The 288,358-nt window shown below is 34.1% G+C and overlaps 4 protein-coding genes across 5 annotated transcripts; 1 reads left to right on the top strand and 3 right to left on the bottom strand.

The window, feature by feature from the left end:
• Window positions 1–3,998: 3,998 nt before the first annotated feature.
• On the bottom strand, window positions 3,999–4,633 carry LOC135131656 (uncharacterized). The gene is made up of 2 exons (XM_064059500.1): window positions 4,395–4,633; window positions 3,999–4,338 (listed from the first exon to the last, which is right to left on the bottom strand). Exons 1-2 carry the CDS (start codon window positions 4,475–4,477, stop codon window positions 3,999–4,001), a joined length of 423 nt encoding a protein of 140 aa, XP_063915570.1. The 5' UTR covers window positions 4,478–4,633.
• Window positions 4,634–56,215: 51,582 nt separating this feature from the next.
• LOC135132935 (uncharacterized) lies at window positions 56,216–255,675 on the top strand. 2 transcript variants are annotated; one of them, XM_064061155.1, is made up of 3 exons: window positions 56,216–56,618; window positions 208,935–209,297; window positions 251,415–255,675. In XM_064061155.1, the coding sequence occupies exons 1-3, from the start codon at window positions 56,546–56,548 to the stop codon at window positions 251,891–251,893; spliced, it is 915 nt and encodes a 304-aa protein (XP_063917225.1). In that variant the 5' UTR covers window positions 56,216–56,545; the 3' UTR covers window positions 251,894–255,675. The 2 variants fall into 2 exon arrangements, with proteins under 2 accessions (XP_063917225.1, XP_063917226.1); XM_064061156.1 differs by lacking the exon at window positions 56,216–56,618 and adding an exon at window positions 208,167–208,239.
• On the bottom strand, window positions 232,326–242,498 carry LOC135132936 (uncharacterized). Its single transcript, XM_064061157.1, has 2 exons — window positions 242,397–242,498; window positions 232,326–232,767 (listed from the first exon to the last, which is right to left on the bottom strand). Exon 2 carries the CDS (start codon window positions 232,754–232,756, stop codon window positions 232,349–232,351), a length of 408 nt encoding a protein of 135 aa, XP_063917227.1. The 5' UTR covers window positions 232,757–232,767; window positions 242,397–242,498; the 3' UTR covers window positions 232,326–232,348.
• Window positions 255,676–259,669: 3,994 nt separating the features above from the next.
• Window positions 259,670–265,016, bottom strand: LOC135131655 (uncharacterized). Its single transcript, XM_064059499.1, has 2 exons — window positions 259,941–265,016; window positions 259,670–259,807 (listed from the first exon to the last, which is right to left on the bottom strand). Exons 1-2 carry the CDS (start codon window positions 265,014–265,016, stop codon window positions 259,670–259,672), a joined length of 5,214 nt encoding a protein of 1,737 aa, XP_063915569.1.
• Window positions 265,017–288,358: the final 23,342 nt, after the last annotated feature.

Below are 288,358 nucleotides of genomic sequence, written 5' to 3'. Positions count from 1 at the left end.
TGTGAAAGTGAAATTTTTCAGAAAAAAATTTTAAAAGCAGTGCGATACATATACATGCTCGTGACATAAAAATGTTTAAGTCATTATGTTGTATTTAAAAAAAAAGTATGCATTTTTTAAATAAAAAATAAAATGCCTAAAACGAGAGTCCATTTTCAGCGAAAACTATAACTCTTGAAAAATATCAAGGCGATCAAAGTAATTAGTCGTTTTTTACTTTTGCGGTTACCAAAAATGCTGAGAATTTTCTTGGAATGAATGCCCCATATTCCTGAATATATCTGTCTACCACTTACGTATTTACTATTCTAAAAATTATTAAATTAACCTAAATACTACAGTGACTAAATAGTAAACACTAATCACTACAATGTTTGTCTAACTAGGTATGTAACTTTACACTGACAAATCACAAATTATAGGTTCGTAATGCTGTTCCGTCCATTTATACAAAATTTTGTTCCTCTAATGCCACAATACTTTCAAAATTTTCCTTTACATTTTCGATTGGCTTATTTTTTATTTTTACCTGAAAACCCAAAGAAGATGACATTAGTAACTGATAACTACAATGACTTCAGGGAATGCCTAAGAACGGCATTTGCGAAAATTTAGGTAAATATGTACTAAATTTATTATTGTTAAAATATTTCGTAGGGGTGTATTTATCTAGGCAATTATACTAACTAATCGCGAATTTCATTAACTTTGTATTTTTTTATAATGTGAATATGTATTTTGTTCCATTTACGGAAGCGGCCACTGACCCTTTTGGGTATCTTTACCTGACATTGTAAATACAAATGTAAATTCAGTACTTCTGTAACCGTCCTGTATTTAAACATCGAAACCGAACGCTGTCTATTACTTCGCACACAACAAAACAAAGGTCTTTCGAGCAATATCAAAGTACAATTCGGTACTCATCAAAACCATACAATCATGGTCGTATCAACTGGATTACAAAAAACATTGGTACTACGATCCGAGTTTAACAAAACATATTTCATTTTGAACAATATTGGGTTTATGTAATAAGCGATGCAATGTAATACGTAAAGTTGTTGTGGGGTAATAAATAAAATCCGTACAAGAAAGATAAATGACACTAATTAGTGTGACTTTTAAAATTATTGTTTTTCTGCATTACGTCTTTTTAAATTGTTGGTGTTCAAATAATTCATACAATTTAACAGATTATTTGAAACTGTAATGTGAGAAAATATAACTAGTTATAACAAACTAAGTTTATATGGCTGAACCATGTATAAACAAAAAAAGAAAATTTAGTAAAAAACGAGTGTCTAACATGATAAAGAAAATTAAACTGCAAAATATTTAACATAAAATTGTGTTTAAATTCTACCAGGAAGAGGCGAATATGAAAGTCTGTACCTGCCATCAGCTATTGCTATTATAATAAAAGGGATAATCCCCTGCCGAGTTCTCCGCCCTGACCAGGCTTCTTACTGACAAATACACGGCGGGGTTAAGAAACTAATGAAAGAAAAAATATCTTTTTGAACGAGTACTGAATCATTTCTCAAATATTTTCAAATCCGACCTTGCACTTTAGCAGGTACGTCAACAAACCCGATTCCCTTTGGGGTACCGGGAAGGTACTGAAAAACTACCCACAAAGTTAAGTTCCAGACCAAAATACAAAAAAGACAAAATTCATATATTCACAACTTTACATCGCTGAAAATTTTACACAGATCTCCGACCCTTCTGCGGTCGTCATTCACTCTCAAATGACATATTTATGACATTAATTTTCTTACCTACCTATCTATCGGCATTATGCAAGTACCTATGAAATTTCCGTCATATTGTGGATAAGATATCCACAATCACAGATCAAAATATAACCTCACAGGAAACAAACACGATTTTACTATAAAAATACATCTAATCAAATAATTGAATTAATAACTTCAAGTATTTAACAGACCCTATTTTGAGATGTGAAAACTTCGTAAAATAGAGACTAAAGTATTTGAAATTTCCACTTTCATACTTCAAGTAATTCAAGAGTATTTAAAATACTGAGTGAAGTACTTGGAGTAAAGTAGTAAACTCAAGTACATTTTAGAAATACTCCAAGTACCAAGTACCAAGTACCTAAATATAAAAGTACTTCAAGTAAAGTACTTGAAGTACTTAAAGTACTTGAAGTATTACTTCAAGTACTTTTACTTGAAGTACTGAACAGCTCTGCCCCTATGTCACACATCACACCATAACAACCCTGACAATTTGCTTGCAAGATTTTAAGGCCCATAAATAAATTTCCTGACCAAACTTGTACCGCTGTACAAATATCGGGCACATACTGGAAAACACCGAGTGGCCAAATTCCTTTCCCGCTACCTTACAATTCCTACACTGGTCGATCGTCGCCTGACATTATTTCCCCACATGTCTCTGTTCCCCACATTTCTTGCAAACCTTATTTCTGATCTTACAATCAGACGCAGCATGGCCGTACCCATAACAGTTATAACACCTCAACACATCGACCCAATTTTTCCATTTGAAGGAATGCCAGCCAGCATACATATAACCTGGTCCAAAAATACTACCCTAACTTTATCCGTAACTTCAATCACAACATTTTCGAATTTTTGACTTACCTGATCTGTTCCCGCTTGCCCGATTCTCTTCCCAACAATTCTAACACTATCCCCAAACTGTTCCTCTGCCATCTTCCCCACGAAATTTTTCCGATATATCCCCATTTCCACAGGTACATCATACAACATAATCCTAAATCCTCTCCTTTTCATATCTTCCGTGGACCAGTTCGGGTTTGTCTTAACCACCTGCTTTATCATCTCTATCTCCTCCTTACTCCTCGTCTCAATTATTAACCCACCACTTCTGTTCCTCCTCACATTTTCCACTTTCACGTCTACATCCATCTTATTAACTTTCTCTCTAATCTTTTCCCCATCTTCCTCTGGATGCTTTGACTTCACTATAACAGAATACGTTTCCTTCCTTCTTGGCACTTCCTTATTATTCTGCCCAGATCTAGCACCTCCGACAACTCCAGCGTACGTCTTCCTATCCGTCGATTCCAGTTCTTTAATCCTTCCCTTCATAAAACTATTCTCAACGGCTATCTCCAATGCTATGGTCTCCATTTTACCCCAAAATCCCAACACCTGGTCAATCACCACCTTGCCAACTCTACTCGACTCCAAAAATAGGCACGCCCTCAAGGACAGCTCTATCTCCTTTACCCTTTGTGTCACAGTTTCCTCCATCTTCTCCTCTCGCGGCATTCTTGTCTTTCCTTCCAGCCCCTCTCGTCCAGAAAAGTTTATTCTAAGTCCCCAAATCAAAATTATTCCTAGTCCTAAAAACGAAAATTTCCTAAGTCCAATCCAATGCAAGAGAAAAACATAAAAAAAAATTCTTCCTGATTTATCCCGATCTCCCGCGAGAGAACCCCGCCAACCTATTCCTGACTCCCCAACCGGTTTATTTCTATCCACCGATTTTTCTTCTCTCAGAAGTCCCGAAGAATCCTCGAAAAATTTTTCTTATCCCGACTCGCACACCACACCACTTCTAACACCGCAGAGCACCGAAAACACGTCCGACACGTTCAACAGACAGAAGTGAACTTTCGAATACAGTAAAACATGTTTACTTTTCAAGTGTAACAGAAGGAAATATGATAATACAGTCTATCTAAGTAGGTTTCGCATTACCGTCTGTCTGTCATCTGTGTCGATTTTTATTAGACATATAATCTCCGAAACTACTGGATCTCAAAATTTTTGCTGAAGTATGTAGTATTTTGACTTAACGTTTGTCCTTTTCCACTGCTTTTGGGCTGCGTTCTGAAGTAACGAGTTAAATTTTTAGCTTAATTTATTAAAGACAACACAAAATTAATTGAATTAATTATTTTATTGGCCGCTAGTAACAAAAATATTCTTACTTTAAAAAAAATAAAAATATTAAAAATATTTACAATGGTTTCATTAACATCTCATTATTTTCACTTCTTGCATTATTTTTTTGCGAAGAGGTTCAGCGTCTTTGTTTCGACGACGTTTCCTTTTTCCCACGGTGGTAACTGGTTCTCGTGCTGGAACCTGTCTTTGAACAGTTTTGGTAGTGTTGGGTCCAAATACTCCTCCGGGTCCACTTGTGGTTACGGAAATCAAGAGCCCTGGATTAAGCATCTCCTCTCGGCGTCTTCGTTTCTCCAACACCCTCTGGGCCTTGATGGTCTTCCTCAAAACAGGATCTCCCTGGGCGATGTATTTCCACAGGTCGTTGGAGCTGACAGCAGTTAGAAGTGATGTAGGGTCCAAACACCTGAAACAAATACAGTATTAGTAAAAAATTACAACAAAAATAAAAATATTACTTACCTCAATATGATGGTCCAAAGCTCCACGGGTAAATTCGGCAAACCAAATTCAACGTCGGGGATGAAAGGTAAAATTTTGTACATGTTGGAAAATTTTATCGTGCAAGCAGAGGATAAACTGAATGGGTGGCGGCACGTTGCGGTATATATACCGGACACGCGCTCCCCCTCCACTCGACTAAGGATGGAAAGGGAAGCGGAGGAGTGCGGCCGCGGTCAGTTTGAACTATGTTATGTTTTAAATTGTTTTAATCACTTCCGGCTGTATTATATCCCGCCTGTTCATATCCACAAAAATGCATTGAAGAAATTTTGCCGTGAGGGCAGCACTGGAGGGGCGCTTTTGACCTTGACAATTGTCAAACAAACTTCAAATTTGAAGGTTTATAAATAGGTTAAATCGGGTTACGTTAAATGTTTGGAACAATAGCAAAGGTGAAATTTTGCAAAAGGCACTTCTCGATTTCCCATTAAAACTACTTCACTCTCTCTCTCTCCCTCTCTCTTCTCTCTCTCTCTCTCTCTCTCTCTGAAAACTACTAGAAAAACCAGACACAAGGGGTCCCCGAGGGGTGTCGGAAATTCTTTGAAACTATTTCAAAAACAAAAGAAAAGGGATCACCTGGATTTTTTAAACTACTTCAAAAACCATACACAAGAGTTCTGCGAGTTTATTTCAAACTATTTCGGAAACAAAATGAAAGAGGTCTCTAGATTTTTTAAACTACTGCAAAAACCGGACACAAGAGCTCCTCAAGATTCTTTCAAATTACTTCAAAAATCAGACAAAGGATTCTTTCAAAGTAAAATTAAAATTTAATCACAACATCTTCTGAGTTCGTGGTTTCTCAGAAAAATTGAGTCCTCGATAGCAGAAGAGCCACTGCTTTCTTTGATATTTCGATGTGTATGGTTGTTTTTACACTTCTTTAGGATTACTTATACAGAAAGGCTCAAAAAATTAATCAATTAGGCTATTTATTTTGTTGGTGAAATTAGGAATAGCTCACCCGATTTTCTACAAAATTTAGGAATATTGTACTATTATTGCTAATATTACATTCCACCTATCCAAATTCAAATACGTGTCCTTGCTAAAATGTTCATGACGTTATGAGGTTATGACAAAATTTTGTAACGGAAAAAGTCATTAGAAACATTCGAATGGTATGCTTCTTTGCCTTTCGTTTACTACAAATATATTTTTATTTCAACTTATAGGGGCTATCATAAGAAAAATGGGATAAGCTAGAATAAACAATTATTTACTCTATTTTGCACAAATGATTCTTATCAACGAATAAAATATTGCCGAATGTCAGCTGCAGACTCTAATGCTTTAAATTATAACTATTGGAACATCAAAGGTCCCTCTTGCCATTTCATGCTTAACAAAGTGCAATGTTCATTTCCTCGACTCTGTTCTCTGGCTGCGTTACTTTGCAGTCGTAGTTATTCAAATTGATGAACCACTGAAATTGTGAACATCGCGCTAAAAAACTAACGAACTTCTTTAGATGAAACCAGATATTAAAAGTCAGTTAGACCTGATACTAATCCTTCCAATAATTTATACAGTTATATTTGGTACAGCAGGCAGCCATTTTCGGTGGTTCTTATTTCATTATTTATAAATAACTTAGTTTAGTCAAAATTAATACAGATAGAGCTTCCTTTGCTTTTACAACAATCAATTCTGAAAAAATTCGGTAAAAAATTATTTATTAACTAATTATTTTCTCTGCATTTAAGGAAAATTAAGTTGGTAGCTTTCCAAGTTTGACTTAGTGTTCCATATTCTCAAATAGTCTAGTAAGAACTTCCGACAAAACACTGATTGTTTAAAAATAAGTGTTTTTCAAAGACAGGAAGAAGAAATTATCTAAGGATGTCAAATCAGGTAATCGAGGCGGCTGGAAATAATAATCTGTGTGAGATATATTTAGAAACAACTATTTAGTAAAACTAATTATTCTGTTTTGAAAAAGTATAAATATGTAGATATATGAATTTTTAACATATAAAGTAATTTTTCAAAAAAATTTAGCAGCTATTCAAATGTTCGTGGAATCTTCACGCTGCAGCTACTTCGCGTGAAAATGTTTTTGATCACCCTGTACTTGTCCCCAAAATATAAAAAAGAATGGGTTAGCTATCTGCGCCTGTGGCTTTTTGCACCCTTGTCCGTTATTATTAATCTCACAGATTTCTTGCACTCGAGGGGTCTGCAAAACCATTAGATCCACTACTGCTCGAGATGTCGAATAATCTGGATAACGGAGAATAGTCTATAATTCATTTGCGGAGCAAGTGGCGTAATTGACGTGCGGCGGTGGCGGCGGCGGCGGCGGCGTAGTCCTGCACACGGGATAATTTGATTTAATTTAAACAACCGTGGAACCGTGGGTGTGTTTCAGAAAAGTTTGTTCGAGTAAAGATGAGTTCGTGGCAGGAAACGTGACAGCAGGTTACTGATTTTCGTTTAAATCTCATTAATTTTCATTCTCCATTATACTTTGTTGTTTACAGGCATGCTTTTTATCTGGATGGATTCCAGGCATTCCGCTTTCGCGCGTACGTTGCCCCACTTATCATTCTGCGTTCGAGTTTTAGGCGCTTTCGGTTAATTATTACACCTACGGAATAATTATCCGCAACGCAGAAATATTAGCGTGTCAGGGACCCTTCTGAAGTGTTGGTCTACTATTCACGCAGGTATCTCTACTCGTGATGAACAGTCACAACAGAATGAGTATTGTTTCATGTCGAATCGGCGTGCGATTTAACTTCAACTTGAATTTTTTCAAATTTTGTACACTTTTAGCTCATCAAAAATAACGAAAAATTGGAAGACAACAAAAAACAACATGTTTTGTAAACATTTCGTCATCTTCGTCGATCTTTCTTTTAAATTGAATCAGAGAACCGCTTTCTTATGTTGAGTCAAACTATTCCTTAGTCTAGTCACCTCTAAGAAAAACTTTATTCTAAATTTATTACGTATTATTTAACGTAAAGATAAGATGCTTTAAATGTATAATTAAATTACTCAAACTTATGTTAAGGAATTGACTAGTATTCAGCTGAAAGACTTCAATTTGTTTTTTATTTCCCGAATGTAAAATTAGAGAAGTAGTACTCCAACATGATCCATCTCCTTTCCGTCTATCGAAACTAATGGACTGACGGTTGGGGAATCTTATATGCAGGTATTTTACGAATTTAATTTAGGTGGTAAAACCCAAACCAAAATTGGTCTGGTTAGCCTCACGAATAATTTCGTCTCGTCAGCTCAAAATTTTCATAGTAAATGTTATTTAATCTATATTTTCTGTTTATGGACCCGACTTCACTTTTCGTTTTTCACATCATATTAAAAAAAAAAACAAAATACCATAACATTTTACAATTTAACGTACAAACTACGTATAAAACAAAATGATTGCAAAGGTTTTATCGTTATATCGTAGGGAAAAATTAAATGGCGTCTTCTCAAAATTTTACAGGATAAATCCCATCTAAAACATACAAAATATAATGATTGGATTGAATAGTTGGGGTTTAAATTAATATTTTTTAGAATTACATATGTGATAAAAAAAGTAACAAATGAAGCAATTTGTTTTACTTATGAAATCAGGAACTGTTAATCCAATTTCCCTTAAATTTAGGAATACAATTTCTTTAAGCAAAAACTCATATATGCTTCTTCACCTGTTCATGAACACTCCACACAGCTTTAATTTAATGTGTAGGGTTTGTCATACAAAAATAAAATTCGTAAAATCAAAATTTACAATTTTTCGATAATTTTTTCTTAGAAAATTAGTTTTTCACCACTAACTAATTAACCAGCAAAAGTTTGACTCTTGACACCATGGGTTACAATTTAAAACACAAAGTTGCTGTTGCCAAAAGTCTTTCTCTCTGATTGCTTGTCTGAAAAGAACAACTATTCTATGAATCAAATACGCGTGAATACTATCTAGCAGGCAACCTTTGTGAATCATCATCACTAGAGAGCGGATTTATAAGCACAAAAAAATTAAGAATAAGCGCTTAAATAAGCACATTTTCAATAAAAAAGTTTTATTTTAAGCAAAAAAGCATCAAATAAGCATAACACTTTCATTAAAAAAGTTTTATTTTAAGCAAAAAAGCATTAAAAACATAATCATATTACAAATCAAAGAACACTTTTTAGAACTTTGGATAAAATATTATTACAATAATCCTAGACTATATATTTTACACACGTATTTCAGTTTTCTTTAAAACAATTTATGATTGTGATATGTTCCAAGTTGTCCACTGTAAAAATTTTTCGCCGATCATTTAAAATGTGTTTAAAATTGGAGAATGTGCGTCCAACATCCACCTTCTGGCCTTGTAAAACACGAGCAACGTCGGAAAGAACACCGAAACCTGCATTTTTATTTAACACTTTGTCAAGTTTTTGAGATACTCTAGTACCAATATCACTCCTTACTGCGTTTGTTTGTTGTTTAAATTCTTTCACTAAGTTTATGGCATCGACCAACAACATGTTGGGTTTTTCTAACTTTTCTATTACCTCACATACGAATTGATAATTGCTTCTTAGAAAAGCTAGATCCTGTCGCAAATCTTTGTTTTCCAAAATATTTATGCAATCTTTCATCGATTGAGAAGAATCTTCGCTTAACTCCGTAACTACTTCGTCAAATTCTTCGATATATTTGTCATAATAAAATGTGGCCTGTAACCCTCCCCACGTCGTTATAATCGGCTCTGGGGGCAATGGTATGTTTGGAAATTTTTCCTTAAAATGTTGCACTCTTAGTGGGGCTTTAACAAAAATCTTTTTACCATTTGCCACTAATTTATTAACAACAGGAAACTGCAAACGTATTTCTTCAGCCACTCTGTTTAAACCGTGGGTAATGCAAGTAGAGTGAATTAAATTGGGGTACAATATTTTTAGATTATTCCCTGCTTTCAACATATAACGAGCTGCATCCGAGATCATCAGTAAAATTTTATTCGCCGGTACGGCATTTGGCAAAAATAGTGACGTAAGACTGCATTTACAAATCTGGTAATCGTATTGCCATTTGTTTTATCTAACATTTTCAAACTTACTACATACCCTAGACTAGGAAAATTTTTATTTAAAATTCTAACAATTAAACTTGCCACGTATCTTCCACAACTATCGGTTATTTCATCGACAGCGAACCATAAATAATTATCTCCAATGCGATGTTTAATTTCGTTGTAAACTTGCTGAAACACTGGGCCTACGTATTTTTTTCGGAGAGTTCTTTCAACCGGAATATGTCGATTGCAGTGTTTTTCAAGGAATTCTTGAAGAGGGCCTTTCTCCAATTTTTTTAAAGGTATATTGGACTGGATCATCATTTTACATAAATCGAAATTAAACTGAAACTGCTCATCTTTTGTGGAAGTAGATGCAACAGATTCATGTATGGTCTACTGTTTAATTTTAGAAACTTCAAACATTTTCTTCTTTTCTACATGAAGAGTCGTTCTGACATGTTGGGTCACGTTATATTTTTTATCACTTTGAATCTAAAACAACGTACATATACAGGATTAACAAAGGAAAATAGATAAAAAAAATTAGTGGGCTTACGGTTTTCACACAAGCTCTGCAGAATATTTCGTTGTTTTCTAATTTTAATTCTGGAAACTCCCTTGTCCACTCATCCGGCGTCGATTTTACTTTCGGCATTCTTTTAAAATATTAGTAATATTACCAAAAAGAACTCAACATGTAACAAGGGAGAACCACGTATAACACTGTACTACGACAGATGCGATAGACTGATGGTTGTGAAATAAACGGTTCATTTACTTAAAAGTTTTCATTAGAAAAATTTTAAGGTAGGTAGTTCGGTACAATAATCCTTTTTTCTAAAAAATCTTCAACGGTCTTGCCGCAAAATGCCGAAAAAGAACATCTGGTTAAAAGCTTTAATTCATTATCAAGGGAAGTAAGGATTTAAAGTCATAAAATCTATGGAGTATTTTTCCAATCCTATAATAAAATTTTATTACCCGAACGACCGGAACCTATTCACAGAAAGGGTCTTGAGTAAGTGTACTTCAATGGTCAAGTCCAGGTAAAATGCATACGATACGATACGCCTAACTAAAAAGTATTTGTCATCCCGACAAGGCCGGCATTTGAACAAAATATGCATTAAAACTCATATTCGTCGAAAAAAGCATTAAATAAGCATATAAGTTTTAATATCCATAAAATTGAAAAAAAGCAAATAAGCATAAAAAAAAATGTCAAATGACTCCAAATTATATCATAGTTACAGATATAAAAAAACTTTGAAGTGCTTACATTTTTCACAAAAAGCATTAAACCTAGAAATCTGCTCTCTAATCATCACCGAGCAGTTAATTAAGAGCTTCCTTTGAAAATGAAAAGCTAATATTGACTAATTCCTGGTCTCTACATTACAACTGAAATGGTGGTTGCCTAAGTGCTTCATACCTTCTGTTATTAAAAACTTAAATTTACAACAAAAATAAACAATTTGTTGTAGTGAGACATCAGAGTAAATATTCACCATTTTGTTCTAGGTACATGTTCACTCCCAGTTTCTTATCTTCAAAAATGTTCTGTAACATCTTTCATCAAAGCTTTGCACCCATTGTTCAATTTGGAACAGGAACTGCTGACTGATGAGACCATCTTGTCAAAGATATTTGAGAATTCTCCTCGAGTCGTTGTCTCAAATGATCAACAACTTTCTCAGATACTGAAGGTCTTCTTGGAGATTTTCCTTTGTTGCTGCCGGTTCGAACAAATCTGTCGGTTACATCTCTAATGTGAGCCTCTACGATGTTTCTTGAATTTGCAAATCAGGGTTTTTGTCCAAATATTCGTGCTCAGAAACGGTTAGAGAATACACACACTCTCCGTTTACGAATGTCCATTGCGGCCAAGTGGAGTGCGGATTCTATGCAAAATGCATACTGGATGTTACTATTTTGCCATTTTGTTCTATTTTTCACATAAGTATTTCGAAAAAAACGCACCTATTAAAAATTGCGTGTTTCATGTTTTTCGTAGAAACAATAGTACAATATAGGAATCATTTCTATATTTATTGCAGTCATTTCCGCTGTATCGATTAAGACTAATATTTTTATGTACTGGTTTTTCCAAATCTCGTAAAAGGGGAGGGTTGATATTTAGGTATACTTGGCAAAAGGATTGATATAAATGATAAGAATATGTTGAAAGAAAAAACCTGTATTTTTTAATTTTTAAATATACATGTTGTCTAAATTAAACATGAACACATGTCGTTGCCCGTATTTTGTGTTACTATCTATATGTAAGTGTTCAGTCAACATGACTGAACAATAATTTCACACATCTCAGAAATTTAAAGCAATCTAGAATATTACGTATTAATTTGATGTGTTAATGGAACGTTATGTAATTGACGTAATTGCAATAATACCCATGACAACAGCTGCTCCAGTTTATGTGCCAGCCTCACCCAATAATTCAGCAATAATGACCGCATTGAATTAATACAGCTGAGATTAAGAAACAGTAAGTTTTACAATCACTGTAAATGCATGCACGTATATGTAGCAGTGCTCAGTTTTCAGTGAGTGACTGCTTGATCAGTAGACAGCGGATTTCTGTCGGGCTACGTCACAATTATTGGTGGGGACGCGCTGGATCGCCGGGACTCAGTGGCGGGTGATAGATAATAATCAGTAATCACTGAATTTAATCGTCACTTATTCCATAAATACAATTAACGATTTATTAGTCAAACGGCTAAGTAAATGAGAATGAGAATTAACAGCAGAGTGCAAGAAAGCAGCGTTATTCTAATCTCAAATAAACGAAGTGCAACCCGTAACTGCAATGAATTCCCATCCCGTACGAGCCGTACCGAGTTTGGCCTTGCCTAGCCCGACAGAAATCCGCTCTCTATTGATCAGTGATCCCAATATACAGACATTCCTCGTCAGAACGTTGTCATTGTCAAGTAGCGAGAAACTCGGGCGCAATTTTTTTTCAAAAAAAAAATGCATCACGTTAGCCGGCGTCTAGGTTACATTTACCAACCAACAAATTATTTTCCATCAAAAAAGAATTGCTTTAAAGTAACAAAAATTCAATGGTCTAAACATTGAGAGTTATTCGGTAAAAATTATAAGATTTTTTTTGGTTAAACAAGAAGAGTGCTACTGAAAGCAAGAATAAATAATATAATAAGCCTTATTGTAAAGTAACCACCAAATGTAACCAATCCTTCATCTCTCATCACTTTTGTTACATTATCGACTCGCTTGTCTGTTTGTTTACGAACACGAAACGATCTGACCGTGCACGACAATGAGGACGTCTCTTAAAAAATATAGAGAAGAAAAAGACTGTCAGTGAGGAGCTGAGCAGCTATTGAATCCCAGATGTCGGACGTGAATATGTGCCGAAAAATATGCTGAAATTGTTCTGTTAGTAATGTGTTGAAGATCAAAAAAATAGTAATTTGCACATATTTTCCTCGGTATTTTCATTTTATGAGGTATCCTTATTTCCTGGGTTGCTTCCACATGCTTGATGTTAAATGTAAACGATACGTGAACAAAAAATGAGTATCAAAACAATGTCCAGACTCTAGGCTCTAGATAACCCTAATCAACTCGGCTCTATATATACACCTACAAGATTACCTTTTAAAGCTGCAGGCGTATTAATATTTAAACATTCAGTCATGATATGAATATTCTTCAGCAACGTTTGTTAAAATAATGATTTGTGAGAACGCAGAGTAGAGGCAGTAAAGGATTCTGTACAACATCAAATTTATAAAGGGTTGAAAAAAACTGGAAATTTACAATGAAATAAGAAACCATACCTTACCAACCACATGGTTAACAGAAACGACAAGGTTCTTTGTGATATTCTCTTGATACTGTGGAATGAATTTACAACAAAGGTATGTTAAAAATGCGTGTCATGTAGCTTGAAATACTGTCGTCGGTTCATTTTACTTATTTTACATTTAGTATGTAATTACTGATGTAAAATAATGAATACTAATGCTCTATACTTAAGGAATATCAAAATTAGATTTGAGTGTTCTGTATTTAAAAAAGTCGAAATTGTAAAAGAAGAATAATTCAGTTGCAACAAAATCATTTGTATTTACAATATTATAATTAATCAAGTAACACTATCCAAATTTACTGTGTTATGAAAAATTATATTTAATAATATACATATACGTTATTCTCTCTACGAATTCAAAGAAGTGTGCCTGCACAAAATTGACAAATTTTGGGACAAGTTTTATAGATGAGAATTCATTTCTTGAAGTTGAAGTTCTGTAGTATGCTTATATTCATCCAATTTTAGCTTAAATTTTTAATTTATACGGGATGATTTTTTAAGTTTCTGCTCCAGTTACTCATGACGCTTACGTCACCAGTGAAACGTGTTGTGCAACTTGAACTTGAAGCCAGCATAAATGTAACCTAACTTTTTCTTTGCCTTTTTCTTCTTTACACCCAAAATTTACCTTTTTCAGTGGTTTAGTAGAACGGTGGACAGTAATCTTTACGATATAATTTTCTTTAGTGATGAAGTTTGGTTAAATACGCGAATGTGGAGTCCAGAGAATCCTCTTTAATTTACCATATAAATAAAAGATTTTGAATGATTTTTAGAACATTTAAAATCTTGGTGGCCCCAATTTTGAATAACCTAAGATTTCGAAATGACGCTGTAAATTCAGGCAACCCAGACACACCCTTCCTGCTCAACTTACGCAACACGCAACTGCTGTCGTAAGCATCATGGGTAACTAGAACAGAAATTTAAAAATTCACCCGGTATGAAATTAAGAATTATTTGCAGTTTAATTTAATGTAATTTAATTCAGATATTTTAAATATAACTTTTATTTTAAATTTGCAATACCCTTACTTTAACAAGGTGAATAAGACCAACGCAGAACTTTTAAATATTTGGCATTTTCACGTTTGACGTAAAAGTGACAGAATTCGCTCTCATATGGGTTCTTAAAAAAATTTGCATTACATTTCCCCCATAATATATTTTCGTTTAAACACTATTTCGTAATACTTGGCTATTAATTTGCAAAGCCTTCTTGGCATCTTTTTCTATAAAGAAAGCATTGATTTGTATTGTCTGCTGAATTTTGTTTGATCCCGAAGAAAAGTTTTAATTGTATTGCCCATCGGTTTATTGTTGCTTTTACAAAGGAATTAGATTTTCGTAATTATTTATTTCTACAGTGCTTCTTCAGTCAGCGACGAATTTTATTAGCTCGATTGCGCTCAAGTTTTTTAATAGTAAGTATTGTTATAACTTTAAATTATAGACTTATAGGTAGATATTTCAAGGAAAATCAAGCTTTAAAGTTTTAATTGTTTTATTTGTATAATTAATTATTTACGTAGCTTTCCTTACAGTGTAATTTAATGTAATAAATAAGAACTATTTAAGGGAATCTGGGTACACTTCGCAAACAAAAATTAATTTTGAATAGAAGTAATACGTAGATACATTAAAATCACAAACAATCAAAATTCTAGAAAAAAAGACAACAATCATACCAAAAATTGTTGAGAACGGTTAGGGCACTGGTTTCCAAAATCAGATCCCAATTTATTTATAGAGCCACAATGTGTTTAAATTAAGATCACGAGACAACTTCAAAAAACTTCAAGATATATGGTTACGTGGACTTACTCGCATTTCAAAATTTAGAATACTAGATAACGAAGCTTGGCAAAAATTCGCAGAATCGTATGTTATACAACGACTATTCCATCTACATAATCTATCTCGAAGGATCATTTACCTAAAGTAGGTTAAAACAGCCCGTCAAAAAAACATATTTAATTTACATAAAACGCACAATTTTTTAATTTAACGGAATCATCCTCTTCTTCCACCATATGAGTTGAGTGTACTTAGATCTCAAATTTTAAGAGTTTTGAGTTTACGACACACAATATATCTAGAGTTTTAAAACAAACTTGCCTGATAAGGGTCTAAAATGACCGCTTGAAAACTACATGACATACTTTTGTTTAGAGATATACAGTTGTGTAAGTACGTATCCAGAAGTTAAATTTTCTAATCATTTACCGTTTTTCCTTGTCATTTTTTAATAAAAATAGTTTTACGTAAATAATAAATCGAGTTTTATTGATGATGGCACAAGTTCGCTGCGTAATCGTTCAAGGACTCTACATATATAAATATTTTTTCTTATTCATGTCGCATATTTTAAATAAAATTCCCGGGGAGAAGGACACCCGTAAAATTTGTAAATAAAATCACCAATAAAAATCCCCATTTTATTAAAATGTTCCCAGAGGAATGAGTTGTATAAAACCGTAGAAAAAAGTTCCTCCGTTTCTGTGTCCATTCGTAGGTAATCTCACGGCAACCTTGGTGGCAAGCTGCCGACAACCCCTCCGGTTAATTGCCCGGGTGCAGGTGAATCGTCGGTATGAAAACGTTAGGAAATTGGGCGGCGAACGGGCGACCGCCACCGCCGCCCCCAAATCTATGCAAATGACGGGCTGAAGTAAATTAAAATTATGCAAAAGATACCAAATGTAAATACGCTATCAGTTTAATGTAGTTACATTCAGCCGCGGGTTGAAAACGTAATGGAGAAGACGAGTAGACTGTGGAAACAGAATACGCAGTTAACTCAGTTCCAGGACACTAACCCAACGACCGAAATGGATGTATAATATCAGAGTTATTTACTGCGTTACATTGTATTATTCATTTGCTTATTTTTGGCGCTCGGCCTTGGCATCTTCTTATTCTTCTTCCGTCGGAATGAAAAAAAGATCCGGGCGAGGTCGATCTCCTTATTGAAATTTTAATAATAAAATAATAGAAATTGTTGCGGCGAATAATAAGGAGGTCGCGAGGGGAGAGAGAGAGGGTTTACTTTAAACAAAAATTAAGCGCGCTCTGTTTTCTTCGAGCTAATCATGCGATTGGCCTCACGGCTTCATTTCGAGAGCTGCACTTGCCTCAAGATATCTCGACTTACGAACGGTGGCAGTTAGACTGTGAAGAGTACGCCAAATCATAAATTAGAGTTTTATATGTAGCATCTTAAAGACTCAAATGTTTGACGAGCAGGAGCTCGTTTATGTCTTCAACTGATTTTTTATTAACGCAAAATTGATAATAATTATCTAACTGTACACTAACATAATAATTATTAACTATTATTTGTTAAATTCAGATTTTCAGCATTTCATTAGTTTTCAGGCAAATTGATTGACGTTTTTGAAACAGGAATTTAAAATTTTACAGACATCAACTTAACAACGTAAACATTAGATTCACAAGTATGAATAGTACATTGTACATCGAGGGAGAGAAATGCATTTTTAATGGTGAAAAATGGCAATAATACCATATACGCCTCAGGTCTCTCGCTATTTTTTGCGACACCATTAAAAGAAAAAACTAAATTTTCCACGTAATTTAAAAAATTACTGTTATTTAGTACTCTTTGAGCTCAATAACACTAATGTGATGCTTTACTGCTGAACATTTTTTTTTCGTACTTAGTTAATAAATTAAGCTTTAAGCTAGTAGTTCTCGAAGAGACCTAAGTACCTTATTTGTAAGATTGGCAATTTTTTTATACAATGAATGTTTGGTCAAGAAGATAACTAAGAATTTGATAACCGTGTCTTAAATATTCTCGGAACACATTTGCCTTATTAAATGTCAACACAAATGTATACTTTTATAAAAGTCATATAAAAGAAGAATTAATTCCATTTCTACATACAGTGCAAATAAAAAAGGGATTGAAGCGAACCTTTTAAAGATTTATGTAATATGTACTCACTTATTACTTCTATTCTGAGATACCAGCGACTACATTATAGGACATGTTTTTATTTAAAGTTTTTTTTCTACAGGTTATTTCCTACAGGTTATGGCACCCAATTACAAAAAAAAATAATATCAATATCATTGATATGGTTACGTTGATAAAAAATCGGCGTGGGTAAAACTCAACAATTTATTTCTTAGGAACTCAACTTTACATGACAAATTACAGCGATTATGTACAGAATAATTCCGACTGGAATGGATTTGACTAGACTCAACTTCTCCCGTTCTCTGGACTTCAATTGTTGGCTGAGACTGACTCGTTGCCAAAGGTGGCCTCTATTTAAACCCATACATAAACTTCTAGATGTTTTGCGATCGAGGTCGCCGTCACCGACTTTTGCTGTGCATACTAAAAGGCCCATAGGTGTCGTATCGGGACGGCGTATGGGTTTATTTCGTAACAATATTATCCATCAATACTATCTTAAATTCAGTCAGACTGATAGATAATAATTGACATTTTACTGGACATTTTCTAAACTTGCGTATCAATTTTTCGCGGTTTATTATTATTTTTTTTTTGTGTGATAAAAATAATTTTTTTTCAGAACGATATATGTTTTGATGCTTACGAAATTGTTACCAATAGTGAGTATTTCTAAACAACACAAAGTATTCATGGTAATGTCCTACTACCTAAACTGTATAAAAGAAGATGGAACTTGGCAATATTTCAATTGCATTATATATGGAGGAGTTCCAAAAAAAATTCCCTGTCTTTGCCGTAGGGTATACCAGTTTTGACATACTTTAAATGTCTGTTTAAAAAATTTACAAGAAAATGGATCTGTGGCACGAAAATCTGAAAGCGGCTGACCAAAGAAGCGAACTCCAGAATTTAATCAAGGAGAGAACGAAGTAAACCTCAGGTACTTGTATTCGTCGTTTCAAACAACCACTTGATTTGTGTATTGGTACCTATAAAACGATTCTATTTAAGAAAAGAGTTTAATTTGTTTCCCTATCGTCTCACATCTGCACATGAATTAGGTCCAACTAACTTTCCTCAGAGCTGTCAATGGTTTCTAGACACTCTACATCCGGATGACCATTTCGAAAAAACGTTCTGCAGTGATGAAGTACATATACTTTCGTCTAAATAGCTATTAATATGAAAGTATTTCGTGTAAACTCACGAAACACAATAATGTGGACTTCAGAAAATCTACACTTTTCTGTTGAGTCGCCTCAATATCCCCAGAAAGTTGACCAACGTAGAATTAATTATTTTTTTTTATGGTAAAGAGTTTCCTAGTGTTTTAACAATAAGGTACATGATGTTTTCAAGAAACGTAAATGCTGCAAGATACCGAGATGAAATTTTAACCTCATTTTTAAATTAACTGAATGATGACTTAAATTTATAATTACTTTCAATAGGATTTCTCATACAACTGAAGTCACAACAGATTATTTTGGCTGAATTTTACGACAAACGGATTATTAGTTCCAATATACAAAACAACTGGCCACCTAGATCATGTGGTCTCACACGTGGCGACATTTTGTGGCCACATAAAAATTATATATAAATTCAATTTATGCGACAGACTTAAATGACTTGGAAGGTATATTTACAAGGAAGTGCCGTATTCTTTCTTTTTTACTTCCGGAGCGTACGCTAAGGAAGTATAGTAATCGAGTCCATCGGACGAATGCCCACTTTTATATGTTCTCGACGTTTTATGACCTCTAGAGTACGAAAAAAGTAGTCTCCCGTTTCCGTCTGTCTGTCTGCCTGTCTGTCTGTCTGTCTGGTGCTTGTATACAAACTGCTGGACCGATTGTTGTCAATTTTTTTATGTATATTAAAAATATCACGTACATGGTTAAGTGCTAACCAAAGTTTTGGTAATCATCCCTACCAACAATTTTTATTCAATGTTTAATTGATTTAACTGTTTTACAATAATGTAGACCTATAAGTTAAACGTTCGATTCCAAACTTGGCCGTTTTTTTTTCTTGTTTGTTGTTTTCTCTCACATTGTGTATTGTCTATGTTTATGACGTCCGAACGATTTTTTTTATTAATTACCCCACTTTCTCGAAAAGGTGAGAATACGTCCCTCTTTTTTAAAAAATGTAAAACCTTCTCGGGGGTGCCAAATGTATTTTTTAAGACTGTGAGACTTTCTCGTGTGTCCCAATTGTCTTTCTTAAAAATGTAAAAGTTCGGAGGCCCCAACTATCTTTTTTAAAAATGTAAAACCTTCTCGGAGGCCCCAACTCTGTTTTCTTTTAATATAAAACCTTCTCGGGGGCACCAAATGTCTTATTTTAAGAATGTGAAACCTTCTCGGGGGTCCCAACCGTCTTTCTTTTAAATATAAAACCTTCTCGGGGATCCCAACTGTCTCTTTTTAAGAACATGAAACCTTCTCGGGTGCCTCAAATATCTTTTGTTAAGAATGTGAAACCTTTTCGGGGGTACCAAACTGTGCTTTCTTAAAAAAGGCGAAACCTTCTCGGAGGCCCCAAGTGTCTTTCTCCAAGAATATTAAATCTTCTTGGAGCTCCCAACTGATCATGATCAGTTGGGAGCCCCATAACATGTTAATCTTAAAGAAAATGATGTGCAGAAATAGTGCAAGTTTACGTTATTCAAGCAAAATCAAAATTAAATATAGTGCAAGAAAGACAGTCCTACAATTGCCGACATGGTTTAATTATGTGGCTGGAAAGGTGCTGAGGGAGGCACAAATAAATCGTTCTGGAATGGTGCATTTCAACCCACATCAGTGTCTTGTTTTTTTTTTAATAGTATGCTGTTAATAAAGAGAAATGAAACAACGTCGAAAGTACTATTGTGGTGTCCCAGTTTGAATTAGAATTTTGCGCTGAAAAAAAGACAACGGTGCGAAACCGTAGCCTGAATTTGAAATATAAATTCAGAATATTAGTCAAGTAGCATTAGGACTGGTATGTATAACTTCGAGTAGAAAATTTGACGGTCACTCGACCGAGCCATTTCACTTTTGGGCGCTTCGCGTCACTTCTGGGGTAGAGATGCTAATGTAAACACGAAAATGGAAAAATAAGAGTAGGTTAAATTTAGTTTGTAATGTAATTTCTCCCACCCCCTGCAAGGGTAATTTTTTTTTCTATTCTGATATATTGTGAAGTTTCGCCAATGTATACAAATAGTGTCAATTTTTGTCTATTGTTTTGTAAATTCACAGTTCATGTTAAGGTTTATACCTGTTCCTACTTCTAACACGATTTAGCAATTATGAAATTGTTTATAGAAACCACGTGTTAGGAAATTCACTTATTCAGAGTTCATTCTTTTTTTTTATCAAGTCATATCTAGAGTTCTGAGCTGAGCTTTAGTTTCTATAACGATAAAATATCGGTACCGATAAAATGTGGTTGTCTTTTTCTTTCGCCTCTGAAATTTATATTTCCGTCCTTGTCATTTATCACTTTGTTATCGCTTCGTATCGTGTCGGTAGAAACAAAATCCCACCCCTGGATGTTTTTTAAGTGTTACATTATAGCAGACTTCTTAATTCCTCACTCGAGATTGCTAATAGTTTATTAAAGGTTTCGGTTAATTTCATATCCTCATAGACTCGAAAAATGGGAAGAGTTTAATATTCTCTTGCAGGTTTAATAATCTTATTTTGATTTTTTTCGTATTAAATGTGTGTTTTTTTTTTGTTTATTTGTGATGTGGGAGTTTCGATCCACGAGGAAATGTACAAATGCGTGTTGATTTAATCAGTAAGTTGAATTGAAGCATAATTTAATGTCATGTAAATTCTTTGTTGTTTAAAATTTTTGATAATGTGTGACGCAATTTAATATTGTGTAAATTCTTTGATGTTTAAAGTTGTTGACAGAGTGTGGCATAATAATTTAATCTCATGTAAATTCTTTGTGGTTAAAATTCTTAATTTAAGTAAGTAATTTTAATACTCATTCAGTCATCGTTCTCAATTCGAGAGAGATAGAAATTGAACGTAATTAAAATTAAAGGGAGCAAGTTCGCGTGGCGAAAACGGAACACACGGTTTTTAATTAAAGTCGGCGGTTTTGTTATTGCCCAAATAGATGATGAAATTGAGACTTTAGGAGAAGAGTATAATACGCGGCAGGTTTTTTGGGCATTGAAATGTGTAGTGTGTGTTATACCTGCCTTTAAAGTAGAATCACCGAGGAAGGGTGTCAGACTACAACGAAGAACTTAAATTCCCCCTCGTTACAATGTCCGCAAAATGATTTTTGACCTCCATATTTTTGGGTGATTTTTAAATAAAATGAAATGTCAAATATTTTAAAATAGAAATCTAACTTCATATTCAGGTAGTTTTAAAGATTCTTAGATTTATAATAATGATTACAGATCTGAAAAACATTTTTTTTTTGTAAAATTAATATACTGTACTCTGAAAAAATGTCAGCTCCACAGACTTGCTGACCCATGTACAGAGCTGACATTTTCACTTAGTATTGTTAGTGGGATGTTTGAGTTATCACAGTAATAAGAAATAGTGTGGGAAATAGATCATTTACAAACACAAAAGGTAACAAATTAATAAGAATGCATTATTTAAAATATAACACACTGAACAAAAGAACAATAAAAATCAACAGTTATGTATCTTCTGGTACAAGAAAAGGTATAGTGTTGCAGAGGTAGAAAGATTTGCCTATTTAGCGCAGTGTTTAAATGGTCATCCAAGGAATAAGAACAAGATTATAAGCTGGAACTAAATGTGCGTCAATATTATGACAAATTATATCATGAGGAGTCAGAAATTGTTCAAACAATACATGCCATTCTATTAGGACTAGTGGAATGGTGTGAAGTATAAATACAAGGGCTGAAGCGGAAATGATAAACATATGCAAAAGGAATGGTATGAGTGGAGTGGTGGGGAAAAAAAGAAAGGTATAATTTATGGCAAGAGCCGGATCTGGCAGAGTTGGTAAAAGCATAAAGAACAAAGTGGATGATGAAACATATTATAAAACTATTATGGAATATGGTTACGACTAGAATTCTTACCAGCACAGTGGACATAAAAGACGATCTGAGAAATCTTGGAATAAAAAGGGGGAATGGGAAGTGTCAACAAAACAAGGAGTGGAAGACAGTGATGAAACAAGATATGAATGGGTCAACTAGGTATTAAATGCTCTCTGATTTTTAACGAATCCTAGGAGACTGAAGTTCATTGACTTTAGGATTAATGAGGAAGTAGGGACGCATTATGTCTTGTTCTAAAATTAAAAAGAATTAAATCTTGCTCAACACAACATTAAGTCGAACGAAATAAGTGATCAATCGTCAAAATCGTGCGAAGATTGGTGTACCGAGTGGACGTTTCCTCATTTGTAGTTTGAAGGACCTTAAATGAAGAGCCCATATCATGTACAGCGTCTACAACTCTTAACTATGAATGGTTGTTTCAAAAAAACGGGGAAGGAACACATTTTACTGAAAAAATATGAGATGAGGCAACATTTACCAGAGATGCTATTTTTGATTCCCACGATATTCATGTTTGGTCAGACAAATTCTACCACCCATTTCAGGAAACGCACTTTCAGGATCGCTTCAATGTCAATGTTTGGGTAGGGACGGTTGGAAACCATCTAATTTAATTTTATAAGATTAGAAGTCCATAGATTTTACCACCCCGATTATTTGGAGTTTTTAGATAACATCTTTAGCAACTTTATAGAGAATTGCACATGATATGTGGTATCCCCAGGTGAAGTTTCTGCTCATTATGCCCTTGAAGTATGTACGTTGTTTAACGAGAGGTTCCCAAGACGGTGGATAGTCAGAAATGGTTCAATCCTATGACCTCCTCGGTATTCCTTAATAGCAAGTTGCGACAGACATTACAACTAATCCTCGTAATCTTTAGGACGCAGTAAGCACTGATTCAATGTGCAGAAGCCTGTTTTAGAAAGGAGGAACTTTATTTTGAACACTCATTGTAACAGACAACGTCAATTTTACTTTGCAACGTTTAATAATTGTTTAATTGTTTTTTGAAAAAAAAAAAAACGGTATCAGGATAAACGTCTTTACTTCCTTATCAAATATTTTCTCAACTTATGTGTCACTGAATGTTGCTAAATAAGGAGTTTCTCAGGTGCATCCCAAACACAGGTTTCCCTGAGAAACTCTGTTCCACTTATTCTGGCGCCTTAAAAACCCAGATTTTGGAATTTGTTAGATAATTATTCCTGATCATTTAAAACGCACAGTAACACATGATAATGCACATTGTATACTAGTTAGACATACTACTCGAGTCCTAACTAATCGAAATTGGTTTCCTTTGCTAATCTCTCCTCTAAAAGACTTGACAGGGAAGATATATATTTTTGTCATTGGCGCAAGAGAAGTGTGGACGAGGTGTTTTACATAGGTACCTTTCAAAAAAAAAAGAAGGAGCAGAGTTAGAACGCTGAAATTTTGTAGAAATAAGCAAGGCATAAAGCCGAATAATTGTTTAAATTTTCAACAAAAACTGATAATATTTGTTTACAAAGAAATTAATAATGTGTCGCATCACCGCACACTCTAATGTACTTAATACTCAATAATCCTCCAAGGTATGCAAAAAATCAGATGATCCATCGCATCTTGGGGCAACGTGTCCCAGGATATCTGCAAATGTGGGCATAATTCATCTAACGTGTTGGGAGGATGAGATAAATTAAACAGTCATTTATCCATTATGTCCCAGATATGTTCGATTGGTTTAAATAAGGTGACTGTTGCGATCAGGTCAAAAAATTGAGATTATTGTCGGTCAGGAAGTTTAAAGTCAAGTTAGCGATATGAGGACGGGCATTATCTTGTTGGAAAATTACTTCTGGCAAGTCTTGTAGTAGCGGAATGAAAATGGGCTCTAGCACCTCACGGGTATATAGGTGGGATTTGCATCCGTACCAAGTTGTCCGCCACACCATTATCTCGGGAGTTAAAGCCGTATAGCGACGCTGAACAAATTGTAAATTTCGACTTTGTCCTCTAGGTCATCTAGTTCTTACACGTCCGTTAGAATGCCACAAACCAAATTTGAATTCGTCGCTGAAGAATTTCTTTTGATACTCAGTGTTGTCTATCCTAACACCACTATTGTTTAGTAGTTTTATGTTGTCGTTTCAGAGAGATGAAAATAAGGACAGCACTTAAATAAAACATGGGCGAACAGACGAATCTCAAATACCGAATTTCAACCTTTCAAAAAAAAGTCGTGTATCATGGTTGAAACTGCGAACATATAATGAATAAAAAATACCAAATCATTTGAAACAACGGTAAAATATTACATGTGACATCTTCTATTAAGCTCAACATCTCACTCATTACGTCCTAGTGGTCTGTCTTCTAAAACCACCAAAATTCAAATTCCGTCCTCAACTTGAACCGGATTTACCCAACTTTTCCCTCTCCGCACCACTACTGTCAACTGTCTTTTCTCTCCGAATTGATGTGGCGATTAGGCATCCGGCAAGCTCTCCCCATTGTTCACTTGTAATTAATTAAATAGTTAAGATAATTAATCGCTTTTCAGTTCGGAATCGTATTTATCTGAAATAATGAATTATTTATCGTAAGCAGAATTAAGTCGTTTGGGGCAGGTGTGTGGATCAGTGTAATTCGATTGGGCGTCGGTTTTCCGTGTGTATTTTAGCCGTTATTCGTGTCGTTGCTATTAAACTCATCTTGAAGGATGAACAACGACAAGGGGAAATGAATAACTCTGAGCTGGATTAATTGTTCGTATTATTCATACATTAAGCCGTTTCGCCAGCGCCTGCTGCGACGTACCGGTAATTCGTGTCTCTCGCCGTGTACACGACGCTAAAAGTTAAGCTGCTTACGCCGAAAAACCAGGAGGTGGATGGGGATGACGACCCTGAATCCTGATGGAAAAATGCGCGCGATTTTTGCCGAATGAAAAATACGGGGTCTATAAAACTGGATGTCGCACGAAATTCTGGCTCAGATCTGTTGAAGAAATAATAACAAGTAGGATCTTTTAAATTATTATCCGACGCAAGTTTTTATCGTTAGAGGGGTGAATGCTGCACTTTTGTGTTACAATGCTTTTGTGTCACAGGTCATTAGTTTTCTGATCTTTTGAATGTCTTTTAATTTACTAGTAGGTATCTGTCTAAAATGCTACCTTATTCTTGTTATAGTCTAGGATTTCTGAACATTATTCTATTACGACTTAAATATATCACTTGATCTTTTGCATGATACGTCAAAACCAACTCTCGTTTAGATGTTATATCTGGAGCTTAAAAAATATGCACTAAAAGATCTTTTTTGCTTCTACAAACACTTTTATGGCGTCAATAACTAAACTGTTTACAAGAAAAAATTGAATTTTAACACTTTCAGCAACCCTGTTAAGATGATGTGCTAAGCAAGTACAGTGAATTAAATTTGGGAAAAATGCTTTTAAATATACTTTATACTTTAAGCGTGTGTAATCATTAATAACGATCAGCCTAATCTAAGTTTATGTAATGGGTGGACAATAAAAATATATTTGGAGCAAGCCTTGAAATTATTATTTGCCGTTTTTATAACAGGGTAGGCAACAGAATTTACCTTATAGCATGGGTGGTTTCGTCATCACTATATTATTAAATTCAGTCAGGTTGACGGATAATTGACATTTGCCTTGACAGCATTTCCCTAGAGTCTGACTTAGTACCGGTAATATGATTTTAAAAAAGATCTTCATTTGTTTTCCTATCGTCTCATATCTATACATGAATATACAGTACCAAAACAAAGCTCTTGAATTGGGCGAATATGATGAATAAGAGCAGCGGACAGTCGTTTACGAATTTTATTTCACAAATAATAAGTGTAAGTTCTAGGAATAGAATATGACCGTTGGGTCTTCAAAATGAATATAGAGTGAGTGATGTTAAGCGCTTGAAGAATGAATGAATGAATGAATGCATGAATGATGAATGAATGAATGAATGAATGAATGAATGAATGAATGAATGAATGAATGATGAATGATGAATGAATGAATGACGATGAGCGCCTTAGCCACCCTGAGCTCCAAAGGGAAGGTGGCTTTGACTCACACCCTCCTTACAGGTGGAGAGGGGCGAAACAGGATCCTCGCCAGAAGCACTAACAAAAGCTTACTTTTATTATTATTATTAATATTATTAATTTTTACAGTTGTAGATCTTACTCAAGACATAGACTTCGTCATTCAGTTTAATAAGCTTATTTAATAAAATCTTTGATATTGGAAATATAACATTCTTACAGGTCTAACATGTGTTCCTTAAGTAATTTTTGAACAGAACGACTGATGTAGCCGTCTTTACATACTTTGGGAAATAGTTAATAGTTATTATTTATATTATAAGTGGGATAGAAATATCATTTCACACCGAGTGTGAAGATTGGCACGACAAGTTCGTAGAACAAGTTGTGGTAACCACATGAGTATTGTAATATGCTCTAGCCCACGAGTGATGTACAACATTTTAATTGCGATCGCTTAGATAAGACATTAATAAAAATAAATATTTTACAAAAAATTCAAATTTGGCATCAAAGTGGACTAAACTTTTTGATATCATGGTGACTAGTTGGATGTTTTCAACAACTCTTAATTTTACGTTTTTTGTGACATGAATTTTATGAGTGACCCGGAGAGTGCTCCCTCAGATATAGAAGAAACAGAGACCAGTGTTTTATCTGTATTATTACCACCAAAATCAAAACTGAAGTATGAAAAACTTACCAGCGGTATCTGAGAGCGACCAATTCTACGAAAAACAATGTTGACATAAACAAATGCAATCAGTTGATTGCATTTTTAAAAATGCAGTCAGAAGGGTACAGACCCAAGAAGTCAACAATATTTACGAAAGATGAGATTCCTGAAAGAGGCTGATGATAAGAATTTTTGTTTACTAAGATAACATATGCTTAAAATGTCTTCAAATTATTTTAATGCAGGCGTCAGCTCTTTATGCAGGTGGCTCACTGGCTGCAGGTCATAAATTACTGGAACGTCCGGAAGTGGCCAATTTTGCATTTTGCACAATCTCGAAATCATATCTGTCAACAAACGGTCAGTCGCAGACGAAATCGTATTTTAGTAATAACCAAATTAAAAACAAACAAATTTTATTTTCCGTTATATTTAGACCAGAAGGGGTCCCTTAACTTCGGGGGCCTGATGTTCCAGCATCACAAACATATCCGTATAAACCGTCTCTGCACCACCAATAATGTTGATTTAGTTAAAATAAAACAAAATTAGCAAACATATTTACAATGGTTTTATTAACATCTCACCATTTTACAATATTCGTTTCTTTGAACAATTTTTTTGCGAAGGGGTCCAGCGTCTTTATTTTCGCGACGTTTTCTTTTTTCCTGGGTTTTAGCTGGCTCTGATAACTGTGTCCGAAGAACTTTGGTGGCGTTGGACCCAAACAGTCTTCCGGATTCATCCCTGGTTATGAAGAGCAACAGTCCCGGATTCAGCATCTCGTCTCGGCGTCTTCGTTTTTCCAACACCTTCTGGTGCCTGACAGTCCTCCTCAAGACTGGATCTCCTTGGATGATGCGTTTCCAGAGGTCAATAGATCTGGCAGCAGTCAGAAGTGAAGCTGGGTCTAAACACCTGAAACAAACAAAACATTAGTACAAAAATAATAACAAAAATAAAAATATCATTTACCTCAAAATGCGGGCCCAAAGCTCTACTGGTAAACTTGGCAGGGCAAATTCAACAGCGGGGACGAAAGGCAAAATAGTATACATCTTGGAAGACTTTATCGTGCAAGCAGAGGATAAACTGAATAGGTAGCGACGAGCCGGGGTATATACACCCGATACGCGTTCCCCTTCCACCCGACTAACGGTGGAGTGGGAAGCGCTGCGGTGGGGCTAGGGTGCAGACACGGTAGGTCTAAAAGGCTCGTACTTTTTATTTGTGTTAATATCTACGAGATTGCCTTCTAAATAAATCTTTATATTAATATTTTTGAATGTACTTTTTCCTTCGGAATTCGAAACTGAAAAATATATAGGTTGTTCGATTTAAAAACCAATTCAGGATCATTTCCGTGTAAACTAGAAACGTAATACAACTGAAAATGTTAGATATCAATAATGTTTTAATTATATTGTAGAATTTGTACATATTTGGCAGAGTGGGGAAGAGATATAGTCGTCTGGAATCCGGTCACCTCAATAAAAATTTTAGTTGACAGAAACACGTTTATAGTCATTTTATTTTTATTATTATCAGTCTACACGCTTAACTTCGATTGTTTATGTTTATACATCGCAAGAATGTATAAATTTGTTTAATTTGAATGAGTTGTCTCTTCAAAACACAGTAATAAAATTATTAATTAAGCCCTAGGCCCCATACTTTCGGAAATTATCTGCCTAATAAAAATTCGGGCAGACGGACAGACAGGCAGACGGAAACGGGAGACCTATTTCTTCGTATTCTAGGACTCATGAAAGGTTGAGAAAACGTAAAAGTAGAGGGCCAGCCGACGGACTCGATTACAATGCTTCCTCCGCCTACACTCGGGAAGTAAAAAACTTGGATCACCAAATATCTGGATGATTCTGGAATCTAATTATTTAAAAGATTTGCATGTCATATGAAACAAATGTAACAACCTAATAACCCTGAACTGAAACTAATTCATAAACTAGACTTGGAGGACTATTTATTTTATAAAATGTGAAACCCATTGACTACGTACTAATTTGAACATTGTTGGTGGAGACGATTAGACAAAGTTTGATTAGCGTTTTACCACATACATGTGATACTTTTAATACATACAAAATTTCACAACAATCGGCCCAGCAGCTCCGGAGATTATCTGTGTAATAAAAATCGACACAGACAGACAGACGGAAAAACAGACAAACGGACAAACAGACAGACAGACGACAGGCAAACGGAAACGGAAGACCACTTGTTTCGTAATCTAGGGGCTATGAAGCGTCAAGAAAACATAAAACTGTCAAGTCGCTCGATGGAATCGATTACTATACTTCTATAGCTTACGGTCGGGATGTAAAAAGGGAGTCTCATTGTAATTGAATATAAAATGCGGGTTAGAGTGGTGGCATTTCATTCTACATGACCGATATCCAGCCAAAATTATCCCACTTTTGATTTCCAAAAATCGAGAAACAGGGAACACAGTTTGTTAAAATGAGCAATTTTGACGAATTTGAGGTTGCTTCGATTAACGAATCCGTTTTGGAATTTTATTGTTACGAGCGATAAATGTCGCCTACAACATGCCTAATGACACTTGGCTGTAAACATGGCGCTCGTAAATCGCCGAGATTATAATAAACCGACACGACGATGAATAGGGGATGTAGTCACGAGATTCTCAAACTATTCGAGCTACAAATAAACCTCTAACTTTGAGTTGAAATAATTAAATCCTAATTTGATGGCACATTGTATGTCGTGTTTAAATAGGTAGAGGAATCTAAGAGGATTTTGGTTTTGTTGTGGCTGCATTTCGTGTTTGTAAATTGTAGGTTTTCTGTTGAAAAGCAATTATCTGCGAGCATTCAAGTCTACAAGGTTAATAAAATTTAATTGGGTCGTATGTTGGGGTTAATGGCGAATAAAAAGCCACATATAAACAATTTTGCATACTTTTGTGTGTGAATTGAAAGCTTGGGAATTACGACGTAACAAAGATCAGATGTAAAATCATGTTTAATTTTCATGATTTGTTTGTTTAGAGTCAGTGTAGTTCAAGTACCTACATATGAGTATGTTTTGTGTGTAAAATAAACTAATGCAGAACTCTTTCATTTTCAGTTTAAACTCTTTACTTTGACATTATTTCTTCCAAAGGAACAACAAGTAAAATTTTGTCCATCCAAAGTGTCGACCCTTACACAAACTAAGGTGCTAAGTATATACTTTAACAAAAAATTAAATAAAGTTTAAATGTAAACGTGCTTAAAAAAAAGACCGTTCATATTATATTGGATACTCGCTTTTTTTAGATTACTATACGGAGGATAAGTTACCTATCAAGATTAATAGATATATGAACGTCAATCATTTTAGGAAATTTTTATTGTGCTGTTTTAGTCAAACTGGATTCAGATGCTTTACGCTATATTACTTTGAAGTAGTCGAGAATAATGTTAGGTTATGACATTTTAATAGTAATCAATTGCAGATTTTTATGGAAATTAAATGTTACTGTCAACCGAGTCATTTTTGAAAAAGGAATTATAATCAAGATGTGTTATTACCATCTGAAATAGTGCTTGTTAATCACGCTCAATGCAAGTTTCCCGTTCAAAAAAAAGGTAAAACTCGGCGGATTCATAAACCATAAGGCACAAGTATCTTATTTTATAAATTGTTTTTATTTTTTTCTGTCTTTATCTTCGTCTTGTCCATTTTAACCAAAGTAGTCATTTCCTGATTCCGATTCTCTAGTGACTTTTCCATTTACTTTGTCTGATTAGAAAATAATCTGTTGTTGATTTTTCATTTCTATTAGTTAGTTCTCTCGCAGACTTGTGTATGTTTTTGTGTTGGAATTTAGTGCTGCTTATTACTAACTCATTTTCCATACAAATTTTTTTCTTTATTGTTGTTCTTATTTCTTCGTTTCATCTCCTGCTCTAGCAAAAAATTCTTTTATGTTTGTATCATGGTTTCCTACTCTGCCATTTAAGTTCCTTTTATTATTATATTTTTCTATACCTTATTTATTGTTTTTTTGCAGTTCTCATGTTTAGTGTTTTTTGTTACAACGTAGTCAAAAATTTTCATTTGTAACCTTAATATACTAACTTGTATTTATAAAAACTTCGTTTAATCATGTCCTTTAACATATAATGTTATTTTTAATTCTGCGTAATCTTTCATTCCTTTTTGATCTACATATGACCAAAGAATTACTATCGTTTATATTCTTCTTCTAACTCTTCGTTTCCTTTTACTTCCCGAGTATGAGCTAGGGAAGTATAATAATCGAGTCCATCTGGCGACTTGCCAGTTTCATGTTTTCTCGACGTTTCATAACTTTTAGATTACGAAAAAAGTGGTCCTCCGTTTCCGTCTGTCTGTCTGTGTCGATTTTTATTAGATAGATAATCTCCGCAACTACTGAACCGATTATTGCAAAATTTTGTATGTGTATTAAGAGTATCACATGTAGGTGGTAAAGCGCTAATCATACTTTGTCCAATCGTCCCTACCAACAATGTGATGACGTCACGTCAAAATTGTACCTAATAAATGATTTTTAAATTGTATAAAATACCATAGTCCTCCACGTGTAGTTCATGAATTCGTGTTGAATTTTTACCCGAGACATCCAAGTTTTTGTAGAAAAAAATCAAAATTATATAACAACAGTTTACAATTTAATTTTGAAACCCTGGAAAGCCGAATGCTATGGAATTTTGCAAAATATATATATTTCTTCCAAAAAATTTATGACGTCACCTTAAAATTTTGAGAATAAATCTTATCGGTGAAAAATTTAAGGAATGAATAATATATTTTGTTGATTAAATCAGGAATGCAAAACCCAATGCTTTGAAACCTTGCAAAGGTTTCTAAGTTATCTTAAACGTTGTAAATTTTTTTATCAAATTATATCTGTACCCCCATATTAAATCTAAAACTGGTTCGAAACTTTCAGATATTCACGTAAGTATTTGAGTGATGTATTTATAATATAGGGAATATAACAGAATTACCACTTAACTTTAGTTGAATATTTATCTAGGTCATAGTGTCCGACATTTGATAACGTCATCTCACATTTTTGCTAAGTAAATTTTGCTTGAACTTTGTATTGTCACATGCTTTTTTTTCTATGATTTATTAATGTATCCCTATTTTTTACCTTACGCATGAGGATTATCCCAAAAAAATAAAATATACTCTCATAAAAAAATAAAACTGGCGAAATAATTTTTTATAGTTTTTGGAAAAAGCTGGATATGTTTTATTGTATATGGTTCACGAGCGAGGAAAGTTCTGTCGAAATAACCTTCGATCAATTTTTTATTTCCGTAATTTCTAGTGTCTCCACTTTATCCTTTTTTTTAATTCCTAAGCTCAATGTATTTTCTTTGTTCGCCCTTTTATTTGTTTCCTTATTCATGTCCATTTTGTTCGTCTAGTTCTATTTGTATTTTCCTTACCATTGACTCTTTGTTCCTTGGTTCCATGTGGGTTTTTTTTGTCATTTTCCTTTAGTATATCTATGGCTGTTATTTTGGTACTGAATTTTCACTTCTCTTGATGATTAGACAAATTATTATGGTTAGCGTTTTACCATCTAGATGGTTTTTCTATTACGCATACAAAATTTTGCAATAATCGATCCTGTAATTTAGGAGATTATCTATTTGATAATAAAAAACCACATCGACAGACAGACGACAGACAGACAGTCTACAGACAGACGACAGACGTATTCTAGGGATCACGAAACGTCGGGAAAACATGAAAGTAGCCATTTTTCGAATGGACCTTTACTTCCTTAGCTTATGCTCGGAAAATGAAAAGACTGGTGGATTTTGTGTTACACTATTTTAGTTTATGAAAAAACGATGTTGGTGGCTACGACAAAAGGGACGTAAAAACAAGTTTGCTGTATTTGTATATACCAACAAAATAGACATGCAAAATAACTACAGCACTACATGTTACAACAAATATGACTTAATAGTTTGAGTTAATTGTATGTGCCTACATAAATCGTCACTACACATACTGAAATGTTTGTATAAATTGTTTGTACAAACGGATTTGTTCAATAAAGTCAAAGTAATTCTATTGTTATGTTATACTTTGATCGTTATGTTATAGTTCAACATGGGCGATATGTACCTATTTCAAAATACTTACATTTAGTTCGCAACAAGTTGCGTCCCTACATTAAACAAATTATCCTCAAGAAGTTGGGATGATTTTGACTGGACAATCATATTTAGAATAAAACTGATACGTGTAGGTGCAACTTTTGTATGTGCAGGTTGTTTGTACATACAAATCTGACAAACTTGCATCTGCGTCTCGGGCCCGCTTTACTTTAAGTTATAATCCACTGTTTGATTACAAAACTTTATTTTATATACCTACGTAATGTACTAGAATATTAAAATTCGCTGTAAATTTTAATGGAGTTGAGGCAGTCCATGATCCATCAACATGTCTGAAATTTAAGCAGCGACAGTAAAGCGGAAATTCCAAGTAATCCGAGACGCAGTAACCAAAGAAGGTGAAACTCTTGCATAGACTCCGTCTTACGTCAAACATCACATTGTGTGTACTATAGAATACAACAATTACTAGTTATGAACAGCTTCTACAAAGATGAAGTCATGGAAACGGACTGATTTAGTTTAGTACAATTGCTTGTGTGTAGAGAAAATTATCATCAACTCTCCCAAACAAATAAAAGCATTCCAATTATTCAAGGTCATGAAACATAATTTTCACGAATTATATCGGTTACACATGTTTTAACCTATCGTGTGCTTAGCACAAAAATTTAAGTGTTTACAGACAAATTTCAGCTATACAGTATACTTCTACGTGTAGACTAAATTTCCAAAAAAAATAAGTAATTATCACGGTCTCTGTAAAATTTAATTATTATTAAAATACAGTTCTTCATATTTACCGACCTTTCTTTATTGTTCTGAAACATCTCAAGCTTTGTTGTGACGAAACTTAAAATAATATTCGAAATCATTAATTCGAGCCCTGCAGTATTAATCTTGGTTAAATAACTGCTTTTTAGGGATATTTTCACTTTAAGCTGTTTGGATAATACTTTAATAATGTAGTGTCCATTTCTGATTTCCGTCTGTCTCTCTGTCTGACTATCTGTTCATATATAAAAACACCGAAATGATTAATTTGACACTTTAGCTGTATATGGTGTACATACTTACTTTAAAATTATAGTGCACACTCTCTAGAAAATTCTTGTAAATCTTTAAGGGGATGTTTGCTAAAAGAAAACTGCCGGATTTTTAATTTTGCCGTGTTATTGTCTTCACAAGAAATTTGCGTGTAGAAAAATAAAGACGAGAAGTAGTGGTAAGCTGGTTGAAACTCAGGAAAGCTGGGGTGTAATTTATGACACCCATAATCTCTGGTAACGGTTCGGCACCCGCTTGTCGTGTATTATTATTGTTCGATTTTCGTTCGTCAACAGTTCAATTTTCATATAGGATTTTATAAAAATGACCACAAGAAATTAATAAGAAATAAAAATCTGAATGTGTACAAAAATGAACTTCGAAAAATTAAGACAAAAAATAGTAAGTCCAAGCAATTATAATCTAATTGGGAAACTGATTGATTTACAACAAAACAAGCACTCAGCCGAATAATTATAAATGCAGTTATTTTTCGGACACGAAACAATCACTTGCGCAACAGTTGAAAAGATTTGTGGCAAGTAAAACAAAATCAATTTTAAGTGTCCAAATGGTTCTACTGAGTGTGTCCCTATACTGAAATGCAACGAGAAAATCACCAATTTCTGCATCAGTACGTATGTACCTATATGTCATGATGTAATGCAAATTATAAAATAAACTAGAGACCAATAATTTGTTTCGTTTTTATTTATGCGTATTTATAAATATACCCAATTGTTTTACTTAAAACTAAGTACTTCAATTATTTGGTTTACATATTTCAATTATAACTGGTTCCCTATCTGGTTAGTATCGGCTAAGTTCAAACTAAAGAGGTATAGAAACTACCTGTGTATAGGGAATGGTTATCCGGCTCATTATAAGGTTTATGGTAATCTTTTATTCAACAAAATAAAATTCTTTCAGGTAATACACTTTAATCTTTGTCAAAAAGCCGAGAAGCAATAGGATTAGTGATTATATAAAGTAACAATAATAAAATTTCCATTAGTAACATTGACTTACACTTTATGTAAGTGTATAAAAACAGCGGCGAGTCTAAAAAATAATAATATTTATATGTACAGAAATTAGGAAATAAAAGCATGATAATAGTAAAACTAATCAAATGATGATAAAACTGCATTTTTTGTCTGTAGTTTTAGTAGGTTTTTGACATAACAATTCTGATAAAAGTTTTTTCGACTTTTTCGTGGCTTTGAAAGTGGAATCTTCGACTTTCGTCCCATTTCAAAATTTACTCTTTATATATTTCAATGGTCACAACGAGTTCACTAACTACACTGAAGTAAATTTATGCAAATATTAAATTTGTCACCGAAAAGATGTCGGAAGTAATAAATTATCCCATCGGTCCAAGAACGTTCGGTGGGTGTTATACCCCAATCCGAGAGAGACCGCAGTAAGAGACAGCAAATGGAACGAATAAAATAAAGCTTCAAACATGATCAGTTTTAAATCAAAATTATGAAGTTTTACAAATCGAGCATTTTTTTTTCTTTTTGAAATATAATAGTAAACACTTCAAAGAATGTCCATGACTTACTTTAATGTGAATTTTATAACTATGGTCGGCACAGTCGGACCTAATATTAGTGTGATTTTGAGCATATTTGCGATTTTATTAGAGCAAAACAGGTCATTTTTTCTCCAATTTTATAAGTTCCGGACACTAATAGCATTTCAAAGATATTGTAAAAAAAAAATTGGGTTCAGATTCCAACTAGTTGTCTAGTATTTGTGAAACAAAATCTACTGTAAATTCACTGAAAACTAAACCGATAACATCACCTTAAAGCTTTGTGAAATAATCTCATTTGAAATTTATAGTAGAATACACAACTTTACCCGTGGCTGTATATTTTTAATCTTCTTTTAATCTAACTCGTATGCCACCCAGCGGATTTGTTTAAAATTTTGGTATGACACTAACCTAGATTTAGTGATTTCTGTCATCGTATACTGTTCATTAAACTCTTATGTTTAATAAGCACTGACAAACTTGGTACGGCAAATTTTATATTAAATTAATGTCGCGGGTTATAAGAAATTAACTCTAAGTTGATTATTAGACGCTTCATTAATTCAAATCTTCACTATTTATACCCGTTTTGTCAACATCTAAACTTATTTACCACATAAATGAATCAACTGCCGGCGCTGCAAGCATTAAATATGCCATTTTTTTGTGCGATATTTAAATTTTATGTAAAAGAGAAACGAAAGGGAGTCAAAGTCCGTTCCTTGGAGTTCTAAGTTAAATTTTCTGTTCGTTTGCAAACGTGACTTCTAAGGAGGTAAATAAACTAAAGAACGCAAACTATGGTTTGTATAATATAAAGCAGAGATAATTTAGCATTTTAATAACCATGTCAAGCGCTAACTCTTCTGTTATTCTTATTCCTATTCTATCAACATTGACAATAATTAAATTGTTCCCAAGTAGTATACACATATAACAAATCCTACGGAGCTTGATCAGGACTAATTAATTATAATATATTTAACATAAGAATCTTTTTCATTTTTTTAATTCTCAGATTCATCGATTGTGACGACATGAAAAATTTTGTTATAATTTACGCAGTTGTACGGACATTCATCTCTTTCACATGTATTATTCCATAATCCCTTGGTCCTGATGTAGCTTCAATAAGCCGGGTGAAACGTCAACAAATGGCATAGAGCGTCGTTTTTGTCCAACTAACCCAATTATATAACAATAAGTCTAAATATGTATCAACATCAGCTTTATTTTTACTGTTACTACTTGCCTCATGGCTGTTACAACTAACCCCAAACAGGGGGCAAGTTGTAACACTGCACTTTTTTTAAGAAAATGCCTGGTATAAAGTGAATATGAACAATTTTGACCTTTTGCCTGTTCAGTCCAGTAGGGGAATAGTTACACTACCGACAGATACTTTTATAATGGTCAAACAGCTAGTAGATACCAAATTATATTCGTTTTCCTAAAAACTGTTACAACAAGCCCCTCGTTCCCCTAGTGTTTGCAATATTTGTTGGCTTCAGCATTGGAAATTAGCATTTGTTTCACATACAACTACCATTTCATTACACAATTTAATAACACAAGGTTCATGTTTTTTTGTAGTTTAAATTAATATAAGCGAATGAGCATTTCGACGGAAATTTGTGATAAGGATAAGTACAGTAAATACATTAGGTAAGTGGGACATGTACCAGGACATTACCTGTATGGAACAACAGTAAATGTGCTCTTTGTAATTTTCAATCGCTTTAATATTTGTGAAACCAGGTAAGTATGTTTTCAACATTTTCAGAGTGATTATGTTAGACCATTTTTTCATACAGCATACAATAGTGAGTTTCAGTTGTGCATTAAAAACTTTACTAACGCAATGCATTTGCGTTTAGTAGGGAGAGAGGGTTATATAAAAGTATCACGCGATATTAAATGAATTAGTGAACAACAGTTTTCACAGCGGAAATGTGGAGTATGTTGGAAAGTCGTCGAATTTAACACAGTTCTTTAAAAAAAAAACTACATGTACTTGCATAAACTTTTTCAGTCATATGGATGTTTTGACCGATTTTATTTAAACAGTGTTTTAAAATTCCCTCTTTTTTTGGAAAATAGCCAACAATGAAAAATCACTTCAAAAATAATAAGCTCCCATTAAATAGTATTACAGTAATTTTAATCTTTGTAGATTAAATCGATTTTGAAATTAATGTAAAACAGAATATTTACCTCTGTATTGTGCACAAACAAGCGGTATTAGTGTTGGGAATGGTCGGTAGCAACTTTGATATAAAAGCCATTAATAGGTACATGGTTTATTTGCCATGTAAAGCCATGATTTTCTTTTTTTTTATATTTTTTAACATAAAAAACGAGTTAAAAAGTTATAGTTATTTTAGTCATTATTCAAATACTAACTAATGCATCGCAGTCAAAGAGTTAATCAGGTTATCTCAACAACTATGGGTAAGTATATACGTTATTGTGGTGTATCCGAGATGAGAAAATTTGTGTGAAAAATAAAATTGTTTTTAATTATTTGGTTAAAATAGTGTTTCAGCCAATTCGATCATGATCTGTCACACATCTTTAATGATATTAAATAATTTTAATTTCATTAGTCCTGCGACATACATTCACAATTTGTTCTGCAAACTCTCTGGAGACCACTTTCTGACTAAAATTATTTAGCTAATGAAATACAAATAGAAAAAACAAAGCACTGTATTTAAATATGAACAATTTATGACAGTTGGTATCATCCCAGGCAACCGTTAAAATCAAATTCCGTTATAGTAGACAGAATCAAAACAAAACAATAATTTATCTGTAAAATAATTTTGAACGAATTAATAATAAAATGACAACTTTCTATAATATACCCTTTAAAAACGGACTTAAATGTAATTTTTTCGGTTAAATCAAAATAGTGTAAGGAAATTATTAAAAAACAAAAAAATTAGGCAGGTTTATAATGTAAAACTATATTTATGAGTGTATTTAAAAATATAATAGTATTATTAAGAATTTACTTAGAATATAGCATTTATTGCAGAAACAACGTTCTGGTACGGCAATATTTATAGAGGTATTAGTTACTCTAATCACGTTTCGAATTCTCAAACTTATTATTTTTACTTTCTGATATCTAAAGGAAACATTATGACAAGATAACTTTGATGAATGTCTAATTTTATGTTTTCTTGCTATTTCACAGGTTATTAAGAAACGTTGGTTTCTCCTTTCCCTCTCTTTGTCATTTGTCAGTGGGAATTGCTCATCTAACAAACCTCGAAACTATCGTATTGATTAATTTGAAATGTTAAGAATACTTTAAAATGATCATGGTGAATTGTGGATGTTATCCTAAAAATTTTGTTAAGTACGTATGTCTTGAAATTTGCAACATGGCATAATGTTTTATTGTACTTAGTTTAATAGTGCAATTTTTTAATAAATAAATCTTTCATTAATTTCTTTCTTCCTGATCTTTTGAAAGAGAAGATTTTAGTGATGTCGTTCGATGCAGCCGCATATATGGCGAAGGCACGTCAATAACTGAAGCTTTTATGTCGTAATTTGATCAGCGTTACATATTTGGCGCACGTATTAAATAGAGTTGCTAAGTGTACAGTTAATTAAAAATTTTTAAACTAATACATCAAATATTTCAGGAAAATGGACGATTCTGTCAATATAAAACTAAAAGAGTAATTAATAAAAATATAGGTTACAAACTCCTAGAAAACATCAGTTTAATTTTAACTAGCGGATCACTAGGTACACACCAATTATATATGTTGATGTAAAAAGTAGCTTTCCTTCATACAAAATGTTATTGACACATAGAAAAGAGAAATTTGGAATGGAAAATTTGGAAAGACGTCTGATTTTTAATTGTAACAGCAAAAGAAAAATATGTTGTTTACAGCGTATTTACGTTTCATGTCAAAATATATTATAGTATAGGTGATAAATGTAATTATAGATATTTATCGTGCTTTTTGTTGTAGTTTATTATTATGTTCCGCATATTTTGACAAATATCTGTGCATATAAATTCGCTCTCTATTTATCACATATATTTTTCACTTACCGAACGTAAGCTAAAGAATCATTGTAATCTTGACGTTCCATGATCCATAAAACGTGGAAAAATAGGTCGTTTTCGTTGATCTGCCGTCTGCCGTCTACGTCTGCCGTTTGTCGTCTGTCATCATTTGTGTTGATTTTTTCTCTGCATTTCATGAGCCTTAGAGTATGAAAAAGTGAATCTCGCGTTTCCATCCGTCTGTCGTCTGTCGTCTGTCTGTGTCGATTTTTATTACACAGATAATCTCCGAAACTACTGGACCGATTGTTATCAAATTTTATATGAATATTATGAATATCATCTAGATGGTAAAATACTGACAAAAATGTATCTGATCATCCCCACCAACGTCATCTCCAACTTTTACAGTAATTACTCCTTCGCTTGAAGTTTATGAATCCGTGCTGAGTTAGACATCCAGATTTGTGGAAATAAAATCAAAATTGTTCAAAGACATTTTATAATTTAAGTTTGAATTTACAAAACCGAATGCTCTGAAATCTTGCATACGTTTTTTAAGGTTAATAGTATGATAAATCGTTAATCAAAATTTGTCCTTTTACGGCCCTCTAAAAACTGATGACATCTTACAGTTTTACCAAATAAATGTGATATATTGCAATTTAACTTTGAAACTGCAAAACTGATTGCTCTGAAATATTGCAAATGATTTACGATTATCGTAAGCATAGTAAATAATTAATCAAAATTGATCTGTTGATCCCCTCCCAAAAAAAGTTAGTGAGAATATTTTTTTAGAACTGCTTGGACATATGTACCTACGTACAGGGTCATCAGAAAATATTGTAGTCAAGAAAGGCCATGTCTTTGTTGACTTTGTGTGCCGCCTCCCACAGTTTTGTGGAAACGATTACACCAGTATTGGAATTTTTATTTTTAACGCCACATTAGCGGCTGCGCTGTTTCTGCGCCAACGCTTCATCAGATTCTGTCGGATTTCAATAATTTTTTTGTTTTTACGGATTACTGGTGCATTTTCCCACACTTTGTGCGTTAATTGACTTGTCTTGTTGTTTTCATTTGCTGTCTTCCCCTTTGTTCGAACTTTAAGTGTCTCAAAAAACAGTTTTTTTCAAAACTTCAATATTGTGGAATCAGGTAATGAACACTAGGAATAACTGTGCTCAGTGTTAGAAATAACTTTTTAGGTTAGGATGGGTTATACTTTGGAGCAAAACACGTTCATCATCATGTCCTATTACCGCAATGGTGTGTTAAATGAGGATGGCGACTGGGTGTACTCTGTGGATGCGTCTAAAGACGAGTATCTGATGAAATATCCTGTTGTCATCAAGGAAGAATTTTTGAAGACGCACATACGGCAATTGTGGCCAGATTTAACGACACCGGTAGCCTCTCTAAGGAAAAACCGACGGGGAGTTCCCAAGTTAGTGAAGACAAATGGAACAAAGTCCGAAAAAATCTTTGTCAAAACTCTCTTTACAGTCAGGAGTACCATACAGCACGTGCTAGAAAATCGTAAAAGAGAAATTACATACGCATCCATATAATATTTCCTTGGTTCAGCAGCTACAACCAGCAGATTTTCCTCGCCGCGTCGAGTATTGTTGTTGGTTTCAAGCTAGTGTGGACGATAACAGGATTCTCGATTTGTAGTTCTTTTCTGATGAAGCCTGGTTTCATCTGTCAGGTTATCTTAACTCATAGAACTTCAGAATTTGGAGTACAGAAAATCCTCACCCTTTTGAAGAAACACCATTACACGTAGTTAAGGTTGGTGTGTGGTTAGCTGTTTCCAGACGACGATTCATAGGTCCGATATTTCTTCAAGAGAAAATTAACGCGACGAGATACAGGGAGTAAATTTTGAATGTGTTTATGAATCAGTTATCCCGTGAAGAAGTAAAGTCCGCTTATTTTCAGCAAGATAGTGCTACAGCTCATACAACAAGAGAAAAAATGTAAGATATTTGGAAACATTTTATGGCGACTGCATAATAAGTTTAAGAACCAATCCAGAGAAGAGTGGTTTTGTGTTTGCGGGAAAATGGACAACAGTTTCAAATCTTTTATAAAATACATACACGTGTATTTCACATTTTATTGCATTTGTGCTAAGTAAATAAATGTGATCAATAAACCAATTGGATGTAAAAAGTGTATGTAGGTAATGCAATAAAATTTTTTATCTTCAGTAACTTTAATTTTTCTTTCTGTGGTAATTGCATTCTCTTAATTTAAAACGTACTTCAACTTACTGTTTAGTAATAATTGTAACTTGACTATTAGGAAGGTTAAAAATCTTTATTAAATATTCTGTTATTTCAAGAGGTCTCGTAATCATTTGCCGAACTCTTAACACTTTGCTCCTGAAATTTTATTGTTTTTTTTTTATTTTTATTTAAAAATTTTGAAAAATCTTAATGTTAAGATGGCCATGTGGTTGTGTTTTGAGTAGAAGTTCTTTGACATTCTTGTTACACAGATCTGGCATGTTTCAGATATCTAGAAACTGCAAAGATGAAGATAATACTTGGACATGGCAGTTTTCACCTATTGTAGAGACTGCGACGAAATTCCGGTGTGACAGACAGTGATGGTCCGGAATCTCGCCGATAACGTGTGGTGGCGGTGTAAACTAGGTGCCAAGCTTTGGGCTGGCTAGTGTCGCTGATTTAAACAAAACACGTCTGGCCGACATAAGCTTATGTGGCGACCTTCACACCGCCGGCGTTGGCGCCTTCGGTCAAAAGCGACGGTCGCTCGGGCTCCAGCTCCCTCTCCGGGGGAGGAAGCGCCGGGGTTGCTCTAAAGCCGGAGACACAGAATTCAGGTGGTGAGCGTTCGCGAAAACGAGATAATAAAATAAAACGGCAAAGAATATTTTAAATAATAACAAAGGTTTATTTCCTGCGACCAGCTACACGGCTAACATAATAAAACTTACGGCTAACCTTAATTATCTACAACAATAAAACAAGAAGTAAGAAAAATAACACCACCGGCGACTTCCTTCAGGACAGGCTCCTCCTGGACTTGGGGGCGGCGACCTTGAAGCTGGAAATCGCGCGGTGGCGATAGCGACGCCTGCACGACTGTTTCGACTTGTGACGGCGACGACAAAAAAAAACCGGTGACGGCAGTACGGTTTCTCGCTCGGGGACGGCGATTCGAAAACCGGTATTTAGACGGGCAGACGACCCAAAAAGGCACTTGCGGTGGTCGGAGGGTAAAACTGCACCTTCTCTACAATACTCAAAAACTTCTCAACACCACAACCACAACACTTCCTCCCTTGCGAAGACTTCAGGCAAGAATCCTCTTCTGCCGCGGCTGCGTGGCTATTGCGACATTACCCCCGGCTCTTCGCTTCGTTACAGGACCAAGATCAAGGCTTTCAGTTGTGTATTTTCAAGACAAAAGCACCGGTTACAAACCACGTCTCCACACTGTTTTGACGATTCCTTACAATTTACAAACTGAACTTTTGCAAAATTATTTACTGCAAAAACTACTCATTGTCATTTTAAAACAGTGGTACTATTGTTTAATTTGATAAGATTTGCTCTACCATTGTCCATTACGTGATTTTTAAAATAAATAATAATTTTTTAATTAATTACCGTGGTCATTGGTTTCGACAAGTTGAACCTCAATTTTTGGGTTTTATAATTTGAAAAATTATTGTTTCTTTGCGAAACAGACCAGATAATTTATTATGTTCAACTTTAATCGACCTTCCAAGGTGTAACTCATGACAAAGCCCTTAAACGTTTTTCTGATAATTTACAATTTCAAGGTCAAATGTTTTGCAGTAGCGTTCAAAGATGCTCGATAACACTGCAACCCCTAATGTTCTGGCGTATTTTTGTGTCTATTTAAAATAAGTTTAAACCTCAAACCTGGGATTTCAATTTTTGACACATTTGACAGATTTGTTTTGACGTTCGTGACATTTCAAAAGAGTTCGAACCATTTTGGTGATTAGCGGCACGAGAAAAATTACAGTTGGTTTTCATAGGTGAGTTGATTACAGTATTTTATGATGACCCTGTATAAGACGACTTAAAAAATTGATCAATGAGGCGACATGATTTATTTTATTGCCCATCCCACTTTCTCGAAAATTGTCTAGAATTTTGAGGACATATACCTACCTATATCATATCAATATGTACCCCTGATGAGAACTATTATAATAGTTTAACTCTTTCCTATATTACCCTGTTGGAACATTTCAACGTTGTGCATGGTGTCGTAGATTTTCTATTTATTTACAAATCAAAATGGTCAGTATACCACACATAAAATAAGAAAGAGAAAGTTATTAGTTATTATGAAAATAAAGTCGTTACTTGAAACTACCACGTCTAGAATTGTAAGTGCTTTCAGGATTCCCTGAAAAACCGTTTCGAACATGCAGTATGACACAAGATCAATTGGTCTCAAATTCATTGGCTCAAGAAAATCAAGACGTAACGTTGTTATTTAAGATCTGTTTGGACTGTATTTGTACAATGTTTGTCCACCACACGAAGACAGGATAACTCTCACATATTTTTTAATAAGTCCCACTAAAAAGGCCACTTAATATAACAAATTTAATTTGAGAAAATAGTTTTGGTTTACACCTACATTTTTTATTTTATTGTAGTAATTTTATTAATATTTCAGAGTTCCATCACCTGTTGATTCAAGTTGGAACGCAATAGATATCCCTGCTGTCTTGTTTAATTGTCATCAAGTGCCGCCAGCGCATCGGAAGCAAGACTAAATTTAATAAAACTCTGAAAAATTCAGTAAAGAGGTAAATTTTATGTATACCTCGATACCGGCGATTACATTTCTGCTCTTTAATTTGAGAAGTGCTCGACAGTTAAACTTAACGTAACTTCATTTTACAACGTTACCATGCAAGTTTACTTTATAGTACCCAAGGATATTGGCTAGATTTGTGAAGACGTCGGATGTTCAGTTAAAAAAGTCATCAATTTGGCATTGCTTTTTTGATAGAAGGAAAGGAAACAGAGAAAAACGCATGTGTTTTATTCATTTATACTGCTCTATATAATTGACATTTCCGTGTTGTCAGATATCATAGATTAAATTTGAGGTTAATCGTGAACATACTTCACAATGTTTATAAAAAATTGGTCTAAAGAGTTTAGACAGTACTTCCCTCGCTGTCGGAAACTTGACGACTGCATGCCTATTGTGTTTTTTTTTCTCATTACATTTTTGTAGTGGGAATTTAAAAAAAAATTGCGATGACGTCATCAACATTTTTGCTAGGACACGTATATCAGTTGGGATAGATGTAGTGTAATACTAAGAATAAAATTATTATATTCTCAAATTTTCGGGAAAATGAATTGGGTCGTTTTGAATATTGATTTGTAATAATCAATAAAATAACGAAACAATTTACTCACGTATACGTATCAGAGGCAACTGAAAATCGTGTATGTATAAACATTCTTAATTTAAGATGACAGGCGTAACAGCATACGTGAGAGTCAAACAGAGAAACTGTAAACAAAACGACCATCGGTTTTATTGCTTCGACTTCCGCTTATTATATAAAACATTGGGTTTTATTTTAATTCTTGACGGTGAAATTCACAATTGGTTGATTATAAACATGTCTATTTCACATTCGCGGAACCAAGTGAACGCATAAAACAAATGCAGGTCTGTAATGTTAAAGTCGATGTAAATAAGCGTGCTACCCTTATGTTTCAACCGAGTTTTTCCTTTAACAAATTTTGTGTCTACCAAATTGGGTTGGTTGGGGTGTAATACTAATAATAAGTGTTGCCTTTAATTTAATCAATAAAATAAATTGACTTCATTAATTTTTTTGAACCACCTTTTAAGAAAATCTAAAAAATATGAATGGAATGATAAATCACAAGTACAAACTCATCATATTTTTTGCATTTTAGATAGGATTTATTCAGCAAAATTTAAGGGTGACGTCATCAATTTTTTTAGGAGGGATGAACAAATACATTTTGAACAAAAGTTTACCATGCTTATAATAACTTTAAAATATTCCCAAGATTTCAAAGCATTCGGTTTTGTAATTCCTGATTAAATCGATAAAATAAATTCACGCCTTCATTAATTTTTTTGAGTCACCCTGCATATGCAAATCCAAAAATATGAATGGAATGATAAATCACAAGTACAGACTCATCATATTTTGTACATTTTAGATACGATTTATTCGGCAAACTTTTGAGCTGACGTCATCAGTTTTTTGTAGAAGATAACTAAATATATTTTGACTAAAAATTTATTATGCTCTTTATAACCTTAAAACATCTGCAAGATTTCAAAGCATTCGGTTTTGTAGTTCCTGATTAAATCAATAAAATAAATTTACGCATTCATTAATTTTTTTGAGTCACCCTGTATATGCAAATCCAAAAAATATGAATGGAGTGATAGATCACAAGTACAGACTGATCATATTTTGTACATTTTAGATATGATTTATTCGGCAAATTTTCGAGCTGACGTCATCAAGTTTTTGGAGGGGATAAGCAAATATATTTTGACTAAACATTTATTATGCTCTTTATAACCTTAAAACATGTGCAAGATGTCAGAGCATTCCGTTTTGTAGTTCCTGATTAAATCAATAAAATATATTTACGCATTCATTAATTTTTTTGAGTCACTCTGTATATGCAAATCCAAAAAATATGAATGGAGTGATAAATGACAAGTACAGGCTCATCATATTTTGTACATTTTAGATATGATTTATTCGGCAAACTTTCGAGCTGACGTCATCAAGTTTTTGGAGGGGATAAGCAAATATATTTTGACTAAACATTTATTATGCTCTTTATGACCTTAAAACATCTGCAAGATTTCAGAGCATTCGGTTTTGTAGTTCCTGATTATATCAATAAAATATATTTACGCATTCATTAATTTTTTTGAGTCACCCTGTATATGCAAATCCAAAAAATATGAATGGAGTGATAGATCACAAGTACAGACTCATCATATTTTGTACATTTTAGATATGATTTATTCCACAAACTTTTGAGCTGACGTCATCAAGTTTTTGGAGGGGATAAGTAAATATTTTTTGACTAAAGATTTATGATGCTCTTTGTAGCCTTAAAACATCTGCAACATTTCAAAGCATTCTGGTTAGCAGATTAAAAATTAAATTTCAAAATGTTGTTTTATAATTTTGATTTTTTTTCCAAAAATCTGGACGTTTCGGGTGAAAAGTCGATTCAGAGTTGTAAACTACATGTGTAGGACTATGTTATTTTATACAATTGAAAACCCATTTACTATGTACAATTTTGAAGTGACGTCATCGCATTAGTGGTGGGGATGATTAGACAAATTTTGGTTAGCGTTTTACCATCCACATGATATTCTTAATATAAGTACAAAATTTCACAACAATCGGTCGAGTACTTTCGGAGATTATCTGTCTAATAAAAATCCGGGACAACAGACGGACAGACGGACAGACGGACAGACGGACAGACGGACAGACGGACAGACGGACAGACGGACAGACGGACAGACAGACGGAAATGGGAGACCTATTTCTTCGTCTTCTAGGGGTCATGAAAGATCGAGAAAACGTAAAAGTAGAGATTCGGCCGACGGACTCGATTACAATACTTCCTTTGCTTACGCTCGGGAAGTAAAAATCGAAGCCGACTTGATGACTTTTCTAATTGAACACCCATTCATCAAATATGTAGACATTACAGGCACCAGCAGGGTCACCACTTAGTTGTGACCACGTTGTAACGTAGAAAGCACCCATGTATAATTTTTGGGATCATGTTGTGAACTATACTGACGGTGATTCCGTCTTATCGTTATCCTTCGTCCTCACGTGTTTCCGAAGATGGATTTTTATTATCTATTGTCACAGTGAACAATTTTATAAGTTAATAAATTATTCTAAATGAAGGGTTTTCGATATCTATTTTACTACTAATAGAAAAAATAACTACTTTCAAAACTACTATCAATTGTTAGCATTTGGCTTGTGTATTTTGAAGATGTAATACATACTTCTCTCAAATTACGGTTCACCTCAATTATAATACAGATTTAATGTCATAATCAGTAGAAATTTAATGAGGTTAATCCTATTACCACAAATACCATTGATGAAATAAAGATGTCACCCAATAGATTTTATCTATTTCGCCACACGTAGGGAACAGTTAGGGGCCGCAAAGACCGTGTTTGCTGCTCGAAGCGCTTCATCGGGTCAAAGCTAAAAGTGAAGGGCAAATCCTAAAACACTGTATTAATTTTAATGATAAAATAAGTATGCAACTGTTTACTACAATAAATGTTATACTTTATTTAGTTTACAACTTTTAGAAATGTTTTCTCTTTCAAACAACAACATAATAAAAAAATAATGACATAAATCGTGATTTGCTTGTAAATTGAGAGAACAATAATTTGAAATAGTACAACAACATTTTCTAACAAAATTTACACAACATTGTTCTATAAAAAACGATACGTTTATTAACCATAAACTTCGTTTCAAACAATACGAACGCGATTAGCATCGGTCTACATTTTCGTAAAACCTAAATTACAACAGTTATAAACATTTAATGGAATAATCTCTTACTACCCGGGTAAATTACAGCTAATCGGTTCGGTGGCAATTACAATAAACTTCCTAAGGCGACCGGCGTTAAATTCGGAAGAAATTAAAAGTGAGTCCGTAAAAGCCGGAATCACCGGAGCACTCCTCCGTGCAATTATCCTCGCAAGTCGAAGACAGTTCACGGTTTTCTTCAACTGAGGCGTCGGAGGCGTCGCGGCGGTCAGGGGCGGTAGGGTGGCACCAGCGCCCGATTCACGAAACCCAAAATTGTGTTCGCTTCTGAAAAACCTGTAAGTTACACATGTAATATATTTATCATTTTATTATGATTAATTTTTTATGTTATGGCCTGTATAAGTGGGCAACAAAATAACGCATCAAAATGTGCCTGTGCGGCAAGATCGACGCTTCATTTTCTATTAATTGTTTTGTTATATCTTTTCTTATAACGATGAACAGTTGTTAAAAATGAAATTCTATTGTTATTAAGTATATAAACTATATCAAGTGTTATATTACTTCAACAAAACATCGGGTACATGTGCGTGCAGTTATCTCGGAAATTCGGAGACAGTCTGCGGTCGCCTTCGACGGAGACACAGGAAGCGTCACAGCGGTCTGAGACGCGGGACCCCGGTTTGTAAAATGAATAGAATACATTGTCAATTTTCAAGGGTATTGTTGTAGAAAAACCTAACAGAATAGTCGTTTAGAGCACAAAGAAACAATATAACGCATCTCGACGAGTTGTATTTTTTGCGAATAAGAACAAAGTAGACATATATGTATATACAATCACCAAATATGTGTAAACAAGGCAAGAGCAGCAATAATATAAAAATAAAGAAAGTTATAGTGAACACGGATAGGAGGGTAGATTTTGAAAATGAAAATGTTAAGATAATTCAGAAGCTTAACTTCAGTTGTTTATGTTTATTCATCGAAGAATTCGACTGTTAAATATATATAAAGCTGGTTGGCCAGAATATGTGAAATTATTTCAATGATTTTGTCTCCTCTAAACAGGGGAGGCGACTAGAGTTATTAATTAAGCTAAAGTGGATCAAAACGTTCTGAATATTATTTTGAGTAACTAGTTGTTATTATGATGAATTTTATTTTATTGTTATTAAATACAGAATGATGCAACATTACTGTACTCTAAATTTCCAGAAAATGGAATCTTCGTTCTTAATTTGACCAATCAAAAAGATTGTGAGCCATGAGTTAATTAAGCCAGTGACCTTCGCTGTTATACTGGCATAAAATGTGGTGACGCAATTTGGATTTTTTATTCTGTTCCTAATATATGTATACAGTTTGACAACAATCGGTCCGGTAGTTTCGAGGATTAAAACTTCCTCATCTATCGCTCCAAAAGTCAAAATACTTCGATCACAAACATACGGAAAAAGCCACAGAAACAAAACAAATGTTTTATAATAAATTAGACGAGAAAATGAACGAACATCGCAGTACGACATTAACTTAGTGAATCGAGATATAAATGCTAAGAAGTACAAAGGTATCATATTTTTTTACACCCCCACAGTACAACCATTTATTGGGGTAAGATGAATGTATTAACTATTTAAAGGTGTTAAAACTAAATTAAATTTAAAGAAGCCTGTAAGAAGCATATTCAGGTTAGCCACAGGAAAACATAGTCAATTTGAAGACATCAATAAAACTGGGCAAATTCCGATAGATTTTGACAATAAAGAAATACATAAAGGCACGTGGAAAGCTCCGAATGGAACTTTATACGAACCAAGTCGATAATGTGGTAGTAAAAAGTTTATAACAAATGTCCAAATTATATAGAGGACTAGACGCAGAAGTCCCATTCAATACAAATAGAAGAAAGGTAAAGTAACCAACTGAAATTAAGCGAAGAAGAAGGTAGAAAGAGCTCCTGAAAGAAGATAAGTGAAAATTGCGAAACGTTGAAAACTGAGAGAGACAGAAAAGTCGTCTTGCATAGCTGTAACTTTGAAGAAGAAATAAGTAGGAAGAAAAACGAGTGGTTTGATAAGGAATACTTATGAAAAAGAATTAGAATATAGAAGAAACTTAAGACTGAAACTATTAAACCACGCATTCGAAGAAATGAGAAAGAATATGAACAACACAGACAAAAATGCAACATAATTATACGACTTGGAGAATGTAATAAAAGAAATTGAAGAAAACTACAACAATAAAGAAATGACAAACGCGTATCAGCAAAAGATCATAGTGATGACGAAGAACAGGCTTAGTAGAACATGTAAGAAATGGTAGAAGAAGGCTAGAACACTAACGGAAATTGAAGATATATTTAAGAAACAAAAAATAACGTAAGCCCTGGACAAGATATGGTAAAGGCAAATTACCTTATACACTGAAGTATGGAGGAGAACAGCTGATTAGACTTATAAAAGAGTTAATGGTTGAAATATGAATACAAGAACAGAACATACAGCGTTAACAAGTGGACAATTGTACAATTTTGATTTCGCAGAATGGTCAACGTGAGTGTAAATCTAATTAGTCATTGCTGCATGTGTTGTGATTTGGTCGCCGTCTTGAAAATAAGGCTGGAATTAGTTTTTAACATTTATCTCACTAACTGTAAGCCTGATAAAATTTTTGGCAGATAGTTTTGTATATATTAAAAAAATTGATCCAAGTATATTTTGATAGAACTTGCCTAACCTCTGAAGTACAATAAAGCATATCGAGTTTTTACGAAAAATTACAAAAGTGTATGTTGCAAATTTAATTTTTTTTGTGAGAACCCCCATTAAGTTAAAATGACGATATGTATGTAATGTTAATAAATAACATAAATATAAAGAAACGTGCTACGCGGATGTTTCATTTTCGGGAAAATGAAGTGAGCCGTTCCTAATTTAATCAATTGATTCATTCATCAATTTTTTGAGTCACCTTTCAGCAAGTCAAAAAAATATTAATGAGAAATAACAAATAGAGCCTCATCACATTTTGCATATTTCGTAAACTGATAAATTTTTATTGGCGATTTACTATGTTTCCAATTTCGAAGTAAAATTCTAAAGTATTGTTAAATAATTTTGAATTTTTACAAAAATCTGGATGCTCAGGGTAAAAACTCAACACAGATTCTTGATCCACAAGTGAAGGAGTTATTTATAAAATTTAAATAACATTTACTATTGTAATATTGTAACGCCATATCATCATTGGTGGGGATGACCAGATAAATGTTGGTTAGCGCTTTAGGGTCTATATGATATTCCTAATACACATACAAAATTTGACAAAATCAGTCCGGTAGATTAGAAAGAAGATGGTCTGTCTAATAATAAAAATCGACAGAAACGGACAGACGGCAGAAAGTGGACGGTAGACGGCACACAGATCTATATTTTCGTATTCTAGGGGTCATGAAACGTCGAAAAAACATAAAAGAAGCGAGTCGCCCGTAGCAGTAGTATAGCAATAATAATAAAAAGTTATGACCACAGAAATCAAAAACAACCGGATGATAGATTTTGAGGGTCTTAGATTTTTACTTTCCGAGCCAAGGAAGTATAATCGAGTTCATCGACCGACTCCCTACTTTTATGTTTTCTTGACCTTTGCTGACCCCTACAGTACGAAGAAATAGGACTTCCGTTCCCGTCTATCTATCTGTCTGTCCGTCTGCCGCCTGACCGGATTTTTTTTAGATAAATGATCTCCCAAACTAATGGACCGATTGTTGTCAAATTTTATGTGTGTATTATGAACATCATGTAGATGATAAAACGCTAACCAAACATTGTGTAGTCATCTCCACCTATAATGTGATGACATCATTTCAAAACTGTATAAAGTAAATGAGTAGTTTTAAATTGTATAAAATAACATAGTCCTAACCATGTAGTTTATGACTTCGTGTTGAGTTTTTACCCGAAACGTCCAGATTTTTGGAAAAAAAAATTAAAATGATGTTTTAAATTTATCATAAGCATGGTAATTTTTATATCACAATGTATTTGCTTATCCCTCCCAAAAAATTGATGACGTCACCTCAAAATTTTGCCGAATAGATCCTACATAAAATTTGCAAAATAGGATGAATATACTTGTAATTTATCAATGCATTCATATTTTTTAGATTTGCATTGACAAAAAAATTAATGAAGCAGTTAATTTATTTTATTGAATAAATCAAAACTGCAAAAATGAATACTTTGAAATCCTGCAGACGTTTTAAAGTTATTCTAAGCATGGTAAATTGTTAATCTAAACATATCCGTTTATTCCCCCACCCAATAAATTCATGACGTCATCTCAAAATTTTGCCGAATAAATGCTACCTAAAATGTGCAGAATATGATAAGTTTTTATTCTTGATTTATCATTGGTTTTTCTATAGCCCCTAGAAATACATAGTACCGTCATCCATTGTTGTGGGGGGGCTATTGGTTGCTTATAAAAGATTCTACAAAAAAAAGTTAAACTTAGCGCCACCCACCCACCCTCTCTTCATTCCAGTGATTATCCCTTAATATTGTTTTAGACTGATTTCGGTAAATGACTGAACAATATTAAAAGTAATCATTAGAATGAAGAGAGGGTGGGTGGGCGGTGCTATTGGTTGCTTATAAAAGATTCTCTGGGACAATGTTAAATTTAGCTCCGCCCACCCACCCTCTCTTCATTCCAGTGATTACTGTAAATATTGTTTTAGACTGATTTTCGCAAATGACTGAACAATATTAAGGATGATCACTGGAATGAAGAGGGGGTGGGTGGGCGGGGCTATTGCTTCTTTATAAAAGATTCTGTAGGAAAAAGTTAAATTTAGGCAAGCCCACCCACCCTCTCTTCATTCCAGTGATTACTCTTAATATTGTTTTAGACTGATTTCGGTAATTGGCTGAACAATATTAAAAGTAATCACTGGAATGAAGAGAGGATGGGTGGGCGGGGCTATTGGTTGCTTATAAGATTCTACAGAAAAAAAGTTAAATTTATCTTCTGCATTTGACACCTCAAAATTTTAGAGACTATGTAAAAGTCTAAAACATTTTAAAGTAAGCAACTTTGTTTTGTACACAGTAGGTTCACTTTCAAACCCTCAACCTCCAAATAAATTTTCAAAGTAAAGTTAACATTCACAATATAATAAATTTAAACTAATCACAATGAAAATGCCTCTAGCATTTCAAAACTTTCATTATAATCTTTTTCGTAAAATTTAAGATCTAGAAGTAGATGGAATTTTTTGAAATTAAGCTTATTAAATAAGTATACAAAATACCATTGAATAATCAAACAATCAGTAAAATTTGAATTCATTATAGGTTACGTAGAAATTAATTTTAAACATTTCATAAATTCCAAAATTAGATGTTAAGGGTGTTGGGTGTAGGGTTTCAGTTGCAAAGTTTAGAAAGATCCAAAAACACGTTCTGAAGTTGCAGATAAAATTTAAAACGCTTCCTTATTTTAAAACTGCTTACAATCTGACACCGGACAAACCCAAATAATTTTTTTCCACTGTATCTGCATGCACAGCATAGTGTTGTTTTTATAAATTTATACTGTTTTTTCGGAACAATTCTTTCGGAGAAAAAGAAAGAAAGATTTCTTATATCATGTTTTCTAAGTACCTATGTGATTTGCTCAGTCTTATTCGCCCATTAGCCCTCTTACTGCTTGTTCCATTTCCATTCCTCATAAATCTTCCGTTTGTGCCCTTGCGTAATTGAATTTTAATTAATTTATCGCTTTACTTTTCTCCTCACTATTATTCCACCTTTCTAAATCGGTATACAACGCAGTTATACGATCTAATAATAAATCGATTTTTTCATTTCTTTGCAAAATTTTCATCCCAGAGATTTTCTGTTTTTATATTCACAACATTCTTATGATTAATGTTACTCCGAAAAATTGGGAAAAGCTGTAGATATTGCCATCAATTGAAAAAAAAACATTAATTCAACTAATTGCTATAGTCTCACCATTACGGAAATAAAACCAAGAAAACTAATTTCAATATTGTGGTCAACTAATAACACCCCCAGTTATGTAAAATCTGCTTGACACTGGAGGTGTTGCTATTTGGCCACCATCTTGAAACTAATTTTTCAGAAGAATTTTCGTAGATTAGAGTATTATCTACAACTTTTAATAACTTTTCAGAATAGCGTTAATAATAAATTAGCAATGGTATATTGACAGTCAGAAGGTTTTGCCTTCTTATTTTCTTTGTTATTACTGTTGTTTTTGTTTGAAAATGGAAAGTGAAAATTCCAACGACATCGAAAATTGGACCCCGCTTGAACTTTTAGGCGCAGCTGCATTGCTGTATAGGCAACTGCTAATTTATTGTTGGCGAAATCATATACAATACGCGAGAACGTATAAACTTTTCATGAATTGGCGTTTATGTTCAAGTTATTTTTAGAAAACGTTTTGCTGGCCTATTTAAAAAAAAATATATATCTGACGAATGAAATCGACTTCTTTGTGGGCGAAATATTCATTGCTTAAGTATCCCCTTAATCTCAGAAACAACAACGACATCAAAAAATGCCACAAACTAGTTGAATTTGTCAAGCTGAAATCTGAAAATTTTTAATTTACGCTCGTAGAAAGAGTATAACATGTAAATTTTTCTAGATACTTGTTTTCTAAACATTCGCCCCGCTAGTGCCTAAATAGACTCGTGACTAAAGAGCGATTTATCAAACTTATGCAGTATACTATATATATATACTATAATGTTTTACCTTTTTTCTCAACTATAGTTTGACCTTCCCAAACCGGTGTACAACATAAACATGAAATTCAATAATAAATCCGTCTTTTTGGTTTCGAATTTTTAATTAATATAATAAATCTTTGTTATTGATCTTCAGTAAAATGTTGTTAAATAAAGTTATAGATAATTATAATTATGATTTACAAAAATCCTTAGAAAATTTTTGGTCCTAGCACAAAACTGGATATATTTAGCACAAGATATGAGACAATGTGGATTCGAACGGTCGGTTACTTGCTTTTCAAGCCGGCGAATTTAAGTACTGTCTTGCTTTACAAATGAGGAGATGAAAATACTTTCACATTTGGATTGAGGCAATTAAAGGGGTTGTAGAGTTACACAAGTCCCTCTCTCTCGAACAGATATATAAAATGATTCTAGTTCGTAACTAGTAGGTATTCTCAGGAGTATTCTAGAGGAGTATTCACTGAAGAAGCCATAGCAAAATACCGTCTGACGTAACAATAAAATTAATGGAGAATAAGAACGACACTTACGTGACAAGTAAATCAACACTAGTCTTCACGTCATTACATTTCGAGTAAAATAAAGCCAAATCTGCGGTTTAAGCTTTGTATAGTTTTTAAGTTTAATAGCATTTCATCAAATTAAAAGCGCGTCCGTAAAATGTGGAATCACCGGAGCACTCCCCCGTGCAATTATCCTGAAAACTCGAAGACAGTCCACGGCCGCCTTCGACGGAGGCGTCGGAGGCGTCGCGGCGGTCTGGGGCGGCGGGCGGCTCCGGGCCCCGGTCCGTAAACTGAATATAAATACACTCTCAATTTACAAGTGTATTATTGCCGAGAAACCTAGCGGGATAGCCGATCATCATCGCAAAGAGGCGACACGACGCATCTCGACGCGCAAAGAGCGAGAGACCGGAGTTCAGTATCGCCCGGAACCCGGACCCGACCGGACTCCAGACACCGACACTCCTCGTCCCATGGACACGCCCACCACATCGCTAACGCACACGCATCCCGCATAAAAATACACGTCGAAGCCGACAAAAACTTGCAAAGACCGGACGGCATTGTCGCCAGCACACCTCGTTTCCGGGTGTCGGCTGGATTTTTTCCGGTTTTGCGAAAAAAGTGGGAGTGCTGTGCTTTTGCATTAAATATGATCCGGTTCCCGGAGTTTGAAAAAGCGATCCGGCCAAGTTTTCCGAAGTAAAAGCGTGCTCTGTGTGGACGTACTCGGGATTTTTTCGTGAGTTTTTTAACAAGAGATTCAAGATGTTCGTTGTGGAAGGAAAGGGTAACTTCCGGACGCCCTTCTTTCTCACCGTTACGGCTCTGCATATATTAGGTAATATCTCGCTGGGGCGCTCCGGTTCGTAATGATATGCTGGTACAGGGCGGATGATTTTTATTTTTATATTTACTGTGTTCCCAAAAGGTAGACGTAAAACAAATTTAGTTTAAATCAAAGCAGAACTCATTAATAAATAAAAGAAAAAACACGGAAATGTTAATAAACGAAAAAATATATTTATTCGGATGAACATGGCAAAGAAATATTTATTATACAAAAGTAACCTTCGCTGCGTTCTATATTTAGAACAAAGACTAATTAAAGTCTCAGACAACCACACGAATTGGTAATATTATATATTTTCTTCATAATTGAGGTCACAATGTTGTAAAAATGCAGCTTCACTAATAATATAAATTAACTAGAAGGATTGTGCAGAAATTTTTGTACTGCTTAAAATTCTCGACAATTCGTTTTCAATTGTAAATTTTAACCTCAAAGATAAATTTACAAATTGTAAAGAGGTTTCATCGAGCAAATAAACTTCATTACTGAGAAATAAACTTCCTTGATAGAGAAAACTTTAATAACTGTCGATATTCAATATTCAATAAATTTTTGTCATTTTGACCTCCCATCAGGAAACTTGTTTTCTGTATTTTTTTCAACTAACCCTAATGCTCATGACCTGCACATTGTTTAGTCATTACGCACATTCATCAAAAGGGAATTGTTTCTAGTAACGTATGCAACAAAGTGTTTCCAAAAAAGTTAAAACCGTATTACGAAATCCATATTTCATATATACTAATACGTATTAGATACAAGAAAACGTCCGCGCACTTTCGGATGTAATTTTATTTTGACTCGCCTCAATATTTATTGGATGTCGAAACGAAATACTAAGCGAATTATCCCAGATCGAATTAAAATTGTATGTTTCATTTTCCATCTGAATTTAGATTTAGGAATATTCGGCGTTTCCTTTTGATCTTTCATCTTTACATTAGCAAAATTTTTTGTGCATTAGTTATAATTAGAAATCACTAGGTTGGGTGCGTTGGGAGTAAACTCCCTTTGATAAGCATCGCAGTGTTTTAGACGCTTTGCAATTTTTGCGACATTTAGGTTGATTTTAGGATTTTTGGAGATAACATCATATGAGAAGCTATAAAATATCGACTTAACCATTCTGCCTCTGACGTTCCGTTTTTATTTCTTGAGATTTCTTTTGTTGAAAATTTCCATCGTCCGTTCTCGGGGAGTTTTTTTAATAAATAGTCCGTAGGAAGTTTTTATTGTTCTTAAAAATAGTCGCTGTTTTATCGTTTGTAATTAACTGGCCGATCAATTTAAGGAGAGGTCGCTGGAACTTCGAGTTAGATGTCGCTATTTTTAATTAATTTTTAACATTAATTATTGAGTACGTTGGAAAATATAACGAAGTTTGCTTAGGTTGTGGAACTGAGCTGACACGAAATCTGTTAAACAGAATGATGGATATACAAGGTGTTCTATCACACCTGACTGATAAATTACTTTAAAACATTATATATTATTTTTTAGTGAATTTATCGTATTTCTTGCTATTGTTGTTTTTCGTGATTTTAGTGTCACGTACGTAAGTTTCTGTATCTCTGTACTTACAGAAACAAATATTTTGAAAATAATTTTCGCTTTCATGGAAATTTTGTTATGTAACCTGTTATACATTGTGTAAAATGGTAGGCTCTCTTGAAAAGTTTTCCATTGTTTGTTATATAACTTGAAGCTTACCTTAAACTTTAAGGGTCGATAATAGATTGTCTTGGTCTCTAATCGCCAAAATTGTTTCACAACTGCTGGCCATGTTCGCAATAAAAACCCTACAAAATAAAATATTTGAGAAAATATTGTAACTCAACAGCTTTCCATTTTTTTTATGTATAACTGATCGCGTCATTATTTTTTTATTGTCACATATTTCTTGATAAACATTTTGTAAATTAACATGACTTAATAACCTTCGAAAAAATTAATATGGAAGACAGTTTTATTTAAATACATGTTTTAATAATGTCTAACAAAGCTGTAGAGTTGGACACACATATACAAGAAATTTGTAAAATTGTTCAAATTTTATTATATCTAAACACCCTGTATTTTTCCCATAACTATTTGTATAGGTTATTTGTAAGATTATTACAGAATGCACGGTTAAAAGCAATTTTTGCATATCACATAACTCATTTTATAAGAGGTACGATGCAAACTCCATTGCAGTTTGCGAGATTAAGTGTTCAGCTGTATGTCACAAGCAAGCATTATTGTTTTATACTTACGAATAAATATCCATTTGGTTGTTATTTATTGTGTCGGGTAGAACGACTGCAACAGTTTTACCCATTTTTGTTTGGCTTTGACCAAATATGAAAAATTTAATGAGAATGTGGCACCTGTTTCCGTAGTCTTGTTCAAATAGATATAAATAAATTTTAGGGATTTATTAGTTGTTATCTGCTTTAATAAATACCTTGTGGTGTCAAATATTGCTGACTCAATATTTTATATTTGTTTGAAAAGTATTAACAGTATATTTATAAATTTTCAACCACGTCAATAAAATGACCTGTATATTACACAAATGCAATATTAGGAAAGCTTGCAGCATATAAGATTGTATTCATTCATGTACAATATACAGTGCGTTTGGGGTGCGCTCTCTCGATTTAGGTGACGTAAATTTGAGGATTTCAGTTCAAATTAAAATAATTGCTAGCATGCCAGCAACATTGCAATCGTTCTAAATATAAATAACTAAAATTTTCAATGAAGAATGTTCTGTGTTTCTAATTATTGGATATAAACTTGGTAAAGCGTAGGTGGAGTTTCACATCAGAGACACATATCTCTGTTTAATTATTACGTTATTCATACTTAAAAATGAATTTTACATCTTCTTGGACTAAAAATACTGTTAAGTGTGATCGTTGTAGTGTATTTTATATAAGATGTTACATTTAAGATTTTAATTTTTAAGATTATTATCAGAAATTTTAACAATTTTAATATTTCGCATCCCTTACACCCATCATGATGATTGATGAGAATTATATTTCATTTAAAGATTTAAAATATGGAAGGTGTGTCTTATATAGATTAAAAATAAATTTTCTTATATTAGGAAATGTCATTTTTTTCCACTGTGTCATTTAAAGTTGTTGTTTTGACGGCGCTAACTTAGGTTATAGATACCGATATGAGTGGTGACTAAACAGTCACTCAGGCCACGGGCTGAAGTTAGCCGCGCTGTTTTTAGGTACGGCATGAAGTTGCCTATTGTCAAATTGACAGTTCGTAAATTTTGACGTCTTGAGCTCCGTTCGATTTGTTTTCAAATGGAAAAATAGATTTTGGGTTATCAGTGCTGATTTCTATATTGTCAAGCAGAAGTAATAGTTTAACAAAGAATTTATAATATTCATGATGATAGTATTTTATTTATTGTAGAGTAATTTCCGAGTTTCCATAATTATGATTTTAATTTGAATTAGTAGTATGTAACACGATCCTAAACATCTCTAGACAAAGTCGTGATTAAAGAGGCGTTTATAAAACTTGCTAAATAATATTCTATTACTGTGTTACATTTATTACGAAAAATTAAAGGGAATTTCATTAAATTAATTTAAACCGTGTTCTGCAAAAACTGTAAATACGCTTATCCCTGAAATTAATTTTTTGTCGGACGGATGCGAGATTATCCAAAACTTTGTCGAAAAGTTTGAACACAAACACGGCTAAACTGCTAACAATTAATTTTTTCACATAATAAATAAACTGTGTCGGATTTTCGAATTATTTTGGATTTTTTGTGAATCTGTACTCATTTTGTTTGTTGTTGTGTTTACCGCAACAATATTTACCATGTAGTACATTTCACCGCAATTTTGCAAAAACCGAATTTTCGTGTTCATGGCTGAAATCAATTTCAGTTTTTTCCTGCTCTCCGTTTCGTCTAATGCGATAAAATTTCAACGGAATTTGTAACCAGATTTAAAAATAAACTGTAATTTGGTATTTTAACATTTTATAGTTCGTAGAATACGAAAATATACGTGTTCAATTTCAATCTGGAAAGTAGTGTAATAGGGTCCATTTAACAAACTTTAGGTGTTCCTAGTGCCTTGTTTCTAATGAATGGAAAAATTAGTCTTATATTATTAGATAAAATTTTCTCGGCTGAATTACAATCAAACAAATCCGGTCCTTAGAACAATAAATACTTAGATAAACAGTGATAGGTTAAAAAAATAAGAGACTCGCCGTCAAAGGTTAAAGCGGTGACAGAACATTCCTCTTATATTGCTTTAAAACGTTTCAATGAACCTTGAGGGGACTATTGCCATGCTTAAGAATATGAAAGAATCTTCGGGGCACTTGTGTTTTATTTTTTATATAATTTGAAATACCAAGACCCTTTGAAAAAATCTTGGACAATACTAATATGTTGTTTTCAACAATAGAAAAATTCTCGGATATTATGTTGTTTGCCAAATTTATGACGTCAGTTCAAAGTTTTAAGTAGTAAGGGATATTTTAATTTTATAAAATAATGTACTTCTGCACTTATGGTGTATGAATCTACCTTGATTTTGTTAATTTTTATTATAATTTTTATTGTTCAAATTTTCATGTAATTTACACACATAGTGCGAAGTTTGACACGGTGTCATGGAATACTGATCACCCAAAATAATATTCAAAGCGACTTAGTCCATTGTAGCTTAATTAATTAGTCATCTCCACTTTTGAGTAGACGAAATCAATAAATTTGATGTTCTTTTAATACAAATGGACACTGCTTGTCAACCAACATCTGTACGTGCTTAAACTCGAATGCTTACGAAGTATAAACATAAACAATCGATGTTAAGCATGGAATGAGAATACATATTCCATGCTATTCACACTTACACACTCTTGATTAACGACAAATTTCATATTGTTGCACGGATTATTTTAAAATTTCGGTGTACCTGCCTTTATTTTTTTTAAATAGAATAAAAAATTAACTAAAATCTGTCTGTTCATTACATTCGATCAATGACTTAATTTCAAAGAGCTTTGGAATACATAAATCCCACCCGAAACGTGCAGGGTGACAGAGTGTGTAGTTTAGTGGACCCTCTTGTTGGAATTTGATACACTGAAACATACTAAAGTATTTTTTTCAATAAAATTCTATTTTAAAATTTCTCTCAGAAATTACATAATGAACTTCTTTGAAATGTTGGTAAATCACTAAAATTGATGTGATGATTTCCTCCACGAATTTGATAATGACATCTGAAAAAATTACGAAATCAATTTTTATTGAAAATACCCATGACATACCGACACCATTTGTTGAAATACTTAGTTCAAAGGTGAAAATTTCTGCTAAACTAACTTCACAAATTTTTAATGTATCCGCCACGAGCTCGACTGTAATCAGTGCAAGTTCATAGTTGCTCGATTAGGAAAACTAGGAGCTTGCTTCAACCACATTAGCTAATTACAGTGTTGAATGTTATCCGGGATCATTTCACAGAGGCGAATAAAGTCTAAATTGAAACAAGAAATAAGCATTAGTTTACTCGTAGCGAGTTTTAATTAGCATCCTAACATTCCTAACTTTCGTTGTTTTTTGGGATTTGGAATCGATCTGAGTATTGTTGGTAACACTACCAATATGTATTCGTTGCGGAAAATGGCTTCTCATTTACACTGGATAAACTAACATACAAGTTATTATTACGTATAAGTTTCACTGAAAGTTTAGTCGATGTGACATTCTAGAGAGAATTAGTGTGTTATTCCTCTATGTACTGAAAACTGTGGGATAAAGTTTTGCAACTGGTTATAACTAGATAATAAATAACAACGCAGCCAATAAAAAAATATCATGAGTATGGCCACATTACAAGATAATAGGAGTCACAAACGGACAACAAATGATCTCGAGAGAAGTATGTTCAACATTTTAAAGGCTCCAGTACTTGATATCTTCTACAGTTAATCCTAGTTTTGGCTACATTGTAAATATAACATAATGAATATATTTTACGATTCATGAAATATACATAAAATTCTTTTATGTAACTAAGTTAAATTCTTACTATTATTCTAAGCCAATCACAATCGTCCGTTCTGCTTTCATATCTTTGTAAGAAATAGAAAAAAACTAAAGCCTTAATCAAACATAAACAGGACTTCCTTAAACCGTAAATCACCCGTAAGCAAATCCGGTCGTCCAAATCAAAAATATCACGTCTTTAAGCTCTTAAACAAAGCTGCGCTTGATATATATTTTCATTTTAATAGAGTCCTCACGTTGCAGGTTGCTATGGAGAGGAGGCCCTCTTTTCCGCCGTTACGGCTCTGTTCATATTAGGCAATATTTCGTCGAGGCGCTCCAACTTATAATGATATGCTCATATAGGGCGCGCTGATTTATTACGTGCTCTTTATACACCGCCTGTCTTTTATTTTCCGCTTGATTTACATGACAATCTGAAAAGTGAAAATTCTATTTTTCAATACATATACAAGGGCGAGCGTTCATCAAAACTTTGTGCGGAACACGATTACGTGACGGAAAATTGGGGTGCAACGGAAGGAACTGCATTGTGGGAGTGCTCGCGGCAATTACGCCCCGTTCATATGAACAGACCGGGCTGAAAAGTTTGAGGGCGAGTCGTGCGACTGGCAATTTTCGAAGAAAAGAATTTAATTAATATTGCCAAATTAACTTACTTTGTGTAAAAGCTTGCCCTGAGACCGAATCGATAACCTATTGGCTAAACGACTAATTAAAAATGAATTGGCACTTCGAATCCACTTTGTATATGCGTGTTTATTTTGTTGTGATTGAACACGTAGGATTATCTATCGCGTCAAGTTAAATCTGTTTTTTTAAAAAATTGCCGGTTGCTGCTGGCAGGTATTGATATTTTTTTATGTTCTTCAATGGACCTCAGATTAATAAGAACTGTTATTAACCGTACGTATTCCCACAAATTCTAATTTTTCGTGGGATGTAAAAACCTTACAAATTATACACAATGCATAATTTCAGCAAATAATAAGTATCTTGAAATTATTTGACAAACAATAATAGTAGTTTAATAGATAAGTTATATTATACAGAAACTACCAGATGAAAGTTGAGTATTATATTGACAAAACTGATACTGTCTTTCAAATTATGCATGGGAAATTGTAGTATCATATTTTAATCACACATACTCCGCCACCGTGCATGATTCGAACATCTGTTACGAAAACAAGGCACAAGATGCTCCAGTATCTAAATATCAAAGAAATTATATTGTCATGCTTGCGTTTTTAATATCCAGAATTTCCAACATAAATTTCGTACATATTATTTCGTACTATAGTGGTCATGAAACGTCGACAAAACATGAAACTGGAAAGTCGCCCTATGGAGAAATCTGTCGGTGTAAGATCATAAGACCTTGGTGGCCAGAGGTTCTCTGTATTTCGGTTAATGAGAAGATTTACAAAAAACTCTCGTAAAAAAGCAATTGTGTTGCAGCTACATATGCTGTGGCATCATCTTGTTGAAAATACTGCGCCACCAATTCATCATCGTGGAGATGATTTTGTAAAAGGTTTCAAAATGTCTTCGTGAGGCTAAGAGGTTACCTTAAAGGTAATTGAATACATTGTAAACTCAAGGATTGGATTGATAAACTTAAAGAACTTAAAAGAAAGTGGCCTTATTATACGTCATCAACTAATTCCTGTCCAAACTCCAACTTTCTCTGCATACAGAAGTGCTTCTCGGTAAAAATATGGACTTTCCGTGCTCCAAATCCGCATATTTTGTCAGTTAACAAACCCACTGACGTGAAATCATGCCTCGTCGGTAAAAAATGTTTTTTCTAACAATTGTTCGTTCGAATGTATTTAAAATCGACACGGAAAACCCCTTCCTAGACACGTGTTAGTCTATACAGATACAGGTCTAAATAATTTTTCCTTTACCATTCTTACATTTTCCGGATGAATTCTCTTGGATTTCCAGTTTCTTGAAACCAGAAGATTATTGAGAAATTGTGGACGGAATTCATTCCAAGTCTCCTCTACAGAAAACCGCTAAACACCTTCTACTTTCCAAAGTACACCTCAAACATAAAGACTTTAAGTTCCGGCGAAAATGCTATTTTTCAAAGGCAGTGTAACGAAAGTCCTTAAAAGAACTGACTTTTAATTTTAAAAATCGATCATTAACGACAAGAAAAAACCAAAACAAAGCGGAAAGGCCATGGAAAGGCAAATGTGGCAATTTGAGGTTAAGTCGGTTAAGTTGAATTACAACGATGGCTATATGCATTTTTTGCAATTTTTTATTGATTTGCTGCTTTCAATATAGTGATCGCTGTTAGCAAAATGTCCGCAACATAAATTTGACACTTGACACTTGGCAGTCTCGCATTTAGTTATTACGCTGTTTTGGATTTAGTTCAGCAATTTATTACTGTTTTCACCCATTATCATTGTTCATTATGTAATTACGACGTTCTGAATCAGCTAAAACGTTAGTTAAATTACCAGAACAACGACATTCTTTCTCAAGACCTTTGCAAATGGGGTATTCTTGAAGGTACATCGGCATTCATTTTATTGCACTAAGAAATAAACAGACACACTCTTGTTTTAGGAACGATAAAATGGTTTATTCCAGGAGTAGGATAGGTTTATTGTAATGTCCTACGCACAATGATGAGCGAAAGTAATTGGTACCAGCCTGTAATAATGAATTTCTTGAGAAATATTCTCAGCTTCAGTCCAACAAACGACTTTGTTGGCACATATCATGGGTGTTGTCAGTGGATTTAGTTGTAGTGAAAATTAAATGAAAAAATTGGTCGGAGGTTATTTCGAATAAACATAGAATTCTTTGAAATGACGTCATCAAATTGTTGGTGGGGATGATTCGCCAAAAATTGATTATCGTTATACCATCCAGATGATATTTTTAATCCACATACACAATTTGACAATAATCGGTCCAGTAATTTTTATCTGTCTACTGAAAAACGACATCTGAGAGACAGACGACAGTCAGACGGAAACGGGAAACCCTTTTATTCGTACTCTAGTGGTCATAAAACGTCGAGAAAACATGAAACTGGACTCGATTACTGTACTTCCTTATCTTACGCTCGGGAAATAAAATCAATTGAAAAACCTCGGGTACCTCACTGAATTGTGAAGAATTTCAAAGAATCTGTGGATAAAATCCACAAACCTATTTAACCAGGTTATTCAGCGATCAGAAGTATCACTAAGCAATAACACATAAAGACTCTTACCAAATATTTCTGAAAATATGAAGATTTTGAGGGTTTTAAGTATTTGAAAATCGTTGTTCGTTGAATCTATTATACGTCACAAATTAGGTATACTCAGGAATCTAGGCTGCAAATTCCAGAACCCATTACGACGTAAGAAACATTTATAATTATAATATTAAACTTTACCTTTATTAAATAAAAATTACTTTCACAAAAAATTGTTGCGTTCAGCAACGCCAGACTTATTTTTAGTCCTAGCTTGCATAAATTATACATTAAGTGGTGATGTGGAAAAAGCAGCAAAGAGTATCCGGAAAAGTTCGAAATGCTTGGTTACTAACAGCGGAAAATACACGATAGAGGATACTTTTCAACTTGTCGTTGGTTTATCGGTGCATACGAATTTCCTCTATTGTCAAGAGAACTATTGTGACTACGACCAACGCAGGCTGCTACAGCGAGGAATCCAATACTAAGATTCGATTCCTAAAACTCGTTAAACTTATTGGAATTATTAATTTTAAATTTTATTGAATTATTGTAACTGAAAAACAATCATTAACAAAAATATCAGTTTGCTTTAGTTTGAAATCATTTCATAAGTTAAGGTTTATTGATGAAGTAGATTCTAGTGATTGTGGAGCTGGTCTGGACAAAACTACCGCTGGCAGTTTTCGGGATCACGAGTAAGGATCTCAGTGGCAATATTGTTTTTGTTCTTCAGAAATCCCTCGACCACTGAGTTTGGTTTCCACCCCTCATATCTCTTTAAAAATATTATGCCACTGCACAGTCAGCCGACAATGTGGCCGATGTCCTTTGTAAGCAGTAACTGGTGAATTATTTCCATTTGAAGTTTGTTTCCCATACTTCCGATATTACTCCGACTACATTGTCCATATTTTTCACAGTTCATCACCTCTGTCTACGACCTCTGAAAATTCTAAACAACCAGGTAATTTTTTCCTCAGCTGAGTAGATATACTTATTAAATAAAGGTAAGAACCTGATTCCTTGTCAGAACATCTAATTTTTTACCCACTTCTGCTTTTTCAGAAAGACATAGATATTCAAACATTTTGAAACGTTTCACTGTTGACCAGTAACTCCACCGTGAAGAACTTCTAATTTTATGTATAAAGAGCACTTTTTCAATGCCGCTCTTACAGCTGCGACTTTAGGCGGAGTGTACTCGTATTATTATAACGATCAAAATCTAATGGTGAAAATAAAAAATTCTGCTTTGTTTACTTAATCATAACAATCGTCAATCATGGAAACTATTGTAGGTCGACACAATACAGTAAAAATATGTTTATCTACAACTGCTTTATAAAGGCCATATTACACAACTCATTCGGCACTGTTTGAGTTGAGTAATAAACCCTCTTATTCCACTAGTGGTGTAATAGAAAGATTACACCACTAGTGGTGTAATGAAGGTCTCCACTTCTTAGTTGAATTTTATTAACATGTAAATTACAACAAATTACATTGATTAATTCTTAACTTATTTGTTATACACGTCGATAATACATTCCTTACAATTACTGATATTAATACCAGATGAAATGAAATGATTTGTATCTTTGTCCATAATGCTTAGGTTTTGTTGACAAAATGTTTGTTACAGCTCCAGCATTTAAGATTTCTCTTCTAACAATGCTTGAATCTCGGTTGAAGCTACTGGCAGTATTTGTTCTGGCTCCAGGATCACCTCCAAAAATATCAGAAGCGGTCTTTTTCTTGTTTTCAATCGAAGTGTCGATATAACCTTCACATACAGCCCAAAGGCTGCTGCACTTATAACTTTTCGACAAATCTTCAAAAAATGCCAACAGCACCTTCTATCTTGCTTCATGATTTATTTTCTTGGATGCACACCAGTCAGTGAACCGTTTATAAAATTTTTCGTATTTGGTTTTTGATTTATCAGGGAACAATGAAGACACTAGGTTTGCAGCAGCTTCTTCTGTTTCAAAAAGCAAGCTTTCTGCTTCAGAATCACTCATTTCTCGATTGAACAACATTTTTTTTCTAAAAATTGACGCGTTGTTTACAACAAATTTGAGCGGTTGTCATAACACTGCAAAAATTCTCTTGATTCTTGATTTTTAATTAATAAAAAAATTTAATCGGCTTTTTTTCTTTTTCATTTTTGGGCAGTTGTAGATAAAGTTTTGTATTTCATACGTGGGCTAGAGCATATTACAGCAACTCGTGTGATTACAGATGACTCGGTCTAACGACCTCGTCTTCTGCAATCTTCGCACTCGTAGTGCTGTAATAATGGCTCTATCCCACTAATAAGATAAATAACTAATAAATATCTGTCATTTTATAGGCGTTAGAAATACTGAACTGAATTTAAAAACGAATACATTTTCTGAAACCGAAACTGGAAAGCCGAAGCGAGTTTAAACTGAAGGATACGTTGAAAGACAACCAACTCACATTTCATACCTGTATTTCAGATAGGAAAGAATTGCTGCTACAAAAATATTCATAAATAAGTATACGTTTAATCTTACTACTAAAACACTGATATTTCTGTTACGAAAAATGTAAGAAGAGATAGGTAAATCGTAATAAATTTTTCAATATGTAAAAAATATGCCGTTAAATTTAGAAAAAATATCCCAATTTTCTGGAGAAACAAATAGAGAAGTCCGCCAAGTATAAATAAATAAATTTTGATCAACGATTTATCATGTTGTAAGCTTAAAACTTTCACAATATTTCACAGTATTTGATTTTACAATTCAAAGCATAAGCTAATTATACAAGGCGCTGAAAAAAAAGGCGTACCAATTCTACCTATGACACCTTGTTGAGGACTGCTGTTGAGGATTGTTTTGGAAAAGTGTGGCTAATTTTTTTTTTTGATTTATCGGTCTAAATCGATATTTTGTTTCTGTAAATGAACGTCAAATTGACGTAAGGAATTTTTTAATGATTTTTCCCGAATTTAGACTTGTGAACTTAATAATGTACCGTTGAGTTGGTGCGCTATTTTTTCAATATCCTGTGTAATGTAATTATACAATTTTGATTTATTTTTAATCTGAATATCTAAGTTAAAAATTCAAACTGGATTCATAAACCACCAATGTAGGAATATGTTATTTACCATGCTTATGATAACTTTAAAATGTCTACAATATTTCGAAACACTCGGTTTCGCAGCTTAAGTTACAAGATATTGTTATAGAATTTATTTTTTTACAAAAATCTGGATGTCTCCAGTACAAACTGTAACGAAGCGAATTTTCGAAAACTTGAAGCCTCAAAGGATGAACAAGTGTTGTGGCTGTGTCGAGAAAACTTTCTGAGAATTCTAGAGAGTCCGACCCTCCGACCACCGTAAGTACCATCTTGGGCTTTCTACTAGTTGGCGTACCGGTTTTTGGAATCGCAGCCCCCGAGCGGAAAACCGTACCACCGTCACCGTTTTTTTTTCTGTCGTCACCGTCACAAGTTGAAACCGCTGTGCTCGCGTCGTGTACCGCCATCGCGCTTCCCTCCTGGGTCGCCGTACCGTCCTCGCGCGATTTCCAGGTTCAAGGTCGCCGCCCCCAAGAAGAGCCCATCCTGAAGGAAGTCGCCATCCAGAAGGGAACGATCGTGCCGGACGTCTTGTTCTTTTTTTTATAAAACCGTTTTGTATTTAAGTTAAGTCTAGCCGTAAGATTTATTATTTTTGCCGTTGTAGCTGGTGGCAGGAAATAAACCCGATTTATTGCGTAAAACTATTGGTAGCCGTTTTATTTTATTCTCGTATTTTCGCGGGCGCTCACCACCTGAGATCCGTGTCTCCGGCTTGAAAGCAACCCCGGGGCTGTCTCCCCGGAGAGGGAACTAGCGCCCGAGCGACCGCCGCTCCTGACCGAACGCGCCGCTAGTCGGCCCAAGGTTTGGCACCCAGGTAAGCCGCCACCACACGTTATCGGCGAGATTCCGGACCATCCCTGTCCCACCGGAATTTCGTTGCAAAACTCAACACGAATTTATGAACTACACGTGTAAAACTATGTCATTTTATGCACTTTAAAACCCATTTACTAGGTATAATTTTGAGATGACGTCACCAAATTGTTGGTGGGGATGATTAGCCACATTTTCGTTAGCTTTTTACCATCTACATGATTGTACTAATACAATTGATGACTTACTGAGTCTTTTAATGCGTCCACCCAAAATACTGTTACAGTTGTTGCTAGATTTCAATAAATATTTTTATTAATTTGAATCCTAATTTGCCTTTAAACAAATTTCGAAGATATTACCAATTATGAGACATGTGTCAAATGAATAGGTTATTAAATTTGAAAAAAAATTATGATGAAACCAAAGCGAATTAATTAACCAAGATTTGCAAAATCTCAAAACTAATACTCAGTGTGACCTCCATCTCTTTCACAAGCGTCAAATCTTGCAAATATTTCCAAACTAAAATATGATCTGCAAGCTTCAGTTGCACTATTTTGAAAATCAACGATATCGCTAAAAGCTGTTTGATAAGCTTTTTAATTAACAGTCAAGAATTATCATTAAAGTTTTTGGTCAGGAATCTCCTAAAGATTTGATAATAATAACTAGGTGCCCCATGACCTTTTAGTCAAAAATCTCTCTACCGAGCAACTGGCCAGTCCTTCAATTACTGTAAGAATGCACCGGCGTTTTTGGCTCGTGTCAAAGTGACCAGATTTTGACGTTGACATTTCTACCAGGATCACACACTCGGATGCTAATTAATTTTAAAATATTTATTGAAGTCCAGAAACAAGTCTAATCGGTATTCTGGGGTGCTATTCTAAAAGATGTAGGTGAGTCATCTTAGCTATATAACCCTGTATACATACAAAATTTGACAACAATCGGTCCGGTAGTTTCGGAGAATATTTGTCTAATAAAAACGACACTGACAGATAAACAAACAGACCGATATCACTTTTTTCGGACTCTAGGGGTCATGAAATGTTGAGAAAACATAAAAATGGCAAGTCGTCCAATAGACTCGATTACTATAGTTCCTCAGCGGATATGAAATTTCACAATAATCAGTTCAGTAGTTTTGTAGATTATCGGTTTAATAAAAATCGACAATGACAGCCAGCCAAACAGACAGCGGGAACATGAAAGTAGGTATTCGCCTAATGAAACTCTCTAAGTCTACATGTTTTGATGAAATGCCGGTGAAATTTCAAGAACTATACATAAGAACTGTGGTACATTCCCTGTGGTCTAAAAGAAAAATGATCTGTCAAAAAAATTAAACACTTCAAATAAACTTGCAGTTTAATGAAAATTACGTATATTTTCAGAAAAATTATATTAACAGTTTTTTTGTTCCGATGGATGTGACATTTTAATTATTCAAATGCAAAAAAGAAAACAGTCTTGCAAAAAGAAGCCGCCAAGGATCTGATCTGTCACTTAAATTAGTTGCAAATTGAACGTTGCCATACTGATCGAGTATTTGTTATTTACGGTAGGATTAAGCGTACCAGATTTGCTTTATTTCAACTAAAAATTCTGAGATAGAAGGCTGATATACTGATTTTGTGGATATCTAACCAAAATATTTTTTTAAACTATGTGTCATAGTTTTGACATTTCATTCAAAGCATGTCACTGTGAAGGCAATCAGCATTACGAGGGGGGCTGAACTTCACGGACACACTGTATATTAGTAGTGTTATGGCTGACGAAAAGCAATGTTAGTGTGTCAGTGTAATAAAACCTAGGATCGTATTCTTGAGTCAAAGCAAAGTGTGTCATAAGTGACATCACAATTTGAACAAAACGAAACGTATTCAATTCGACTGCCCTTTTGCATTAATAGATATATGTGGACTATCTGATGAATTTGGTAGCTTAGAAGAAATTCGAACAAGGAATTATAGGTAAGAACGGGTGAGGAGGAAACTAATATGCAGATAAGGAGGAGGAAATTTATTACACTACGAAAAGATAAAATGAAGTATTCAGTAGGGTCCCACAATGAAATTTTCACGGAAAGAAAGACGGAGAGCGATCAAGGGAAAGGTGGACGAGAAGCGTACAAAGAGAGGCCCACATGGCGTGGAAACGAATGGAGATAAGTAATAGGTTTAACTAACTAATTAACACTATTGTGACTGAAATAATATTTTTGAACGCAATTACAGAAGAAAAAATTGGTCGAAAGTTATTTCAATGAAATCTAAGTTAGACAATTATTTTATTTATTTTTTTGATTAATGATTATTATATGTGTTTTAACATATAAAATTTTTATGACGTATCAATTCTGTCTGTTGGAGATTTTATTCAACACGTAATCTACTACTAGTAAAGCCATTTATACTCGTAAGTAAGTGGGTGCAACATTAGTGTGTTCTCAAATTTGTGTAGGGTAAAAATCAAGGCGGATTCATAAACCACAAGTATGGAAGTATTGTGGGTGAGTATGATTAGGAAAATTTTGTTTAGGGTTTTACTACCTACACGATATTCCTAACATTCTAACACATATAGAAATAGATATAAAATTTTACAACAGTTGGTTAGGAAGTGATGATTCACGACGGATCGCAGTGATTTAATTACATCAATCAAAAAAAGAAGAAAATTCTCTACTAAATACTCTTAAAAATGTATAACGTTCCATTAAAAATAAATTAATGTATCTAGCGGTGCATCACTTGCCCAAAACCCAAAGAAATTGTGCTCCGCATGATAACAAGCATAGACTATATTGATACATTGGCAGAACTGACTTTAAGATCTCCGCCTTACTGGTGGACACACTTGAACGATAAGATCGTCTATCGGGGCTTATGGGTAAAAGAAATCGATTTCAGATGTCATAGTCCGTTTGGGTCGACTGGCCGAAAGCTGTTGGATAAAGTTTGTCCATGCTTTTCGACGAATAAAGTCATTTGGTTTCGAGTCATATCAACTATATCCAAGCAACATAGGGGAGCTGTAGCAGCCAAGGGAAACCAGCACTGGGATTAAGAGTAGGGAGACAGTGTGTTTAGTTATGAGTTCCGTCTTTAGGGGTCCAAGATGGTCAACGAAGGATTTAATTAACGTAATTATGGTTTGGGGTGCGACTATTCACAGTTTAACAATGAACGCCATGTTTTAGTTCATTTGCAAACCTATTTCACTGTCCTATGTGAGAAATGATCCCGAGAATAATTTTTAGGAAATAATACCGCTGCAATTATTATATAGAATAATGTGATCATCTTGCCATGACCAGCAAGCTTTCCCGATCTGTCGAATATGAATGAGATGTGATGTGGTTCGGCTTTGAGAGCTCAAAGTATCAAGAGGAACTTTGGCCAAAAAATTAGCAAACACGGAATTGTATCCTTCGGGAGGATGTTGAGAAATTAGTAGACAGTCTGATACATCGTATAATTTTTTAAATAATTACAGCAAACTAGTAATCTTGTGTGCTCTATTTGACTCTGAAAAATAAAAACATCTGAAATCAGTGTTTATTTGTAGATGTAGGAGTCGATGATCGATAAATGAAATCGGTTCTACATATTTTGCTGAGATATTCTGTAAACTCTTTTAAAAATACAAGTCTGTTAGTCAATTAGGAACGAAACGGATTTTTTTGAAATATGATACTTCAAAACCAACATTAAAAACGAGCTATAGAATGTTATATATTTCAATCAAATCAGTCGGTTTACTGTTAACAGTGTGAGAGATGTCTAATAATCATCAATAGACAAACAACAAACAAAGGGAGGCATACTGCAAACATATCCCACGGAACATAAAGCGAAAAAATGTATCTAGTTTCATTGGGAAATGGGTAATTAGATAAAATTTACAAACTACTCCGACTGTTCATTTAGTAAAATTTTATTATGTTAAAGTGTTTCAATTATTCATTTAAATTTAATAATTATTTTACTACATGGAAATAAATTTCATTTATGTGGACGTTAATTGAAATTCACGTTTTTTTAACAATCTAATGAAAAAATATTATTATGTGGCTTCCGGCGGTCGGTATTTGTGTTTAATAATAATAAAAATAAGTATATCACTTATTTTCACCAAATCGGTCAAATAATGTTTTATTTATATGTTTGTTGAGAAACAAAATAACATTTATTAATGTCTTAATTCTAGCGATCAACGTATAAAAAAAGTTTTAGCATTAACAAAGTCTTCAATGGGCACTTACATGTAAAGAACTGTTATTGCGTTCGAATGTAAACAAATATAAAGAAGTATGGCGCCAAGAAATATATTAGAAGTGAAATAAAATATGGATTTTCTCTCTATTTCGAATTATGACCCCGTTGTCACAAAAATTCTCGGAACATTGCTATTGTGATCCCAGCCGAATGCGCTGTACTCCCGTCGTGTTGAAAATAGCCCGCTTTAATATCATCATTGTGAAGTTGTAAATAACCAAACAGTGTATTTAAAGGGATATTGGTAATTTCTTGACAAATGTGCGAAGTGGGGGTTTATACGCACCCTCACCCTCGTATTATGAAACTCTATAAGTAGTTCTTAAATTCTTCTATTACTTTTGGCAGAATCACTCACGTTTGAATGACGAAACAAAAAACAAAGAACTGTAGAAATTAAAAATGTAGAAAACCACATTAAAAAACCTCAATTGGCACATGTGCGCTAAAATTTCATCAAGCCAATCCAAAAATAGACGTACTTCAAAGAGAAGTCTCAAAGTAACCCAACTGAATAAACAGGCGAAATGTTTATCGCCGCTATAATTTGAATCGCAAATTGATTTCAACGAAGTTGAAATAGTTTGTGAAAGTTCATCGACTGTGACAGTATCGTCTCTTGGTGGCGTTTTGTGCACATTTTTTCGTCATTTACGGCTAGTTAGTTTGTGGAGTTCTCATTGCTTTCGCACAACGTTTTCTGGTTGTATTGTCTGAACATGCACTTTTTATTTTCAAGATATGGTCAACTGAAAACGTTGCACATTTCTGCATAATGCAGCTATTTGAGATCAAACAACCACTAACATGCTTTAAAGGAAAGTTTGATGTTCACAATTGTGATGATATTTAATGTGTTTACTGCAGGTCACCCGGAAATGTTACTGTAGTGTAATGTAATTTGCTTTGTATTTATTAATATAGCTAAGAGCGTAATTTATGACTTGGTGTTTATTGTAATTATAATTTTAATGGATTTTAATAAAGAACGCGTGGTATGTAGTATAGTGCAAAACTAATTAAGCATTGAAAAATTATAATTGGATTTACTACGTTCGTTTGCTCTTTTGTTCTTTATGATCGCAAGCGGGGAAATTATAGTATTTTTAAAGCACACGCTGAAATATGTACAAAGTTTTTCCTACCATATTTTTTCATAAAATGTCAACTAAACCACAATTTATTGGAAAATAAAACATGAGCGAGTGCATGGATAAAAGCACTCGCACTTTTTCAAGATTTAACTTACATTTTACAGCCGGAGCTTGGTAAGAATAACGACAAATAAAATCAAAATTGTTTTCGGATCTGACATTAATATTAAAACAAAAGTTCACATAAGAAATTAGTCGTCTAACTCAGTAAGTCAGTACACATGAACATTTTCCGAATCGAAAATTTTAAAATGTACCTATCATTCGTGAATGCACTTCGCTGAACAGTAGTTATTTTTAATGATCTTCAAATTTTAATAATACTGGATCGTATGCAACGACTTCAAATTTAGTATGGAAATGGATGCTTGAAATAAAGAAGTAACTATTTCTGCTCTAGTAACTGAAAGGTTATATACACATGCGCTGTGCATAATTTCAGAGTGCAATATATATGCAAATTTTGTACACGTACCTACTTATTCATATATAAGTATCTTTAGAGAATTACATTCCAGTGAGGTTGTTTGCTCGGTTTATACTAACGTAGTTTTTCGTTCAAAGGGACTTTTATATAGTATGTTGTTGATACCCACTTATTTTTCGAACGTTGTTAACGTTGTCTATATGTATCGAATTTTTACTTGAATTTCAATTTTAAACATATTTTCACTGGCGATTCATTTTGACTAGTTTTATTTTTGTAAAAGCATACGTGTTGCCGAAATAATAATTAATGTACCATTCAACTTAATAGAAATAAATCAAGCGAAAAAATTACGCCTGCCTTTTGTTCTGGTAATGAACAAGTTATAAAGTTATAATTACTTTGAGTTAAATGCAGAGTGTTTATAAATGATTTATTTATACATTCAGTACTTGCTGAAAAAAAAGGGTTATTTATTGATGTTCTAGCATACAGTTTTATTTTTACAATGAAAATTTAAAAAGTCAAAAAAATGATAACTGAAATAACCAAATAAAGAAAAATTAAGTGGTGTTAAATTAGGAGAACGTGCAGTTCATGCAGATTGTAAACCTCCACTGTTGATCCGGTTATCAGAAAACTGTTCTAAATATCCCAAAGTTGTGACGTTAGTATGTGCTGTTGGCTCATCTTGCTGGAAGTACGTAAATTCTTCATCATGGAATTAATAAATAAATGGCTCAAACTTTTCTGACTTGTAAATACATACGTATTATTATTTCATACAATCGTTTCGTTACATGCAGTTACTGTCCTTGTTGACACAATTTGTAAGTCGAATATACAACACGATGGCTACTTTCCGTAGAAATAAAGAAATAACAGTCGAATTTATACGATTACTAAATTTAACAATTGTTCCCGCGGTTTTTAGCACTTGTTTTCAAAGTAAAAAAATTTCAGTTAGAAGAAACTGTAGTAAACTTGTCTTCGAGTATTTCTACATCTTTAGTCATAAAAATGTGGAAAGAACGTTACTGGCACTGAAGAGGTTAATATGTAAAATTTTCTCAGTAAACTCCATCTTAATTAATAAAGAATCTGCTACATATTTTTTAGGGACGCCAGACGACTTGCTAATAGATCTTTTGTTACGGTTAAAATATGTATTTTATTATAGTACAACCTCCAGCCGCCGTGACATTTAAGTCCAGTATTATTTCCCAACAAAGTCGCCGACGTACTTCTGAAAGCATGTCCTGTATAAGACTTTGGATCTTGGAGTTTTAAACATTCGACAACTTTTTGAGGTATTTGTTCTATAGTGTTTATGTGTATATGTGTTGATTTACACATTTGACGAACTGACTAGAAAAATTTACGAGAATTTGTCTCCTGGGGCCTTGACTACATATACTTTCGAAAAATATTCAGAAAAAAAACTTTTCATTGGTTTTATTAATAATAATAGTGAAAGGTCGATGAATTTTAATCTTCTTAAATGTCTTTGTATTAGATACATTAACAGTGACAACTCAACCTTGATCCGTAATGGCATTAATCGCAATTTCTGTTAAGCTCATTACCATACCGGAGGCGAAACTGTTCTGGCGTTCTGCTGTTTCCGCTGACATTGCTTTTAGAGCTGAAAATTGTCATTTATAAACTTCGTTGCCAAGTTGCCGTTGATAGAAACTTTGATGTTCAACTTTTGCCGTATTTAAAGGAGTTGTAGAAGAAAAGTGGAAGATTTAATTTGACTACTACAAAAATTTACTATTTTAGACATGTTTTAAGTTCCTTGTTGTCGAAATAAGTCTACACACACTAAGACAAAAAGTAAAAATGTAGCTCCGCCCACCCGCCTTATCTAAATTGTGATGATTTTTTTTATTCATTTTATTAATCTTTATTTGTCTACGAGAAATTAAAAACCTGTTTTTGAGTATCGTGTTGTTCAAAGAATACTACGTCTATTAAGAAAAAAATAAAGCCGAAGATTAAGCCTCACCCATACCTGTCCTGATCTAGATAGTAATGAAGTTTTCATTCGTTGACAGACTTAGAGGCAGAGCCTAATTGCAAAATTCGCATTTCCTTACAAAAATTTACCATTTTAAACGTGTTTTAAGTTTCTAAGATTTAAAAAAAACATCACAGTTGAGATAGGGTGGGTGGGCGGGGTTTATATTTTGCTTTTTTTTTCTTAATATACATAGTATTCTTTGAAAAACACGATACTCATTTTTAATTTCTGGTAAAGAAATAAATATTTTGCAGTTAAGCTGCGTCCTTTTGGTTCATGGCGACTAAAAAAATTATCACAATTGAGATAGGGCGCGTGGCCGGTCTTACATTTTACCTTTTTGTTTTAATATGTGTAGACTTCTTTTCACAACATGCAACTTAAAACATGCTTAAAATGGAAAATTTATAAAAGGAAGTATCGAATAGGCTCCGCCCCCTAATTGCAAAATCCATGTTTCCTTATAAAAACCATTTTAACCATGTTGTAATTATAAAATCCTTACTTTTCTTCGAGAAATTACCACGTGAAATATATCCTTAAACAATCGTGTTATACAAGGAAAACTGAAAAGAATGTTTTAATTAAAAAAGAATGTTTTAATTAAAAAAGACAACCAAAAGAGAAGCCCCACCTATCCGTCTCGATCTCAAGCGTGATGAATTTTTCATTCGTTGTCAGACCGAGGGGCGGAGCTTAATTGCAAAATCGATACTTCCCTACAAAAATTTACCATTTTAAACTCGTTTTTAAAATATGAGGGTTTCGGTGAACAGACGATTAAATGGTTTAATATTAGTGGGCCTCATTTCTCTATCAAAATTTGATTTTCGTGGAATTGGTGCTGCCAACCAAAAAAATTTCTCCCCTACTTCAGGTGATTTTCCTTAAGTTGGCAGCATTGCACACTACCGTAATTTGGTTGGTTGAAGACCCAACGTCAGCGGCAACGTAACGGTGAAAATTAAAATTTGGTCATCTCGCACGTCACCCCAACGGCGTGCCAACTTTCAACACCAACGGAAACAACACTAAATGTCACGAAATCATCATTCATTGCTCTGTAACGATGGTCTAGTTCTTCGTAAAATCTCTCAAGATATTATTTTTACTTCCCACGCGTAAGTGAAGGAAGTGATATAATCAAGTACGTCGGCCAACTCTCTACTTTTACATTTTCTCGACCTTTCATGACCCCTAGAGAACGGGGAAATGCGTCTCCCGTTTCCGTCTGTCTGTCTGTCTGTTTGTCCGTCTGTCTGGCCGTCTCGATTTTTTTTTTTGTAGGTATGTTTTTGCACAGTGATTTTTCTATAAGTATTCTCTGACTGTCGGAGTGAGTTGTCGTTGTCAAATCTTAAACGGAACCACGCGTCGCCAGAATAAAAAGATCCAACATACGATATTCATATTTAAAAAGCAATTGCAATAATTTCTACGCCTGATCAAAATCTTTAGGTGGATGATACTGATGCAGATACAAATGTAATATTTCTTGGCGATCTTATGAAACACGTACTTGGTGTAATGTCAACTTGCAATGAGAGATTAGAGTATCAAGTGTTATTGGTATACAGAAATAGTGCGCGAGGGATATGATTTTTGCCAAACGAAAATTCCGAAACTCAAAAATAAGCGAATCGAGAAGATTTTTGATTAATTAAATTAATTGAAGTTCATTTAAAGTTAAACTGTGTGGATTGGTCTATTAAAAAGGGTGAAACTTTATTAAAGTAAAAACTAGACGAAAAAGGCTGGTCTCATAATTTAACAAAAATAATCCTCACAATTAACTAACGAAAACAGGAAGGCACAAGCTTCAACGGGATTACGGTATTTAATCGCGATGAAGTTGCCCTGGTTTCCAACACCAGAGATTCTTATGGATTAAAATAAATTTTTGTTTACCGAAATTTTCAACGCAGATTAAACAGGAATATGTAACAAAAGTTTTTTAGCCTCCGCCTCAAAAAAAAGTTTATAGGGGTAAGTAATACCGCTGGAATAAAGTTAAAAGTACATTTACGTTTTCAATTCATGCGAAAACTGCTTCACAGTATGTCCAAAAATAGAGCTCCGCTTTTGACATATTTAGTTGCAGAACTTTACTCATGACATTGGGCATTAATTTGACGACTGTAGCAACCAAATTTGAATTTCGTAAGAAGAGTGAAATCATCGGGTTGTTTATTTTCCTGTTTTAATCATAATTCAGGCAGTTTCAGGATGTACCTCTTTGATATCCTGGAAGATTTTTAGAATTAGACACCTTATTATTTACTTGATCGCTAATGACACGTAAATTTTGCCAATCAAATTATAAGACAGAGCTCCCATGACAAAGACATTCTTATAATAACTAACGTTAATGAATCAAGGTATAATCGATCCAATTCTGCTGTACCAGGTACTAAACCACACTGCTCACAGGCAGAATATGAAAAACTAAAGAAGAAATCAACGACCACATCAGACGAACTATGTTCACATGTAGATTTTTGACTGTGAACCTTCTTCGAATGGGAATTCGAAAACGGTAACAAAAATAAGTAACTGTCCTCTAAAAAAATTCGGACATAAATTTGGAAAAATATTTTGTGTTATTTTTTGTGCTTCATAGTCGAGGAACATTCTATGCAAATAAGCAATAACTTTTTATTATCATGAACAAAATAAATTTTCATTGTGACGAAATGCTGAAATCTGGGATTTTCTGTATATGTTATACTATTATTATGCCGTTTCACGTTAGGACGTCTGAAGCCGTCGTATGACATCACGTATATCATTTGTGTAAACCTTTACATTCTCGGTTGCACGTGCTTTCTTATGTCAAGATAAACAGAAGCTATGTTTAGGTCAACTCGTAAACATTTATTTTGGAGTTCGTGGACTAAACGACATTTACAGATCAGATGTTCTTGTGTTTTCATAAATTAACGATAGCAATAATGAATATTTTCCTGTTTGTTGTTATTGGCACGCCAATTTAGTTAAAAACACATTGCTCTATACAATAAACACAAAAATTTTAAATATTCTTGTACAAATGTCCACAGAACAGCTAGTCACAAAAAGATGCTGCATAAGCTGCAGACTCAGCGACTACGCCAACATTTACTTTCTTTGAAAAACCGCAGTTTGTTCGCTCTAAGCTCTAGGATTTATACAGTTCGTGTCTTCGTAAGAGTAATGAATGCACTATAATCGTTTAATTTAGTTGAATAGTTGCAGGATATTTAAATTTTCAAATTCACACAGGTTCCGCGAGTTGGACGGTTAAAATAAAGAAAAATATAGGTGTAATATCGTTTCTTTATGTCATATTTTGTTCACATAATGGGTAATGTGTTTACCCTAATTGTTGTAATTATTGAACTTGCCATTAAACTTAGCTTTACAGCCTACCTGAAATACCCTTAATAAACTAATAATTAGAAAATTTAATGTGTCGGACACATTTTTGTGACAGTATTTTAAAACTAAATTGGCAAATGTTAGGTTGGTATTTGAAATTTGAACACACTGTTGACGTGTCTCAACAGTTACGCTGTTATTCTCTAGGGCTAAACTATATCACTAAATTATTACTAACCACTTCGTACCTACTTTATACCCCATTATAAGGTCTAAGGTTGTTCATTTGCATCAGTGCTACAATAACATCAACTAGGTATATAAAACTTATTTACATGTGTTTTTCATTCATTATTTAAGTGCAGCTAACGCTATATTTAGCTCCAATTTAAAATATTTGCCCCGTTAAAAGCAAAATGTGATTTTAGAAATCGGCAATTTGGTAGGGCTATTAGCGGTTTATTTTTCGTATGCATTCTGTAACAGGATGAATATTACGTTTCTAAATTTCAATTAAACTGAGTGAATGTAACATTAATTGATCATTACGATATCGATCGTAGTGAATTAGTTTTCAAACCAGCCAGTTATTTAATAAGTTTTAGCCTTATTAGAGCTGCTTCTACGTAATACAATGCCGTGTAAAACAAGCTAATGCATTATAAACTATAAATAAAGTTGTGAAATTGTTGGTTTAACTATTCTACTGTACACAATAGGAAATTTATACTGTACTTTAGATTTTGATGGGTTTTAAGCAACAAGTTTATAAAGGTGTGAGTACGCAGCATTAAATAATGCCACTGTATTTCAATGAATTATTTTGTAAGTTTTACTGCACATGAATTTATCCTGAACTAAAAAAAATCACACTTATACCAATTTCTATGCTGATATTCAGCACATCTCAATATGGATTAAGTGTAATTTGTAAGCTAGTTTGCAAACTCGGTAAAAGCACTTAAAAATCACGGTAGTGGTGTTTTTAGCTAGGAGAAAGACTTCTGAATAATGCTCAGAGTTTTAATTAATCAACTACATTTTTTGTTTGTCACCACTCCAGTTATCACCTCGCAGAAGCTACATTCCATATTCAAAGAATTTTGCTGGAGAAATTTCATTACGTGTTATTTTTTACAATAAAATCAGAAATTCAGCATTTCATTTATTGATATTAAGATTAAACTATGCGCTTTTATGTAGTATAATTATTAAAAGCCGTTGGAGTAGTTAATGAAACAAATTTCGTACAAGAAGTTACATTAACAGTTTGTTCCAATAGTGTGTACGCCTTGTAATGTTTGATTTGCTGTATTAGTTTTAGTTTGTAACGAATTTTCGATATAACTCTCGGCGATCGTTGCCGATTTCCAAGCTTCGGGGTGCTTGGTACTTCCAATATTTGCTCCAGCATCCGATAAAAAAGTTGTAGAACACCTGTGTAGACAGTAACCGGTGTATGTTTGCATTGAGTAAATCCAAGGAGTTGACAACAATGCTGAATATTTTTCCAGACATCTTCTTCTCAATTGTCTGTACGGTACATTTTCTTGCTGTGTAGAATAATAGTATTTATATACCAAGTGAGTTAAGCAAATTTTTCTTCACCGAGAACATTTAGCTCGCGAACCGGCAGGGCGAGTGGGTTAGTTTTCGAGGGAATAATATGCTTAGCTCGCGTGGTTGTATGCAACCTTTTATTAAATTTTAACGTAATAACACCTCAATGAGTTAAAAATTTAATTATACAAAAACTGAACCTGAAGTATTAAGTTTGGGGGGGGGGGGGGGCACGATTTATTGCCATAGCAACCTTTCACTGAAATTGTAAACAACTTGTATTTTGTAAAAACCGCTAAAAAGTTGAAGATCTTGATAAGCAAGACATTTATGTCCCCGAAGCTGTTTTTTTTTATTTTTCTGTGAATAAAAACTTATTTATCATAACATGTCCTTCCAAGGGCGTCCCATTCTAGTTTCAGTAAAAGGAAACTCAAAAGCAAGTGTTCTTTCAAGGATAATCATTTTTAATTTGTTTATTTATTTGTTATTGATACGTTAAATATACCAACTAAAATAAATAAACATTTTGAAATTTTGAGAAACAACTTTGTGTTGTTACCACAAACATCTTGCCAAAATTAGACATGTAGAACAAGATTTTTAAAACTCGCGAAAATATCAAAATTGCGCCTTGAACTGTGGTTTTGAACAAAATAGAACACTACGATGTGTTTTTTTTTTGTTATGGCTGAATGCACTCAAATGCAAAGTGGTGACCCCCAGTGTTGGAAAAGTGCTCCTAAATCAAACAAACAGGAAAAAGCTATGGCCCACTTAGTTCTCAGCTGCAAAACCCTCTAGCTTACAAAACTGAGATCATATCAAGTGTTTCAACTCAATGCATTATTGACAGGTGTAACAAACACTCCACATTCCTATGCCCCAAAAACCTGCCGCATATTATATTCTTTACCCAGTCTTCGCAAAACAGCCAGTTTGACTACTTTGCAGTAGAAAAGGATCTTGAAATATAAATGTGTGCAAAAAATTAATATTTAACTCAAAGAATTTACGCATGTGTAACTACTGGCACCAAATATGAGTCAAACTTATCATACGTTTGACGTTAGTGGTACATTCTTAAACGCACCATTTCAACATGCCCAAGATCGACAAAGAAGCAAGTGACGATGTAGGTAATTGTTTGATTACTGCCAGAATTATGCAGGATGTGTCATTCGTAAATTGTCAGATGTTATCAGCTTGAATTTTGTCTCCTGAATAATTGACACACAGCAAAACTAACAGAGGATCCAAAATTTATCCCTGCGGAACGCCTCTATTCTTATTCCTTCAGATAATGTTGTTATAAGTTCACCATTTATTTAATGTTGGATACACAATCCGTGTGTCGTGTTTGTTAAATAAAAGTGAAATAAATCCAATGTGATACCTCTAAAACCTATATAAGACAATTTAGATGGAAGAATATTGTAAATAATTGTTGACTCTTACAAAGATTGTCTTTTAAAGACTTTTGAAAAGGTGGACAATATAGAAATCGTACGGTAATTTAATTATTTATTAACATTGAACTTTGATCCCTAATTTTTATTATTAGTGCGGTGTTACTACTGATATTGATTGATGCACTTAGTTCAAAATTTTAGAAGGGATATCATCGAATCCTGAGACATTTTTAAACTAAAAAGTTCACCATTGTCTAACGCTTCTAACGTATGAAATATTATTTGTTTCATCTTAAATTTTACCACTGTCTGAGTGTTGATTGCTATAACTTCGACGTAAATTTAAATCCCTAATTTAATGTCTTAATTAATATTTATTCCAATACAATTTTAGTAACAGTGCCTGTATTTGAAATAACCTACGTTTAAAGAAAGTATGTTGTCACTTCCATCGTCTTTACTCCTTTGACAAGGGTGTGACAGGGGCGAGACAATGTTTTAACGTAGGTATAACAAAGGTCGGTGAGGTTTGCTGAGATCTTCTCAGGAATACTTCAGAGAAATAAGATTTGTATGTAGTTAGTTTTTGTCACGTCTTGGTGGTAAATTATTCAGTACATTGAGGTGAATTCTTACCTGTTTTTAAATTTTTGAGTGGAAGGGCTGACACTTTTGTGCGTCTCTGTGAAAATCGCTTTTTAACAATTTTTACTTTTTTTTAAATATCGTCACGGTTGTTTGTTGAATGTCAAAATCTACGAAAGGAGATTAATGATGCCTTAAATTAATGATCTTTCTGGGGTTAAGGAGTAAAATTTCTTAAAAATGGTCTGGCGAATAGGATCGAACAAAAAATTTCTTTTCTTGAACCATTTGTTGCCGAACGGATGACAGTCGTCGATTTTAAACAGCATGTGTGGTAGTTATTTCCTTTGTGACAATGATAATTTCCCATTTTTGACTCTAACATATAGTTGTAATAAAAGAGGTGAGAAGTTTGTAGATGGTTCCTGGATAACATGCTGCCTCTGCCGTATAAGAGAAGAGAGAACTTTTGGTTTTGCCATAGCACCTTCATAAGGAGCAAAATAATATTCTGGAGGGCAAAGCCAAAGTTGGTGTAGACGGTCCTAAACAGAAGGGTTTCTCATCTGACCATACCAGAGTCCGAATTTTGGGATATTACTTTGTGCTAATCATCCATTTCAAAGGAACAATAGAAAAAGACCTAAGCTGAACGGCAGATGAATCCGAATCCATTCTCTTAACGTACAGAAACAAAAAGTGATCACAGTGAAGGGCTGATAGCAAGTGTGGAGTACCTGAACATTAGTAACTAGTGTATGGTACATTTAAGGTTCGATCTTTGGAACTAAACCAGTTTATTTGGAAGGGTTTAGCTTAACCTTTATCCGTGATAGAACCTCGAATCTGGGAGCTCAGTGGGTAGTGTGTTCTTTAGACACAAATTAATCGCGTGTGTCCCACATCTTGTATCTGAATTTTGCTGTCTAAATTGACTGAATTTTGCAAGTGTAGTACAGAAACGGATGTACGCCATAATTTAGTCTCATATCCAAGTCTCAAGTACCCTTCGGGACTACAAGTTTTCCACATACATATTTTAACTTCTCTATGACTGCCATCGCAGCCTCTTAAGGTTCAAACTGACTAATAGTGAGGATCGTAAGCAAAAAAGCAGTGGTTTGGCCAATATTTACATACATGCTTGCAAACAAATCCTGGGATCATCGGAGTGGGTATCAAGTTCCACCGTAGTTTCGGCCGCGATATAACCACACTGGGTTGGACTCGAGGGGGCAGTGAAAAGCTTTTTGATGGTGGGAATCCCTTCGGGGATGCCTTAAAGCGTAACGAGGGGAAAGGCGCGAGGTTGGCTTGACCAGCCCACATAACCCCAACCTGCATGAGCGGGAGAGCTTTTTAATTAATTTATAACTTTCTAAAAATTATGCTAGAATTAGTGACTTTTAGATACTCTGGCTCTTCAAGTTTGATTGGCTAAAATTTCGTAAATAGTAAATTCGTGTATCAGAAGTTTCTGATGAAACCACACAGAACACGTCATATAGTTTGAGTTATTTTATATATATGCAAGATTCAAAATCAACTTCATAAACAGCCTGGCAACCACTGAAAAAAATCTACATTAGTAAATCGCTAACAAAAATGTTACTATTTATCTCCTTAAAAATATAACGAAATCTCAAAATTTTGCTAGAAAAATCCAATTGAAAATGTACAAAATATTGTATCTACATTTGTGGTTTATCAGTACACTCATCGTTTTATAATTGTTTATATATGATGTATAAAAAAAAATTATGAAACCTCCTATCATACAAAAGATTAAAGTTACACAAATTTACCAATTCTCTTCTGAATTTTCTGAAAACTACGATTTTATGCCTGCTTCTCACATCTTGTCACGTAAAAAATTTACGTTCCTAAATCGCCCCGAACACAGTTTAATTATTTTAATTCAAATTTGTTTTTGTTTTGTTGTTGTCTTCGAAATATTTAAAAAAACATGATTCCTTTTGGGCTATAAAATCTCGTATTGAAATTGTAAGGAAATCTTCGTAAATACGGTTACAATAATTATTATCCCGGCGCCTCCACCATTTTTATACAAAAGAGCAAGTTAGTCAAATCGGACGAAGGTTGTCTAATTTTTATCAGAAAGTTTTCTCAGGAATGCAGATCACTTCAAGAACAATGGTATTTAGATATTTTAATTTTAAAAATATAAAATTCTGAAATGAATATTTTTTAAATTAGTTATTACTTCTACAGCCTTCATCACTTTTATACAGAAAATTGAAGTTTATCAAATTACTCATTTTAAGTATACCTACTATTTTCTTTTTTTGAACAATAAACATGTTGTTGATCGATATTCGTAACTATTGACGGACAGTTTATTTATGCTGGTTCAAATTCGAACCTGTTATATTATATTCTTAAGAATTTGAGATATTTAAAAATATATATATTCCATCTAGAATCTAAAATCTCTCACCAAAAAAGAATCACGCATCTGTGCTTATTCTCCTAATAAATTTGAAATACGGAATATATAAGGCTGACTATGATACTTTTTTGCTAAACATTTTTGTCGAAAAAATCTGTGAGAGAAAAATGATACGAAGTCTTCGAAGGTGAAGGGAATACTGTCTAAACTCCTTAGAGCAATTGTTTTTACTTTCCGGGCGTAAGCGAATGAAGTATTGTAATCGAGTCCATCGAGAGACTCGACCTGACATGACTCCATATTTTCTCGACGTTTCATAATCCCCAGAGTACGAAAAAAGTGGTCTCCCGTTTCCGTTTGTCTGTCGTTTGTATTAATAAATTTGTATTAGACAGATAATCTCCGCGACTACTAGGCCGTTGATGTCAAATTTTCCATATAAATTCCTAAAAACGCAAGCAATATTACTTATCAGATATTTGAGAATCTTGTGCCTTGCCTCATCAATTTTTCAACTCATGAGCCACCCCTGTCTGTTTCCCAAGGACAATTGCACTTCACACCAAATATAAACAAGTGTGTTTTGTAATATAATATATTTGAATTATAGACAGTGGCGGAGTATGGACAACTAAATTATGAATTCAGAAGAACAAGCGTTACAAAAGTTCTAAAAATATATAGTGTCATTAAACAAGTTGGATGTCGTAGACAAACACAAAACATTTTACACATTTTTGGTCAAAATACGCACCACTTTAATAAAAATATGCAGCTAAATATACAAAACATGCATATGCAAATACTTAATTTGAATATGTCTCTTGAAACAAAGTGACATTTTTAATCACTTATTGTTAAGTACAGTTCTAAAATGTTGTTTACACAGTATTTGTATTTTGGCTGTTATTTTTATTAAACCAATTGAATATTAAATGTTTTACAAAATTTTCCATTAGAAATTATTCACGCTTGTGACACATCACATGTTTTAACATTGAAAACGATCTTTCAACATCGATAGAGGTTATGGAGCAAAATTTAAATTATCTATTATATTTGGATTTATATTCACATTTATAAATGCTTCTCCCAAAATTTTACTCACAAGCAACAAGGTATTGTTATGAAATAAACCCATACGTTGCCCCGTTACGACGCCTATGGATTCTAGTATGTACAGTGAGGATGACTCATTGTCAGTGACGCTGGCCGGAGAAAAGCCTCGAGGCAGATGCCGCAATGCAGAACAAGCGTAGACAGTGACGGAGACTGTGGAGAAGGAACGCACAGCTGTGTAGTCCAGACAATGGGAGAAGTCGGACCAAATCTATTCCAGTCGAGTCGAAATTATTCTGTACATAATCGCTTTATAGTTAGTCGTGTAAATTGGAGTTACTGAGAAATAAAATTGTTGAGTTTAACCCACGCCGTTTTTAAATATCCGTTCAACGTAACGGTATTAAAATTTAAAACCTACATTTTTTTTTAAACACGCTTAAATTTCTGATACATTTTTTCACTTATTTTACCTTGAACATTGGATAGTTTTTGCAAATAATTTGTTACCAGCTGAATAGAATCTACCAGTGCTAAATTGTTATATTCAAGTTTTAAAATTGTATCAGCAACGACGGAAAAATTACCTGAAATAAATGCCAATTGAGATAGTAGTTCTGTTTTAGCAAAAATTATTTTACCTTTTTTAATAGAGGTAGCATCAACTAACAGCTCATTAACAAAATTTTTAATTGCATTCTAGTTTTTGGTATAAAAATACAACTGCATTCAACCATGTTTGGCACCCACTTAGTTACACCAGGTTGTGGATGTGGATAGTAAATTGGGCAACGCATTTCTGTAAAATTGTACTCTCAAAGGTGATTTAACAAACATTTTTTTAACAGTATTGACTAAATCATTTACTATTAGAAATAAAATTCTAATTTCCTCAGCCTATTTTTAGGTGGAATGAAACTTTGCACATGTATGTAGCAGCATCTGGTGACATAAATATGATTTTTTCAACTGGAACTGGTTTAGTTAAACCTTCGTGAATAAACCTTGTAATGATATTATTATTATTTGTCTTCTTCACAGCTTTTGTGCTAATCAAATATGAAGTGCCACATTTCGTAGCACTTGTCAAAGTAGCAATTAACAAACTTGCAACATAACGTCCACATGAATCGTTGTTTTATTGACATGGAAATAAATTAGATTATCGCTTAAAATTTGAGGAAAACCGTGCTTTGTTTTTGTAACAGTCTGTTAATGTAGATTTTTCTTAGGTTATTCCTATCGGGAACTGACTTCATGGTACGCTTTTTAAGAAATAGTCGTAGTTTGAGGTTATTCTCTTTTTATAATGGGATATCCGCACTGAGGAATACTTCACACAATTCGAAACAGTATTCTTGTTGATCTGTCATCTTCTGGGTGTCGGAGATTCTGTGACCAGACTTTGTGACTTCACATTAGTAGAATTCTTCAGCTTATTTTTGTGAAGGCCTGCAATATGCTAAGTTATTGAAAACTTCTTTTCACAAGCTGAACAATAAAATTAGTTCATAATATGCATTCTTTACTTCTCGCGTTTAACTAAAAGCAATAAGATATCAATAAATTAAAGCAATTGTTTGAAATTGGATCTAATAAAAATAAATGTGACAAATTAAAAAATATAGTAATGATAAACAATCGGATACTTTACTTACCTATTTACAGCAGACTCTACAAAAAATAGATTGACAATTTTCATCTAACACTAGTTCGTTTTTTATCCAGCCGTTTGGCATTTTGGACAAGGAAGTTCACTTGTCAGTACCAAAATAAGAACTGACAAAATTAAGAATGAAACGAGTAAATGACAAAATAGATAATTGCCAGAAGGATGCTACCTGAAGGGTTAAATAAGGGAGAAGTAAGTTAGTTTTAAGCTGGATGCGGACGCGGAATAGGATGTCTTAATTACTGGTTTTTCCAGGTAAAGATTACGGCAATGTCTTGGTCGTTGCGGAATGACGGTACAATTTGAAAATTTTACAAAAATAATCATAAATATGCACTTATTAGTATATGCATCTTTTTTAAAGCCCATTGTTTAAAAAAAGAAGTTATTGGCCAGAAAATGTCCTTTTTTTCTGAATATGCTGCATTTTAAGGAATGTGCATTTTGCATACAATCCGAGCCTTACTTCTTACATTGTTACGGGTATTTTTGACTTTATCGTTTCAAAAATCAATAACATCTTTTGAACTACATTTTAAGTCATTGCTCAAAGTTTTGGATAGTACAGGTGCATTATTTACAAGTTAGTTGAGACACTTATGCCGTAAATATATGTTGCTGTTTCTTTTATGGGTAAAAAGCTACCATATATAATAAATCTCAAAACATTATCTGTTTTGTGTTTAATAAACTTTGGTAGATGGAGATTGTCACAAAATAAAATCACGATATATTAAGAAGCAATTTTAAGCTGGTAGTGCACTGCGATTCTCTATTTTGACAGATGTTGCACATGTCACTAATAGAATCAATTCAAAGCGGAAATTTAACAACGTAATATCGACTTCATATGCGAACTAGAATAACTTGTCAACAACATAATTGACAACGTACTAAAGCATAAGTTGATAAAGATGCTCGGCGAAAAGCCTTTCGTTTCTCCGACAACCTAACATGCAAAGAAATAACTCGATGCCGTGATGTTAACGTCTAATAATATATCAGCTCGCTTCAATAAGAACGTAGAAGCGTCGCTAGTACCTTAACTGTTATTTCTTGGAAAGAGAAATCTATCTTTCGTGCAATTACAGGGGAGTACGTTGCTCTGTATATACACCTAAACCGTTTTCGCAAAAAATTCCGTTAGTTTCAATCAACTGTTATTTTCGTTTTGTGGAATTTTCTTTCCGTTTTTACAGCGACAGCTCCCTTGGTATGTTTCCTCTTTTTCCGATTAGGCGTGATCGCGAGGGCGTCGTATCCAAGGCAGAAGAATTAACGCTGGCATCGCGATAAATCGCCCGGCGATTTTCAGCAAACACAATAGTTTTGATATAATGTCGCCGAGCGCTCAGGATAGTAAAAGCCCGATGTTCCTCTTTGGACGAGAGCGCCATAAATAATTCCGATATCAAGATATATGTTGGCACCTATTCATTATTCTGTTCATTACGGACGACAAACAGATTTATTCGGCGACCTTTTGATGGCCACCCAACATTCGTTATTCCAGCTATTCGAAATGCCTACTTTCCACAGTCTGACGCAAAAACACCCCCGTAACTCACCGTTTCACGCAATAAAATCGAAAGAATACATCATCGTCGACCGACTCTTTATTTTGACACCGCAGAACCAACATATAAATTATTTCTGTTGCTTTTTGAATCGTGAGGGGGAATCGCGCGAAAGGCATTAGGAATTCGGGTTTAATGCTTGTGCGGCAGACGGCATTTCTTGCTTGTAAAATAAATAAGTAGGATTCGGCTCGTTTTTGCTTTTTTAATAAGATTACGGAAGTTCGCATCGGGGCTCAATTATCGACGACACCTGCTTATGACACGCGACACAAGCTCGCATCGAACATAAACAAATAAAGCCGATAAAAGTCGCTTCGGTGACTTAGAACCATCGAAGCGTTTTCAAATTGACAGTGGAGATGTAAAATGTTCAATTATTTTCGTGACTTGATCGGCTTGTTCAGTTCACTTTTGACACGGTTTGGTCTACCGACTTAAGAAAGTATTTCTTTTCAAAAATGGGCTGTTTAGAAATAATTATGTTCCTTTACGATCTGTTTATTTTCAATGTATGGAACTTGCAGAGATTTTACATTTGTTGTGCTGATAATACCACAGTTGCAGTGATTTTTTTTTTATTTGACAACCGTAATTTGTGAGAAATATGGTCAAATTCAATATTTTATGTATAGACATAAGAAATACGAAAATGAGGTTTTTCCCAAGATACTCGGACATCCGAATAAATCACAATCTCCGTTGATTAAACAAATTTTTATTGCCTCTATCTAAAATATTTTATGTCCTACAAAGACTTATCAGGAGAAGGAACTTATTGAAACATATGTTTTATAAATATGGTGTGTTTTAAAATAATATGTCTATATAAATACAAATGATTAATAAGTCTATGGATTTCTTATGATCACATTTTGTACCAACATCTATTTGAAATTTTGTAAAAGTGCATATAACAAGTGTTAGAGCCGGATACTTGGTAATTGGGAGAATAATTAAATAATTTTTTTTACAATAACCTAATACTGGGAAATCGATGGCTGCTGACAACGAATTGATAAATTCGTTTTGTAATTTTTCCTAAATTCTGCATGAGGTTTTCTTGTTAAGACTTTCTTAATGTAATTTCAATTTTTCATTTTTCTTCTCTTTCTGATGAACTATATTCTTGTAAAATATTTTCCACCATGGTTTTTGACCTTCTATATTTTTCTTGATACGGAACAGATAGAAATCTGATAGTGTCTGACAATAAAATCAGCAGATTAGTGTATCACTAGTGCAAATAGGTTTTGACAACATTATAGAGGGTTTACAAAAGCGAAGGAAATACTTTAATAGGGTCCATCAGTCGCCTAGGCTACTTTCCTGGTTCCTCGACGTTTAATGATAATGAAAAAAGTGGTCTCTCGTTTCCGTCTGTTTGTCGTATGACGTCTGTCTATCTGTCGTATATCCTTCCTATGTGTTGATTTTTATTAGACTAGACCTATTGTTCTAAAATTTTTGACATGTGTATTAGGAATATCATATATATGGCACAATGCTAACCAAAATTTGGCTGATCATCCTCAAAAAGAATTTGATGACATCCACCCATAATACTGCATAATTAAAATCTAAATTTTATGAAATAATATGTTCCTGTTTTCTGGTTTACAAATTTACATTGATTTTTTTTACTAGTAATGCCATCGATTAAAAGCCCTTTTTTTGTTCTTACATTGTGACTAGCATTATCTATATTATTTTTACTGTATAGAGGTTATCAAAAAAAGTACGATTTTAAATATTCTAATTTTATAATTTTTCCAAAAACAGGATTTATTGGAATCTAATTTAGCGGGGAAGAAAATTCTGTCGAAGAATCTGCAACCAATTTTTTCCATCTATTTTGTTGTTTTCGTGCACGAATGACCTTATATGCAGTATTTTCTTCATAAAACATTTATCTAAGATAAGTCGATTGAGACAGATCTACATTTACTTTTTATTAGCACATTTATGCACGGTATGTAATATACTCGTGTTTCGTTGCTACTTCATTAGGATAAACCACACCAACTGCAGTATTAAAACTTTCAGGAGAAATTTAAAATTATCTTTTGTGGAAGAAATTGTTCAAGATTCCACGTACACACATTTTGTATTCAATTTTAACTCTGTTAACTAATTAGTAATGTTTAAATTTTTAACTAATGTTAATTTGTTAGATTACGTTGCCTCCACGAACTAACAAAATGAAGGAAAAACCCTCTCAAGTTTGCATTCATTTTCTGGATGGTCAGAACTCTAATTAAGGAAGTATTGTAATTGCGTTGGTCGAGACTAACTATTTCCATGTTTTTTGACGTTTTATGACCCCTAAAGTACGAAACTGGTTTCTCGTTTCCGTGTGTCTGTCTGCCGTCTGTCGTCTGCCAAATGGAGTTTGCCATTTATCTGCTGTCTGTGTCGTTTTTTATTAGAAAGATAATCTCCGAAACTACCGGAACGATTGTTGTCAAATTTTATTTGTATATTGAGAATAGCGTGTACTCTTGTTTCGTTTAGGATATACCTCATAAACTTATATAGATCCCATGTTCCAAGAGGCTGATCCTGAATTAACAACCAGGTAGACTCAAAAGACACGGTAACTGCCTCAGCCAACAATAGGGTTTACGGCATCTCCATCCCATCGTCAGGAGCTCAATATTATCAATAAAAATTATGAGCTATATCCTAAAAGAAATAAGTATAAATGGTAAAATTTACAATAGTAAATCTTATTTAAATTTTTTAAAGTAACACACTTCTCTATTTGTAGTTTATGAATCCGTGTTGAGTTTTTACCCTAAACATCCAAAATTATGCCATCGCAAAACGGAATAGTCTGAACTCGTGCAAACATTTTAAGGTTATAGCAATCATGGTAAATCGTTAATCAAAATTCATCCGCTTACAGCCCCCTAAAAATTCATGACGTCATTTTACAATTTTGCGCAATAAATGCTATTTAAATTTTATAACATAACATGTATAGGTGATTTATGAATCCAGCCTGAGTTATTAGCTTATACAAGTACATTTTTGGAAAAAAATCAAAATTATGTAACCGACATTTTCCAGTCAATGCAAATTTTGTAGAAATGGAATCAATAACTGAAAGAAGTTTTGTCAAAGCAAGACAAGGCCATGTTTTCACAACAATGTCTGAAAACAATTCATGTTAAAATAATTTTTAAAGTTTCCACAACTCTTTGTCCCCTGGGAGACGATAACGTCAGAAAAAAATAATAATACTTATATACATATTCCCCGTGGCCTGATTACTGTAACCCTTTTAAGAACAAAATTTGAAAAAACATGAAGAACTGAACTTTTGTATCATAGAGCAAACCACAATTATCGCTCCTTTCCTAGTACTACATTTTAATGAACCACTTAAATATAGAAAACTGATAATAATAATCATTGTAAGAACTGACGATTTTTGAACTATATATAAGTATTATGATGGTTCTAGTTGAATCCACCATTTGGAAGGAAATTTATTTTTGACTAAGAGATGGTAAACCTTATCTAGAAATTATCTTTATCGTTGGATTTTAACGACATCTTCTCTGAACAACGGCTTTTCTTGGCTCTAGAGGAAAAACGTGCTCTGTACTCCCTGCATTTTTACGGCCAGCTTTACTCTATAAAACATTTCCGGTTAAGCAGCAAAAATGTAATTTCTACATCCATACAATCCTTGCAGGATGGAAGTAATATGCAACAAAGCTTTCATAATAATTAAGAAAGGAATTTTATAGGGGAGTGTCAGTGTGATATTTCTTAATAATTTTGAGTAACTGCTTCTAACCTTACAGAGATAAGTTGCATCATAAAAAATAAATACGTTAAATTTCTTGTTATAGTTCCATTTAATATGTGCTTGTTCTAAAAAGGGTGATGATTCTTTTTTTTTGTAAATTAGATATATAGTATTTTTATAGTTAATACTTGCCAAAAAATTTGCTTTTAAAATATTTTACTCCTATTTTTAGTTTTGGATCTAATTTCACAGAATTGTCCTACAGAATAATATTCTATGTGTACAAAAATTTTTGTTGACTGTGATAAACTGTTAACATATTTGATTTTTGAGAAAAAAAAAAAGAAACATTTGAAAAACTGTTTGTCTATTTTTGCTCCCGTAACATGAGCTCACTTCTAAATGATCTTTGTAAATAACAGATCAAGCATTTAACTGAAAATTACGCCAATTAAAAATTTAGTTTAATTACAGAAAATGTTTGTGAATTTTGGCATGTTCGAGATTTTGTGTTTAAAAGTTTCGTAAGAGACTTTGCGTAATTTCAAGATTAAACGCTAGTCATAAAAAAATTAGTTTGTTCTAGCATTTACTAGATAATAGTTAAAATTTAAACAGTGAAATTACGTTTACTTTGCGTGTAAACTTACAAATATTTTGCACAATTTAAATAGAAGTTAACCAGCAACTAAAATAAAATGTTTTCTGCGGGGAATTTATTATACAAACGTTTTAAATAAATTAACTTTTTGAAACACTACTTTAGTCGTATTTTAATAAGCGGAATTAATATAAGTTAGTCACAAAGACTAATCTACCATTAAGCAAATAAGTGTGCACAAAGTAAATTGTAAAAGTTTCTAAACAGGTATAAACGTGGAACTTGTATTTCATTGTCTGATTAAGGGCAACTTTATCATTTTACGTATTCCACTCCGGCATGCTTTGTGCTTTTTACCCTTGCTTTTGGTCGGAAATAAAATTTAATTGAAAATAAAAACAAAAACCGCCGGTACCCACCTCCGTTAAATAATTCATTTTGCTATTTCACCAAAACATAAAACCCAGAGCGTCCCTGGCGTTATCCTTCATCATCCCTTTTTCTTTGTGTCCGTATGTGTATGCGAACTAACGAATAGAGAAAGCACAAAACAATGTTTTGCATTTTATTATAACCTCTTTCAACGACTGCCCTCTAAACATATTTCCAACAAAGACCCCTATCGTTGCCGTTAATCCGCACGTTCCGGTCGCAGTTAGCCCTCTCTGACAGATTTACCAAAGGGCGTAGGCCAGCTTGAGTCGGCCAAAACCCAGCACAAACACCCTAAATCCAAGGGTATTTTTTCCGCGCGAGTTTTACCAGGGTCACGGCTGTAATTTATAACCGAATTATTTCATCGACGAAGAAAGATTGCCGGATTTCCGCAAAACAAAATGGCCGACGACACGACATTCTTCGCGTAATCATGGCGAACGCTAAATAAAACACAAACAAGTTCTCGTATTTTAAGAAAATCAAGGATCCGTTGGAGTAACGTAATACTGAAATTCTTGGGATCTCTCGATTTAATATCTTTAAACAACACGCATTCGGAAAATTCCGACGAATACCGCTGGAATGATGTTTACTGTTGCATTATATAGAAGGGAAAAGGTAAAAAACACTCAAACGGAACTGCAAAATTAACCGGAAAATTTCGACGCTTCGCTTCATTTTGTGTGCCACTTCATTCACACAGAAATTTGAACGGGTGGTGTTTATGCTCACAAATAATTTTACCGACTCTTTTCAAGTCTACAAATTAAACGTGGGACAGAGAAAAATTATCAGTCTACGTCCCAAGTACTTACAATTTAATTTTTTATGGCATTCAATTTTATAGTGTGTGTCCAAAATAGAAGTCTACTAATTTTGAAACGAATTCAATGAATGGAACGTAGGTAAAATGGAAATAATTTGAACACAAAATTTTCATTTAAATAAGTATAAGAATCAAATGAAACATGTGGTGCATTAAAAATGACAAAATATACATAAGCATAAAAGTACAAGAACAATTACGGAACCGGACAATTTTTGGAAAAGACGTAAAAATTAGTAGAAAATGAGATAAAATCAACACAGCGAAAAATGGGGTTAGGTCAGGTCAGGTCAACACATGGATATTTCAAAATCGGTGTGGTTAAAACTCAACAATTGATTTCTTAGTAACTCAAATTTACACGACTGATCACACAGCGATTATGTACACAATAATTCCGACGGGAATGGATTTGACTAGACTTCTCCCATTGTCTGGACTTGACTGACTATTCCCAACGGTGGTTCCCATTTAAACAGCCACGCGGTCATTTTCTAACTGTTGCCTTCACCGCTTCTAGACTTATTCTGGAGTACCCATCGCGACTTTCGCTTCCAGGATTTTCTTTAGGAAACATCGTCCGGCCGCAGTCACCGATGATGAGTCACCCTTCATCGCCTCACATACTAGAAAACCCATTGTACGTACCGCCACTGAAAATTTGACTGACAAAGACAGAGAACTAAAATTCTATAGCTGTGCTCTTCTCAAGGGTACCAAAGGACTACCATTTCTTTCTAACTTGGCATCGTTGTCCGTCGTCTCCACACTCTTAAAAACGACATAATACGTCAAGGCATTCTAGGCATAACAAGCAGAAAAATTTAAAAATGAGATGAAGGACGTATATGCATGTCAAGCGTAGCACAGGTTATTAATTAAAATATGAAATTCTAGTCGAATCAATCGAAGCCTTGTTTGACGACTAAATTACTCATGGTAATGGACAAATTATGTGAAAACCACCGTGAATTCCGTACAGGCAGATCGATGAGTGATCAAAGTTTCATTCTAAGGGAAATATAAGACCCGCTAGCCTGAAAAAAGTAGCAGTGTGTTCATTGTCATACAAACAAGTCTCAGCAGAGGACTGTTCTAAAGTTTTATAAAATTAATTTCAAGTAAATCATATTGTTAAGTTAGAACAATGTAGAAAATTTGAAGCTTAGAACTTAGACAAAAAAGATCCAGTGGTGGCAGTCCTTTTGAAACATTAAGAAAGATGTACAAGAATAAAACAAAAAGTGAAAAAGCTAGACATAGTGACACAAAAATACTCATCAAATGATTGAAGTTATAATTAAATACCTGAAATAGAAAGATGTGGGTGCAGTAGGAATGGAAAATTTACAATTTTTTGTAGAGGCAGATTTTCTAAAAACACACTAAAAATCGAACACAAGGTACTAATAAGTGTGGAAACAAGGATTGCATTTGCACATATATATTTTGACACAAGGAAAATTATACTGTGAGATTGTCGCCTGTTCCTCAATACCCCTGAGCAACAACTTATAATTAATTTGGCAAAAATCAAATTCGTGTAAATGTGTAATTGCTAATTTTTTAACGTTTATAAAAAGTAAGAAAAGTTCACCTTTTAAAATGAAATAATAATTATTATTTGCTCTTTGGCAAACAACAGTTTTGCATTGAAAAGTCAAATTTTCATTATCTATCTACTACATGCTGCTTTATATTAGGAATAATTTTTATTAAACTCCAACTCTACTCTGAAAACTTTTTTCGTAAAAAGATGCTCTACGTTTAGAAACCTCCTATAAATTATTATTATTATTTCCAGCTTATTACTGAAATTTGGTTTTGGGAAAGAGAAATATTTTTATCAACAAATTAAAATCTTCTAAATAAGTAGAAAAGGTAAAGTGAAAAGCTAATTCAGCGTTTACTGCTGTACTGTAACATATGACCCTCTTTCCCACTTTGAAAATTCGTTATGATTCAGAACACGCACCCCAAACAATTGTCTTCATTTGCTTTAATACACAGAGTAAACTCGAAACATTTTGCAGTTAGTTGTATGAGAGGGGACATTTACGTCAATTATAATATCTAAAAAATTTATTTTAATTGATTTGCTGGATGTCGTTCCTTGTTCGGACTAGAAGACTGTAGAGTCGCTCATTTTTTAAAAGATCAAACTATAGAGATCAGTGATTTAAAAATCTTTTATAAGAATTACCGTCGGCGTACATAACAGTATCAAAATCAGAGACAGCTGGCAATACATGACAATAAATCCTTTTATATTGAAAATTGGTATTCAGTTAGAGAAATCCCAATTTCTATTTTATGTTCATTCATCTTAAAACTGGCATACAACCTCCAATATAGGGGTGGGGTCTAATAGTTCACGCAAAAATAAAAAATTGATCCAAGGTGATTTCCCTCACCCCCGAAGTACAGTCCGACAAATCCCCGTCTTTTAAAAATTATACAGTTTGATTTCGCGACATTTTAAATCGATATTTCAATCGCTTTTTATTTTGTTTTATTTTTTATTTATTTGTTGTATAAATAAATGGGGTATATTTTCGCACGTGTCAATTACATTACTACTTGTGTAAAAAGAGAGCTATACGAAGTAAAATAAAAAAGAGTGCGTCGCCCAGGGACGCACGGATGGAGTTTTAACTCCGCTTTGTCAATTTATATAAATTAAACACGTATACGCGGCGAAATCATTAATTGTCTCTTAAAAAATAATAAACACCAAGAATATGTTGTATTTGTATTTAATGATGAAGATTGGGTTAATTACTTAAAGTAAATATCCATGCGTTGTTTATTAGAAAATATACTTTTTTTATTTAGTTATCACATAGAAATAGTATATAATTAATTATAATAATAATAATAATAATATATAAAAAAAATAACGTATAATGTGTAATTTACCAACTAAAGTAACAAGCAAATATTTACAAATGCTAGAGCAGTATTTATAACATATTCGAGTTAAAATCCAAATTACTGTTCATTCAAAGCGTTATCGCCTTCGGTATATTTATCCCAATCATTTAATACAGTTATTAGTGGCCTATGGTGACTAAAATGAGTGATACAAATATCACTTCTTAAAATCGTATTGTGCTTATAAATAGTTGCATAGAACGTGCAAAGAAAGCAATCCTGTTTCATTTCATAGGTAATAATCATATGTTGTATACAGACAAATGATTCCGTATAATTTAAGGATTTTGTTAGATTTCCTAAACATTCCGAGTAACGAAAAAAATGGATTATTGCTACAAAAACGGCGAATTTTATATCTGTTGGTTATTGTTAAAAGATTATATCCACCATTGCACCATTTATTAACATGATTTTTGTTATTTCACATTACATCTAATTTAAATGTAAACTGTAAATATATGGTTTTCATTAACTGACGTTTGTTATAATTTATTATTTGAACAAATTTGTAAGAAAACGTATTAATTCCCATTCAAGTGAAGCGTTTCTTGCCGCCCAACACGTGATACGTAGTCAGCTATTCTTTCCCCACTGATGCATAACCGCTGTAGCTATTTCTCTCTTGTGTCGATTACACTTGCGCGCGTATGAAAACGTATAAAAGCCTCTATCCACCCCTTTATTAATGATCAATGGTTCAGACTGGTGTTGGTGGTTGGTGTCGAGGACACCGAGATCGTAGGTAGAACTCGGCATCCTATTCTGGCGCGCGTCGTATACGCGTTCTATAATACTACAAGAAAGGAGTTAAAACTCCAATAAATCAGTCAATAAATAAATAATCAAATAAATAAGACAAACCTGCGACGAGACTGAGTGGGCCGACGGTGACGATCCAAAGTTTCGCCGATATCAGGTGGGGATGGCGTACCTCAGTGCCAAGCCCTAGATTGATTAGTGCTGCTGAAAGAAACATGTTTGGCCGACTTAAGACTATGAGATCACCTTCACGCCACCTGGGGTGGCGCCTTAGGTCGGGTGCGAGGGTACTTGGACACCAGCTCCCTCTCCGGGGAGAGGGAGAGACAAGGATCTTCAAGTGGTCTCGTGAGCGCCCGCAAGAAGTAAGACGGCGGAATTGTTAACAATAATCGGGTTTTTATTCTCTGCCACTAGCTATACGACTAAAATAATAAGAGGTTTAATTAATTCCCACAGCTGTTTTTTGTGAAGGTTGGTTCAAAACTAACATTATATATTTTTTTTTAATCTTGCATTATATTTTTTTTATTTATACCTATACAAAGGATTAGTTAGATTATGAAGGGACTAAATATTTTTAGCTATTTTTGAAGCAACTTCACCTTGTTTAGCCTATGTGAGTTATGAATCAAAGTAGGTATACACCAACAAAATGATATTTGACAAATTGAAGATGGTTGTTTTTAAAGTGACGTTTTTATTCAAAGTTAACTGGTTCGCAATAGACCACTCCTCAGCTGGAGAAAATGTCTTAAGTTTTTTATTATTATTATCTTGCTCAGTTGAAACTGTCATATCGTCCGTAGGTAGGAAACATTTATATGTATTAAATATGCTGGTATATCATTTATGTATATCAAAAACAAAACTAGCCCTAAAATAGAACCCTGTACAACCCCGTGAGTAATTTTAACGTTCACTCAGCTAAATTGTCATTAACAAATTGTTCTGTACTAATGAAAAAGGATAACATCAACTTTGTACCACCAGAATGAAAAATATAACACAGTAATTTCCTTATTAACCTATAATACAGAACCTAACCAAACGATTTTCTTAAATCTAGAAAATAACTACTATGATAAATTTCTTTGCATTCAAAATATTCACTTATTTTGTTAAAAAATTTACTTATAGCTGTTGTGATTGAGTAGCCTTTTGTAAAATCAAATTGAAGGGCCGATCAAATATTGCTTATTCCTAAAAAATGTACTATTTTTTAAAACAGCAGTTTTTCGAATACTTTACAAGAACTAAGAAGCAACGAAATTGATCTATAGTTATTTTTGTCATTAATATCTCCTTTTGTAGAAACTGATAATATAGATGCAAATTTTAAACAATCAGGAAATATTTTACTTTCAATACAATAGTTTATCAACTTTGTAGATGGATATAAAATTTTAGTAGATAATTCAAAAATGTCTTTACACCTACCGTTTTTTAAACTGTTAGTGCCAATTATTACATCAATTCGGGAAATATTTGTAAATAGAAATATATTTTTGCAATTTTGAATCACTATGACGACATTTTGTCATCATTTTGCCTATCAAAACAATGTTCATTTTAGCACCAGTACCTTTCATAAAAATTGTATTTATAATTAAAGTAAAACGTACAGTTTGTTAAATTAGAAAAACAAAAACCATTTGCAGAAGATACACACATTAATCTGATATATGAATATTTGACTGAGTGCTCAAAAACGAAGTAATAGTATTAGCTTCATTAAATTTAACTTTTTTTGCAACCAGACGATTTACGGTGTCTTCTCCACACACAATCAAGTTACATATTTTCTTTTTGTTCTACAAAGAATCATACACGTTTTCTTCAGCAACGTTTGATGATTTCTAGGCATCATGTCTTTTCATAACCGATATATCAGTCCCCGCGTCGGCCAATAAAGAGGCTGAAGTTCGTCGGAAGCAGCGACCAGTAGGTATATTGTGCTGCATTTGGTAGTTCGAGAAAATCTCAATCTTACTTGGAAGCTCACCGAAGGTATTGATGCCCACTGGTTGAACAGTACATTTTCCCTTTTTATAATTTATAAAAAATCTCTGATGAGAAGTACGAGATGGACGCAGTGCTGCATATTTGCGAACAATATTCACCAAGTTTAATTTTTTGAAATTTCCTTCTGTTATTGTGCACTCATGAAACACTGTTACAGTTTTAGTCTTCGGCAAGGTAATTTTTAAAAAATGCCTAAATATTCTGCATTACCTATGCACAAATTGAGCAGTTGTTGTCTGCGGCAGGCTCCCGTAATTACTATTATTAAAACGACCTAAAAAAGGAAAACGATGATTAAATTTGTAGTGACCAGAAAAAAGCTCATACGCATTTATCGTTTATACTTTACAGTCATACTTGAAACGCGAATGAACTACTTTAGGATTTAATTTTTGATTTTTTAAGTCAATTATGCAATATTTTTCGGAGTGCCTATTCAAACAATTGTGGATTTTCACATCATTTTTCGGATGTTTGGTTGTACCCTCCACTTTTAAACCATCTATACAAGCTATTAATGCTTGCATTTACACATTCGCACCACTGAAGGAATACAGTTTTTAAGTTAATTACTTCCGAAAGGGTTTTCTGACCTGCTTCTATAATAGCTAGATATCTTTTCTTTGTCCGTTTACATGTAATCAGTTCGAAAGTTCCTCTGTAAGTATCGTATATTACTTTATCAGACCTGTCTTTGGTTCTTTTTCCTTTAGCTTCAATTCTAACTATTTTAGTTTTAGGGTTTTATTATGTAAAGTTTTTAACTTTACTTTTTACTTTCGCCTTCAACTCAACTTCTTTTAAATAACGTATATTAGTAATCTAACTTTAACTTCTCTGGGCTTAATTTTTTTGTATCAGTTCAACTGATTGCGCGGATTCCAATATTTCTTTCGGCTACATTCTTACATCTTTTAGCAATTTCGCTATATGATTGCCTAGAGTCTGATTAATCGATTCATTTTTGTCTTTAGATTTCGATATTAAATTTTCTTGGAGTTCAATCAACCTATTATTTATATTAAACTTGAGTCCCTTTTAAGAGATAAAATTATTCGTACTGAATTCCTCTTTTAATACTGCGATAGCATTTTTCATAGTTTCATTAAATTCAATACAATTACAAAAAAGTTTCAGCCCATAATCGGAGAGTATGATAATTACAGAACTTCAGATTCATCATGTGTGCCGATCGGAAGTAAAGTATTAGTTTCTCGTATTTGTTATCTAAAATATGAAATTTTTTCATCAAAGTAAAAAATCATACGGAGGATTCCATTTGATGTTTTCATACGGAGTGACCCACATACAAATGGCCTACATGATAAAAACAGCGCTAAAAGCGTCATAAACTATTTACAAAATTTTCACACATGAAAATCTGCTGAAATCTCCATACCGAACTTTTTGTCATTTTAATAAGACGGAACAACTTTTAAATTTTACCTATCCCGGCGCATCCACCAATTTTTAGGAACGTCTCCTAAAGAAATAAAATTGGAGGAAAAAGATCCCTTTAATAGAATATTTCAAATTCGAGATAAAGGGTAACACTATTACCGGCTGCAAAAAGGCCATCGTTAAGACTGTTCCAAATTAAATCGGCGCGATGTATTGTGCTAGAACTGACACAGTGAAATCTAAGATTTAGTTGAAGTCTTTTATTTTAACCATTAGTGAGTAAGCTCGGAGCGCTTTATTAGAATTGGCTTTCTTAACTCTGCGATGATCGCAAGTTCAGTAGACTGTTTTACAGTTGGTGTGTTCTTTTATGTACGTCCGTAATTTAATTCCAAGACACAGATATTTAGTTCAGTTTTTTTAACTATTCTCGTTAGATGTGAAGACCGTAGATCTCAACACTTAAATTAAAAGTGAATTTATCGTTTGCAGTAATAAGGTCTAGGACAGCTTTTTACGACAAAACTATCACAATTTCAAACAGTTGTTTATTTATTTCCGGAGATTAAATTATGTACAATGAAACGATGAGATAATTTATTACCTGATCGTGAGCGAAGCTTGAATGGCAACATTACTCATCAGAATAGTATTTACTAATTTTGCTACAACATTTGGATTATTTTACTAATTTATGTGTATGCAATGTTTAAACATTGACAGTTTGTGCGGAAGTGGCATTGTGCAGCACAAGGGTTATTCAGAAAGTGAGTTCTGCTTAGCTACTTCTTCTACAACATTTGTACTAGGATGTCACGTCTAAATCTGTAAATAATTTTTATTTTAAGAATCTAAACATAAGAATAAATAGATAAAGTTTTTCAACGTTTTAGCATGGATAGTTTTACAATTCTTCAGAAGTTCGTAATAACAAATAAAGTACAGATAAATATCTGTTCAAACAATTTATAAGAATTGTATTACAAAAAAACAAATGGAAAAGTAAAATCCATTTTTGTGTATTTATTTATGTATTAATGTTGCATTCTGCTACGACAAATCTCTTAACAACACCGACTACGTCAAGAAATAATTTACAAAAAATCATCTTAAAAAGATACTTCTTCGACAACCCTCGTATTTTTAGTAATTTTCGATGACATTGATTAATGTTATACGCAAGTGATATATTTTATAATCTTCCAATTACCTTAATAACATTTTTGAATCACTTTGTAACTCTGTGAATAAAGCAATAAGTCATATGCAGTCTTTGTCTCTAAGTGCTTTTATCATTACAAATTTAGCCAGTCATTTTCCATTTTCTGAATTAAAACTGAATATTCACGTCTGCTTTAAACGCGCTCCACCTCGAAGAGCTATTTTAAATAGATTTCGAAATGTTTCTCGGGAAGTAATAAAAAAAAACTTCTGTGATGCCTGCATTAAACCGTAGATGACTACTTGAAATTTGAAATGAATTTATTTTTTAACGCATTTACAAAAATGTTTCTCTAAACTAATAATGTTAATGGAGTTGAGAATATTAATATCACATTTTTGACAAAAGAACTCTGAAGCTTCATTTTTACCTATTTGCTGTTGTAAGTTTCCCGATTTTTTCGGATAATTTTCGAGGCACTCGATTTCTTAAAAGGGCACAAACTCAATAACTTCAGTCTTGTAAATAGAAATTTAAATACCAGGCTCGAAGATGACATTGTCTTTGCTTTTCTTGATGGAAGGGATTAATCTCTTCTTCGACATTCCGTCCGGGTTCATTTGAAATCGTGACGTCGGAAACGTCGTTATTTTCATTATTTGTCTGTCATACAAAACATTTTTTCCAAAATTTTGTTTGGGTTGTGCTCTGTTGGAATGTTTACGTCAATTTTCTTGTAAGCGAGAACTTGTTGTTTGTCGGAAAGATAAGATTATTTAGGTCATCAAACTATGTACGTCGTGATTCGTGAGTCATAATTCCATATTTTCTGACCATCTTTCCGCAAAAACATATATTGCTTGTATTAGAAATAATAACATTGCAATAAACATTTTTGTATGTGATGTGTTAAAGAAAATTAATTGAAAAAAACTGTTTGAATTATTGCGGACATAAAACATCACTAGCGATCATCAAATTTTACAAAAATAAACCCGCATTAAGCGTTAAGTAATGTTTAAGAATTTTATGCCACTGGACGGTATTTAACTTGGGGAATTAATAGGATGACCGTAATTATCCCTCCTTGTAAAACAGTTTAGTAGGTATACATACTTAAACTGACCATCATGGAGACAGATCCGTACTCAGTACAAGTATGTTTTATTGCAAGAAACAGAAAACGATGGATTTCATTAGCCATAAAAACACCAATGGATAAAAAGTTCAAGAATGCAAGAAGTGTAGCCTTATCTAAGAAAGTATTATAATCGAATCCCTCGGCGGCTGGCAATTTTCATGTTTTTTCGACTTTTCATGGCCCCTAGAGTAAAAAAAATAGGTCCTCCATTCCTGTTTGCCTGTCTGCTGTCTGTCCGAACTTTTTTAATGTACAAATGAATTTTTAGTTCTTGAGAGTTTTGAAACGCATCTTTTCATTGCTATTCATATTTTTGCAACGATTTCGAGAATTGTCGCCCTGGACTGCTCCAATGATTTGGAGTTCATAATACTCGTATACCTACCCAGAAAAAACTTCCGGCAAGTACTTGCTCAGATAAGACTGATTTTGGCAAATGCCATACCCTCTGAGAAAATAGGGGTGGGTGGGCGGGGCTAGTACTTGGTAAGATAAGACTGATTTTGGCAAATGACATATCCTCTAAGAAAAGAGAGGGTGGGTGGATGGGGCTAGTACTTGGTCAGATAAAACTGATTTTGGCAAATGACATACCCTCTAAGAGGAGTTTATTTTCTAAATCTACCCGAAATGTGCAAAACACGATGAGTTTTTACTTGTGATTTATCATTGCATTCATTTTTTAGATTTGCTTATACAGGTGGCTCAAAAAAATAATAAATGTGTCAATTTATTTTATTGATTAAATCAGGGACGGTTCATTCCATTTTCCCAGAAAATTTTGGGAATACAATACTGTTATTTTTAGTACCTATTGCAATAGATCAATCCAAAGTGCCCTTGCAGTAAACCAGAGTTGAAACGTATCCTCACAACTTTAACTGGTGCTGATAGTCAGTATGAAACTACAAGGAAAAAATTGTGAGAAATACTTAATATTTTTAGAATCATTTATATCTTAAAGGAAAATGGTAGGTCCCAAGCCAAACCTCTGTGGAATCTGGTAATTAAACACATACATTATATTATTTTTATTTTCTCCGTCAGATATATCCTGAGTTTTGATTAAAGGACAGAATAAATAAATCCTTTAAATAAATAAATAAATAAATCCTTTATTGTCCAACAGGATAACCTAATAACAGGACAACAATAATAATTATGAATATTAAAAACAGAAAACTTAATACATATTTCAATAAGAAAAACTACAATAACTACAAAAATAGAAAAAAAAAAATATATAACCATAGCAAGGCAGAAGAAAAATACAGTTAACGATGGCTCATAAAGATGTCTTCCACTATAAGTTTATTAAAACAATTACACATAATTCTTGATGGAGAGTGGTGGAAAACGTTAGTTCTTGACGGAGGAATGTAGAATGTGTTGAGATGTCTTGACGACAATCTTGGCACATTAAACCCGATGGTTGATAGAATGTAGGAACAATCAACTTTGTTGGAAATTAATTTCATCAAGATATTGGCACAGTTAACGTCCCTCCTTGCAGAAAGAGACGTCATGTTGTGTCGGATTAGCAGACTGACCATAGGGATTCCTCTTGAAGGGTAAATTCCGTCGAGTTTATAAGACAGATATATTGCGTCATGTAAAGTGGGTACCATACTAAGGAAGCGTATCCCATTTTACTGAGCACATATGAGAAAAAAAGAGATTTAATGGCATCAATAATGTTAAAATATTTGGAGATCATCATAATAAATCCCAGCATTTTGTTAGCGGCGTTACCAGTTTCTTGGAAGTGGAGATTAAACGTAAGCTTAGAATAAAAAATGACTCCTAAGTCTTTAATTTTTTCCTCATTAGAGGTGTTGAACCAATGGAGTAGGACGAATCAATCTCATTATTATTAGAGGAAAGGCAGTGATTGTGGAATAGGGCGATAATGTGGAATATCACTATTTTGAAAAAATTGACAGCGCTATCTGTGTTCTGCTGGCATAACTCAAACACCCTTTGGTGCATAATAATACACAGCTGCAGTTACCTGCTTTAACTGTGAACATAACCTAAGAATTAATTTATTTGTACATTCTGCGCAGCAGAAAAGTTTTGGTAAGTTTCAATTTTACTTTATATTTTTCATATAAGTGTTATAAAAGTCATAGATATTGTCATACAGAATACGTCTCTAATCAACAGTTAAATGCCATCTCATTTAACATTTATTTATGCGGTATTACTATTATTTTTTAATAAAAATCGTTCGTAGGCTCGTTGCGTTAATGTGGAATACTGACTAGTACGGTAATGTGGACTATTCCACATTAACCGGTTTTAAGTTAATTCTAATATTACCTGTATTTTATGGACTATGTCAGTCAAAAAAGAACAACTATGGTCCGAAAGCGATATGGAAAAAGCTGCCGTAGCTGTAAAAAGTAAAAAAATGGGCTATTTGCGGGCAGCCAAACATTTCAATGTGCCTAGAACGACTTTATATAGATATGTTAAAAAAAAACAAGGAAATTAAGAAAGAAAAATTAGGCAGGAAAGCTGTCCTACCTCCTGAACTAGAAGAAGAACTTGTTCAATATCTGTTGACTATGGAGTCGAAATTTTTTGGCCTAACGAGGAAAGATGTGCGTTCAATTGCTTACCAGTTGGCCAAAGTAAATAAAATTGAGCATTTTCAGCAACCGCCGGGAAAGATTGGTTACGACGATTCTTAAAAAGACATCAAAATTTAAGTATAAGAAAACCTACGGGTACTTCTATCTCCAGGTCACTTGGATTTAATAGAGAACAAGTGGATATATTTTTTAACGAATTAGAAAAGTTAATGGAACACTTTAATTTTTCAGCAAATAGAGTGTTTAATGTGGATGAGACTGGCCTTTGCATAGTGCAGTCTAAAACTGCTGAGATTATTGCATTGAAAGGAAAACGTCAGATAGGGGCAATAACATCTGCGGAAAGAGGCTCTTTGGTAACCGCAGTTTTATGCATGAGTGCAGGTGGCGTGTTTATCCCACCCATGCTAATATTTCCGAGGAAAAATTCAAGTGAAATTCTCAAAAAAGGTGCTCCACCAGAAACGCTCTTTGCTTTTCACCCATCAGGATGGATCCAAACCCATCTTTTCACGGAATGGTTCCGTCATTTTGTCAAGAAAGTCCAACCCACTAAAGAAAATCCTGTGCTTCTAATACTGGATGGACATAACACACACACAAGAAACCTTGACGTGATTGTAGAAGCAAGAAACAACTTTGTCTCGATTTTATGTCTACCACCTCACACATCCCACAAAATGCAACCCTTGGAAGAAACGGTCATGGGAGCTTTAGAAACCTACTATTCTGAAGAAATAAGATGTTTTATGCGTTTACATCAACGCGCAGTCACACATTTCGATATATCTGAACTTTTTGGAAAAGCTTACCTAAAAGTTCAATCAGGCGAAAGGGCTGTGAAGGGGTTTAGAATGACTGGGATTTATCCCTGTCGTAGAGATGTGTTCACAGAAGAAGATTTTATTGCAGCTTCTCAGGTTTTAAACACTGTGGAACACCAAGCTAAGAAAAACGCTGTAAATGAAGAAATTTCCGGTCAAAATCAGGTAAAAATGGTAGTTTTACCTGAGGACATCGTACCTATTCCTCTGTTAAAGAAAACACAAGTTACTCGTGGGCGAAAGAGTGGAAAAGCAAAATTAATTACTTCAACACCGAACAGGGAGGAGCTCGAAGAATCGATGAACCAAAAGGAAAAAAGGGATAGCGTTAAAAAGAGAATTTTTACAGAACCTGGACCAAGCAAAATTTCTTTAAAAACATCAACGAAGAATAAAAGAAAAAGTAAACCACGAGGAGCTCCACCTAGCAGAAGTGCTAACAGCAGCAGCAGCAACAACGTTTCGTTCCACGATTCTTCAGATGAAGAAATGTCTATCCGTGAAGATCCAGACGAAAATGTAGAATGCATTTTTTGTAGACAAAAGATTTTGGATAGCCAGGAAGGTGAAATGTGGGTCCAGTGCGTCGTGTGTGGCATGTGGGCGCACGAAGAGTGTGGTGGCGCAGAAAAAGACGTTTATATTTATAACTTTTGTCAGTAACTTTGTTGCAAAAATTATGTTTATTAATTAGAAAAAAATGTTTATTTTATTTTTATTATATTTTAGAATTTTCTATTATTTTTTAATAAAACAATCCAAATATTTCATCATTTCCATGTACCTTTGTATGCTAATGTGAGATTTTTAGCGGTATTCCACAATAGCCACCCATTTTCTCGACCCGCGAAAATTACATAAAAGTATAAAATTTGTTATATATCGAACAAAAATCCATAATTGAAAAAAATCTTCTGAGAGGTTTATAGAATAATAATTAGCCTATCATTTGGCATAGTTACATGATTTTTTGTTGAAACATTTTTTTTCTGCAAGCAAGAACAAAAAAGGTATTCCACAATCACCGCCTCTCCTCTACGTGTAAAGGAGATAAGATAACATTTAGCTATGTTTAAGATGAGATTGTTAGAATAGCTCCAATTCATTAAAGTATCTAAACTGGTTTGTAAACTATGAATATCTCCAGCAGATATTATGGTTGAATATAACTTAATATCATCCGCAAAACCAAGACAGGAGCATGTGATGGATTCTAGCAAGTCATTTATATAAGTATTGAATAGTAGCGGTCCTAAGTTTGACCCCTGCAGAACTCCAGATCTTGAGACAAATTCATAATAACAATAACCATTGTAGAATACATAGTTGATTCTATTCGACAAATATGACGTAAACAGTTGCAGGAGAAGGTCTAAGCATCCAAATTGGCTAAGTTTATGAAGTAAAAGGTTATGTGAGATCGAATCAAACGCTTTAGAAAAGTCTATGTATACTGCGTCTACCTGGGTTTTGTTATCTAGGGCTACCGATAAGTCGTGAGTAATGATAGATTAGTGATAGTAGATCTCCCATTTATAAGCCCATGTTGTTTAGGAGAAAGATAAGATTTCACATTAACATAAATAGATTTATATAATACCTGTTCCATGGCCTTAGAAAAGTTTGATAGAATGGAGATCGGTCGATCGTTCTGCAGGTTATTGGGATCTCCTTTTTTAAAGATTGGTGTTACTCGAGCTCTCTTCCATTGGTCAGGAAAAATTCCTAATTTTAAGGATAAATTGATTATTAGAGCTAGGGGTTTAGGAAATACAGACTTGCAGTCATGCACTAGAAGACTTGGTATTAGGTCATCACCGGCTGTTAACTTGGGTGGAAACTTAGACATGATCACAATGAGTTCTTCCTGAGTTACAGGCTTTACAGTAAAGGAATTAGTACAGCATAGTAAACTAGTAGCTGTTGTGCCCGCAAATGTAGACACACTAGGCAAAAGCATGTTTTCAAAATTTTTTGCAAAAGCATTAATAATTTCTTGCGGATCGGAATATTCATTATTATCGTTATCTGTTAAACGAGTAGGGATTCTAGATGAATTTTCTTGTGGCGGAAAAAACTCCATAAATCGGAAGGACTGGACTTAAGATTTTCTTCAATATTCACAATATAATTTTTATATGCATTGGAGATTTGCAATTTGGTTAGGGATCTGAACCTTTTAAATTCAATGAGATACACAATATTTCTTGATTTCACCCATTTTTGCCTATAATAATTTTTTACTCCAATATTACGCTTAATATCAGACGAAAACCACGGTGGAAATTTAGAAGAACGAAGTGTTATTTTTGGAACATTTGAATCAAGTACTTCCAATAACCATTTGTAAAAGCAATCGAGAGCCAGATTGATATCGTTAAAATGTTCCAAGAACGTCCAGTCAAGACTAAATAGTGTATTATATAGACTTGGAAAATTAGCACGTCGAAAATCATATCTTTGCTTTTTTGATATTGGAAAACGGAAAGCTAAATTGTGAACTGAGATGAATTCTAAGTTTAAGAGAAGCGGAGGATGATGTTTATCTTCACGGACCAGTCCAGGGGCAATACATTCAATTAAAACATTGATGTCAAAAATTGACAAAAACAAGATCTAAAAGGTTTCCATTACTGTTAAATACATTATTCATTTGCTTAAGTTCAGTAGAAAGGCAGAATTTTTTGAGACATGAAGACTTAGAGCAACTGATAGTTGTAGTAGAAAATGAATGACTAAATCCTGGTACATTAAAATCACCGAGCAACATGATCTTTTTATTCAGTGTTAGAATCTCTAGAGCAATGAGGAATAATTCAAGGTCGGTAGAGTTAATATTTGGAGGAATGTATACTACCGCAACACGAAAATCAACTGTATTTCTATTAACATCACACATGGCTATATCAATTAGAGGTAATATCTCTGTAAGACCCTTAGTGTCAACTATTTTGAATTGGCAAGAATCCGAAAAAGCAATTAGAACTCCACCTCCTGTGCTTTTATCAACTAGGGAAAATTTTCTGTCGCAACGGATAATACTATAATTTCCGGGAAATAATACAGAATTGAAAAAAAAATCATTTAACCAAGTTTGGGTCAATGCAATAATATCAAATGAATTGTCACAGCAACTGGCATAGAGATCATGCGTTTTGGAATTTAGTCCACGGACATTTTGATAGAATATAGTGAAACTATTTGTTAACCTGCTGGACTTATTTAGTTTAAAGAGGGAACAATCGTGGGAATGCCACTACGATACATGATTTTTAAATCTTTATCACGACTATCAAAACGCCGTTTAAGTTCGTCTTTCACTGATTTGAATATTTTCATTTACATTAGGGTACGATCTCGCGACATGTTGACTTGGGCAAATTGATCTACATATTTTGCTTTTTGAAGTTTTTTATGGCGGTGAGGACGTCATTAGTAGAACTCAGTCGGATACAAATAGGTCTGCACTGTAAGTCATTTGAAGGATCAAATTTACCAATACGCACGGGAGTGGATATAGGTCAATTAATAACTAGCTGGGACATTAGATCATTGACATATACAGTATTAGCGTTAATCTGGTCTTGTTTGGATGAACGATTTGCTTCTTTGATGTTGAAAATGATTAAATTATTTTCACGTTTATTCCTTTCCGTGATCTCCTGAACAATTTTCTCAGACTCCATAAGTTGCGTAGTGTTGCTTATATTACGGGTAACATTAGCGGAAACTTGGGACTTCAAAATTTTGATTTCATCTTGAAGTTGAACAATTACTCTTTTCAGATCATTTAGACCGCTGCCAAGCTGTAGACATGATTGGCAGATCCACGTTAGTCCAGACTTATTATGAATTTTATGCGCTTCTGCCGAGGAAAGACTTACACATTCAATTTTAAAGAGGCTTGACGCAAATGCAGCAGTTCACTTTTTGTGTACTTCAGCTGAAGAACATGTAATTGCGCTCATTTTACTAACTGGTATTACTTAGCTATATTTGTTTTAATGTATAGAAGTTACCACAAACAACAGTTCGTAGAAATTCTTTTTTTTTTTTAAGAAACTGTATTTGTTCATCTGTAATTATTACGGGGCGAGAGAAGTCTTGTCAAAATAACCTTTGACCAATTTTTTATTTTATATTAATACTCCCATTAATTAACTAAACAAAAACTAAAGCAATTAGGAATGTATGTGTAATATAAATTTTACCACTACCATCATAAGGGTCACCATTATGAACATTTAAATGTCCAGTTTAGTAATTACGGATGTTTTTCAAACATTATCGATTAAAATAAATTCAATGATTTCGTCCTTCTTGTTGCTTGTGCTTGGAATTTTGTCAGAAGGAACAGAAAGACAGTATGCGTTATCCATAACAATAACACTTTTCGGTCCTTAATGTGGAATATTTTCAGTAAACCGTTGATAAGAAAGATTTCCCTTCAAATCTTCGTGATGATGGACTTTCGTGTCCTAAATATTCTTCGCTGATAACAACAATAAGTTTCCAGAAACGTAATCACTTTCAGGACCCGCATCAAAAATAACGATTCTTTGTCCTCTTGTTCAGTTTACAGGGGTCTGAATTATCATTGCAAACTTATTTTAATACTTATTGGCAGTCAAATCACGTTTCTCCAAAGAAATAATAAATTATCAACTATAATAAATCAATAAGTAGGAATCATATCAATATTAGTTACAATATAACCAGCCTTCCAATTTAAACTAAGTACATACCATAATTCCATTTCGACGAAATCCGGCGATCGGTGACGGTGCCGATGGCTGTCAGGTTTCGCCAATATCCTAATGGGACTATGGCGTACATCATTCCAGAAAATTAGCTAACCGTCCCCACCAACAATTTGATGACGTCCTGTCATTGTTTTGCGTAGTAACGATTTTCTAAATTTTATAAAATAATATACTCCTGAATCCGGGGTTTATTAATCCAAATTCACTTCTATCTCAATTATTTTGCAAACATTTTTTTGGTATTATTTTCCACTTGTTTCGTATAACCGATATCTCGCTTGCGCATCAAGTAGCTCGTACGTGAATTAGTCAACTGGCGAATTATCAGACTTGTGCTGTGCCACCCGTGTGAGTTCGAGACCCATTCTTATTAAATTTTTTTTATAGTGTATCGATATTTTCTAATTATAGAGGATGTCATAAGATAAATAACGTTTCGCAAAATCAAATTTTAGCATTTTTGGAAAAAAATGTATTTGTCTAATTGTACTTAAGGGCGAGGAACAGTCTGTCTTAATTAATTTTAGACCAACTTTTTATAAAGAATCTGTGTCTTACATATAGACTGAGGAAGTTTCGAGGTAAATACACTAGTAAATATATAAAAATAATCAAATAAACTCCTAGGTTTAAGAACTTTTTCAACAATTCACGAAGAATGATACACCCTGTATTTGTTTTTCTGAAAAGAGGCTCTTATTACAGTGTCCTAATCTCTGTGGGTATATCAAGATTTCAATATTTTACTATTACAAACGTAAACATTTTAATAACTAATACTTTTAATATGGTCATTTTTAAATAGTCACAGTTACATTTTAAATTACAATTAAAGTAAGGGACCAGAATGACTGAAAGTTCTGGGATAACCATAAAATGCATATATATTTTGTGCTATATTTTTTACAGGATATGCCGCCAATCGTTGATATATTAGGTTCAAATAGCTAGGGAATTTTCTTTCATCGACTATTTACTTACAGTATTGCTCTACACAAATGTGTGGGCTCATATTAAATAGATTAAAAGACTACAAACATTGAAATTAAACAAGTTATTTAATAAAAGGTAAGATAACCCTTTAATTTGTTAATCATTGTATGTTTTACATTCCCTACTTTATTTTATATATAAAGTGTGATTACAGGAGATCTATACATCAAGTTGGTTTCGAAATTTCGTAAATTTTGCCGCCTCGTTTTGATGACGGACGACTACTCTGTCACAAATATCAGTTATAACATAACCTAACTAATAATCCAACTTGCTATGTATTTCAAAGAAACGGCAAATGTTAGAGATTTTCCGAACTACCTTGACGTACGATGTTTTCTAATCAGTTTGAGTAATTTTCTACACACGCATGTCCCCAAGGTCTATAAATAAATACCAGAAAACTAGGGCTAGTTCGTTCCCCGCCGTCTGTGACAATCGAGTCCGCCATTAAGGCTTTTTACTTTTATTCGAAACAACGAATTCAGATTGGTTACTCGCCACAAAATCGAATTTGCACCATGTTCGTTCGTTCGTTTGTTGTTGTAACTCGAATTCGTCAATTTCCCTAGGGTCTCTCCTCTTTAAAAACCTGTCCGGGAGGGTCCGCCGTTGTCACATCATCAAGACGACAGTTTCCCATAATCGTGTCCATTATTGTCGATATTTCCCGTCCTGTGCGCCCTTAATATCCGAAGACACAGCCGGAGGTCCAGCATTTAATAATCGCTCCGAACATTTCCTAAGCCCGGGCCTTAATGAGGATGGTTCATCAGAGCGGCGATTGACAATAATTTATTTATTCTTAGCACAAAGCCGCTACTTTTAATCAAGCCAGAGGCGGACTCGAATTGTTAATTCGTGGAGTTGGCGAGTTTGCAGAGTTATGTCGCGTAATATCGCCAAAGCCGTCTGATTGCTCTGTTTTTGTAAGCAAGCCATCCTGTGTAATTTTACAACTTCTCCTGGGAACTGTCGAGATTAATTTTTTAGCTATAGGGGGATAAAATCCGTCATTAAATCGAATGGGGAAGTTTAATAAAAACTGAGCCGAAAGTCGCAATTAACTCGGATACGCTTTTTCCGACAGATGTGTTGACGGGCTTGTCGGTGGTGCTACGAGTGCTGACATCTCCACGGAAGCGTTGGTAGACTAACAGACTGAAAAACATTAATAAACTTTTCAAAGGAAGTTATAATTACTCCTGTGAGGTTATTACTCAGTCTATGGCAAAAAAAGTTGTATTTAAATGCGGTTATTGAGATTAATAATAATAATTAACGGTTATTGATGTTTACTTTTTGTGTTAAAACATGAATAACGAAAGAAATTACATTATAACAATAATATAATTACCACAGAAACATTTCCCGGACATAGCAGGAAAATACATTTTATTGCTTTATGAACAACACTAAAAAAAGTGTGATAAAAAAGCCGTATAGCGTACAAATATTGACATAAAAAGTTACTCTTTCACAGTTTTACAAAATTATGTTCTGAAAATTAATTCCATTTGATTTTTATTTGTTTGTTTATCACAAATGCTACTAAGTAGCTAAATATCATAGTTTTTCAGTTATGTGTTGTTCATTTTAATAAATTTCATGCATGGAATTTAAGAATTTTATCCAGAATCACTTTGAAAGGGAGCTTCTTCACATGAAATGAGCAGGTTGGGGGAAGTATAAGAAAAGGATATTGGAGGAAAAGGAACCACACACACACACACACACACACACACACACACACACACAGTTGATTATGATAATGTCGCCATCTATGAAAATTTTATGCAGAATATTCTAAGATTTCAAAATGTATTTAAAGCTAACTTAAATTAATGTGGGAGACTTTCGTTAATTATGACAAATGTATACCATACTGTTAATAAAAGCTTTTCGAATAGTTGGATTATGATGATTAGGGTAGGTTAGCACCAAGTAGACTAAATCAGAGTAATGTGGATTATATCGGCTGTTCAACTGAAAAAGTCATCACGTCGACTTTGATTTTTTGGAAACAGTGTGAAGTACGTCTACAATAACCCTAAAATTTAATCGATAACAGTTGACAATGCGAAAATGTCAATTATACACAACAGTAGGTATTAATAAAAGACATACGGTTTTCGATTCGTTTTTTTCTATCAAAAACGCAAAGCCGACATTTGATGACTTTTTTTAACTGAATACTCGTTATATTAAAGTTCTAGGAACTACACTCACGAGTTTTAGTGATTACACTTTGAGCAATGCCTCGGAAGTAACATTATTGGACAGATGATACGTGGATCAGTAATCAATCGGTAGTCATGCAAGGTTTATGGGGGCGAGGCAAAGTTAGAAAATAATAGGAGACTAATGAGTATGTTGTAATTCTAGACTCTCGAACGTCATTTCGTTTCGTCTTACTGTCATCGATGTATGTCATTATTTATATTGATATATTATGGGTTTCCACTGTGCGTGACTTAAAAAACTGCGAAAGATTTTTTATTATCTGCTCTAGTTGGCCATTACGCTTACGTCAGCCGCTTGCATTTGATTGCTGGTGTACGCGTTATGGCCAACTAGAACAGTATTTTGAAAAATCACACAGTATATTTCATTGAACCCGTACCGAATGTAAGAAATCACACAGCTGAGTAATCGTCGTTATGAACTAATTGAATACTATATTCTTAAAAAATATATATATTTGCAACTTCGGTCATGTTTTTCGTTAATGGTAACACTGTCTAATACAAACTTAAATTTTGTAAATTGAATCCCCTATTTTCTATTAGTTTTAACTGCAAATAATGAATATTATCTAAATTAAGAGATATATCTGTAGTTGTTGTGTGTTATCACGAAAATATATATACTACTACTGTTAACTTTTAACTAATTTGGACTACTACAATATTTTTCTGGTGTCAATCGAAAATGAGTCCAATTTTTGATTCTGAAAAACACTTGATATGAAAATTGGGTCAGCAATGTTGGCCCGAGTCAACGGCCAGTTCACAGCCCAGAGTTAAAGCCCATAAAATTATTTTTGCAGGGATACATAAAATTTGATATATTTGCAACCCTTGCGTAATTTTGAAGTTTTAAAAAATTTAATTAGGAAAATGTGTGCCACTTTAACACCTTTTGTAAAATGAGGTCCTAGTACTATTATATTTCATTCTAATTCAGTTTTGTCTTGATAAGTATTCTGATCGATCCATCGGGCGACTGGCTAGTTTTTACCCCAGACGTCCAGCTTTTTGGAAAAAAAGATGTATAAGAATATTTTGGAATTTAATTCTGAATCTGCAAAACCATAAGCATGGTAATTTTTTATTCAAAATATATCTGTTTATCACTCCAGAAATTGATGATGTCATCTCAAAATTTTGCCAAAGAAATCATATCCAAAATGTGCAAAAAATGACAAGCCTAGACTTGTGATTTATTAATTAATTAATATTTTATAGATGACTCATAAAAATTAATGAATGGGTCAATTTATTTTATTGAATAAATCAGGAATGGTTTACTTCACTTTCCCTAAAATTTGGCAATATCATACTGTTATTATTTGCCTTACATTGCACCTATCTAAATTGATATACGTGTCCTTGCAAACATAAGCGTAACCATCAAAATCAGTTTAAAATGTATATTATTCCTTGTAATTTAAATATTAGGTTGGTGTCACATATTTCCAGTGTACTAAATTAAGCTTCCTCCTTCAATCTAAAAGCAAAGGCGTTTACAGAAGTTCAATATCTCTATCCTTTTTCAAAATATAAGGTCGCGGCGTTTTATCTGGGTTACCTATATATGTATCTACCAGCAACGTGGCTAACAATCTGCAAAAACTGTGTCCTGTGTAGTTATAGCAACTTTGTTCCTTAGCTGCCATCTTATAAATGTGAAATTTTTGTATGCTTTATTTCGTATTTTGGAAACTCAGGAACAAAGTGAAATATTAGAGTGACGGAACAATGCATACTTCCGATAAATTTCTTGGAAAATTGTGATTGACGTGAACCTTTGAAAAACTTTTGTGTTAATGTAAGAGAAACTATTAATTATTATAATCGATGCAAAATTTTTTTATTTTCCAATATTTATTGAATGTACTTCCATAATTAAAGCAGACTTTGTACTGAATATTAGTCTGTTCATTTTATAATCTGTAAAATGCGAGATACACCCCTAGTTTGACAGTTGCTTCATAGAAGAATTTATTATTCCACTGGGAATGAAATCTTTCGTTATTTTTGTGTTATAATTATGTCATTTAAAGTAATAATAATTAAAATCATAAAAAAATATGATCAGTGAAGATCATTCATCTAGATAGCGTCAACTAGATTAAGCGTATATAATACACATCATTTACAAAGCAGGATAAAATATAGACAGTGCTTTAGTTAATCAACGCTTTATGCTAGCATAATAGAAAAGCTGTCTTCTGATGATACGCAAATCTCTGCCAAACAAAACCGTGGTGAAATCGTAAACTCGACCCGTTTTTGTCGGACGTGAAAGATTTCATTTGGCCTAAGAACACTGGGAAAGTCGCTGTCTGGGAATTCCACACGAAGAGTTTGAAAGAGTTTAAAACCGAAATTAAAAGTAAATGAGACATCCGGCTTTTTTTGCAGCGACATAATATTGGCTAGGGCAACCACAACACAAAAGAAAGTTGTAGAATGGTCATTGAAGTCGACTAGGTCTCCTGGGGAACAAAGAAGTATTAAAGCTTCTTCTACGGATAGTATTTCCAGACAGACTCATGGTTCATTTTCCATTGAAGGAGTGGATCGCGGCTGCAAATGTGGTTACTGATCTTAGCTTAGAATGAATAGTAAATAGCTCATCTTCATGTAAATTTCCGCTACCGGTTTGGAGCTGTGCAGCAAGTTTAGTGGAATTTTTTTATTTTGATATTCTGTCTAAATATGGAGTGGACCCATTTAAAAAAAATTGTACTTCCTCAAAGATTCGTCTTATATTTGAAGTTCTGAAAATTTAGTGAGAAATTCATACCGGCTATGTTGTAACAGAGTCTCTCCATGATCTAAAAGTCTGTAATACGCCATATCGTGTACTTTATTACTTGGCGTTAGTTTGATTTTATTAAATTGTAGTCAGTAATCACAATCAGTTGGGTACTACCTCTCTTACCACATAAATTATCACGCAATCTTGTAAACGGATTTTTAAGAACAATAGAACGATGTTAGATGTAGGCACAAAATATTACTGAAACATGAGTTAAGACAAAATTTCAACATTTATGTTGAAACTGGATGCACAAATGTGATGTAAACAAATCCGGGAGGTAGAATAGTTCCAAAACACGGATTTGTGGCAAATCTCTGCGCATATTTATGAAGAATAAATATAGTGTACACAATACTAGTGTAAAACATTGTTGCACTAGAAAATTTTAAGTTAATGAGAGAAACGAAAAAAAACATAGTTATGTCTTTCTCAATTAATTTTGATGACTCAATGAACTGCGGAAAATATTAACCAACTGTTGATAGACAAAGCTTTGATAAAGAGTACTTCCACTGGAGAAAGATAATCTACGTAAAATATAGTGTTCTTCACGGGTCATTAAACATACCTAACTTATAGAGTGGTTTGACAGTTAGAATGGAGGGAAAACGTTATATAAGAGGCCCAAAATCGACCTCTCAGTATCAGTTGGCTTAATCACCCTAACCCGTTTCCACAATCCAAAATCCAGAAAAGTTGGGGAAGCTTGTGGGAAAAGATAAGTTCTTTTAGAATAAAAATTGCAAATTTCACTGCTGCCAAGGCATTTTTCTGCCTATTTTAAGCTATATTTTAGATCCAAGTGATTGTTGATAGGATAAAAATGTTACTAAAATAATTTTTATAAATTAACAGCACACAAAAGTATTATCGGTACCTAGCAGTAGGATGTATTATGCGTCTCTGCCTCTTCGTTGCGGGTTTTCATAACCCCCTAAACACTTTTGTACACTAATTGGACAATGACTAAAATTTCTTGGTGTGAAAGTTTTGAATTTAAAGCGAAAACTATATGAGATAATGTACATACACTAGAGTGTTTTTGTTTTTTTTTAACTAAATACATTTATTACAGGTAAATTTTAGATGAGAAGTAGTATATTTTATTGACAAATTAACTTGTCCAGTGAGCAATCGAAAAATCTGACGAATATTGACAATTTCAAAACGACACAAGACGAAATCTAGAATAAAATGTATAAAAATTAATACAACATATCAGTTCAAATGATGAAACATGTTCCCAGTTACTTAATTGTTCTTTTATGCTCTTTTTCAACTTTCATTTTCTTCTTCATTTACTTAATATTTAATAATTTATTACACATTTTTTCTTTTCCACAAATCAGAAAGTTAAGTAGAATCGTAAAAAGATGGTATAGATTTATTTCGAAAAATTCTGTCACTATACATCCTTAGTTTACGCTGGGGAAGTAAATAAAAAGTATAAATTTGTTAAATATATGGATGGTTTTAAGTAAATGAATACAGAAATATGGACTTCTTCATTGTAAATGAGTTTTAAATTGTATAAAGTAACATAGTCTTACACATGTAGTTTATGATTCCGAATTTAATTTTTACTCGAAACGTCCAGATTTTTGGAAAAAAATCAATATTATGAAACAACATTTTGCAATTTAATTTTGAATCTGCTAAACCGAATGCTTTGAAATCTTGTAAATGGTTTACAGTTATGATAAACATGATAAATTTTTAATCAAAATATATTTAGCTATGCCCTCCAAAAAATTGATGACGTCAGCTGAAGTTTGTCGAATAAATCCTATCTAAATTGTACAAAATATGATGAGTCTGTACTTGTGATTTATCATTCCATTCAATTTTCCAATTTTTTTGGTTGTCTCGTTTTTTTGTGGAATCTAATAACATAGAATAATGTTGGAAAGTATTGTAGTAGGTTCCGTTTGGTTTGACAAATGTGTAGTGTGAACTTAATAATTTTTTTCTGTTTTTCTCTCTCAAAATTTGATGATATTATCTACAATTTTGCTCAGGAGATTAAATTCAAAGTGTGCAAAATAATACGCTTCCTACCTGTCGTCGATTCTTTTCTTCTTTTTAATCATATGTATGTCGGCTTCGGCTGATTACAAAACATTGCCATAATTTTATTACTTTGATCTCCAAAACCTCGATGACAAATTTTCAAAAAATTATTAAATATTTAGTTCAAAAAAGTAACGTTTTACAGTAATTTTAGTTTTTCTTACAGATAATTCAAAATAGTGTTAAACAGATTTATGTGTGCTTTAAAGGTGGAGAAAGTTCTGTCTAAATAACTTTAATATATATTTTTTTATACTACAGAATGATGACTAAGTTCGTTTAAGTTACTTCTAACAAGATGAAACACGCAAGAGGTTTAGAGCCTGCGCGTTTAGAGATAAGCATACCCATAAACTTGCGCAACAGACGAAAATGAGTCGGGCCAAGTCTATTTTAAAATTTAAGGGGTGGTCGCATCCCCCATTGGCGTGCGTCAGCAGAAATCGAGGGCGTAGAACCATGGCATAACATATTAACTGTTGTTAGAAATATTTCTTTCATATAACATAGGAGTAATAAATTTTGTAGTAATTCGTATTGTTTTTGTTTTAGTGAAGTTTAAATAGTACACTCATGTGTCAAATTGATATGTTATACTTAAAATAATAAAATAAAGAAAAAATATTGATAACAATATTTAATTTAAAAGAAAGATATGCATACAGCAAATCTAAATAAAATTTTTAAAAATCGTGTACGAACGACTCCTCTCAACTAAACTCACACTTTCGCCACTGGTGGAATTCTACTTGTCAGATGATGATGAATTGATGAGTCACTATGCTTGTCTCTAAATGCACGGACTATAACTTCTTTTTTCCACTAGTAGCATTACAATGGCTAATTGTCGACTTGTCTAGAGGTCTGTAATTTGGAAAATTGTGAACCTTGGTCAATAATGTAAACGTGAAGTTGGCCACCTAATGTGACAACTGTCCACAACTGTCAGAAAAACTGAGACATAACCTGAAAACGATCATTTTGGAAAATTTGCTTTTAAATTATGCCCTGGAATGATTTCCAAACCCTGAATTGATTATAAATTGAGGATAAATTGGTGAAACAAAGTTGATGAAGTTGATGGGAGTGAAAATGAAGTTTACGGGACTGAAACTGAATCATGGTTCCGATTTGGTTTGACTTGATTTGCCGTAGATGAGCTTTGGACGATTTCGGCGATTTTTTTTTTATTGAAGATCGAGCCGTCGTTGTATCCTTCTGCTATGCTGGAGGATTTCCATTCCCCGTGTCGCTTTAACGATAAAAGGTCCATACCTTTTTCAGCCAAATTTGTCGCGGTCGCGTAAGTACGACGGAATGAGGAGGGGTACATGATGGTTCACTTTACAACATTTTTCACACAAAAATTTATTAAAAACGGGAAATATGGAGGAAATTAAAACAAAAGTTCTGGACCATTTCTGGATTGTCAAAAAATAATAAAATTCCAAAGCTTACTAAAATGACGTGAGTACACATTTTTATTGATGCACTTCAGAAAAAACATTTTGAAAATTCGCAAACCTCAAATGGGCTACTAGTGGAAAAAATAGTATATTAACCACGTTTGTGAAGCCAATTCTAGACCTCGCGCTTTAGAGCCCTCGACGCTGCGCGTCTCAGGTTCTAATTTGCGCTCGGTCTAGAATGTCTGTCTTCACAACCTTAGTTAATAATATACTATTATAGTAGTATATTTTTTATTTATAGTTAAAAATTGTTTATTATCAACCTAAATAAAAAATGTCTGTAGCAACGAATGGGACAGTTACACAATTCGAAAGAGGCGGAACAAATCAGAGCTCACTTGTATGTATGAATCACTTATGAAAACTGTCCATTTATAGCATTGTATTTTACGTTAAGCCTTAATTATCACGTTTTATTTCATTTACTGTTAAGTTTAAAAGTTAGGAACACTTGTGTACACCACTAATTTAAATGTCGTGTGTCCATTGTGCTACAAATTACAGTCACTCCACCAACATGAACAAGTAATTTTAGAAAGAATTGCCTACCGCTGAGGTACTAATCTATTTATTATAATATACTTTATTAACTTTATCTTCATACATAGTCATACCCTGAGCTTAACTAAGATTATCACTCAAACGTCACCATTACATATTCCAAAAGTCACATTAGTGGAAACAAGGTACAAAATAAACATTTCCTGGTCTCAGTCAAATCAGTTAGTGATTTATATATTGCACTTTTTGTACGTAACTGCATCCTCTCACAAAATCCACTTCATTGGAAACAAAAGTTAACTAACCTGAACTACAACAAAAATCTATCATTACAACGTAAAAAAATCCGCCGAAAAAGTAAAACTTCGGAAGTCATAATTAACCCCTTGCGGTGTTTTTCTTCAAAATCTCTCGAATTTTATAAATCATAGAACGTCGGAAACGGAAATAGGCAAACAACCGACATTTGTTTCACATAACGTAATACGGAAATTATCGATTTTTGATCGGCTCGCCCATCCGTGACAGCGACTTTTACCGCAAAAAATCTGGCAACGCGGCGTTTCCGCGAACTTTCCAGATAAAATAATTGCCTCTGGCGTAAAAGTAGCGATTCACTTCCCCAGCTTAGGGGTTGTATTAACTCCCGTGTAACGGCGCCCATCAAATTTAATTAGGGTCGCTGTAATTTTATTATAATTTCGTACACCTGAATTGTAAATCACAATTTAAACGTTGGCTCGGCAATATGCATATGACAAAGCGATGGCAGCGTTTTAAAAGGATGAAAAGTGCACCGGTATGCATACAGGTATTGGGCTTTTATCGATTTCGCCTCGAGATTTATTTGAACATTTGCTTAAACCGTGTCCTGAAAGCCGTGCGTGAAACCAATAGCGAAAGCTCATACCAGATACATTTTCGTATTCAGGCCGGATAAGGCTTTGAAAAGACACGCTTTTTTGGACGAACATTGAAACGTCTTATTTATTTTTGCGGTCTGTTTCTCTGCATAACCGAGTATGAATGGCAATATCATAAGGTCGATGTATGCGAGGAGAAATTTAAGACCCCCGGGCTTCCGCAAAAGTGTCATGAGTGGAATGTAATAAAGTGCAAAACTTGGGCATTTTATTCTTGTATTTTATAATTTTGAAGAATTTGTTTATTAAGTGGTACTATTTTTCTTTGTTAACTTTCCAGTTGCTATATGTATGTTGTGAAGTCCATTGAGTGAGTTTAGGGAGCTTTTAGATATATGTCTCTTTCTGCTGTCTATGTCACTCCTATTTTATCCAACTATAAACCAAAAACACTTTATCCAATTACATTAAACTGCACACATATTGAGATACATATAATATTAAATATGTTCTAAATGGACTAAATTGACTAAATAATAATAATCGTTTCCGAAGGTGGCCTCTATTTAAAGCCAACTTCTGCGATCGAGGTCTTTCTCAAATACCCATCGCGACTTCCGCTTCCAGGCTTTTCGAACGTCGCTCGGCCGCCTCACCAACGATGCCGTACATACTAGAAGAAATACATACATACTAGAAGACCCATAGGCGTCGTACCGGGGTGGCGTATGGATTTATTTCGTAACAATATAATAGTACAAATAAACAACAGAACAAACAAGAAACATGGCATTACATTATAATTAGTTTATGCTATTCAATAAAAATGTTAATAAAATATAGCGATCAAGCAACAATATAAAAATTATTGCAGAAAAGTTGTTTAATGGTACTAAAACTATCGAAAAACAAATCTATATTACTGCAGTGCACATTTGAGTTTATACACAACATGTTAAATGAGGATTTTGTGAGCATATTATATTTCTTGGTTTATCTAATTAAAAGGTTTGTATATGCCTCGCACTAAGCCATAGTAACATTAATGTTTACTTTCATTAGCATAGCTGGGTAGTCAATAAAATTATGTAATAGGTCGTATAAAAATTGGATAGTGAAAATTTCACGTCGTTTTTCAAGAATAAATACTGAAATTCGGCCAAAAGTATATAAAAGCTGAAAATAGTGGTGAAAACCATGTTCGAAAATTTCATAAATAACTGAAGTTTTGAATTTTAAAGACATGTGATGAAACATTTTACTAAAGTTTAAACAAAGATGATAACTTAAAAAGATTACCCTTGCATTAAGGGAAATTGTGGACAGCTTATACATATTTAAATTTCATAACAATAATAAGTGTGTAATGAAGATGTTAAGTTACACAGGGTTTCTATAAATGATTGTAGGGTCGCAATCGGTCCTGTAAACATGTCGCCACTCAGATTTGAACATTACAATAAAAAGAAACAAATTTATTGCGGTTAACCATCACAGTAAATGTTGAAAATGTTCACCATTTTGTTCAAGGCCACTCTATTTTTAATTTCAAAAATGTTCTGTAACATCCTCTCTTAAATGTTTTGGACCTATTGTTCAATTTCATCTTGCAGCAGGAATTTCTGACTGCTGACGAAATTTTGTTAAAAATTTTTGCGGATTTTGCTCAAGTCGTCTCAAATCATCAACAACTTCCTCAGATACTGAAGGCCTTCCACGAGATTTCTCTTTGTGGACAGTGCCAGTTCGAACAAATCTGTTGATTACATCTCTAATGTGCGCCTCTAACGATGTTTCTTGAATTATTAAATCACGATATTTGCCAAGATTTTCTTGCTTACAAGGGGTTACAGAAGACAAAACTCTTTGTTTACGAAAGGTTATCACAAAACAAAAATGACAAAACCAAATTTTATGTGTTTAACGTATTGAGATTACAAAAATAAAAATTTTGTGATATTCTTTTACAATCTTTGTCTAAGATTTGTGTGATGATGCTCCAGTAGCGATGGAAGTGCTGACGGAATACTTCTATACACATTTTTTTGGATGACATGAAGATTGATTTTTTTTCGGTTGTCTCATAATTTCTGTTGGGGCTCTTATCGCTAGCAGTGTACTTTCAATTTTTTAAGAACCCTCTTCTTAGGAAAGACCTATACCTGTACGTACATCGTATGACAATGTGAGAGTGTATGACAATTATTCTAAAATAAATAAAAAACATGGTAAGGGTAAGCTAAATCAGCTAAATAAAAATAAATAAATTTTGCGCTGATTTGAGTGATTGGTGTTTTTGTGGCAGATGAAACTGGATGACGTTACTTGTCAGCTTATTTTCAGCTATTATTTCGGCTCCCTTGTAGCTTGTAGCTTCTTTCAGTAATAAGTATGATTTAGATAGCATTATTTTGATGAATTTTATTTAGATGTCATTCTCTCTTTTTGCTTAACATAATTAACAAATATAATTATAAATTTAAAACACCAACGTAGTAGTTGCCAGTATACAGTTATTTCATTCCTAAACTATTTTGCCTACCTCTATGGCTACTGTGATAGACAATTCTCTTGTTTTGACTAATTTGTTATGAACGGCTTTCGGGTATATAATCTGGTTGACTTCTAAATAACCATTAGCCGGAATTTACTTGAACTTAATTAAAGTTGAGCCACGAAATCAAAATAAACACACTTTGAAATATAGTTGGTAGATCCCTTTTCAAACTCTTTAGAATTTGCCATAGCAAAGGAAACAATTTTAATTTTAAATTACTACTTAGATTATTATTTACATTTTGTTTCTAGATTTCCGGGAATTATTGGACCCTGGATCGAGAACCCACTCAGTGCAGACATTCAATTTTACATTCAAGAAATGTATAGCAAAACCAATAACAACTTTCTCTATTCATTCACCTGTAATTGATGATTTTGCTTCGCTAGTTCTCCAATAAAAGGAATAGAGTTTGTGCACAAAAAATACACAGCGACTTCCAGAGTTCTCTAATTGAATTAGCTAAAAAGTAGTAAATGTAATCCATTAGTTACTATATTTCTTTGGTTTCCAACATCTGATTTTGTAACGTTGCTGCCTTTAACTTTAATGAATTTCTTGTTTCTGTTCGTTCATAAAAACTATGTACTTCTGGCGTGGTTGTTTCGCTTGCTGCAAAATAAATTATTTGTTTTTCTTGTTTACTCATTGTGTAATCGTTGCGAATACCACCGCCGTATTCATTATTATCAAAACAACCTGTATTGTATCCTCATGAGGATCCGTGATGTTTTGAAATAATGTTCCTACCTAACAGAATTTTCGATGGTAACGAATCTATTCGTGGTATTATTTCTAAAAACAGAACAATGGCAGCCTGAAGCTCAACTTTTCACTGTCAATAATTTTTTTAAGTTTCGAGCCGACAGGGACACGTCTGCTTAGCATAAAAATTAAATGTCAATTGAAATTGGTTTGATGATTGATCGGGCAGGAGAGACGTTTTATACATTTACCACATTTTACAATGTTGAGCCAGGATAATATTGAACGACTTAATACCGTTTTATTTCAGAATATTTATTTCAATAATTTAAAGCACATGCAAAACAAAAGGTAGTTATAATATGGTAATTGAGTATTATAATAATTAATGTGACAAAATGTATTGTGTTTCATTGATAGAAAGTATACTGACGATTTACTTCTACTAACTGATTCGTAGCAGAAAATCAGAAATAATTACATTTATATCTCTGTGATAAGAGAGGAGTGGCTGTCCCCTACACTTGCTATGGTTGGAGATATAACCACATAACCACGCTTAACGAAAAATAAAAGTTTTAAAGTTGATTTGGAAGAAATGAAACTAAGTAAAACAGTTTCATCAACTGTATACATTTAAGGACGAGGAAGTGTTTTGTATTTTTATTTTTAGAGTATTAAAATAATAGGATAATAATTTTGACGTAAAACGTTTCCTCGTAACAGAGGTGCATTATGATATTATTTCAACTCGAATAAAAGATGACAACATCCGCTGTCTCTTTATTGAGTGACGAACCCGCTTCCTCCTCCTTTTATGAACAACAATGCAGTAGTGAATAACAAGACAAGTTTATTAAGTTCATCAATAGGAGAAAAGAAATGCGCAATAACTCTTCTGACGTGTAAAAATACTAAGTAATAATCACAGATTTTTGTCATTGTTGGTGTTTTACATCGCTGCGGTTGCTAATATAACAACTACATCATTGAATGTTATATAATTTTGATAATAAAAATTACGCTACACTAGAAATAAGGAAACTTCAGTTGTAGATTATGCTAGAATAGATTTATTGCTCGTGTAAGTTTATTTTAGTTGTTATAATTTAACCGTACACCCTCTTTGTTGACTTTAAAGAAATTGGTTTAGAAGCTAGACTGCAATATGCGGATGTGTATTCAGTTTATGAAGAAATAAACTGAAACTCATGTGACGTTATATTTCCAGTGGCTCTACACCATATTGGTTTTTACTTCCCGAGTGCAAGCTATCATTCGTGTTTTCTCGATCTTTCATGACCTTAAAGCAGGAAACAATTGATCTCTGGTTTCCGTGTGTCTGTCTGCCGTTTGCTGTCTGTTCACGTCTCTGTCGTCAGATAATCTCCGAAACTACTGGGCTGGTTATTGCCAAATGTATATTAGGAATATCGTGCAGATGGAAAAACGGGTACCAAAATTTGTCTGATAATCCCCACCAATAATGACGTGAAGTCATCTCCAACTTTTACAATAGTTAATGTTGTTTGGATTTTATAACCTTCTACTTTGTTTTTAAATACTGCGTTTTAGTATTTGTACCATAAAATTCTCTCAAAATTTATTCATGTTGGTTGAGGTAAATGACTATAATTCCAACAGGGTAACGTTACCCGTTACGGATTTTCTATTCGATTAAAACTGAGTTTAATAGAACAGTTTTTTTAATACCTTGCCGATTTTACTTTTTTTTTACAATTTCATCACAATAAATCTCGTCTTTATTCCTAGACCATTTCCATTTGTCTATATCTGCGCTTCACGTTGCTTTTATTTAAGTTTTTCATTTGTATCACTAATTTGTTGCTAAAACCGTTTCTTCCTTTTCAAGTTCTTTGTTCTTATGACTTTCCTTATTCTCTTTTTCTTCGATTTTTTTGTTTTGCTCTCTCTTTCGTTTTATTTCTTTCTTTTCGTATATTTTTTCTTTTGTGCTTATTCTTTATTTTCAAAATTTCTTTCCATTCATTTGCAGTGCCCACAGATACAACTTTTATCGAGCACTTACGAGTATTATTCTTTTTTTTGACAAAGTTAAACGATCTGGCCAAAATAAAGATTTTTTAAAATAACAAGGCACATCCACACCTGCTAAAATTTGCACATACTTTTCACTGCTATCAGATTTGAACAAACATTGTTGTGTTCTATTGCAATTTTTTCACTATTTCGGTGTTTTTAGAATATTTTCTGAAATTTCGTTGGCACGATTATCAATTTATCACAATTGGACGTTGACAAGTGTTGTTTCTCTTCCGTAAAATGATCTTCATTTTCTGCTTCAGATATGTTTGCTTTGTTTTCATTTGCTTCCTCCTCATCTCTTGTTGTATCACAATTTGATGTCGGCAAGATTTTTCTTCTTCTTTCCTGATGTTGTCTTTTTTTCTGTTCCTAAACTATTGTCCTTGATAGGATTAGTACCATTTGGGACAGATCTATTTCCTTCGGTCGATTTTTTTTGTCATTCTCAAAAGAAATCAAATTTTTCCATCCTTCTATGAGGATTACTGACTTCAATTTCAACAAAAACTGTCAAAGTTTCTTTCTTCTTTTTAAAAGGTCAGCAGAATTTCGCATACAGAGGAGTCACTAAGCGCGGTGGTCGTTATTTCATTAAAGTTACAGACCAAAGTTGAACGGTTTTGAAGAACTATACTTTAAAACTATTTACATTTTTTACATATTCTCATTAGCCTCTTTCTAGGCTTTATAAAAATTTATGATTATTAATTATATAACTATATATAATTTTTTGGCAATGGAAGGGTTGACAAAAAAACGCAGTAGGATTATTTTTAAAGTATGTTTTGACAATATTTTCTGGAAGGATAAAAAAATACGTAGTTTATTGTGGTATCAATTAGAGTGTTTATAAAAAAATGGTTGACAGAACTTCCTTCGCCCTTGAAGTATAATACAAGCTTTTTTGAAAAATTATAGAACATTTGTATTTTCTAATAATCCTTATATAGTAAAAACCAGTGGTGTAAATAACACCTTGAATTCGCTGCGCCGCGGGGGTGTAAATTCCTAGGAGTTGCCATCTGCAATTATAGAGACAATATGAAATGGATTCAAAGCAAATAACCAATGGAAAAGAGTGTATTATTACCAGTGTACATGCTTAACTTGGATTGTTTATGTTTATACATCGAAAGAATGTTACGTAGAAACTTGTTTAATTTGAGTGTGTTCGCAAAACAGAAGACTACAATGTTTTTAATATGACTATTAGTATTCTTATTTGATCGTAATTAAATAAAAAAGCGTGTCTTCTCACATTTTCTAGAAAATAAGGTTCTCGCTTTGATCAATAAAAATTGGTCAAAGGCTATAAGTATAATCTGACAAATCCATGTCTTAAAAAAATTATAAAATTTGATTTTACGATTTTTGTATTGTAATCACCGTTGTAAAATAAAAACAAGAGGCATAAATAACACCCCTTGTCCTTCAGCACCAGGTAATAGCAATCTCAAATGTTTACTTATGTTTATACATCGAAAGAATGTCACGTAGAAATTAGTTTGATTTGAATGTGTTTGTCTTCTCCAAACAGAAATAAAATTATTAGTTAAACCACAATCGAACAAAATGTTCTCGATATTATAATTTTTATTTTATCATTATTATATAACGACGTGCGTATTCTTCACATTTTTGAGAAAGTGGGGTGACTTGTTGTTAATTTGACCAATAAAAGATTGGATGACGTTATCAACATGGATAATTCTAGTCATAGCACAAAAGAAAAGTAGTCGTAACGTTATACCAATGCAAGAAAAAAAGGGAAGGGCCAAGTTCGGCATCAATACACCGATACACCCACTGCGCCACGAAGACGTACACACCGTCTTGGGAATAACATTGTTATACCTTGCAAATGCTTTTGCGAAGATTTGAACGTTTAGCGAAAAAACTGAAAGTATATGAATACAGATTTGTGTAACATTCAAATCCTTTTAAAATACCATTTATTGAAATGACGTCCTCAAATTGTAGGTGGGGATGATTAGCCAAATTTTGGTTAGCATTTAACCATCTACATGATATTTCTAATATACATACAATCATACAAAATTTGACAATAATCAGTCCATCAGTTTTCGAGATTACGTATCCAATAGAAATGGATACAGACACGAGACAGACAGACAGACAAACAGACGGAAAGGGGAGACTGCTTTTTTCGTTCTGTATGGATGATGAAACGCCCATAAAACATAAAAGTAGCCATTCATCCGGTGGACTCGATTACAACAATAATTCTATAACTTTACAATATTCAAATATCAATATTTCGGTTGTTTCAAATAGGACACCCTGTTTTTTACTATTATATCTTGCTCTATTTTTTGTTCACATTATTCTAATATGTCCATGTGTTTCTTAACAAAGTAAAAAATTGCAGTACCTATCAACTTTATAAGAGAACAAAACTTAACAAAAAACTGGTCGAAAGTTGTTTCGACAGAACTTTCCTCGCACCTAAAGTTACAATGAAACATAATCAGGATTTTCGAGTTGAGTTTTTGCTTTACACATTTTTATGATGACGTCATCAACATTTTTGTAGGGACACGTATTTCAATGTGAATTAGTGCAGTATAATACTAAAAATGAAAGTATTGTATTTCCACAATTTTCTGGGAAAATGGAGTGAGACGTTACTGATTTAATCAATAAAATAAATTGACTCATTCATTAATTTTTTTTAACCAGCTCTACAAGCTAATCTAAAAAATATTAATGCATCATCATATTTTGTACATTTTGGGTAGAATTTATTCGGCAAAACTTTGAGATGACGTCATCATTTTTTTGAGGGGATAAGCAAATATATTTTGATTAAAAATGTATCATGCTTGTCATAAATTTAAAACATCTGCAAGATTTCAAAGCATTCGATTTTTACAGATTCAAAATTAAATTACAAAATGTTGTTTTATAATTTCGATTTTTTTTTCAAAAATATGGACGTTTCGGGTAAAAACTCAACACGGATTCAGAAGTAACGTCATCAACTCATCACATATCCAATTTGACACCAATCGGTCCAGCAGTTTGAGAGATTATCTGTCTACTAAAAATCTGGACAGACGGCAGACAAACGGACAGTTACACAGAAAGACAGACGGAAATGGGAGACCTATTTTTTCGTACTGTAGGAATTATAGAACGTCGAAAAAACGTGAAGGTAGAGAATCGGTCGACGGACTCGATTACTATGATTCCTTCACTTACGCTCGGAAAGTAAAAAGAGAGAGAACAAAAAATAGAATAAGATGTAGTAATAAAATGTAGGGGGTTTGATTTGAAAAAAACAGAAATATCGACTTTAGTAAATTGTAATATTTTTTTTGTAAACACTGTGTACATGAAAATTTTATTTCAGTTATACCACAACAAAGCGCGCACCTTTATTTAATTGTCCACAAAATATTGCAACAGAGATATTAAAAATAATCCTACTGCGATTTTTCAATTTGAACCTTTGTATTGCTAAAAAATTTCAAGAAAATCGAGAAAATTGAGACAACGTGGCAACGTAGGATCGGTATTTCAAAAAAAAAATCATAGTTGTAAAGCCTGAGAAGAGACCAAATATATAAAAATATATAGGATGTTTCATATAAAAAAGCCTTATGAACAGAACACGTTAAAAATAATTTAATACAGTACAATCTTTTTAGAGTACAAAAATCGTACAACTTTGACTTTTTCTTCTATTTCCGCTTAGTGACACCCTGTATATGTTGAGCCAGATTCGTGTTTCCTCGACCAGTTTATCTTCACACAAGTCATATAATATTTCTAAAACCTCATCAGTAGCAATATTGGATTCCAATATCTTTAATGTTGTACAATTTCGGGATTTCCTTTGTTAAGGATTAGGGTATCTTTAATGTTGCACAATTTCGGGATTTCCTTTGTTAAGGATTAGGGTATCTTCAGCTTTGTTCAAATTCAAATTTATCTATTATTATTTAGGGTTTTAAATGTTTTGACCATCTTTTTCCATCGCCGCTTTAAAAAACCGAACAGTCCAACGGTTAGTTCTACTTTGGTATTAAACTTATAAGAATGATTCTTGTGCTTCTGCAGAACTCAGATAGTGGAAGAAGTTATATGTGACTTGTGCCAATCTAAACAGAATATGACGAAAAATTCAGTTTTCTTTTTTAAAATAAATTAATGGAAAATGTTTGTTATGTATTCGTAAAACGATCCTGTTGTCATCCAACAGCATATACTTTTCCTCACACCCTGGCCACTAGATACCTGAGAAACTGTCATTTCTGGTATCAGGTCTAATCAATAGGATACATGATCATAGGAGAAGCCTATTGGTCTGATGCATTTGCGGTTATTAATCCGGTAAAGCAAGGCATTTTTTATAGTTCCCAGATCTATTTTTATCCTGTTTTGACGATGACTTTATTATCCTTTAGTGATATTATCACTATTAAGAAAAAAATACAATAATAAGATCATTAATACGACGTTCAAAATTTTGTCTGTTTCGAACTTTTCGCAATTTAAATACAAAATAATAGTTTTTCAAAAAAAGCATCTATTATTATTATTATTTTAATGCATGTTGTTAACCAGCTCATTTACATATTTCTACAGTTTCAACAGGTAAATGTCACTAACATTTAACTTGTACAAGAAAGTAATTAAGGAAAGTATTTTCCCTTCATTCCAAGTTGCTTAAGATACAACCTTATTATTTCCCTCCCTTCTAACAATACATCAAGGAATCGTTACTCTCTCACTGAACAAGAACATATTGCTTACTTACGACCTCCGCTTTCTTGTTTCTCTGTCTTCGCTTGCAACTGGGACGGTATTTGTGTTTCATATAATTTTTATACTTACGTTTTGAGCCATTTCATATTACCATCTTCATGAATTCTTGATTAATGTATCAAATTTAAATTTGTTTTTCTTGGTAGTTGTGTCAACATAATCTGCGGTAGCCTTAATACAATAAAAAAAAATTAATGTTTCTTCAAATTACAATGTATGTAGTTGTGTACAAACTTTATGCAATACACAGTAAAAACGTGATTTTTTTCAGTGATGGGTAATATTGGTTCAAATTTTTTAGTGTACTCTAGTGTCCTAATTGAATAAGAAGTGCACAATTTTAAGGTTAACGGAAAACAAAATTGAGCTCAGACAGAAATAGGAATCATTTGAAATTCCAATTGAATAGCGATCTGTACTTTCCATAGTTACGATGAGCGTGGTAAAAAACAAAATCAAATTTAAAAAAATCCCCCCAGGTTTGGCACAGCTACGCAAAACGCAAGATGAAACTGAAATTAGAAATGTCTCGTTCTAGAGGTATTGCGATCTAAAACACAAGATTTAAAGAGTATTTACTTGCTTTTGCCCAGTGGGTGAACGTCGGCGGGGACGGAAAAGGTTTCCGTAAAATTGCTTCCTTGTATTTCTCACGGCGAAATTAAATAAAAATTGCTCCAATTTTTCATTTCACCGTATTCGAATTGATTCATCATGTCTGAAAGACCTCGGAAAATGTGACAGTAATCAGCTAAGGAATTATTACAAGTCTTGACAGGAAAATTTACATGATTTCATTGGGTCGAATTCGTTTCCGGCCCAACGCCAGAATTACACCGTTTCAGAGTCGACTCTTGACTCCGGTTTTAATGAAAAGATTTTAAAAAGGAAACTTCTTTTTAAACGGGAGCAAAAAAGTTCGAACTTGCCAAGCTGCCGCGAAGAATGGCAAAAAATGCAAAAAAGAAAAAGAATAATAAAATTACGGCATTTATTTCGAATTAAAGTCGGGCTCTGGCAAACTGAAACTGACTCGTTCTTGGCCATATAAGACGTCGAAGATGGGAAAAACGGGAAAGAGAGGAATTAATTGTTGAGGAATTGATCCTCCCCGATTGATTGATTCTTACAGAAAAATATCGCGTTACAGTTCCATTTATGAACATCACGTTGCAGCTTTAGGTGGAAAAAAGTAGGAAAAGCTGCAATATTAGATTACCGTCTGACAGAAGTTATAAATTGTGCTCCTGAAATGTTTCAACTTTTCAAAGATTGCCGTCCGCCACTACATACAAACCTGTTGGGAATTCTTTTTCATCGAGCTGGAAAGACGACTTTCTCGATAAATTATTTTTTAAATCGCCATCAACCGTAAAACTTACACATAACCGCGATAAAAGTCTAGTTTGTTCTACGTCACAGAGCTCTAGCATCAATCATAAAAACAACCACTGAACACAGTTTAGAGCTGAAATACTTTTTTCGAGACAAAAAGAACATACATTTGTTAAGTAAGATTTATTCGGCACAATTGACAGGAAAACTGCTTTTCAAACAGCAGAGATTTCAAGGGTGATTGAGTACAGCATAATAAAGACTTCAAACGTAAAAAAATGCGGCGCCAGTGCTAAAAATGTTTTTGTGGAGAAAAATTAACGATGCACTATTGTCCGAATTTTTGCAACCAACATTAATAACACATTGGGATCATAATCAGATATTAGTTTACAATGCTATTATAATATTGTTGCAATATAAGATTAAAATTGAAAAACTTCTCTCGCCATAAGTCATAAGTACACATAAATAAATCCACTAGTTCAGAAAAAACAATATAAATAGTACCACGCCACTACCTTTGATTCGAACGCATTATGATATGAAAACAAACTCTGCTGACTTGTTTATATTTGATCTGACGTGGATTGTCAGTTCCTACTTCTCCACCGACGATAGAAAACGGAGACTCAATTAACAATGCTTACGTTTCTAGTGAGTTTTCCCATTTTCGTTTTCTGCTTTTCTTAATTTATTTCTACGTCTCATGTAGCACCCAATTTTTATTATTAAAAGTTGTAAAAAACTTAATTAGCTGGGAACGCAATCAAAAGAAGGGTGTTAGACATTTTTTTAAGTGAGTTACTTCAAATATTACACTCAGGTTTAAGAATACGATGAACATATTAGATAGTTATTCAAGAGCGTTTTTTATTACTGAAAACTTTGTACGACAAGGAATGAATAATTAAAGTTTTTGTTGGTTTTTAATTAAAATTTAACAAAGCATAAAAATGAATATGCATTAGCAGATTATATGAAACTCACCAATTTACTTAAAAAGTTAACAGCTGAAACTTTTACGTGCTGTTCACGCACACAGAGATTCGTACAGCATAGAATTCTAATCGATACACCGTGAGATTAGGAAAATACAGGGATCTTAAAGTAAAATGTCGCAGACTTTAAAGTGGGTGGATGGGGCCAATAATCCGTATTGCCAAGTGTTCACAACACTGTAATGTTATTAAAACATTTTCTTTTCATACAATAAAGGGAGCAAAATCTGAACAAAATTCAAAATGGGTCATAGAAAAAATTGAAAAAGGATTTATAAATAAGTATGTATCGACCCGCTGACAATAGCTTTGTACAAAAATCATATAAGGTATCGTGATTGCTGAGAGTGAAAACTTTTTAACGTTTAAATCTCTTGTGCAACAAACCTTTTCATTTTTGGCAGAAAAATAAGTGATAAATCCATCTTTAACAGGATTCATTATCTGCTAATTAGTCACCTTATATATTTGGTAGTGCACATGTTTCAGTAGCATTTCTTGGCCTTCTGTAATTTTAGAAAATGTAGGTGCTTTGTTTTTATAAAAATATGAAGGGTAAATTAAACTCTATACACATAAATTTAGTCCATGAATTAAAAAAAAAACATTAATTGTGTCTTACATCAATTAAAACAAATAATTAAAATCAAATGAACAGCATTAAAATAACAAACGTTCAAAGAACTCGCTATTTACTTGGCGACAATAATGAAAGCGTTTCAGGGGACCTCAGATGCTAGAACAAAGTGACGTCATGATTAATGTTCAATTACGCTGGTTACAAAAATTCTCGTTCATCAAGTGGACATTGGACTGCGATGAAATTTTGCCACTTCATTGCGACTGTGTATACAATAATTCTTATTCGGAAGAATGTGTGGATGCCCAAACCTCGCCAACACTGAAATCGACCAATTCAAAAGTCCCTGTATTAGTTATTATTATTAGTTATTATAATCTGTTATTTTATGAAATTACTTTTTATTTTCTTCATATATATTTGAATTCCATCACTTTTTTTCTTTTCTAGAAATTGTAATAAAGGTATTTAATGATGAAATTAAACTTATCTTGTCAAAAATACACGTCAAAATAATAAATCAAAGGTTTATATGATGTACCTAAACATTTTAACAAAAATAATTTTTATTTTTTAAAGCACAAATTAACAGCTTACAGCAAAAAGTGGTGGTGAAAATTAAAGTAGAACCCTCAGGTTATTACACCGCAAAAATCATCTCTGGCTTTTCACCCTAACAAAAGTTAATATGGGGTCTAAAATTTAACACAGAAATCCCTATGGCCACTTTAAAAAAAATGCACTGTATAATAAATATAATGAGCGATAAAAAACTCCTAAAGTCGACGCACAAGGCAAAAAATATGTTGGTAACGGAATACCAGTAATTTTACCTCTCTTAAGTTGTCAGTGTGCTAATTGCCACCAAAGTTGACATTTGAATTTTAAAATTCCACAGACATGAATTAGTTACTCGCCAACAGTCTAGGTTAATCACGGTAAATTAGGATCGCTTCGATGAATATCTTTTTTTCTACGTTCTTGAAAATATTCTTAACAACGATAACCTCAACATGATTTGATACGTCAGAATATCAAGTGACAGAATAATTACTAAAATAAATTACTAAACTCCACGTTTACAATTCAAAACCCATAGCTACATTGTGGGCATTTACGAAGGTCAACTTACCGCCAAGTAGTTTTTTCATTGACAGGAAATGTCAAAAAAGTAAGGTTATAACTTATAACGAAGTGAGTAGACGCAAACCAGAGACATCTTACATATTATATAATAATATAATATGCGGATATGGGAAACAAGTAATGGAACACATGTATCAAACTGGTGGACTTACTTTCAATTTTAGATTTTGTTCTTCCTCGTTGTAATTAATGTCAAAACCAATTTCAATCTGATTTCCTAAGTGGCATCTTCAGGAGCAGGGTTAAGAATAAGGCAAAAGAGCACGGTAACTAAGTACTGACAATTAACACGGTTCCAACCCGGAAAACGATCATATAATCTTATTATTGTTTTTAGACCCACCACTAATCCAGAAATTGATCTACATTACTCTGTTTTATTTGTGCTAACCTACTACCAAATATGATCAGTTTGTTCGAGAAATACGAATAAAGTGAATGTTCCTAACAAAAAAATTACACGACTGATTATACAGTGATTTTGTACAAAATAGTTCCGACGCAACTTGACTCAATTCATTCACTGGACTCCTCGCTGAATCAATCAACTGAATAATAATCGTTTCCGAAGGTGGCCTCTATTTAAAGCCAGACTTTCCTTCTAGAAGTTCCGCAGTCGAGGTCTTTCTGGATTGCTCATCGCAACTTCCGCTTCCAAGCTTTTCGCCGGCCGCCGTCACCGACAATGAGTCATCATCGCCGTACATACTAGAACCCATAGGCTTCGTGCCGGGGCGGCGTATGGGTTTTTTTCGTAACAATATATTGCCTTCATCTCTATCGATAAATGTAGATATTTGTAAATTTTGTTTTGATATGTGTTGCTTGTATGAGGAACAGTAATTATAATTGTCAGTAATCTGCGGTCCCTAACACTAACTAATAATAATCGGAGATGTAAACATAAACGATGATCTACTCGCAATCATGTTACTGTATAGTTTACCAGCAAATTTTGGAAACTTCAGAATACCGATTGAAAGTCGCGATGCGTTGCCAATCCCTGACAATTTGCTAACGAAAATCACCTAGGAGTATGATGCGAGGAAGAGTACGAATATGACAACCTCGAATTCTAACCAGAGTGCTTCCAAAAGAAACAGCAGCAATACAAAAAGAAGAAAGCAAGTCATGTGAAGGAAGTCAAAAAGGAGACGATTTTTACTTCAAGAGTTTCAAGTGTCATTAACAAAGACATAAACATACGCAGTCTCCATTTGAAAAGTTAATAAAAGCACTTCTGCAAGTGTAGCTCCTTTTTTAACCTAGGGGAAAATTGACGTGTGTCAGAACATAAACAGGGCGACCGAAAGTGTATGGTGTCTTGACAGTAGTTGCAGTTCTCACTCGTGTCATGATCTGAACTCGTTCGCGAAGGTCGATAAGAGCCAGGGTGGTCAAGTAAAATTGGGTAGCGATGCATCTGCGGAAATGACATGAAAAGGTATTGTCTTAATTAAAACCAAGAGAAATGGCGACCTGTGTGATGTAAGGGTATTCGATACGTTGCATGTTTCCAATCTGTGACATAACCTATTGTCAGTTTCCAAAATCACAGACGAATGATACCAAGTGCTGTTTGACAAACACCAAGGTGAAATCTTCAAGAGAATCAACCGAAAGTTGACATGAATAAAAAGAGCGAGCTAAAAAATCGTCTTTAAGTTTGGCACAGAAGAACGGGTCATGTAAATTTTCGGGACCTCGTTAAGACATCGAAGACTGGAGCTATTTGTGGTGTAAGCTTATCAGATAAATTAGAAGATAAGAGCTGCGAAGTTTGTATCAAAAGGAAGATGACCAGACCACCGTTCCTGAAAGAAACAGACCAGAATACGACTAAGTTGGAACTCATTCACAAAGACTTAAGTGGGCCAAAAAAGTTTCTTCAAACAGTGGATCGTTGTATTTCATTATCTTCATTGATCATTGTTCACGTTGGACTGAGGTACGATTCATGAAAAACAAAAGTCAGGTGTTTGAAAAGTTCAGTCCGACAACGGTGACGAATACGTAAATGCAAAATTTGACGAATTTCTAAAGTCAGAAGGCATTCAGCATAGACTCACAGCTCCTTACACACCGCAAAAGAATGGAGTGGCAAAAAGCATGAATCGAACTTTGATCGAAGTGGCTCGTTATCTCTTAATTCAGTCCGGTCTGTTTTCATCATTCTGGGTGGAAGCTGTATCTACGACGTGTCATATCAGAAACCGATGCCCAACAAAGAAGATCGAGGGAATGATTCCATACCAGATTTGGGATGTCAGGACACTAATTGTCAGAGAATTTGGGTGTAGGGGGTTCGTTTTAAACAAGACAGTTGGGAAGCTGAACAATATATCGAAAGAAGATTTTTTGTGGGGGGTGCTGCTCAATTAAAACCGTGTCGAATATGACTGCCAGATTAAAGAAAAAGCCAAGTTACGAGAGACGTGAGATTCTTGAAGAACAGCCGGAAGTTTGCTAACGAGAAGGACGTCTAGCGTGATTGGTTTGACGTAGACATCTGTTGATGAGATTGAGGTGAAAATAGAATCGAGTGACGAAGAAGTGTTTAGCGGTTTTCCACAAGAACTAGGCGAGCACGAATCAATAGAAGTGGAAGACCGGGACAACCACGAAAGGACTACGCTGAACAGGCTGTTGTGGAATCAGTGACTGCAGATGTTGCTAAGATTTCTACGTTAGAGGTCATGTCTGAACACGACTATCTAAAGTGGATAGATGCGATAACTTCTGAAGTCACCCCTTTAATCGAAAACAATACTTGGCGGCGTGTAAATAAGCTTAACGGTTAGCCCATTATCGGAAGCAGATTCCTCCTGAGAAACAAGTATAAATCTGACTGTACAATAGACATGCGAAAGGCTCGTGTGGTCGCACGAGTTTTTGGAATGAGACTAAGCATTAATGATTTTCGGAAGACGTTCGTTCCCATAGCCCGTTTTACATCAATACATGTTATTAAAGAGCAAACATTTATGAAGCCTCCGCGACATTTAGAAAAAATACTTGAATACATAGCAAAAACGTAAAAGAGGGAGATGATGATCAAGGAAGAAGGAAAATACTGGTGTAGATGAGTAAAAGTGACGTGGTATGTATACTAAATAAGGGTCTTTATGATTTACCGCAAGCTGGGAGCGCATAGAATGATCGGTTGGATGACGAACTACAAAGTCTTGGGACGGTTCGGTTCGATACGGATCTTTGTGTACCTATACATTTTTCAAGCATCCAATGTAACTAGCTTTATCATAATCAATATCAATAACATATTAATCATGTCAAGCAACGAAATGGAGAACGGGCGACTAAAGAACCCTCTTTGTCGAAATTTTGAATTTGAAAGAAAATATAATTATATCGTTGTTAAGTCAAAAGGGATATATTGAGAATATATTAGAGAAATTCAAGATGAGCGATTGTAACTCGATATCTACACTAGTAGTGGTGGGTATCAAGTTGGATAAATTCAACGTACAAGGTGCTTGCTCGGAAGACATCCCTTATAGAGTAGATCCCAGGGCCCCCAGACATTACTTATTTTCTCACAAATAAAATGTATAGGACAAAGTAGTATTAGTGTATACCTTGAGTGTATGCATATCTGTTAGCTTGGGTCGACGGCCAATTTACAGGTACTCAGGGAAATATTTCAATAATTTTTGTAAGCAACCAGACCAATCGGAGGGGTCGAACATTCCCCCAGACACACAAAGAGTCGCTTTGTGTATGAGCGCATGCATGGGATAGAGATATTTGTGAGGATTTTTTCCTTGACTTACCGTCAAAGTAGGGATGGGCAGATTCGGTCATCACTACGAACGGAGCGTTCATTTTTTCTTAATATACGAAGTCTTCTTTTCCTAACAAGAAACTGAAAACATCTTTATCTAACCTGTTGTGCAAAGAAAACTCTATACATTAAAAAAAAACAAAGGTTAAGCCCCACCCACCCACCCTATCTCAATTGTGATGAATTTCATATGTTAATTTCTTGTATAGAAGTGAGGATTTTGCAACTACGCCCTTCAGCTCACGATGAATAAAACATTCATCACAATTGAGAAGTGGTGGGTGGGCGGGGCTTGTATTTTGTCCATTTTTTCTTAATATACCAAGTCTTCTTTTCCAAAAAAGAAACTGAAAACATGGTTAACTATCCTGTGGTTGAAAGAAAACTCTATATATTAAAAAAAAACAAAGATTAAACCCCGTTCCCATCCGCCCCAATCTCAATTGTGACGAGTTTCATATGGTAATTTCTTTTAGAGAAATGAAGATTTTGCAACTAAATTCCGCCCTTATATTTGTACATTTTTTCTTAATACCAATATTGAATTGATGATGAGTTATCAAACTTCAATGATGATGACAATGAAGTCTGAAAAAAAATCACAGCTTATTGATGAATAATGATTAATATTTAACTACATTATTTTGAAATTTCCTGTTAATAAATTTACTGTTTTTTGGCTTTTCATAAAATACAAATAAACTACTATTTTATTAAATTGATTGCTGTTTAAACCATAAATCTCTCGAGTACATCCAGTAAAAAATATTTTTCATAACTTAACAACGGTTTGTTCATAATTTTCATTACGAGTTCAACTGAATTCATATTTAATTATGCTATAATTATCGTTATAATTAAGAGTGAAAATTTTACTTAATTATTACTGAAGACCTATTAGACTATTAATAATATAAATTTTATAAAGCTATGTTATAAAACTATCTAATAATCACGCTTGCCCTCATACACATAGCGACTTTTTGTGTGTGTCTGGGGCAATGTTTGGCCCCGCCGATTGGTCTGGCTGCTTACAAAAATTATTGAAATAGTTCTCTGAATGTCATATATAAAAATCAAGACTGAGATTATAAGTAAAGTCACATTTTTTTTTTGGGAGCTTTAAAGCGTCTGGTAAAAGTTACCGCCGACGGAAAGTGTCTGGCAGTATTAACTATTAATTTTCAACAATATTTTCTAAAATAACCGTAAAAGCAGCACTGAAACTTTGAGAAATGTAAGTACCTACTACTGTTTTTACCTACCTTTAGCACCTGTAAATTCGCCGTCGGCCCAAGCTAGCAAGTATGCATACGCTCAAGGTATATACCAATACTACTTTATCCTATACATTTTATTTGTGAGAAAATAAGTAACGTCTGGGGGCCCCGGGAGCTTGGACTATTATCGCGAGCATCTTGGTAGACTGATGTACTTATGAATGCGGACAAGACCAGATACAACTCATGCCGTGAGCTCTTTCAGTCAGTTTAGCAACTGTTACAGAGAAGTGCACTGGAAGGCGGCGAAAAGAGTCCTGTGATTAAAGGAACAAGTGATCTGAGCCTAATGTACTATAGAAGAAGCAAACCTCCAGTAACATACACTGATGCGAACTGGGGTAGCTATTATATTGACAGGAAGTCCTACATTGGATATATTTTTCTGCTAGGCGGCTCAGCGGTCAGCTGTCAGCTGGGAATCAAGGAAGCAACAGTCAATGGCACTTTCCTCAACGGAAGCTAAGTATATGGCGCTCTCATAGGTGTCACTTCATTCGTGGCGGCGTGAAGAAGGAAGAGATTGCAATTGAGCAGTACCTACTGAAGAGATGACAGCGGATATATTGACCAAGGGCATTACCAGGGGAAACCTGAAAACTGCGTAAACGGTCTTGAGATGAAACGCGAGTGTTCATAGTTTCTCATTTTATAAGGCAGTTGAGGTTCGAGGACTTCGAGAAGTGTTAGTAACTGGAAAAAGCTTGGCCTCCACGTTCATCCGATCCCAATACGTGTAGTCAACATTTATTGTAAAAAGGTAGTAGCGTTCTAAGTTGCTCTTATTTTTGTTCTAATAAACAATGTGGAATCACTGTGACAAGAACCAAATATCGGTCAGAATAAAAAGTCAATGACCATAAAGCATTACAAAAATCAGTCCTTCTCAGGACCACCATTTGTTTCTACAGCTAATAATCTTTCGCACTGACCTTTAACGATGAATGAATGAATAATAACCAGCAAAAAGTAGGTATTATGCCTATATTGATTCCTGCTTCCGAGGTTTACAATGCGTAAGCATAGCAAGTATGATATAATTAAAAGTGACTTTGCAAGTCAATCACATTACGTGATGCTGTGGTTACAATTATTGCATATATTTCGAAATCACCCTGTATTTAAGGGCGTCTGATCCAAGTCTGCTCTACCTATGGCGCAAAAGAGTTGGTTTGCTTTTGCTTTATTTGAGGATGTATTTCTTAAGTTTTGTAATTTTCCAAAATCTGGAAACTTCTTCCTCCATTATTTTTTGGTAAATACAATCTCTTAATCGAAAATTTCGACAGATCGCGTGAATACTTTTCTTGTTGTCATGTTTGCAATGTACTAAATTAATAAATAAGGGCGTTTACAGAATTTGAATACTTCAAGCTGGTTTCAAGATAAGTCCGCAGAATTTTATCTGGGACACCTATGTAGCAAGTGTATAGTCTATTTTCATTGTTTGTATTCATGAGGCGTTTACTTGTTTAAACTCCATCGTAACTTTATTAGAACCTTTTTGCTTTGACTTTAAAATATTTATTTGTAGGACACTGCTACACGCGTGTTTCGGTCACCATCTAGCCCTCGGATCATAGGTTTTTTGCTTTTTATATCTACTTCAGGCATTGCAGCGAAATTTATATATTTATCCGAATTTAAAAAATTCTGTTTATTTAACGCCCATTTATTACTACCTAAAATACCTAATTTACCGTTAGAGACCTAAAGTGTTAATTAAACGACCTAATTGTAAATTTTAAAAGGCTTAAAATAGGATTCCACGACCAACGAAGCGGACGTGCTTGCACAATAGAGATTTTCCGTGAATTCATTGCTTTGGCTACCAGATTGTTTAAAAATGGGTTGTAAACAACACCCTTGAGTTTAATGGTACGGGTTGTTGTCGCCAACTGACAACGCTGGCTTGCATTTCATTTAGATTATAGCCGGAAGGAGGTGAATCTCTGAAAAAGCATTTTATTTTAGAAGTTTATTGTTAGTGATACTGAGTGTCTTTGCGTGTTAGTGAGTGTGCTGGGGCCGGTTTTGATTTTTGTGCATATAGTAAAGGATCCTCAAAATGCCTAAGGTAAAATCATCCATGAAATATAAAATCAAATTATGGTTAGGGAATTATTTGGACACTAATTTTCAATTTCCTTCTTCAACCAAAGACAATGAGTTATTCTGCAAAGTGTGTGAAAAAGTTGTAAGTAAACATTTAAAATACTGAAGCTTGAATTATGTTCACATTTTTGTTTCCTAGTTTAAGTGCGAAAAAAAAATCACACTTTGAACAACACTGCAGTGGTGATGCACATAAATCCAGTAAACAGACTTTATTAAACATTAGTCCCGACAATGATTTTACGCAGTTTTGCACCGATTTATGTAGGGCATTTACCCCAGCAAATATTCCATGAAATATAGTTAATTGTCCTGACTTTAAAAATTTTATGCAGAAATATACAGGAAGGTATTTACCCTCAGAAAACACTCTGAGAAAAAAATATTTACCAAAAGATTACGATATGATGAGCACTAGAATTTTTATTTAAAAACTTTTTAACATAAATTTTATAATTTACAGGTAATTAAACAAATTAGAAATTCTATTGGCAATAATAATATTCGGATTAGCGTTGATGAGACGACGGACAGATTAGGATGATACATAGCCCATTTAGTAATTGGAAAGTTATCTTCTGAAGAAGCTGGCCGTCCATTTCTACTAGCTTTGAAGCAGCTTGATGAAACTAATAGCAACACAATCTCGAGATTTATAAACGAATCATTGGGTGTGCTATTGATAATTTTAAGCATTGAAATTATTATAATTTATTTAATTGTTAATTTGTAGCTTTATTGTAGCCAAAAGGAACTGAACACAAAAAAGTTAAATGGTTTGTATCAAATGGTGCTTCATACATGATCAAAACTGGTACTAATTTGAAGGTGTTTTATGAAAATATAACACACTTAACATGTATGGCACATGGGTTACATTTAGTGTCTGAAACAATTAGACTGAATTATCCAGATGTCAATGGGATAATTAGCAATGTTAAGAAAATCTTTTTAAAAGCACCAGTAAGAGTAGAGTTTTAGAAAAACAGTTTACCAAATACACCTCTCCCATCTGAACCTGTATTAACCAGGTGGGGCACTAGGATTCAAACACCATTGTTTTATGCAGAACACTTTGATGTTTTAAAACAAGTCAGTAAATATATAATGGTTTTTTTACTATCATTCTTATATTGAATATTTTTAGGTTGTAATGTCATTTGAAGCCACAGATGCACAAAGCATTAAAAGAGCTCAAGAATTCCTGAATAAAGCAAACGTTGAAAATGAACTTTTGTACATTAAAACTCACTTTAAAATTATTGCTGATGCAATAGAACAATTAGAAATTATAGGTTTAAAATTAAACCAAAGTATGGAAATTGTGGAAAAGTGTATACATCTTTAAAAAACACACCAGGAAAGGTGGAGGAAATGGCGTTCCAAAAATTCTGTTCTCTATTGAAAAAGAATCCAAGCTACGATTTTATATGTTCAGTAAATAACGTAATTTGCGGTAATGGAATTGCTACCAATAATACATACATAAAAGAAAACGTAGATTATTCAATATTTAATTTTGCACCCATCACTTCTTCTGATGTGGAACGCACGTTTTCAAAACTTAAAAGTGTTTTAAGCGCTCAAAGATGTAAATCTACAATCGAAAATTTAGAGAAATATATAGTTTGCTTTTGCAACTCATTTTAAATACCTAAATTAATATTTTATTTTTTGTTAAATGCGACTTCCTTTAATTTGATCATCATTTTTTGCGGTAACATAGAATTAGTGGACGTAATTATAGATCGTTTATTTATTTCATCATTTTTTTGTTTGTTACACAAAATATTTGTTTCTATAATGTTTTGTTTAATGTTTTTTTTTAATATATATTTTTTGGATGTATGCTTTTTCGTTGGGCAAATATTTTTTCCTCCAGGTTTTCAACCTAAACTAAGATTTTTATAACCAAACTCGTCAATTTTGGGACCTAAAATTGTCTCATTTTATTCATTTTTTAACGACCTAAAATCCGAAGCCTAACCATTACCGTCTTCAGAATAACTGGTTTTACAACAGATAATTTCGACTTATTATATACCTGAAATTTACAAAGAATTTTACAACTTCAGATTTCCTGTTCAGTATGTCGGATTATTATTATTGTTATTATTACTGTATCTACAACAATTTAAACCTTATAGTGTCATAGTGTTTAAAAAATGTTCCGAATCTATTCTGTTCGGTTGCGTAACGTAAATTTTCCACATTTTATTCACGTTTTAATTTACTGCGAAAAATAAGCACATAACCACTGTAGTTCCTCACATTTACAATTTAAAACAGAGTTTTACAAATAAAATTCCAATTGAATCAACATCACTAAGCGGTGAAAGAATTTGGAGCAGTAATATAAACTAGAGCTTACATATTCTCCATTTTTGCATTACTGGATAAAGTTCTCAGAGTAGCGTGCACGCAGAAATTAATTTTTGTTTTTCACAAATCCCACAACGGTTTTGTGCGCAAACAAAAGCCTGCCACTTTTTCCAAATCCTATTCGAAACAGCGTTTATCAACGTTAGTCTTTGTCATTTCGGTTGCCTTTTCTAGGTTAATTACAACCGTTGATGAATCGGCACAAAAAGGAATCAGCACTCGGCCACCTTTCCATCCAAATTAAGAGATTATTCCGGTGTGGTTGAATAGGATCCACCTAAACAAAGCCTATCCGCTGTGGACCATTCGGTGCCGTTGACTAGTCGATCCGAGCCCTGGGACATGTAAACAATAGGTGTCCATCATGGTCCCTATTGAGACGAGTTAATTTATATCGATTGTGTTCCAAAAATACAACACGACAGTATTTGCACGGACGGATGACACCTCATTAGACACAGTCCTGTATTATGCACAGCCCAATAATTAAATTCGATTAGGCGCAAAGCAATTGCACACACAAAATACTGCTGTGCGATGAATTTGTTCACCCTATCGGCTTGAAAATAGGTGCAATATCCTGTTGGCCCGACAAAAAGAACCAAATTGATTTAAACTAATGCAGAACAGAAGTGGATGTGCGTGCAAATTGCTAGTCTCGTTGTTTGTTTTTAATTCTAGCGCGTAATACAAGGCAATTAACGAACGAGTGTTGTTTTACACTTGAAACATGCTATCACAAAATGTTTGCTTATTTTTGGCATGAATGAATTAGGGAGGTTTTAAGTTACGGCTGCGGATAATTAAGTAATTTGTGGTAGTCATTCAACTTATTTTAACTGCCTGAACACTTTGTGAAGCTTTAGGAATGACTTTTACTGAATTGTGTTACTAAATAAATTAACACAATTTGGGAGACGTTTCGTTCAAATACAACCCTATTTATACTTTTAAAAACTTTTAAAAGTGGAGCTTAAAACGTTTCAGTCAGAGCTTATTTTGTCTCTCAATGATAACAAAGAACTGAGTGAATTCAATATTAAACGTTTTAAAGAAAAATGAAACAACAGAGCACAAAAAGTTTGAGCAACGTCAATACAAGCGTCCCCAGGTCGTCGTTTTTAGATAAAAATGTCATTGTTTAAATATGAATCATTAAAAATCGTCGTTCAATATTTCTGGTACAAACCTTAGCCACTCACGTAGCAGGATAATAAGAATAGTTTGATTCATATCAGTGCAGAAGTAACGAGTTCCGTACGAAATGACGTGGAAAAAGTGCCATCTAGTATGGAAGTGTCGCATCTGCTCAAAAGAGTGCATGTAGTATTTACTAGGCAGTAGATATTTTTCGGTTAAACACTGAATAATTAAAACAAACATGAATAATTTGGACAGCAAAGTAAATCAGAATTTTAAATCAGCAGTGGACTAATTATGTACTATGTACTCAGACCTCCAAAGCTGGATCAAGTACTTCTGATGTGAAAACCGTTGAAATATAATGGTCTAAATTCGAACATTTTTAGGAGAAACCGAATGCCGCGAAGTTAAAATTAATTTACTTCAGAAAAATTGAAACGATATGACAAAAGTTTTACTTCCCGAGCGTAAGTTAAGAAGATGTTGTAAGCGAGTCCATGGGAAGACTGGTTACTTTTATATTTTCTCGATGGGTCATGACCTCTAGACTACAAAAAAATAGTTCTCCGGTTTCCGTCTGCCTGTCTGTGTGTCTGTCCGCCGTCCGTTTGGTTTTTTGTTAGACAGATAGTCTCCCAACCTACCGGACCGATTGTTGTTAAATTTTATGTACATCATGAATATCAAACGCTAACCAAACTTTGTCTAGTTATCCCCACCAACACTGTGATGACGTCATCTCAAAATTGTACATAGTAAATGTGTTTTGAATTGTATAAAATAACATACTCCTACACGTGTAGTTTATGAGTAGGTACGTGATGAGTTTTACATAAGGCATTCAGATTTTTGTAAAAAATATTATAGCAATATTTTGCAATTTAGTTTTGAATATGCAAAACCGAATGGTTTGAAAATTTTACCCAAAATCTATTTATTTACCTTTCCCAAAAAATTAATTAAGTCATCTCTGTCATTTTTCATTGTCTTCATATTTTTAGAATTCCTTATACAAGGTAACTCAAAAAAAATAATTTTATGGATTAAATCAGGAACTGCAAGATCGAATGTTTTGAAACCTGGGCAGACTTTTCAAAATTATCACAAGCATGGTAGTTTTATTCAAAATATAATTGTTTATCCCCCTCAAAAATTGATGGCGTCGTCCCAAAATTTTACCGAATCAATCCTATGGAAAAAGTGCAAAATATGTTGAATCTATAAGTGCAATTGATCATTGTCTACATATTTTTACAATTGATTCTACAGGATGACTAAAAAAAATTAACGAATGAGTCCATTTATTTTATGGATTTAATCAGGAACTACAAAATCGAATGCTTCCAAATCTTACAGGCGTTTCAAAATTATCGCAAACATGGTAAATTTTTAATCAAAATATCCTCCCTCCCCCCCCAAAAAAAATTGATGGTGTCATCTACAAATCTTGTCGAATCAATCCAATCGAAAAGGTGCAAAACATGGTGAGCCTATACTTGTCATTTATCATTTATCATTGCGTTCATATTGTTACGAAATAAACCCATACGCCGCCCTGGTACGACGCCGATGGGTTTTCTAGTATGTGCGGCGATGATGGGTGACTCATCATAGATGACGGCAGCCGGGTGGTCTTCGCATAAACACAAGTCTGGAGCGGGTTACCGGAAGTCTCAATTGGGGGATCCAGAAAACCCTCGAAGCGGGGTTCGTGAACCATCCAGAGGAATGTATGGATTTAAATAGAGGTCACCTGCGGGAATGAGACAGTCTCAGTCAACGAGTGGAGTCCAAAACAATGGGGGAATTAAATTCTAGTCAAATCTATTCCAGTCGAGTCTAAATTATTCCCATATATAAATCGCTGTAAATTTGGGTTACTAAGAAATAAATTGTTGAGTTTTACCCACGCCGATTTTAAATTACCGATCATCGTCACAATATTTTTAGAACTCTCTATATAGGGTGACTCAAAAAAATTAAGTCAGTTTATTTTATGAATTAAATCAGAAACTGCAAAATTGCATTCTTTGAAATCTTGCATACCTTTCAAAGTTATCACAAGCGTGGTAAATTTTTAATCAAAATAAATCTGTCTAATCACCTTACTCCCTTTTTTTCATTAAACAAAATAAATTTAAATTAATTACCCTCCAATTTTTATTAATCAAATTATGAACGAATCATCCCATTTTCACGAAAATGTGAGAATATCCACGCCTTTATTTAATAATGATTAAATAAGAATTATGATAATAATATAGAACAGTTTATTCGATTGTGGGTTAATAAATAATTTTAATCCTGTTTAGAGGCGCATTCAAATCAAATTAATTTCCACGTGACATTCTTCCGATGTGAAAACATACACACTTCAAGTTGTTTTTACTGCGGAGTGGCCACTTTTATTTATTAGGCGTGAGCTATGGAAGTGTAGTAATCGAGTCCATCGGCGACTTGGTAGTTTCATAGTTTCTCGCTGTCCCCTGAACAGGCCGTAACTAGGGGGAGCAGGGGAGACTGAGCGTCCCGGCAAAAATTTCTTTAGGGGAGACTCAGCCGAATTGCTTTTAGTTCTATCTTCTGTTTGTTGATGAAAAATTAAAATAAAATAAAAAAAGTGAAGTTTTGTTTGTACATGCATCTGAGATAAAACTCTTACAGTCAAGCGTAAAATATTGCGCAAAAATATTGAAATTCTGTAAACGCCATTGTTTTTAGCCTGAAGAGGGAAGTGTAGCATTTAAATCATTTTAATATAGAATCTTTCGAGATGGCGTTATCCAATTCTTGATGAGAACGATTAGCAAAATTGGTTAGCGTTTCACCATCTACATGATTTAGCTAATATACATATACAAAATTTGGCAACAATCGGTCTAGCAGTATCGGAGATTATCTGTAGATATAATAAAAATTGATACAAGGCAGAGAGACTCCATTACAATACTTCGTTCGCGTACTCTTGGGACGTAAAAACAATAATAAATAATTGTTTATCTCGAATACGGTTTGAGCATTAAAAACATAGCCAATCTGACACATTTTAATATTTGTCATTATAACATATCAGTTAACAATACCTGTCACTCTGGAAGCGTAATAAATACCACGTTGATTATATCCTACATTTAATAAATCCTTTTCCTGAATTTTTCAAAACACTTCAATCTTTTTACATATTTAATAAAACGGTGGGTCGGAAAGATGAAAAGCAGGAGTGCAAAATTAAATCACGGCTGAAATCGTATTTAAGCGTCCATAAATAATAATACTAATAATAATTTGATTTAATTCAGCTGAGGTACACCTTCAAAAATACAAAACAGAATATGTCAACAAAACATTATGTAAACACTATTCAGAACAAAAATAAATACACGATAACACAATACAGCTACATTTACAAGGAATTTCTAAAATTGCTTTTCCGATAAAAAAAAGTTTAAGCTTTAGTTTAAATTTGTTTATATTTGAATTGTCCTTTGTATTCTAGGGAAATGCGTTGTACGTTTTCAGAGCTCGTGTATAAGAGGTCATGCGCTCATTAGCATGTCGGGTCACCACATTTATATCGTTGTGATATCTGTCAGTGTTCCTTTTAAAGAGGCAATAGTTCTTTTTAACAAACATTCACAGTTTAAAAATATATAAGGTTAGTAAGGTCATTGTTTTCAAGTATTTAAATAGTGGCTTGCATCGTTCTAATAATGCTTTTTTGCGTAATAAATACGTTAGCGGCACAATGAGATAAAGCCCAAAATATAAGGACCATAACCCATAACTTAACAGTGGACAATCGCTGATACCTACAGAGCTCCTGATGTTTTATAAGGTATACCATGCTGTGTTCACCTATATGTATACAGGGTGAGTCACTAAGCGTGCGGTCCCTGATATCTCATTAATTATTATTAGGGATACAAAAAAATCAGAGGCCAAAGTTGTACGGTTTTTTGAGTATCCTCTACTAAAATTATTTTCGACTACACAAAGTTATTTGTTTTTGAGGCAAAGCAGACCACTTAGCGTTTTTAAAAAGGATAGCCTTCATTTCTTTATATATTCTTACTATTCCCTTCTAAAGCTTTATTTTTATGATCTGTGTTGCTATATTTTATAGAGAAATAAACAGAGGTAGGTGCTTTGTTATATCAATGAAATAAAATATTAATATGCAGAGTATTTATAAAACATTAAATTTTGCAGTTTACAAATATCCATATTTTAAGTAGAACACCCTGTATTTCATTACTACGTCTTACTTTATTTTTTGTTCTCCTTCTTTCAAAATGTCGATATGTCTCTCAAAGACCATCACCTTTAAATATAGAAAATACTTAACAAAAAAGTGAGAGAACAGAGAACAGAATCTGGTGCAGTAAGAAGATGCAGAGTGTTCGATTTAAACTGAAGTATCCATATTTGAAAATAACGCGGGCATCATTATTTATGTTTCCACAAAATATTTAGCAATACCCCATTTTCAACAAAATATATCTACAATTTTTTCCATGTAACGTATAAAACTTTGTACGATGAAAACAGTGGTGGAAGCCGCATTCGGAAATTTCCATAAACAATTTTACTTTTTTTTGCCGCGTTCGTGCTTAAAAAACTCACGACTAAACAGGCGTTTATACATTTGTTACATAAATATACTATTAAAGTATTGCATAAAAGTTGTCCGTTCATCTCCATAAATATACATTTACAATTTCTTTTCAAATTTGCCTGTTTATCAAAAAGTTAATTACGTTATCTCAACAGGGGAACAACAAAAGACAATAGGCCATCTAGACATAAAGATTGAAATATGAAACGGGTGATGCCTTGACTGGTCAATAAAAAAAATATATATGGGAAAACTTGTTTTAATGAATTGATTTTCTAAGGCATCATTTCGCGGATGAATGAAGTCCACAATTGAAATAAATATTAGCCGATGTTCTGTAAATTCTAAATCGAAATTTCTGCGTTTGTTATGCGAGTTCTAAAAGAAATCGTGGAAATTTAGTCTGCAAATTTTCTTTTGTTGAGCTAACTAAGCATTATCGAGGAAGATGTGACCTTTGACGTCATCATTTTTTTGAAGGAAATGAGCTGACATATTTTGTATACTTTTGTACCATGTACACAATAATCCAGAGTCACTTTCAAAACTTGTTTAATAATAACTACATGGCTTAAATTTATACAATTTTACGCTGCTAATAATAGCACTACTTTGCATAATCATAGAATTATAACTGCACATTTCAATTAAGTTTAAAATATCAATTTCCATAACGAATAGTAAGAATTTCATGTGCTCGTTTTGTGATCACCAGACTGTCTGCTTTTGACGACATTAATGGGGTTAAAATGAACTTGTTTACATGTGAAGCACACTCACCTCAACATAATTACTTGTAGATTGCTACAATTACTCATTAAACATACTCACAAAGTAATAAAGCCTCAACGTGCCTTTTCCCGTAATGAATTCCATTTTCACTTTTTAATAAATTATTATTTCACCGATTACACTTAAAATAATTGTAAAAATGCTGTAAGCCTAAACAAATACCACACGAAAAAAATACAATTCTTTTTTAAGTAAAGTAATACATGTAGTTGGAACATATATACATATAACACAACTTACCTTCGCAGTTTTCACAGTTCTGCCAACTTAAGAAAACTTTTTTATTTTCGTAATGAGAAAAATTTTAACTTCCACGCTGCACCCATTATTTAATATGTATGATATTTACACGTTTAATTCTAAATCCGGGGGTCTCTGTCATTGTCTAACTCAGTTTGCTGAGTAAACACTATTATAGTAGGGAATAAATTTGCAATTTAAAGCACAAATTGACAAGTATGGCGGCTTAAATAGGATAATATTTGAGATAAGTCAGGGGGAAAGTTTGCATTCTAAGTGTAATCTTAAATAAGATAAAGCAGTGGCATGGAGGTTTATGTTGTGTTATTGCAACTTGGTTAAAATTAAATCCACAATCCGGTTGCTTTACGCAAATTAGGAAGTATTGATTACTGTTTAGGTAAGCTTTAATTTTTCAGAATAATTAAGCACAGTGCTGATTTTATATTCATAAAATTTTAGGATCATGTTGACTGAAAGTATTGATTAACGCAAGCATTTTTTTTATTTTTCTAGACAGCTTTTTGCAATTGAGCGCGATTTTTTTCTTGTCCAAAAAGAAAAATTTGAATCGAATTTGAAATTTAAAACATAGGTCAACTTGCTGTCTGTCCTCGACTTTTAATGCATTCATTGATTTCAGTTAATTAATTTTTTTAATAAAGCTTGTAATACTTAAGTTTTTTATTAAGTGCCATGATATTTTAATTTATTTTTGCAGACAGCACGAGTATTTGACATTTTTACATTTCAATTAATATTAACAATAAAAAAATGTATTCAATTACATTGAAATGCAAATAAATAAACTGTTATATTAATTAACTAAATTAAGCATTTATTAAAAATCAATTATAAATCTGATACTAAAAACACGCGTTTTAAATTGAATTTTATGTCTCCTACCTTGTCACATTATACATCATTTATGTTCAGTTAAACCAAATATCACTGTAGTCAAAGTAGCAAAAAACCGTTTCCCTTTATTGCAAATAATAAAAAATTCTCCCGGTAACAGAATAAACATGAAAAACAGTGTTTCCATCATATTTACTTCACGTTGTAAAAACTCCGGTCGAACTCGATAAAGTCACAAATATGGTGACAAAATGCAAACATCAAATGGTGAATATTTGAAAAGGTCCTTATTCTAACATAAAGGATTGACCTTCCGTCGCTCGAGATTGCGTAAAATGGAAGAAAAATTTTTGTTCGGCTAATAAATAACTTAAACTTCGTGAAGTCTGTCCTTCACGGTAGCAGTCCTCTCGAATTACTAAATAATATTGAAAATAATCTGGCGCGAGTGTGTCAGACTGGCTGCTCGTCCCGGGATAATTGCATTTAATAACCCTTTTCGCTCCCTCTGGTCTATGATTGGATTGGAGGGTTTTGTAACGAGAGCACACAATGGAGGCTTTTATCTATCCCGGCATCCTATTATGGAGCTTTATGGTTTTTAACATTTCCGGTAAGGATGTTATTAGAAGAGACACAATTTTCTAACTCAAGGATTCAAACAGATTTTCATATTATGGCGTTTGCTGGACACTTTTAGATAAATTTTAGTAACTGGTAAAGTTTTATCTGTCTGTTGTTTTCAGTTCAAAAGTGCTTCAATCAGTTGCACCAACAAAGTAATTATACTCGTAGTATGAACTTATTTTTAAACCTGTATTGCTCTATGAAGCGGAAAAGGGTAAGCAGACCCGGAATGATATTGTACTAATCCGGAATGATATTGTACTAGTGAGAGGTAAAATTCCATGTCAGAGAAATGTTTCGAACAGAATATTAATCGTACAAACAAGCTTTGGATGCTCTGAAGAAGAGTGTCGTAGACAAAGACATGAGGAAGATAGGAATATTAAAAAAAATAACGAGACAAACAATAGTGACAATGAAGAATTCGAAAATGTCAGTATGATCCAATGAAAAGCATCTGAGAAATTAACCAAGAGAATTAGAAATCCAACAAAAATTGAGACAAGTAGCAGCATGCTAAAAGAGTCAGGAAAAAGAAATCAAAATGAGGTACCAGAAAATAGTCATAGGTGAAAAGGAGTTTTACCATCTACATGATATTCGTAATACACATATAACATTTGACAACAATCAGTCTGGTAATTTCGGAGATTGTTTGTCTAAAATAAATTGACACAGACGGCAGACAGATAGGCAGACACACAAACGGAAACGAGAGACCCATTTTTTCGTACTCTAAAATCGATGGACTCCATTACAACACTTTCTTAGCTTATGCTCGGGTAGTAAAAATAACAATGCAAAAAGTACTTCACAAACCGAACAAAAGAAAACTGTAGCAGGTACAAGGAAGAAAGAATAAATGTAAAATGAAACTTGGATGGGTTTTGGCGAAAAGATGGAAAAAGATTATCATGGGAATCCTATGTTATTTTACTAGGTTTTGGAAACACCAAGAAAATAAAGCATGAAAAAGTAAGAACCTTAAAAGCAATTAACGGGGCAACAATAACACCAGAAACTAAGATTATGTAGAGATGGAAATAGCATTTTGAAAGTATGTTAAACACAGAATTGAGATACCAGAAATCAGAAGAGGAAGGCATACAACAAATGACCCAATTAATAATGATGTAAATAGAATAAGAATAGATGAAATAAGAGAGGCGATCAAACTTCTAAAAAGAGGGAAAGCTGCAGGATATAATAACATAAATTCTGGAATGGTCAAGAAGTTGGGCGAGAAGGTACTAGGGAGGCTGACTGAGCTGTTTAATAGAGTACTTCAATAGGGTAAAATCCCGGAGAATTGGAAAACTAGTATTGTAATCCCGCTAGACAAGAAGGGTGATAGGCGAAATTGCAAAAATTACGTGGGATATCAATAGTAAGCACTGTGGTGGATGTGTACGAGAGAATTCTAGAAAAAAGATTAAAGGAAGAGATCAAATTTGATGAAAGACAAGTGCTTTTAGGAAAAGTAGAGATATGCAGGACCATATTTTATTTATTTTATGTCGCCTTTTTGAATTCACATAAGGCTTTTGACAGTATCCCAAGAAGAGTGGTCTGAGATGAAAAAAAGGGTAAACGAAATGTTGAGGAAAGGTATTAGAAGTGTGTATAAAAAAAAAAACGAGAAATGTGGTTAGAACGAGAGGGTTGCAGACAAATGAATTTTTTACTAAGGAGGGTTGAGCCGAGGTGAAATATATATTAAATCCAACGCTATTCAATGTGGTAATGGATGATGTAATAAAACAATGCAAAGAGCAGGTGAAAACAGTGATACTAGGATACAGAAACATGGAAGTGGTAAGAATTACAGAACGTGACCTAAGTATTTGGAAGAAAGCGCTAGAAGAAAGAAATTTAAGAGTAAACGAAGAGCCAAAAGTTATGGTGACTGGAGGAAATGAGCAGAACATGTCAGTGAGAATAATAGAGAAGGTGTTGGAACAGGTGGAAATATTTGAACACGTTGTGGTAAATATCTCAGGGAATGGTAAGGGAGAAGTGGAAATCACAGAGAGGAAAGGGAACGCATCAAAACTGTACCATTTGCTGGTGAACACTTTCATTCGGAAAACAAAAACTATCATGGAAAACGAAACTACGTACCTCTGTTCAAGACTATCGCCAGTTCTCATGCATGGATGTGAAAATTGGGCATTGTCGCAAAAACTGAAAAATAAAATACAAACAGTGGAACTGAAAAACCTATTCGCGTGACTAGAAATCACAGCAAGAGACAGTTGACCCGATGCTGAAATTTATTGAGACCAGGCAATTCAGTTGGTTTGGACACCTAGTGAGGATGGAAGAATCAGGACAAGTCAGGTGTATGTGGGAAACAAGAAAAATAACTAAAAAAAGAAATTTAATGAAGAACTGTGAATGATGAAAGCGAAGACGCAACAAAAGGAACTAAAGATGAGTTTTATGAAGAACTGCAAAAAGCAATAGATGAAGGATGAAAATAGGATAATAATGATACTACAATAATTAACTAATAATACAGGCATAAAAGAATTTTTAGGAAGAAAAATAGAAGAAACGAAGAATCACAGCGGAGCAAGATTAATGAAATTTATATCGAAAATGATTTAGTAATAACTACTAAGGAATAATGAATTTAAACATAAAGACGTTTACAAGTATACGAGATGAGTAACTAGTAAATCAATCAAATCATAGATTAATTTCTAATCAGTTATAATATAACAAGTGATATGATTATTATCGATAATATTTCGAGTGAAACCCAGCTGCAGATTCAACGAGTGCGAAGCACGAGTTGAATGTGCTGCTTCGATTTCACGATCCATATCTTCGATTATTAATCATATCACGAGTTATATTCAACATGAGAATATAATAAATAAACGCATTTTTTGATAATATAATTGATTTCGTCGTTTTGAGCTTGCCCCCAACGTTGGCAAGCCATAATAGACAAAAAAAATTATGAAATTCTGAAATTTGTCAATTTGACAGTTTTTAAATTTAGGTAGCAACACAATAAGGCAATAAAATTATTATTGCTGTGCTAGACATGTAACTAAGGGCATGAACAAATTCTATTGGAAGAAATGGGGTCATGTGATACATGAATTATATTCTCAGAAAAAGAAAATGGAAAACGGTAATAAATGTAAAAGTCATAAGAAAAGCAGATGGAGCAATGCACCACTAGTTGGTAAAAATGGACATGACGAACGTAAAGAAAGAAAAAGTAGAAAAAAGAAAACATAGAATGAAACAGAGGATAACTAGTTATAAATAAACTTATATTAAAGAAACAAAACATCTAGAAAAATACCAAGAGATACTAAATCCAAAATTAAAGAAACTAGAAACGCTTGGAATAGAAAACAAATGGAACGTATCCAAAAATAGTTCAAAAGATAAAAGGAACAGAATGGTCCAACGCAGAAATGAAACAAATGATTATAGAGAAAAAATAGTTGGAAAAATATGTAAATATAAAACAACGAAGATCATGTGGCACGCAAAGGAAAGCGTAAAATGTGAAGAAAATATAAAGAAGGAAAAACGAGAATCATGAACAACATTCGGAAGAAAGATGACCCAAAACTACAGAAAAAATCCAAATCTATTTATCGGAACAGTTACGCAGCTGAATCAAAAGAAAGACGTTAATATGGCTAACAAAAAAAAAAACAACGATGGAAACAATCGCAGATGAAGAGAAAATAATGCCAACACCATTTTCAAGAATTGACATAGGATGATCGAGATAAAAAGGAAAAACGTGAGAAGCAGAGAAGAAACAAGAAATAAACAATATAGCAAGAAGTATTATCGGAAGCCATACGAAAGATGAAATTAGGAGAAATACTTAGGACAGATAATATAACTCCCGAAATGTTAAAATATAAGGAAGAAAAAAGAAGATAACAATTAAACAAGCTAGTCAACGAAAAGTGTACCAGGAAAAATTTTTGCAAGAATAATGGAAAGAAGAATAATGGAGAAGATTAAAACCAATATAAAAGACACAAAATTGTGGATATAAAAGGGTAAGATCTAATATTTGTGATCAGGGAAGCCAGTGAAACATGTATCCATAAAAAAAAAGTGGTTATTTTATAGACTCTGAAGAAGCGTTTGATCAGATAAGAAGAGAAAATATGGAAAACCTTAGACATAAGACAAACATATAAATTATAGAAAAAATGTACAAAGAAAGCACAAACATAGTCAGAATCAGAACTAACAAACAAGAATAAAGAGAATTTGAAACAAAGGTTGGAATGAAACAGGAATGTGTGTTGAGCTAATTCCTAAACTCAATAATGTTAGACGAAGCAACAGTAGAAGATCTTTGAGATAATTTAGAAATCTTAGATAAGGAGATATCAAAAATAAATACGAAGGCAAGTCTTGAAAAAACTAAAAATATGATAATCTCAGAGGAAAAAATGTACAAATTAAACGCCAAGGAAAACCAATAGAACAAGTGCGTGGTTACAAAAATTTGGAAACAATAATACAAAGCAACGGAAAAATATTTAACAAGATAAAAAAAACATTCATCAAAAAAATAAAATTAGAAATAGTAGAAAACGTTGTAAAACTAATTTTAATGCATAGTAGTGAAACATGTACAGTAAAATGTAAAGCCATGTTAACTCAATTGACATGAGATTCTTAAGCGAAATACTTAGAAAATAAAATCAGGAGGGATAAAATACGAAGTGAAACATATTGACAGAAATTACAAATTAAGCTCATACAAAGCTGACTTTTGCAAAAACGTTAATTCGAAAGCAATGGTGGCTCCACTCAACTCATACAGTATATCAAAATTAGGTTACAAGCGGACAAGTTGCATGGATGGAATCGAAGTTGTTGCATAAATTATATGTTGGTTAGTCTCCCCAGGATCAGACTAAGCGTTAGTCCCAGTCGGCAAAGCTAAGACATGTCGGCGTTCATTCAGGTAATTCTGTGAAGGCACAAAATGCATAGCAAGCCCGCAGCTTTGAATGACGAATTTGGAGAGAGGAGTAGGTTGACGAGCAATATTGAGAGGAACTTCTAAGTTCAATGTCCATTTACATCCAGGATCTGGATTTTGAAATTGTTCATTTGAAATCATCTCTTAGACCTTTTGTAAATGTCAAGAAACTATTCAAGTTCCGGAACTGACCATTTCTACTTATCCTCAACGATTTTCTCGGTCATGTAATTGGATCCATTGATCGTAAAAGTAGTGTTTTTTAAAATAGGGAACAGGAAATAATCCGGAGGTGTCAAATCAGGTGATCGAGGTGGGTAGATATGGTCTGTGAGGGAGCTAATTAAACGGACTAATTCCTTTAGAAAGTTCACATTTATTTGAGCTGCATCGGTTGTACGAACGTCATGCTGAAAATATTCATTCTGCAATTCTTCTAAGGTGGTAAAAAAATTCTTGCAGCATGTTCCGATATTTCGTAATTGTATCATTGCGTTTATTCAAAATAATAAATATATTTTATCCTCCGCATCCTCAGATTTTGCGAATTTGCATCCTTAATAGATAAACCAAAGCTTCATCATTAAAAAATGTTACATCGAGAAAAGTGTTCATTGATTGATTAAACTCGCTACAATAAATCATTCACTTTTCATAATCAAGTGGTTTAAGTTGTTGAAACGGCTCCATTTTATAGGGAAACGATATCATGTCCTTTTTAACAATTTTCTGACAAAGTGAATATGGCAAGTCAAGTACGAAGGCCTTTTTAAAGATGTATGGGGATTGTCATCCATAACCTGTCGGACATTTTCACTAGTCTCGGGAGTTCTTTCTCTTAACGTGCGACTTCCTGATTTTCTCTTAATGCTACCAGTGTTACGAAATAATTTTATTACACAATGGAGTGTCATTAAAAATTTGTTCCAAGAACAGCAACATCAGGGAATTTTTCACGAATTTCGTTCACACACCCATTCACCAACCCATTGGTGGCCAACCAATGTAACGTAATGGGCAGCGAAAACTAGATCACACGGTATTGTTGAAACTTTGAAAACCATATGATTATAAATTCTGGCAGTAAATTAAAGCGACCCGCAAACGTTAGATTTTATATTTCAACACTGCAATTCTTCTACGTTTGAAGGATTAGTGTCGTAAATACAAATCTTGCACTTTGTTTTACTGGAAGGTTGTGAATGTTGTTTTGTAAAACTACGAGAAATACTTTTAAAGAATGGTCTGTCTAAAAGTACTCAAACAAATGCATAGTTCTACACTAATACAACCTACTCAACTCCAAATTGGATAAATGAATTCAGTGCTTTTACTTAGCACAACATATTTGAATGTGAATTCGCTATTGTGCGTTTGACTCCATCCAAAAAAAAAGTACCAAGCTAAAAATGAGTTTTGGCAGTTTTTGACTCAATTGAACATTTCTAACAGTCAGAAACGGCAGAAGACTTCGCCAGCAGCTGGCCACAATTTGAAATGCTAATTTTTAAAATTTCATTACTAATTCAGAAATATTGCGAAAACTTTGGAATTATAAAAGATGAGATATAAAATCTAGAACAAGTTTGTTGGCCCACTATCCTACTCGACCCAAGATCCAATTTTTTTTCCAATGAAAATGCGGATAGAAACGATGTTATTTGTTTTAGAGTCAAGTCAAGGTGAGAGCAGCGATCCTTTTTCATCATCCCGGCAACGTAATATGGATGTTGTGCGTCCTCCAGGGACTTCTTCCCCCTGATTCCCGATAGCTTTCCGGAGCTAATGTTACATAATAATCGTTTCAGATTCATTTCGCTACCGGATTACGACGACACGACACGAATTTTGCCACATAATGAAATGAAAAATTCAAACGATTAATATTAATAAAAGAAAGTTTTTTAGGGGTTAACCAGAGTCTCCGTAAAACAAAGGCTCCAACTTTCAGCGGTGCATAAAAATCACGCCTCAATGCATTAAAAGTTGGAGTTATTTTTTTTTTCATATTGTTATGATATAAGCAGTCATGGAAGTTAATTTATACACTTGGAAGTTTCTCCGGCTCGACGGTCGGGGTGAACTCCCTGGTTTTGTGTGTGACGGATTAAAATGGTGCAAAGGCGGTTGCGATGTTATCAACGGAAATGGAATTTTCAATTGCCGCCATGATGGTTTCTGCTCTTTTCCAGCTTATGTTGCAACATTTATTTCGCAATAATTAAGGGGGTTGGCAGCGCAGTCGATCTTATTTATATACGTGAAAGGAGATGAAAAGCATTGAGGCAATAACAGCCAGCAGATGTATAGCCAGAGTAAATGACTTTTACGGGCGGGGCAATAAAAAGGGGTAGTTTTGTTAACAACATGCAAATTAGAGGAAATGCTACTGCAAATCTGGTGGATTAAATTTTCTGCAATTTATTAGCACACGGAGATTCAACATTTGGTATAAAGCAAATCACTATGTTATTATCAATTTCTGTGTGTACATAATATTTTTCTTTTTTACTTTTTCACTGTTTAAAATTTCAATAGATTTTTAGTATTTATCCACTTTCCAATATTCATTTATAAGCGTATTAAAAAAGTAACGCAAAGGGAAAGCACGCTTTAGCGAAAACATTATAATTCAGAACATTACCACTGTTAATTAGAAGAATGTCATCATCCGAACTCTGGTCAACAGCACAGTCATTCGTATTCATTGAAAATCAATAGAATAAAATAGAACAGAATAGTTGATTCATACTATTTACGTTATACAACATTTGCTCGCGTCAAAAAAGAAAGCATAATTATATATACGACAAAAAGAAACCGTAGAAAATGTATGGATCTTTCAGCGTCCATTTGACCGAGTCAAGAGGATGTTGAATCTTATCATCGAGAAAATATTCGTACAATTTATTTTCTTTTGATTCATCATATCTTGGTTTTACTTGTATTCTAAGATGAGCTTCATCAGATAAAGTTTTTTTTACAGTGGTTAAAGACTCAATAACATCGAGTTTACGATCCACTGTCACATAAAGCAAAGCCTCACGAAAACAACGAATTCTTTCACAATTTTCTTCTCTGCGTTTACAAAATTAATTGATTATGTGCTAAATTTTCTCATAAAAACAAATTTCAACGCCTTCTAAATGCATTTATCGCATTTCCTGGTCTACAGTGCAACTGAAAAGTGTCGTTCTAAGAATACAAAGATTCCTCAACACCGTGTTCAATCGCATGTACATTCAGTTTTAGTTGTAATCCAACAACAACATGAAACAAATTACTCCAAGTCTTGTTCAATAATTCATTAAACACATCTGCTGAAAATCCCACATTGCTTCCTTAGGCTAAGAAAAATCTCGAACATTTAAAGGACTTTAACAGAGATACAGGACACCCATTCTCAACCATACGGAAATCAACACTCTAGAAATGCAGAATAAACGTCCATCCGTACACTAACCTTTCCATGGTTTGCCTCTGTCCAGAATGGCATTTTTCTCTTCTAAGTTAGAAAAGGGTCACCCATTCGGTATTATGCCTTTTCTGATTTCGTCCACTCGCATTCAGTTCCTGAAAATGACCCTTGCTAGTGTGGAAGAAACTTCGATAACCACCTCTTTCAGGTCTGACATGCTCCTTTCCAGGAAAACCTCTGTTTACTTGTTTTGGTGTATACATGTTTTTGTGAATAACAAGATGCTTTAATGAAAGGGTGCCAACCTCAAGTAGTAACTAAAATTGCGTTTAGTTGTTTACTATGTAGAACGATTTGGTGCACAGGCATCTAATATAGACAAGAATTCATTATTCTAAGTAAACCTCTTTTATGGACCAAGTCAAGATAGGGTTTTTAATATTTTATTTATACGAAACCGTACTTCAGCCAATAAATAAGAAACAATTTGATATATTAGTTCATGTTACACTCCAGATATGTCTCTGTTGGGTTTCTAGTTGTGAAATTAAAGTACCTAGACACTGGTAGCACCTGTCATACAATGCGTGAAGACAAACTTACAATTTTTTTTTTGACATTAAACTACATACCTAGTGTCCCAATATTAGTGGAAGATCACGTATTTATGATGATTTACTTAAAAAATTCGTTGCTGCACTCTAATAAATAATTAAAATTTAGAATTGTTTCATTTAAAGATTACACACCATGCAAGTTGTAGTTACTTTCTTTAGACAAAGCAAAAAAATAGTTATCTCAGTTTTATGGTCAATAGTTTTCAAAATATTTCCGTATGTGCGTATCCCGAAACAAGTTTATTTTTGATACACATCACTGGGGTTTATTCTAAAAATAATTCGAAAAAAGACTTTGAAAATAAACCTACAGAAATGTGGTACCAAAAGAAATAAGTTCACTTACTTAGAGTCTTAAAGATATAAGCTTGAATTTTTATAAAATTTACAAATACAATTTGCAAATTTAGTCACCGTTTATAAACAAGCTAAAACAATGTTCTACTTTATATACGTCTATTAAGGTAATATAACTAAATAGTTTCATGTATGATTCCAGCCCTTCTATCCTTAAATCTGGGGTAACTTTCAACCTTAAAGTAAGATAATTTTTTTGATAGGGTAAAATATCTAATGACTGGAACTTTTAGTTTGTTGCTATGATTATTTTTGCACGATTGTGTGTTTTCGTATGTTTTCGTGTAAAGTATATTTTACCTACAGCCGATCGGTATGGATTTTTGTAAATGCAAGGCTAAATTAAGACTAAATTAAAAAATTACTTATTTATTAATATTAATGTTAAAAGTACAGTAAACTCATTTGACATACACCTTGTCAAACTTTTATGACTTAAGCGGCTTAAGACAAAGCACCCTTATAAGCCAAACTGGATGCTATATAACTTATCTCAGTTCACAGCTCCATTATGACAACAGTGGATAGTAATAATAATCGTTGCGGTTCGAGTCCATAAAGCTTACAATACCCATTTTGACTTATAAGGGTTGTTTGGCTTAACCCGCTTAAGCCATAAATGTTTTACAAGGTGCATGCCAAATGAGTTTACTGTACCTATAGTTTGTGGAAAAAATTGGTCGAAACTTGTTTCGACAGAACTTCCCTCGCTCTTGAAGTACAATGAAACATACCCAGCATTTTCGAATGGGCGCACCCTCAGAGGCGTCCGTCATCGTTTCTCTTGTTGCTAGTTTTAGATTTTTGTTTTATTCGTTTTCCTCTTTTTTTATTCCTTTTCTTCTTTCATTCTTTCTTTTCCTTCACTATTTTTTTTAGTTTAGAAATTAGAAAATTTAACATCGCAGTGGCTTGTTTTTCTCTGTCTCTAGGATTTCTTCGCGTTTTAATTTCTTAACAATATAATTTTGAGCTATTATAACATTATTTGACCAAGTAGTAAATTTTTTGTTGTCGTCAACGTTTTCATCTGTCTTGCTAATGTATCGTCCTTTGCCCAGTTATCTTTAGTTTATTTCACTATATTTCCATCACGGTTTAATATTATGTCTTGCAAAATTACTATTTTAGATTTTTCTTTGTTTTGGGATAATTTTTCTTTTTTCTGCCTCCATTTAGTCATATTCTAAACTTCCTGCAGCTATATACTTCCATTCTTAATGTTTCATCCTGAGTTCAAATATTTATTCTCATAACACTTTCATTGTCGTGAACAGTTATTCTCATCGAATTATCCAAGAACAAGTTATTTCTAAATACTGTTACGATGATCGGTGAATAAAATCGGCGTGGGTAAAACTCAACAATTTATTTGTTAATAACTCGAATTTACACGACTAATTACAGAGCGATTAAATAATTCCGGCGCAACTTGACTGTACTCGACTCGTTGGCCGAATAATCATTGGAAGTTTTTGCGGATAGTTTTTTAATTAGATACACTATTAATGGCGTTACAATGTCTCTTATTGTTACAAAAGGAAAGTTCGGAGTCGGATGTTCTTTCGCTTCTCCTTGTTAAATCTACTTCATACGCATTTTTTATGCCCATTGGTGCAACGTTGTTCCAAGTGTTGTGCAAAACTGGAAACATGTTTCATCTACCTTGAGCTTCTAATATCTTTTCCAAAGACATTGGAAGATGCAGCAGCAATACATTCGTGTCATCGTTCTATAATTTGGCTTTTCAAGAACAACTGATACAACTAATCACCAGGGAGTTTATTTGTGAAAGGATTTGATGCGTTGTTAATCTCCAAAAACGCTTGTATTGACTGTACGTCAATTTTCGTCTTGGAAAGGCATTTTTATAACTCTCAACATCAAGTTAACTAAAACCAGTTGTCCATTCTTGGTTAAATAATTGTTGCGACCTCATTCAGATTTCACATTTTTTTAATTTTGAACCCATTCTAAACTATAGGTAATGTTGACCGAAAGATTCCGTATTTCAATGATACAGTCTTTTTACTTCCCGCGCGTAAGCTAAGGAAATATAAGTAATCGACTCCATGGGGCGAATTGCTATTTTCATATTTTCTCGATGTGTCAGGACCTCTAGAGTACGAAAAAGTGGTGTTCCGTTTCCGTCTGTCTGTCTGTCTGGTGTCTGTAGCCAACCGAACGAACAGTTGTCAAATTTCATTTGGATTTAAGAATATCATGTAAATGGTTAAACATTGACCAAAATTTATTCGTTTGTCCCCCCACCCTCAAAACATGGATGATGATACACTTGTGATTTATCACTTGATTAAAAGTGTTTAAATTTCTTATACAGATACAGATCTGTGTTTGTTTTTTGTTGCTAATACTTAAAGATGTGGTAGTATTTTAAAAGTAGATTTTATTCGTTACAACACGTGTGAGACATGAAAAACATTTATAAATATAGGTACAATTTTTCTAATGCAAAGTTGAATTTCTACGACAAATGAAGTAATAAGCAATTTTAACATAACACTGTATCACGAAGTTTTCATATCCATATGTACCTTGTTTGTTAATTTATTTAATATCACGTGACCGCTTATTACAAAATAAATAGGATCTTTCTCTATAACAATCCTAAATGTTTAAAAATGGGCTGTTATAGCAAGAATTTACATTCACCATTTTAATTTTGCATACCTGTATACATTTTAAATGAACACTAGATGCACCGTCTGGTCTGACGCCAAATAGTGTTAAAAAATTATGATAGGGTGAACAAAAGGCCGGGCGAAATGCATCATTAATGGGAACCGAAATAGAAATTTACAATGACGGAGAACATTTTAAGTGGGGATGAGAGTCTGTGTCCACTGTATTAAAAAAACAATCTAAAAAATTCATTAATTGACGTTCTACAACGGTTTGATTTTATTACGTCCGCCCTAATGGGATCAATAGCTGCACGCAATTTCAAGCTGTCAATAATTATGAGTCGAGTAGGGTTGATCGTGTAGCTACAACGATTTATTACACTTATAAATGACTGGAAACTAAATTGAAACTTTTCATCCCAAAATTCCCGAATATCTTCTTCTGGTTTGTTTTCAGTTGTTTCGATAGTGAATTTGTATTATTAATTTAAACTAACTGAACTAAAACAACAATATGCTTCGAGCAACTTTATAACGTTTGGTTCACTTGCTCCGGAATGAACAATATTTGTTTAAGAAAATTTGGGGTTTGGTGTAGTTGCAGGATTCAAAACTCATTTGCATTGGTAACTATGTATAGACGAACACTTTTATTTGAGTTAAAGCTGTATATACATAAATGTGTTGTTATATAATAATCAAATAACGAATAATTTACTGTGTAAGTTACTATGGTCACACTGGAACTTTGTTAGCAGATTTAAGGACACTTTATTAAAAAGTACAGCCCACAACATGGTTCAAGTCTAAGAAAGTTTAAATGAACAAAACAATAACGTTGAAAAAATTCAAACAACATTCTACTTGGTTAATAAAACAAATCAGAGAATACTAGAGATTTGAATTCACCACTCATAAATATGATTCCAAAACTATACCTCGAAATACGTTCCCAGTGTTGAAACGCCAGTTCTGATATCACACCTGTTGATAAAAAACGGTGTAAAAATAAAAAATTCCGAATATAGAGATCAAATTCCTAAAAGCTCTGAAATATCAAACAGTTTCGAATAGATATTAAAACATTTAATTAATCAAATTTTTCAGCACTATGGTTACACAATGCTCGATATTGTTAAACAGTGTGTGTAAAACATCTGAAATTAAATTAAATATTTTGTACATATTTGTAGAAAACTTCGATTTGAACGCTGTGCTGCGGTTCGTCCAAATTGTAATTATATTAATACAGAATTAATTAATTTTACAGTTCGGAGAAATTTTTGATTCCAAAAACATGTAGATACACACGTCGACACGGATCAGAATATCAATGACTGAATTAATTATTCTAAAGACCTTTGAACCATGTTCCATTTTTTGTAAGTAGTCTGCACCTTGTATTGTTAGTTTTTACTTTAGCTTAATTTTTGTATTGTCTCAGACTTTATGTACCTACTCGTATAGAGTGATTATAAAATCATTTAATAATCTCAATGATTGATATCTAAATCTGGAAGATACGTCAGGTTGACAGATTCAAACTGGTAATTAATACTGTATTTCGTAATCGTGAGTCAGAAAAAGAAGAGAGAATTTTCTATTTGTGGTGTCAGTCATTTGAAAAGTTCACAAAGTTCGCCGCAGCCTGAACGAATGCTATTTGTACGGTTAAAGTTCAGTGTTTTTTTGCTAAATGAGTTTACGATTATGGAGAATAAAATAAAAATAAAAAATAAATCCTCTGAAATTTAATTATAAAATCTATCAAGAGCACGAGAAAACCTTTCAGACTGGTTGGTGTTTAAAAGTTTTTTAGTTCGGATGAAAATATTTATTAAACTTTTTAAATTCTCCACGCCGCAAAAAAAGGAGTGAGGCTCTTTCTCACTTATGTTACTGACGAAGATTAGAAAGGTTTGACAGATCTATAAGCATTTCAGGGGTACACGTGACGTGAATCTTTTACAAAAGGCACAAGGGGTCACAGATAAATAAAATGCCGCACGTTGAACAGGGTTGTGCAAAGTCCAAACGAATACGTTCATAAATTGCCAAAGGGGGTAACGAAGTAAGTCAAGGAAAGGCTGCATTTAGAACGAAATTGAATGAACAAGAAATGTTTGTTTGGGTGTTAAAACAATATATAGAAGAATAAATTACCTGGACTGATATTGTAATATTGAAAAAATCATTTTAGGCAATTATTTAATTATGGCTTGTTGATTAATGTTTATTTAATTTTGAATGCAAAATAAATTACATATATCGACAATTTAAATTTAGGTAGGGACAAATTGAATTAACAGACCAAATTTGGCAAAACTCACGCACAATACAGAATGTGGTCCTACCTTCGATAATAAAAGATTCTAGTAATAAAACTGTTCTAAATATCAGCAACTTAACAGACAACCATACTTTACATACATATATTTATTCAAATTAAGTAACAAAATACGAAAACAACAATAATTTAAAAGCGTTACAAATGCTAAGACAGAATTACATCTAGAATCTCAGAACAACTCTTACACTTGTTTAGGGTCAGCTTTAAAAGATATTCCTTTTCATCGAAACATTGACTAATCGAGTTACATTTAAATTGAACATGGGTGCCCTAAGTTCAAATTTTCAAGAAATCGGTAACTAAAACGCTGAAATCGCCCTTAAAACATTCTATTGCAGTGTTAGGAGAATATCACACTCAGGTCAAAATCCAGTGTGTGATTATTGATTAATTAAAAGAATACATGAAATTAATGAGGACTCATTTGAAGAAATAGGTGCCTCTTTGACAACTGGAACTTATGATGCCCAAAAAGAACTAAAGAGAATTAAATTCATCAAAATTATGAATGGACCTACACCCGGACTATACCCTTACAATAAAAATGAAATTATTAGAAGAAATAGCTGCAAGACTAAACGGTGTCAAGTAGTTCACCCTCTGAATCTGTACTAAGGTACTTTGGAAACAAATTTAACAGACATATCTTTTAAATATCTAAATCATTTCAGTCCGTGGAAAAGATATAATCCAAGAGAATGTCATTTGGATCAATATCCGCACCATAAGTGAGCTTAGTTCAACAGATTAGTGTAAGTTGAAAAGTTCAATGAATGCTATTTTAGTACATGTACAGAAAAAAAAAAACAAGAAGAAAGAGAAAAGAAAAAAAGGAAGTGAAAAGTCCAATGTGCGTCATCAAAGATTAGATGGTGAGATTATCTTGCACAATTTAGTCCAATCTTGCAGGTAAAATAAGACTCCTAAGAAAACTAACGAAAAAAATGTTGTCCGGGAGTGGAAAAATGAACGCAAAGAAGCATTTATAATGTTAAAAGAACAAGCGAAAAATATTCCAGCTTTACCGTTTTGCTACAAAATGATCAGCCACTTGCTTAGTAAAATCAATAACGAAAACTAAGAAGAACTGAAATCAGCTGAAAACAAAGCCGTTAGCAATACTGATAACTTGTAAAAAATTTTGTCAATACGTAGGTATATAGTATAAAGAACGGCAGCGTTGAATCAGACTATAAACAACGAGAAATAATTTTCAAGGAACCACTCCACGAGGCAGCATATGTTTCTTGAAATACTTCCATATGGGATAAAAGTCACGTACAAAATAGGGACACAATTATACGTCGCAGGCACACTCATGCTACAAAGTGATAAAAGAAATCGATAAAAATAGTAGAATCTAAGTCGTGGTACATGTAGTGATGCCCAATGTAAACCGGGAAAATAGAGCTATTAAGAAAACTGTATTTTGAAAGTTCAAACGTTAACTTGGCGCTGTTTTATCATCAAAACACTACAGGGCAAATTTTGAGATTATCAATGGCAAGGCTAATGATTAAACGCACTCTGTTAAGGAACACAAAACGTTGAAACCGAAGATATGTAAAGACGCTCAAATACAACTGCAGACGCACTAAACGACAGATAGGAAGGAAATTCGACCATAGAAGAAAAAGAACCTCTCTATTAAGAGGTAATAACAATAATAATTTCCAACGGACTGCGATATTTCTGACCCCGTTGGAAATTATTCTGCTTGGAGTAGTAACTAAAGACGTTGACCCCCATGAGGGTTTTGGAAAAAACACAGGAGCCAAGATCTGAAATCATCCAAATGCCAAATGGTAATATGGCCAAGATTGAACACATATAACCTCAAGATTCTGAATACGCAGGATCTTAGTATAAAAAACGGGGATATCAAGGATATCAGACATCACCAAGGTAGCTCGATATGAAAGAATTGTCAGTGATACTACTGTATGTACCCATAAGTATATAATATAACTTTACTTTTGTTAAACTTAAGAGTCCATGTTGTGTTTTGATATACAGGGTTATGATAAGATAATGCACAAAATTCATAAAAAGCGCACCATTTGTTTCTGAAAAAAGTGCAAAAAGATGTCATACCTTTCATTTTATTCTCCATATTTTGACATATGCCAAAAAATTTTACGTCAAAGTTATGACGTCATCAATGATTTTTTTAAATGAGACGCTATAATTTTTATCGGATTTTATGATAAAACTTCATCCATATAAAAGTCAGCTCATCCATGAACTACCAAAAGATGATTCTGACAGACGATTGAAATTTTGTGAAAGCTCCGTGAGACATTGTAACGACAATCCCCATTTTTTAAATAGTTTCGTATTTTCGGATGAAGCAATATTTCACTTAAACGGTACTGTATATAGACACAATTGTCGTTACTGGGCTCTACAACAACCTCACTGGGTTCAAGCGGCACATACCCAACGTCCTCAAAAAATTAATGTTTGGGTGGTAATGGTAAACAGAAAATTCATTAGTCCCTACTTTTATCACGGAAATTTAACAGCAGATCGATATTTAGATCGTCTAGAACCGCAGTGCTTCCGGATCTAGTTGCTACGTTTCTTGATACAAAATTTAGATAGCAGGATTTGGTTTCAACAGGATGGTGCACCACCACATTATGGCGTAAATGTAACTGATTTTTTAGATAATCAATTGGATGGAAGGTGGACTTTTAGAACGGCAATATCTTAGGAATGGTGATTCTTAGGAAAAAAAGTATAAGGACCATTTTTGTAGATAATTTTATGCTCTATAATTTTTGGCCGAACTATATTTTTCATAAAATTTAGCGTTTTCGAGAAAAATCCAAAAAAACAAAATTTTTACGTTTGACCTTGAATAACCTTTTTAGCACACATGGGATCTATGGGGACTTTTGGGACTTTATTTCTACTGGTGTACCCAAGGTCTCTACCAAAATTCAGGCCTGTCGGAGTTTTTGTTATTTGATCACTATTTTTATGTCTACTTTGACCGGACTATCATAGCAGGAGACAATATGGAAATGGCACAACTTCAAATTTCTAAGGGGTGCCGATCGAAAGTGAAGCATCTCGAAAAATAAAACACGTTTTGTCATATTTGTTACCTCTAAAAGATCATCCCAAATTTTGTCAAGTAATATGCAACATATTTTTTTCACTCGTCTTTTTTCCTGAATTTTTCGCACTCACCAAGGTTTGGAATTTCCCGTACGCGTACTTTTTACCTTCCGTTGTCATGGTAACCTTAAAGTAGCCATGAAGCGTCAATATTGGGACATATTCACAGCGCTACCACTTCGTTATTTATTATAAATAACTCATAATTATTAATCTTTTAATTTTAAAAATTCGTTGCAAATAGTGTAGGTACACACACTCCCTTTTGTCTTTACTTACAGAACTAGTTGTGTAAATTACTGTGGCGTCGCGCCGCAGGCTGTTCGAAGGACCGTATAACCGTGTCGTACACGGTACGAACACGGCAAGAAAAGAGTGTTGTTTTGTAACTATATATTAATAGTGTGTAAATGTATGTACAGTTTGTCGACCGATCGCGTGTACTGCGAGGTGCGTTCTGTCTGGGTCCGTACCACCCCGGTGCCGTCGAAGGGTGGGTGGTGGGGTTGTACCGCTCTTGTGCCGTCGAAGGGTGGGTGGTGGGGTTGTACCGCTCTTGTGCAGGGCTGTACTGCGCATTCCGGCCCCCCTTGAACCTGTGGTCTCAAACCTGGGTGTCGTCGTCGATGGGGAACGGGCAGATTCGGTTTGTGGCCCGCACGACAGGTCCCGATGATGTCCTGATGGTGGCTGTCCGGACGATCCCATCTTTTCCTGGATGTGTCTCCATGACGACTCCCATTCGCCAGCACATCGGATGGAGATTGTCTTCGCGTAGTAGAACGGGAAGTCCTGGCTTCACCTCTGTTTTAGCAGTGCGATTCCACTTCTTTCTTTGTTGCAGCGTGTTTAGGAACTCCCCTGACCAGCGCTTCCAAAAGCTTTGCGCCTGTTGTTGGACGCGTTGCCACCGTGACAGACGATTCTCTTTCACCATTGTAACATCGTCTTCGACTGAGGTTGTTAATTTTCCGCCGATGAGGAAATGCCCAGGAGTTAAGGCCGTGAGATCGCTCGGGTCAGAGGATAATGGAGTCAGGGGTTGGGAGTTGATGCATGCTTCAATCCGCGTCAAAAGCGTATAGAGCTCCTCATACGTCAATAAAGCATTACCCGCAACACGTTTTAAATGATATTTTATCGACTTGATACCTGCCTCCCAAAAACCGCCACGATGAGGAGAGCGTGCTGGTATGAAGTACCATTTAATATTATTTTTTGCTAGAGATTGAACTACTTCGCTTTCAAATTGTGAAGAATGGAATAATTTGTTTAGTTCTTTATTTGCTGCTGTAAAATAAGTCGCATTGTCAGAATGAATGGTTGAAATTTTGCCTCTTCGCGCCATGAATCGTTTTAGTGTACTCAAAAATGCTTCTGAAGTGCAGTCAGTAACTAATTCTATATGGACAGCCTTCGTTGCAAAACATTTGAATAACGCAATGTAAACTTTGGTGGTTTTTTTACTACGACGGCCACCTTCCTTCATAACAATGGGTCCTGCATAGTCTATGCCGCAATTAAGAAAAGGACGGGATGGCTGCACTCTCAGAGCAGGCAAATTGCCCATTAATTGATCATTAGATTGCGGATTTGCTCGAAAACAAACATAGCATTTGTGTAGCAAATTTCTAATTACTGATCTGCCTGCAATCGGCCAATATTTTTCGCGAACAGCAGCAAGAGTCGCTGCTGGACCTGCGTGTAATTGCTCCTTATGTGTTTTAAGAATAATCAACTTGGTCACGTGATGTTTCGATGGTAGAACGATTGGAAATTTTTGCTCATAATTGATATCCGCGTTGATTAGGCGACCTCCCACTCTTAAAATACCCCTTTTGTCTAAAAATGGATTTAATTTAAGTAGTTTGCTTGACTTGTTAATTTCTCTGCCACGCTGTAAGTCATGTATTTCACTTAGAAATTCTGATGCTTGGACTAACTTAATGATTTTGTTGGTTGCGTCATTTAATTCTTTAGTTGAAAATGGACCTGATAATTTATTGTTACGATCAACTACATAGTTGTGAATAAATCTGAGACAATATGCTAGTATTGACTGGAGTTTATCGAAGGATGAATATTTTGTTAACAATGGAAGTACGTTGTTATTGGTCACCACCAAAATTTTCAACTTGGCGCGTTTTTCTAAAATTGGTACATTTTGTGCATTTGAACTAACGAATGAAGCTGGCCATTCTGACTTATTTTTTGATAACCAATGTGGACCGTGCCACCACAAATCAGACGTAATAAGTTTACTAGGTAATTCACCTCTTGAGACAATGTCTGCAGGGTTATCAGCAGATTTAACGTGATGCCAATTAGAAATACTCGTTAATGTGCTTATTTCAGCAACGCGATTTGCAACGAAAACGTTCCAGGTACTTGGCGATGATGCTAACCAAGATAAGACTATTGATGAATCTGTCCACAAATACTGCGTTGTTATGTTTAGATTTATTGTAGGTAATAATTTGTGTATTAACCGGGCTAATAGCACGGCTGCGCAAAGTTCTAGTCGAGGCAGTGTGATAGTTTTTAATGGAGAAACACGTGATCGTGCGCATAATAATTCTGTTTTGTATGAATTTGTGTTTAAGTCCAACGTTCGGATATAAACACAGGCACCATAAGCCGACATGGACGCATCGCAAAATCCATGAATTTCGACGTTATTGTATTGATTTGATACAACCTTTCTAGGTATTTGTAGTGTGTTTAATATGGGTAATTCTTGTTCAAGTTTTAGCCACGTTTGTCGTATTTCTTCCGGTAAAGGATCATCCCAGTCGAGTTTAATGAGCCACAACTTTTGAATTAAGATTTTTCCCAAAACGAGGACGGGTGACAAGAGACCTAGAATATCATAAATTCTCGCGATTTTTGATAAGATGGATCGTTTAGTAGTATTTTCCACGGGCTTTGTTTCCACGACATATTTTAAACAGTCCGTTTTGCAATTCCACGTTGAACCTAGTGTTTTGACCTCGTCGTTATGGTCTAATTTAACTACATCGTTATTTTGACTACAATTGGGCAAAATGTCCGGACAATTAGATGCCCACTTTTGTAATTGAAAACCACCCCTATTTAAGGCGCCAATTAATTGATTGCGTAATTCTATGGCTTCTTTGACTGAATTAGTACCCGTAAGCAAGTCATCAACATAGAAATCGCGTAAGATAATTGTCGAGGCTAGAGGAAAATCGAGTTGTTCATCGATGGCTAATTTTTGTAAACATTTGCTAGCTAAGTATGGGGCACACGCGGTACCATACGTTACGGTCTGTAACTCATATACCTCAACTGGTTTGTCACTACTCTTGCGCCAAAAAATCCTTTGGTAAGGTGTATCTGAAGGATCGACCCATATTTGACGATACATTTTTACTACGTCGCTACTGAATGCGAATTGGTAGGTCCGAAAGCGCGTAATGATTGAAAACAAGTCTTGTTGAATAGTTGGACCTACCATTAGAATATTGTTTAAGCTGACACCCGTACTTGTTTTGCAGCTTCCGTCAAACACCACACGCACTCGGGTGGTAGTACTCGAACTCTTTATCACCGCGTGATGTGGAAAAAAATATAATTGTTTAGTGTGAAAATCAGATTCACCTGTAACTAATTTCATGTGACCTAGAGCTAAATATTCGTCTAGAAAGTTTGTATAATCGGCTTTAAGAGAATTATTTTTGTTCAAACGAGTTTCTAGTGCCATAAAACGTTTTAGGGCGGTTACATCGGAAAACCCCAGCGTGGCAATATCTTTCTTAAAGGGTAGGCGTACCATAAACCGACCGTTAATATCTCTTTTGACCGTTTCTGAGAAATGCCGTTCGCAGGTAAGTTCTTCCACGGAAAAGGAATTACTGGTGTTTACAGCTGTTTCTTCTAATTCCCAAAATTTATGAATTTCTTTGTTTAGCATATCTTGGGGATTTGCGTTTGAAATACAGGCGACAATATTGTTCTGCGAAGGACCGGAAATTTTACCTGTTAAGACCCATCCGAAAACGGACTCACGAAGGAATACTTGATTATTAAATATGTTAATTTGACCGTTACAAATTACTTGCCAAAAGTACTCTGCACCTAACAAAAGATCAACGGTACAGGGTTCATTAAAATTAGGATCTGCTAAATTAATATTTATGGGTATATTGAACTGAGATTTTGAAAAGAATTGGCATGGATATTTTGATGTGATGTTAGGCAATACTAAACAATTGAGATTGTAAAGAGTTGGATTAAAACGAGATTTTATGGTTACCCTAGTCGAATTTTTAACTGGTGTTTCGATTTCGCCTACTCCACTAATCGGGAATTCGATTGATTGTAATTTAAGTCCCAATTTTTGACATAAACTCGTACTGATTAAATTGCTTTGTGAACATGAATCAAATATAATTCTGCAATCTTGATAATTTCCGAAAGCATCTGCAATTTTGACCACTGCTGTTGCAAGAAGTACAGTGGTGTTGTTCATATGTGACACTGATAATGACAAATTGCTTGTCGATTGTTCAGGTATATGAAGCAGTGTGTGATGTCGTAAGTGACATTTTTTGCAAGTATTAGTCGATTTACAATTTGACACAATGTGATTAGATTTTAAACAATTCGTACATGATTTGACCTTGTTAATATGAGAGAGGCGTTGTTCTACTGAAAGATTTACGAATTCTGTACATTGAAATATTAAATGCAATTCTGACTTGCAGTAATTACACCTAAGGATGTTTTTGTTAATAGTTTGTACCAAAATACGTTGTTTTGTTGTAGACTCGCGCTGACAGTTTTTATTGAAATTATTATTATGTTTATTAAGATCTATGCTATGTGTTTTGTTTACTGATATTTGTTGCATTGATTCCAAAAGTTCGCAACGTTTTTCTAACAATGAAATCAGATCCGTCAATTTTGGTATTTCACTATTTAATGTTGCCTGCCATTCTTTACGACTTGTATAGTCTAGTTTTTCTACAATTAATGGAACAATTAATGCATCCCAACTTTCTACGGGTAAATTTTGTATGCGAAGTGCTTCAATGTTTGTCGTAACGTCGACACATAATTTTCTCAGAGCTACAGAATTTGTTTTAAGGATAACAGGACTATTAATGATAGCTAAAATATGTTCTTGAGTAATTAGTCTTACGTTATTGTATCTTTTTCTTAACAAGTCATAGGCCGATTTGTAATTATCTACCGAAATAGTGAGAGCGTCAATTGTCGCTAACGCTTCTCCCTTCAATGAGGATTTTAAATAGTGAAATTTTTGGCAGTTATTTAAACTATTGTTCTGATCAATTAACGAGCAAAATATGTCGTTGAATGACAGCCATTCCGAATATGAGCCTGAAAATGTTGGTAAATTTAACGTAGGAAGTTTGATGGACGTTTCTAAGTGATGATTATTGTTAGGATTACTATTATTTTGACTAGACGCCGATGAAGGTGAGTATTTATTTAATTTTTCCCGAATGTCAACTATTATGTTGTAATACTGTGTCTCTATAATTTCGCGATCGTTATCTGCGTTGTCTTGCAACTCAATTTGAGTTTGATAATTTTCGTATTCTTTGATCACGTTTTCTAATGTTTCTAACCGTACTTCAAGGTGATAAACGCTATCTGTATTTTTGAAATTTTTAACGAAGTTCTCAATGCGAGTTATTTTGGATTTAGCGATTCCTCGCCTGGAGCGTAATTCGGCTACCGTGTCTACAGTCATTTTAATGAAATAAATGGGATTTTTTGAATCGAATTATGCGTTATTGATATACGAGAACGCGGTACACGCAGATTGACGCAGATTGAAATAAATATGCATACAGGGTAATAGGACTTACTTGGATTGTAGATTTGATGTTTCGCTGTTCTATCGGGCTCGTAGGACCAAATTCGATGATTTGTTTGATCGCTGTTTCATCCGGCTCGAAGGACCAAATATGGCGTCGCGCCGCAGGCTGTTCGAAGGACCGTATAACCGTGTCGTACACGGTACGAACACGGCAAGAAAAGAGTGTTGTTTTATAACTATATATTAATAGTGTGTAAATGTATGTACAGTTTGTCGACCGATCGCGTGTACTGCGAGGTGCGTTCTGTCTGGGTCCGTACCACCCCGGTGCCGTCGAAGGGTGGGTGGTGGGGTTGTACCGCTCTTGTGCCGTCGAAGGGTGGGTGGTGGGGTTGTACCGCTCTTGTGCAGGGCTGTACTGCGCAATTACTGTTATACCTAATTGTTTGAATTTTTTTAAATCCTGTACAATATCAACAGACTACCACATCCAGTTGGATTCGGAAAATTATGAGAAATAAGTTAAAGAAAAATTACTGCCAAATCAATTCATTCAGGTGTGGTGATATAATGAGTGTTCAGTTGAAAATGTCATTAAGCTGGCCTTGATTTTTTGATATAAAACATTTAGCGAAATACGCGTTTTGTATTTTATTAATCCATCCTGTTGTGTTTAAATGACATTTCCGCGTTGTCAGCTGTCATCGATTAAATTGTAGGCTTATTGTCGACAATTCATGCTTCTCAATCTTAAAAAAAGTTAAGACCAACTTGATGACTTTTTCACTTGAACACACGATATATAATGCACCATATCATCTCCAGTGTTGGGCAGGATCTAGATACTTGTATCTAAATAAAGTATCCAGATACATTTTTGGGTGTCTAGTATCTGTATCTAGATACAATCGAATTTAAGCACAAAATATCGATATAATCACAGATACATTTTTTTATTTCACATTTTTTCAATAGTTATTAGTTGAGTTATACTTTTAGTAATTTTTGATACTTCATGTTGGTGATTTTGGTCACATAAACAAAAATAGAGGTAAGAGGTCCACTAATAGTTGTTCTGTCACGGAAAATTTCATATTTTAAATACCATAATTTCCTACATTGTAGCCTTCAGTACTTATACATCTTTAAATATAATCCTGAGGGGTAATAAATCTAAGCCATGGTAAGATGTTATTTTAAAAACCATAAACCACAATTCACAATTCACTGCGTTTTATGCTTATCGGGGCAATGCATTTTATCTGTGTACCTGAGCAACCCGGGTCCGGTAGGCCCGCTGGTTGTATTTGTATTATTAAATAAGAGTAATTAAGTTTAAGGTAGGTTTTTTTTAGAAAATAATAATTGCTTATTACATAATGATTAATTTTTTCAATTAGCACAAATTAGTTCTGTAATTGACTAATGGAATGCTCAATACATATATTTCTCTCGCATAAATCGCATATTTGTTACTGTTTTTTACCTTTATTTTTCAGAAAAATGTAGCAACTTTTCCTGTTGCCACATGTGTCCTTTCTTCAGTTTTTCATTGTTGGACCTAACGGGAGGCGGGCTTGGCAGGTCCGTTTTGCCTAGAATGCGCCGATTATGTTTAAGTGTAAATTATCTTGGGCAATAAAATTTATATTTTTACAACCCTCGGTAGAATAATTTATCGTGATATATTCTCAGAAATCGTGAAACGCGATTAAAATAATATGAGTTTCAAACAAAAATCTAAAAATTTAAAGTTGCACTCTGATGATTCTGGCCTTCCAGGCAGCCTTTGATCCTATAAGGGGTTTAAATACCTCTGTAAGAAATTGTACTTATTTTGCCTTAAACGGAAGCAGCAATTCTTCCTAAAATGTATATACCTGCCGGACCAGGATAGACGATTACCGGACATGGTCATAAAAACATCGTAAGCCGTTATTGAAGCATAATAATTTATGACAGGTTGCCGACAACAGACCTTCAGCACAGAATAATCATTTCCCGTATTCTTTTGAAATATTAATTTTAATGCTGGAGATAATTATTAGATATACTCAAACACAATTTGGACACTGTAGTATGGGAATAAAAACAAAAAATTATTCTTTTTAAGCCTACGTAATAAATATTGCACAATTTGCGACACATCAAACAGCGAAGCGATGGCCAATTTGCAGGAAAAAAGAAAAGATTTTTCAGTCTTGAATAACTATGCTCCAGTAAAATGTTTATTTTTTAAATTTAATACCACAATCCCTTCTTCTGCACCTGTGGAACAGGTGTTTAGTAGCGGAAACCAAATTCTGACACCAAGAAGAAATAATTTAGGCGACAATATTTTGGAAATTTTGTTAATTTAAAAAAATTCATTAAACAATACATAAAAGAATACATAAACATGTTTTCAGCTATTTTATTCGCCAAAGCTTCAAAAAGTATCTGTTTTCTTGTATCTGTATCTAGATACATTTCGAAAAAATCGAAAACAATCTGTATCTAGATACTTTTATCTTCCATATATCTATCTCTGTATCTAGATACTTTTAAAAGTATCTGTCCCCAACACTGCTCATTTCCGACACAAAAAATCGACAATTCTTTCCTGATAGCGTATAGAGTTGTGTAAGATGAAAACAGTGGTGAACACTACGTTACAAAATTTCCATAAGTAATGGAGATATTAATTTTTAAAGACACATGATGAAAAATTTCATCAAAATGCTAAAAAGGATTTGACGATAAGAAGATAAGAATGCAGAGATTTTGATGATAATGATTTTTATAATTAACTAAATGTTTATACAACAAGCACTGTTTTAATTGGCAACAGAATTAACCAGTTTTGAGAGAAATTAAAAAAAAATTCTTGCGCTGCTATTGCCAAACCTGATTCAAATACACAAGTACTAAAATGATGTTGATGGAGGTGATTAGACAAATTTTGGTTAGCGTTTTACCCCACACGATATTCCTAGCATACTATTTTAGTCAAAAAATATTAGGCACTCTCATTCTATCATTTATGACAAATCATATGTGATTCAAGCTTTACTGTAATTTTGACAAATATTAGCACTATCTATTTTGCCAAACGATGCCTTTGATATTATTAATATCCAACAGATATGACACTACTGTCAGTAAATTAAGATTATCTAAATAACGCACATTTTAGATGTTACGACATTAGTAAATGACAACTGCCCAATATTTTTTGAATAAAACTGTACGTATAAAATTGGACACAACAAACAAAAAACTGACAGACGACAGACGATAGATAGACAGAAGGAAATGGGGACCCATTTTTTTATTGATGGACACTATTATAATAGGTACTTCCTTAATTTACGCTCGGGAAGTAAATATCTTTGTAAAATTCGCCACTCGAAAAAGTAAAATTGAAATGAAGTGATTTGCCTCTATAATTAGCTTTTAGTTTTTGAAATTACCCTCCTAAAATATTTTTGAAATTACAGAAAAGAGTTCATAGAATTTTGCAGGCTGTTAATTGCTATAACATGGAGTTGCGTTGTTCCAGTTAATCGAATTTATCTCGCTTACAAAATTCACCAACGTGTATTAAATTTTAAACATGCTGTTGGGATGTTACTCGTCTTCTGTCACTCCTGACTGTTACTCTACTTTACTGATACACAAATATTTGTATGCTTTACCTTCTATGAATGTTAAACAAAACCAAATCCTCTGCTTGTGTTTTTGGTGGCGCTGTCTTTTTTTAAACAGGCGAACGGAATTTATTAAATTATTATCCCCGTGGCAATTTTGTTTTCAACGGGATGTCGCCATAGCGATCGCCCTATTATTGTGTCACCCAGGCATGAAATAATAGCTAACTTTATAAAAACAGCAACCGAATCAACTGTTCTAAAAACAACACGCCGAAATAATAATTATTTAAAACGCAGCATGAAAATGGTTCGAAAACCCGCACCGACATCGGTGCTAGCAATAATGATTTTTATCATTAAAATTAATAAGCACCGGTGAACAGTCAGCAACAATGGCACTGCAGTCAATTTGAGCGCCCTCTTTTGTGTTTTTCACTGGCAGCAGATTCGATTCGAATGGCCCGAAGCGTTCGCAATTTTTCTGCCACATTCGAATTGTATCGAGGAAAAAATAAACGTTCCCAGTACAGCGGACAGTTATGACATTTTTTCGCTGTCGCTTCTTCCATGTCCTTTTTCCTTCAAATTGTTAATTGGTCCCCAGACATCCGTTTTCCGGTCGTTTTTTTGCACTTGTTCGGCGTGTGTGTGTTTTTTTATCGCTCGTTTCCGCCGGAATAAAGAACGACTTCGGAAGTTCGTTCGGACGTGAATGGGTGCGGACTTCTGTGTTGCTAATTTTCGAGAATTTACAATGCTTCGACTTAATTAGAGCAATAAAGCGGATATTGGTTCTTTGTTGAGACGGTACGACGCTTTGTATTTAAATTGACATGGGTGTAAAGGATATTTCCTTTTTAAGAGGAGTTCGTAAATGCTTACGGCTCATAAAAGTTTGTTTCATTAGCGTTTTTTTCACATTGCAGCAAATGGGTATACACGACGGTGCTAGTAGCTATAAACTGCTGTTAAGGGACGTAAGAAATTTTGTATTTTAGTAATCTTTTTAAAGCCTGACGACTTTAAAATCCGAAAAAAAATCGACTTAAATACAGATGCTAACATCCAAGGCGTATAAAATAATCGGCAAGTTATTATTGACAGTAAACTCATAACTAAAGAGCCGATTTTAGGCTAAAAAAAGCAAAAGTAGGTCCTAAAAGAGGCGATAAAAACGTGGAAGTTAGGCCCGAAAATGAGAAAATAGACGCTTTAGGCAAGTTTAAGGAAAAATAAATTTTACGCAACGTCTGGATTTCTTTCTACAGATCTACATTTATTTACTATTTTACATGATCCTAATCATCCTTAAAATTTTCATTACAAATTAGATTTTAGAAAATTTGCTGCAGAAAATTTTTTTCTTTTGTCTGTTAGGACATTTTTATACCTAGAGAATCACACGATGTTAATAAAGCAGAATATGTATTTAAAATTAGAATTTTAGAAATTATAAATTTTAAATATTCTATTAAAAATGGTTATCATTTTTAAATAAGTATTTTTCTACATTTTCGCCTTGTAATACTTTGCTGACAAGTTTAAGCGTTTGCTATCCGGTATTTTTTTGTAAAATATGTTGCAGCTTTTTAAATGCCATTTCACTTACTCTCTCCGGAATCGGCCCCGGAATATCTTTCAATAGTCTCTAATCTAGTTCTACTTGTTTTTAAGACGGTAAAATGGATTCTTTTATAAAAGCCAAATTATGTTTGGGTATATTATTGAGCATCGGCGACGTATTCCAATCAAATTCGGTAATAACTTAAACTGTTTCATTTAATTTAGAATTATACAACAAAATTATGAATATTAATAAACGAACATTTTTTATATGTCAAAATGATCGTTTCAGAACAGGTTCTGAAGGCAATGGACATAGTGGTTCCCGGAAGGCTTGGAACCGCAAATAAGTTTTAAGAAATACTTTTTTTACTTTGGAAATTAAACCATTGACATCTTCATATTAATGATTCCGGATAACTTCAGCTACTAAACTTAAGGCGTAAGCCAAACAAACATGTTACATGAAATAAGTTGGGATAAAATATTTCCAGATGTTTGCCACATTTAACCATATATGCAGCGCCGTCCGTTAGTGGCAGTTTTAGTTTTTCGTATTTGGTTCCCGTTGGCCATAATATACCTGCATTATTATATTTGAATTAACATTATTATCATTTCAAAAATTGGGTCAAAGACCAAATTTAAGTTTAGGTTACATCAAATTACTTACCTCACCACATAGCAAAGTTACAAATTTGCTCTAATTGTGCAACAATGTAAATGCAACTTTGCAACTGTGCATTGCTAAATATAACCAATCTGATTGACGTTAATAAGATCCAATTCCAACACTAATGTAAGTCCAAGTTAATTTAAACAGATCCGAGAAAAATGGATTTTTTTTTAATAATCAATAGAATTACCTAACGACTGATTAATAGAACGTGCCACTGTTGCATTATTGGTTTTTTCCAATATTTTCGATGCCAGTAAATGTGGTGTACCAGCTGTTGACTCGACAGATAATTTGCCCACTACAACGTTTGCAACGTATTGCCCATTAGAGTTTGTAGTTTCATGTACTGCTATCCAGATATCGTAAACCCCAACATCTGTTCATTCTGTTCTAACTCTATTAATCCCCTGCAAAAGTACAGTGTAAAATAATTAAATATATAAAATAGCAACAATTAGAATGTTCCCAATCTCAAGTTTCTGTGCAAATACACAGTATTTACTTACGTAATCGTAAACTTCAGACAAGTAATTTTTCTTAAAGTTGATTTCTCAGGAATATGATTTTTGCAGTTTCTCTTCAGTTTCTTTGACGATGTAGGTATTTGCCGCAACAAATGCACTGCATAATTCACAGAAAAATTTCTCTTAGGGTCTTCACTCTGAAATTTGTTTTGTGCTTGTCAGTATTTGCAGGTTGAAAAATATGGCACTTCTTTTGGCATGAAATCTACAACAATGTATTTTATTTATTTTTCAAAAATTGATCATTTTTTTTATATTCTTATGTGAATTTATGAATTACTTTAACAACTCATTTTCCCATTTGAATTATGCAACATAAATAATTTATACTTACAATTTGGCCACAGGCTTTTCTATTTGAAAAACGTCTTTGTTTTTCGTACATTCCCTAAACGTATCTTTTAAAGACGATTTGAATTTAGGCATTTTTAAAAATGCACGAATACTAGATGATAAACAATTTTTGAAACACTTTTACACTTTTGAACTTTACGAAAGAAAACCAACACGAGCTAATTGATACGACACTTGAAAACTGCGAAAAGCTATTTTAATTAAGAAAATTTATGAAAATGTGCTGATGTACTTATATCAAGCAATGAAGCCTCTGAATAGAAAACAAATGATGAAAATGTTGAAACTGTATCAATAATTAAATTGTGCAAAATTAGGAAATCTTTTCCCAAAATTGCACAAGATCCAAATACACCAGCCAAACGTCAACTTTGCTGAAGGTTAATCAAATTTCGTCCAAAAAAAATTGGTGACACTAATAACTACAGGCTTTTATAAATGGTTCCAAGGGCGTATTTGGCCATGGATTTCAAAATCATATCATTAATGTAATTTGTAACCTGTCAGTTAAACTCATCGCTTTTATTGTTCTAACGTTTTTCAAGTGTGAATTACAGTAATTCTCGTCGATACAAGCTTAAAACAACAAAACAGTCATTTTCAAAACTCTGGGTGATTGCGTACGAGAATTCCGTTTTCATATTAGGAAACGAAGACCCTGAAAATGGTTTATTGTGTTGAACAAGACACTTTCATTGTTATGTCTTATTATCGCAATGGGACATTCGTAAACTGAGAGTTGGTGCATTGTGTAACCGTCTGTAAGTAAGAATATTTGGCCGAACACCCTAATTTGCAAATTCAAGAAACATCGTTAGAGTCATACTTACACAGATGCGTGCGGTATTTGTCATATGTCCTTGAGCATTTAATAACATTGGTATAAAGTGATAGGCGGCACACACTCATGACCTACTTTGACCCTACAATCATTTATAGAAACCCTGTGGTAATCTTTTAAAACTAAATTGTTTATCACTAGATTGTGAAAATTTTAAATCCATGATTGGAAACGTTATGACTATGAATAATAAAAATTACACATTTCTTAAAATAGGTCATCTGCCAAAATCAATTTTTTTTTGTCAAGTATGAGTCTGATTTTTGCAAATGACATATCCTCTAAGAAAATAAGGGTGAGCTAGTACTTGTCGAGATAAGAGTGATTTTGGCAGATGACGGGTCTTCTAAGAAAATAAAGGGTGGGTGGGCGGGGCTAGTAATTGTCAAGATGAGACTGATTTTGGTAAATCACATATCCTCTAAGAAAATAAGAGTGGGTGGGCGTGCCTAGTACTTGTTAGATAAGATTGATTTTGGCAAACGACTTATTGTTCTAAGAAAATAAAGGCTGGTTGGGCGGAGTTAGTACTTGCCAAATAACCTACCCTCTAAGAAAATAAAAGGCGGGTGGGCCGGGCTAATATTTGCCAAAATAAGACTCATTTTGGAAAATGACTTACTCTTCCAAGAAAAGATACTAGCCCCGCCCACCCACCCTTTATTTTCTTAGAATAGGTCATCTGCCGAAATCAATCTTATCTTGTCAAGTATGAGACTGCTTTTTGCAAATGATATATCCTCTAAGAAAATAAGGGTGGGTGGGCGGGGATAGTACTTGTCAAGATGAGACTGATTTTGGTAAATCACATATCCTCTAAGAAAATAAGAGTGGGTGGGCGTGCCTAGTACTTGTTAGATAAGATTGATTTTGGCCAACGACTTATTGTTCTAAGAAAATAAAGGGTGGTTGGGTGGAGTTAGTACTTGCCAAATAACCTACCCTCTAAGAAAATAAAAGGCGAGTAGGCCGGGCTAATATTTTAATAATATAATAGGCTAATATGCATTTAAATGAGATGAGTACTTTTTAACGATGCTCAGCAATAGTTTAATACTTCATGCACAGCAAGGTTTGATAAAATACCGAATCTTATTTATCCAAAACTATTTGGAGTTCTTCTGATGAGAGAACAAAATATTGATATTGCATATGCTACAAGGGAGACCATTTTGGTACAAAAAATATATGCCTTTACACAATTTTATTAAAGTAGTATTATGGTAAAATGTAATTATTTCACCAAAGTATTTCTACAAATTAAAAAGTATGTATTAGAAACAAAATGTATTAAGAGTTAAAATATCCTACGTAGAAGGTTATTTACGAGATGTTCCACGCTTAAAAAATTCAAGACGCAACCAGAAATAGAGTTTCAAAATATAATTGATACTTATATCATAAAAAAAATTATAACAAAGTTACATGTTTTGTGTAACAACATTGACGTAATGTCATATCCTACTATCATGTTAAAACTGACATTTTGTCAGATTGATGCAGAGTGTATTCAAGTGACCAAAAGACTGATATGATTTTGATCTATCATGCTGAATGCTTCATGGTTATGTGTATAGACAACAATATCCGTACAGGAGATGAGCTCTTGTTTTGAATGTATTTGTTTTTGGTTTTAACCTAACAATTGACGCTTATTTCCAAATAATCAAAATGAAACAGTTATGTTTTGCTTAAAAAAGAAAAAATAATAGTGATAGTAAATATCAAAGACTGCTATGAGATTTTATCGCGTGATCAGAAATGATTGAGTCTGTTGGCAATCCTGGATTTTTCGTTCAAATTGGTGTTACGATGTTTTCTATGATTTCCAGTTGCCAGCTGTCAGAATTGGCAGATTGTTGACACATTTACATAAATTTGTAAAATACAACATAACCTAAATTTATCGAATGTGACGATTGACATAGGTACCCATTGAAAATAAAGGCAAGAAAAGTTGACATTTTTTTAAGTACTGCCAACAGAGTCAGTCATTTCTGATCATGGGTTACGTTTCGAATTTTTTAAGTGAGGAAATTCTCCTGAAAAATGCTGTACAAAGTTTGCAGATGGGAAAGTTTTAGTATGGGTCGGTCGTCAAATTGTCGAACGGCCTAGTGACAAACCAGTCAAACATATCAAACGGAATGGCACTATCTCGTGTGCATCAATCAGGTGCATCCCTCTCTTGGTTATTCTGAAACTGACCGATTCCCGATAGAACCAAATATTTTGTGCGAATAGTTTTTATAAGTTTTACGTCATAACAAAATTTTGTGTGTAATACGCGTTTTACAAAATTTAAAAAAATTTAATTTTATTTTACTTCTGAAACATCCCTCTTCCTTTGAAACAATACATTTTTTTGTCGTAATACGCAAAAATTATTAGGCTTTTTTTAAAGTAAGAAACTATGTATTTCACTAGTTTCAAAAAAAAACTAAGTTATTTAAATAGACCATATGTCGATCCTGAAGCAGATTCGCAGATAAATTATAAAAATTGATTCGAGAAATTTTATTTTTTGTAAGTACAATATACAGGGTGTTATTGAAATACATGGAAACAAAAAATCTGGTGAATGTAGGGAACCTAAGAAGTCAAATGAACGTTTGTTGTTTTAGTAAAATTTTGAAAGGAAAATTTAACCCCTATCCAAACATTCATTCCTCCACTGATAAATAATGGTTTCACGAAAAAATGTGAAACCTAGTAACTGAAAACTGCCGAGGTGTAACTACTGTTGCTATTAATTTATTGCTAGCAACAAATAAACAATGACAATAATTAATGAACTGACAATTAAAACTTCAAAATCATAATTTAATCAACCATAAAATGAAACAAAACGTAACGTATGCAACTAGAGCAAGTTTTCAAAATGTCCACCACCATTTCGTATACACGGTTCCGCACGTCTAATCAATGATTGTTGCCTTGTTCATGTAGAGTTCTCCACACCACAAAAGGTGAAACTCCCACTCGGTAAGACAATCGTCTAATGCTTATACCTGGATCGTTTTCAACGACATTCAAAATTTCTTCTTCGGCATCAAGTGTCCGTTCTGTCCTTTCACGACCACGATCACTAAAACGAGGTTGAAATTTCCCATTTTCTCGTAGACGCTGAACAACGTTAGCAAATGTTTTATGATTTAGCAATCTTCGTTCGGGAAATGCTTCTTGGTATAAACGTCGAGCTTCCAAGGAGTTTCTTAAGGCTTGTCCATACATCAGAACCATGTCAGTCATTTCAGAATTAGAAAAATTCATTTTGTTCTTCCAAAAAATTGCAAAAATGTCAAAAAATGATGGGCTAATGAATGTATTGTCATGTTAACAAGCAACAATTTTACCTACTTTAAATTACTATAGTGATCAAATTTACCTTTAACATTTTTGGAATCAGTAGCGCACACGCAAATTTTAACAGATTTTCAATCAATTTTATCTCGAAAACTAAAGGATTTTTATTAGATCAATATTTGATGCATAAATTCTCTACATCATGACCAATTACCTCAAAAAAAGTTTCCATCTATTTCAAAAATACCCTGTATTAAGATAAGCTATTTATATAAGGTAAGAGCCTTGTGTTACCAAAACATTGGAAAATTAGAGGAACCATTTTCCGTTTAACCATTATATTCATTCAGCATGGTTAGGATATATGTAGATATACTGTAAAAACATACTAAAAATTAAAAATATATTACTAAAGCTTAGAGAACTTTGCATTCCTAAGCACATATTTTAACAACAGTTTTTGTATAATATATTTTTGCAATGACATCATTAAGTTTCTAGAGTGAAGGTACAAGTACATTTTAATCGTTTTTCCATAGTCACTAAACAAGTGTTACTATGCTTCATGTGAATTGTTCCATTACATTATTTTGCGACGAGTAATAATGTCACCCTGTATAACTAATTCTAAAAAATATGAATGCACTGATAAATAACAAATATGAGTCATAATATTTTACACATTTTGGATAGGATTTGTCCAATAAAATTTTGAAATGACATCATAAATTTGGGAAAGGGGATGAATGGACAAATTTCGATTAACAATTCACCCTTAGAACGTTTGCAAGATTTCGTAACATTCGCAGTTGCATAATTACATCACAAATTGTTGTTATTCAATTTAAATTTTTTTCCTAAATCTGGATATAATAGGGTAAAAAAGACGGATTTGTAAATCACAAGCATAGTAACTAGCATGCTATTTTACAGAATTTAAATAACGTTTACTTTGAAAAAATTTTTAAGTGACGTCAACACAGTGTTGGTGGGGATGATCAGAAAAATTGTGCGGAGCGTTTTACTATTTGCACGATATTCCTAATACATGTAAAGTTTGATCACAATTGTTCCAGTAGTTTCATAGATTATCTGTCTAATAAAAAGTGGCACAAATGACAGACAGACGACGAACAGACGACGGACAGACGACAGACAGGCGACAGACAAGCGACATACAGACGGAAACGGGAAACCTATTTTTTCGCTTCTAGTGGTCATGAAATGTCGGAAAAACATGAAAGTAGCTATTCGTTGGATGGACTCGATTACAATAAATTTTTGACTCAGTATATTAAATCTATAATTTTGTAGGTCCAAAACTGTAATGCATTGTATACAGGGTGGCTACTCAACAAGCGGTAGAAATTGAGAGGTTTAATCCTTGAAATATTTCAAGATTTTTTTGTCATTCGATGTTTTTCGTAAAGACACTTTGTTTCGAAGAAACAGGGTGATAAAAACTTCAATACTTTATTAATTCATGTTACATGTAAAGATTCTTAATCTACTAAAACTGCTTAAAGTGGCTACCACCATGACTTTCGAACTTTTTGAAAAATACCAGGGTCGTTACTTATTGCATTATATCTCTCAGTTATTCGATTTCGTCAATCTTCTCAATTTTCCATTGGAGTAGTATACACTAATATTTTCAAGGCTTAAACACCTATAATACTTTATTTACTTTCTTTATTCACATTTTCCGCTTAAATTTGTCAACCAACTTCGTAGGTGCTTAGTAGTATCTTTTGTTCAAAACGGCATGTTCAAATGAGAGGAAATAATCATGATTTCTTGCTTTCGTTGACTAGAGACTAGAGCCTTCACCATAAATTTTCTTCATATGTAACAGCCCATTTTATTCTGCTTCTGTCATACTATGAATTCATTATTTTTGGTTTTGCGCTGATGTTAATATGTGTTTCATCCATTAATAAAGGGAACCTTGGATTCTCGCCAAAATAAAGCAAGACTGAGTAGAGTCTTTTTGATGACTTTCCATATCGTCACATTTTTTTTAATAAATAGTGGCTCACTGTGTCAGGTATCCTTTTTCATTTTTTTTTCTTTTTCCATCTTCTTTATAATTGCTATTAATTGTCTTGAACAAAGAGTTTTTTCCTGAAATTAACAAAATGTGTCCTTCCTTTGCCTAGTAAAAATTTCTGTTGTTCTTCTCCCAAGGAGAACAGAACACAATCGTGTTTTCAGATTTTTGAATAGAAATGAAATTTTTACAAAACTCAACTTTATAGTGTAGTTGACGATACTTACTGAGAAATTTTAATGGATGATTGACTACTAATTATATTTTTTAAGAATGACAACGTACCTTAAAATCAGTAGTTTTCTTTGACATATAACAAAATGAGTGTGGTCTCATTAATTGCCTTTATTTTTTGAACTATATTTGAATTGTTTGAACCATGCCTCCAAAACTTACTGATTTAAGACACTAAAACCCGGTTTACAAACCCTCAATTAAATGTTTAATTGCGATTAAATTTTTAACATGGCGTTAAAGCTTTGTTAAATACGTGATCAATTTAATCTCAGTTAAAATATTGTATAACCTGGCCCTAAATAATATAATTTTAATACCACTGTTATCATTTGAAATAAAACTTTGATCTGATACTAAAAAGCGCCCTGTGGTTTTTATTTTCTGTACTAAATTGAAGTTTACCTCCCCACGTTAAGATCTATAGCGTACAGAACTGATTTAGTCTGGTTTAATTCAAACCTTGCACGTTCCGAATAACCTCTTTGAACATAAATCGGCATTTCTTGAGCAACGCTAATAATTTCAGAGCATTTGCAATCCTTCTATCGACTTAATTAGAGCAATAAAACAGGATATCGGTGCTGTGTTAAGACGGCATCGTGTATTAGAACCGGTGTCCTTAGAGATAAAGACGATCTTATATATCGAGGACGAATCGTTCCTTGAGGAATAACACGAGTAAGCAATTTGTCTCTTGGTCAAACTCCAACAGTTACAATCCGCTTATCATATTACAAATGGGGAAACGCGAACGACCGAGAATCAAAATCCTTAGTTCTTGTTGGAGCAAGGCGCACTATAATAATTCCAAATCACATTTTTATCTAGTCTGGAACAATGCTTTAAGACGGACAAAATGAAACTATCTTCTTGTGCCAGATTTTATGTGCTCAATGACTCAAGTCTGACAGATTTTAAGGGAATTGTTAATTTCAAAGTTTTCGGTTCGATTCGGAAGTTTTAACGACGGATTTGTTTTATTTCAGTCGTTTAGCTGTCTTATAGGGGTGATACGAATTTAGTCTTGTATATCTTTGTACGAAATGGCGATGCATGTGGCAAGTTTTAGGACGTTGTGTTTGTTACTTTACGACTGGTGAAAACAGTAAGAAATTTATTGACTGTAAATGTAGGTTCGTTATGTTATGATATTTTTATATTCTGGGAATTTTTAACCCCATTGCAATATTCTGCGAATTTCTATTATGTTTAAATTCTTTCATATTTTACCTTTATGGTTACACAAGAGATCAGACATGCCGTCGTTTTTTATATGTGGCTTATTCTCAAGAAAAATTACAGTTGTAACACAAGGAAACGGAAAGAAATAAGCTGATGTAAAATCAACTTCATCTTTTTGGAGGTGGCACATTTTTATTATTCTTTCACAAATTATTTTTACTGATGTTTATTATTCGCTATATATCTTTGTTTTGAAATTAGCATTTCACTATTTTTCTTCGCCCCAGTTAGTCAATTTTTAACTACAAATACTATTTATAATTTTATTTTTACATTTGGACTTTAGATGCACAAATTTTAAAATGTTAAAACTAAATCATAAAATTTAACAAAACGCCATAACAATTTTTGACAAATTTATATTTTATGGAATTATCTGATGGATCATTAAATAAGTAACACGTTGTTTTAAGAACAGAACGCAGTAACTATAACTGCTACCGAATACGCGAACTAAATTTATATTATTAGTTACCTTCTACATGGTTGTTCAAAAATTATAATTCGTTTAGTGGTAGAAATGCGTTTGCTTCTTTTTTTTTTGTAAAAAGTCGAGTTAACTGAAGTGTTTTTAATAAAACTTGATCCGAAACACCCATTATTTATGTGTAATGTATGTACATATTTACAGACACGTGCCACATGAAACTCTCATTAATTGGTTGGTTACTTGGAACGGGAAAATAATTATACTGTGCAAATAATAGTTAGATCTATGCAAAGATCTTGTTTAATGTTACAGTGTTTCAGACTAGGTGTGCTTGCCTTAATCGATGAGTTCATGCATTACAGAGAAATGCAGATTCTCTCACCAGGATGATTATCTAAAGAGAGGGATATCTTGCTAAAACTGAGGCAATTAGAAACTTTCATGGGGATTTGAAATCATTAATTGCTATTTAATGTGAAATGTCTGTATGTTCTGAAATTAAATTTTGTCCGGTTAATTTTAATTTGTGTTTAAAAAAATGAATCTTATCAAATTTTTATATATTTTGTAAGCTTAAATAAAAAAATTACTGTATCGTGCCTTTTAAGTAACAAAATTCTTGTGTTAATATCATTAACAATAATACATGAAACGATGTCCTAATTTTTGTTTAATCGTTTTGTAGCTTAATTTTATTAATTAATGACAATCTGAACTAACATCACTTTTTTTTCAATCGGTGTCGCACAAGTGACCATATTTTTTATACTTTTGCATAAGCTAAAATAGTACGGTTAATTAATAAATTAATTACTAAAGAATAGACTGCGTCTTAAAATTTAACACAAAATCATAACTTGTTAGCTCACTGCCTATAAACGCCGGTTTTACACTTTCAGGTTATTATATCTGTCTTGGTTATATTTATATGTATTTATCAATAACATTCAGGCCCGAAGACTTGTCGACGGACTTGTAAGATTTTGTTAGAAGTGAATTCTATTCACCTACAAGTCAATACGTATTGCTTTTGAGCTTTATATTGCTTTAAGAGTAGTTCGGATGATTTGCATAAATCTAGTCAACATTTTTTTATATTTTCTACAAAAATACAGATCGTAACGAATCACGCTACGTCATGGACATCAATTTTTCTAATACTATTCTGAGGATCTGAGAACGCTTATTGATCTCTTCTGTTAAAAAATACCATCCTCTGTAATAAAATTGAGACAACGGACGAATTTAAAGTCGAAAATTAAGGAGTCAAGAGAATCTACGCTTTGTTTTCTCTTTGTAAACCAGAGACAATAACGGTTGTAATGTCCAATGCTAGATTTCAGAAATAAAGTACCTAAGTATTCGTTGTAGTTAATTCACTTCATCATTATATAAGTATTTTTGTGTCATTTACGTAATTTGAATTAAACGGAATTTATGTATCAATATTAATTGACAATGAGCGATAACATGAAGTGACATCTGTCTAAATCATAATTAAAAAAATCGCGAAAATGGACATTCGCTGCGTCCAAAACGTTCGTTGATGCCATTGTAAATTAAATAATCCACAATATAAATAAAAATGTGTATTACGTACTAAAAAATTATTGGTCAAAGACAGTGGTTTGTCACATAAATATTATCATTATTTCACGCGCGATACGGGAGTCTAGCCAATAAATGAAGTCACTGCTCAGGATTTGTATAAGTAATGTCTTGAAATCAGTTCTCATGCAGTAAAAAAACGTTACGGTGGATATACATATAATAACACAAAATATAAAATTCTTATGAGATTTCTGGCCTCCAATGTCACTCAGCCTAATAACCTGAGAGCTTGAAGCAAGAAAAAAACTCATAAAACATCCACAAACAGAGCACACAGTTCCGGTTTATTGTCATATATACGAATATATACAATATTATAATTTTATGAAGTGCGGCAACTATCAAACTCAAAAATTTCACATTGGCATACAACACTTAAGTGATTATTTTATTTTATGTCGTTAAAAATCAACGTTATAAATATAATATATATTTATTTTATTAGGAGTTTAAGTGATACTTTATGTGACGGAGTATGGACGATTAAACGCCGAGCGATAGCGAGGCGAATTAAGTCCATACGAGTCACATAAAGTCACTTAAACTCCGAATGAAATACAATATTTTATTTTCAAACGATTAATCTCCTTTTGAAATGATTATTTCCTATCTTCGTGCTTCATTAAGAATTGCCTTGATTTCACTTACCATGGTTACTATGGTTGACAACCACTATGATTTTGACATGTTTATACTCCGGCGGAGTATAAATGTTTTATTTATACGCCGGCGGAGTATAAGTTGTACTTATGCGCCGCTCAAACATGGTGTCATAGAAATGACACTTAAACCCCGGTAAGACCGTCATATAAGTGTCAGTTATATGACGTTTGAAAATAAAAAAATGTATCTAAGGTTACTTAGACCGAATTTTCCTCGCCCCAACAGTACAGTCCAACAAATCTTGCTTCTTTAAAACAGTTATTACATTTTATTTTTACTTTCCGAGCGTAAGCTAAGGAAATATAGTAATCGAGTCCATCGGACGAATGGCCACTTTTATATTTTCTCGAAGATTCATGTTCCTAGAGTACCAAAAAAGTAGTCTCCCGTTTCTGTCTGTCTGTCTGTCTATCTGTTTGGTGTCTGTATCCATTTTTGTTAGACACGTAATCTCCGAAACTGCTGGACCGATTGTTGTCAAGTTTTGTATGTATATTAGATGCTTAAATGCTAATCAAAATTTTGCTAATCATTCCAACCAACAATTTGATGACGGCACCTCAAAGAATTCTATTTTTATTTGATTTAACTGTTATACAACAATATAGTCCTATAAGTGTGGTGCTTTAAGTTTTAACCTAATAGTCCAAATTTTTGCAAAATATAATGGTGGTCTAGTGGTTACAAGTCTGGAATGCGTACCGAATGTCGCCCGTTCGATTTCAAATTTGGCTTTTCGTTTTTTTATTTTTTTCCCTTTTTCTCTCGCATTGTGTATTATCTATCTCTATGAGGTCATAACAAATTTTTTTATGATGAAATTACCTACCCCACTTTCTCAAAAAGGTGAGAACACGCCCCTTTTTATTTAAAAATGTAAAACCTTCTCGGAGGTCCCAACTGTGTTTTTTTTTAATGTAAAATCTTCTCGGGGGCCCCAACTGTCTTATTTTAAGAATGTGAAACCTTCTCGGGGGTCCCAATTGTCTATTTTAAAAATGCAAATCCTTCTCGGGGTCACCAAATGTCTTTTTTCTAATGTGAAACCTTCTCGGGGGTCCCAACTGTCTTTTTTAAGAATGTGAAACCTTCTCGGGTGTCCCAACTGTGTTTTTTAAAAATGTAAAACCTTCTCGGGGGGGCCAAATGCATTTTTTTTATGTGAAACCTCGGGAGTCCCAATTGCCTGTTTTAAAAATGCAAAACCTTCTCCGGGTCGCCAAATGTTTTTTTTAATGTGAAACCTTCTTGGGGGTCCCAACTGTCTTTTTCTAAAATGTAAAATCTCCTCGGGGGCTCCAACTGACTTTTTTTAAGAGTGTGAAACCTTCTCGGGGGTCTCAACTGTGTTTTTTTAAAATGTAAAACCTTCTCGGGGGCCCCAAACGCGTTTTTTTTAATGTGAAACCTCTGAGGTTCCAATTGCCTGTTTTAAAAATGCAAAACCTTCTCGGGGAACCCAAATATATTTTCTTAAAAATGCAAAACCTTCTCGGGGTCGACAAATGTCTTTTTTTTAATGTGAAACCTTCTCGGAGGTCCCAACTGTCTTTTTGTAAAATGTAAAACCTTCTCGGGGGCCCCAATTGTCTTATTTTAAGAATGTGAAACCTTCTCGAGGGTCCCAATTGTCCATTTTAAAAATGCAAAACCTTCTCAGGGTCGCCAAAAGTCTTTTTTTTAATGTAAAACCTTCTCGGGGGTCCCAACTGTCTTTTTCCAAAATGTAAAATCTTCTCGGGGGCCCCAACTGTCTTTTTTTAAGAATGTGAAACCTTCTCGGGGAACCCAAGTATATATTTTTTTTAATGCAAAACCTTGTCGGGGGACGCAAATATATATTTTTTAAAATGCAAAACCTTCTCGGGGTCACCAAATATATTTTTTATGTAAAACCTTTTCGCGGGTCCCAACTGTCTTTTTTTAAATGTAAAACCTTCTCGGGGGCCCCAATTGTCTTATTTTAAGAATGTGAAACCTTCTCGAGGGTCCCAATTGTCTATTTTAAAAATGCAAAACCTTCTCGGGAAACCCAAATATATTTTTTTTTGATGCAAAACCTTCTCGGGGTCGCCAAAAGTCTTTTTTTTAATGTGAAACCTTCTCGGGGGTCCCAACTGTCTTTTTCCAAAATATAAAATCTTCTCGGGGGCCCCAACTGTCTTTTTTTAAAAAAAAAAAATATAATTTTTTTAATGCAAAACCTTGTCGGGGGACCCAAATATATATTTTTTTAAATGCAAAACCTTCTCGGGGTCGCCAAATGTATTTTTTTATGTAAAACCTTCTCGCGGGTCCCAATTGTCTTTTTTTTTAATGTAAAACCTTCTCGGGGGCCCCAAATGTCTTTTTTTAGGAATGTGAAACCTTCTCGGGAGCCCCAAATGTATTTTGTTTTTAATGTGTAATCTTCTCGGGGGCCCCAGCTGTCTTTTTTTAAAAAGGTGAAATCTTCTCGGGGGTCCCAATTGTCTTTTTTTAAGAATGTGAAACCTTCTCGGGGGTCTAATACCTTTTAGATTATTGTTACTCCATAGAGGTTATCACGAAAAAGTAAAATTCCACAAAATCAGGTTTTATAACTATACTTCGAAAGCGAGGGAAGTTCTGTCGAAATAACTTTCGACCAATTTTTTTAGTACAGCGTTGTGATAGTCAACAAAAATGTAGAAGAAGCTAAACTGTCAAACTACATAAACAAAAATGGCACTGGGGCGCAAAGTATTTCAGTCACGAAATTAAAAGCCATATGAACAAAATTGTCGCAGTTTATTTGACAGAACTTCCCATTGCCCTAAACCACAATCGAACAAATACAGCTTCAAAAATTTATAAAAATTAACTTTGAGAACTTTAATTTTTTTATGTTGACCTCTGTGGGCTAAAATTATTATATGTGTGCATTGTTAAAGTACAATAAAGAAACATCGTGTGCATATGTTTCTAGTGAGTTTATCCATATAAAACTTTTTGATGATATCATCAACATTTTAGCACATCAATTTGAATAGTGTCATATTAGAATATAAGAGTACTGTATCCTCAAACTTTCTGGAAAATGGGATGGACAATAAAACATGTCGCCTCATTCATTAATTTTTTTGAGACAACTTACATATAAGCAGTTGTAAAATATATGAATGCATTGATAAACCACCAGCAAAGAGTCTTAATATTACACATATTTTAGATGCATTCCATAAAATAAACATAGTCAACGTTGTTTGGGAGGTGATATATGGGATTTACGTAATGGAAAATCTTATTTCGAACATACGCAGAGCATCGTCTTTGTCTTTACTTTAACACTCCATACGTATATGTAATTTATAGGGGTTATCATAAAAAGATAAAATTCCAAAAATCTAATTTTATAATTTTTTGAAAAGCTGGATATGTTGTTCCTATTGTACTTCAGGGACGACGGATGTTCTGCCTAAATAACATTTGTCGCTATTATTGTTTTCAAAATGAGTCCGATATGATAGAACAATTATTATTCTTAATCTAATAACTTTTAAAATTATTGCTCACAACTTTGCCTAAATTTTAATAAGTCATTCATTAAAAACAGAACAGTTTTGCCTGTTCAGGGATAGATCAGACTATTTTAAACTTTTCGCAGGAATTAAAATATTGAAATATTCTAACGTAAAATACTTCACAAAGTTAAAGGTTACAGACGTTCATGGGAAAGTTCATTCAGTCGTTCAGATTATGCAAAATTCAGTTCAAGACGAAAAAAGATCATCATTTGAAAACATTAAAGAATTCCCATAGTTTTTATTTTAAAGAAAAGTGCAATACGAAGTAAAATTTCAGCAACATCAGTAAATAGGAAACTTAAAAATCAATACTGAGCACTAGTAGTTGAAAACAGCTCACCTTCGAGATAACTTTATTTAGTTGGCCAATATGAGTGTGGCTGCAGGGCTGGATCCACTAGGTGGAAATAATTCAAACAAATTTTGTACGATAATTCCGAATCAAAAAATCGACATTTACTAACAGCGAACTGGTAACCTAGAAATGTACTAATGTAATCTAGAAACTATTTAGTTCGAGGAGATTACTCTAACCACGTTTTACGATTTTTTCTATCTAACGTACATTATATCAGAAAACAAGGAGCACATTTATCGTACCACAAGTTTCCAGCATTTAGCGTGATAATTTTGTTGATTATGCGGTATGTATTTCTTGGGGCAACGCGAGGGTGATCTCAACTTTGTTTCAAACATTTTACTCACTAATAATACGCCCTTTGGATCCGAGAAGAAATATTTAATTGTTTTAATTTTCTTACGTAAAAAAAATACAATAAAAAGATAACTAATTAGGTGTTCGGGCATGAACGAGCTAAAACGTAATTTTGATATAACATTATCTTAATTACAATGCAAAGGGTGTAATATAATTAGAAATCATTGATTTTTTTAATGTTCTTATTAATTTATAGAGTTTGATATAGAAAATTCAGAAATGTTGGATATTCTGTGTGTAAAATGTTAGACTTTACTTGAGGAGAATGCCGTAACTTTGTCGTCTTGAGGTTGCACATTTCGCACTTGATTTCAGACTAGTGTTTCATAACGTGGTAAAGCAGTATCTACACAAGTTCTGTAAATAGCTTCTCCTTGTGTTGGAGGTACTTGAAAAATTCCAACCAAAAAGTCTATTAAGTATTCTTAAAGGTCGTTTCGTCAGCGAATAAAATATGTATAACAAAGTGGAAAGCACGCATGCATCTCTAGAGCTCAGTCAGCAACATTTCGATGCTAGATGTTAAACATTTGTAGGAAGATATAAATTCTTTTCATTTCTTTTAACAAAGTGCTTTGAATGCGAACTTTTAGCCGAAAGTGCTGGTCACATTTGAATTTATTGGTGTATAGTATGGTATCTTCAAATGCTTTAGGAGCCGTGTTTCTATTTCCCGCTGCTCAGTGCACTGCACACACTGTTCTGCTAGAAATTATCCATAATTCAATCTTAGTTAATTGACTGATGAACTGGAATATCGCAGGATTGCTAGCATATTGTCAAAAATGGAGTGCAAACTCATAGCGAAGTAAATATAGTACAGCGCAGTTTCCTTTCATCGAAAAAATAGTCAAAATATTCATCTACAACTTAACCTTGATATTACAAAATTATTTTACGTCAAAAAATATGTTTCTTCTATACAAACTTGTATGATATTTTTTCTTTCAATATTATAAAGTACACTCGAGAAATACTGTGAAATGGAGACGCAATCAATTTTTACGTGGTCACTACAAGGCACTATTTTCCGATTGATTCGTACGGAGCTTACATAGCCACTGCTTCTTGTTCCCTTCATTGTAGCAACAGCCTTAACGTTAAGTACATTTAACAACAAGAAAAATGAACACAAAACTATTTCGTAAACAGACTCTAGTCCTCGAACACGAATTCTGAGTAGGTATAGTATGAAGTATTTTATTTTACGTTACACGTAACAGCTGCCTTTTCTATTCGTTTGAGATCGCCAAGATGGTGGCACCGATTTTCGAATTTCGTCTTTACAGATGGGGCGTCGATCCCAATTTCTCGCTAATTCCATCAGAACTACGGATCCCGTACCCCAAAGGCAGCGGATTAAAACGGGTTTATTTGAGTTTTGTTACTTGATTTATTTTCCATAAATTTAAAATGAAGCAAATTCTCTCTCACTTTAGAACTTCTTGCACTTTTGCCGGAGTATAAATTTACTTACATTTTGTGAAGCTATACGAAATGAGGTCACTTTTTGCAAGCTGGATGAATAATAATAATAATTTTAAGTGAATAACAAATGCTAAAACACAACGCTTTTGTGCTTGATTTGTTTTCTAAAATTCCGTTAAAAGTTTATTCTAAAATTTGAAGGTCCTTAATATTAACTAATCACAAAATTTTAATTTCTAAATTTCTCAGATAATTTACATACTTAGTCATATGATGATTAATGAATCATCAAATAAAAAACTGGCATAAACCAATTTCAACTTTCCAATTTTCTTTTGAGAACTGGATATCCACACTGATACACGATAATGTTCGGGTAAACAACTTATGCAAATCTGATTTAGTAGAAATGGTCACCCCTATCTTTTGAAAAAGTAGTGTGGCTGGTATTGTGTTGACTGGTGGCATATTAATAACACGATTACCCGCAATAGTTTCAACTAAGTATTGCATGTTAATGAAATTAGACAAGATATCTCCAACAAAACTATGTAACTAGTTCGTCATAAGACCGAGGCAACAATAGTGTTCTTGCAACTATATGTCTTGTGTGTACATTTTGTTACGAACTGGGTTAGTAGAGCATGGTGAAAAAACCTATTTAATTTGTGCTTTAAGGTTTTACTACCCAACAAATGAAAATAACAACATATCGATACTTAGGTTCTTTCTTTAGGAAACATGTCACAGCTCGGTGGAGCTACATCGAGAGCAGGGTATTGGAAAGTCCTGTTGTAATTAGGTTACACTTATCAGCTTCTGTCTCCTCCTCTAGAAAAGGAAGACACTCTTTTTGGTACAAACTAAATTTAATTCTAATGACAATGAAGGAACTTCCTAATTGTCGGCCGTGAGGGGACAGTACTTCCAGTGTCAATTACATCCTCTTATGGACGTTCCACCAAAGCGAGGCGTACTCGTACTAAGGTGCAGAGGTCTATTGGGATTACTGGTCGGTCATCTGGAATTTATGCATAATTTTCTTGCTCCGTTGAGTGTTAGGACAAGAAAACAACCATTGTCATGTAATAATATAAAGCAGTACTAATAATTATTTTTAAGACACATCACTGACCCAGAAATGACCAGCATTCTTTATGGATATTAAGATCAAGTAATGATATGCATTGATTAGATTAATAAAAAACTTTTAAAATTAAAAAATTCTACAACGTGATGGAACCTGTTTTTCATTAAAAAAATGCGACGTTAAAAATGTATTAAATGAAAATGAACATGTTGCATTCACTGTCCACGTGAATAATGTTTGACATGTTTTTCTCTATAATTTTCTTCTACAACCAAAACGTGTTATATGTGCCTAAACTTTGACCAAATTAATTCTATCGGGTTAAACACACAATGATATGGAGGCAACCTTAAAATTGTGTGGCCGTGTTTCTTTATTAAATGATCTATTACAAATCCCTTTTGATAGATTCTCGTATCTAAAACTTCCAGAAGTTGTTTCCTTTAAGTATTCCTCTTCAAAATATATGTCTCCTTGATATAAAAATGCACTCGGCTATCTCGACTTTGGTAATAGTATGCTGCGTTTTCCATAATTATACTATTGGTGGTAAATATAGAAGTAATTTTTTACTAAACCCATTTTAGAATACTGTCGCCGACATGTTTTTATGGTAATCTACCTTTGCTTGTTTCATATTTTTAGTTGCCAAAAAAAAACCTTTCCTTATGTATCCAACCATTTTCCGAACCAGCATTTGATACAATAATTCGGTGTTGCCTTCCCTGAATTGTTCATCTATCCTTTTTTGAGACATCGTGGGTATCAAACCACGTTTCATCGAAAAAAATACAGAAGTCTTTTCTCAGATCTGTATTTTTCGATGCTGGTTAAACATTCGTAACTCCACTCACGCATTTTCTCAGACTCCTTGATAACATAATTTTTACTAATTGTTTATAATAAAAATCAATTTTCTTAAGGAATATCCTAAGTGTGGTTTTCGAAGAGGATATTTGATTCTGGGTTTTCAGTCTTTTGCGTTGCCCTGAAAAAGTGCCCAAAATCATCCAGCATCCAAACTGGTGTTCCTTGACGTTATTCCTTCTTATATGATGTTCCACACGGTAGAATATGGCATGTTTGTCAGTTCTGCAGTACGGGAAATTAAACCCTGCTGAACAGTTTTCTAATTTTTGAGGGTATTATAATAATTAATAAACATTCAAAATTATGTGTTTGGCATCTCCATCGTTCCTGTTGAACCATTGCTTCATTATTTTCTTCATTGTCACATACCTCCATTGGTTCATCACCAGAACATCTTTTCTGGTGCCAAAACGCCAGATTTGTTTTAAGCAATGAAACAGTCTCGTTTATGTATCAGATCTGCTGTCTTTATTAAAGTCCTCTCAAGTTTTCTATACCGACGATGGCAAGTCGTATGGTAACCCATGAATATATTGATAATGATAATAATCATATAAAAATGTAACGACCTACTTACTGCAAAAGACATTCGTGAACCCAAATGGAAAGTTATTTAAAATCCTTTTCGTGTCATACGTTCGCCCTATGGTCGCATAGACTAGTGTCATTTGGTTTCCTACAGTAATAAGAGACAAACAACTAATTGAAAAAGTACAGAGTCGCTATTCTAAAACCAGACTAAAAAATCATCTTGATATACCCGTAGCGTAATATACACTAACGAGAACAATCTTCTCTTGAAGAACATTGTATTTTGTTTCTTCAGCTGAGCATAATAGGTTTTTACCTCTGCTTCATATTTTGCCACGAAATTCCGGAAGGGACGGACGGTGACGGTCCGGAATCTCGGCGATAACATGTGGAGTGGCTGCGTACTTGGGTGCCAAGCTTTGGGTCGACTAGTATCGCTGATCTCAGAAACACGTCTGGCCGACCACGCTTATGCGGCGACCTTCACGCCGCCGGGGGTGGCGCCTTCGGTCAGGAGCGGCGGTCGCTCGGGCGCCAGCTCCCTCTCCAGGGAAGGGAGCGCCGGGGTGCTCTACAGCCGGAGACACGGAATTCAGGTGGTGAGCCTCCGCGAAAACGCGAGAATAATAAATAAAATAAAACGGCAAGGATATTTTATGACAATAAATAGGGTTTATTCCCTGCCACCAGCTACACCGTCTAAAATAATAAATCTTACAGCTAAGTCTTAATTAAATAATTACAAAGCAAAAGAAAACAAGAAAAATAATAGTACGTCCGGCACAGTCGTTCCTCCTGGGCGACGACTTCCCTCAGGACGGCCTTCTCCTGGCTCTGGGGGCGGCGACCTTGAGACCTGGAGGGGAGCGCGGTGACGGTAACGACGCGTGCACGACGGTTTCGACTTTTGACGGTGACAAAAAAAAACCGGTGACGGCGACACGGTTTCTCGCTCGGGGGCAGCGATTCGAAAACCGGTACAAAACAGGCAGGCGACTCAAAATGTACTTACGGTGATCGGAGAGTCAAACTGCACACTTCTCAAAAAAACTCTTCTTGGAATGGTATTATTATTTGTCTTTTCCAAAGCTGTTGTGCTAATCAAATATGAAGTGTCACATTTTTCTCTGCTCAAAGTTCGAATCAACACATTTGCGACATAACGTCCGCATGAATCGGTTGTTTCATCAACATGAAAATAAATTAGATTATCGCCTATAACTAATTTGACGAATAGTCTGCTTTATTTATTAAAACATTTTGTCCACATAGTTTATTTTTAATATACTCTCATCGGGAACTGACTTCATGGTACGTTTTTCAGGAAATTATCGTAGATTATAGGTTATTTCGTTTTGATAAAGGGATATCGGCACTGAGGAATGAGGAATGCTTCACACAGTTCGAAACAATATTCTTGTTGTTCTGTGTGTTGGTGAGAGATTCCGCGCTCAAACTTTGTGACTTCACATTAGTAGAATTCTTCAACTTATTTTTGTGAAGGCTTGTCCCAATATGCTGAATTATCGAAGACATCTTTTCACAGGCGACCTGAAAACTTAAATTAATTCATATTGTGCATGTTTTACTTCTCGCGTTTAATTGAAACCAATAAGATATCAATAAATTAAAACAATTGTTTGAAATTGGAGCTAATAATAATAAATGTGACAAATTCAAAAATGTAGCAATGATATAAGTTTGGATACCTTAACCACCTTTTCACACTCACACTCTGCAAAAAAAATTGGGAATGTTCATTTAACTTTAATTCGGGATACTTTTTTCAATAGCCGTGGACACTTTCAGAAACTTTTGACATTTTGGACTCGAAGTTCACTTGTCAGTACCAAAATAATGACTGACAAACAGTAAAAATGAAACGGGAGAATCACAAAATGAGTAATTTCTAGAAGCATGCTACCTTAAGAGTTAAATAAGGGAGAATTAAGATAAGTTTAAGCCGGATGCGGCCTATTCAACATACCAATAAACGGAGTGTCTCCAGTTCGGATTAGGATGTCTTAATTACTGGTTCTTTCAGGTAAAAATTCTACCGAAATGTCTTGGTATTTGTTTAAAATATTTACCCACTATTTAAGGGATGCGACTTGGATGATGAGCCTACTGTAATTTACTAACTTTTAGCTCTCTCAAAATTCAGTCCGAAATTCGTTGAACTTACTTATCATCCATATGTAATTTTCGCCCTGTACATAACATAGCGACATTAATAGTTACAAATACATTATAACAGTGCTTGGTTTTACTAGTTCACAAAGTTAGCATTTTAAATATACACATATATAAAACTTGTTATGCCTTAACTACTAGTGGATATGTTACACGCCAGCTAACCGTTCAAACTTTCGCTCTAATTTGATCCAGTGAAATGCACCCCACTTTACATGGGGAATATTGCTTTAATATCATAAATTAGATTTCAAACCCACACGTTAAATAAAAATTAAAGTGCGACTACAACTGTAATGAAACCAATCATAAAAAAATCCTATTACGAAAAACTCTAAACGAAAAATCTAAATAAAAAAATATAATTGCTTTTGGGAATACTTTAAATTATTGTAAATTCGCGTCGAACTTTTTAATTTTTCGTTTCCACGTCCGATGCAATACGAACAACACTAGCAAGATTCAATCAAAAGTCGAATACGAATTTCCGTTCGCGTTCCCCAACTACCAAGAATGCATCATCAAACAAGTTTCCTTCGTTTGCAGTCGATTGCTGCGCTGGTCTGCGCCTCACCAACATGACCGCCCCCGCCTTGCAGGATCCCCGCAAGGACATGAAATTACACTGCCGCTTCGATATGGGCGGAGAGGAGCTTTACGCCGTCAAATGGTACAAGGACGACCACGAGTTCTTCCGTTACACACCTGCTGCCACCGTCACCATCACTCAGTTTCCTGTGATCGGGGTGCACGTCGACAAACACAGCAGCAAATGCATGCCAGATGGGTGCGACCTACTGCTCAAAGAGCTGTCCAGGCCCCAGAGTTCTGGAGCTTATCGATGTGAAGTATCTACCGAAGCACCAGCATTTAGATTAGCTTCGCAAACACACAACGTTACAGTGGCAGGTAAGGGCGACAATGTGTAATAACTGAAAGTGTGGACTGTGTTGGGTCGTTAATCACTATTTACTTTGAGCGGCGCATATAACACATCGTACCGCGTTTTCTGGTAGACGGATTTTATGAGGACATATTACGGTTGAAATTACGAGCTACACCGCTTCAAGAAATTAACACACTATTTAAATTTTTTATTAGTCTGAAATAAAGTTAAAATATTTTTTATAATCCAATTTAGCAGTTGCCGTACTTTCAGGCAGCTATAATCGAAATGTTTCTAATTTATAGTGTAACAAAATAATTCCCCACTTACACTAAAAGAAGTTGACTTGGACCCTTCTCGCCATAAACCATTTTGCCTCTATTACTTGTAGTATAGGACGAAAGAGAAGTTTTAGTATCCGCACATCAATTGTTAACAAAGTATTTGCCAATTCTGTGAGTGCCGCTTTCTTGATCGGACTAGAAAGTAAAACGAGTAAGGAACGCTTAATACTTAAACTTTTTAAACAAAATTGGCTCTTATGCTAAATGAGTATAAAGACTTCCGTTGAGTACAAAATTTTAAATTCAGCTGTCACCTCTTGAAACCTGCAGTTCCCTCAGAATTTTGTCGGATGAAAACGAAAATTGTAATACTAAAGTCTGTGTTTCAAAAATAAATACCTCAGGTGGTTTAATAATAACTTACTGCTGTTTATTAACAGACTTCGCTAATATAAAAAAGCCTAAATGTAAATTTGTTCATAACCCACTTTCATTGTCAGAGTTACTGTAGATTTCGTCGTCGATTTCACCACTATTCATTGTAAATATTAATGGCCCAACTTCGTCGATAACTCCTTCCTCTTCGTATGTCTCCATTATTATCTTATCCGTATGATCTACACTTTGATCCACACATCGTCCGTAGTTCGCCGAAGGGCCTCTTCCCTCATTTTTATTACATCTAAATCTTTTTCAGACTTTTTCCGATACATGTTTTTAGCGAAATATACTTTGGCTATACCCCAAACCATTCCGATTGGATTAATTGCACTGGTAAAGTGTAAGGCTTTAAATTTCGTGGCCATATGTTTATATTAATTCATCCACAATGTATAAAGTAACGGGTGTTCATTTCAAAAATTCATGTCATTGATTTTTCTTTTTTTTTTGAAGTATGTCTGCGTTGAAATTCAAATTTATGATCGATGACAGCTGTCAACGATCGCCTAATCTAACCTCACTTTTTCCAATATTCCAAATGTTGAAAATATTTCCGCTCTACGTCCGTCAATGCATAGTAAAACTCTTCTCAGAATTTGTGAAAACATTTTCTAGCATCATGGGATTGTTATTAATCTGCAGGCATTTCTGTTCAATTCTCCTCCAGATTTGCAACCGAGGTTTGAAAAATTGTGTTTTTAAGATGAGGCCACAAGAAAAAATCACAAGTTCTCAAATCACGGGAACGAGGTGGACAACGAATTTTTGTATTTCGCCTAATTATGCGGTCATCAGAGAAGTTTCTTAATAAATTTAAGTTGTCCATTGTACAATGAAGTGGAGCTCGATCTTGTTGAAAAAATCCGTTCTGCAATTCATCATCGTGTAACTCGTTAACAAGGGGCTCTAAAATTCCATTTCGATATCTAGTAGCATTTAGTGGACCTAATAAAAAGGAGAATTAAAACCTTTGTAGATATTTTTTTTATAGTTTACCTTGAAAAGGATTGGTCCAATGATTCGTCTTTGAGTAACTGCTCCCGGTCCTTCAATAAATTCATATGGGTTTTCATGACTCCAAATTCTCATATTTTGTGAGTTTATGTATTCATTGAGATGAAATCATGCTTCATCACTAAAAATTATTTTGAGCCAATTTTCTGTTCTGTACTCACAAACTAATTGCAAAATTCTAATCTTCGTGGAAAATCCACTGGTAAGAGTTCTTGCATTGCTGTGATACGGTAAAGATAGAATTCCAAATCCTTGCATAAAAGTTTGTGGGTAGTTCAAACATAAAGATTAATTTGTTGATGTAACTGACAAATTGACGTTTTTGGTGTTTCTTCCATTATTTTTGCAGTATGAGCAATAACTTCAGATGTTCGTTTTCGGGCGCCCCAGTCCCCACTTTTCGTAACAGGCTACCAGCTTCTACGAAGAGTTTTATCGTTTGGTTCAAGGTTTTTTAAACTGCACGTAGTCGATATTTGTGCATTCAACTTGAAATTCCTCTATGCAGGCCTGCAACGAATAAGTCCATTCACCATCAACTTTAACCTCATTCTGATAATACTCGTAACTCAGAACTAGAGTTAAGTTACAAATACTTAAATCCTTGACACCGTGTTATTAATTTATCTTATTCCTTGTAATTAGGTGTAAACCTGTGAGGAATAAAGCTTATTATTATTATTATTATTATTATTATTATTATTAATACTGCTATAGCATTTGCGAATATATACAGGGTGTTATTGAAAGGTACTTACAACAAAATTGACAGTTCTTCCCGAAGTCTAAGAAGCCTGAAAAACTTATTTTGTGTTATCAAAATTATAAGGGAAAAATTAACCCCTATCCAACCTTTTTAGACGCTACTGAAGGATAAATAGGTAAAATTAATTTATTTTAGTAAATCCTAGCAACTGTAACAGTACTAAAAAAATAAGAGACCCTTTTGTTTCTATAGAAACGAAAGATGACCTTTTTTTCATAGGCGTACAACGAATTTGGACATAAACTTTAATAATTTTTATCTCTAAAAGGAGAACACTTTTACCTGAACTTTTGTTTAATTTTAGCACCCATACTTCGAGACTAATTGCCGATTTTATTTTGTACGTACCTTTCAATAACACACTGTATACTTGTTACTTTAGGTGGAAAATTGCACATTGTACTTTAATTTTTTTTATACAATATTATTATAACAATTAATTATGATTCTATATGATAAATAAATAAAAAAAAGTGTGGTAGCTCAGCGGTTTATTAATAATAAGAACAATACAAATCAAAAGTAGGGTATAGGTTCTCGAAGTGGTGGCAATTCTCGTCGGGGATGGTGGCGGCTCCTGGGACTCAGAGCGTCGTAGGGGATGACGGCAGCGATGTATGTAGCACAGGGCACCTGGACAGTGCGACCCTGGAGATGACGACGTCGGCGATGCGGTACAGGAAACCTAGAGAATGCGACCCTGGAGACGACGACGTCGGCGATGCGGCACAGGGGACCTGGACAGTGCGACCCTGGAGATGACGACGTCGGCGATACGGCACAGGGGACCTAGAGAGTGCGACCCTGGAGATGACGACGTCGGCGATGCGGCACAGGGGACCTAGAGAGTACGACCCTGGAGATGACGACGTCGGCGATGCGGCACAGGGGACCTAGAGAGTGCGACCCTGGAGATGACGACGTCGGCGATGCGGCACAGGGGACCTGGACAGTGCGACCCTGGAGATGACGACGTCGGTGATACGGCACAGGGGACCTAGAGAGTGCGACCCTGGAGATGACGACGTCGGCGATGCGGCACAGGGGACCTAGACAGTGCGACCCTGGAGATGACGACGTCGGCGATGCGGCACAGGGGACCTAGAGAGTGCGACCCTGGAGATGACGTCGTTGAAGCGGCGCAGGGGACCGTAAAACAGTGCAGCCCTGGTGAAGATCTCGAAGCGGCGCAGGGGACCGTAAAACAGTGCAGCCCTGGTGAAGATCTCGAAGCAGCGCAGGGGACCGTAAAACAGTGCAGCCCTGGTGATAATATCTCGAAGCAGCGCAGGGGACCGTAACACAGTGCAGCCCTGGTGATGATCTCGAAGTAGCGCAGGGGACCGTAACACAGTGCAGCCCTGGAAACGACCAGAAGGGGACCGAGACAGTGCAACCCTTAAGGTGGAGATGGTGGAGTTCCATCTGCCTGGAAAGCGTCCGAGTTGCCCTTTTATAGGCAGGGTTGAGATGCGTGGGAGTACCTGCACAATGAAGTAACTTCAGGTGGGGTGCGTTCCAGTGGGGGTGAGCTTGGTGGGGTTGATATCGGCGCTGCCGAGGACAGCGCCCTCGAAAGGGTACTAGCGGAGCGCTTTGAAAGCTCCGCTACAATCTCCCCCTCAGGACCATTAAGGCGTCCCGACTATGGTCCTGAACTTGCTTTCTGAGGTGGCCTCGTTTTCGTAGCGGGGCCACTGGCGCTGGCGTAGGTGTAGTGCTCCCGTGAAACGGAGTATGGTAGAAACCTAGGGATGCTTGGGGATGCTGTGCGTCGTATACCTTATAACTCGTAGGTCCTTGTGGGCGCCTAATGTAAGGCCTCTCGCGTTTAGGAGCAATTTGGGCGCTGACTCCTTTTCGAGCGTTGATTCGTGGATGGGTTACTACCAGTACTTGATCTCGGGGTTGGTACTCGTGTGCGTGTCTTCGCGACTGGACGGTGTATTTCCTTTCGGCGCTCGTGAACAAGCGGCTACCGTATTTTACAGGGAGTTCGTTGGTGGCCTCCCCCTGGAGTGGAGCTACTCCTCGTACGTAGCTGCTATCTGTCGTTAGCACAAAGGGTTTCCTCATCTTCCTCCGCCCTTTACGCCGGGACATCTTTTCTTTGCGGAAGGTCCGTCCTTTCTCTGCTGGAAGTTGCAAAGAGGAGAACGTGATGCGCGGAATTTCGGGGAATTTCTCATTCCCAATGGCGGAGTGGGCGTCAGCCCCCATGTATTCCATCGCGGAAAAATCTCGGGCTGGTGATGGTGCGGAGAAGGTCCGGATGTCATCGATTTGCATCGGTACGGTGAGTGGCGGTACCTGCGTATCTCGGAGGATTTCTTGTGAGCGATCTATGGTGGGTTGCGCTCTAGAATTTATCCTCGCTGCACAGAGGTTTGTCCGTCGTGTCTCTGAATTGCAGTTTGGACAGTTCCGGCGGAAAACGCCGGGACGTTGGCATCCGTAACATCTAATGATCTCTTGGTCATTGGCCGGTCGTCGCTGATCCTGTGTTTTTCTCCTGCATTCTTGTGTCTCGTGGCCAAAGTTCTTACAGAAATCGCACCTGGGCCGTGGTCTTCGGTCGATTCTTGGGAATTCTTGCCGTCGGAATGTTTGGCCATTTTCTGGGGTTTCTGGTGCGTGGTTTCTAACTCTCGTTTCTCGCTCGTTCTCCTCAACGATTCGGGACTGATCGAGAAGTTCGGCGAAGGACCTGCAGTCGGACCTGGCGATTTTATCCCGAATATGGTATCTCAGCAGACCGTAGATTATGTCTAACTGCCATTCCTCGTCCAAGTCTCTCGTCATTTGAGCCAGTCGTTCTCGTTGGACGGTTATGAACTTATCGGTTGGCGTCTTTTCGTCCTGGGGATTATTAAAAATGTCCAAAAAAAGGCGATGGTTAGGTCGTCTGGGGGCAAAAGCTTCTCGTAGAAGTTCCGTCGCTTCTCTCCATGTGTGAATCTGATTTTTCACGCCATTCCACCATTGATTGGCTTCTCCAGTCAATAGTAGGGGTAAGCCGGCTATGGCGTCCTCGTCCGTGATATTTTCCATATCCTTGTATAAACTCGCAGCCGTAATAAATTCCGTTACAGCAGCGTGGGCGCGCTTTCCGTCAAAACGGGCCTGGCAGTGGGTAAAGTGGCGGTTCCTGACCACTTGCGGTTGTGGGACAACTTGTACCCTATCCAAGAGCTGCTGGAACTGCTCCGGTGTCATCTGTATAGCCGCCATTGTAGAGTTACGGGGACTTCTTCGGACTGGGAGTGATGCCGTTCTTTTCTGTCGTGGAATCTTGCCTTCTTCGAGCCGCGACGTTGGTCGACAGTTTTGTGGTATTTTGCCTACCTCGAGCCGCTAAGTTGGGCGATAGATTTGTAGAATGTTGCCTCCTTCGAGCCACTAAGTTGGGCGCCAGTTTGTGGTATCCTCCCTTGTTCGCGGCCCCACGTGAGGGCGACAGATTGTGGTAGCTCAGCGGTTTATTGATAATAAGCAAACAATACAAAGCAAAATATGGGTATGGGTTATCGAAGTGGTGGCAATTCTCGTCGGGGATGGTGGCGGCTCCTGGGACTCAGAGCGTCGTAGGGGATGACGGCAGCGATGTATGTAGCACAGGGCACCTGGACAGTGCGACCCTGGAGATGACGACGTCGGCGATGCGGTACAGGAAACCTAGAGAATGCGACCCTGGAGACGACGACGTCGGCGATGCGGCACAGGGGACCTGGACAGTGCGACCCTGGAGATGACGACGTCGGCGATACGGCACAGGGGACCTAGAGAGTGCGACCCTGGAGATGACGACGTCGGCGATGCGGCACAGGGGACCTAGAGAGTACGACCCTGGAGATGACGACGTCGGCGATGCGGCACAGGGGACCTAGAGAGTGCGACCCTGGAGATGACGACGTCGGCGATGCGGCACAGGGGACCTGGACAGTGCGACCCTGGAGATGACGACGTCGGTGATACGGCACAGGGGACCTAGAGAGTGCGACCCTGGAGATGACGACGTCGGCGATGCGGCACAGGGGACCTAGACAGTGCGACCCTGGAGATGACGACGTCGGCGATGCGGCACAGGGGACCTAGAGAGTGCGACCCTGGAGATGACGTCGTTGAAGCGGCGCAGGGGACCGTAAAACAGTGCAGCCCTGGTGAAGATCTCGAAGCGGCGCAGGGGACCGTAAAACAGTGCAGCCCTGGTGAAGATCTCGAAGCAGCGCAGGGGACCGTAAAACAGTGCAGCCCTGGTGATAATATCTCGAAGCAGCGCAGGGGACCGTAACACAGTGCAGCCCTGGTGATGATCTCGAAGTAGCGCAGGGGACCGTAACACAGTGCAGCCCTGGAAACGACCAGAAGGGGACCGAGACAGTGCAACCCTTAAGGTGGAGATGGTGGAGTTCCATCTGCCTGGAAAGCGTCCGAGTTGCCCTTTTATAGGCAGGGTTGAGATGCGTGGGAGTACCTGCACAATGAAGTAACTTCAGGTGGGGTGCGTTCCAGTGGGGGTGAGCTTGGTGGGGTTGATATCGGCGCTGCCGAGGACAGCGCCCTCGAAAGGGTACTAGCGGAGCGCTTTGAAAGCTCCGCTACAAAAGTATATTTTATAATGCAAAACAATGTATAATACATGGATATTTAAATACTTTAATTAATCCAATAATCATCATTAATCATCATTTTGTCAAAAAATACAAATACAACATATTTTTGGTTTTTATTATTTTTTAAGAGAAAATAATGACTTCGTCGCGTATACGTGTTTAATTTATACAGGGTTTCTATAAATGATTATATGGTCGCAGTAGGTCATGTAAACGTGCCGCCTCTCCGATATAACTGAACGGAGGTCTGTACTAAATGCCCAAGGACGCACGACAAAGAGCAAACGCATCTGTATAACTGGTTGTCAAAACACTTCACTTTTTTTTTTTTAAATAAACCTAATTCATTACGATAAAAAGAAACAAATTGATTGCGGTTAAACATCACAGTAAATGTTGAAAATGTACATGTTTTTGTTCAAAAGTCATGTTCACTCTATTTTTAATTTCAAAAATATTCTGTAACATCCTTTCGCCAAACTTTGGCCCCGCTGTTCAATTGTGCAATTCTGCTCAAGTCTTCCACGAGATTTATCTTTGTTGACACTGCCAGTTCGAACAAATCTGTGACCATCTAACGATATTTCTTGAATTATTAAATCAGGGTATTTGGCCAGATACTCTTACTTACAAGCGGTTACAGGATACAGCCACTCTTTCTTTCCGAAGTCCCATTACGATAACAAGACGTAACGATGAAAGAAGTGTCTTGTTCAACCGAATAAACCATTTTGACAGTCTTGGTTTCCTAGCATAAAAATACGATTTTCGTACGCAACCACCAAGAGTTTTGAAAACGACTGTTTTGTTGTTTTGGGCTTGGATCAACGACAATTACTGTAATTCGCACTTGAAAAACGTTAAAACAATAAAAACGACGACTTTAAATGACAGGTTACAAATGACATTAGACATTAATGTGACAAGTGAGAACTGTTATAATCAGGCATAATCACGGGCGTAATTTCAGTGAAGCGGGATTTTTTAAATCCATAGCCAACTCCGCCCTTAGAATCATTTATAAAAGCCCTGTATATATAAATTGACAACGCAGAGTTAAAACTCCAACCGTGCGTCCCTGGGTCGACGCACTCTCTTTTATATATATATATATATACCGTTCTCCTTTAAAATTTTGTTCCATATGTTTAGATTTTCATGGAGTTGTTTTTCATTTCCCGCTATAATTGTCACATCGTTTGCCAACGCCCGTGCTGTTATCTTCTGTACTTTTTTTTACCCCCAAAAGTAAGTCGATGAATACAAAAAATAAACACATCTTCCTTCTTTCAATACCTTACTTATTTTTCCTTTTAATGGACACTTTTTCCGTTCCTAAAGCGACTCTGTGATTCTTCCAATTGGTATTCTATGATTTATCACAACTTCGTTTCTATATTTTTTCCATAGATTTTATATGTTACAGTTACTAATCTGATACCTCTGTAGTTGTTGCAGTCGTATCTACTGCCTTTTTTGTATATTGGTACCATGCTCTCATTTCTCAGTGCGCCGGTATTTTCTCATCCATCCATGCTTGTTGACTACTGTTAGCATCATATGTGTCCCTACTTCCCCCAAGTATTTAATTATTTCTGGTCTGGTCCTGGTACCCTTTTGAATGTTGATCTTGGTTCCTTGTCTTCATTTCATGTTTATGTTCGTGGTCATCTTTGTATATTGTCACTCATTTTCCTTCTAATAGGTTCTGGGAGTATTCTTTCCATCGTTCCATTATTTTCCTTTCCTCGGATTCAATTCAGGTTTTTTTCTTTTCTTCTTCAAGTAGTTTGCTTATTATATTTCTGGATTCTTTATATGTTTTATATCTCATCTGTTCTACTTTTGATGCATTTTCCATTTTTTTTTCTTATCTTTTAGGCATTTCCTAATTTGTTTACTTACTTACCATGCAGTCTGCTTTTTATACGGTTTTACTGTAATTTTGCTACAGGTGGCTATCGCAGCCTTCATTATCGTGTCTTTGAACATTTGCCATATTTGTTCCACATCTTTCATTTCTATGGTTTCTTGTGTTATGTCTTTTTGTTGATTACCTCTCGGTATTTGTCTGCTATTTCTTTTTTGTTCAATCTATATGTTTTTATCTTTGTGTGTTCTTTCTTTGATTGTATCTTTTTCTTCTCTAAGTTCTGTGTTCTGTATTTGTCAATTTTCAGTTTCGCTACTACTAGATAGTGGTTTGTGTATAGTTCAGATCTACTTCGAACGTGAACATCTTTTGGTTTTGTACTATTTAATTTCACAAGTACGTAACATATTATTATTGATTCTTCGTTTCGTGACACTACTTCCCTGGTATATTTTGTGTGTCTGTGTGCTCATAAAACGTACATATTTGTAATAATGAAGTTTACAATCACTAGATAGATTCCGGACAATTTGGCCACTGCGAGCCTGTGTTGTTAAGATCATAGTCAAATACAAAACCAACAGAAAGGGAATGAAACAACTAATAGGAGTAGAGTAGAGTCACATTAAAAAATGAAGTGGCTTATTGTTTGTTACTATCCGTCGGTATGAGTTCGCAGTAAAGAAATACGCAGTGGACTTAAATTAGCGTATATATTAAGACAGTAACAAAACAAGTGTTCTTTACAAGTTATTCCTACGAACTAAAATCACATATGTCTCGAGTGGCCAGATTGCCCCTCGAGGGTTGAGGGCGGTACGACCCGAGGCGAAACCCGATATCGGTCGAGTTTGCATGAAACGAAACATCCTCCCGCCCGGCCGTACACGTCCAAAACCAAAAAAAAAACAAAGGGTCTACATGGCTACAATTAATCTTACACGGTCACCGCACTGTCTTCCATGGGTAACACACACAGACGATTGACGGCGCGTTTTGTCACTCCGATGCCTGTTTTGACAGTCACAACCCGCACAATGTTGTCACTTCCTGGATGCAATTCCACAATACGACCCAGTTTCCATTGTAGCGGTCCGATACTCTCATTCTTAAGGACAACCATTGCTCCTACCTGAAGAGGGATCGGATTTTCGCGCCGCCACTTAGTCCGGGTTTGGAAACTTTTCAGATATTTGCTCGTCCACCTTTCCCAGAAGAGTTGGCGAAGTTGTTCAACCCTTTGCCATCGAGAGAGGTGATTTTCCGGCAGATGTAGAAGGCTTGGCTCCGGTGGTGCCGTCAAGGATGTGCCGATTAGAAAGTGTCTCGGCGTCAGAGGGTCCAGATCGTCGGGGTCATTATTCATGGGAACAAGGGGGAGTGAATTAAGAATAGCTTCAATAAGGGTTAGTAAGGTACTCATCTTTTCCACTGTAAGAACTCTGGTGCCAGCTACCCGTTTAAAGTTATATTTAAATGACTTAAATGACGCCGCTTCCCATATTCCTCCAACGTATGGAGAATTCGGTGGAATAAACTTCCATGTAACCCCTTCGTTGGCCAAGTTGCTAATGACTCGTTTTACTTTTTTGTAAGTGCTAACTCGATGGAAAACGTTTAAATCTGGTTGTGTTTGAGATATTACTTAGTGTTACATTGCGTCTTTCCGGCGGAAGTTCTGTTACATGATTAGGCCAATGTGACGAATCTTTAAATTTGTTTATTGCGGTTCGTTTTGATTGACCAATATCAAGAGGTTTTGTTTTAACGGGGAGCGCTACTGAAAACCGACCATCTGGGGTCCTTTTAGTGGTGGTGACGAATGAAATTTCGCAGGCTTGGTCGTCTGTGGTGAAATTTACGTTATTAGCCATGCCCTCCAATTCCCAGAATTTTGACATCTGGTGCTCCAGACTGTTGGTGCTTAAGAGGCAGAAATTTTCTCTTGGCCCTTGACACTGCAGACCCACATTTCTATATGGGCCGCCCACTAGCCAGCCAAAGCAGCTGTTCTGTACATAAGTACTGTTGTTTTGTAATTTTATACGCCCTTCCCTCAAAATGTCGTAAAATAGTTCGGCTCCGATTAAAAGGTCTATTTCGCCCGATATATAAAATTCAGGATCCGCCAAAGTTAAATTATCCGGTATTCGCAATGGTGTAGGGTCAAATGTTTCGACTGGTAAATTATTGGTGATTTCTGGCAGTACCAAACAGCTGATTGTGTTTGAATAATTGTCACAAATTGATTTAATAAAGACCTTTGCAGCCCGAGTGAGAGTAGTACTAGTTTGCCCTATACCAGCAATAGACGCCTGACATTTATTTAAATTTAGTTTTAACAGTCGGCATAATTTATCGGTGATAAAATTACTATCACTACCGATGTCCAAAAGCGCTCTAACTTTGTGAAGCTGGCCATTATCGTCCCTAATTTTAATTACGGCTGTGGAAAGCAACGTGAGTGACTTAAATTCAGTCGAACAGCTATGGTTATTTACACTTTGCGGTTCCCTTTTTTGTAAGTGTAGTAATGTGTGGTGCCTGCCATTACACGTTCTACAATACCGGGAGGTACATGATCTAGCGTCGTGGCCCTCGCGTAAACAATTTAAGCAAAGTTTTAGCCTTTTTACTTCGTTAATGCGGTCTTGGATGCTAAGTTGTAAAAAAGCCGTACATTGTTGTACGAAACAATGGGATGATTGTTTACACTTTGGACATATCGTTAATTTACGTTTAACTTCGGGAAACTTAGATTTTGTGAAGTTGTACCGCGGGTTTTCCGAATTTACTTCGAAAGAATTGCAAAATTCCATTGATTCAAGTGTTTGGCAACGCTGTGATATGAACGTCGTCATTTCCTTCAGCGTTGGCAGTTCATTGTTTTTTAATTTTGATTCCCATTCCCGTTTTGTGGCAAAGTCAAATTTTGTGGACACCAAATAAATAAGAACTGGATCCCAATTAGTTACATCTAAATTTTGAGCTTTTAGCGACTCTAAATTTGCATTTAACTGATCTAAAAGCGTCCGCAATGAATTTGGAGATTTGTTAACTTGTGTTCAATTAAAAAGGCCGTGGATGTGATTGTGAACAATTAAGCGCTTACTATGATAACGCTCTTTGAGTAATCGCCAAGCAGTGTCATAACTTTGAGCGGATATAGATAAATTATCAATAATTCGTTTTGGTTCGTCCCCAAGGCAGGAACGCAAATAATGCAATTTTTGGATTTTTTCTAAGTTGGTGTTTTCATGAATAAGGGTATGGAAACTATCGTAAAAGGCCGTCCAACTTGTATATTCCCCGTCAAAATGAGGTAACTCGATAGTGGGCAATTTAATATCGGTAGAACTACTAGATGCCTTAATTGTGAACTTATCGATTAATTCTTCCGCCTTTGAACACAATTCGTAGTAGCGGTTTTCATATTCAAATCGCTCGTTTTCGTCTGGCTCGGCGGGATCGGCATCATTTTCAATTGTTAATAATTCAAGTTGATCTTGTGCTTCAATAAACTGTTTTAATAGCGGTTTAAAATTGTCATAACGTAAACACAATACCCTAACTTGATCGGCAGATTTGATCGTATTCAAAAATTTATCAAAATTCGTGGTAGTCGTACGTATTTGTCTTTTTTTTGTTTTTAAACTGGCTTCCGTCATTTTGGAAGAGGTGAGTACGTCAAAGGAGATAAATGAAAAAGTGTGAAGACAGGAAGAATAATGACCACCGACCTGTCCTTTGTTGTGGCGTCCTGTGGTTTGGCGCGTGGACGAGGGTGGCTTCCGTGATTATGTGCAGCTGCCGCAGGGATGTCGTCACCACGGGGGGCTCGATCCGTCGGGCGTTCTGGGCGTCGTGGCGTTGAATGCTCGGCACCAGTACTTCTTTTGCTGCCGCGTCCTGGTTGGACGAGTGGATGTGGCGGACGTCGATGTCCGTGTAAACTGCTGAAGAGGATGTCGTCACCGCAGAGGGCTCGATCTGTTGAACTTCCTGGGCGTCGTGGCGTCGTAAGCTCGGCACCAGTTGTTCCCTGTTTTGGCGTCCTGGTCTGACGCGTAGATGAGGATAGCGCCGATGTCCGTGTGGAGTTCAAATGAGGATGTCGTCACCACCGGGGGCTCGATCCGTCGTATTTCCTGGGCGTTGTCACGTCGTAAGCTCGGCACCAGTAATTCACTACACACGTCGTCGCGATCCGGCTCGAAGGACCATTTTTTGTTTGTTACTATCCGTCGGTATGAGTTCGCAGTAAAGAAATACGCAGTGGACTTAAATTAGCGTATATATTAAGACAGTAACAAAACAAGTGTTCTTTACAAGCTATTCCTACGAACTAAAATCACATATGTCTCGAGTGGCCAGATTGCCCCTCGAGGGTTGAGGGCGGTACGACCCGAGGCGAAACCCGATATCGGTCGAGTTTGCATGAAACGAAACACTTATGTAATATTATTCAATTCGTTCAATAAGTCAGTGAATAAATCGTTTTCATTTTTATGAGTCCGACAGCCAACACGTTTTAATTACTCATTCCCCAAATATTCAATGGGATTTAGATTCAGGGAGTAACGGAGCGACTTCATAACTTAAACATTTGCTTCCGTTACTCATTATTGAGTTACCAAACGAGATCTGAGTTTAGGATCTTTATCCATGTGATTATCGATGTTTTCTAACGCGTAAGAGAGCATTCCTTCTTTTAGAATATTTTTTAATTTCACAATAACCATGTTTCTCTCAGTATCAGGTCCATATTTGATGGCTAGACACATGTATTTTGGAATTGAATCTTTGATTATAAGATCTTAGAATATAACTTTTGCCATCACTATCAAACATTAAAAGCTTCGACTTATCAGACCAAAGCACTTTTGAATAAATGCTTGTGTGCAAACTCTATGGGAACTTTACGATTCTTGTTACGTACAAACGTTCCGTTCGGGAATTCGTCTATAGAGGCCAACATCTCGTCGACGACGCCCTGTAGTCTAATATTTAGACCGCATTTTTCGTTAGTTTCACGATAAATTGCAACTGTATTTTTTTCAGTCTTTAACAAATTTATTTTCAATAATTCTGTCTATTTTATTTATTAATTCCTTCGGTAGTTCCCTTAGAGGTAGATTTGATAACATTTGCTCCTAAACTTTTATGACACCGTGCTTCAATTACAATAATTAAATAATTTGGTAAGGTCACTTAGAGATTTTCCATTTGTTACAACTTTAACAATCAGCTTTCTGACATCTACTGAAATTTCTTTTCCACCTCTCGTCATTGATACAAATTAACTGCCTAACTAACTTAACCGTAGCCGCCTAGGTTAATAGAGGTTTATTAAACAACCTAATGCGTATTTTGCAAAACTTTTGTTTTTAATACCATGTTTACCTGTTACTTTTCTCCAAACAATGTTATTATTATTTTCAAAATAATGTTAAAAATCTTAAGAACCGCATGACTGAAAAAAAGCGGACGAGCCAATTTTGTCGGAAAGTAGAAGTAGGTAGGTGTTCGTTACGCATTTTACTTTCTAGTCCGGTCAATTAAGCGGTACTCATAGAATTGGAAAATGCTCTGTAATGATCGGTGTGCAGACGCTAAAATTCCTCTTTCGTCCGATACTAGCAGGTATTAGAAGTATAATGGTTTATACTAGGAGGGGCCGAAGTCACCGTATATTAGTCTACTAAAACTCTGTAAATAATTAGTAAATAAACGAATAAATGTATATCAAGGATCTTTAACATTAATGGTCTAAAACCACGAATTACAGAATCTTCGTTTTCGATCTCCTAAAAGATCTAACGTAATTGAAACCTTTGGTTCATCTCTCCAGTAACTAACTCATAATGGGGCAAAAAACAATGCTATAACGAGTATAACAATTAGAAATAAGACACTACACAAATGTTTTCGTTGCGTTGTAGGTGTATAAGTGTTACAATAGATGGATTTCCACTTTTAGAAAACCATACTCTGATATACGCCACTAGCACGAAAATTAACACCGACTGACATTTTACAGCTGTAAGTGTGATATGTATGACGGTGACATCATGAGAGAAAATGATTGATTACATTATTGCTACTTAGGCAGTCACACGTGATTTGGAAATGTGAACAAAACTTAAGTTAAAATTTACATTTTTCTTGGTAATTCGTTAAATGTCTACTGGTTAATAAAACAAATATACTGCCTTTCCTTTCTAGGTGATTACCTCAATGAATACTAATTTCTCAGCCTTATATTGTTCGTTATTTTGGAGACAGCATTGTTGGAGAGAAAAAAATACTGTTAATACAATTTCGATATCGTATTGTCATTTAATGCGTCCATAAACTTAATAAGTGGAGTAAATTTAAAGCGTTAAAAACATCTAAACTGATAAAATTAAACTCTAAAGAGGCTCGAACATCTACGTAACTGGTATTTTATAGCCAATAAAATTCAGATAAGCTTGGGGCACTTTTTTAATGTGTCGTACATCTGTATAAATTATTCAGAAGCTACACCTTCAAACGCTGCCACTATTAAAGTTTGATTTGGTCGAGTAAGTGAAATTTGTAGAAGAGAGGCAAGTGAGAAAGAGGGTAATGCTATCAATCTTATATACGTATTATCCCTACTTTCGCGTAACTAAATTAACAGATATTAGAACTTGGTGAAGAAGCAATAAAAGTTTCCTTGTTGTTGCCTTTGTAGACCGTAAAGTTATCGATCTTTGCTAAGTTGATGGAGAGACCAGCTAACTTACTTGATTCTTAAATGAACGATAAGAAACTTATAACTGTCTAATAATGATCACATTTTCCAAATATAACAAACTTTTTATGTGCCCCAGAAAACAAGTTCAGTTTGTCTCACTTAACTAATTCTTATAAAAGAACTCAGATAAATAAAAAGAAATAGTAAAATAAATTTAACGCGCAGTAATGAATTGTATTATTTTCAAAAAGTAATAAAATATATAACAAATAGTTGCAATAAAAGGACAAACAACCTGCAGATAATGTGAACACTTATAAAATGATATACATAGGTTGTAGCCTACTGTACAACATTTTCTGTTTATGATTTGTCGTTTCCTGTGATTTTAGATTACCATTTTTAATCATATTAATTTCAAAAATTAAAAAGTAGCTTTTCTTAGCATTAATTAAAGATGGTGAGATATGAAGACATTTTATTGTACTTTCAGTTATTTGACATTTGACATTTCATGTTTCCTTTAGAATTCACAGCTCCTGGAATCTCAAAACGTATGTTACGTAATCCTTCCATTTCTTATATCTATCTGCCATCTACTGATAATTTTATTAATATAACCTCCGAAACTACTGGAATGATTGTTGCAAACTTTTAGATGTGCTCCATTTGATACATTTGATACAGCAATTAAAATTTGGTTAAATTAATCTCGCTTATAATAGAATCATGTTCCAAATTTGGAGTTTAACAATATATCAATATATTTTCCAGAATTGTTTATATAAAATATTAAAAAATATCAGTGGCTGAGGCAATTTATTTTATTGATTAAATTAAAAATGGATTACTTAAATTCCCCCGAAAATGCTGGATCCACACTACTGTTGTTATTAGTGTTCACTGAACATATCAGAACTGATACGTTTGTCATCAGCATCACTAAACAGTTGACGACGTCACCACAAAATTTGTTAAGAAATTTAATCTTTTTTTAACAAATGGTTTTAAATTTTAAACAGCATTTAGAAAATGTTCGAATGATATGGAAAATGTTCAATGGCAACTTTTTTCTTTCGGATTAAAAATATTTTCAAAACTACTATATCATCCGTTTGATTTTTAAATTTAGAAAAAGATGTTATAGATGACACACACATGTGCACAAGAAATGTTTTAAATGTTTGATATACAGACATCAAAACTAAATAAATTTTCATATACTACATTTTGGAGAAATGCCAGGACAGAAATAAAATCACGGAAAAAATATGCAGTAGTAAAGATTTATTATAATTACTATTTAAATAAAACATGATATTAGAAAATTTAGGTAGACTTTCAGAGAAATGTATGTTAAATACATATATAATCAAAGGGTGAGTGTGATTATAATACACACTTGATCAGGAAATTGTTGACTACACAATAACACATAGCATCTGTCCACAAAAACCGTTTTTCTCAAACTGGTTCTAATTAAGCCTTTAAATTAAAAATTTCTTTGTTCTCCTACTCACTGCTCTATGATACTTACTACTGCTTTGTTCGATAAGAACGTTTCCCTTTTATATGGCGATGAATTTAAAATATTATTTATTTATATTTATCGAAACTGCAATCTACAGCTTTTCATTGAGTTGTATAGTATAGGAATTCATTAACTCATTTGTACTTATTTTTACCCTCGTCGCATGAACAAGCATAATCAAGTGAAATTACAAGAACTGTTATTAGTTATTATTATTATAATATAACTTAAGTTAAGCAAAATTACTTAGCAATTTTATTTTCTTTACTCTACTGTTTAAGTGTATTACGTGACGAATTAGTTTAGATGTACAAGCTAATGACAACGACGTCAAACAACTGATTTCTTCTACACCAGTTTGTTACAGGTATACTTAATTTTTTGCTCAGCTACTTAGCGAAGCACCTAACACTTCTATATAAAACACGACAAGGACTTTAAATTTTCGCAGAAGTTGAGGTGGCACTCAAGGGTCGTTGCAGCTAAAGCACTTTCAACGCGATTTTTTTATAGTTATTTAATATATCACAAATCTGACATTTACTGTAGCGGTCCTCAAACTTTCGTATTTCGTGCCCCTTTTTAACCTTGAATAATTTTGCACCCCCTGCATAATTTAAGATAAAAAAGTAACAGATTGTGTATTCATGTACAATATAATAAATATAGATAGATTTTTAATCGGAGGCATACGTAAGATAGGACATTGGCCAGTACCAGTGACAATCCTATTATAAAATAAAAAACACGAAAATATGATCAACAGTACTTAAACTTCAATTTTGTAAATAGTATGAAACAGAATAAATTGAAAAGACATTTAGAAGTCCTGCACAAAGATTACGATCCTGAATTTTTGTAGAGAAACTCACATCCTTCGAGAAATAGAAGTCAAAGTTCCAACAGTTCTCACAGTGAATGAAAGAGCTTTATCGAAATTGTATAAAGTGGCTTATAGAATAGCCAAAAAACGTTTGGTAAAAGTAGTCCTAAACAGCTTAACAATATTGTTCTGTCAAACGATAGAAGAAGAATTAAAAATAAGTAGATCTATGAATATTCAACAACAGCTTAAATCTAAATTACTTAATTGAATGAAAAACAATTTGCCATAGAGTTTGATGAAATAATACAGAGCAGCGACTATTCTCATCTGGTTTGCTATAATAGTTCAAAAGGAGACTATTGGATAGTCTCTGAAGAATATTTCGACTTGTTTTGACAATTCTGATCAACATGACGGACTTGCGGTATGCAGAATCGACTTAATTTGCCAAAACGAGACGACTGGGTTAATTGTTCAAGTTCTGGCGTTTGTAGATTCAAAAAATTCGTTAAAAAACTTTAGCAACGTTACTTTTAAGCATTTTCTTGTATTATCAAGCCTATCAAATACCCAACAGCCCCCAAAATACCAAGGAAACCATCAGATTTTAGCTAGAAATGATATTTTGGTCGAATTTTATAAGTTCTGAAGAACTTGGTATTTTGAAAACCTATAGAAGGTTTACAAATAATGTCGTTGTCAGGACAGCTTTGTAGCAGAAAGACTGCTGGAATTTGCACCTATGGAGTTCAAGCCATGTCTAATAGATATAACAGTTTACAAGCACTTGTGAAAACGGAATGTCCAGGAATACTCTGGACACACTGCCTAATTCATCGGGACCATTTAGCATCGAAAGCGTTAGATGCTGATGTATTGATCATTGAACACTCTGCTCCCCCAGACAAGGAAGGATCCTGATGTATATACGTATAAGTATATAAAAACCGGACATTTAAAATCAAGGATTTTTCCTACTCTTTATAAAAATATGAAAGCTGGACATATATCATTGATGTTCTGTTCTTCATCCAGACGGTTGTCACACGTCTACGAACTGAGAAATAAAATATATTCTTGAACTATTCAGTATTTTTTTTTTTAATAAAGCTCGCCTACTTATTAGATAAGAGTATTATTTGAAAAACGTAATTCACTTCATCTTCCCCTACAGGAAAAAATTCAAATACGAGTATATTTGATTTAAGTGAAAGAATCAACACTTTCTTTCCCAAAAAAATACAGTTGTCGAAAAACAAAATAAAACTTTTTTGAGGTGCTTCGCAGGATGTCTGTATTAATCCACAATTATCCCTAGGAAGAAAATCATAAAACATGGATCTAAAGTTATATCGACAGAATTTCCATCATCCATGAAGTACACGTGAATAAATAATAAAATTATAAAATTTAAATTTGTGAATTTTATTTTTTATGATAAACCCCATAAGTTAAAAAATAGTCACAATTTGCGTTCTTGTGGAACTGTCAGTCGTGAACCTGAACAGCTATAAAATCTAATGCAGTGATTTCAGATGTATTTTTTTCTTTCTTGACAAACAATTAATCTTTAATCAATTTCGTCCTAAAAATTAGCATTAAAATGCGATATTTCAAAAAGCTCGATTTAAAGAATTTTAAAGGAAAATATATTAAAATCATACAGAAATCATCTTGTGCAGCAATTACGGCCAGGTATTGTAAATTTTGGTTTATTTTTTATTTAAACCGATTTCCAGATTTAAGCAGAAGACTAACATTAATTTTATTGCGTGGTTTGATGCTGAATGATATGAAGAAGACAATATTTTTTTGAAAAAAATCATGTGGAGTGACGAAAGTCGTTTTCATAATAATGGTCTGCTTTACAGACACAATTCGCACTACTGGTCAGACACTAATCCAAATTGGGTACACGAAACGAGGAACCAAACTATTTTATAAACGGTTACTTAATAAGACCAGATTTTTTCGAAAATACACTCAATGGCGTAAGATATTTACACTTTCTTCAAGAAGAATTTCCACTGTTGTTGGAAAATTAACCTCTAGAGACCAGGAGAAACAATTGTAGTACCTGACTATTTAAACAACATTTATGATGAAAACTGGATCGTCAATAGAGGCCCCACTCCATGGGGAAGATATAACTTTTGTGTCCAACGTAAAGGACCCCAGTTCGAACATATGCTAAGATAACTGTTTTGAGGTTTAGAACCTAAAGAAGACTTAATTTCATTCAACTTTCATTTTATTATTTTTATAAATTTTATATTTTTTATCGACAAAAAAATTAAATAAATATCTTTAAGTGTTTATATCAATGCAATCGCAATTTATTGGTCTTATGCGTTGCATTTGCAATATACTAAATTAAACTTCCCCCTTCAAGTTAAACACAACAGCATTTACAGAATTTCAATATATCCATCCGTTCTCAAGATATTAGGCCACGAAATTTTAACTGGGACACCTGTATAGTATCAAAGGTGATAGTAAAATTTGGATTTTTTTATGAAAAACTGGGTGTCCAGGGAAAAAACTCAAAGCGGATTCGTACACAAGTATAAAAATATATTATTGTATAATATTTAAATGATTTTAATACAGACAATTTTGAGATGACGTCATCAAATCCTTGGTGGGGATGATTAGACAAATTTTGATTAGCGTTTTACCATCTACATAACGATCCTAATGTACACACAAGATTTGACAACAATCGGTCCAATAATTTTCTGAAATTATCTGTCAAAAAAAAATCCACATAGAAAGAGAAGACTACTTTTTTGTACTCTAGGGGTCATGAAGCGTCGAGCAAACATGAAAGTAGTAAGTCGCCCGATGGACCCGTTTACAATACCTAAAAAGTGTCGCTAAAGTCAGAGGAGGATCATTTCGAGAACTTGAACACTAATTTCCGCAAATACTTTTTCGTAAAAGAAGACACTGTTTTGTCTGATGGGGTAATAAATTATCCTGTTGACAATAGATCTACAGGCCAATCGTTGTAAGAAGAACAACTGGTAGAACTTTTTGCAAGTAGCCCAGAAAAATAAAATTTTGTTATTAAGTCGTTATCAAATTCCTGGTCTGAACTGTGTTCTAATTGGTCGTTTTCTTTGCAAAATTGGTCTTTCTGCTCTAGCTGGTTTAAAATTTAAACATAGAAAAGACTTCAAATAGAAAAGGAGAGAAGAACTTGGTTATAAATGACCTTTAAGTGGAAGTAAATGATATTTGCATTTTTTTTTTGTAAACTGCCTAAAATCTAAGTGTTAAGTGCCCATTTCGTCTTTTAAACGCCTCAACATGCTGAGCATTGGGATTTCGATTTTTTTTTCTATTTTTAGACTTGTTTTGTTATATACTGAGACTGCGATCGGATGTTGATCTAATAAATATACGGGAAACTTCTTTAAAAACCCTACCATGCCAAGACCGTCCCTGAATTTTCTCTCTCGTTCTTTTATTTCAGTCATTCAGTGTCGGAGTGCTAGTAATCTTGTGTTTTTGAAAACAGGTACAACACAAGTAATTAACATGCCTAAACAGTTTTACAACATAAAATATCACTGTGGACAATTAAGAAAGAGTTGAAAAGAGGATCTGATGAAAAATATTTACTAACTAATGTAAGATTTCAACGTAAGGGCATTTTTATTTTTTGCTCGTTGAGCTGAACTTTGCAAACTAAAAACGAACGACATTGAAGACCTAGAAAATATCCTTGTAATGCATGTCGGCGACACCTAAAATAAAATTACAAGAAAATTCACAGTAAATAAAGACTTGGAATTCTATAGAAAATATGCTTCATTTGTCCTCAAAACCATTCGGAAATAATACGGACTATTCTTTTAAACGCTCGTCTGCTACTTTATTAGTAGAAGCAGGAGTAGGTTTACTTACCTTGAAAAATCACGGAGGCTGGAAATCTACCACTGCAAAAAACTACTTCGAAAATTCATTGAACAATAAAAATTGAAATTGCAAACCAAATACAGTCAATTCAAAATAAAATTGCTCATACCACTGTAACAAATAATAATAACGACAAAGAGAAATCATTAACAGATTCAGTAAGTGGAGTTTGGCAACTTAACAAATTGTACTATTAATGAATACATTAATGTATTCTACTTTTTTTTAATGTGCCCTAAGTAAGATCGTAGAAAAAGTATTGTGTGCAAAATATTCAGGCACTTGTTGCACAATATATTATTAAATAATCGAAAAAATGTGTTTCTGTTTTTTGTCTTGTTCATTTTTTCGACAACCGCTGTCAAGCTATAGAGCGCCCTACAGTTTGAGAACTACTGATTAGCTGCATATCGATATCATTATTATTCACGACTAATAGCCTAATATACGAAATATTGGCTCTTAAACAAAAACCCAGTACACCCTGCATCATTTAGTGGCCACATGAAAATGTTCCAGCTTGCGATATTAAATATGCATTGTCGTCCATTTTATGCACATATTGTGCTGCTTTTGATGACCCATTAATCATACAGGGAAGTTCCGAACAATTTTAGTTTGTAACATGAATCAAAATAATGCGTGCAGGAATTATTTATTTGAAGTTGTAAGTCTTGCGAGGAATCAGCAGGAAATGATTAATACCCTGAGAAAAATCCACGTAAATAATCATGTGGTTGATAATTGAAACAGGGCGGGGCTGCTTAAGCCGGGAATCCTAGCGTATGCGATAATTTAGATTGGATGTGTTTCAGCTTGTACCTACGTGCGCGATTCCCGGATTATAGTTTCTTGTTGCAAACAAGAACATAATTGAAACTTGCTTCATTAAGTCCCATATAAAACTTATTTATTTCTGTTAATATCCCCAGGAAATTTTCACTAACCCTCATCAAAGTAATTGACGTTTAATTAGGAATTAATATCGGGAGAGCAGCGAAAATATCGACCAAAATAAATCCAGCGGCAGACCATCTTCGCAACATACGCACAAGCGCTAACGCAAAAAAATTTATTAAATTTAATTATGCACAGCATGTCCGTTCATTAAAACTTTTCCGTTCAGTCTTTTCAGCGCGGTTTTTACGCGTTCAATCGCTTCAATTTTTTTCGATTTGATGGCTGCGTCCCCGTTGTCCGCCAGATCGTACGCTCTTCGCCAGTAATTGTGCAGGTCGTCTTTTAAAGTGGCGTAGTAGAGATCCATTTGGGAAGAAGTCATGACATCAATGGACTTTTCTATCAACTCCACGGAATCCATCACTTGCTTTAATGCAAGTGGATATACGATCTGTTCGGTTTGTCTAGGGTCGCTAACGATCTCGCTATCGTCATCTAGTTCGCTTTGATTATCATTCAGTTCTATAATTTCAGTCACTTCCGGCTGAGATGTTGGCTTCTTGGGACGTTTGGAGTGCTTTTGGCCCATATTGAATAGACCTGAAAGCATAAAACAGAATGATCATTGGGTTTATGCTCGCGTGTCTCTTGTATTACCATACCTACATAAAAATCGAATCGAACTGGCAAAACTATAAAAATTCCTTTTATGAAGACAAATGTTCGTGCATACAATCAGCATATACAATGACTACTGTATGAGTTTCTAGGCATGAAAGGGACACTCTATCACACCAAATGCATTCAAATATTCTTCGCTGAGATCGCGAACTCACCGCTATGAATGAACCGAACGAAACAAGTCAGATATGATGAGGGCCAGTGATATTCGATACACGTTGGCGTAGAATGTGATTGAAAACTACACATTGTTAAGAAACTAGGTCACACATATTTTATTAATTGTTTCTTAAATGATGTATGACCACACAACATTCTTTTAGCGGACCGTCAAATTATGTATGACAAGAAAACCGCAGTAATATTTTTTTCTGAACGGGGCTCTTGGACGAATTACAAGGGGGTGATTTAAGCAGTCAAGTAGATCGGTCTTTTGTAGACTTTCAGATCAAATTTGCTCCAATTTAGATCATCAATTAATATTTTCAAAACATTTATTTTGTGAAAATTGAACGAAACTTAACACGTGATAAAGTTTGATTGCTCTATATGGCCAAGATGCTCCAAGTTATTACAAAGTTAAATTCTGGTGTTAACACTTTCGTTAAGGCAGGGACTATACAAGATGATGCAAAACTTGAGCGTTCAGTTGAGGTGCGCACACCAGAAAATGTGCAAGAAATAAAGAAACTGTTAATGGTAGACTTACGAAAGAATAGTCTGAAAAATTCTACATGACTTACACCTGAACAGAAATTGTTTAGGAAAGAAATTCCGCAACAGCATTTGAGTTCTTGGGAAGCGACAGTGAAGGTTATCATCGTCCACCTACTAAACAAGAGTCCATGCTTGGGTACATCAAGGTTCACTACCATCGAAGAAAACTAAAACGTAGTCATTAGAGTAAAAGTAAGGGCTGCCATTTTCTGAGATAACGGGGGAATTTTGCTAGTTAAATATAATATGACCAAAGGATCTACAACTGATACAGAATAATACAACGACTCAAATTGGTTCTAATTGAAAACTGCCCTTATTTCTATACACAGTGATTTCGCCGAACTAGTCCTGATTTGGCATTCTGCGACCATTTTGTGCTCAAAAACATGAAAAAACATCTTAGAGGAAGAAAACTCGCTGCAGATGAAGAGTTCAAGTGTGCTTGTTCACTATTATTTTGCAAACTACCGGAAAAAAATATTTATTGATGGAAAGGTGCAATTGAAGGAAAGATGGGAGAAGTTTATCGAGATAGAAGAAAACTTTATACAGTGTTAGCATAAAGTCCCGGAACGATTGAATAACTTTGTTATTTAAAAAGCTTCTTTTTGGAAATTTGGGATGGATATATAGTTAAACATGGCGACTTGATTACCATGTTTTTCCCTTTTTTATCGATTTCTGTATGACACCCAAGGCCGCCTACTTTTTTTTTAATGGAACACCCAGATGTTTTTGATATCTTCTAATCCAGAATAAAAAACTAATTTCAAAAATTATCAACATGTTTATTTCTATTGATACAAGAAATAGAAAAAATTCACAGAAAACACCTAATATTTAAAATCACGTCATTTTTAAAAATACTACATATTATCCATTCACGATCTTTGTATAGTAAAGTAGGCTTTGATATTTTTTCTTTAAGTTGGATAAACTGATTTGAGGATTTAGTTTTTTGTCTGTCAGTAGTCTGATTGGCATTTGCTTTGAGCAGGATTGCCACTTTTCTACTTCATTTATTAGATCAAAATTATTAGACGCAATTTTTTAATCCAGCAAACAAATGTTTTAATTTTGTCAGCATAGATAAATAATTTGTCATTGTGACAGCTTCACAAATCATTGCGACATTATTTAAAAACGAAATGCCTAAAACAGTTTTACTGCAACAAAAAATTGCAATAAAAAGATGTTTTTTGCAGTTTCGAAAAGACAGGCCCGATCTTTCTTTCGGAGAAGTAACTATGAGGGTCTCGAACATATTTTCTGTAATGTAAAAATACGCCATAAAATATTTTTTAATTTTTTTTCTCATAGGTGGGAACATCAACTGTGGCGAAAATTTTATCAACAGGGACCAAAATTTAAAAACATCACTATCTAACAAGCGAAAACCAACGGATTTATTTACAAATTATATGTTTCGGAAAGACCTGGAACGACAAATTTGGCAACTTAATGAAACAAACCAATATTTCACTGTAGATACTCTTTTGGCATATTCTAGGGAACAGTTGGAATTTAAAGGGGGGGCGAACCACATTATACAAAATTCTTAAGTCAATGGGCTATAAACACAGGGAAGTAAATGGTCGCAAAATTCTATGTGAACAAAATCATGTCGTTGCAGCCAAAATTATTTTTTGAGAACGTATATTTACAGTTTCTAAATTCTTGTGAAAATTTGACTTTCGTGTATTTGGATGAAACATGGATCTATCAAAATGGTTCATCCATTCGTCGCTGGGTGCACGATACTGATCTAAAAAGCAATCCCACCAAAATTAAAAGTGAAGGATCAAGGTTTACTATTCTCCACGCGGGTTGTTCAACGGCGTTCCTAGATGCTTGTAACAATTTTTTAAATTAAAAAAATAACAATAGAGACTATCATAAAACGATGGACGGGACAATTTTTCAAAATTGAGTGGTTAATCAGCTCATTCCTGCTTTGGCAAAGTTGAACCAAAAATCTGTGGTGGTTTTACACAATGCACCCATTCGGTTCAGTTGGATAAACCACCCACTTTTTCTAGTGAAAAATGTGAAATGCAGGAATGGCTCAACTTTAAACATAGTGTTGAATTTGATAAAAAATTTTCGAAGAAACAGTTGTGTGATTTAATTAAACCCTTCAGAAACAATAGAAAAAAAAAGATGTTTGATAGACGAGACATTAAGAGAAAGTATCCATGAAGTTCTTAGATTACCTCCGTACCATTGTCAATATAATCCAATCGAAATGGCGTAGGGATTTTGTAAGAACTATTGCAACAACCATATAAATTCTCAACCTTCATTAAAAAATGGGGTGGAGAATTTATGGCTTGAGGCGCCTTCTAAATGTACTCCAAGCATGTGGCAAAATTTTTGTAAACATTGTGAAAAACTTATGGGCAGATTGGGAAAAAATATGGGAAATCTTTCGTACTAATGTATACTTCCTTTCATTATTTCGCTAGGTGAATCTGATTCAGAATCTGAATTTGAAAATGACGGTGATGATACAGATTTTCATAGCGAAATAATGGAAATGGAGTGAATTGTAGCTTGTCGGGGGATGATATTTTTACGCATCTTTCGTTCTAAATTTACCAATGTAGTATGTGAAAAACTACCTGACGTACAACAAAATAAGTATAATTTTAGTTAGATCATACACGTTGTTACTTTGTACCAAATTTTAAGCATTTTCTTTTTTTTGTGTAACTCTTGATGGACCTGGAGAAGGCGTATAGTAACGTTCTTATGAATAAGCGTTTGGAAGTACTTAGTAAAAGCAAATAAAGAGCACTTACGTAAGCATTAGTAATAGCTGTATAGATAAATCGGTCAATTTAAGGCCGGAAAAATGTTTCAGCTAAACCCATCAAAGTACTAGAGTAAGCTTGTTGTCTTTTATCAACCCATTTAGTAATCTTAGAAAAGTGAAAAAAGAAGTTGGAATATATGGAAATAGACTGTTCACAAAGGTCGAAATTTCCATTTCTAACAAGAGTGGGCGAGCAGAACGAACTGATGATTGAGAATTAAAGATGAGATGCTAAATGTGGCATGCGACAATAGTCGTATGTAGAACCCACATTCATATAAAAACAATGTTTAAGTGAAATTTTAGTGTTTGTTCCTTACATATGAAATAAACACTTACAAAAAGCCGAACAACTGTTTTAAATAGCGTAAAGTATTATGCTTTCTAAGAAATGGATACCCTTAACTTGGTCATTGCTACTGAAAACTGAAAGTATCGGCAACAATGTTATGTTTATATTACTGGCATATTTTTTAACCTTTCAATAAAACATAACCTAACGAAAAAAGTTCAGGGAATTTTTATTCTTCTGCCTCGAGTACCAACAAACTCACTAGATTTTCATGGCCAACCCTACTATATAAAGATCGTGAACGAATAATAATAAGTAATAAACTATGAGTGAGATTACAATAAATTTTCAAAATGTTTTCTGTTTACAATTTGGCAATGATATAGTCGATCAACAAAATGTCTCAATGAATAATGAATGATTTTACAATATTAGGTGTTTTTTGTGAATTTTTTTCAGTTTTTTTGTATCAGTAGAAATAAACATGTTGATAATTTTTTAAGTAGTTTTTTATTTAGTGTCATTAAAAAAAACAAGTTAACCTTGCATCTCGAAAAGAAATGAAGCAAAAAAATGTTTTTTGACGAATAATTGGAGCACGACTTCTTGTATCCCTATACATAATTTCACATGACTTATACAATTAGTTCTCAAGATATTTAACCGTTTCCATACATTCTAGCGACCCTGCATAATAGGAGATAAAATAACGTTTATCCAACATCAACTATTAATGGTCCCATTATTCAACCACCTTTGAATAAGTAAAATGGATTATAACTCACTAGTGATTTTTTATTCAGCAGAGGTAGAATACGTTGTCCACAGGAAGGAAGCTTTATAAATTATTGCAATTCGGTGCAAGTACGCCAATAACGTACTGTAGGTGCAGCTTTGAAATTTAATGATATGGTTGAGTAATCATTGTCAGCACAGTGACACACTCTGACCTTGAAATGTAAACACATATAGATTAAAATCTTAAATAGTATAATTAATTTAATTATAGGTCAACTGCTCCCGCTTTGAGAGCTTATTTTATTCTAAACAAAACACCAAAGTGTAACAGAAAATTCATCGATTCAAAACAAAATAACCAACATTTATTGAAAACTTACAAAATATATGTTTTATCTTAATAAATGTTCAAAATGACCCCTTGAAGTTTTTGACAGAAGTAAAATCTGTGAAGTGTCTGTTTTGTAACCTAGTTTACGTTTATGCATTAATACTAGCACATTTTGTTTTATTCTTTGACCCAATTCTTCCAACATGTGGGGTGTTGTATACACTTTGGATTTTATGTAACTTCCTAGAAAAAAATCCATTGTTGTTAAATCCGCCAAACGAACACACCATTCCGTAGGACCGTGACGGCCTATCCATCTACCGTTTTATATCGGTCATTTAGGAATTCTCGAACTGGTCTAGCATAATACAGGGAAGCTTCGTCTTGTTGAAAAACAATCTCAGTTGCTTTCGTTTTGTTTGTTAACGTTACCGTTACCATGTGGTGCAATAGGTTTGACATTTCAATGACATTCAGCATCATAGGAATACTCATCCGTAAGTTTTAAGTAGCGGTTCCAAGGGGAGGGAGCGTAGAATCATTTTCCAGTAGGAAATTTCACTGGAATCTTCTCAAGCGTAACCTAATCTTTTGAATGTATAGAGGCTGTCACAATAAAATATTACAAAACCAAATTTTATAATTTGCAAAAGAATCAAGATTTAAAAGATTCTAGAACATTTATCAAAATTTTATATGAAACTTAAGAGACGAAGAAATAATTAAAATAATAATCAAAATTAAACGACATTTTTTATTTATATTTTGAATTTCATTGTAAAAAAATATAAGTTTACCATACGTAAATACAGGGTTTCTATAAATAATCATAGAGTTCAAGTAGGTAATGAACACATGCCGCCTCTCAGTTTTAGACCTTACTAAATGCCCAAGGACGCACGACAAGTATCACAGCATCTGTATAACTGGTTGCCTCATATCTTTTCAAAAAATAAAACTTATTCATTACAATAAAAAGAAACAAATTTATTGCGATTAAACATCACAGTAAATATTGAAAATGTTCACCACTTTGTTCAAGGTACATGTTCACTCTCTTTTTAATTTCAAAAATGTTCTGCAATCCTTTCGTCAATGCCCACTGTTCAATTTCATGTTGTAACAGGAACTCCTGACTGCTGAGGAAATTGTGTCAAAGATGTTTGCAGATTCTGATTAAGTCGTCTCAAATCATCAACTTCCTCGTATACTGAAGATCTTCCACGAGATTTTTCTTTGTTGACACTGCCAGTTCGAACAAATCTGTTGATAACATCTCTAATGTGAGCCTCTAACGATGTTTCTTGAATTATTAAATCACGGTATTTGGCCCGATAGTCTTGCTTACAAGCGGTTACAGAATACACACCTCTTCGTTTACAAAGTCCCATTGCGATAGCGATACATAATCATGAAAATGTCTTGTTCAAGAGAATAAACCATTTTACAGTCTTCGCTTCCTAGTACAAAAACAAAATTTTCGTACGCAACCAACAGAAGTTTTTAAAAGGACTGTTTTGTTGTTTTCAGCTTGGATCAGCGAGAATTACTGTAATTCACACTTAAAAAACGTTAAAACAATAAAAACGACGACTTTAAATGACAGGTTACAAATGCACTAATGAAAAGTGAGAACTGTCAGAATGAGGCATAATTTCAGCAAAGCGGGATTTAGAAATCCATGGTCAACTACGCCCTTAGAATAATTTAAAAAACCCTGTATAATAATTACCCATATTAAAGAAATGATTTTGCCTTAATTCTGAGGTAAAATAAAATTTGACCTCAAAATTATTTTTAACATGGGTAACTATTACATTTACGTATGGTAAATTAAATGGCTTGACATGTTTTTGCAATGTTTTTTTTTTCAAAAACAAATTCTGAGCCTTTTATTTTTATCATAACCCTGTATAATTACGAGAAACTAAATAGCGCAGGAAGCAAATTTAGATATAGTAAGTAAAGACAATGGCGGAAGTTCGTATCGTAAAAAAAATTGTAGAGTATAATAAAAGCTGCATGTCTGGGTAATAAGACTTTGCAAAATTGGATTCAGGTAAATTTAATACAGTATAACAATATTATGCTTTATAATTTATACCAACTTGCTGCTGAAAAATTTTGTGACTATTTAAATTAATTCTAATGTTGTTTGAATTATTAAAATCATTTTTACTTCCTTTCCTAATTCAAAATGAGTTGAATGGGTTTCCGGACTAAGTAAGTAGATAATTAGAATCAAATATATATTTGCCGGACTGGAGTTAAAGTGCCGGATTAGTAAACGCCCGACTTGGCCGGAGTTGAGGTTCGCTGAAAAAAAAAAACAACCTTTACATTTTAGCTGTTCTAATTTCAAATATATGGAGGTACGGTCATAAATAATTTTTACACCTACTCCCTAATTTCACTGAAAACAACCAAACAAACCCTCTCAGCCCAGCTTATTTCGTCATTTTAAAATTAAATTAAATTTTAATGCAAACGTAATTTTTTTTAAAGAAGGATATCTTGCTTTAGTTTACGCTACCTCCGTTGTATTAAAATCTTTTAAGTATGTATTTAAAAAAAAAAGATATTTCTATGCATCTCTAAATAATACTTAGCTTAATCTTGGTGATTTGCTTTGTTTTAAAGAAAAATGGTAAAGCAATTGTTTTTCAAAAAGTCATTAACTTTAAAATGTACCACTTGCAAAAAATACGTAACCGTCGCCAATCTTCCCCAATAAAACAACCCCACAGTCCCAACCAATGTGATAGAGAAAAAACAAACAACTTCTTTAAAGTTGGCCCATATTTCGTATTCACCCCTTAATCGCTTAGAATGCACATCAGTTTTTCCACTCTACAATCACCACCTTTTCTATTACTGAAGACGCCCATAAATATTATTCAACCACATTGTTTACTCGTTTTACAGTTAACGCTGTTTTCAGTGCACTGAATTTATTTGACTCATATTTAATTGCTTTATTAAAGAAAGTATTGTAGGAGGAAAAAATAAACGTTGCAATGTCCTTATTTAAGGAGCCAGGAAATGGATGACATAATGTTGTGTATTTATTTTAGATATTGATTTGAAAAACATAAGTTAAGATTTGTGGTTTGCAAAACTTGCGTTAGTAGTGTGAGTGAAAATGAGAAATTTATTCAGACGGCGAAAGGTAGGGAATCGAACTTGAAATCTAAAAACAAAAGAGACAAAAGTTCTTTGCTCGCTAAGCAAACATTAATTTATATGGTAGCATTTATAAATCGACAGAGTTAATAACTAGTTTCAGATGATTGCCTTTCATGTAAATAGCTTCCATATTTTAAAATGACTTATGGTTGCACAACATAACGCAAAATGCGCTATTCTCTTGCAGCACATCAAGAATCTTAGATATTACATCATCAATTCTTATAGAAAAGGTAACGTGATCTGAAAAGCTCCTAAAACCAAAATTAAAAATAAAAAAGCTTAGCCGCTGCAGTAGCAAGTTTCCACAAAATATCGTACGTGCAGCGTTTAAGAAGTGTCTTTAAAAAGATTAAAGACACGTACGAAGTTCAACAATATTATTTGAAATAAAGTCGTTTCTTTATATTTTGCGAAATTTAGCTAGGTATTATACATGCAGCATTTTATTTGTTTACGACACTGTATTTGTAATAAGCTGTTTTCTTTTTTGCAAAACGTGAGTCGCATTCGTTTGAAATAGGACTACACGTAGTGTTTGATCAAGGGAAAAAATTATTTAAATTTATCGCTCTTAACTGCTAATATATTTCTGTCTGCCCTGAAAAATTCGTAAGTATGCTAGTGTTTTTCTTTCAGAGAAAAAAATGGATTCGGAAAAAGGCTGTGAAAAAAAATTCGCAGCGTTATGAGTAAAATATTTATTTATTTTTTTAGTGAAGTTTAAAGTTCAACCAAAACTGGGATTTGTTGTGCTTAAAACGGAAAAGTTTAACAGGCAATTAATTTTTAGTATTATTTTGTCACTTTTTACTCTTTTTTGAACCTCCCAAAGCAGTCCCTTACACACAACAAATTTATGACAAGGGAAAAAATGCAAAAATATAAATTTCAAATGACACACAAATCACCATCAGCTGATTAAGTTTTCTCTATGTAAATACACATCGATTCCTTTTGTTAAATTCACAATTCCAATTAGACAAACATTTGCAGTTTCAATAATCCAACGTCATCATCAACTTTCAGCCGCAGAATCTAATTATCATCGGCGTTTGGGGTTTGAGGCTTTACAAACCATAGATTCCACACTACAATACACGAAAAAGCCGCGGCTAGTTATATTATTTTAATGCGGTGATATATCCACGTGAATTTATTATTTGTTGAACAACATTAATCCAACACGATTATTTCCTCTTTATCGTTATTGTTGAATCAAAACACGGCCAATTTGGAATATAAATGGTATTTTATTTATCGCGTTTTGTCGCCCTCCCCTATTACACAAAAGCGAACAGTTAATAGAACAAGAACATAAAACATTCATGCCATTCAAATTCATTATTGACCAGAATAAAAAAGAATCTGAATCTATAATTAATTATTGTTGGCTCTTTTTCGTTCGGATCTTTCACTCTTCGAGTCCGTTTTTGTTCGCTAATTATACTAAAATATTGACTTACCTTTTAGTGTGTTGTGTCGCACTAATTGGGACGACTTTTTCCATCGTTCTTTTGACACTACATAGGATTTAGGCAATAAATTTAGATAACGATTTGCCCAACACGATGATGATAAATTACCGATAAAACAATTTTCTGGTCGCGTTCGTGTGATAATTTTTTTTCTGTTATTGAACAGCGTTGATAGGGAAATGATTAGTTTTTACAAAGCTGTTGAGGTTAATTGAGAATGACAAGCGTGGCACGCGATCGATTAAATTGCTAATCTAATCCATTACACTTTGTGTTGATTTTAATGGGGTAAACAAGATATTCCAGTGCCTAATTACCGCCTAATTCGACAGCAATAGCAAATTATTGCGTGGAGAAATGTCTCTTTTAAGCCACTTCAATTTTGGATTATAAAATGAATACCTGATTAACTATTGAACATACACATGAATCCAATTTCAGTCTATGAACTAAATGTTTTTTTCAAATGCTTTGCATTAACATTAATTACAGAACAGGCAAGCTTTTGGACTTTTATGCACGTATAGTTAATAACCATTTCGTACTATTTTAGAACGGCGAGATAATTCAAACTTAAAAAGAAAAATAGTATTGAAGAACAAGCGGATTAGATTGGTTTCGTAAGAATAGCAACAAACTACTTTTTCAGCTAAATTTGAGTTTAAAAAAAATGGTTTCATGTTATTCTCTGATGTATAATCAAAGAAATCCAGTTCTTTAGGAAAAAAAAGGTAATACCTGTAACACTGTAAGGAAAAAAGTGGAATAAGATCAAGGCCTTCTCGTTTTTAGCACGACACTTAAGATATTTAGAATGTTTTCTGATTTGCTTTATCAAAATTTTTAACCTTTGTTTAGACTCAACATGTTTTAGACTTTTTTTAAGATTTACATTTATCTAGTAGTAAATCCAGTTATTTTTCTTTTCAAAAATATTTTTTAATCCTGTATTTAGATCTACCATAATGCGTTCGAAATTTCGACACTACTCTACCTTCAACATTTTTTAGGGTTCAAAAATTTTAGAGGTTCCAAGATATTTAGAATATTCGACATTTTTCAAATTTCCAAAACTTCTCAAGACATTCTGCGTCACTTTTAGAAAATTTTTTATAACATCCGGTTAGAAACTATAGAAGTTTTGTTTAAAAATTTTACCTTTATATAATCTCACATGATAAAAATTTAAGGCTTGTAAAATTTTATTGTCTTTAACATTTATTTTCCAACAGTTTAAAATTTCTCTGTTTAAACTTATCTAAAGCATTAAAATCGTTTTTGATACTTATATTTTACTCTCAACTTTTCAAGATTTTAAAAATTTGCATATTTTTGAAAATGCTTAAATTTCCGCTATTCGTAAAAATCATAAATGTTCAAGATTATAAAGAATCCAAAATTTGTAGAGGTTTCAAGATATTTAGAATGTTCAGGTAAATATTTCCGATTTCTAAAGCTTTTCAGAATTTTCTATTTTGCTTTCTCAAAATTTGCAACCTCTGTTTAAACTTAACAAATTATAAATCTTTTTAAATATTATACATTTACCCAGTATTAAATGCTGATATTTTTCTTTTCAAAAACATTTTAAATCCTGTCTTCCGATCTACCATAATACGTTCAAATTATTTTCGGCACTTATATTTCATGTTCAACATTTTTATGAATATTCCAGATTTTTCGAATTTCCAAAGGTTTTCAAGATCTTCGGTGTTGTTCTAAGAAATTTTTCAGGTTAGGCTTACCAAACTATAATTTTTTTTTTTTTAAGAATTTAACATTTAAATAATATTACCTGCTAAAAATTTCAGCGTTTTAAAACCTTAGTCCCCTTGATTTTTGGTTTCTAACAGTTTTAAAAATTCTGTGGTTAAATTTACTCTAACGCTTTAAAATCATTTTTGATGTTTCTATTTTACCCTCAACTTTTCAAGATTTTCAGAATTTTCATAATTTAAAAATGTTTAAATTTTCACGATCCCTAAGTATCATAACATTTCCTAAATGTTCAAGATTATAAAGATTTCCAAAATTGTGGGGGTTTCAAGATATTTAGAATGTTGAGGTAAAGATTTTCGATTTTTAAAGCTTTTCACAATTTCCTATTTTGCTTTCTCAAAATTTTTAAGTTCTGTTTAGATTTAATAAATTTTAGTTTTTTTCAATATTATACATTTACCTAATATTAAATGCTGTTTTTTTTTTCTTTTCAAAATATTTTAAATTCTGTCTTCCGATCTTCAACATTTTTAAAAGTTTTCAAAAATTTTAGAGGCTCCAAGAGATTTAGAATATTCGACATTTTTCAGATTTCCAAAACTTTTCAAGATCTTCTGTGTTACTTTTAGAAAATTTTTAATAACATCCGGTTAGAAACTGTAGAAGTTTTATTTAAAAATGTTACCTTTAAATAAAAAATATCACGTGCTAAAAATTGCAGCCTTGTTAAACCTTGTGTGTCCTTGATATTTATTTTCCAGCAGTTGTAAAAGCTAATGAGCTAATGACTGATTGTTTAATGCTTCTCTTATATTATTATTAAATGTTGTTTTCTGGATGTCTAAGGTCAAAAAAATTAAGAAGGATTTATAAACTACAAGTATAGGAATGTTATTCTATAAACATCAGATAGTATTTACTACACAAAATTTTCAGGTAACATAATCAAATTATTGGTGCGAATGATTATACAAATTTTTGTTAGCGTTTTCCATCTATACGATATTTCCAAAATACCTATCCTATAAGATCTGACAACAATCAGTCGAGTAGTTTCGCAGATTATCTGTATAATATAGTGACAGGGACAATAAACGACAAAAACAAGAAAACATTTTTTTTTTCATTTTTTAGGGGTTACGAAATGTCGACAAGACAAAAAACTTGGAAAAAGAAAATATAAATTTCTGTTTTAAAGAAACAATAAGTTCAAACTTTCTATCTATGAACAAGATATAAGCATATAATTTAATTTGACGTTCTTAGCTATCAACGCTAAATGGATTGGCGAGGTGTAACTAACCTCTGAAAGTTTACTAACAGAAAATTAACTAACTTGGTTTCTTTCACTACACTTGAATATTTTAATTTAACTGTTACCGCTAAATTAACATATTCAAAGTTCAGTGTGAATGTTTAATTGGAAAATAAACCCACATTTGGTAATCGATTTCAAGATATCTAGGAGCTCACATATAAGGAGGTTTGTCGGGAAACAAGAGGCACTCGTTATCATCCCACTTATGGTTCTCATTTACCGCCTTAGTTGTTAATTATTACAAGAGAGTTTCTTGAAATAAGTCGTTATCTCAACTTTATTCCGGATGTTTTAGTTGAATAGTACATTTTATTATCATTATTATTATGACGAGACGAATTGAAAAGACAGTTTACCACATGCTAAAGAATAAACAGATTTAAGTAGTATCCCGTAATTTGGATATATCTTGCTTCACTTTAATTACACTACAAAGATAACACTTTATCTAATATAAGTAAGTATAACAAGAAGAAAATAACTACGAATTAAATTTTCTACGATCACGAGTAAACTGGTGGCTTAATCCAAGTAGATGGCAGCGTAGCTGTTGAAATTCGTCCATAGTTTGTTGAAATTTTCAATGCCGTGCGGATAATACTGTGTTAGTTTCAGTATCATCCTAATCATTTAATTTTGTGTAATCCCGGATTTTTTGTTATTAATTTCCCCTATTTAATGGTTAGTTTCCAAACCACAACATGTAGCATATTCCTTGTTCAAAATATCTAATATTAAGCTGAAGAGCATGCGACAACGCTGACATCCTGCTACCACATGTTCTACCCTTGATTTCATGCTATTCTTTTATAACTGGCAAAGCTGTGTCTATTGTGCCGTTCACGTTTAACTGACAGCATATAAAACCCATAAAGAATGCATTTTACATGAGAGATTTCGCGGCATTATTGCTAATTCAAAAAACATTTCCCATTTCCCGAGGCTGTCAATACAGGAGTCCTACACATGTTATGGCAGAATCTTTAACCTCCCACGTTTGATACATATTTACTAAAATTCGCTTAGAGTTGACTTTATTGATGATGAAATAAGCCTATTTAAAATGTCCCCGCAGTCAATGAAAAAAACTCATTTATAATTTTTTCTTCATATTTTATAGTAAATGTCACTGCTGATGTTATCAATCCGATTTCGACTGCCGTATTGCCTTTGAAAAAAAAAAAGCAAAATCGAGTGATTTATTGCAGTTCATGTTAATTCAAACGATGCAATGAATTTCTCCAAGGCTCGACAGATTTTTTTCGAATAAGTCGTATTTACAACAACCTGGAATAATTTCGAAGGGGAGATCTACTAAACATTAAAATTACTCTCTTGTGGAGTAACTGTAGCAAAACAAAAGACGAAATTTAGATTTTTATAATACGTGCTTGATCAATCCATTTCGGAATAATTTATTTAGAAAAAAGTGTTCAACATCTCACGTCTAATCTGTTGGTTAATACAGGTTACAAAAAACAAATAGAACCAATATTCTAAACTAGTAAATTAAAGGCAAAAACTGTCTAATTAATTTAAATCTAGTTATGTACTTTAAAAATAAATTTTTGATCTTTCAATACGACGTTTGTAACAAAACGATTGTTACTATTTTTGGAGCTTTATCGCTGTTGTAAAAATTCTGAAAAATTTCAACAACTAAGACTATTTTCGTGTGATGGGAAATACAACGAAAACTTGAACCACGCTTGCCAAAAATTCAGCGAACTATACCCAAACAAGAAAAAATTGTATCTGAAATTGTTGAAACAAATTGTGCAAATGTCTTCTCATCTGAACATTTCTTTATCTAACTAGGTAGTACTGCACCGGTACTACTTCCATGCACAAATTTTTAAACTGATCACGTCCTCTGAATAATAATTAGGGAGACTTTACAATGGTGTGAGACTCGTGAGCTCTGGATTTACGATGCATAGGTAAATTCCAAAGATAACTACTTAGCAGATCATGCATCTCCATCTCTGTCAAAAGAAACCGAATGGAAACTATCAATTGGCGAAGAATATTTTCGAAATATTTCAAAAGATGTTCGATGTTTCCATTAGAAAATGTAAAGGCACATTTTGTATTTCGAATTTCAATCAAGGTAACCGACCTCATGTCAAGCGTTCTCATCCTTTTCTTTTGGTTTATTTGACAGCCAACATCGAACAGCAGAATTAGACATTTTTACTTGATTCGTCTTGAAAAAGAATATGAAATGAACTACTTTTATCATTTATCAGTACAAGCAGGACGAAAATTTACCTTTATGAAGGACGTAACCTACTTAAGTTCTTCATAAAAGTTGATCATCAAAAATAATTTAAAATTATCAGTAGTTATTTCTCCAAATACTCGCACTAACAAAATAAGTTGCAACAACGAGCTTTTTATAAAAAGTATTTTCGCATGTAACTCATTGTTCATCTCTGCTTTGTCTTCAGGGCTTAAAATAATGACCTCAGTTTACCCTGCTGTAAAAATATTAAATTATTTTTAAAATGTAGAAACCAGGGCAGAGTAGGTCAATAAACTTGTATTTCGATCGATGGTTGTTGTTTAGAAAATAGCTTGGTTGCTTTAGATTTAATAAACTGCAACGTTAAGGTATACTTTTAATATGGTTATATGTTTACCACTCAATATGATGTGTAGTAGATGATACAGTTATTAAAAAATTCAGAAAAAAATATAACTATTGTAAAATGTAAACCATTATAGTTATATGCAGAATCAAAACGTTTGAATTAAATTAGAAGCATTCATATTCTATTTATTGGTGTCACATGCTTGTCATATGAGTACAGCATGGTGGAATTATACTTGGAAAATTAATAGACTAAATGCGAATTTATTATACTTAAAAATAAATAAATAATCATAATTAAACACAAACATGTTAACATTTAGTAACAACTTAAATTTATTAATTAGCACAATTATAATTAAATTATACCATGATGTTTACCCGCCTCTTCCCCGTTAATTATGTCTGTTCTCGAGCTGTTATGTAATTAACGCAATATTTTTCATTTTTGTACGAATACGTTTTATGTATGACATTTGAGTGTCACATCAAAAAACAGCATGAACAAATTAACCGTACTCTGTTAACACATTTAGTTGATTTAAACATTTTTTTGTTATGTTAGGTCCTCGGTATTCAATATTCGCTAAATAAACAATTCATCTCATGTTTGTGAAATTAGGACTTCCTATAAAATACAAATCTTTTATAAGAAGATGTAAAAAACAGTGTAATATAGCCGAGTTGAAGCTTAAAATAACAAAACAAGAATTAAACAAATACAGTACAACAAGGTCTCCATAGCGCAAAAACAACGTGAATAACAGTCTTGAATTAAATTTATCTTGTCTATAAAACTTAAATTATAAACACATATATGAAAGTGTGATAATGAATTCACTAAGCTAACAAGAGAGCTTATTAGGAGTTTATTCTGAACAAATGAAACCACACCTGTTAATTACTACCTTACAATATGACACCTAAAATTTGTACAAAGGACGTTTGTTGACGCTTTGAACAGTCTAGTTTTAGTTAATTCTAATTTTTAGATTAATAATAATAATAACAATATGTTTAAATCGACTAATCAAAGTGGATTGAAATTATATATTTTAATACTTTAGACAGGTCAACTATGTTTTTATTATGATAATTATTTTTAATATTTCTGGATCAGTATATTTTAAAACTATAAGCAGAATTCTAAAACCACAGAATACACAAGTATGAGGTCGGCAACTTTAGCCGTCGCTTATAAAAGGTTGTTATACAGCTTCAGATTTTTTGTGAACATTTTGATACCTGGGGAAAAAACTCAAGGCGAATTCATAAACCATAAGTGTAGGAGTATATTATTTTATGAAATTTAAATCATGTTTAATGTCGAAAATTTTGAGGAGACGTCATTACATTGCTGATGGGAAAGATTAGAAAAAATTTTGTTAGCATTTTACCACCTACTCAATATCCCTAACGTATGTATTAAATTTGACAACAATCGGTTTAATAGTGTTGGATATTATCTGTTTAATTGAAACAGAAAAACAGACAGACGACAGGAGAAAGACAGACAACCGACAGACAAACAGACGGAAACGGAAGACCTATTTTTTCGTACTCTAGGGGTCATAAAACGTCGAGTATTTGCTTGCACCCGGGAAGTAACAAAAGCAAAAACAAATCAAATTTTGCGTGAAATTTATATTGTAAAGCGTTCCTTTAAAAAAGGGAAATAACATCTTTGAAAAAAACTTATTATCAAAAAGTTAAAATATCGGGTGATTTGTTAAATTCCTGCTCTAGTTGGTCATGACACTTGCGTCAACCGTTTCAATTGCACTGGTGACGTAGACGTCATGGCCAACTAAAGCAAAATTTTAAACGATCTCACGGTAGTTACGATGTACAGAATACCTATATACTCCCCACAAAAATTATTGCACCACTCTCAAAATTTTGTATTCTCCCAATTTGTATATATGTAGATATGTTGCACACATTTATCCCTAATGTGTATATGGTAGCTACATGTAGTCCGGTTTACTAGAACTGGAGGTGTTACGATAATTTTTGTAGGGAGTGTATATCAGTGTAGAACGGTACTTTTTGCATGTGATAGATCTCGAGTTTGCTCCCCGCCATCTTTAATTTTTTCAGTAGAAATTATTATTTGAAAAATGATTTAAGTATTTACAGTAAACTTAAGTCTTTGAAAATCTTAGCGTAAAATGATGTTAAGGGTGTTATTTTATAGGAGTACATTAATACCTTGCATAAGACACATACTGTCTAAGGAACTTTAGATCAGCTTTATATCTTCTATCTTTCAATATCTAAGAATTTTCTCCGCGAATTTTTTTTAATCATCAAGTATTTTAGCCGGAAATTATTTCGCATGCGAAACTTTTAATGTGTATCTCATATTTGAAAAAATAGTAAGATACAGGTAAATAACTTAAGCACATATTTCCCATATTAAAAGCTTAAAAAATACTAAAACTAAAATTAAAAAAGTTAATAAGCTTCAAATTTTTCTCACTGAATATGTATCTTTTATTAATAATAATAATAATAATAATAACGTTGCAATACTTTTGACATATTTATTCCAAACTTTGGTATCGTAGTTATTAAATTGGTTTTAAAATTATTTTTACTATGTTAAATAAAACCAGACATATTAATTTACACTACCTCAAGCAAGACTTATCTCAAAAAGTTTTGTATAGGTACTCGTACTTTCCCGAAACAATTATTAAATTCAGCATTATGTTAATTATAAAACTCAGACAACTTGAAAAAACAATATTTGCTCTACCGAACCGGAAGGATTTTTATTCCTTACTGTCATTCAGGCTTGAAAAATTAGGCGAAAGATAGATGAAAATCAAATGGACTAACTGAACGAAAGAATCTGTATTCAGTAACGGAAAATAAATTATATTGCTTGCCTGATTCTTATGCGTACTTTGATCAACAAAAAACTTAACTTCATCTTAAAATATTGAACTTTGCGTCTGAAGGCAGTTTACTTTTAAGCAAAAACTTGAGCATAAAATGTTATCTAACGAAAAAGCGAGAGTAATCTAAAAGCACAGATCGTTTAAAGAACGCGTATTTAAAAGGTTTTCATTATGTTTAGCGTAATGTTCCAGAACTCTTTTCTGACGCGATTTGTAGACACCTTTGCAAAAAACTATAGACACAATTGTAAAAATTCATTTAAAATTTTTACAGAGCCTTGAATTTCACCTACTCATCATTTTTTACACATTGTTGCTTTTTATCCATTGCGTGAGCGGTATAAAAAATTCACAAAATAACATCAACGTCAGAAAATGTAGACATAAATTTATATATTTATTCGATGTAGCGTACTTTTTTCATACTGTATCTTCTGTTTTCATCTATTGACGTTTTTTATTCCTTTCAGCTGTCCCAGAAGACCGACCTAAAATTGAAGGTATCTCCGACTCCTATCTCATCGGAGACCTCCTCATCGCTCAGTGCACCTCCGGTCTCGGCGACCCCAAGCCGCTCCTGACCTGGTATGTGAACAAGCAACCAATGACAGGAAAGTCAGTCCGAGAACTAAATTCTGCTTTCGTGACGGAAACCCATAACGATCGCATCCACCTCAAGAGCACGACAACCCAGTTGAGGCTCCTTCTGGACAAGAAGCTCGTCCAAAATCGTCCCAAGACCCCCCTGGAGGTCACATGCGAGTCCTCCACAGAGGGCATCAACCAAGCAGTGGCGCCCCCGTTGTCGTCCACGAAAATCGTCATGATTTTAGACCAGAACCAGCTGGTGAACAATCAAAAGCTTCACTCTCCCTACTCGGGAGGCTCGAAAACGACTGAGAAAATCGCCATTGTTCTCTTTTTGGTAATATTTGTGAGGTGGTGTTGATGAGTCGGTAAGACAGGAATTTGGGTATTTTTTTTATGGACGTTCTTCATTTTTTACGGTGTGTCATGTGTTTTTTATTAATGAAAGTCATATCACCGATCCTCTATAGGCACTATTTATTATTAGACCAAAAGTTTTTCGATATTATGATAATAATGTGATACGATATTCGAAAAAACTATGGTTATGTTAGCTCAAGTATCCTTCATTTGTTAGGGACATAATGGTTGTTAGTGATGAATATGATCAGGATGGTTGTGAAGAGGTTTGCTTTTTGTAAATTTCTATCGAAGTCGTTAAGTTTTAAGGACTTTAATCTTGGTATTTTTAATAATGTCTCAAATTGCTTCGCTGGCCTAACTCCAACTGCCTTCTTAACTTTTTTTTCATATATTTTATAAAATATTCAATAATTAACAAATTATTCAAACTACCACAATATAAATACATCCTCCTATGTGTCTTATAAAGAAAAGTGAGTTATGATTTTCCCAAGCAAGAAAGCACTATTAACTTTCCGTCCTAAAATGGTAAGTACAAAATATATCTCGCACTGACGTTTTATTATTTAATACTGATTGATTAGGGGGGCTGTATATAAGTAAACTATAGTCATGTTAAAATTTTCAATGACATAATTACCAGATAAAAAATTTTCTTTCATAGCAGCTACTTTGTGTCAAAAATATATACTTTTCTCTCGTGTTACACACAAATTTCTTTCTATTGCAGTTAACAAAATGTTAAATATTTTAAGTTTTTGGTTGTTGTTACAAAATCTTAACTAACATTTAATTAACAGAGGTACTCTTTTCAGCCCGGTCCGACCCGGTCCGGTCCAGTTCATTCCGGTTCAGTCGACTTTTAAGTCCAGTGGACAGTTATGTTATTTTCGGGAGAGTTTGGAAAAACTGGAGCAGTGTCAAACCGGGCGATCCTGTGAGCTCGGTTGTTCTGATCTCGTACCTCGAGCTTCGGACTTCAGTAGACAAAAACTAATACTTCAGGATACGCACATCAAATTCAGAACTGCGGGCACCCGCTTTGTGTCGGACCTCCAATTTCGCACCTAAATCGAGCTTTGAGTTTCTTGGACGGACCTTGAGGGTTGGGCCCCAAGCTTTGGAGAGACCCTCTGCATTAGTAAGTGGAACCGGGCCGGGTCGAAACAAATAAAGGATGATATTGTATACCTTTAAGAAATAGTTCTGTCTTAAGAAAGCAGACGGTGAACTAAATTTCAGTATTTCTTAGGTGTATGCTTTAATTTATGGAAAACTCATTATTAATTTGTATATCCATCGTCTTCCAAGCCTTGATGCCTTTCAAATTTTTATGAAGATGTGTAGGGAAGGGTGGGGCCAGACGGGCCACCTAAATTTTCAGTTACATTAAAACACCCAAGGACGAATCTTTGATGTTTTGTCTTTTATATAAAGTACACAAAATATTAAATATGTTGTTGAAAAACAGCTCAGTTGGCATTTTCTATAGTTTTTAACTATTCTGTCGTTTTTTACTTGAGTTCATTTAATAAAAAGACAGAAACGTAAGCAACACTGTAAAAGAAGTGATTGTCACTTCTTCCATACACAAAAGTCTGGTCAAACACCGCGTATAGATTTGAAGAGAGTTGTGATTGTACCTCATCTTGACCCAACATGCCGTTTTGATCCACCTTCCCTATTTCTTTTCATATCAAGAATCTGTAGATACAACTGATTTGGATTTGACTTTTCTCGGTCATATTTATTTTTACAAACAAGAAAAACGCGTTTTAGTACAGACTAGAAGCTTTTTGTTTTTAAACAAACAACTTACAACCACAGATCCATGGATATAAAGTCCCAGTTTTTTAAGGTGAGACTATAAATTACTTTGTTGTCTTTATTTGATAGGTTCTGGTGCATTATTTACGAAGAAAGCTCAATACTAGCAGTTATTAGTAAGCTAATAGTCAGTGACACTCAGTTGATCATATGTTGTTTTTCAATTGAAATTATGATTTCGGATAGTTTTATATGTAGCTGCTAAAAAGAGTTTAGTAATTTTACACAAATACATGCGTAGATTTTTTTTTTGAAAATTCCAACAAATCTTTTACCAGTTGCTTTAATAAGGTAGAAAGGAGAATACTAAGAATTTAATAAAAACAGAAGTAATTGCTGTATTTTTGTTTAATTCTGAAAACAACGCTAATTAAAAAAAATGTAGGCAGTTAGTCTGTGAAAATATATTTTTAACTCCGTTGCAGCCTGACTATAGTTTACCTGTATTTAAAGCACCTCCTCCGTAAACCCTTCCGGAAAACGATTCTGTCACAAAAATACAAAGAAACGACTTGATTTTTGATTTGTGTGGACATTTTGAGGAGATATATCGTCCAAAAACGGTCGTATTTTTTTCACGTTAAATCACCGCTAGATAAATCAAAACCCTAGCGACCAGATAAACTATTCCAAACGTATTTCCAGCTCAGCAATTTGAGACATCCTGTATAATTTTTTCCACGTCTCTAAGATTACGTTTTGCGGCTCGGACTACCCGTTTTTGTTCCTCCTTCATTACCATAAACATCCTTCCACCATAGTCGAATCGTGGAGTTAAGCTCTGCGCCACCCACCCCATCCATATTTCCCCATGCCGCAGGGCCGTAATTTAGGTTGCTCCACAAATCTTTGTTAAATAATGTGATCCTAAATTTCCAACGATGTAAATAATAGTAGATATATGTACATACTTGAATACCACACTTGGCAATAATCCTATAAGTATTATGTTCAAGTAGTTACTTCATGTAAATGTACTGAATAAATCATTTTAATAATGTTTGCACGACGTAATGACCCAGAATAAAATTAATAGCCCGGTCCTGGACGCTGCGACACGACGTATTTATGCTACAACGAACGATCTTCTTGGCACGCGCCGAAGGCAGGCCAGGACTGGGGTGAGACGCCAAGTGGGAAAATTTGTAGACACCTCAGTAAAAACATGAGAAATTTACGGCTGCGGCTATGAATTCAAATAAATTAAAAATGTTCGAAACTGTGTAACACTTTTTCCCATTTGGGTCATTCTAGACCAACGGCAAGCGAAACATTTTTAGATTTAAGATTTTATATTCATCTGGCCAAAGTGAGGTTCACGTATGAACACAAATACATATCTCTAATATTCGAAGAATTGCTTCAAAACTAACAGCAGATTTAACTCAAAACGCAATATCGCTTTTAATCCTATTTTTGATTTCGTACAAAATCGCTTTAACGATTAAATCAAATTTATGTTAAGAAAATAACAATTTTCGAAGTTTTGAGTCAGGTTAGTTGTCAGTTTTTCGCAATTTCTTCTAATCTTAGAAATATTTCTAGTTCAGTGAACAATTTTTGGCGAAATTAAATTTTCGCTTGCTGTGTCGGCACAGAATGGCCCATTTCGCCATTTTGTAGAGGGTGAGAACCGTGCAGGCGTTTATTTTTGCACAAATGGTGAAATTGTACAGCACGTATTTTACACATACACACAATGTAAACTTTTAGGCCGTAAAATAATGTAACGAAGTAAAATTTGAGTTAGAGGCGAAGTGACAGCACTGCGCCACTAATTCGCTTAAACTCACCAAATTCGAACAAGTAAAACTAAACTCAACTAATTAAGTGTTTGCTAAGAGTAAAACCATAATGTTAAGGCCAAATACACTAAAATTATAAAAAATAAAAATCTATTTGTGATGATGTTTATGAAAATTATTGTATTATATTGAAGATGTTAATATACGAGTCACGGAGAGGTTGGCTGTTTTTTTATTGCTGGGGCGGAAGAGTGGGGCGGTTAGGGGATGTTTATCGGGCGCGAAATTGAAATAATAAATCTGATACGGCAACAGAACGGTCGGGTGGGGAAATATCGAAAAGTGCAGAGCGCCACTTTGTGCAAAAAAGGTCAGAAGAGGATTCTATTTTAAGTTTGTTGACTTGTTTGATCTATGTTATCGAAACAATTCGTGGCGTTTTAAGAGACGTTCTCGCTTGTTATTTATTGAAAGAGGGAGGCGATGTGCCCTTTTAAACTGTTTAGAAACACGAGAATTTAGAGGAGAACAAATCGAGATTTAAACGGTGAGAACGGGATTTACAGGAATTGGATGCCAAGAGAGGCGGAATTCTTTAAAGAAACTATCAACGGGCTAATGGAAACATCAAAAGACACGCGTTTGTCGAGTGTTGCAAAAGTAACTAGTTCTAAAAGACGTACAGGTAAGTAACAATGTTTGCTCTTCTTTTCTTCTTGGGTTTCTAAGGGCTCTTGTACATTTAACAACGTGGTGATTTTGTCGATTCACTGAAATACAATTGCATATTTTAAGTTTACATACGAACTATCAAGTGTCATTCAAACTTGGTCCAACGTGAGCGTCTATATTTTAATTCAACTTAACAAAGTGAAGGCAACTGCAAACTGCATTAGTCTAATTGAGGTACAACCGAGTCGCTAGAATGTATGAAAACGGTTAAATATCTTGAGAACTAATCAAATCACCTGAAATTAGGTATAGGCGTATGAAGTTGTGCTCTAATTATTCACCAAAAATATATTTTAGTTATACATTTTAATTTTTTTTTTTTTGGGCTGGGAAGACATCACATATTAGATGAGGGATACTGGTTTATCTGTTCACTATTCATGTTCCTATGCATCAAAATGAGTTTGTTATGTTTTCAAATGTTTTTCGTTACTTAAGTACTAGGAAATGTCAAATATTAACAGTAAGTTTTCTGTATATTTTCGAGTCGGCACTTTCGATTTAATACAAAAGTATACAGGTGTTCCTGTAAACTCTATAATAGTAATTTAATGATCTATCAAAGCCCATTAAAAAATCTATGTTGTAATTTAAAAACATACAAGTTTGCGTCCCGCCGTCGACATTAATGTTCGTTTTACATACTTGCAGTATACTAAATTACGCTTCCTCTTTCAAGCTAAAAACAATGGCGTTTACAGATTGTGAATATTTCTAAAATCATGGAATTTTGTCTGGGGTACTTTTGTACACATATTTTCTGAACAATCAAATCCGAAAAAAATTTAAAGTAAAAAAAGTGCATCGACCCAAGGACGCACGGATGGACCTGTAACTCTGCGTTGTCAATTTATATAAATTAAACACGTATACGCGGCGAATTCATTAATTTTCTCTTAAAAAATAATAAAAACCACAAATATGTTGCATTTGTAATTTTTGATAAAATTATGATTAATGATGATGTTAATTAAAGTAAATATCCATGTATTGTCAATTGTTCTCTGTTATAAAATATACTTTATTTATTTATTTTATCATATAGAAATATCATAATTAATTATCATAATAATAAGCAGCGAATGGCCGTCGGGTTAAGCAAGGTCAAACTCTTACGGGCTGCACTTCGTTCATTTGAGAATAGAATAACGTTGCTTCGTTGCACTCTGCTGTTAATTCCCGTTCTCATTTACTTAGCCGTTTTACTAATTACGTTTTCGTTAATTGTATTTATGGAATAAGTGACGATTAAATTCAGTGATTATCCCCGCTACTGAGTCCGGGCGATCCAGCACATCATGGTTACGTTTGTGGCGCCACAATAATAACTGGCTAAGCGAAGTAAAGATCACCCGCTCTGTAGGTTAGTGGTCAAGGCACCTGCCCGGCACCAAAGCAGCAAACATTTTTTCTTCGCTTACCTACATTGGTGACCTCCCACGTGTTTTTCTTCGCTTACCTACTACATATTCACACCAGTTTATCTGTTTGTCTTTCTATAGCGCGGCCTTGCATGCCTATGTTCAGACTCAGTTCAAACTGGTGTCATTGTCGAATTCGGTCGGTATCGAACTCGACATCCTATTCCGGTGCGCGTCGTATAAATGTTCTATAATACGAAAAGAAAGGAGTTAAAACTCCAAAACTTAAAAGATATTCAGCTGAGAAATAATTTTGCCTTGTAGATGAATTCCTGCAAAACACTTGTAATTAATGTATAAAGCTCATATTTGTACATATTTTATTTTACACATGTGATTGTCCATATTTTTTTTTCCCGAGCGTAAGTTAAGGAAGTATTGTCGTCAGGTCCATCGGGCGACTGGTTACTTTTATGTTTTCTCGACGTTTAATGACCCCTAGAATACGAAAACGGGTCTCTCGTTTTTGTCTGTCTGTTTGGTGTCTACCATCCGTCTGCCGTCTGCGGTTTGTCGTCTGCCGTCTGTCCGCGTCCATGTCGATTTTTGTTAGGTAGATAATTTCGGAGACTACCGGACCGATTGTTGTCAAATTCTTGCATGTGTATTAGGAATATCGTGTAGATGATAAAACTTTTAACCAAAATTTGTCTGATCATCCCTACCAACGATGATAGACGTCAACTCCAACTTTTACAATTGTAAATGTTATTTAAATTTTATAAAATAACATACTCCGCCACTTGTAATTCATGACTACGTGTTGACTTTTACCCTAGACATCCAGATTATTATGAAAAAATCAAAATTGTATAACATTTTACAATTTAATTTTGAAATTAAAAACCGCATGCTCTGAGGCCTTGCAAACTTTTTAAGTTTATCGGAAACATGCTAATCGTTAATCAAAATTCACCCTTTTACAACCTCTCTAAAAAATGATGACGTCATCTCAAAATTTTGCTAAATAAATCTTTTCTAAAATGTGCAAATTATGATGAGTCTATACTTGTGATTACCATTTCATTAATATTTTTTAGAATTTCTTGTACAGGTGACTCAAAAAAATTAGTGAATTAATTAATTTGTTTTATTGATGCAATCAGAAGCTGCAAAATCGATTACTTTGAAATCTTGGAGATACTTTAAAGTTATCGTAAGCACGCAAAATTTTTAATAAAAATATCTCTTCAAAAAAATGGACTACGTCAGCTTAAATTTTTCCCAAATAAATTGAAAATGTGCAAAATATGATGAGTTTATACTTGTTATTAATCACAAGATTCATATTTTTTTTAATTGCTAATACAGGTGACCCAAAAAAAATAATAAATGAGTCAGTTTATTTCATGATTCAAACATGAAATAAACATTTTCCAGAAAATTTGGGAATGGAATACTGGTGTTATTACATTGCACATTACACTGCACTTATACAAATTGTTATATGTATCTTTGTAAAAATATTGATGACGTTATCACAAAATTTTGTATAGAAAAACTCATTTGAAACATACGCTTAGCACTCTTCTTTATGTTTACTTTAACGCTACATACAATCTTTATTTTAACTTATAGGGGTTCTCATAAAAAATAAATAAAAATTACAAAATCAAATTTTGAGTTTTGCTGGAAAGTTGGATATGTTTTATTGAATATCATTGTACTTCAGGGCCGCGGAAAATTTTGTCGAGATAACCTTTGACACTTTTTTAATTTATAGATATTGTAGCTTACCAGAGTGAGATGAGTTGGACTTTCCGAGCTGTGGTTCGTAGTGATCTTGGCCTGGAGGTGATGGCTGGGGTGCTCCTGGCGGAAGCACTCGGCATGGGGGTGCGCGAAATAGGGTTATGCCCTGACGCGGGTTATAGCGGTAGCGGGTAAAATAGCGGGTACAATAGCGGGTACAATAGTGGGTACAACAATGGCGGGTTAGAACAATAGCGGGTACAACAATAGCGGGGTTATAATAAGAGCGGGTACTACAATAGCGGGGTGATAACAATAGCGGGAATCATAAAGCGGGATCAACAACAAGATGGCGGGTTATGTCGCTGCCGGTACGACTACGACTTCACAATGCGCGTCCAGTCCACTCGACTTGTTGCTACTCAAGCGGTCACCAAAAGCAAAAAGGGCCGCAATAGATCGGCCACCAGTGTAGCGAGGGTTGCGGGCGCAGTACTGCACCAAGCGATACAAATTAAACTAAAACTAAATAAAGATTGTGTTGGGGACGAGACATTCCGCCCACCAAAAAAAACAAAAAGGGTTTTTTTTACTGCAAAGTTGCAGGGAGTGGACAAAGTTTGACCACTGGGCGCTTTAGGACTCCACCGGCGGTTTTCAAGGTGACAACCCGAACTATGCCATCTTGTCCCGGATGGAGAAGTAGGACTCGGGCGAGACGCCACTGCAGAGGGGGTATCACCTCGTTTTTGATAAGGACGAGGGATCCGACCTCGATAGAATTAGGTTTCTCGGCAGACCATTTCGACCGCTGATGCAATGTATGGAGATATTCGGCACTCCATCGCGACCAAATACATTTGACAAAGCTTTGAACTAGCTGCCAGCGAGTTAGGCGGTTCACCGGCACATCTTCAAGGTCCGGTTCTGGGAGTGCAATTAAAGGGGCAAACGTAAGAAAATGGCCGGGAGTCAGTGCGGTCAAGTCGTTTGGGTCGCTGCTTACAGGATGAAGCGGACGGGAATTCAGCATTGCTTCGACCTGAGAGACTAAAGTTAAGAGCTCTTCGTAGGTTAAGATTTGGTGGCCTATGACACGGACTAGGTGGGTCTTTACCGATTTGACGCCGGCCTCCCACAAACCACCAAAGTGTGGAGCTGATGGCGGATTGAAATGCCAATGAATCTGTTCTGACTGTACAGCTTCGCGCATATATTGATCTAATTGTTTGTGGGCACTAACAAAATTAGTACCACAATCGGAATAGATATGCTGGCATCTCCCTCGCCGCGCAAGAAAGCGTCGTAACGCCGCTAGGAAGGCGTCGGCGGTTAAATCTGAGGCGAGCTCTAAGTGTAGAGCTTTCGTCGCAAAGCATATGAATAGACATAAATACGCTTTTAGCGTTTTAGCACCGCGCGTTTTGGCCATGGTAATAGAAAAGGGGCCGGCGTAGTCCACCCCAACTCGTAAAAATGGTTTAATTTTAGAAAACCGAGAAGGAGGCAAATCCCCCATGCGTGGTTGAGTGGATACCGGTTGGGTACGGAAACATCTTAGACACTTAGACAGCACCCGTCTTATCGCGCGTTTGGCGGATATAATCCAAAATTGGTTACCGATAAGGTAATGAACCGTCTGATCTCCAGCGTGAAAATATTTGCGATGCGTGTATTCTATGAGCATAGAGGTGAAACGATGCCCCGACGGTAACAAAGCGGGAAAGCGTTTCGAGTAGGGTAACGGAGCCTGTCGTAATCTACCGCCGACTCGAAGAATCTTTTGATCGTCTAAGAAGGGGGAGAGATTTTGAAAACCCTTCGGTAGCGGTTTTCCACGATTAAGGAAGTCAATTTCCCTAGAGAAATGGAAAGCTTGTATATGTCGGACCACCGTCATCAAGGCTTCGGACCATTCCGATGAAGTGATATACGGGGGGGTGCTTTTTGTAGGTCTAGTCATTCCACGAATAAAGCGGCGTACATAACAAAGAATGCGAATAATCTTCGGCAGTGATGAGTGCGTATTGACTAAATCGTCCAATAAAGAGGTGGTCACTATCGCATTACACGATTGCGTGCGTTCTTCGTCCTGAATGGAGACAGGGACAGAAGGCGTCAGATTATTATTGAGAGGCGTGCCGGACTTCAAAAAAGGGGGTCCCGCCCACCATAGGGAACTAACCAGTAACTCTTGAGGGTATGCCCCTCTAGACCCAAGATCAGCTGGATTCTGACCGGAAGGAACATAGTACCACGACGAGGAGGGCAGATGCTCTTGAATAAATGATACGCGATTGGAGACAAATGTCTTCCAACGATGCGGCGAAGATTTGATCCAAGCTAGAACTATCTGGGAGTCTGTCCAAGCACATAGGCGATTAAAAGGAATTTTGTCTTTGTAAACTCGGCAAACCAGATTGAGGAGCCGTGTTAGCAATACTGCGGCAGAAAGTTCCAGCCTTGGAATCGTAATCTTCTTGAGCGGTGCTACTTTAGATTTAGCACAAACAAACTGCGTGCGTGGTTCAAGCGAGGCGAACCTAAAAACCAAATAAACTACGGCGGCATAGCCCTTCTCGGAGCTGTCAGCGAAACCATGAATTTCAGACGAGAGGAAATTATCGCAAAGGAGGCGGCGCGGTAACGAAAAATCGTTTAGAACGGAAAGATCCCTAGCGAAGATATTCCAAGCGCGTAAAATATCATTCGGCGGGGCGTCGTCCCAAGCTAACTTGAGAGTCCAGATGCGTTGAATTAAATGTTTTATGAAAAAAGTAAGCGGAGTCAATATGCCAAGAGGATCAAAAATGCGTGCGAGACTGGATAAAAGATGGCGTTTAGTGCAGTTGCCGGGAAGAATATGAACTGTAAATTTGAAAGCGTCGGATACGGGATTCCACTGCAATCCCAAGATTCTAAGAGTGTCATTACGATCTTCCTCTCGTATATTAATGGCATCAAGACAAACATGAGACGGAGGAAGGTCCGAGACAAGCGAACTATCATTGGTAGCCCATTTGCGAAGTTCAAATCCTCCACCCTTAAGGAGTGCAATAAGTTCATCTTTCAACTTTAAAGTCTGTTGATAAGAATTGTTACCAGTAACAATATCGTCCATGTAGGTGTCCGTCTGGAGGGCGGCAGCGGCTAATGGAAACGACGAACCATCCTGCTCGCTCAATTTTAACAGAGTACGAATGGCCAGATAGGGAGCGGGCGAGGTTCCATACGTTAAAGTTTTTAAACGATAATCCTGAATAGGTTGTTCAGGAGTAAAACGCCAGATAATCCTCTGAAAATTGCACTGAACCGGATTGATTAAGATTTGGCGGTACATCATTTTGATGTCGGCAGTCAAGACGTACGTATGGAGGCGAAAATTCAATAAGATAGTGCAAATATCCCTTTGAAGTTTGGGACCGATAAGAAGATGCTCATTTAAGGAGGTTTGATTAGAGGATCGTGCGGACGCGTTGAACACAACGCGCAGTTTTGTGCTTAAACTGGCTGGCTTAAGTACACAATGGTGTGGGATATAATAAGTGGCAATGGTGTCATCCGGAGGAAGAACAGGTTCCATATGATTAAACTCTAAATATTCTTGCATGAACTTAGAATACTGCGCATACAACTGCGGTTGCTTTAACAGTTTGGCCTCCAGATGAAGGAACCGATTGATTGCGATTGACCGGCTGTCTTCGAAAGTGGGCGGGGTATCGCGAAACGGTAGAGATACGACGAACCGACCTTTGTCGGTGCGAGTGTAAGTTTTATTGTAAATGTCCTCGCAGAGTTCCTCATCTGGAGACAAAGTCTGTAAGCGAGGAACTGCTTCCACTTCCCACAATTTCTGAATAGATCTTTCTAAATCGCAACATGTGTTAACCGTGGTAATAAAGGAATGAAGATTCGTATTAGCAGTACTAGCGGTATGTTGCCCTACTAATACATAGCCCAAGGCTGTCCCTAGCGCATCTGGTTCTCCCTTCTGACCCTTAACCACCTCTCCACTAAGCAATTGTGAATAGACATCCGCTCCTAGAAGCATATCGATACCTGCACGAGAGACACAGGAAGGATCTGCGAGCGGTAGCTTGGCACGAAAATGAGACCAATGTTCGGCCGAAAGTGACACACAGGGCAAGTCATCACAGATCTTGGGTAAAATTAGCGCATTTACCTTGAAAGTGGGCGTTAACTGGCCTACCGGTCGAAACGTTATTATCACTGAACCTAAATTGGCTGCCGTAACTACTTGACCCAAACCTTGCACCAGACCTGAAGTATGTCGTCTAGACAGACCTAGCAAATGAAAGGCTTGTTGCGAAATGAAGGAACTTTGTGAGCCACAGTCCAGCAGCGCTCTAAGAACCTTAGAATTTCCGCCGTTATCGCGAACTTCTATTAAAGCGGTAGCCAATAAAACTCTCATTGCTGGCGATGCAAATCCAACTCCACTCATTGGTTTGATGGAGGTAGCTTCCGCAGAATTCGGCACCTGACCATCGCCGCTCGGAAACGCTTCGAAATGTAATAGACTATGATGCCTCTTACCGCAGTGACGACAACTGTGAGTAGACTGGCACGCCTTACTCACATGACAATTACTAAGACAATTGAGGCACAAGTGTTTCGACTTAGAAATGGCGTAGCGTTCACGGGGAGATTTCCCGAGAAACTCCAGACATTTGTAGATTAAATGAGGCGAGGTACAAACAGGACACTTTACAGACTCTGACTTCGCCACTAAAGACGTGGTAAATCGCGGTTGTGGCGTAAAAGGCTTATGTGGACCGAACTTTTTCTGTTGAGGTTTAACTGGGATGGCATTGCCTAACGCGCTCCATTGGTGTTCTAAAAACTGATACAGTTTATGATAAGTGGGAATTTCTTTCGAATTGTGGTGAAGTTCGAATCGCGTTATCAATGACGAGTCTAGCTTTTGATGCATTACATTGAATAATAAAAAATCCGCTAGATCTATAGGAAGGGTAAAATTACGAATAGCTTTCAAATGAGTTGAGAACGTGTCTATAAGTGTCCGCAATTCCTGCGGATGCTCCGAATGAATCTTGGGTGCGTTAACAATCGCAATCCAATGGGCTTGCAATATTTGTCTATCATTTTTGTAACGATTATGGAGTTCGGAGTATGCTGTTAAATAATTATTATCCGTGACTGGTAGATTTTCTATTAGCGCTCTAGCTTCTCCTTTCAACGCGGAAAGCAAATAATTAAATTTTTCTACGGCGGTTAAATCGCTCGATTTATGAATGAGATTATTAAACATGTCCATGAACGGCACAAATGTCGTAATATCACCAGAAAAGCTAGGTAATTCCACTTTGGGTAACTTGATATTAGATTTAAGGGGGGAAGCAACCGAAGGGGGCTCACTGGTCTCGGCTGCCTTTTGAACTTTAAAATGAATGGTCTTAATAGCTAGAACCATGGAGTCGAAGACTTTTCGAATATCATCTTCCCCATTAAATTCCTCTGCGTTAATCAAGCCGATGATAGCGTTGTGATAACGATAAAAATCCGCGCACAGTTTTTCAAGATCACCGATTGCTACTGCGAAGCTATCACGGTCATCTAGGTTATGTTCGGCCTGTTTTGCTAAGGTATTCATTTCGACTACCCTATTGTAAGGGGTTTGTCTGAGCAATTGCTGCTTTTTAATTTTTTCCGAATTGGCCATGATTCAAATACAAACCCGACAATGTCAGATTAGCAGAAAAACCAACGCGCAAAAACCTAATCACTTCTAACACAACCCTCGCTAATCCGGCTAACTCGAAGGACCATAAAATGAATATGTAGCTTACCAGAGTGAGATGAGTTGGACTTTCCGAGCTGTGGTTCGTAGTGATCTTGGCCTGGAGGTGATGGCTGGGGTGCTCCTGGCGGAAGCACTCGGCATGGGGGTGCGCGAAATAGGGTTATGCCCTGACGCGGGTTATAGCGGTAGCGGGTAAAATAGCGGGTACAATAGCGGGTACAATAGTGGGTACAACAATGGCGGGTTAGAACAATAGCGGGTACAACAATAGCGGGGTTATAATAAGAGCGGGTACTACAATAGCGGGGTGATAACAATAGCGGGAATCATAAAGCGGGATCAACAACAAGATGGCGGGTTATGTCGCTGCCGGTACGACTACGACTTCACAATGCGCGTCCAGTCCACTCGACTTGTTGCTACTCAAGCGGTCACCAAAAGCAAAAAGGGCCGCAATAGATCGGCCACCAGTGTAGCGAGGGTTGCGGGCGCAGTACTGCACCAAGCGATACAAATTAAACTAAAACTAAATAAAGATTGTGTTGGGGACGAGACAGATATATTGTATGCCATTGTGTGTATTTGAAGATTCTGATACACATAGAATATAAATAATAATATTATTTTTATTAATTAAGAGTTCTAATATTAATCTATTGCACACAATCCTATGATCAGTCTCAGAGAATATTTCAGAGAAAATAATGGATATTTGTTATCTTTAAATTTTCACGAAATAGTCAAGTAACAACCTAATGGGTACTTATATTTTACGGAGTGACTATTCGTACACACAGTATGTACGAATAGTACCAGAGCTATTCATACATACAGTGTGTACGAATAACTACAGCGCTATTCGTACACACAATTGTACGCCCACACACGAACGATTCTGACTGTGCCTATTTTTCAATTTAATTTCGTTAAATATTTAGTGACCATCATCAAATAGATAAAAGGTATGTGTATGTATATCAGTATCATTCAGTAATTACGTGTACTAACGTAAGTGCAATCATAGCTTTGCAGATATAAGCATAACTTCAAACTTTTGCTGCCACAAATGTTCCCAACGTACCTTCAAACTCCAGACATTCCAGATCGAGTTTAATAATTTTTACAAGTACTGCACATCTTTTCTATAACAAAATAATAAAGTTACAATATGTTAACAGTCGGAAAAACTTTCGAAACTTACGAAGAGTGGCGCTAACTTTAAAAAATTACGAAGACATGAATTATATATATTTTTACAAAAGAATTAGTGTAACAATTTCCGAAGAAAAGAAGAATCAGGCCGCTAACTGTAGTGATGACGTGCAATATTATAAAATTGATTATGCATGCTCCAAAAGAGGGAAACATTTTAAGAGTAAATCAAAGAAGACACAAAACGATGCAAGATAATTGTCCAGCTAGTATAAAAATAAGTATTAATGATAATCATCAGTTATGCATTACAGAAATGCATAATCACAGACTTGAAGAATCCTCTTACAGATTTATGGCTAGAAATTGCAAACTGGATCCAAGCGACAAGGAAGAAATGGTGCATCTTATGCAAATGAAAGCCAATTCGAAAGAAGCACAAAACTATATTATGTCAAAAACAAACAAAATCGTAACCCTGAAATACATTAGAAATATAAAGTCAATTGCTAAAGCCCATTAAACACAAACTCGAAGAGATTATCCCGAAACTTATTCAAGAAGGAAACTCAGTAAAAATTTTCCGAAATAGCGACAAAAATCTAAGAGCAATTTACTACCAAAGTAAGACAATGAAACAAATGTTCAAGTACTTTCCGGAAATATTAATGTGCGATGGCACCTACAAACTCAATAACCTGAGAATGTCGTTGTACTCACTGTTGATGAAAATGGACATATTGAAATTATATGTTCTTTTTTGTTGATTGATGAGGACAAAATTACTTTAGGCGAAGTGACTCAGTTATTCAAAAAAGAAAATGCAAACTGGGAGGCAACAAAAACTACTTTCACTGATAAGAATATGAAGGACCATCACATTTTCAATCAGGAATTTCCAGATGCTAGGCTGTTATTATGCTTATACTACACTCTAAAAACGTTTCGCAGGGAAATTACTGTGGATAAAATGAAGATTTCGTCTGCCCACAGAGAACAGTGCCTGAATTTGATACAAGGATAACATACAGCCATAGTGACGGAGAGTATATAGAACTAGAATTTAATAAGTTTCAATTTTCCCAAAGTTACGGCATATTATGAGAAAAATTGGCACGACATAAAGGAGCAGTGGGTCTGTGCATATCGTCATCACTGCCTAACATTTGGAAACAATGCAACCAGTAGATTAGAAAATATTAATCAAATGCTGAACGCAGGTATTGAAAAACTGTCTTCTTTGGACCAGTTTTTCACTGATTTCAAGAAGGTGTTATCTTCATTACCAACTGAAAGAGAAAGAAGTTCACGATTTACTTCTTAACCAGGAAATAATTAAATTTAAACGGGATACTTATCAATGGAAATATCACAACTTAATTACTCCTTTTGCTTGGAAATCTTTACTGCAGCAATTTTCTTTTATGGTAAGATGCAAAATTAAGGAAAACCTAGAACTAAACGAAAAATGACAAATGTGACTGCAGCTTCCTAACCAAATGCTATGGCCATGTTGCCACATTTTGGCTTTAAGAGAAAAAGTGGGTTTGAATCCGTCTGACGAAAATTTGATGCTTAATCGTTGGAAGAAGAATTTTTATTTAAGTTATCACAGAGCGTCTAGCAATATGGAAAATCTGTACGCAAATGATGCATGCCAACAAGTAACAATATTGGATTTCGCATCTCCAACACCTACAGCTGTTAGAGCTAACAAAAAATATGAATAAGCAGCAAAATTATGTTCCAGACTTGCTGTTGTTATATCCGAGTTCGGGACTGAAAAATATAAGCAAAAAATGCAAGACGCCAAATTGCTTCTCAATTATTACGAAATGAATATAGAGGTACTTATATGTGAACTGGCAAGTTCGTCTGAAAATGCAGTCACTAACAAAACGAAGTGCTTGATACAGGTATTGAAGATTTTGAAATGAATTTCACAGAGGAAAATGTTTAATCACACTGTGAAAAAATGTGGAAGAACAGATTATTTACGTTGAAGACTTGAATCAAAGTAATTCATTGGAAGAAATAAACAATAACAACAAAAAACTAATAGAAAATACTCGAAAGCAATATGAAAATTGCAGTGGTACACAATGTAAACATCAGGATAATGAACACCAAGAAACTGCAACAAAGACAAATGAGGAAAGAATAGAAAAGGGAATGCTGTTCAATTAACGTTTGCAAAAATATTTGCTAACAGTGAAGTCTACCGACAGAAATTTACTAGTAATACCATCTCGTAGAATCAAAGTAAAAAATGTCATATTTTACCTAGTTGCTCTTTACAAAAAATGAACGAGCCTACTCCGGCAAAAAGAACTATTGTTTCATCATCCAAAACCAACCTAAATGAAGAATTTTGTTTGAATTAACAGCAACAAAACTTCCTTCAAAAATGATTCGTTGTGGGCGCCCTAAAGGTCACTTGTCTACGGCTGTGGGAGTAAAAAGAAAAAAAAACAAACTTTTGGGGTTCCAGTAAAATACAGTTTAAAATCAGATTATGAAAAAAAGAAGTTGATCTTTGAATGGATTGGTTTATCTTACGAATCCACTATTAAATATACTACCTGCCATTTACCTACTGAGCCAAAATTAATCAAATCAGAATTTTTTTAAAATGAAGTGCATGTATCTTTAGTCCAAAAAGATTTTGCAGCACCCGGTTATTCCGGTCTACTTCGTTTTTTGATAACTGCGAAAAAAATCAAGAACTTGCACTGCAGAATTTGTAACAAGATGTCGAATGGAATGAGTACTAAAGAAATCTGCCAATATCAAGCGAAAACTGAAAGGTGATTGGTTTTGTACTGTTTACAGTGAAAGCGAGAATCTTTAATATGATACTGAACACTTGGAGATACTCTATTAATTAATTATTAAACTATCTTTTTTTTAGTTCTTATAATCTTCTTAAAAATGGTTCCATTGTTTTGTTTTAAAGATTTTTTGAAAAAAAAAATGTACAAAAAATAAAAGTTAAGTCTGTTAGCACTGTTTTGTTGTGTTTTGTTTCTTATGTTAATATACAGAGTGTTATTGAAAGGTACGTACAAAATAAAATCGGCAATTGGTCTCGAAGTATGAATGCTAAAACTTAAAAAAAGTTCAGGTAAAAATGTTCTCCTTTTAGAGATAAAAATTATTAAAATTTATGTCCAAATTCGTTGTACGCCTCTGATAAAAAGATCATCTCTCGTTTCTATAGCAACATTTAGTTTTGACAAAACTTTTATTGTTACAGTTGCTAGGATTTACTAAAATAAATTAATTTTACCTATTTATCCTTCAGTAGTGTCTAAAAAGATTGGATAAGGGTTGATTTTCCCCTTATAATTTTGACAACACAAAATAAGTTTTTTAGACTTCTTAGACTTCGCGAAGAACTGTCAATTTTGTTGTACGTACCTTTCAATAACACCCTGTATAGAAATACCTACCACTTAGTCTCTTGGATTTATTTCTAATGCCTGTTACGGTTACGATTTTCCTTTTATTTGACATAATACAGCTTTTTCTTCTTTGTCACTTATACCCATTTTGCGATTTATAGTCACAGATTTGTAAAAGCATAAGTATACCATATGGTTTTAGAAAAGAAGTGCAACGCTCGTAAAAATCATTAAATTTGAACTGGAGTTTGAAGGTAAATTGAAGATTTGTGGCGCCAAAAGCTTTCAACTTGTGTTAGTACGCCTAATTACTGAGTGATACCTATATACAAAATCTCTATCCATCTGATGATCTGATGATCATGAAATATTCAACGTAATCGAACTACAGAATATTCACAGTAGAGAGAGTAAAATGGTGTGAACAGATGTTTGTATGATTTGTAATGTGGACGTACCTACATGTGAGTATGAACAGCGCGGGTACTATTCGTACACACTGTATGTACGATTAGCTCTGTAGTTATTCGTACACACCGTGTGTATCAATAGCTCTTGTACTATTCGTACATACTGTGTGTACGAATAGTCACTCCGTATATTTTAATAACAAAATTTGTAGACGCAGAAAGTAACCTACGTTTTTCTTTAAAAATTCAAAAATTATAAAATTTGATTTAGTAGAAAGTTTGAATTTTGCATGTATAATTTTGTTTTCGTTTCTGGTATAAGGTGGAAGGTTACCACAAATGCTGCACAATCCTTTACTCTGTATCTTATATGTCATTTTCCTTAAATACTTATTATCATTGCTATTATTAACAATACCTACTTAACAATATTGTTTGAACCGAGGCTAGTGCCTGTTAGGCTCAAGAAAATACGATAAATCTGACGTATTCTTATACCAGAACAAAACTTAATTTGAAGATGTTGAGACTTTGGCAATCAACAATACTAACTGCCAATGCATTCCAAGCATTCAGCATTCGGTTATTTAAAACATACTTTCAAGATCTGGATTTCAACATCTCGTGTTGCAGTTTTATACATTGACCACGCAGACAATATTGTCAGCCAATGTTAAATAAGGTGAACAGATCTGCTTTAAAATGACACATTTTAAAATTTTGAAAGTCCATAGCAAACCGTTTCTTCATCGTCTTTCCTAGAGATCATTGAGCGATAGCTTTGGAGACTTTAATAGTGGCTTGGTAATTGAGTCCGTTCCAGTAGGGTTATATCATTTTGTAAATATGAACACCAAATGACCACAGCTTTTTCCAATAAAGTCTACCGTAAAATTTATAAAGAATTGGTAATTAATTTTTAGTTAAAGTTTGCAAAGATTTAGGTAACAAAAATATTGAAAATCTGAGATTTTGTTGAAATTGTTGAAATGTGTCCTGACCACTTAAAATCACATATTTTTCTAGCTTCTTTATGGCTTCGTCTTTAGTTTGATAGATTAGATCAGGGTTGTTTCCCAACATAAATAAAAGCACATTTTTTCTCTTGATAGGTAGTAAGCAAAATTCAGCCCACTACAATACCATGTTAACCTTGTCAGTGAGGATGCCATAGTTATTATTAGGATCATTGAAGATTTGTGATCGAATTTTAAGTGGGGAATCATCATATTTGACTTATAAATAAAAATAACATATAGAATGGGTCCGAGGACAGATCCCTGAGGGATACCAGACTTTGCGAGGTAAGTAGCAGAAAAGGAGTCACCAATTTTGACGTGAAACTGTCGGTTCGATAAACTCTCCAGTGTTTTATTATTAGTATGAGACTGCACGTGTCGGAGTTGGCATACGTGTCTTTACTGAAATAATGTTGATCGGAACATTTTCAAAAGGGGAAACTCTCTAGAAATGCAGGCATAACCTTTATCAACGTATTCATAGTTTTAAAGCAAAGTAATAATGCAGCAATGAATTTGCACTGCATTATTACTTTTATTATTTCTGACGGATTAGCAGATTCAAAGTTGAAGTTACAGTATTGACCAAAGTTCTTTTCACAACAGGTGAAGAGACAAAGTTGATCTTTTGTCCACATATAAAGCGTTTTTACTCTTCTATTTAGCACAGCTTTTTCACATAATTGTGTAGCTATATTTAAATCATGGGTTCATCGGTGAGCATATGTGAAAAGACACGAAGTATTTTAAAATCTTCGCTGTTTCCCTCATTTTTTACGTACACCATAATTTGCGTTTATCTTTAATACGGTTTAATAAATCCCAACTGACCCAAGGTTTCATTTTATTCATTCGTTGATACCGCATTTTACTGTTTTTGGCAATCACATTTTGTACAGTGTTTTTGATTATCTCCTATGATACATGAATATCCGAAGTGGAGTAAAAGTCGTCCCAGTTAACGTTGATTATAGTCTATTATTTTAATAGGTTTGTTTTGAAGAGGAGAAGCTGTAATTTGAATGTATAATGGCATAGTCAGGATTAGCAGTTAGGGAAGATATGTTAATATCGGATAGAAGAGATAGAACTTAATTAATTATCCCCTTTAGCCTAAATGCTATTTTGTTAATATATGTAAGTAATGAATAATGATTGCCCTGATAGAACTTCACCATTATTGACTAAATAACAATATTAAGGTAATATTAATGATGCCATTTTAGACATTTCACATACTTATTATTTATACCATGTAATAAAGTAATCTAATTTCTAACACCACCAGATCGGATGTTCGGAAATGCTTATTATATCAGATTTCCAGTATATAGGTACTCATCATATTGTCTCTAACTTATGTATGTCTATTTAACAGTCATCAGTTGATTTCTTTTTTGTTTTACCTATAGCGTCATTAACTGGTGAATTTTTACCCTCCATGTCTTTTTAGATAAATTAAGTCCTCACTAATATCACCAACAAAAGTGCAAAGGTTCTAACTAAACAGCGGCCTGTATATTTCTAGTTCTGTGAACAATTTCCACTTCTAGAGCTCGAATATTTGGGCAAGGTATTTCCTATATAACGACTGATACTGAGTTCTGCACTCATAATCACAGGGCGGCTTTGTTCACTTACTATCAAAAGTACATTGTTATCTTCAATATGAATGACATTTTTGCCGCTTCAGCATAAGGTCTGGCTCGTACTATACCAATAAGTTATACAATCTGAAAACATAATAGAGAAAATAAAAATACAACATTTTTACCACTTACCCTACTCAGTAAGAAATCTTTACATGAATTCTAATTCGAATATTTTTTTTAATTAAATTAGCTTATAAACTTATGAACTTGAAAATGTTTTATCGTACTACAGGGGTGAGGGAAATCCTGTCGAAGTAGCCCATGAGCATTTTTTTCTCAATAGCACATGTGTAGTGGCAGTAGTGGCAAGTTTGCAAATGTCGGATAGCAGAAAGTCTATAAAATATCACAAACAATGATTTTTGACAATTGATTTTGTTTATTACCTTAAAGGTCTGAAGACCCGACTCAAGATTGTTGGCACAAGAAGTTTACTTAAAGATTAATAACCGTTTTATTTTATATATTATTTTTTCTTCCATTTAGCACGGATTTACGGTTAGATGACAAATCAGTTAAAAATTCTTAACTGTAATTTTTATACAGAAAGTTATATGAAACCAGTTAAATACATCGAGCGTACAGAGTGCGTCATCACTCATCACTAAACTCTCTGTGTTCGATATCTCATTCATTAATAGAGAGATAAAAAGAACTTAAAGGCTAAAGTTTTGTGAATTTTTAAATAAATAAATAAACCTTTATTTTCTACAGATATTATACCCAATTACAGAAAATATACATTATTCATGCTAGTTAACTGACACGTTGAAATTACTTAAAATAAAAATAAAAAGAAGAGAAAAAAAATTAATAAACATAAATTAAGTTAACCTCCATTGTCCAAATAAGCTACGATGTGCTGTCTAATTTTTGTAAAAGCGTCGTGATGGATGTCGCAGTTCCAAGCAACCTTATTGAAATTATTGCATATTACATTCAATGTTGACTTGCATAAAATATTTGATCTACAGGGTTGTGGATAAAATGTAAAAATTTTACGAGCATTATGAATTCTGGGGACTAAAAAGTTGATCTTTTCTAGAAGCGGTGTGCAGTCTACACGATTATTCAAAAGTTTCCATAAAAACAAGATGCCGCATGATATTCTACGGGTTTTGAGTGATGCTGATGATCAATGTCACGTGGGAGATATGTCCCATCAACAATCTAACTTAAAAACTTCAGAAATTTCCTCTGAACAGATTCAACATGAGTAATATGTATTTCGTAAATCGGGGACCATACGCACGCACAATATTCCAGCCTAGAACGAACTAGAGAATAGTATAGAGCTGATAAAGACCGAATGTTCGTGAACTCTTTGCAATTTCCGTAGATGAATCCATAGGTTTTGAATTCTTTGGCAACGGTATCCTGTATATGGTTTACAAAGCTAAGTTTCATATCGTAAATGATACCGAGATCCTTATAGATATCTGTTCTTTTTAATTAATATATTGCCATCTTCTTGGAGTTGAAGACAATCATCAATGCTTGTGATTTTGGCGTAGATCTTTAAGTCATCAGCGAATAGTAATTTTCGATTTAGTAATACATTAGGCAGTTCATTAGTAAATATTAAAAATAGTAACAGTCCCAAATTAGATCCTTGCGGAACCCCAGATGTTGGCACCGATGATTTCGACAAATGGTTTTGATAACGTACACGCTGCTCACGACCAATCAAATAAGAAGAAAATAATTGTACCATAGAGTTAGAAAACCCCATCAAGTGCATTTTTTTTAGTAAAATAAAGTGATCAATTTGATCAAAGGCCTTCTGAAAATCAGTAAAAATTACGTCAACTTGATCATTATCATCCAATATTTCAGAGACATCTTGCGTAAAGCACATAAGGTTAGTTGTTGTTGACTTTTTTTTCATAAAGCCAAGCTAAAAGGGCGAAATTGACTGCTTATATAAAATGGTTTCTAACACTTTCGCGAAATTACACAGAAGAGATATTGGACGATAATTTTGAATTAACCTAACGCCTCCTTTTTTAAATATGGGACAAATAATGGATTTTTTCTAGGTAGAAGGGAAAGATGATGTTTTAAGAATAAGATTGAATATGTAAAAGCGGTTCAACTAATACTGAACCAGTATCTTTTAGGAAAAAGCTAAGGATGCCGTCACTTCCTGCAGTAAATAAATTTTTACAATGATTTAAGGTAACCAGAACTTATTCTCTAGAAATATGATCTATATCTAATGAGAAATTGACATTTACAATCAACAGACACAGAATTTAAACCTGCGCTATTCGAGTTAGTAATTACACTACAAAAGTACTGATTAAAGCTATCAACAATAGTTTCAGGTGTTGATAATGGGTGATCATTATAATGCATGATACCAGGAATTCTAAAGGTCCCTTTTTTTTGTCACACAAAACCCCAAAATTTTTTGGGATTATTAATAAAATTGGATTGAATATGCTCAATATACAACTTGTAAGCCTCGATAATTAAAGATTTAATTTTTGAACGATGAGATTTAAATAAATCAAGATAATATTGTGATTGGTACGTTTTAAATTTAGTACGATAGGTGGACTTTTTACGAATTGCTTCGATAATTTCTGAAGTGAACCAGGGTGGATAATTGTGTTAACGTTTAACATTCACATGCGCGACATATTTTCCAAATAAATTAACCAATACATTGTAAAAACTATACAAAATATTCTCTTTTGAAACCTAATATATAATTCAGTTTTTTTTTAAGGAATACCAGATATATTTTTCTTATGCTTTATAAATTTATAACAATGGTTTATTATAAAAATTCTGATGTGATGTTGTACATTAATCCAATTTTCTTACTTTTCTTAATTCCTGAGCGTTTTATGATCCCTAGGATATGACAAAATAGGTCACCTTTCCTTCTGCCTGTCTGTTTTTATTATTTTCGAAATAAACGGATTGATTCTTACCAAATTTTACATATGTAGGTATTATATGAATATCATGTAGATGGTAGAACGCTAACCAAAACTTGTCTAATCATTTACTTAGTAAATACTATTTATGATTATAACAACATTGATTTCACTGTGTTACAATATTTTATAGAAAGATTAACAGAAGTAGGCTTTTTTTGGTATTATTAATATTGAGTCATAGTCATAGCAAACAGAGTTTTTATAAAAAAATCGATATTATAACAGTTTTCAAATACTGAACAGCTGTATTTTAGAAGTGCATTTTTCTGTGCACACATATTAATAACGACAAAATAATATTAAATACCCGGAATAGTTACCACCATCAGTTCTCACATACTTAGCTTAAGACAATCAATTAAATTAATTATTCCTGGTAACACAACATGTACATATCTAAACCTCAGTTCCCAAGAAACATAAGCATTCACTAAGCTAAAAGAGACTTTATAGACAACATTACGTACTTGGTGCAATTTCTGCAGTTGTCCTTGTGGTTCGGAAATCTCTGGTCGCATTCTATGACGTTGTAGCAGCTATATTATAAATCTCGAACACGCAGTAAGCAGTTTGTTGGTACTAAAATGCTAACTATTGTATTTCACATTATAGCATTCATTTCTTGCAGTTACATAATAAAATTAAGAATAATGTCTGCATTTAATGTTCATCCTCACATAAACACGCAAAATATAGCACTAAACAAATAAATGATAAACGAATAAAAAATGAGTGCCGAACAACTGAAATTAAGTGCACTTTTCGCCTACAGGACTTGACCTAATTAGTCCAGATGTTCCAATGTACAATCGTTTCAACTGATAAAATCAATCCAAATGTCAAAATATGATTATCTGATTAAAGTAGGTACTTTTATTTACGTATCTCTTTGGCGGAAATGTAATTTTTCACTTTTTTCTTTTTTTTTGTGGAATTTAGAGAGATTTGTAACATTTATCGCGGTTAATAATAACGTCGATAAGAATTTCATTAATGGTTGGATTTTAGTGTCAGAGTTATCTACTCGTGTGCATATTTTATAAATAGTGATAGCAGTTGCTTTGAATCAAACGTTACAGAAAATCGATGTCTTGTTACTTTTGCAGAGAAAATATATTGTCTAGTATTAAAATATACATGCAGCATTTCAACAACTTTAAACAAAGCAGAGAGTTGAAAAACGGAATAAATTATAACTGTTGTTTCTTTGGCTACAACTCTCCTATTTTGCAATGATTTTTTGTTTCGGTTTAGCATCCTGTACTTAATTTTGTTAATAAAAGAGAAACTCTATGGTGCTCCCAGTCCTTAATGTCCCACCACGTGATCGTTATGTTTATAGCTTAATTGAGAACTGTAGATCAGCTCGCTGAAATTATATGGTTAATATATGATCCTTGAAGGATATTAGTTAAACTGGGTACTGGGTATTAGATATTATGATTTCCTCAATACACTTAAGTGCATTCCGCATTCAAATTTGTCTCTCTTTGAAGGCAGATAATTTGTTTTACGCTTACTTAGATCTAAATTATAACATTCCAATTATATTCACTGTACTCGTATAAAATCTAGAGATTATAAACGCCCGACTTCGGACAGTTGAAAAGGTCCTATATCTATAATTTCATTTAGTTGTGGATGCACAAACACAATCCTTTGTAATGTGATTTGCATAGATTTAAAAGTTTTAAAATTAAAATCAATAGCAGTTAGTTTTTTCTCTAGAAGCTATATATACATGTATAAGAGGACACAGAGTTGGAAATAATGAAACAAGAAAAAAATTAAATAAGCTGCTTACAGTTTCATTAAAATGATTTCACTGTCTTAGTTCTCTATTGTTTGTGCATAGAGAATACAAATGTAGCAATTTAAACTAAAAATCACTTCAAATAAAAGTTTAAGGGGCAATTATAAAAATGCCTAAGAATTACAAGCCAAATATCTGCAGGATTTTTTTAATAAATTCGACAAGATGGATCTACATGAATCGAAACAGGTTGCCAATTTCTTTACAAAAAGCAAGATGGATAATATAAGTTGTTTTTATTTTATCAGGTGTAGGATAACATATAAACATTAAAATGTATTCACTCCTTGAGGTAAAATCCATATTTTAAGTAAAATTAAACAATTGCCATATACAGCTTAGAATGTTTTTAACTTAGTTTTAGAAAGAAAAGAAAATGTTATTAAATTCATTTCTCCCACGAGCGCAGCTTCTTATGAACTGTCCGCCCAAGTAACCTGTTGACATAAAGAAATAAAAAAATGGAACTTTCCCGTTGGAACTCTCAAAAAATTGTGCTCAAAGAATTATTTATTACTGTTGATACGAGCTAAAACCAACTGTTTCCGACAAATGGTCTATTTCGTCCATAGTTATTAACAATTATTTTTACAGATTTCAATATATATTATTATCACTATTTTAGAGATAGTGATAATAATCATGTCCAAGCGACTCAGCAATTGCTATGTTATGTCAAAATGAAGTTTAAGTTTAAGATAAAATAACACAAATTCTTCCAGATAAATGAAAGGCTTATCAACTGGACACTTAATTAATCTAGTAGTAAAAATTTAAAAGACAACCTAAATTATTTTACTCTTGGTTCCATAATAACTGGAGTTTTAGAACAGAGCCGATAAAAAACGGATTTATCTGCATTAGTAAACAAAGTATGCCTTAAGGAGTCGTTACATGAACACGTTTCAGGATTCCTTTATATCACATTTATCACAAATCTATACCAGAAAAAATATGTTTCGAATCCTTGTACAGTTATTGTTATAAAATTTTTGAATGCTAAATATGATTCCCACTACTATTATTTTATTATTCTCAATTACAAACCCAAGAAAAAACGTTAAAAAAATACCAATCAGACTATTTACCTAATAAATATCGACACATGCGACACAAGACAGACAAACGACAGTCAGAAACGGGAGACCTATTTTTTCAAACCCTGGTGGTTACGAAATGTCCAGAAAGTAGGCATTCGTCGAATGGACCTTATTACAATATTTCCTTTATCTTGCGCTCGGAAAGTAAAAAGAACCGAAAAGAACTATCACAGTTTTCAAGTTAAATGTAGTTTCTCAACTTTCTAGTTACGAAGAAAATGCAATCAAACGCCGTCATAGTTTCCATGTTTTTGAAATATGTCCTTATCGCTGACCCAGAAGTAGTCTAGGTTTGTTGCGTTTTTTAAATATTTGAAATGGTTTTAAAGAAAACAACAAAAATACAAAAGTAACTAGTGTAACTAAGACGTTCTGCTATCGAAGGAACTTGAACAATTTTTATTCATAATTTATTTTTAAACATACAGGAAGTAATACTTCAATAAAAAATGTTATTATGCAACGTTATGCTGACGCAAATCCCAATATATTTGTTTAACATAATATATAAAAAAAATTCACAATACCGATAATAGAGTATACATTTTTCAGCAACGTCTAGTGTTTCACGTCAACAGAATCAGCTTTATAAATTAATAATAAATGTTCAATCTGTTTTAAAATGCATTAAATCTGGCTATATACAACAGCAAAATCCAGTGTGTTATTTTGAAGTGAACAATATTTTGTGTAGTTAAACAATGTTTGTTTCTTTTATGTTTTATACTCTGAAAAAAATATATATCTTATGCAGTTCGTGTGAGAAAACAAATTACCAAGTTTTGAGTATGTCGTGGAAATTTTAAATCAAATTTTGAAATTTGTCATCAGAATTATTTGTTAAACAGAATCTTTGGTTTATTTAATGTTTTACTACTCTACTTAATTGTGAACAATGAAACGATTTAGTGATCAAACAAAACAAGTTATGTTAAATATCTTGGATAACCTAGATAGAGACCATGATGTGCAATTTAAGAAAAAAAGAAAAACAGAACTGGTGGCCGAAATGTTAAAAATTTCTGAAAAATCTTTATATAATTTACACAAAAATATAGGTTCAAGTGATACGGAGTACAAAGAGTCTACTACTGTTAGAAATATAAAAGTCCAGTAAATCCTGTAGATTTAATCTAAGGACAGGGAAATTATGTATAAAATGATTGCATCTAACGAACACGTAACTATTAAGTCGCTTCATGCTAAAGTTACGGAAGAGATACCGGACTTTAAAGCTGCACCCAAGACACTAAACACAGGATTCGAAAAGTTGGTTTTAAATTTTACAAGAATAATAATCGATTGTTCCTAATGAAGAGACCATCATTTAAGCTAAGGAGAACAAAATTTATGCGTGAATATCAGCATAACAAAAAACAAAGTTATACAAATCCTTTTTTCTGGATGAAACATGAATATTTAGTAAAGGTAGTATATGTAAAAAAACATGGTAAGATGGTTTAAAACAAACTGCAATTAGAAAAACAGGAGAAGGATGTAGATGTATTGTAGTTCACGGTCACAAATATTTACATGGAGCGTCTCTAATTTTTAACGCAAAAATAAAATCTTGAGATTACCATGATAACATGAACCAGAAAAATTTTGAAAATTGGTTCAAGGAGCAATTAATATCAAGTCTTCCGGAACCGTCCCTTATTATAATGGATAATGCAACTTAGCACAGTCGATTTATGGTGTTTATTTTAGTTTTGAGAAATACACTATACTTACTTTTCTGCTTTATTTGCAGGAAAAAATTCCTTTAAAGAGTTGGACAAGACAGTTATCCAAGCAAATTAACACATTTTCAAAAGTCAACGACACAACTATTCCTTCACAAAGCAACATCTAATTACGCAAATAAGTTTACATCGCTCTGATTGTTATCTCTGAGCCGCTACCAAACTAAAAAATCAGTACTTACCAAAATACAGGTATAGAGAAAATATCGGTCAACAATGAAATCATGCGGCATTTCCCACCGCAGATTGCCCGAATGTGTTTACTTTTTACGATGTTCCTCGTCGCGAAAATAAACCTCCCAGCTGCAAAATAACGACCTCGACGCCATAAAAAAAACCCGTATCCAACTTGACAGTACAATAAAACTGACCCATCATCAAATAATAGCGAAAACGAAAAAAAAGAATCCTGAAAACATCACGTTTAAGCTTATGACGTTTAACCTATTGGGAAATTTAGCGCGAAGAGGTCCGGACCTGATCTTATCTTTTATCGGCCGATTCTTTGTTTTCCTTGCCATTTGGTGACGTCATGGGAAACGCAACATTATCGCTTGACAGGCCGACAATCAAACGTGCAAGCAAACAGAGTTTCCAGACCCTTTAGTTAAACAACGAATCGGAAATAGAGCGAAAATGGAGATAAACAATGCTAGTGCACGAAGCGTTTTCATCAGCTTTACTTTTTTAAATTGTAATTAACTGTGTAAATATAATAATAACATAGACTGGAGGGTTGTGAAATTAGTTGGTAAAGGAGTCGTTGTTACTTGTCATGTGGTTAAGAAAACTGAAACTCAAGTAATTTGTATGTATGTCTGTAGTAAATTTAGACCATAACTTAACATTATGTTGACGATTATTTTATCAACTAAATTTAGTAGGTATAAACATATAAATTTACGTTAAAGAATAAATATTTACAATGCAAATATATTTTTGTTGTAACAGAAAAAATATATAAAAATAAAAATATTCGTCAGGCATAAATTACATAAATACCTTTGTAAGAAGTTTGTTAAATTTACGTATTCTGCCAGCATTTGAACGAAGAGGTTTCAAATAAACTGAGTACCTACAATTGATCTTACACTGGTCGAGTTTCTTTTTTCACAATTTCTTTTGTGAAGAGGCATTCTCCAGTGTTGGTCTATATTTCTTTGTGGTCGAGATCTATAAAAAAAAATTGAAAATAAATAATTATTTATGTAAGAGAAATGTATTATTGACACTGAATAATATGCAAAACATATTTCTCTATTTGGTTCTCTTAGACAATAGTCTAAGGCACCAAATAAAAATATATATTTTACAAAAACTTACTACTTTGCCGCAAGGTTTGCAAAAAAACACCATCTCCATCTAGAACCAACTCTGAGTATCCACGATGATGATTTGGAAGAGATTTTTTTAATTATTCGTAATATCACTGCTTTGTCAACAAGTTCGTAGACGAATGAGGAATGAATTTGGAAATCGAAGAATGAAATACTTACAAATCCATTCTAGGTTTTCTGTCTCTTCCAACTCCTCGTTAATACATTTGCAGAACTATCCTATGTTTACAATATCTGACTTAGAGGCCGTTAAGTAACGAATTCCAGTAATACGCCTAATTAGGGGTGCCCATAAGTAGTCTTGGAAAAACTCGTCCGCATTACTAGAAAAGGTCGATACTTATTTACCTGCGTACTGCCAATAACCAACTGTATTAAAATTGCATTAAAATATGCAATAAACGCATAAAATAGTTAAATATGCAAAATATGCAAAAATATGCATTTTGTATATTATCCGAACTTTACAGTGATAATAAGGTTTATGTTCTTTGAAGATAACCACGACAATTATAATCATGTGATTTTAACCTGCTTATTCAGTGTAATCCTCTTCAAGTAATCTAATCGCTGTTAGATACCAACAAAAATTTTGGCAGATTTTATACCACAACTCCACGATGGTGAAATGGCAGTATTGGTCGAAATACAGAAAACCTCGGACTTCTGAGATCTTGTGATCTTACTCGTGCAGAATTTTTTGTGGCCTTATTTAAAGAACTCCATTTATCAAACATCTGTCAGCAATTTGGAGGAATTAAGCTTGACAAGAATAAAATAAATTAGAGGTACATTTATGTTTACAACAAAATGGATAACATTTTCAACATTAACTGTAATTTAGTGTTATTTTTTTTTTATAAAATTAATTAATTGTGTACCAGTTTTATTTGCAAATTCACAATTATTTTATTAAGAATTTTATTAAAAAGTATCCCCCATTTTTGCTTTTACATTTCTCAGTTTTTGTTTTATCAGTGTCAAATCCTTGCCAAGGATTCGAGGACTCAATTACAAAAAATGCCCTTGTATACATTGCGTTTCAAAAAAAAGTACCACCGTGAAGGAGCAGACCTAGTACGCTGAAATTTTATCGAAATAAGTTAGGCAATAAGTCAAACAATTGATTGTATTTTCTATAAAAAATTATAACATTTATTTACAAAAAAATTAATAATGTGTTGCATAGCCGCGCACTCTAATGCACTCAACAACCCTCCTAGGCATGCTAGAAATGAGACGATCGATTGTATCTTGATGTGTCCTAGATAGATAAGATAAACGACGCAGACCCGGTTTATAGAAAGCAAATTAAGTTAATACGCGATTAACTTTTAATTGAGGTCCGTTGCTAGGCAACGTGCAGATTTTAACCACTCTCGGGCTCATATTCTGCATTTTAATCCTCTGTTAAATTAATCGACGATTCAATATTTAATTATCTTTCTATAAACCGGCCCGCAGTCTTTTATCCATCATATCTCAGACATGTTTGATTTAAATCAGGTGACCATGGCGGCCAGGACACTATTTTCGGTCAGGAAATCTAAAGTCATGTTAGGGATATCAAGGTGCGCTATCTTGTTGGAAAATTACTTCTGGAAGGTCTTACAGTAGCGGAAGGTAAATGGCACCTCACCGACACAACGGCGGGTGTTTAATGTCCCCGGAATAAAAACCAGCTGAGATTTGCCACCGTACCATATTGCGCCACACATCATTACCCCGGGAGTTAAAGCCGCATGGCGACGTCGAACAAATTGTAAATTTTGCCTTTGACTTTTGACCTTTAGGTCGTCTAATTCTTACGCGTCCGTCAGAATGGTACAAATAATCTGAATTCGTTGCTGCAGACGATTTATTGTTACTCGATGTGCCAGTATTGTCTATCCTTACTCCACTGTAGCCTATAGTTTATGTTGTTGTGTCAGAGGTAGACGGAATACGAGTGTATTCCGAATAATTTTATTCAGCCATAAATCGTGCCCATGGAGATTCTAGGTACGTCAAAGTGCCCTGATCTACTTCACTTCAACAACTCGGGATGGTTCTGCTGGATCCTAAAGCACTTCGTCTTAAGAGCCGATCTTTCGGTTTTTGTGTTACTCTGGGTTGTCCACTACCTTTACGGCGAGTTTCTAGATCTTCTTCCTGTCAATCTCTATAGACCAGTGTTACTGTAAATCGGCCAGTTTGTCGACCAAATTCACGAAAACTTGCCTCACTCATACCCACATTTCATCCTCGTTGAAAAGACTAATAAGAAGTTTAAGAGGTTTAACTTTGGTTTCTCTCTCTTCACCGAACTTTTCGTTCTCTCGCTTTCTCTTCCTCCAAAATGCCCCTTACGAAAGTAGACGAAACGTCGTGTTTAAGAACTGATATGCTTGCACTGCTGTTAACAAGGAGGGTAGCACAGCTCCTCCTAAAACAATGACCTATATACTCTATACAGATTGCCAATTCTAAGTATGTAATTTGCCATCAAACTTAAACAAGTTTAAGGATATCGTTAAAAGCTATTTGACAAAACCTTTCCTTTAACAGTTTTCTGTAAAAGATAGTCCAGTTGGTCCTACTTTCTAGCGATATGATAATGAACAGGCGCGCCATTATGTTGTACTTAATCAAAATTCTCTTCACAAGGCAGCTAGCAAATTGTAAGAGTGCATCGGTATTTTTGGTTGCTGTCAAAATGGTAACAGTTTCACGTTGACATTTGTACCCGGATCACACACTCCGATCCAATAGTATATTATGTAACAAGTGTCAAAAGTTGCATCTTACATGCAAGTGTTGTACTTGTGGTACGAGGCGACGTTGAGTGCCATATCAACACGAGCGTGGAGGAGCACCTTTCCCCGTGTTGTACACTATACTTAAGTATAATAATTACTAAGTATTCACTTAACATATTAATGTTCCTAATACATGATAATAATAAGTTTGTCTTTATCAAGGAGGGATTTAAAACTAGTCAAGTTTCCTCGTTTTGAATATATTGCATATAAAAATTAAAATTCTTCAGTGACCAAAATTGTAAAAATAATAAAAAATTGGTCGAAGATTACTTCGACAGAACTTTCCTCGCCCACAAAGTACAGCATGTCAAATCCCGCTCTTTCGAAAAATTGGTCTAAAGAGTTTAGACAGTACTTCCCTCGCTGTCGGAAACTTGACGACTGCATGCCTATTGTGTATTTTTTTCTCATTACATTTTTGTAGTGGGAATTTAAAAAAAAATTGCGATGACGTCATCAACATTTTTGCAAGGACACGTATATCAGTTGGGATAGATGTAGTGTAATACTAAGAATAAAATTATTGTATTCCCAAATTTTCGGGAAAATGAATTGGGTCGTTTTGAATATTGATTTGTAATAATCAATAAAATAACGAAACAATTTACTCATGTGTACGGCGCCAACGTGTACTAGGAGAGGCAAATGAAAATCGTTTATGTATAAGCATTCTTAATTTAAGACGACAAGCGTAACATAGCATACGTGAGAGTCAAACAAAGAAACTGTATACAAAACCCATCGTCGTCTACAAATTCGTATTGCTTCGACTTCCGCTTATTATATAAAACATTGGGTTTTATTTTAATTTTTGACGGTGGAATTCACAACTGGCTGATTATAAACATGTCCATACCACATTCGCGGAACCTAGTCAGCGCACAAAACAAATGCACGTCTGTAATGTTAAAATCGATGTAAATAAGCGTGCTACCCTATGTTTCAACCGAGTTTTTACTTTACAAAATTTTGTGTCTACCAAATTGGGTTGGTCCAATGTAATACTAATATTAAGTGTTGCCTTTAATTTAATCAATAAAATAAATTGACTTCATTAATTTTTTTGAGCCACCTCTTAAGCAAATCTAAAAAATATGAATGGAATGATAAATCACAGTACAAACTCATCATATTTTTTGCATTTTAGATAGGATTTATTCAGCAAAATTTAGGGGTGACGTCATCATTTTTTTTAGGGGGGGATGAACAAATACATTTTGAACAAAAGTTTACCATGCTTATGATAACTTTAAAACATCTCCAAGATTTCAAAGCATTCTGTTTTGTAATTCCTGATTAAATCGATAAAATAAATTCACGCATTGATTAATTTTTTTGAGTCATCCTGTATATGCAAATCCAAAAATATGAATGGAATGATAAACCAGAAGTACATACTCATCATATTTTGAACATTTTAGATAGGATTTATTCAACAAAATTTTGGGGTGACGTCATCAATTTTTTAGGGGGATGAGCAAATACATTTTGATCAAAAATTTACCATGCTTATAATAACTGTAAAACATTTCCAAGATTTCAAAGCGGTTGTGTAATTCCTGATTAAACCAATAAAATAAATTCATGCATTCATTAATTTTTTTGACTCACCTTAATATGCAAATCCAAAAAATATGAATGGAATTATAAATCACAAGTACAGACTCATCATATTTTTAACATTTTAGATAGGATTTATTCACCAAATTTTAGGGTGACGTCATCAATTTTTACTTCCCGAGCGTAAGCAAAGGAAGTATTGTAATCGAGTCCGTCGGCCGACTCTCTACTTTTACGTTTTCTCGATCTTTCATGACCCCTAGAAGACGAAGAAATAGGTCTCCCATTTCCGTCTGTCTGTCCGTCTGTCCGTCCGTCTGTCCGTCCGTCTGTCCGTCCGTCTGTCCGTCCGTCTGTCCGTCTGTCCGTCTGCCCCCGGATTTTTATTAGACAGATAATCTCCGAAAGTACTCGACCGATTGTTGTGAAAGTTTGTACTTATATTAAGAATATCATGTAGATGGTAAAACGCTAACCAAAATTTGTCTAATCATCCCCACCACTAATGCGATGACGTCACTTCAAAATTGTACATAGTAAATGGGTTTTCAATTGTATAAAATAACATAGTCCTACACATGTAGTTTACAACTCTGAATCGACTTTTCACCCGAAACGTCCAGATTTTTGGAAAAAAAATCAAAATTATAAAACAACATTTTCAAATTTAATTTTTAATCTGCTAACCAGAATGCTTTGAAATGTTGCAGATGTTTTAAGGCTATAAAGAGCATCATAAATCTTTAGTCAAAAAATATTTGCTTATCCCCTCCAAAAACTTGATGACGTCAGCTCAAAAGTTTGTGGAATAAATCATATCTAAAATGTACAAAATATGACGAGTCTGTACTTGTGATTTATCACTCCATTCATATTTTTTGGATTTGCCTATACAGGGTGACTCAAAAAAATTAATGAATGCGTAAATATATTTTATTGATTTAATCAGGAACTACAAAACCGAATGCTCTGAAATCTTGCAGATGTTTTAAGGTCATAAAGAGCATAATAAATGTTTAGTCAAAATATATTTGCTTATCCCCTCCAAAAACTTGATGACGTCAGCTCGAAAGTTTGCCGAATAAATCATATCTAAAATGTACAAAATATGATGAGCCTGTACTTGTCATTTAGCACTCCATTCATATTTTTTGGATTTGCATATACAGAGTGACTCAAAAAAATTAATGAATGCGTAAATATATTTTATTGATTTAATCAGGAACTGCAAAACGGAATGATCTGACATCTTTCAGATGTTTTAAGGTTATAAAGAGCATAATAAATGTTTAGTCAAAATATATTTGCTTATCCCCTCCAAAAACTTGATGACGTCAGCTCGAAAATTTGCCGAATAAATCATATCTAAAATGTACAAAATATGATCAGTCTGTACTTGTGATCTATCACTCCTTTCATATTTTTTGGATTTGCATATACAGGGTGATTCAAGAAAATAAATGAAAGCGTAAATTTATTTTACTGATTTACTCAGGAACTACAAAACCGAATGCTTCGAAATCTTGAAGATATTTTAAAATTATCATAAGCATGGTAAATTTTTGATCAAAACGTATTTGGTCGTCCCCTCTAAAAAATTTATGACGTCACCACAAAAGTTTGCCGAATAAATCGTATCTAAAATGTACAAAATATGATGAGTCTGTACTTGTGATTTATCATTCCATTCATATTTTTGGATTTTCATATGCAGGGTGACTCAAAAAAATTAATGAATGCGTGAATTTATTTTATCGATTTAATCAGGAATTACAAAACCGAATGGTTTGAAATCTTGGGAATATTTTAAAGTTATTATAAGCATGGTAAACTTTTGTTCAAAATGTATTTGTTCATCCCTCCTAAAAAAATTGATGACGTCACCCTTAAATTTTGCTGAATAAATCCTATCTAAAATGCAAAAAATATGATGAGTTTGTACTTCTGATTTATCATTCCATTCATATTTTTTAGATTTTCTTAAGAGGTGCTTCAAAAAAATTAATGAAGTCAATTTATTTTATTGATTAAATTAAAGGCAACACTTATTATTAGTATTACACCCCAACCAACCCAATTTGGTAGACACAAAATTTGTTAAAGGAAAAACTCGGTTGAAACATAAGGGTAGCACGCTTATTTACATCGATTTTAACATTACAGACCTGCATTTGTTTTATGCGTTCACTTGGTTCCGCGAATGTGAAATAGACATGTTTATAATCAACCAATTGTGAATTTCACCGTCAAGAATTAAAATAAAACCCAATGTTTTATATAATAAGCGGAAGTCGAAGCAATAAAACCGATGGTCGTT

This window comes from Zophobas morio, unplaced genomic scaffold (genome assembly GCF_036711695.1).
Source record: "Zophobas morio isolate AGI-343-1 ecotype UQ-CSIRO unplaced genomic scaffold, CSIRO_AGI_Zmor_V1 ptg000021l, whole genome shotgun sequence".
Classification (NCBI taxonomy): domain Eukaryota; kingdom Metazoa; phylum Arthropoda; class Insecta; order Coleoptera; family Tenebrionidae; genus Zophobas; species Zophobas morio.
This window is presented reverse-complemented; position numbering and strand designations above follow the sequence as displayed.

What these genes read in the sequence shown, in the direction of transcription:
- LOC135132936 (XM_064061157.1), bottom strand. Translation starts at nt 232,756, where the DNA reads ATGGGCCAAAAGCACTCCAAACGTCCCAAGAAGCCAACATCTCAGCCG.
- LOC135131655 (XM_064059499.1), bottom strand. Translation starts at nt 265,016, where the DNA reads ATGGCCAATTCGGAAAAAATTAAAAAGCAGCAATTGCTCAGACAAACC. An exon ending in GTGGAGTCCTAAAGCGCCCA is followed by an intron (nt 259,808 to 259,940) that starts GTGGTCAAACTT and finishes CGCTTGGTGCAG; the next exon opens with TACTGCGCCCGCAACCCTCG.
- LOC135131656 (XM_064059500.1), bottom strand. Translation starts at nt 4,477, where the DNA reads ATGTACAAAATTTTACCTTTCATCCCCGACGTTGAATTTGGTTTGCCG. An exon ending in CTTTGGACCATCATATTGAG is followed by an intron (nt 4,339 to 4,394) that starts GTAAGTAATATT and finishes TATTTGTTTCAG; the next exon opens with GTGTTTGGACCCTACATCAC.
- LOC135132935 (XM_064061155.1), top strand. Translation starts at nt 56,546, where the DNA reads ATGTTCGTTGTGGAAGGAAAGGGTAACTTCCGGACGCCCTTCTTTCTC. An exon ending in TACGGCTCTGCATATATTAG is followed by an intron (nt 56,619 to 208,934) that starts GTAATATCTCGC and finishes CTTCGTTTGCAG; the next exon opens with TCGATTGCTGCGCTGGTCTG. An exon ending in ACACAACGTTACAGTGGCAG is followed by an intron (nt 209,298 to 251,414) that starts GTAAGGGCGACA and finishes TATTCCTTTCAG; the next exon opens with CTGTCCCAGAAGACCGACCT.